The 280656-nt window shown below is 34.8% G+C and overlaps 8 protein-coding genes and 4 non-coding genes across 20 annotated transcripts; 6 read left to right on the forward strand and 6 right to left on the reverse strand.

The window, feature by feature from the left end:
* Positions 1 to 410: 410 nt before the first annotated feature.
* On the reverse strand, positions 411 to 114896 carry LOC105217308 (guanylate cyclase 32E). Of its 3 annotated transcripts, XM_054228831.1 has the most exons (21): positions 114709 to 114896; positions 109454 to 109761; positions 81244 to 81342; positions 67774 to 67846; positions 28745 to 30045; positions 27333 to 27571; positions 27149 to 27271; positions 26884 to 27070; positions 20456 to 20706; positions 17761 to 17832; positions 17420 to 17565; positions 16864 to 17011; positions 13271 to 13364; positions 12996 to 13183; positions 11426 to 11605; positions 5028 to 5132; positions 3405 to 3476; positions 3077 to 3251; positions 2311 to 3011; positions 1238 to 1872; positions 411 to 1175 (listed from the first exon to the last, which is right to left on the reverse strand). In XM_054228831.1, the coding sequence occupies exons 5-21, from the start codon at positions 28992 to 28994 to the stop codon at positions 974 to 976; spliced, it is 3768 nt and encodes a 1255-aa protein (XP_054084806.1). In that variant the 5' UTR covers positions 28995 to 30045; positions 67774 to 67846; positions 81244 to 81342; positions 109454 to 109761; positions 114709 to 114896; the 3' UTR covers positions 411 to 973. The 3 variants fall into 3 exon arrangements, with proteins under 3 accessions (XP_054084806.1, XP_011190549.2, XP_054084807.1); XM_011192247.3 differs by lacking the exon at positions 67774 to 67846; XM_054228832.1 differs by lacking the exons at positions 67774 to 67846; positions 81244 to 81342.
* Positions 21226 to 21338, reverse strand: LOC114804642 (U5 spliceosomal RNA). Its single transcript, XR_003752775.1, has one exon. It is a non-coding gene; the product is annotated as a U5 spliceosomal RNA (small nuclear RNA).
* Positions 23313 to 23510, forward strand: LOC114804643 (U2 spliceosomal RNA). Its single transcript, XR_003752777.1, has one exon. It is a non-coding gene; the product is annotated as a U2 spliceosomal RNA (small nuclear RNA).
* LOC114804644 (U2 spliceosomal RNA) lies at positions 26372 to 26569 on the reverse strand. The gene has a single exon (XR_003752778.1). It is a non-coding gene; the product is annotated as a U2 spliceosomal RNA (small nuclear RNA).
* Positions 36141 to 36338, reverse strand: LOC114804646 (U2 spliceosomal RNA). The gene has a single exon (XR_003752780.1). It is a non-coding gene; the product is annotated as a U2 spliceosomal RNA (small nuclear RNA).
* A 2217-nt stretch (positions 114897 to 117113) lies between the features above and the next one.
* LOC105217324 (acidic fibroblast growth factor intracellular-binding protein) lies at positions 117114 to 118940 on the forward strand. Its single transcript, XM_011192267.3, has 8 exons — positions 117114 to 117314; positions 117378 to 117576; positions 117632 to 117751; positions 117820 to 117927; positions 118010 to 118243; positions 118308 to 118376; positions 118441 to 118626; positions 118701 to 118940. Exons 1-8 carry the CDS (start codon positions 117230 to 117232, stop codon positions 118777 to 118779), a joined length of 1080 nt encoding a protein of 359 aa, XP_011190569.1. The 5' UTR covers positions 117114 to 117229; the 3' UTR covers positions 118780 to 118940.
* A 1378-nt stretch (positions 118941 to 120318) lies between these two features.
* LOC105217339 (protein cycle) lies at positions 120319 to 122154 on the forward strand. The gene is given in 5 exon segments (NM_001304751.1): positions 120319 to 120491; positions 120582 to 120715; positions 120779 to 121093; positions 121159 to 121585; positions 121644 to 122154. Coding segments are annotated over 5 exon segments (1206 nt in total). The 5' UTR covers positions 120319 to 120423; the 3' UTR covers positions 121906 to 122154.
* Positions 122155 to 124198: 2044 nt separating this feature from the next.
* On the forward strand, positions 124199 to 130352 carry LOC105217348 (probable cytochrome P450 305a1). The gene is made up of 2 exons (XM_011192300.3): positions 124199 to 124557; positions 128754 to 130352. The coding sequence occupies exons 1-2, from the start codon at positions 124464 to 124466 to the stop codon at positions 130157 to 130159; spliced, it is 1500 nt and encodes a 499-aa protein (XP_011190602.2). The 5' UTR covers positions 124199 to 124463; the 3' UTR covers positions 130160 to 130352.
* A 7380-nt stretch (positions 130353 to 137732) lies between these two features.
* On the reverse strand, positions 137733 to 247550 carry LOC105217355 (nuclear hormone receptor FTZ-F1). Of its 3 annotated transcripts, none has more exons than XM_029043659.2 (10): positions 246369 to 247550; positions 239942 to 241774; positions 164582 to 165061; positions 150239 to 150459; positions 149843 to 150144; positions 148082 to 148138; positions 147809 to 148007; positions 141283 to 141541; positions 141112 to 141212; positions 137733 to 141049 (listed from the first exon to the last, which is right to left on the reverse strand). In XM_029043659.2, the coding sequence occupies exons 2-10, from the start codon at positions 241677 to 241679 to the stop codon at positions 140900 to 140902; spliced, it is 3507 nt and encodes a 1168-aa protein (XP_028899492.1). In that variant the 5' UTR covers positions 241680 to 241774; positions 246369 to 247550; the 3' UTR covers positions 137733 to 140899. The 3 variants fall into 3 exon arrangements, with proteins under 3 accessions (XP_028899492.1, XP_011190614.1, XP_028899495.1); XM_011192312.3 differs by having other exon boundaries at positions 149840 to 150144; XM_029043662.2 differs by lacking the exons at positions 239942 to 241774; positions 246369 to 247550 and having other exon boundaries at positions 149840 to 150144; positions 164582 to 167528.
* Positions 247525 to 249048, forward strand: LOC128921814 (uncharacterized). The gene is made up of 2 exons (XM_054230240.1): positions 247525 to 248226; positions 248331 to 249048. Exons 1-2 carry the CDS (start codon positions 248060 to 248062, stop codon positions 248479 to 248481), a joined length of 318 nt encoding a protein of 105 aa, XP_054086215.1. The 5' UTR covers positions 247525 to 248059; the 3' UTR covers positions 248482 to 249048.
* Positions 249049 to 249257: 209 nt separating this feature from the next.
* Positions 249258 to 259736, forward strand: LOC105217370 (E3 ubiquitin-protein ligase rnf146). Of its 3 annotated transcripts, XR_008471123.1 has the most exons (6): positions 249261 to 249943; positions 251929 to 252082; positions 252528 to 253091; positions 256657 to 256820; positions 257942 to 258453; positions 258522 to 259736. XR_008471123.1 is itself a non-coding variant. In XM_054230239.1 (4 exons), exons 1-4 carry the CDS (start codon positions 249503 to 249505, stop codon positions 256773 to 256775), a joined length of 1278 nt encoding a protein of 425 aa, XP_054086214.1. In that variant the 5' UTR covers positions 249261 to 249502; the 3' UTR covers positions 256776 to 257400. The 3 variants fall into 3 exon arrangements, 2 of the variants coding, with proteins under 2 accessions (XP_011190636.1, XP_054086214.1); XM_054230239.1 differs by lacking the exons at positions 257942 to 258453; positions 258522 to 259736 and having other exon boundaries at positions 256657 to 257400; XM_011192334.3 differs by lacking the exons at positions 257942 to 258453; positions 258522 to 259736 and having other exon boundaries at positions 249258 to 249943; positions 252528 to 257400.
* A 3376-nt stretch (positions 259737 to 263112) lies between these two features.
* Indy_0 (protein I'm not dead yet) lies at positions 263113 to 277612 on the reverse strand. Of its 3 annotated transcripts, none has more exons than XM_011192364.3 (13): positions 275921 to 277561; positions 275738 to 275855; positions 275569 to 275685; positions 275347 to 275495; positions 275157 to 275271; positions 275049 to 275095; positions 274865 to 274990; positions 265325 to 265660; positions 265090 to 265184; positions 264931 to 265017; positions 264649 to 264842; positions 263638 to 263775; positions 263113 to 263561 (listed from the first exon to the last, which is right to left on the reverse strand). In XM_011192364.3, the coding sequence occupies exons 1-13, from the start codon at positions 275929 to 275931 to the stop codon at positions 263433 to 263435; spliced, it is 1662 nt and encodes a 553-aa protein (XP_011190666.1). In that variant the 5' UTR covers positions 275932 to 277561; the 3' UTR covers positions 263113 to 263432. The 3 variants fall into 3 exon arrangements, 2 of the variants coding, with proteins under 2 accessions (XP_011190666.1, XP_028898608.1); XR_008471122.1 differs by lacking the exons at positions 263113 to 263561; positions 263638 to 263775 and adding exons at positions 263869 to 264097; positions 264153 to 264480 and having other exon boundaries at positions 275921 to 277612; XM_029042775.2 differs by lacking the exons at positions 263113 to 263561; positions 263638 to 263775 and adding an exon at positions 263868 to 264480 and having other exon boundaries at positions 275921 to 277612.
* Positions 277613 to 280656: the final 3044 nt, after the last annotated feature.

Raw genomic sequence — 280656 nt, forward strand, 5'->3', positions numbered from 1 at the left:
AACTTTGCCGTTTTGAACTTTAAGTAATTTCTTTTGGCTTCAAAATAGGCTTCAGCCTCGACTATTACCTCTTCATTATTGGCATGTTTACTTTCAGCGAATTTTCTCTACGGTTCTGAGAGCAGCAAAAGTTCGCTGATACCAGATCCGTCAAATTCTGCGGACACACTTGTTCTTACAGACCTTCTGCGTTATAGATATTGTAATAACACTTTCTGTAAATTGGACCCTTTCTATATAAATCGCAATATTGTACTGAAACACATGATTCTCGAATAGTTTCATCAAAGTATCACTATGTAATGTGTTCTATCTCTAGATCAATTATTATTAGGAATTCAAACAGATGTAATTCGCAAATCAAAATTGAATGGAGAACCAGAATGCCTAAAAATAATAAAGATTAGCAATTCTGTTTGACAACTTTTTTCACTACACTTTTATTTGCTTAACATCAATGCAATGACATACAACTTTTACACTTAATGAACGACTAGAACTTGGCAATCACCAACATGCAATATTATCATAACATTTTCTATGAATTTTTAAAACAATTTTAATTTTAATTTTATATTACGCTAGAGATGATTAACATTTATCAGTAAATTAAAATTACTTTTAATTACAATAAAAACAATTACAACTAATTTAAATTCAATTGAGGCGGCTGTTGCGTTAAGTTTTCAAAACCACGCAGCTTTCAGCCTATGTTACTAAGTATAATACATACAAACATACACAAATCTTATTATTTAAACAAATAATTAAATTTAATTACATATAAACATACATTTTGAAACGTTTTACAGCAGTGAAATGCGTGAAACTTAAAATAATTAACTACTTTTTGTTAACTTCTTGTCTGAATACGCTAAGTAATTGTCAAAATAGTCTACTAAATTCCTGTATTTGATTTTCCAAACACTTGCGCAAAAGTGGCAATACCGCCTTACTCTTCCGGCACACACTGTCAGGTCTCCACATGATTGAGCAGCAGCGGCGTATTGGCTGTGGGGTAGGAAGAGGGGCGCCGTTGACGCTGCCAACTGGTGAGCTCCTCTTTGCTGCCGCAGGAGAGTGTGGACTCCTCGTAGCGTGAATGCGTCGAACCACCGGAGGAACGACGCACGCCGGTGTAGGAGTCCGTGATGACTTCGAGCAGTGCCTCATCGCTGAAAAGAAGAGATTTTTTTATTAAAATAAAACACGCAGACACCTAGTAACCACGACGAACCTGTGATAACGGTGATGCTCTAGCAGACTGCCGGTGGCGAAACGCAGTTTCTTCGGCGACTCTAGACTGGAAGAGCGCGTCAGCGAATTACGCGGCATTCCCTTATTCTTCAGCGACGAACGTATACCATAGTCGACCACAGCGGAGGTGATCTGCTGTTGGTTGTTCTGTTTGATGGTGCCCTGTATGAATTTGTTGAGCGCACGCGAACCGCGTCGCTGCGAGCGCTCGTAGTTGCGCTTATTGCGCGCATCCTCATCCTCACCGAGCAGCCAATAGGTGCGTTGGTCACCTTTACCCTTCATCGAGATGACACCGCGCTCCTGATAGTGATAGCCGCCTAATTTCTCTAGCAACTCTCGGCACTGCTGACTGCAGTGTATCTTCAGCGGCACGCCGCTCGATTCCATACGTGAGGCGGTGTTTACGGTGTCGCCAAACAGGCAGTAACGCGGCATTTTCAAACCCACCACACCGGCGCACACCGGTCCAGTGTGAATGCCTATGCGTAGCAGCAGTTTGTTTGTAGGACGATGACGGATTTTAAACTCCGAGACCGCACTGAGCAGGTGGAGGGACATTGAAGCGATTTCGGCGGCGTGCAGATCGCCATTGCGGATCGGTAGACCTGAGACCTGTGGGAAAGAGAGAGAAAATTACTTCAGATTATGTTTCCGAACGTTGTTTGTAGTTTTTAACTCAGTAAAACTGAAATGAACTTCGGAACCTCTGTGGAATAAGTGGGCCTTGTGAGAGGTATTTTCTCATAATCAGTTCTTTTATAAAGAGTTTAATGACCTCTTATCAATTAAGGGTATATATTGTACTTGGATATTTGGATTTCACTGTGATAGACATAATTTTGAGCCATCATATAGAAAGGACCCGCTCAATCGCATTATTATTTAAAACTATTCGCTTGGATAATGAATTTTCTTAAATAATATCTGACAGATCCAGACTTTCTAAGATTTAGACATGAGTGCTCAGGCTCTCGATATTCCTTAATAGTAAGAAAGTCGGACTAATAATCTTAAACTAAAACAGCGAAGCACTTTCCTTCCTATACTCACCACCATATATGCATCTCCAATTGTTTCGACTTTGTAGACATCATAGTGGCCGATGATGGAATCAAAGCAGGTATATAAATCATTCAGAAAGTCTACCACCTGCAATGGCGTGCTCTCCGCCGACATCGCTGTAAAGCCCACAATATCACTAAAATATATAGACACTTGCTCATAACTCTCCGGATCCACTTTATTGCCTTTCTTCAACTGCTCGGCCACGGGACGCGGCAACATCTCCAGTAACAGCGCGTCAGTCTTCTTCTTTTCCTCTTGCAACTGATCCGTGCGCTCATCAACAAGCGCCTCCAAATTATTCGCATACTTCTCCATCATAGCCATCATATTGTCGAATATATTCGGTTTCATGCCTTTACGTAGAGGACGCAATTTAGCGCGTATTGTTTTAAAGTCTGGACGTTCTTCCGGGCGCTCGGACCAACATTCACGCAGTATTTCACGTACGCAATCGAAAGAGGTCTCTAACGGTTGCAATGAGGGGCGATAGGGATAGAGATGATCTTGCGGTTGTAGTACCTTCTGCAGGCATTGCATGGGTGTAAGACCGGTCTCGCCGAATGGACCGTGTCGTACGTGAATTTCATAGAGTACAATGCCGAAGGAATACGAGTCGCCTTTCTGTGTGCCTTGCACGAGTGATGCCGCGCCAAGACGCAGCAGTTCGGGTGCGCGGTAGAGCAATTCTGTGCAGTAAAGAAGGTGGAATATTTAAAGTAAATCTTGGAGAGTGCTGCTTTAATATACTCACTTGTACACTTAACGGTCATGTTCGGCACCTCCGTTGAGTTGTCCTCCATGCCCTTCTTGAAGGCGAACAGCCCGAAATCGGTCAGTTTAACCACCCAGCGTGAGTCGACGAGGCAGTTGGAGGTGCACAACGAACCATGAAAACGAATGGGCGATTCATGTAAGTAGATGACACCCTGTCGTGTGAACAAAAAGGGAGCAAAATGTGTGGAAGGCATTAAGGAAATGTTTAGTATTTTGTTTAAATGTTTGACAAATGCTATGAAAGCTTTTTTACCCAGCAGGTGTGTGGGTGGAGTTTGAGCAAACTTATTGCGTATTGAACTTACGCGTATGACGTCGGCAACCATTGAAGCGATAAACATATTGTCCAGCTTGACGTCCTCATTCTCTAATATATCCTTTGACCATTGCGTGTATGTTTGTACGAAGAATGGTTGGAGAAAGAGAAAATAAATGGCACAGATTAGCGAGTTAAAGCTGTGTAAAAATTTAAGTTGGTAAAAGAAGGTATATTCTTAAGGAATACTAATAATAAAATACTCTCGAAAAGTAAAAACTCAGAGTGAATGAGAGGAACAGATTTCTCTGAGCACTTAAGAATGGTATAATCTCTATCAAGAGAAATTCTCTCTCCTTCTTCTGCTAATAAATATATTAAGTCTGTTCAAATCTCTTACATATCGAGATAACCTATTTATTATATAGTTAAAGTACAAGTAAGTCTTTATCGGCTAGGTTCTTTCAGAGTATTTGGTATTAAACTAGAAGATACATCATCATTTAAACTCTTGACATCACAAAGCTAATGTAACCATTTGAATTTTTGGATCTTTATAACTGCGTCTGTTTCAAGAATATATCCAGCGGGCTCGAGTAAACTAAATCACGTGAAATTCCCTCTTATAGTTCTTTATAGACCATGTTGCAGCTTGCCAAGTAAAATTAATATTTATGGAGTAACTTTCCTCAGACTTTTCTTTAATTCTTTAGTGCTCGAAAATTGGATGAAAAGATGCGGAGACTAACGGAAGGTTTCAAGAATGAAGCATACTCTTATAAGACCCCCATAAGTGATCTAGAGGTTTATGTCCAGAGTATACTGAATTTATGGTGGGAACACTTCTCCAGTCTGCTTGAAAGCAGTGAAAGTACAACACCAGGAGATGGCGAATCAGATCCCCAATCGATGACGACAGCACAGATATTCCATTGCCCGGCTATGAAGTATGTAGTCCGAATGGCAATTACTCGCTTGGAGAAAAAAAAAGCGCCGGGGGCCGTTAGATTGCTGTCGGATAAGGCTCCTCAATGTCGCATATAAGATGCTATCCTATCAAAAGACTAAAGCCACACGCTATCTCTATGTCGATTTTAAAGCTCCTTTCGACGGCACGAATCCGGCATCCCCACAAAGCTAATACGGCTGCGTAGATATTAAGCAACAATAAAATCTCCGTCAACAAATTACTTGATATCTCTGATTTGATATCGAATTTAAATGGGTGGTAAAATATTAAAAAAATAAATAAAAGAGAGTATGTCTAAACCACAACTCAGAGTCTTTAAGGTTCTATAGGTGCCATACTTTAAATAAGTGGTACCCGAAATCATTATTATTATTTAAAAAATACTCTTGAATACATCCCACAATTTTTAGCATCTCTTTGGAATATTTTTCTCTAACAAATTTCGCTTCTGTGTACTTCATATTTATATATGTACATGTTTCAAATATTTCGAATCTCTAAGCGAAAAATGAATTGCAATCGCAGATTTGCATTCAAGATATTTATTATCCTTTGCACTTTTTTTTACTTCATCTCCACCTAATCCTCTCTTGAGACTTTTGCTCTTCCACGTAGCGACTTTCCACGCCATAACAATTTGGCATGTTGACTTGCAACTAACTGCCGTGCTCTTTGAGGGTGTTGAGGTGATTTAGGACTTACCTTCAAGCTGCCTCTGGTGCAGTACTCCGTGATGATGCAAATGTTTGGTGGATCCGTGCAGGCACCGATGAAAGCGCATATATTGTCGTGACGTGTATCGCGTAGCTGTGCAGGGGGTGCATGCATGCACGCATAAACGGTAAACGGTTAGCGGAAGTGTATTGTTGTTGCAGTTGTTATATTTCACAAAAGGCACAAAAAAGGACGGATTGCCGGTGAGTGTATTTGACAGCGCAGCGCACAAATCCCATAGTAATATTGAGTTGTCGCAGTGGCATGTTGCAGCGAACGGATGAAGTTGGAATGACGTAAAAAAGAGAAATGAAGAAAAGACAAGTTTGAAATATTATGTGCATTACTTGAATGTCAGCGGCAATCAGAATTGTGTAAAGTTAAGGTATGGGGTGTACATTAGTGTTTATTTAATTTAGATTTAAGAAGATATATAGAGTAATGTAACTAATATGAAAATAAAAATAAAAAATTAAATTGAATTAAATTAAATTAAATTAAATTAAATAAAGTAAAGTAAAGTAAAATAAAAATAAAATAAAATAAAATAAAATAAAATAAAATAAAATAAAATAAAATAAAGTAAAGTAAAGTAAAGTAAAGTAAAATAAAATAAAATAAAATAAAATAAAGTAAAGTAAAGTAAAGTAAAGTAAAGTAAAGTAAAGTAAAGTAAAATAAAATAAAATAAAATAAAATAAAATAAAATAAAATAAAATAAAGTAAAATAAAATAAAATAAAATAAAATAAAATAAAATAAAATAAAATAAAATAAAATAAAATAAAATAAAATAAAGTAAAGTAAAGTAAAGTAAAGTAAAATAAAATAAAATAAAATAAAGTAAAGTAAAGTAAAGTAAAGTAAAGTAAAGTAAAATAAAATAAAATAAAATAAAATAAAATAAAATAAAGTAAAGTAAAGTAAAGTAAAATAAAATAAAATAAAATAAAATAAAATAAAATAAAATAAAATAAAATAAAATAAAATAAAGTAAAGTAAAGTAAAGTAAAGTAAAGTAAAGTAAAATAAAGTAAAATAAAATAAAATAAAGTAAAGTAAAGTAAAGTAAAGTAAAGTAAAGTAAAGTAAAGTAAAGTAAAGTAAAATAAAATAAAATAAAATAAAATAAAATAAAATAAAATAAAATAAAATAAAATAAAATAAAATAAAATAAAATAAAATAAAATAAAATAAAATAAAGTAAAGTAAAGTAAAGTAAAGTAAAGTAAAGTAAAATAAAATAAAATAAAATACAATAAAATAAAGTAAAGTAAAGTAAAGTAAAATAAAATAAAATAAAATAAAGTAAAATAAAATAAAATAAAATAAAATAAAATAAAATAAAATAAAGTAAAGTAAAGTAAAGTAAAGTAAAGTAAAGTAAAGTAAAGTAAAGTAAAGTAAAATAAAATAAAATAAAATAAAATAAAGTAAAATAAAATAAAATAAAATAAAATAAAATAAAATAAAATAAAATAAAATAAAATAAAATAAAATAAAATAAAATAAAATAAAATAAAGTAAAGTAAAGTAAAGTAAAGTAAAGTAAAGTAAAGTAAAGTAAAGTAAAATAAAATAAAATAAAATAAAGTAAAGTAAAGTAAAGTAAAGTAAAGTAAAATAAAATAAAATAAAGTAAAGTAAAGTAAAGTAAAGTAAAATAAAATAAAATAAAATAAAATAAAATAAAATAAAATAAAATAAAATAAAGTAAAGTAAAGTAAAGTAAAGTAAAGTAAAGTAAAGTAAAGTAAAGTAAAGTAAAGTAAAATAAAATAAAATAAAATAAAATAAAATAAAGTAAAGTAAAGTAAAGTAAAATAAAATAAAATAAAATAAAATAAAGTAAAATAAAATAAAATAAAATAAAATAAAATAAAATAAAATAAAATAAAATAAAATAAAATAAAATAAAATAAAATAAAATAAAATAAAATAAAATAAAATAAAATAAAGTAAAGTAAAGTAAAGTAAAGTAAAGTAAAGTAAAGTAAAGTAAAGTAAAGTAAAGTAAAATAAAATAAAATAAAATAAAATAAAATAAAGTAAAGTAAAGTAAAGTAAAATAAAATAAAATAAAATAAAATAAAATAAAATAAAATAAAATAAAGTAAAGTAAAGTAAAGTAAAGTAAAGTAAAGTAAAGTAAAGTAAAGTAAAGTAAAATAAAATAAAATAAAATAAAATAAAATAAAATAAAATAAAATAAAATAAAATAAAGTAAAGTAAAGTAAAGTAAAGTAAAGTAAAGTAAAGTAAAGTAAAGTAAAGTAAAATAAAATAAAATAAAATAAAATAAAATAAAATAAAGTAAAGTAAAGTAAAGTAAAGTAAAATAAAATAAAATAAAATAAAATAAAATAAAATAAAATAAAATAAAATAAAATAAAGTAAAGTAAAGTAAAGTAAAGTAAAGTCAAGTAAAGTAAAATAAAATAAAATAAAATAAAATAAAATAAAATAAAGTAAAGTAAAGTAAAGTAAAGTAAAGTCAAGTAAAGTAAAATAAAATAAAATAAAATAAAATAAAATAAAATAAAATAAAGTAAAGTAAAGTAAAGTAAAGTAAAATAAAATAAAATAAAGTAAAGTAAAGTAAAGTAAAGTAAAGTAAAGTAAAGTAAAGTAAAGTAAAGTAAAGTAAAGTAAAGTAAAATAAAATAAAATAAAATAAAGTAAATTAAAGTAAAGTAAAGTAAAGTAAAATAAAATAAAATAAAATAAAATAAAATAAAATAAAATAAAATAAAATAAAATAAAATAAAGTAAAGTAAAGTAAAGTAAAGTAAAGTAAAGTAAAGTAAAGTAAAGTAAAGTAAAATAAAATAAAATAAAATAAAATAAAATAAAATAAAATAAAATAAAATAAAATAAAATAAAATAAAGTAAAGTAAAGTAAAGTAAAGTAAAGTAAAGTAAAGTAAAGTAAAATAAAATAAAATAAAATAAAATAAAGTAAAGTAAAGTAAAGTAAAATAAAATAAAATAAAATAAAATAAAATAAAATAAAATAAAATAAAATAAAGTAAAGTAAAGTAAAGTAAAATAAAATAAAATAAAATAAAATAAAGTAAAATAAAATAAAATAAAATAAAATAAAATAAAATAAAATAAAATAAAATAAAATAAAATAAAATAAAATAAAATAAAATAAAATAAAATAAAATAAAGTAAAGTAAAGTAAAGTAAAGTAAAATAAAATAAAATAAAATAAAATAAAATAAAATAAAATAAAATAAAATAAAATAAAATAAAGTAAAGTAAAGTAAAGTAAAGTAAAGTAAAGTAAAGTAAAGTAAAATAAAATAAAATAAAATAAAATAAAATAAAGTAAAGTAAAGTAAAATAAAATAAAATAAAATAAAATAAAGTAAAGTAAAGTAAAGTAAAGTAAAGTAAAGTAAAGTAAAGTAAAGTAAAGTAAAATAAAATAAAATAAAATAAAATAAAATAAAGTAAAGTAAAGTAAAGTAAAGTAAAATAAAATAAAATAAAATAAAATAAAATAAAATAAAATAAAATAAAATAAAGTAAAGTAAAGTAAAGTAAAGTAAAGTAAAGTAAAGTAAAATAAAATAAAATAAAATAAAATAAAATAAAGTAAAGTAAAGTAAAGTAAAATAAAATAAAATAAAATAAAATAAAATAAAATAAAATAAAATAAAATAAAATAAAATAAAATAAAATAAAGTAAAGTAAAGTAAAGTAAAGTAAAGTAAAGTAAAGTAAAGTAAAATAAAATAAAATAAAATAAAATAAAATAAAATAAAATAAAGTAAAGTAAAGTAAAGTAAAGTAAAGTAAAGTAAAGTAAAGTAAAGTAAAATAAAATAAAATAAAATAAAATAAAATAAAATAAAATAAAATAAAATAAAATAAAGTAAAGTAAAGTAAAGTAAAGTAAAGTAAAGTAAAGTAAAGTAAAGTAAAGTAAAATAAAATAAAATAAAATAAAATAAAATAAAGTAAAGTAAAGTAAAGTAAAGTAAAATAAAATAAAATAAAATAAAATAAAATAAAATAAAATAAAATAAAGTAAAGTAAAGTAAAGTAAAGTAAAATAAAATAAAATAAAATAAAGTAAAATAAAGTAAAATAAAATAAAATAAAATAAAATAAAATAAAATAAAATAAAATAAAATAAAATAAAATAAAATAAAATAAAATAAAATAAAATAAAGTAAAGTAAAGTAAAGTAAAGTAAAGTAAAGTAAAGTAAAGTAAAGTAGAGTAAAGTAAAGTAAAATAAAATAAAATAAAATAAAATAAAATAAAGTAAAGTAAAGTAAAGTAAAATAAAATAAAATAAAATAAAATAAAATAAAATAAAATAAAATAAAATAAAGTAAAGTAAAGTAAAGTAAAGTAAAGTAAAGTAAAGTAAAATAAAATAAAATAAAATAAAATAAAATAAAATAAAATAAAATAAAGTAAAGTAAAGTAAAGTAAAGTAAAGTAAAGTAAAGTAAAGTAAAGTAAAGTAAAGTAAAGTAAAATAAAATAAAATAAAATAAAATAAAATAAAATAAAATAAAATAAAATAAAATAAAGTAAAGTAAAGTAAAGTAAAGTAAAGTAAAGTAAAGTAAAGTAAAGTAAAATAAAATAAAATAAAATAAAATAAAATAAAGTAAAGTAAAGTAAAGTAAAATAAAATAAAATAAAATAAAATAAAATAAAATAAAATAAAATAAAGTAAAGTAAAGTAAAGTAAAGTAAAGTAAAGTAAAGTAAAGTAAAGTAAAGTAAAATAAAATAAAATAAAATAAAATAAAATAAAGTAAAGTAAAGTAAAGTAAAATAAAATAAAATAAAATAAAATAAAGTAAAGTAAAGTAAAGTAAAATAAAATAAAATAAAATAAAATAAAATAAAATAAAGTAAAGTAAAGTAAAGTAAAGTAAAGTAAAGTAAAGTAAAGTAAAGTAAAGTAAAATAAAATAAAATAAAATAAAATAAAGTAAAGTAAAGTAAAATAAAATAAAATAAAATAAAATAAAGTAAAATAAAATAAAATAAAATAAAATAAAATAAAATAAAATAAAATAAAATAAAATAAAGTAAAGTAAAGTAAAGTAAAGTAAAATAAAATAAAATAAAATAAAGTAAAGTAAAGTAAAGTAAAGTAAAATAAAATAAAATAAAATAAAATAAAATAAAATAAAATAAAATAAAGTAAAGTAAAGTAAAGTAAAGTAAAGTAAAATAAAATAAAATAAAATAAAATAAAGTAAAGTAAAGTAAAGTAAAATAAAATAAAATAAAATAAAATAAAGTAAAATAAAATAAAATAAAATAAAATAAAATAAAATAAAATAAAATAAAATAAAATAAAATAAAATAAAGTAAAGTAAAGTAAAGTAAAGTAAAGTAAAGTAAAATAAAATAAAATAAAATAAAATAAAGTAAAGTAAAGTAAAGTAAAGTAAAGTAAAATAAAATAAAATAAAATAAAATAAAATAAAGTAAAGTAAAGTAAAGTAAAATAAAATAAAATAAAATAAAATAAAGTAAAGTAAAGTAAAGTAAAGTAAAGTAAAGTAAAGTAAAGTAAAATAAAATAAAATAAAGTAAAGTAAAGTAAAGAAAAATAAAATAAAATAAAATAAAATAAAATAAAATAAAGTTAAATAAAATAAAATAAAATAAAATAAAATAAAATAAAATAAAATAAAATAAAATAAAATAAAATAAAATAAAATAAAATAAAATAAAATAAAATAAAATAAAATAAAATAAAATAAAATAAAATAAAATAAAATAAAGTAAAGTAAAGTAAAGTAAAGTAAAGTAAAATAAAATAAAATAAAGTAAAGTAAAGTAAAGAAAAATAAAATAAAATAAAATAAAATAAAGTTAAATAAAATAAAATAAAATAAAGTAAAGTAAAGTAAAATAAAATAAAATAAAATAAAATAAAGTAAAGTAAAGTAAAGTAAAATAAAATAAAATAAAATAAAATAAAATAAAATAAAATAATGTAAAGTAAAGTAAAGTAAAATAAAATAAAATAAAATAAAATAAAATAAAATAAAATAAAATAAAATAAAATAAAATAAAATAAAATAAAATAAAATAAAATAAAATAAAGTAAAGTAAAGTAAAATAAAATAAAATAAAATAAAATAAGTTTGGGATGCAAACAGATCTCTACAAATATTTTGTTGGGTTAATGTTGACATAAATGTCCAAGATCGATATAAAAAAATCGATTTAATCGACCAGTGCTTGACCCTAGAGAATAATAATAAAATAAAACTGAATTCGAATTAAATAAAACAAAACATATATATATTATACTATATATCATAAAAATTTTTTTTAGAAATAATTTAAAAAATTGTGAATAAATAAAATCACCAATATTTCAAATAAAACACTCACCAATTTTAATTCCTTCTTCATTTCACGAGTTATATCCACGCATTTCTTTCGCACTTTCTTAATCGCATATAGTTGACCCTTGTAGAGTCCAATGGGTGTAAATATTGTCGTATAACGGAAATCAGCATCCGGATTTGAGCTCAAGCTTACTTGGCTGGTGCGTATAAGCGGGTGAGTCGACTAAAAATTCATTTAAAAAATCTTTATAAATCATTTGTAATATTGAAATACATTTTTTAGACCAAAAAATATTTAATATTGAAATAATTTTTATATTAAAAAGTAAAAAATCGTTATATTAATCAAGTCTCCTTGAATTCATCAGGATTTTATAAGAAAGCGCTCTCTTTGTAGTAACCTTGTAGGAACATATTAGCATTTTTTAAAGCATTGAACGATTTGTAGAAAAATTTAAATTTGTAAAGAGTTTACATCTATTATTATGTATATAAATGCTTTATTTCATGTATGCATATATGCACATATGTAATTCTGTAAATAACTACCACAGTCTGTATCAACTCCCATTGTAAGCGTTGAAATGCTGTCAAGTGCAGTCGGATGTATGTTATATGCAACTTCCAAGTGTTACAGCAGTCACTGCAACAACAACAACAGTCGGTGAGCACATAAACATTTGTCAGCACTAGCAGCGCGTCATTATGCTAAATGTTGTCAAGTTGCCTTAGTGTCCCTATTCAACAGGACATCAACACAGGAAACCGTTAGGTTACATAACTGTGTGGGCGTACTGGTTGGTTATTGCGCTTATTGTTGTTATCCGAGTGTCTGTTTGCTCCCAAGTTGGTATTTTATTGTGATATACACGAAGCAATCATGGCTAGTATTGTTGGTTGTTGGTGTTGTTACAATGTACATATATATGTGAAGTTAGTCATATAAGCAACAGCAATGGTTATCCTTTGAGACTATTTATATAAGTCCCCAATAAAAATGTGAATATGTGAGAGTGTCGAGATCTGAAAATCTCCAGAAAGGCTTCAAGGTTTAAACTGAAAGACAAGGAGTACGGAGCTCCAAAGATCTCTTGATTCCCGAGTTTTAAAATTTAAATTTTTTACAATTGTAATTTTTTCCAATATAGTCCCTCTCGAGGTTATATCTTTACGCGGAATTCATCAGCTTGACTTCAGATTCCTTATCAAGATATAAAATTCGGTCTAAGTAAACTTCGTGAGTTTCTAGCAGTATGCTGTTAAGTCAAGCCTATTACTAACGACATGAAAAGTTCTCAAAAGCTCATTAGGTCAAGCTTGAAAGTTTTTAGTTTTCTCCATTATAAACTTGTACTACAACTCACTCACCCAAAACTCACTCGCTAGTTTAAGCACCGTGAGAAATAAAGAGTTCCTCATTGCTATAAAACACTATTTAATGCACATCGAGAAAGCTCCCGATTTTGAAATTGAAAAGCGCGTAATTCTTCTCTCTGTTCTCAAGTAGTATACAAATTCACCACCTGCTCATTATACTTATTCTATCCCCTTAAAGTTTTAACTGTTCCACAAGTCCATAAGTACATATTAAATATCTAATGGTTTGCACTCACCCTTGTTTGCTTTTGACTAGACTGCTCCTTTTCGCTTTCGTGCATTTGCACTTCACGAAAATCAATTTTCCACAACAAACTATCCAACTCCTGCTCGTAGCGCCAATTGCGATACAACACCAACGAGATAATGCCGAGCAGCACCAGCGCACCACCAGCGATGCTCGCCGATATCTCCCCAGTATAACCTATAAATAATAAACGAAATCAATTTAATGCAGCAAATTTCAAGTGGACGCCATGCGACATGTTGACCGACGCCACGATTTACTCACTGATGCATTTCTCGCCCGCAAAACCACATTTCGGCTCCGCCGCCGGACGCCCGTTCGCGCTCACCCAATGGATTTTACCGTATAAATTGAGATCCTGCATGGTTGTGATGGTCGAGATTTTTAATAATTAAATGGCAATTAAAGTGCGTTAATTTATTTATGTTTCAATCAGTGATAAAAAATATTGGATCAATAATATTGAAAGTATAATTAGTTTATGAGGCAGCAAGATAAAAAGCATTTAATGAGTTTGGAAAATAATGGGAAATAGAGCGGGGGAAGCATACACTCACCTGTAGAAAACTCTTTTGGTATTTTTCATTGTTTTTTTTTATTTTTTTGTTATGGTTATTCAAAGCATTTGTTTAATGAGAAATTATACGAAATTAGTTATTAGCAAAGTACAGAGTGCAGAGATTTCAGTACGATATGAAAAATGTACAGATTGTTGTTTTTGCAAAAAGTGCGCAAATTGTTAGTATACAAATATATTTGATATACAAATTATTATCAGTTTAGTGTATTTTATTATTTAAAACATGTGTTTATTTAGTAATAAATACTTATAGTTATGTGCTAAGAAGAAAAAAAGCTTAAGTCGACTTTAATAAATTTTGTAATTTAATTTTTTGTGATTCGCGGTGCGTATAACTGACTTTTCTGTCGTAAAGTTAGGTTTAAATCGCCCATAAATTTTAATCTCTCGAAATAGTCTATCAAAATTACTGATATGTTTAGCAATAGCAAATCGACTTAAGCGCTTTTGTCTGGTTAGCACAAAATATTTGTGTATGTAAGCATATTTACAGGATTTACTGTAAAATAAATTGAAACCAATCTTAATATTAGATAAAAAATGCAAAAATAATAATACTATTTGGACCTTATTAATCCTATGACTTTAAATAAAATCTTCAATCACAACCAGTCTTGAATTGAATTCTTGAATAGTGCAACGGTTCTAAATACGACGGCACACGAAAGGTAATACAAAAGCTGCGAGAAAATGTCTCTCACAAACATTACAAGCAGTAAGAAGACTAAATGGACGGACATTGTTTGGATTTGATATGTATTCATAAAGGGGATTTTAATAGGACGCTACAAAAGTACACCGATATGAACATCAAACGACGCCATATATTTTCCAGCTCTTTTGACATTTCTATTCAGTAAGGTTTGTCAGATCAACAATTAAGCATCTAGTGGACAAATCCACAGGCACAGTACAAAATGTTCCTGAGCCAATGAAAGAAAAAAGTAAAAGTGTCAATTGAGGAAGACAAAAATCAGCCCCTCACACGTCGTTCTCAAGCCTTGGGCGTCTCTGTGACGAATCTACATGCTTACGAGATCAAATTGACGCAAGAACTGATGCAAGAGGCTTCCACCAGAATCGTCGCATGTTCGTGAATTGGGCTGAGCAACAACTTGAAAATGATCCGGATTTTCTTCGAAAAATCATCTTCAGCGATAAGGCTCATTTCATTATTGGCTTCGTCAATAAGCAAAATATGTGTTATTGGCCAGACAGCAATCTACACGTACTCCATGAGTCACAATTGCATCTCGAAAAAATTACGGTTTGGTGCGGTTTATAGGGCCGAACTTCTTCCGTGATGATCAAGACCGTCACGCTACTGTGAATGGGAATCGCTACCACTCAATGATAACCTAATATATTTACAGCACGGCGCCACAAGCCACACAGCGAATGTCATCAGCGATTTATTGAAAACCATGTTTGGTGAGCGTGTTGTCTCACAAAATGGCTCAGTCAGTTGGCCGCTTCGGTCGTGCGATTTAACGCCGTTAGACTATTTTCTGTGGGGCAATGATGAACTCCGTATGAATATCGAGCGTGAAATTGCAGCAATATCGGCCGATTTATGCTTGAAAACTGTCGAAGCGTGCCCGGTGTGTCGAGTTCCATATGTAATGGCATCGAATGTACTTTCACAAGAATAAAGAATTAAATTGATATCCCAAACTTTTTAGGACTCTTATTATATATAATGTATTTGGCTGAGAACAGACACAGGATTCGATCGCCAAACAACAGCTTTAAGGGGTTACTATCTAAAATCTTTTCAAGAAGCATCAGCAACAAATTTTAAATTTGTTTACGGAAATAGGTCACCTTTGTATTAGTACTTATTTTATACTTAAATGTATCAAAATATAATATATCAGCTAAAGTCAAAAATTCAGTTCTAAAATTTACCATAACTCCTTATAAATAAATGAAAAAAAAATTTTGTTTGTAAGATTTCAAGGTTATCATCCCCAAACCGAGAAAAGGAAACTATTCCTTGCCAAAATCGTATAGGCCGATCAGTCTAACATCCTTCCTACTGAAAAGTATGGAAAGAATCTGTGACGACTTAATTAAACAACAAATTCCACCCAAGCGGTAAATCGGTTGATACCGCTCTACACGAAGTAGTCGGGACTATCGAGAAATCTTTGGACAAGAAAGAGTTCACCCTCGCGGCTTTTATAGACGTCGAGGGGTCTTCAATAACGCCAACACCGCTGCATTGATCTCGTCTGTTGCTTCATTCGACATCAACCAGAACATTCTGGCTTGGTTGAGTCATATGTTCAGTAACAGACGAGCCGTTTATGATGGGGAAGGAAAATCTCTCATCGAAATCTCTCATCAGAACACTTGCGGAACCCCGCACGGAGGAATCCTGTCCCCCTTGCGCTGGGTCACTTTGATCAACAAACTGATACTCCTATTTGACAGGAAGAATTTTAATGTCGTCTGACATTAGCGATTCTCTATTCAGGGAAAAATATCACTCGTTTATCACTGATCTTAGAGAAAGCCCTGGAAATCTCCTCAATTTGGGCGGAGAGACATGGGCTCTCGGTAAATCCGGAAAAATCAGAAATCTGTCTTTTTACGAGAAAGACAAAAATTCTACAGTTCCAGCTTCCAGCTGGGAACACAGTTCCCTTAAACTGCCCAGACCTTTCAGTTCTCTCAAGCGCTGCCTAAAGCAATGGATGCTAGGGGAACATCTCAGGTCCTGGAACATTTGCAACACGGGTCGTACAACAAAGCTACTATGGGGTAGTGTTGACACTGGACAGACCAAAAAACTTCTTACTTTAAGCAAAAGAGGGGGTCATCACGGTGCACCTACCTCTAAGAGGCCACCTGCAGAGACTTGGCACAGTAGAATCGGCTGAATGCAGGGCGTGCGCGGAAGATGACGAGGCACTAGAGCATTATCTCTGCGAACGCGCGGCCTTCTGTCGGTTAAGAAGAGATACCTTCGAAGACCAACCAACCAAGATTTCAAAAAAGCCTAACTTTGGTATAATATTATATTAATAATAATATATTCAATTATAAACATGAAGAAACTTTATAAGCAACAGAATATATATAAGAATGAATAATTAATATTAAAAACATATTTTAATTTGCATTAAAATAAATATGTATACAATGAATATGAAAAGTCCAAAAATTTAAATTCTATTATATATGTACAATTATTTGTTTATAAAATAATTTCAAAAATTTTCTTAACTTTATAATCAAAATATAAAAATTTAATATGTCTATATGTACTCACAGGTAATTTATCACTTTGTGTCTGACTAAATGTCCCCACTGGCACCAGGCCTGGAACAGTCATATTTCGACTATTGCGCGCATAGCCACGCGCTAATACTGTATAATTGCCAGCGGCATCACCATTCTCATCGATATACACATGATAGCTGTGTGAGAGGAGAGTAGAGAGAGAGATAAACATTTATTACTGCTTTAATTTATTACAAAAAAATACTAATTTTACTAAAATATAAGTAATGTTTATAGAAGATATGTACATTAACACACCGGCATGAAGCTGTCATAAAAAACTGTAAATGAAATTTTCACATTTTTTATGCAAACATTAAATGCAAAACTCATTACCCGTATGTAATTAAAAGTAATTAAAAGGTGAATTCTACAAAAGAGGCTTAAATTTGTTGCACCGAATTGTCCATTAAATTTAGATGTGATGATGGTGATAAGAAATTATTTCACATTTCATAAAAAAAAACATCACAAAAAAGTACAAAACAACTTTGTAAATACAAAAGTTTTTTTCTTCTTTGTTCTTTTCTCTTTTTTCGACTCACCCCATGGCGCTCAGGTATTTGCAGCCTTTTATGGCCGCAATGAGTGCCGTGCCATTTTTCGGCTTGCCACCTGCTTTCAAAACTTTTATTAGCGCATTTGCATACAAATGAACGGCATCGTAGAGATACGCAGCCTCGGCGCTGATCTAAAAAACAAAAACAAAACAAACATTTAGTAAATGTAATAAAAGAGAGCATTAAACAAAAGCCGGAATGAAAAAGCTGAAAACAAAAAATTCGTAGATTTGCTGAGAAATTTACTGCATTTGCACTTGACTTTCAAGCTTTAATAAGCATTAAATCACTGTGAGCAATGCTAATTCGGCAGCTTATTTACTCACCTGCTTTGCACCGCCAAAATAGCCTAAAGGATTGGGGAAATTAAATGGCGGCAACTCCATATATTTGTTGACCTAAGACCAAAAGAAGAAGAGAGTGAGATAATAAAAATGTGTTAATGTAGCCAAAGCGATTTGTTGATTGAGATTACTTTAAGCATTAAATATGTCACGCACGTCTGCATAATTGACACACCCTTCATTATTGCTATTTTATCACTTACATACAGCAGTTGGCAACTAATTGGAAATGACATTCATTGTTAAGTGAAAAGGTTTCACCAAGCAAAAACGCTTAAATAAACAACTTTTTGTATTTGAAATAGAAAAGTATCAACAGTCTCAACTCTAATTAGGATATGTTGAAATTTGAAAAATGAGACTAAAATACAGGATCAGATGGAACAGATGTTATTTAAACAAAATAACCCAGACCGTATACTGGTATTCCTAACCAAGATTTCTTAAATCGAAATTCTTTGTCTATAGAATATTTTCTCTCCTAAAAAATATTTACCGACAGCCTCCTTATCCAACAAAACTTCCACTGCGCTAACCTATGACTCTTCCCTACTCTTTCCCATATATTAGTCTCCTATAAGTTTATATTAAACATAAGAATCCAGTTTAACTATCGAGAGAACTAAAAATATTTTGTTCTTAAAAGTATGCCTAATTAGTTGTCAAGAGGTGTAATTGCCGCTAGTGCTGCTCTGCCCATTCGAACTTGATAATTGTCACATGGATCAAAGGGGATTAACTCAAATATATGTACGTATGACTGTAAATATGTACTTATGCTCATATATACCAAATATATGTACAAGGTGTGTTCAAAAATTAACGGGAATTTTCATTTTTTTAATTCGTTATACATTTGTTTGTGTTAATATTGTCGCCTTCAAAATAGTCCCCAAACGATATTTTGCACTTATACTAGCGATTCTTCCGATCGTCAAAACACTTATCAAACTCGATTTTTGGGTTATCCTTTGGCTCTTTCTGCGATTTCTCATACGCTTGTGAAACGAGGGTTGCTGTTGATTATGTAGCCTTGCTGGAGCGGAAGCATAAGTCTAGTTGTCGTCGATATAATCTAACGGTACGCCCAGGAAACGTGCTGACTCGACAGGGTCGGACTAACGGGAGAGGGGTGTTAGATAAGTCGGATTCGTTGGGTATGCATACAGTCGCCTTTACAGGTAGCATAACGGCATCCTTGTGTGGGTTTGGAGACATCAAGAGGCTTCCTGTGACGGACTGGAGTACAGTATTCAGGTGCGTCTGTATCTTCCTGCGCTGAGCCCCACTGCATCCAGGCTGCTGCGTAAATGACGACCGGTCGGCCTATAGCCTTGTAAGTGGCTTGCTATGTTTGCTGCCAGCTTGCGACTTGAAGATTTTGTTGTGGCTCTGTACTTTGATAATCATCGCGGTCGTTGGGGTTATCATCGACGTGAATGTTAGTTTAGTTTGTACTCCTTCGTCCAATTGGTAAAAAGGGTCGCCGTGGATTTAGCAGGAGAGAATGCCAGGCTCCTCGCAAAGAAGAAATGAGAATGTTCAAGGAGGTAGTAGTTCACTTTAACGTCCTTTAAGGTTCTCCTAATTTATGGAAATAGGGAAAAGTCATACGAAGTCATGTCTGGGGAATATGAAGGAGCACCTTACAGTATTGTTTTGACGAAAATCATCCAAGCTCACAAAAGTAAAAGTCTAACCTAACCTTAGCGGCTGGAACAAAAAAAGGAAGCCATGTTCAGGTGCATGGACAATTTTTGGACAATTGGAAAATTTAAAATTCCCGTTATTTTTTGAACACATCTCGTATACATACATATGTATCTATTGTAAGTATGCAGAAAACTTTTATTGCATTTAGTTTATTCTGTTGCCAATCTTTCTATATCACAGCCAATCAGTCAATTTTAGACATCGATTAAGTAGAAATCGAAATAACGGAACAGAGTGTATTAAACACCCCTGAACACGAGTACATAAAACTTGAACATTCGTGAGCGATGGTTGAAGAGAAATCTTTCTTGTTAGGAAGTTGATAGATTAAATTTATATAAAATGGACTTAACCGAGGAATTGGGTTCAAAACGAGATGAAATGGCTTCGGGAAATTTTATGCTTTTGCTTTTGTGTCTACCGAATATTGGTTCGATTCCCAGCCAGCGTTCGAAGTATCCGGTATGTATGGTAAAACTTCAATCTGACAGAACCTTCCTTTTCAATTGCGAATCATCCAATCAACTGTCAAAGTCGGGGAGGTGATTTATACTTCATTTTACTTTTAAAGGTGCAATTTGTAATGATCTAAGTCTAAGTTTATAATTTTAGAAATATAGAAAAAATTTCTACTAAAGCCATTGACGGCAGCAGCAGACCTTTGACTCATAAAATCTTTTTGCATTTTACATGATATTAATTTTCCATGAGGTCTATTTAACAACGTGTTTGATTAAAGCGAAACCTTGTAATCCACCAGTGATGACTGCAAAAGCCCTTTATATTCATGTATAATTGTAATTAAAACAAAAGTTAAGCTATAGATTAAACTGATAACGAACGACAGTAAACCGCAAACATTCACTCGTTAACTGCCACCGAGAGGATAAATAATATTTTTTTTACTTTTATGGCATTTAATATACTTCTATATAAATACACACACTATATACTCATTACTCACCTCCTTGGCAAACTTGGAGAATGACACTGGCGCCGTTGGAAAAATCCCCACGTACGATTGGAAAGCCACTTCGGCGCTTAAATCGATTTTCTCCAAGAGCAAACCGCGCAGATACTTATCCGGATTTGCTGGATCATATTGCTCGATGTCGATGCCAACAACAAAATATTCACCTTTGGCCAATAAGCCTTTGCGCTCCAAACTGACCATTAGACCGACATGCTCGTAGTAATGACCGAGTATGAGATAAACTGAAAATAATGAATATTTTAAAAATAGTAATAAAATAATTATAAAGTAAGAACTGACCGGATTTCAAAGAAGGCAGACATAGAATTGCCATATGGATAAGGGTATGGATAGAGTCGTGTATTTTTTTAATGTACTCGTATTTAGAGGATCATATGAGAAATTTATGTTCCAAATTTCGGTTAAAATCAATCAAATTTTTAGTAGGCAATTAAGTTCACGGAAATATATGTATGTATATATTCTTCGCATTCGGTACTCATCAAACTTTAATCGACTAATAGCCTTTCGCACGGGATTGATTGCTTAAGAGAGCCTTTGTTTGATTAAAGTGCTGATTTAGATCGGTTTACAGTATAAAATAAAAAATCTTAATTTACTACACTAATTTTTAATCAATTACAAAACGAGTGGAAGATCCTTAACTACTTTCATTAAGCCGAATAATTGATATATTCTAAAATCACACAAAAAATATTCTTAAATATAATTTAAATTTATACACAATCGGTTCGCAACCAATGGTCGCAAACCCTTCAAAAATTCTTATAGACTCATTAGAGTGCTCCTCTCCACGGAAATCTTTAGTAAAAGGCGAAAGATTTATTCGACAACTGAAGAGAAGCCAGAGTGATTTGAACAACCGATGACTCAGCTACTAATACCAAACATACTGTGAACCGTATGAGAAGTGTAAGACTCAAGTGAAAACTGTGATAATGGGAGTCAACATAAAGTGGATGAATCACCGATGTATTAAACGTTTTCAAACGTAGAGTCGATAGGTAGGCATACTATCGTTCGTTTAGGGTAGGTAAACAATGCTGGTTTGCACCTATGGTCATACTTAGATGTGCATATGTACATACATATGTTGTTGTTTATAGTGAAGTGAGCGACAATTAGTGTAGCGCTAGTTGAGCATTAGCGAGACTTTGTGATTGTCCACGAACTGGTGCGAAATGATTCCATAGTGAGGAAGTTGATATATACAGCGATGCAATCTATGTTGTTATTTACAATAAGGGTGAATATGCTTATGGACTTGTAATATAGCTTAAGCTTCTGAGAGCCCTTTAAATTGGACATTATTAATAGAACTTATTCTAGATCGAGATAGAGACACGTTTGTTGTTGTAGCACAATCCGGACTCGCTGTGGTTGCATAGACCCTACAGCCTCTTTTTTGTTTGGACTGTAATACAATGGAACTTCCATAACTCGAACTTCTATAACTCGAAGATCTCCATAAATAGAATTTTTCGAATTTTAAAAGAGTCCCTCTATGGTGAACAAAAAATATGATATTACACTTATGCATTGCATAAATCATGTAATAAAGGCAAACGTCAAGAGACAAACACTAGCAAAATGAAACAAACAACATTACAGAATACACGTTTTAACGTACATATGTTCTACTGTATATGGATTGATACCGAGTTGACAATTCTACATAGCATGTAAATCCGGATAGACGCTAAAGACTCTTTCTGCTTGGTTTCATAAAAATTGGTCTAATGACAACTTCAGTCCTGAAATAAAAGTTTTTCTAAAATTCCTATGGAGCTCGTCTCGTTTAAGACATTCAGTGACGTTATCTTATTAATGTTATTCTTTAATGGCTCTTCATAGAATTGCCCAGATACACTGCAACTAGTTTACAGGTATTTGCTATCGATGCATTATTGAGCCAAAAACAAAGAGAAGGGACTTCAAAGGTCTCAAATTCCTTGAGTGAATGGCAAAACTGTCAAAGAATCATACAGTTTTAACAAATTGAGATTAGTAAAGTATCCTGGGTAAAATTGGAGCAATGCCATGTTAGCGCAGCATATTAAATTCTACGTATCTTAGCCTTCTGTAATGTTACTGGCTGTCTGGCAACGTTATCACTATAATAAAGGGTGTTTTTTACATACATATGTGGTTCTCAAGATAAAATAAAACGCATTTAATTTAATGTTATGACCAATGATTTGGTTTTATTATAGAGATAAGGGTTTGCCATTTTGTTTTAAAATTATTTTGGACAAGTGACCAGCGGCTGGCTCGAGTACATTTTAGCCGAGTTAATGCCAATGCCCAATGTTAGCAATAAACGTTGTTCCGGAGTAAAACTGTTTACTATGAAAATGATAAATGACAAACTGGGTAAAAATCATATCACAACTGTCAAAAAGAGGTATAGAAATGCACACGTCTAACAAAAACACCCTTTATAATATTATCACTAGCAGCTCACTAACGCGCTACAAAAATCAGCCGCTAAGTACACATACAACTACATACATACATACATATGTATGAGCACTTGAAGCATACACAGACTGCGATTACGTTGCCGGCAAACAAATGAAACGAAAACCGAAGAGCAGACATTTGAAGCAGTGAATATTAGCGACAGTAGTGAACGTATATGAAACGTATAGAAGCAAATATGCTGTTCATATCAGGTAGTTGACACGCTCGCTGTGTTTAAAAATAGCTACACTTGGCGTTGAAATGTTTTTCATTCGCATTGAATTTGATTTAATAAACGCTTTTAATTCTCACTCGGTTAATTTATATTTGAGCTGATATGGTTTGTTGTGTGTGACGAAAAGTTATCGCTTCTCGGCCTTATGGCTAAGATCAAAGTGTAGTATCTGTTCTTATCAGCTTAACATCTGATAGATCCTCCATCGGAGGACAACAAATGTTAAACTGATTTTTGGAAATCGACGGAGTGTTTTAGGGGCTTGCTCCACCTCTGTCACGGGTTGGCCCGGTATTGCAGTACCACCGGGAATTCGGCCCAAATTATTGAATACATAATCATTAACTTGAAACAATTCCACGATTACTTGGTTTTGGGATTGATACATTTGTAAAACAGTTGTAAATTGAAATTATTTAAATTCCAAACTAGGGATGCAAGTTAAAAATATACTTTGATGTTTTTTCCGAATGATGCATGGAAATATTGCATCGATGCATTTCGATGTATGTTATCGTATAAATCAGTGGTCGGCAAACTCATACATTTACATTCAAACAAATTATTACGTGAGAGTGTATCAGTGTTGAGAGCTACTCAACTAACCAATTATTATGTTCTACTGGTCCCGAACTTTTTTAGTACTGGTGAAATTAGGAGCAATATTGGTTACCTAACAATCATTTTTATAGTGTAGTTAGTTTAACACATACAATCAATTATTATTACTGCGTAGAAATGTGTATGAAAACATTATAAAGCAGTAAACTTTATGTAAATTATATTTTTTGCAAAAAAATTCGATAGTACACTTCGAATTAAACACACAGTTATTAATTATATTACTAACATTTAAAATAGCGAATGAAGTTTGAATAGTTGTGCTTTTATGAACAGACTTGCAAAAATAATAGAAATAAAATAATATATACAAAAGGATTGTATTTTGTGTTCATACATGCATGTGTATAATCCCACCATACGGCTTGCTCGCTGTGAAGTCAGCAAGCAACTAACCTAAGTGATAATTATTTAAAGAAATTTTGGAGTACTATTAAAAATTAAAAATGGTATGACAAGTTTTGTTTCATTTATTTGTACAAGTTTGTGATTAATGTAATCACACTACCGCACAGTTCAGCCGTTGCGGACCGGAAATTTTCGGAATTTACACTTATAAAAAGAATTAAGAAACATATTAAATATAAGTTTTTAAGTAGTATTATACATTGAAAAGAACTAGTACACAAGGGTCAAGTACGTTATGTATGGACAGCAAAAAAAGGATCTATATATATAATAATTTATTACTTTTATAATATGTAATATGTTTAAACTTTATTTAAACACATGAATGTGTACCATGATTCTGTTAGCAGGTGATTTTCGCCAGACTATTCCTGGATCAACTGAATCGCCAATTAACAAATAACATAGAAGTGTTTTTCCAACAATATCACACTGCGATTGTAGAAATAATTGAAAATGGTAGCGACGCAGTTGACACCTCGATGGATTAATAACATTTTTAACGGGTTTCTGTCACTTCATGGCCTCGAAAGAGGAGCTTATTCATCGTGTTTTTCCTGACATGAAACCATAATATAATAAACATAAATGGCTGATTGAATGACCTATATTGGTGGTAAAAAAACAAGGATCTCTTTGATCTTAATACGACAATTTAGAATTTCGTTAAAGGAGAGTTGACACAGCTACAAACCAGGATGACGTATTCAATTATCCCACAGACTATTTTAAATTGCTGGACTATCCCCACTCACTTGCAATTAAAAGTAGTGTGAGTTGTCATCATCAACTTTGCAAAAGAACAAGACTGGCTGTGAAGAAGGTAATCAATATCGTCACCAAAGCCAATATAAAGCCAACTATGAAATTTGGTCATTTGTTACTTTCTCCAATATACTATTAAAAAACTCAAAGTTTTACAAATTATGATGATTTACGCTTAACACAGATCAACAATAATGTCTATCAATCATTTTAAAATTTATCGGCTATAACGTTTTCGTCTTTATGCGTAAGAATTTTTTCTCTGCATTGAAAGATTTACTAATTTAATGTATACCTTAGCCACAAAAACGTGTAGCGGTGACGTGTATATATATATACGTACATATTTTTTCGAGTGGTAATACTGCTCAGCGGGCAATGGGCTGCCGATCACTGGTATAAATACATCGATATTTTCGGTGCATGGAATAAAATTAGTAAAAGAGTATTTCAATTAAAAACAAGAAAAACGTTTACTTCGGCTGTACCGAAGCTAATATACCCTTCACAGGTGCATTTCTTTTAGTAACTATGTGTTTAAGCAAATCTAAAGACATAAGAAAAAGTAAGTAAAAAAAAGAAAACATTTTACTAATTATTTTTAGCCGGGTTGTTTGCTAGAAACATTAAGGTTAAATAGTTAACCGATCTGAACACTTTCTTCGGAGATTATATTATTACTTTAAGCAGTAATCCATGTCAAATTTCGTAAAGATACCACGTCAAATGCGAAAATTTTCCATACAAGCCATTGATTCTGATCGTTCGGTTTGTATGGCAGGTATATGCTAGAGTGAACCGATCTGAACAATTTTTTTCGGAGATTAAATTATTTCTATGAACATTAACTCACACCAAATTTCGTAAAGATATGTAGTAAAATGCGGAAGTTTTCCATACAAGCCCTTGATTCCGATCGTTCAGTTTGTATGGCAGCTATATGATATAGTGGTCCGATATCGGCCAAAGTTTTTGGCAGTTTCGACAAATGAGCAGCTTCTTGAAAAGAAAATAACATCTGCAAAATTTCAAAACGATATCTTAAAAACTCAAGGACTAGTTCGTATATATACAGACAGACGGACATGGCTAAATATATATACACTTTATAGGGCCTCCGATGCTTCCTTCTGGGTGTTACAAACTTCGTGACAAACTTAATATACCCTGTTCAGGGTATAAAAATATGTACAATAAGAAACTTATACAATAAAGTATTATATTTATTTTCATATTTATAAATCCCAGCTTTTTTTTGTACAGGAAAGAAATAAATCTTTCCTCCAAAATCACATGAAAAGAATGATCGAGATGATTTGGAGATCACAATTGTGACACCCAAACCCCAATGTTACTTAAACATTACTTTGCATAGTCACCTTTTTATGTATTTAATAATTTGGGCCGAATTCCCGGTGGTACTGCAATACCGGGCCAACCCGTGACAGAGGTGGAGCAAGCCCCTAAAACACTCCGTCGATTTCCAAAAATCAGTTTAACATTTGTTGTCCTCCGATGGAGGATCTATCAGATGTTAAGCTGATAAGAACAGATACTACACTTTGATCTTAGCCATAAGGCCGAGAAGCGATAACTAAACAACGCCAAATGCAAACTATTTCAGCAGAAATGCGTATAAAGTGTATGAGAATTTATGCAGCAGGATAACGAGTAAAAAAGACGAAGCAAAGGACAGTCGTAGCTAATGCATATGTACAGACAAACATATGTATATACATTTGAGCAAAGCAAGCCTCGGAAAAAGGTGGATGATAATTTAGGTAGCAAGCAAGCAAATAAGCTAAATATCACTTTGACAAATTTTGTTTTTGTAATTTGAAGCTAAGTATAGTCTCTGCTTCACTTCATTTAAAAAAATATATATATGTATGTATATTTGACTTACTGCGTGTATTTTTGTAGGTTCGCTCCACCAAGTCATCGAAAGGATTCGCCATGAATCCGTGATGATAAATAGTATTCCACGTTTCTACGTCGCGAACATTGACGCCCGCGTTGTGTAAAATATTTTGTATTGTCTCTGCGACTGGATGGTAGGGACTGTGTGGACCGTCCAGATACAAAAAGGAGACCTGAGGTTTAAAATTAAAGTAGAAAGTCGGTAAATTGATACTAATGTTTCAAAAATTATAATCACAAACTCCACACACCTGCGTCCAGTTAAAAGCTAATAGCAGTGAGACAACCGATTTGGAGATTTGCGTATCGGGTGGTCGCGTGCGTGCAAAAGTGGGAAAGTCCTGCTTGTTGGATGTGTCGCGGTGTATACAATACTAAAATATTAAAGTTATAATTATTAATTTGTACTACGCATTGACAGCTGTCTTGGCTTACATAGGAAATCATTGGCAAATTGAAAGCGGCCGCCATGCGTCCCTCATGTACACACGTCTCTTGCGGTCCAATGTAGCCGGCTACTTGTCGTGTCCACAGCGAAGCCGTTTGTCGTATGCTCGCCACTTCATCACCATATGTCTCCGCCACAATGAATTCCAGTGAGTGACCGAGCTCTTTTAGTTTGCCAGCATTCACTTGCGAGACGGCGAGTGTGATGGCGCCGGAGATGGTAATGCCTGGTGGGTGAAAATCAAGAGATATGAATTACAGAGAAGAATAAATGTATTTTTATAAATTTTCTTTAAGACTAGCCAATTTAAGGTTAGATCCATGCCTATATTCTACTCTCCAATATTGTAAACAACTTCAGAAAAGTATTAACTGAAATCATTGTAATAACCAGTAGTGAAAACTGAAGTAGATCGAGTAAGGTACTATTTATACGGATTTTTTTAAATTGTTCAGGTTCATTTCTTATATTTTTAGTCCAGAGGTTAGCTCATAGATTGTTCATCGGTGCTGATAACAATCCCTTTTAAAGCAGAGCTCTGATGGACTCGAGAGATTGGACTACACAAGAAGAATTAGATGGAAGTCAGCCAAAATACATCATATCGAATCGACTTCGTGTCTCTGAACTTTCGTAATATATAACCTCCTAATATTTAAGACCATAAACATTAAGTCTAGGCGATTTAACGTCCGTCGCTCTATTGAAGTTGATGAAGAGAGCTAAATATAGACGCACATCTTTAATAACATCTTGCTCGGCCCAAGAAAGATTTAAGCACAACATATCCTTCAGGAAGTGAAAATAAATCCTAGGATTTGAGTTTCGGCGAGTATCAGTAAGATTGATCATACTTATATTGAACTTAAATTTCAACAGAGCAAAGCCAAGATCTGGCGGTAGTAAGTTCGGTGCATATTCGATAGATCCCAGCAGGGTCCATGACTTCAACTTCTTCGTTTTTTAGATGCAGTTTTGGATTGTCATCTGGGATTGTCATCTGAGAAAGATTCTTAGATCATTGGGCTACGGGGTATATGGCACAATCGCAAACCAAAGATTGAAGAACTGATAAATTCTTAGTAGACTTAGAGGCTTTAAAGATCACAGAATAAAAATACTTTGAGAAATATAAAATGTTCTCAACCCTTTCTTGGTTTACTTTCAGAATGCGATCTACCGCCTTCAAGTCAGTTCAATCAAGGTCAGTTAATAGCCTTTTCAGTCTGACTAGTCAGACTATTACTGGAATCATTTAAGATCTAATAGGGGTCAATAGCGGTTAATGCTTAACAGTCTATTGGAACTAAAGCTTTTCGTAATAACTTCGAGTGTAACTTTTGTATTATCGATACAAAGGCTATTTTTTAAGTGCTTATACAAATATTCCCCCACTTACCTGGTCGCTGATAATCCAAATTACCGGGACTTCGTTGTGAACCGGTTAAATAACCCAAAGTGAATACTTCCGCTGCTGCTTTGCCGATACAGTTACGTCGGATATACGTATTTGTTGGCAATGGCAAGTTGTACAAATGAAAATCACCAATTAGAAGTAAAAGTATAATGACAAATAATGATCGCGATAACGATAACGGTAACGATAACGATAGTAAATGCGTCGCTGACGTGCAGGGGAATGTCTTCATTACGTGACAACAACAATTGTGTTAATTTGCGACTATCCAAAATTTCCAACGTTGACAGTGTTTTAAAAAAGTATGTATCTTACTTATATATTCAGGTGTGGTGTGTTGGCATATAAGTGTGACGAATATGCGTAAAATGTCTTCACCTATTTGTTATGCATTAATTTTATTAATTTTTATTAATTTTCTTAATTATTTTTTGGTAATTTATGCCTTAAGTAAGTAGATTTGGCATGATGTAGTCGGTTTGTTGGCAGTGTTGTTTGCTTGCTGCGCAGTGGAGAAAGATGAGGTGCAGCAAATTCAGCATTTCGTTATATTCATTATAATTATTTATTTTTTTTTTATTAATTAATATTTCTTACTTTATTTTTAAGTACTTTCTCAGTGCAGGTAATGCTGTTTTCAATGCAAATCACAAGTACCAAGTTTATGTTTACCACGCTTCATTTTTTCTTGAATTTATTGTTGTTGTTTCCAGCACTTTCTTTTGCAGTTTATTATCATTTCGCTTTTACTTTTAGTATTCTACTTTATTTTAATAATATTTGTCCAGCCGCCTTCCTCCACTCGGCCGAGTCTGGTAATTGAGTGTCCTTTTCGCTTTGTGCGCTTTCTAAATACATTTTGCTTATTCACTTTCTTAATATTTTATTAATTTCACGCTATCATTCTTTTAGCTACGCTGAGCCGCTGGCCTTAAAGCATATGTGACCATCTTGTGTGAATAATTTGCTTCGTGTTTTGCTCTTGGCGCTTGATTTTAACCTCTAATATGCCTATTTAATGTCTACTTACTACTTGCCGTCGTATGTTTCCACAATAATATGCTTGTGGGTATGTATGTATGTATATATCACTGCTTGCAATTACTCAATTTCCATTCGCACGCCCCACTTTTATCTTTATTACAACATTTATTTGGCTTTCATTTGTTTTCGGTTTTTGTGTCTGCTAATTCCACGTCTGGGGTTCTTCGAATGTCCTACTGGCGCTGGTCTATGGTTTTATATATTTATATATGATGCTCGTAATACGCCATCAAGATTAGCTGAAAATAAAGAAGAATAAGATGAGTTGCGCATTAAGAGCATTCAGTAGCTTTAAGAGCCCATAAATATATATACGTAAGTAGTAAACATAAATATTTTATATTCTGAAAGAATTGTCATCACGAGTACCGCAGTTACCCTACTCTAATTCATCCCCAAATCACGCTGAAACTCTTCCAACTAACTGCGCTTTAATAGAACAGCTATTTTATATATGTACCTCTAACTATTTGAGAAAGCAAGTGGTGAGAACCTTTCCCACAATAGCAAATACTTTTTATCTTTTCATCTCCATTTTATTATCTATAACTTTAATTCAGCGCAACTTTATGATTTAAGAGGTTAGTTTTGGTTCGGCGCTTTGTACATTGCGTGGTTCAAGATAGCGAAACTATTAAGAAGAATAAAATAGAGAAATAAAAGAAAATAATAAAAATAAGTAAGGAAGGGCTAAATTCGGGTGTAACCGAACATTTTATACTCTCGCAATTTATTTATTTAACTTTATTTATATTATATAATACACAATTTGACCCACATATTCGTCATTTATATTGTATAAAGTCCATTGAAAGTTGGAAACCATAATATTAGGTTAAAAGCACCGAGGTCCTCATGTTCGATATATGGGGCCTTAAAAACCTATGGTCCGATTTCAGCGATTTTTAGAATGGGGCTGCCACACTATAAACATAGTATTTGTGCAAAGTTCTGCACCGATATATTCACTAGTGCTTACTTTATATATTGTAAAGTAAACGATTCAGATTGTCTTCAATGTTCTGGTATATAGGAAGTAGGCGTGGTTGTGAAGCAATTTGGCCTATTTTCACAACATATCATTGCGATGTAAGGAAACTATTACAAACCAAGTTTCATTGAAATCGGTCGAGTAGTTCCTGAGACATGGTTTTTGACCCATAAGTGGGCGACGCTAAGCCCATTTTCCATTTTGTAAAAAAATAATAGTGCAGCTTTCATCTGCCATTTCTTATGTGAAATTTAGTGTTTCTGACGTTTTTCGTTAGTGAGTTATCCCACTTTTAGTAATTTTCAACTTAACCTTTGTATGGGAGGTGGGCGTGGTTATTATCAGATTTCTTTCATTTTTGAATTGTATTAAGAAGTGGCTAAAAAAAACGACCACGGCCACGCCCACCTCTCCAAAAAATTACATTCAAATATGTCCCTTCATAGTGCGATCCTTCATACCAAATTTTATTTCCATAGCTTTATTTATGGCTTAGTTATGGCACTTTATGTGTTTTCGGTTTTCGCCCTTTTGTGGGCGTGGCAGTGGTCCGATTTTGCTCAACCTTCCTATGGTGCCAAAAAATAAGTGTGCCAAGTTTCATTAAGATATCTTAATTTTTACTCAAGTTACAGCTTGCACAGACAGATATAACCTTATATTTAACTCGTTTAGTTTTGGGTGTTACAAACAACCGTTATGTGAACAAAACTATAATACTCTCCAGCAACTTTGTTGCGAGAGTATAAAAAAAGAACTCCATACACATAAGTGAAAGTTTTCAGGGTCTTTGCCTTACAAATTTTGGAAGAGTCAGTTATTAAATTATCAGTATATAAATTGACTGTGCTGTAAATGTTAGAGTGTTCTCTGTGGAGTTCCATACCTTACTTCGCTCGCTACGAAGTGAAAAGTAATATCTTTGAAAGCGCTCGAAGAGCATTAATGAACATCATTAAATTGACTTTTAAGTAATTGTTCAATAAGAAACTCGGAAGTGGTAAACGATTATAAGCTACTTTCAAGCTCAATTACCAAATGATTTGACTGTTTTCCCTCGTCTAATTATCGGATCATAAGAATCTACATATATTCCAAACAAAGATGAATACAGCTTATAGCGAGCTTAAATTATTTATTTATTAAACTAATAGCCTTTTTGCACAGGAGCTAATTGATCAATTAAAGGATTTTGCTCAGTTAAAGCGCTGATTTTACGTGGTGAAATTTACCAACTTCTTATGGAAAGCGAAAACAAAAATGTATAACAGCTGATCTATAATCGAGTTTTCAGCAGTGCGAAGGGCAAAAACTGGTTTCTCATTTAAAATTTTAATTAATAAAATTTTAGATTTATGTTTTGAAGAAATACCATCTTGTAGAATCCTGTGATTTTAATGCACTTGAGAAATAAAATTGAGAGATATAAAGCAATCAGCTGACACAATTCCATAGCAAAACTAAACACTACTGAGATTTTTACGTCGAATCTATCCACATATTCGACGGAGACTAACTTCGTCATAAGCAACATAACTAATAACCCGACAAAAAACTATTCTAATATAAGAATGTCAATGACGTCGAAAACTTGTAGAAAATCACGAATAGTTAAGATGCTATAATGAGAAATAACTGTCAATCCCTTCGTTCATTATGTTTTCTTCTTCATGTTTGACCCTACAACCGACTGTCAGTCTGTGCCGTAAAACTTCTCCAGTTGCCTCTATCCTTTGCGAAGTCACGCCAATTGTACATTACAAGTGCAGACAAGTTCCTGGATTTCCATTGGATGCGTGGGCGCCTTTAGTTCCATTGTCCGATCATGTGCCTCGAATCGAAGGATCGTTTCAGTGGAGCATCGCCTTCCCTACGTACTACATAGCCGAACCAGCGCATTTGTTGTATTTTTATGCGCTTAACTATATCCATGCCGTCGTTGATCTCATACAGTTCATGGTTTCACATTCTTTGGTACTTTTCAATCATGCTCACGGTTCCAAAGATCTTGCGGAGAACAGTTCTCTCGAATGCTCCAAGTACTTTCTTATCTCGGGTTGTCATCGGCTATGTTTCTACACGGCATAATAGGACAGGGATGACAGTCCCACGTTCCTACGACAGTCGGTTCTACATAACCGGAACGGATCGAATTCATATCCGGCCAAGGACAGTCAAATCGGCAGCATTCCTCAGAATTATTTGGAGAATGTTTTATGCCGCCAAATCGCAACAAAGGGAATGATGAGATACTTATTCATGACGTCACGAACCAATATATTCTTCTTTCAAATACATTTGGAAAGAAGTAACTATAAAGCCATTATTCTTGGTAGAGAGAAAGTCTGCTTTATGTTACATGAACTTGTTTTTCTTAGTTTCTTCTCTTGAGATCAATACAGAAGGCCTTTAATGGATATGAATAAATTCTTGTGGAAAGATACCAAATAGAAACGATAGGTTATAGACTTTTTAGGACTTGTTTTTTTAGAAATTGTTAATAATTATAGTTCAAAATCAAAATAAATATCCAAAGTAGGAAAAACACTCTTAAAATGTTGCTTACCAACCACAGAGTTATGTTACTAGTACGAACAAGTAGGAAGTTGAGCTGATTTAAAAAGTAATTACATGTATCACAGAGCTTTTCTAAGTTTCCACCACCCACAAAATCCAATTTATTGCATTCTGCATATTGAAACAGAATTACCCGGCTTAAATGCCATTTGAATCTCTTCTCTATAGAAGAATTATTTACACGCAGCATTACGAGCGTATCCGTGTCGTTCTGCGAGAGTATTTGCATGCGATAGCGAGCAGTGTCATCATTTACTTTAATGTTCGTCCACTTTGACTCTATTTACTTTCACTTAAGTTCTTGAATTAACAACAAAGGATGCAATATCCGCCAGCAAGATGTAATGTGAGCTGCATTCCTTGCTTCGCACGTCAACTCTTCGCCTATATACTCTGCTGTCGCTTGTTGTGTGTGGCTGTTGTGTTGTTGCTGTTGTTTTTATTGGTGTTTCCTGCTATCCATGCCAAGCATAATTTAATTTCACATATTTTATGCTGTCAGCATAAATTGTTTTTGTAGTTGGGTTGTGTAGTTGAGAAGAGAGGTAGAGGGGATGTTGCGGGAAGTATTGCATTACTCAGTTTAAAAAGTGTACTTCGCGAAAAGCGGACATTAAAATGAGATTGATTGCGGGTTCTACGATGTGTTTGAACTCTTATCGATACCGAGAACCATTAGATCTATATGTAAACGGTTTGACTATTTAAGGAATGTCTCGATAAACGAATGAAACGACGTAATTATTTTTACAGCTTAAGGTGGAGGGGAGTCCAAATGTTTGTTGAGCGTTTAGGAGACAATTTTTATGTCTATGTTTCATGTAGTTGGAGAGAGTTTGATATTTCTTGGTATTATAATGACCAGCAACCATGCTCTGAGATCAACTACTTCGCTATTATGGCCACTATAAGCTAAAAATAGTTAAATTTAGTGCCGTTGGGGAACTAAGACTCTACAATGAAAGCAAACTAGCTTTTCTTTGATGCCCAAAAAATCGTGGTAAAATTTGCATATACCACTCCAGTACTGGACTCCGGATACCATTAGAGCACTCTGAGCTTTGTGAACTCATCTAACGGATGATTCTAGTAGAGGTACTTTTGTTTGGTACGAATGAACAACTTTTACTAATTGTTCAACACAATAGCTTGTGCAAAAACAGAAGCCGCGGATTCCTTTCCAAACAGCATCGCTTCGATCTATGGGGTCTTGAAAAGTTCAAAGAAGATCCGACGTTTTCGAGCCAAATTCTGTTCAGCGATGAGGACCATTTCTGGATCAGTGGGTATATAAACAGGCAAAATTGGCGCATTTACGACGAAGGGCAACCTGAAGAGATTGTCATTTCATCCAGAAAACAACGGTTTGGTGTGGTTTGTGAATCATCGGTCAATATTTCTTCAAAAATTATGACGGTGAAAACGTAACCGTCAATGGCGACTGTTATCGCGGTGATGACCGACTATTTGCTGCCTGAAATTAAGCTAGTGATCTCGGTGACATTTGGTTTCAAGAAGACGGCTCCACTTCCCACACATCGCATCAATCAATGGATTTATAGAGAGAACACCTCTGTGAGCAGATATTTTAACGTTTTGGGCCGGCCGATTGGCCAAAAAGATCGTGTAATATCACACCGTTAGCCTTTTTCCTGTGGGGATATGTAAAGTCTAAAGTCTACGCTGACAATCCTGCTTCGAATCAGACCTTGGAGAAAAACATTCACTCGTGTCATTCGCCCTCTATTGGACTCAATAGATGGACCATCTGAGGCCAATATTTCGATCTATAAAAAGGCAGTTAGTATCGATAAGATTTTAAGCATGACCCTTAGTCTTAGTTAGTCTTAAGTTAGATGTCTCACGGTTCATATGAAGGAGTTTGTTTTCCAATATTTCCATAATTTACTAGACTACTGACGCACCCGATAGTTTACATATGATACGTATGGTCTTTCCTTAACGAAAAACTTATTAATATTTACTTATTGAATTTCTGCAGAACATATTAAAAACTTATTTGCTTCCAATAAAGTACATAGTAATATTTCAGCATAAAGCAATAATTTCATAAATATTTTCTTCTTCGATGAAAATTCCTCGATTTATTGCATTTTTGTGTCTTTTATGCAGAAAACTAATAAAACTTGGCATTTCAAGTCTACAACAACAAGAGCAGCTGTGCCCAACTGGTGTCTCTAGTTGTGCCAGTTTTATGGCATTTGAAAATATTCAAATAAGCCACGAGCGAAATATTGGCAGCTTGCAAAAAAAAAAAACAGAAACTATCACAACCAAACGTCCACACCTGCTACTGCGATAGTTTTCTTCATTTTGCATATTGTTGCTGGAACTGACAGTTGGTCTGAATTTTATGGCAAACAGATAGAAATAATAAAGTGGCAACCAATAAAATAATGCAATAAAGATGTGGGAGTATTTCTATGAAGAATATATAATATATTGATATTCGACAACATATGTGAGTGAAAGAAAGCATTGGTTGAATTAGAAACCTATATTTAAAATTTCCAAATTTCTAAACCTACAAATAGCTTGATTTTTGTTATAAGTGCGCTATGCTTTCTAAATATTATGCAATATTAGTTGTAATACAATCCCTATTCTACAGAAGACCTATATGTCGCGCTTCATAGACTAACTTCGGTTGAGTTAACCAATAACAACAAATCTGTACCATACCTTCATCACTACTAATATCTAGTTATTGTATATTCTAACCATTTAAACATTTGTTATGCATTCAATATTTGGGCCGAATTCCCGGTGGTACTGCAATACCGGGCCAACCCGTGACAGAGGTGGAGCAAGCCCCTAAAACACTCCGTCGATTTCCAAAAATCAGTTTAACATTTGTTGTCCTCCGATGGAGGATCTATCAGATGTTAAGCTGATAAGAACAGATACTACACTTTGATCTTAGCCATAAGGCCGAGAAGCGATAACTTAACAACGCGTTAAAGTGAACTATTTATGTAAAAATACATCTAAGGCATATGAGAATTGCATAAACTTCAAAAAGGTCAAAGAAATTCTGAGTGATCTTGCAGGTATGCAACCATCACCGAAATATTGAAGGGTGTTAGGAAAAGGTCGCTATTTCATGCGCAGGTAATGCGCCCATACATATTGTTGTTGCTTGCCTAGACATTGTTTGTGTAGCGAACATTTGTTCTGATTCATTCATATCTTTCATTTTTGTGAGCATTCGTAATATCAAAACTCGCTGAGATTTTATGGTAAGATCATCGCATATAATTTATAGTAGTAAAAAATTTATTCTGCTTTGATTTCCTACACTGTTTTGTAGCAGATCTTTACCAAATCTTTTGATGGATAGATCGGAGCTGAATATAATACTTTAATTATATTTTTTATAATTTGGAATGCAGAGTGAGAGAATAAGTACAGATTTAGTAGACGATTAAGAAATAGAAACAGTGTGTTCCAGCCATTATTTGATTAAAACCTTTAGAACTACTCAGTATTCCATGATTCCTCAATAAGGTTCTCTATAAATAGTGAATTCTTTGGGAACATCAAAGGCTTCAGAGTACTATAGCGGATTCCACCAAGAAGTTCTTCAGAGCCTCTTCTAAGAAAATTCATTTCACACGATCCAAAACTAACAATGACTTTCTCTCTCGAGAACTGTTTCATAAATTGTCGAGTTTTCTTCTGTCAAAAGTATCTCACGCGGGTTAAAGCTTTGAATTTCTCACGGGGAGAGAAATTTAGACTTATTGGTTCCTTAGTTTATATCACTACACTGGTTTAAATTCTTAGTTAATATCACTAAATTGATTTACATTTCACCTTAATTGTCATATTTTTCATCTGACCCCTCACCACCACCCAAACAACTGACGTCATTTCACTACCTCCACTCTCTCCCTCAAGCTAACAAAGCACCTTTATGATATCCTGTCTATTTTGGCAACATTTTTCTTTTCAATTACCTTCGTTTAGGCACTAAAAATCACTTGCCTCCTCTCACTGAGTCAGTCGCTGAGTAATGACAATGTCTGTAGTGATTTTTCATTGCTGTCAGGGCACAAATATTTTACAATGCGTATAATTTTATCACACTTCACGCGCAAGCCAACGGAATCAGGCATGCCATGGAAGCAAAGTTGAGGATAAGTAGGAGTGGTGTAAAGTGGAAGACATTAATTTTTTCAGCTACTAATTTTTGAAAGAGGGAGTGCGTGCCAAAGACGGAAATATATGTATGTATATATCTTTGCCTATTCTGATTTTTTCGCTAGTACGAGGGCTTGTGTAGAATGACAAGTAAGTAAATGAAATCTGAAAATAAGCTTTTTAGCAGCTTAACTGTAATCCTGCTACTTTGTAGTACAAACATAGAATTTACAAGTCTAGCAAATATATACATACATATGTACATAGTCTCGGTTGTAAGAGCTTCCTGTTATCAGAGAATTTTCATTAAAATTTAAAAAAGCTGAGTCCATTTAACGGTATTTGCATAATAAATTAGCTGCATACATATTTTCATATTCAAACGAAAAATTAAAATATATTTCATTAAATATTTTGTAATCATTAGTTTTCATTTCTTATTTACACAAAATAATTATATTCAATATGATAATCATTACTTTACATAATTACCTTCACCTCTTCACATATTTCCATTTTTAATGCAAAAATCATTATTCCATTAATTAACGTTATGTAGTAATATGCTATCATTGTTGTAAAATTTAAAAATTTGTTGCCTCTGTACATAAATTATGTGTAACATGAAATTTAACTACGGTGTTAACGAGGTGTTGTCCATTAATTTTAGTATAATTAAATGAAAGGCAATTAAGAAAGTCATAAATCCAGTCAGCTTTTTGGGTGAATGAACATAAAGGCGTTTAAATTTTACATTATATTAAGTAAAAGCGACTAAAAGTCATTGAACTTTGCGATGGATTTCCGGACAGGACTTGTCGAGCATTTAAATCTAAAATAAAGTAACTCATGACAGTGGTTTGATATAGCAGTAGTTTTGCTATTGATTTGTATATGGTAACTTTTTCATAATTTTTGGACAGAATATAATGCATACATATATTGCAAAAAAAATCTATCTGCTGTATTCCACCCTGCCTTCCATTTTACTGATTTATTGATTTTTTTTAGATTTTCATACAATTTTCCTTCAAAATGTCGATTTGTCTCCTAAAATTAGTGAACAGAATATGAAATATCTTCCAGCCGAAAAGTAAAATAACTTTCTATGGAAGATTTAATTTGGATAGAAAGAATAAATAATTTTCTCGACAGAAAAGTTTACCGCAATCACATTTTATTCATTCTTCTGAAATCAGAATATCAATTCGCCATAATAATTCAAATACTATAAAAACTATCACAACGAATCTTAAGTATATCTATTATAAAGTGATATTGCAAATAAGCGGACGTCATTCAAAACTCCACTGCAACCCAAATAATGAAATTATTAACACAAGTCTGACTGGATAACTTAAAATAAATATATCGAATTTACATTACCATTCGCTTTTAAGAAAGAGTATATTATTTTAGCGATAAATAAATACAGGAAAATTTCTATGATATATAAACTTATATTTGCCAAAATATGTATTCTGATATTCGCGTCCATAGATATTAATTTGTCAGAAAAATACAGACCAAAATAATTTGTGTATCTCCAGATAACCCTTGGTTGGTTATAAATCAAGATCCTTTCTGGTGTCGTTGATCCGACTTTATTAGAATGGACGCTGCCTAAATAATTTCCAGCAGTCCAATATTAGATTCAATTAACATATTATTTTCAAAAGGTTGGAAGGTTCTGAGGGATAGAAGTTCGGTAGACTTGAGTAGACAAGTAAATAGGAGGTTGGTACTATGTGGAGACTTAGAAAATACAGAAGTTCGTCAAAGTCAATTTCATCTTTCCACCCAGGTTGTCGGTTCGAGTTTAGGTTTTCAGTTAATGTTGGCTACTATGGGTCCATGCTTTATTCGATATTACCCATAAATGTGAAATTTTAAAAAAAAATTTCCTCTGCAGAGTCGAAGTCCTTATTATAATAGGTAATTCTTAAAATACTCTATTCATCCACGTCCGTATATGTAATTATTGACAAAAGATAAGCCAATGTTTAAGAGACCATAAATCTTCCGTTAAACCTATATCTCGACAACTCCTAGTGCCGTCTCATCGGATGTTGACCTTGTCCACGCTTCTGACCATAAAGCTGGACGGTAATGATGAACGACTTGTAAAGTTTGGTTCGTCAAGATAGCCTTTTACTTTTCAATTGCCTACTCGGTCCAAAGTAGCACCTTCTGGCAAGAGTGATTCCACGTTGGATTTCATATGATATATTAGAGTATGTCAGAATATTTCTGTTTCTTGTTCGAGTCGATAATCACTAAGTTTTCTGAAGCCCTATAACAATGAAAATGTTTAAGAATATTAAAGACATAGAAAAAGCTGTTTTAATAAGATAAATTTAACGGTTTGCTTAACACGAATTTATCCAAAAAAATGCTATTTTGAATTCTATTACATAACCACTCATATTTCAAACTTCTTCTGCGTCTTCAACAAACCACTGTGGGATATTCACTTTAAAATAAAGGGATTAATAACGGCGTGTTTTAAATGGTATGTCCTCAGTGTTTTATTGCACAGATTCGTTTTTAATTTCTCGCAACACTTCGGTGAGAGCAGTAATAAAAAATGTGCGCAAATCGCTTACAAGGCCATAAAACCCCTTTTTATTGCTGTGCATAAAGTCAAGAGACGCGTTGCCAAAGCATTGTTGAAAACTGTAAAATGCCGTTATAAAAAGTAGGAGCCTAGAAAAACACACCAACGCCACTGCCAACGCCAGCGAGTGAGTGAAGCTTTAAGTGAGCCACATAGCGAACAGCGTACAGCTGTGGAAATGTTTATGAAAGCGCAAAAATGAAAAGTGAATAGTAAATACCATAGAGAGTGGTGAGCGATGACGAGTGTAGAGTGTGCGATGTGTAGAGCGCGCACTAAAAAAGTGAAGATACTTGATATGCAGCGAAATTAAAGCACTGCTACAGCTGGCGGCTACGTGCCCAACATTGCGCTTAGTAATTGCAGGGATTGAAAAAATAGTTGGTTTTTGCCTATATTTAAGCGCTTGCAATTGGTGGCACCGAGCTAATCCATTTAGCGCCAAAGAGTATGCTTTAAAAAGAGAAAATACCTATTTTTATACTTCCAATTAATTGTATAAATTAAGTAACTTGACGTTGATCTTCTGATGGTTCAATGTTGGCAAATGATACTGAAGGTCAAGGGAAACCGAAACGGAATTTTAATTGGTTTTTTTACAATTTTGTTTACTCCTGAATAAAAGATGAATGTCAGCAATGTGAATCTTGATACCTTTAACATCATAGGAATTATTCTATTAACTCAAAAACATATTTAATTATGACTAAGTTTTATGTAGAATCTTAGATTTTATGGAACAAGAAATTTTAATAAATTAATTGCGCTTCTTAGTGAAGCGTATGCAAAGCTTTGCTAAATATAAAAAATGAGTTTCTTCCATCATAATAGGCCAGTTTTCATCAAAATATCTTATAGTGTATATCTCGTCTCAATCGATAAAACGTTGGTCATTGAGTTAAAAGAGAGCTTTCAGTATGCAATGATTTAAACAGTATTCGAAGGAATTGGGAGTGAAGTTTTAAGAAGCTAACTTACCATATATGGCCAGAGATCCAAGTAAAATTCACCGAAACCTTCACGTATTGCCACTAAGCACATTTTCATACTGGGAGACTTCATTTCCCTTTCTAAGATCTCACCTTGTCAGACAAAGTTGAATTTATTGTTTTTGAAGGTTTCTTTTACCATGGATTATGTAGAAAAAACTTGATTGCGAACAGTTCCTGTTCCTTAAGTCCGTTTACAATTATTTGCCAGACCTTGAAACTGAAATTTAAAATATCGAAAGCAAGTAGTTCCATTCCAAATCGGTTCAATTTGCATAAACGGACTTCGGAACAAGTGGATAACGCTGGATCTTATTATTGAGGATATATGGAATCTACTTCTTTTCTTGGCGACTCTAGTCAAAGCATTTTGAGTGTGCTAAGGTTATCTAGACATTTAGAGCGGAAGTATCCTTCTCACTTTTTGTTTTAGAAAATATCTTATCGACATCAACAACGGTGAGCTGAACCCGTGTAAAATTAAAAATTTCGATTTAGATCAGTCATCTTGCCGATACCATTGGCCACCTCGTTTTGAGTATCAATCAAAATGCAAACTGAGTAATTCAACTCGAGTCTTCAAACAGTCAACGTGGTTTTAAATCACTGTTTCCAAGGTTGTGGTTTTGCGACAGCCAAGATACCAACAATAATAGAATAAAACTCCATAAACATTTGTAATATATAGCTTTATTTCTATTTTTGAGTGAATATATTTTGAGGGTTGTCTTTAGAAATTAGATACTATAAGTGTCAAAGAAACTTTGTTTCTGAATTGAAATGGTGAATACGGCGATCAAAGAACTCAGATTTTGAATTAAGTCTTTCTCTATAGAACAATTCTATAAATAAGCTTAAGCAGATTCTAGCAGATATCTGATTTTTGACCATTTGAACATTGTAGACAAGCCTTAAGTGGTTAAGCTAGTTTGGGTAAAAAAATATTTGGCTTAAAGTAAAGGAGCGAGGTGGATAAAGACACAGAGATAAGCATCTAATACGGACGGATCCAAACTGGATAAACCTGTGGGAGAAATTGTCTTTTCAGCAAAGTTAGATAGAGGAATAACTTTTCAACTACCAGATCACTGTAGTATCATTGGTTGTACAAAAATTGTTCAAAAACATAAACAATTTTTTTTATTTTAAAATCAAGTGAACTATATATAAATAAAGATAAGAGAGTTATTTAAAAAAATCAATCACGAGAAACTGTTTAGCTTTTTTATAATAATTTAGTTATTGACTATAGGCGAAGTCCTGTAACTAATGAACGAGGATACATAGGACTTTATCACTTCATATTTGAGTTAAGACTACTATATATCTATTCTAAAAAAATTGTAGCTCCGCGCAATTTAATTTGGGAATGAGAGGGTTAAGTAGTTATTAAAGTTAAGATTTCTTATTGAGCTCTAGAATGGACGAACCCTTTGATTATTTCTATTAAAGGACAATGTTTTGTTTTGAGAAATTATCCGTAGCTTTGAGCGGGAAAAACTTAGCAAATTTTTAATTAAATTTTTATCACCTCCCTAATGTATACTTCGAAAACTAACCAAATGAAATTTAGAAAATAAGAAAAACACAATAACTTGAAAAAAACTCTAAATTTGCATATAAATACATCTCCCTTCCAGCAAGGCAGAAGATATGCAAAACTATTGGCATTTACTTTGCATTATAATATGACAGCTGTTGAAGAGTTTGCCGCATGCATAGCCTACTTTTAGGCAGCCACAAGTTGAAGAAAAAAACCCAATTGCGAATATTAAAGCCTGTGAAAGTTTGCGCAGACATATTGGCTGCCATTGAACGTTACTTTTTCTCTACTTCCTGCCATATTATTGCCACATTGCATGGCACATAAAGTTTATGATGCATACGAGTACTTGGAAGACCTGGAGTACTCGTAGAATGTTATCTGTCAGCGCACACACACGCCTCGTTGCCACATTTATGGCATGCGATGGCTATTTTTACGCTAACCTCATTCGAGTGCCAGCAAGCGAACAAATAGCAAATAACAACAATAGCAACAACAACAACAAGAAGTAAGCATTAAATGCAATAAAAGCTGTGCGCAATGAGCTGTCCACACATCCTGTTGGCCCTTTTTTCCCTTGTTGCACATTTATCTAAGTATCTTTTGTGAGACGCTGCGGCAAGTAGACACTCAGTGTCTGTGTGTTTTTGTTGCTTTTGTGTTTATTTTGAGCTATATGTTTGCCAAGTAATTCAATACAGCTTGACTGCTATCGCTTACGCTGTAAGCGCCACAACACAAAGTCCGTGTGCGACACTGCGTATACGCAACATGCCGATAATGCCATAGAGACAACACACACACACACACACAGAAAAAGGGGGAAAAATGCTGCAGCTCTTTTATTTTGTTTACTTTACTTTTTGCCGTCTGCATCTTCGTGTTATTTAATACTATTATTATTGTCATTCAGTCGCTGACAGTTGGAAAATCAATTTCGTATGGCATACTTTGCACGCTTTGCACACTTTTCATCAGCGCTTGGAAATTATCTGCAGCATTCTACGCGTGCTGAGTGCAATCAATTGAAAATGGCAATCCAATTATTTATGTTTATTTAATTTCGTTGTGTGTGCGAACAAAGACATTACTACACGCAGACGTCACTAAGTGTCTGCGGACACATACTCACATACGTACATAAACTAATGTGAGCATATATGTATGTGTGAGTGTGTGTGCGTGATTTTGAGTGGCGAAGCGTGTTTGTCTGTTTCTTAAAGTGGTCGCACTTTCCCCAGCTTAAACACATCGTTGATTTGCTTTCTGCGATTATTCTAAATTGCTTTCTTTCGAAGTGCAGATGTGTGAATCTCTGTATGTATTTGTGTGGTAGTGAGTGTGCAATAAATTGTAAAAGCTGTCAGTTTAGTAGATAGTCAAAGCCAAGAAATTTCGTTTTGTAGATAATGGCTCGTTTATTTGCTTAAAAAATATTGATCTCTTAAGTGTCTTTCGTATTAAAGCGAGTGGAGAAGTGTTTGAAAAATGGTACTGGTAAGTTCGAAATTGATAGAAATAATGGAAAGCTTTAAGCGGCTATACCAGTGTAACCTTTGAAAAATTAGGCGATTTTCGTGAATTTTTTTAAAAGAAAGTACTCGATCGATTGTTTCGAAGTTTGTTGCACATAATAAGGTATATTTTCAGCAACATATCAAATTTTTTTTTACAAAAATATTATAAAACAATTAGGGAAGTGCTAAGTTCGGGTGTAACCGAACATTTTATTCTCTCGCAATTTATTTATTTAACTTTATTTATATTATATAATACACAATTTGACCCACATATTCGTCATATATATTGTATAAAGTCCACTGAAAGTTGAAAATCATAATATTAGGTTAGAAGCACCGAGGTCCTCGTGTTCGATATATGGGGTCTTGAAAACCTAACCTAAAATGGGGCTGCCACACTATAAACGTAGTATTTGTGCAAAGCTCTGCACCGATATCTTCACTAGTGCTTACTTTATATATTGTAAAGTAAACGATTCAGATCGTCTTCAAAGTTCTGGTATATAGGAAGTAGGTGTGGTGAAGCGATTTGGCCTATTTTCACAACATATCATTGGGATGTAAGGAAGCTAGTACAAACCAAGTTTCATTGAAATCGGTCGAGTAGTTCCTGAGGTATGGTTTTGACCCATAAGTGGGCGACACCACGCCCATATTCCATTTTGTAAAAAAAATTGAGTGCAGCTTCTATCTGACATTTCTCATATGAAATTTAGTGTTTCCGACGTTTCTCTTAGTTAGTTAACGCCTTTTTAGTAATTTTCAACCTAACCTTTGTATGGAAGGTGTGCGTGGTTTTTATCCCCGCCCCCAAAAAGGATATTAAAGTTAAATATATTTCCTATACAATGACCTACGATTTTTGAAAAATATCAAAAATTTACAAAATGACGTAGTTCTGAAAAAAAATCGTTTTTTTAGGTAAAAAATGGTGTTTTTTAAATGCCAAATTGACAATTTTCAACCAATCAAAAATATAGTAGGTCATTGTATAGTAAATATATTCAAGAATACTCTGTTTAAATTTGAAGTCAATCGGCCAATTTTTCATTGAGTTATGATGTCAGCAGTTTTGAGAAAAGTCGTTTCGAGAAAAACGCGTTTAAAGTTTCGACTATGTATATAGGCTTATGCCTGCGAGCGGTCGCTCTTTAGAATGCTACCATTCAAAAACTATTCAAGATAAGACCTTTCCGCTTTCACAGGGTATTTTTGAAAGTATAAACTATCGAATAAGCAAAAAAATAAAAAAAATCGATTTTATCGAAATGTCACACTGGTATAGCGCCTTAAGAAATTTAAAAACAAATTTCAGTGTAAATTAAATTGACTTTTTATTCCTCAAATGGTCATTCTCCATTATAAGGTTTTAAGGCTTTTTTGTATAAAAACGTTTACAAAAATGTTATTCAAAATATTGGCCGTCGCTAGCTACTACTTTTGACCATCTTTCTGGCAGCATTTTCAGTTGAGAATAAGTTTGGGATGCAAACAGATCTCTACAAATATTTTGTTGAGTTAATGTTGACACAAATGTCCAAGATCGATATAAAACGATTTAATCGATTTAATCGATGCTCAAGCCTAGAGACATCTATTGGAAAACGGGGGAAGCAAATTTGTAGTTGCTTTATGTAAAGCACGCAAAGATTCTACAACCATTTTGGATATTAAATCTAACCATGTTATGTGTTGTCTGCTTATCAAAAATCGAAAAAAGTTAAAGACGGATAATAACTTATTTATTATATGGGGTGAGAGGATCTTAAAAAGTAGTTTCAAAAATACTTAAAAGTTGTTTACATCGTATAGCACATCATATAGGACACAGGTCTATTCATTTTGAACTTTATACAATTACTTTATACAAAGATATCCCCTCCACTGGACCCTTTATGAAATATTATTGAACCTCAAAAGATAATAAGATTTGGATTGACCAGATTCACAATTCAAAATGAATATAAGACCAAACTTGGATGAAGGTTTTACCATAGATTTCTAAACTTATATTGCCTTAAGGGGTTACATGGGTTTCGTGGATTCAAAAAATCGATTTTCTGTTTTTTGGCTTATTAATTTCTACAACATCTCAAGAATATTGTCAATTTCAATTACAACTATTTAAAAAAAAATATTCAAGCAAATTTGACCGAAATTTTTATTTTTTTTTTGGAAAAATGTCTGCCAAAGTTCCAATTTTTACTTGTTCTATCTTTCCTTTGTTCAAGCACGCGTTTATGGTCTTACCTAAAACACTTATTTTTGTTTTTTTCATTTTGGATGATCCGGTGAGGAGTTATGCTGTCAACGCGGACGCACCTCTTTTCCGAGGGGTCACCGGAAATGACGTCGTAATGGAGGAGTTTTAATTTGTTTTTGAAAATTTGCGAAATTATTCTTTAAATATGTATCTATAAAGCAGGAAAAAGTATAAATTAAATAAATATTATTTTACATAGCAAAAAATATTGAAAATAGGCTATTTTTTACGCGACAAACCCCATGTGACCCCTTAAACCACAATAAAAAATATTGATTGGTCAATAATGTGATAGATTTAAATTATTTCAAATGTAATGATATTAAATTGACTAAAGATATTACAATTTTGTTAATATGTACTTCCATTTCGTTTAGAATGATTAGTCAAATCGGGGCAAGCTGTAAAGTTCTGTCTAATGAGATTTAATGTCAACTTGATCAACAATAATATATTTTACCATTTTAACATATTGTCATTTGGCATAATGAAAACAGCACATAAATAACAAAAACATATGTATTTCAGGTTAAGCGATGAGCATCGGCCATTTTCGCCGATTCTTAGCTGATTATTTATACTTCTTACAAGATTTTGAAGATAATTTCATAGTCAATATTTAAAGGCTTCTCTGGATGTGAAATTTTTACAAACAACATCATTACCCATAGATAGGAAGAGGTAGTAATTACTAGTTGTCTGGCCCGGACTAAAATGTGAATTCAAAAGGATATACCACACGATCCCGGAGCTTTTGTGGAGGCACTAACGATAAGTTTGACCCGGCGTTGCCCTGATTGAACACAAGTCTTCTCCTAAAGTCCAAACTGGTTCTTGGCAATTAATTCCTTCAGACTGTCCTGTTGATAACAGTACATGTTCGATTTAAGTTTGGCCGTAGTGGGGTAGTTTAGCGTGATTCGGTTTCTTTACTGAGCCATTTTTCATCAACAGTAAGCATCCGATTGAAATGTATCGATTTTGTTGTCATTCAGCAGCGAATATCAAATGAAAATTCGGTCCATAAACTTATTTTGTTTTGTGGTACAACAAGTTATTGACAAATTGTTCTAATAATATCATTATTATTTATTGTTCGTTATGTAATCAAAAAAGCTATACAATTATAGGTGTACGATATGCATATATGAGAGACCATCTGGGCCAAAGTTGCTCTTCCTTTCATAACAAAAAGGACTATTGAAATTAAATATCTTCGAAGCCCCTGTGTTCAGTGTTTGACCAAAAAAAGTGTATAGCCGAATCTCTCTCCGTTAATCGCAACGTAGTAGTGAAAACGCGTCGAATCTTTTGAGGAAGCAATGGTAACGAAAACTCCTTCTTTCGTATCCATGACGTATATTTAGCCATCTCGTGATTGCCGAAGATGTCAGTCTTTTGTGTTTTTGTCCTACACCCATCCTAGTTTCCAATGGATTTATTATCTCTATCCGTGAGGTGATATCCGAGACAAATAAACCGATGTGGAATTCGAGCCCATCGCGGTGGTCACTTGTACGAAATCATTTTTTAAACATAATGGCAAAACCTTATCTTTATAATAAAGCTAAATCCTTTGATGTGATATATGTGTTCAGATCTGTCTGTTTTTTTTTAATTCTATGCAGATACCGCATGTTCGTATTCAACCCCCAATAGAGAATCGACAAATTTTGTCAATCTAGTGTATATTCATTGAAGATGTTTACTGACGGGAAAATTTTAGCAACTTTTTTCAATTTCGTTCTACTGATAGTAGAAGGCCGACACTAGCCTTGAATTCGCAGACTATGCGCTGTATTAAGGAATGCTTATATTCACTATCAGACACATCGTGCTACTTTACGATTAGACTGTTCTGGGTAGGAAGTTTTAAGAGTGATGAGCTTGCAAGGTTAGGGACGTCTACCTCACCCTTGTTTAGTTTTATTTGAAAACAACACGTTCGTAAATACAAGTAGTATAGTACGAAATATATGCATTTACAATTGTTTCATTAATTCTCAGGGAACTTGGAAGCGTGGAGAGTTGAACAAACAAGAGGCATATTTTTGACAATTGGGCTGAGCTTAAATATACGAGGTCTGTTCAAAAAATAAAGTGAATTTTCAAATTCCGTGGGCTACGACCATTCGATTGGCGTCATAACCATGATTCGTCATCGAATCAAAAGTCCAATCATCCCGATGGAAAAGCTATGTGGTGGGAACAACATAGAATAAGAAACGGTTGGGTTACTTCAATGGAACAACTATTCGATCGTCATCGATTGAAGTATCGGGTTCGCTATCTTTCACTGGCATTCATCAGGCTGGAGAAGTGTGCCCTCCACAAACTCGCTACTACTCTAGACTCACCACTAGATCACCTAGTACACAAGAGTGTGCTCCGGTCTTGAAACCTTCTGTTAGTCGCCGGATCGTTTCGTAAAAGTTTCGTTCGTTACGCCTCGTCGACATGTTTCTCAAGCTCATCATATTTACGAATTAAGGCCTCTTTTATCGCTTTCCTCTACAGCTCTTGGTATCTATCCCACTCCACTGCGACACGACAATCTTCGTCGTACCAGCTGTTCTTTTGACGTCCCACAGTTCTCTTATACAGAGTTGCTGATGAACATGATCGATCTGGGGAACATGTCGGAGTACCGGTAACCTGTTGAGCGTTACTACTGGATAGGTGGGTCTCGTCTGAGCTGGGTAAATGCTGGAGCCAAGTCAGTCCTAGCACTTGCACAGTCTCCATATCCTTCTGGCTTAAGGAAAATCGCTTTTTTGCAGAACCACGGAGGTGGCCCTTGCTACACAAAACACTATCTCTCATAATCTAGGGTATTTCCCTCTGCTGTGCAGCCATATAACCTAACCTATCCTAACCTAGTTCATCTTTACAATGTTTGATTGATGTTCTATTCCACTCCATTCTAGTGTTTACAAACAAATTTTAATGTATTTTCAATTCCGTATTGAGGTCACTGACACTCAGTTTAATAGCATCCACAATTTACCACTAAATCAAAGAGTTTTATGTAAACAACATCCCACAAAAACATTAAGTATTCCTCGAAAATATCGCTTGTACTCCCTTGCTATTTACTTTTCACCTGATTATGCAAATTTGTATTTTTCCCATTGAAAGCTTTGCCATCCTCTGCTTATTTTCTAATAACACACAGAAAATGTGAAAGCAGCAATTTCTCAAATATTCGCATTATTTTGGTGCGCTAATCAAAATATGGCACCATTAATTTGATTTTGTTTTTCTGCCTGCTCTTCGTTTTTATTAATAAAAGGAGCGCACAGCTGGCAGCATGCTTTCGATATGTCAAGATTTATTTTTGTAAATTTATTGCCAGTGCTTGTATATAAAAAAGACACTCACACACACATACTTATACACGTAAATTGCCGGCAGCAGCTAGAAAATGCGTGTACAGTTAAGAAACTGCAAATAAAAAGTAAACAAAAAACTGCTCCAGCAAATTTATCGCCAAGCGTTCATCTTAGATTTTAGTACCGGCAATGGACACGTGTCGCACGCGCGTTTTTCACACGTCTGCCTCACTACACTTCTTGCTTTGTTAATGGACAGCGTCAACGAGCATAGATACCATAACCGCACCCCTCTACTCCTCCCACTCACATGATGAAGTATGCAAATTAGTAGCATAAGTTGAGGCGTGTTGGCTGCCAATAACAGCGAACTTTAGAATCTCCGACAAATTGGGGCGCACGTACGTCACTCAACACGCGCAATTACCAAAATACCAAATGGAATTGTGGCAAAAAAGTGGCGCACGAAAAATGAAAAATATAAACAACAACAATAACAAAACATAAATTGACGCTTGTCATATAAAATAGCGCCGCTGTCACTTAAAATTCATAAGCGCGCCGGCGAAGGAGTTCGCATTTGCATAAATGTTGTAATAAACCAGAAGTGGAAGAATCTCTTGAGTGTATAGGAGACTCTCTTGGGTGTGGGAAAGTGTTTTCCAAATGTGTATGAAATGACTGTAAGGCGCACTACCACAATAAAATTGCTGAACGGACGCTTGTCGCACAGGAAGTGCGCGAGCGGAAGCAGATAAGCCTTGACAAGGGTTGCCACCACTGAGAATTGTATGGCAAATCGCTTAAGTGTACATTATAGCATAATTTTAGGCAATTTGCGCGTATTTGTAAAGGGATTTGCTGTTTAACGCCCATTTCAACCATGACAATCTGCATCTAATTTCCCATAAACAACTCGTGCGTGTGATGGACCGAAGGGTGGGTGTGGAAATTAGTTGTATGAGGTTACTTTCTTGTGAAAAGGGAGGTGCAGAGGTCAAGCTGTTTATGAATGTACGGATTCTTTAAAAATTAAAAACATAAAGAAGTTTACGAACACACTTCAGGAAGATTAATTAATTTAAAGCGTCTGTAAAATACTTAAACGGCTAGCTTACCAGCAAGCTACATACATTTTTTTTTCTTTCCTAAGCTTTTTTGTGCGTCAAGAATAATATAAAAAGTAATTAAACATTTCTGACGCTTTCAAGACACGTCTAAGCTAGTGCTTACATACTAAAAATACCAGATACACAGCCTGTAGGAATCGAATTTGTATGTTAATCTTCGTACTGCCTTTTCGGATTTAATTTAATACATTAAGATTATATTTGAGAAACCAGTTTTGGCCTTCATACTGCCGCCTACTCGATTAACGACCAGCTGTTATACATTTTTTTTTGCTTTTCATAAGTAGTTGGTAAGTTTCATCAGCTGCTATTTTATCAAAATTTGCCCGCAGGGTTGCATTCAGTATCAACTCGATTTGTATTTGATTAGAAATTAATGTAGAAAAATAAGATTTTTCTTTTGTATGTTAAATCGATCGAAATCAGCGCTCAAATCGAGCAAGAACCGGTTAATTAATCAATTAACTTCTGTGAAAAGGTTATTGAAATTAAGTCATTAAAAGTTGAATTCATTAAAGGCGATTGGTATTTTATGAAAATCTACATTAGAAAAATTATCCCATAACGACTTAAAGATATTTTGAACTCAGCGGAAATCGATTGGTTAACCTGTTAGAAAAGCTTTCTCCCGATCTAATTGAGGGTGACTTTAAATGAAATTTAAACATTTGCTTCGTGTTGTTGGCCCATTCTCCTTGAAATCCTCGAATTACGAAGGTTAACGGTTTCATACGCTTTGGATACGAATGATTATTGTGTCTTAAGTGCGGAGTTAGCAACACTATTGCTGAAAAAGGAGAAGTGGTGCAGTAAGTTATAACCATTGTCCTCTATATAAGACTAGCAAAGTGTTGATGACTTGTCTAATATAGACATACAGTAGTCAGTCAGGAAGTCATTAAAAGAACAGTGATAAATTCATTCAACAACACCAACAATGTCAGCCTCGAAATCCAGCGCAGAATAACTCTTGCCAACAGGTGCTACTTTGGACTGAGTAGGCAATTGAAAAGTAAAGTCCTCTCTCGACGAACCAAAATCAAACTCTACAAGTCGCTTATCATTCCCGTCCTGCTTTATGATGCAGAAGCTTGGACGATGTCAACATCAGATGAGACGACACTAGGAGTTTTCGAGAGGAAAATTTTGCGCAAGACCTCAGAACATCGGCAACGGCGAATACCGCAGACGATGGAACGATGAACTGTACGAGTTATACGACGACATTGATATAGTTCAGCGAATAAAAAGACAGCGGCTACGCTGGCTAGGTCATGTTGTCCGAATGGACGAAAACACTCCAGCTCTGAAAGTGTTCGATGCAGTACCCACCGGAGGAAGCCGAGGAAGGGGAAGGTCTCCACTCCGTTAGAGGGACCAGGTGGAGAGCGACCTGGTTACACTTGGAATCTCCAACTGGCGCCGAACTGCGAAGGAAAGAGAGGAGTGGCGCGCTCTCATCGATTCGGCTATAACCGGCTAAACGGTTGATCGCCAATCACATACATACATAAATTCATGTAACAAAATATAATTCTAGTTTATAATTAGCGACTTTTGGGAACTAGAGAATCTCGCCCAAATATCTAGGAAAGGTCTACGGTATTACATACATACATACATATATATGAATGGGAAAATTAAGCTTCGAATTTTCCTTTAAGAAAATATTTTATTTATGATTTTTTCTTCCTGATTCACATATCAAAAATATACTACACTAATGTTGTTTTCAAGTTTCCTACAGAGTCTGCTTCTGCATAGAAATTTATTCTGCGCACTACTCTAAACTCTAAATTAAAAACACACCAAAAGCTACAAATAAATTTCTGCAACGCCAAGAAAATTAAGTTGCTTTCTTAGTGAGTTTCTTCCTCAAATGTCAGCCAAAGTGACTTCTCCTTAGAAAATAGGAAGTGGCAAATGTGCGGAGGAAAAAGCTAGTTATAAATGTGTTTTGCATGAAAATGTAAACTTCAAACACAAAACGAAATATTTGAATCGAAATGAAATGGAAGTGAAAATCTACAACACGAAATTAAGGTAAAACGACCCATTCAACGGAGTGGAAATGTTAAATGAGTGTGTAAAGTATTTCCGAAAGCAATTAAATGCCAAGAATTTAGGCGCAGTTGTTAGTGCACATACAAATATATGAAAAGATCAAAAAGAGGTGACACGACGCATTAAATTGCTTAACTTTTTTTTTTACTTTGCTGAAACTACATACGTACATACAATTGTACAACGTGCCAAAACGGGCATCATGCAACCACTGAAAAACTAATAAGGGAATTTCTAAGAGTCTTAAACAAACATACAAAATGTCTTGGACTCAAATCACATTCAGTAGCGTGTTATTTGCTTTTTATTCCATCGTTTTTATTTGTAAATATTTATTATATGATAAGGATATGAGTGTTAAATTGCAGCTCCCCAGATCTCTATATATACCATACAATATATAATCTCAATTTTTCGAGCGACTTGTCTAAAGACTTCTTGGACTCTCTCTAGAAAACATATCCGTCCATGCTTCAAAATTAATGTCTAAACTGATAGTGGACGTCTAGTACAACTACTAATATATTAAGCTCAACATAACTCCAAAAAAAACGAGGGCATTTTATTATGAAATAAACTTACGATTTATAACATTTCTAAGATTATAATCGTATATTATTTTGGGCTTTTCACAGCTTTTGACCCTATAAAAATACTTCGATACTTGGCCAGATAATAGCAATTCTAGTGGGGTCGTCAATTGTCACAGCTGTCTGGAATAGGGTGAGATGGGAAAATCTTTAGATCTGGTTCAACATTAAGATCTTTCTTTCAATAATCCGAGCCAAGTAGTTGGAACCAAAATTATTCGCTTCTGATTATTTGTGTTAGGCTCACAGTATTTTGAAAATACATGATCTATATCTGAGAGTTTTTTTAGCATCGCAAGAAAATTTCTTCAAATATCTTGTAATTTTCGTCGAGGGAATTAGTCTCGATATAGTATCAATAATATCGATCTTAATAAAAGGAAAGTGAGTTAGTAAATAGTGGTAATACCTTCAAAAAAATAAAAGGAACTAGTTCGATGTTAACCCTTCAGTAGAATAACTGAAGAAATTGTCATCTTGTTTGAATTTGGTTCAATCTGAGCAGGGGTTTTTAATGTGGTATGGATAATGAAGAAATACTAGATTATTTTGGAAGTAATAAATGCGAAAGAGGGACATTTCGGGAATAACCTTAAAAATATTATTTGAAGTTGGATCGAAATTATTGTCATTGTATTTATCATACATCAATATGAAAATTTACTAATTTTATCCTATAGAAAGAAGACTGATGAACTTACGTGTCTAAAATTAAAAAAAGTTTTCTAACTGGTTGAAAAATATGAAATTTTTAGCCATATCTCTATATCTAGCTTAACCCATTAATTCCCATTTTTTTCTTGAATTCATTTATAAGGCTTTATTAAAATTATGTAATTAACGCCCTCTTCAAATATAATAGCTGAAAATTTTCAATAAGTGTCCATTTGGACCTGTACCCAAGCGAGTACAATGGGATAATGAGGGGTATCTATATAAAGTAGCCGTTATATAAAAAATAGTTAATTGATTGTTTGATGAACTTTAGTAGGATACTTTTTGTATTGTATTGATGTATTTTTGAAAAACTGTCGCTCTACGTAAAGTGATATATTACATAGCCCACATATCCACCGATTCGGTTCGGGATTCGATTTGATGTAAAAAGAGGCTACAGCTATTTCTTTCCCCGAAACTTTATACGGTAAGCATGCATCATGGAGGTCAATTCCAGCCGTTCCAGAGTTGTATTTTGCGATTAACTTTGGCTGAAAGACATTCTTCTTACATCCTTCCCGTATTGACCATCGTTTGACGGTATACAACGGTTAATTTGTGTCAATCAAAATAAGCAGAATCGCTTGAACCTACATAGTCGGTTTACATAAATGTTCGACCGTAAAACCGTAAAATCGTTGCATATCCATTTTAAAGCTTACAAAAAATATTCTTCCGTAATGTATATTCATATTACCTAACTACACTAAAAATCAAGCTTTCACACTTTTTGTCTTAATTGTGTTGTTTATTCTCAAAATTAGATGAGTTTTAAATATTTTATTAGCAAACTTCCTCAATAATACCTACAGTCTTAGCTGTCCGAGAGTTAAATGCTAACTGGCCCACGAAAAATACAGAATTTGCAAAAGTGAGCGTGCTTGCCCGCGTCTACTCCTGACACCGTTTCAAAGAAGCATTTTTTTCTGTACCCAAGCGAGTACAATGGGATCGAATGGGTTAAGCCTGTGCTATGATCTGAAACTATTAAAGAATGGGTGTGTCTAATTATTGATTCCACTCAGTCATCTAATTTTTCCTTTTACTTTTGTGGCTCGCTAAAATTACTCTAAATTTATTTAAACAACCTAAGTCGAGATGAGTTAAGGTAGATGTTTCAATTACTAATAGAAATGTGAACCCAACATTTGATTATATTTTATTATGAGTTGAAGCTTTTGATACTGAAGTATTGTCTAAGTTGAAGGAAAAATTTTAATCTCGAATAAGTCGTTCAAAATAACTCAAATTTGTCTCAAACACTTAAGTCGACTTATGCTATTTTAACAGTTATGCACATGGGCATGCGACGATCTCGTTAAAATTAAGCGCTTGCAAACTACCGTTATGCGGGCAAAGTTATAAACTATATTTAGATTAATGGCATGGTATCACTTCAGTTCGTGATATGGGAAATTAAACTGATTTTTTATAAATTCAAAAGTGAATTTCACATGTAACTGTCATTTGTTGTTGTTATTATTGGTGGTTTCTTGTTTCATTCAACAATGTCTGTTTAATCTTTGTTGTACTTGTAAAACAAGCAATGCAAGTGACGCAAATTGTAATTTATTACCGATGCTTGCGGAATACGTGCAGAGTTGCCACACTTGCGAGCGGCTGGCAACCACATGCATACGCGTGTGCTCGTAAAAGACGGACACATACATATATATATGGATATATATATTGAGCCGCGTATTTATAAGTATGCCGCGCCACACTTGCATTTAAATGGCGATAAAGCCGCTCGGCGTTGGCGGTAATTTGTCAAATTAATCAGTCAAAGCGCAGTGTGGCATTTTAATGCAGGCATGCTTTATGCAATTTACATATCTACACATATGTATGTATGTTGCCCGTTAGCTATGCACTATTGCCGTATTTTATTGCATGGAATTCTTTGAAATGTGTTTGGCTCAATTTTAATGCGTTTAAACTTTTATAAAATTGTAACATTCACCTTTGTTGTTGTTGTTTTTGTAAATTTTTTCATTCAGCCTTAGTTTTAGCTTTGACTGACATATCAGCGCGCTGATTTGGCACAATAGGGTGTGTGAATTGCAAACGAATTGGATTTTTGTATTATTTAAAAGCCAGTCGAATCATACCATTGAAGAGTTTAGTGTTTTATAAATGAAAATGGCGAATTCAAATCCAAAATTCAAAATAGACTATCAGCTTTAATTGAAATGTATCACAGTGAATGCCTTTCGTATCAAATTCCTTTTTAATAGACCTTATTTATATGTATATAGGTGAGGTTAATCGGGATTACTAAATGGCGAACTAATATATTTTGTATCCCATACTGTTAGTTAAAATATAATGTAATTGGACGAGAGAACTAAAATAATATCAATACTTTTATACTACCTTCCTGCAAAGAATTATTGAGATATTACTCGGTCTAAAGATATTTTAAACTCTATTTAATATTCTGAAATTTATAATAACATCATTGTCGTTTTTTGAAACAAATATTTATTCATTCGTCTGCATTAATTTTGTCTTATAATAAATAGCTCTTCTTCCAATCGTTGAAACACTTCTCATAATCAGTTTTTGGGATAGTCTGACGCTCTTTCTGTAATTTCTCGTATGTTCTCGGTAAAACAACGGCGCTTTAAAGTTATCTTTATTTTTGGAATTAGGAAAAAATCAGTCAAAGCCAATTCTAGTGAAAATGGAAGCAGGGGTATTGAAGTGTAAGCTTTTAACAAACAAAAATCGCCAAGCTCAAAAAACACGTCTAATCTTAGTGGCTGCTACATACGAAGTCAGCATAGAATGCAGCTGAAAATTTTATCGTACTTCAAGGGCATATATATAATTAAACAAGTAAGGAAGGGCTAAGTTCGGGTGTAACCGAACATTATATATATATATATATATATATGTGGCGTAGGAACCGCTTTAAGCGATTATAGCCGAATCCACCAGAGCGCGCCACTCATTCCTCCTTTTTGCTTTTTGGCGCCAACTGGAAACACCAAGTGAAGCCAGGTCACTTTGCACTTGGTCTTTCCACCGGAGTGGAGGTCGCCCTCTTCCGCGGCTTCCTCCAACGGGTACTGCATCGAATACTTTCAGAGCTGGAGTGCTTTCTTCCATCCGTACAACATGACCTAGCCAGCGTAGCCGCTGTCTTTTTATTCGCTGAACTATGTCAATGTCGTCGTATAAATCGTACAGCTCACCGTTCCATCGTATTTTATACTCTCGCAATTTATTTATTTAACTTTATTTATATTATATAATACACAATTTGACCAACATATTCGTCATATATATTGTATAAAGTCCATTGAAAGTTGGAAACCCTAATATTAGGTTAGAAGCACCGAGGTCCTCGTGTTCGATATATGGGGCCTTAAAAACCTATGGTCCGATTTCGGCGATTTTTAGAATGGGGCTGCCACAGTATAAACATAGGATTTGTGCAAAGTTCTGCACCGATATATTCACTAGTGCTTACTTTATATATTGTAAAGTAAACGATTCAGATCCACTTCAAAGTTCTGGTATATAGGAAGTAGGCGCGGTTGTGAAGCGATTTGGCCTATTTTCACAGCATATCATTGGGATGTAAGGAAACTATTACAAACCAAGTTTCATTGAAATCGGTCGAGTAGTTCCTGAGATATGGTTTTTGACCCATAAGTGGGCGACGCCACGCCCATTTTCCATTTTGTAAAAAAATCTGAGTTCAGCTTTCATCTGCCATTTATGTGAAATTTAGTGTTTCCGACGTTTTTCGTTAGTAAGTTAACCCACTTTAAGTAATTTTCAACCAAACTTTTGTATAGGAGGTGGGCGTGGTTATGATCTGATTTCTTTCATTTTTGGACTGTATTAGGAAGTGGCTAAAAAAAACGACTGCAGAAAGTTTGGTTTATATAGCTCTATTGGTTTGCGAGATATGTACAAAAAACTTAGTAGGGGGCGGGGCCACGCCAACTTACCCAAAAAAATTACATCCAAATATGCCCCTTCATAGTGCGATCCTTCATACCAAATTTTATTTCCAGAGCTTTATTTATGGCTTAGTTATGGCGCTTTATGTGTTTTCGGTTTTCGCCATTTTGTGGGCGTGGCAGTGGTTCGATTTTGCTCATTTTCGAAAGCAACCTTCCTATGATGCCAAGAAATAAGTGTGCCAAGTTTCATCAAGATATCTTAATTTTTACTCAAGTTACAGCTTGCACAGACGGACGGACGGACGGACGGACGGACAGACAGACAGACATTCGGATTTGAACTCCACTCTTCACCCTGATCACTTTGGTATATATAACCCTATATCTAACTCGTTTAGTTTTGGGTGTTACAAACAACCGTTATGTGAACAAAACTATAATACTCTCTTTAGCAACTTTTGTTGCGAGAGTATAAAAATAATACAACTGAGCTTTTCAAACCCGTTAAATTTAAAAGTCCCCATTATTTTTTGAACACGTGTCATATATACTATTTACATTCGATGGTAGTCCGATAGTAATAATGGGTCCTTAGCCTAGTAAAAAATGAAAATTTTGAAAAAAATTACGATTTCTTATACAATACCCTTGTCCATTCGATGTTCTAACTCATTTAAATCGTTTTCTGAAACGTTATCTGGAGGTCTGTAAAGTTGGAAGATAACCCCATCATTATTATAAAATTTCTGACCGGCAAAGGACTCCTTTAAATTTGGGATTCTGTTCATTGGCTAAATCGACTATTTTAGTTCACACCGTGTGAATCTCGGCAATCTCCGCATACGCGATCTTTTGACATGCCTACTGTAGTAGATTGAGCACCTTCCGAATCAGCGCTGCAGAGAAGTATATGATTCAGTGGTTTCTGATTAAAGCGGTAATATAAGTATTGGAGTTCTTGATCGAGTTGACTTATCGCAATCATCGAGAGATCATCCAATCTAACAAAGAATGTATTAGCAACTATGCAAATCCGATCCTGCGGTGTTATCTCGTCTTCGTACCTCTTTATTATTGTATTATTAAATAAGAAAAATCAGGATTGATATATAAATACCAGAATATATTATTGGTTTATTCTGAAAATATCACTAATTTAAGCAATATTCAGCTTGTTTCTCCAAAAAAAAAAATTGTAATGCTTAACTGCTTAATGCTGCCGTTTCGATAGTTTTTTCTTAATGAAGATATTTAGTTCCAGTATTTACCCGATTTACTTGTTGCGAATATAAGTCATTTTAACGAGAACTTTGTCATCTCCATTATACTCCCCTTCTCAGGTATATAATAACAAAATATTAAATGTTTGTTTCGAAGTTCTCCAAAACAAATTTTTGGTATCGGCAAGCGGTTTTCATATAAATTATTAAAAAAAAAATAATTTTGACATATTAATTCATTTATTCATCACTCAAACTTTCACTTATTCAAATCAAATCAAATCACACCCACGGCCTTCATTGTATATCGCATCCCTCCACCTCAAATAAAGTAAATAAGCATAATCACATTTAATCGAGTTTATTCAATTAACCGCACTTAATTATTGCCACTTGATTGCATTTTTATTTGCCATCATACAATTATCCACACAAAGTTCAATTAATCACCGTTAATGACACCAACAAGCAAACATTTTTAAAATGCGTTAAAGTGCAAATTGTGTGGTGAATCATTAACATCTATTCAAGCTTAATTGATATGTTCGGATTCATATTTCGCATACCAGTTCTAGGAAACGGGTTAATTAGCTCTTTTTATAGCGTTCATAATCTACATACAAATTGAGTGCTGAGCTTTTTGCATGTGAATTTAAGTATTTAAAAACCTTTTGTTTATCTGTAATAAATTTTAAAATGTTAAATGAAGGAACAGGAAATCGCATTTGCATATACAGGCATTTATATTTATTCATATATATATATTTACATAGAGGCAATAGTTTTTTCCTTTTAAACTTGTAAACCCACGGTACCCGGGTTTTTAGAAACCTTATGTAAAGCACAGTCTCTCTAAAATGACATTAAATTGAGCCATAGGAGACCTTGAAAGAGTGAACCTCAATCCCTTAAATTAAAATCTCTTACCTGACGTAAAGTCCTAAATCGAGAACCTTTCTATCATATCCAGAGCTATCGAAAGGCGAACATAATTTTGTTTCTTAAACTCGATTTTACGGTTTTTTGTTTAGGTATTATCAGTTCTTTTAGGATCTAATAATTTCCATCGGCATGGGTAAGACATTTAGTGTTTAATGCGATCAATACCAAAATGGCTAATAAATTCGAGTTTGTGGCTAAAAATTATCCAATGACAAAAACAACAATGTGGCTTGCAGTCTCAAAGCTTAAATTTCACAAAATAAAAAGCGAAACTATCTTCTCACTATACTCCAGACAGCAACTAACTTACATATGTGCTAAAGCGTTCCCTCTTGCAGCACAATTTCCCAGACTTTTTCAACACATTTCCTTGCACTTACCGTTTTACCCCATGTCGAGACTACCCTCAGACGCATACCGTTAGTGTCAATTACCGGTATACAGCATTCTGGATCATCAACCACAACAAATTTTTGTATTCCCACAAAAGCACTTACACATAAATAAATATATGGATGTATGGATATGTGTGAATACACTTAAATGAATTGAATCAATGAATACCCAGTTGAAGGAATTCTTATAATTTCCTACAAGAACTAGTTACTGTTCTGACTGTTCGCATTCATATAATAAAGACAAAGAAGGGTATATCATATGTAAATGTACAAACATCTATCTAAAGAGAGAAAGCTTTTTTAAATGGAGAGATAATTTGCTATCGTCAATGCATCTCCTTAAAAACCATCGCTTGTCGTATTCAAAGCTTTAATATTTCTTATTTGTAAATGAAGAAAGAAAACAAATACTATAAGGAACTGTTTCTAATTATAATGCCAAAGTAGCCATCTTGGAGATCATTCAGTTCGCATTGACTATAATTGATCTATATATGTGACCTGGTCTACGAAAAGGGAGCTAACGTGCGAAAAACTATTTTTCTGGGAAACATGAAAAAGTTAAAAAATCTCATCTTCCATCCGAATCAACTAAAAAGTGAAAATTGATTTTTTGACACCTAAGCCCCCTTTCCGTAGACCAGGTCACATATACTGATACCAGATGAAACTTTCAAAGATACTCATAGTTTACTTCAAAGACTAAGAAAACATTTTGATATATCTTTCATTTTTAAAAATAAAAAATCCAATTAGCTAAACCTTCCAGTTAAGTGCACAATAATTCCAAGTATGAGCATATGTGTTCCAAGATTTTCCCACTTCTCGATTCTGGATTAAAAGTACTGTTTCAGGTATGAAAAGGTGAAAGAATTACACTGTATCCTCAATTTTATATATGTATGAGGGTTCCTCTGTGGGTTTAGTCATTGATACATAAGTTCCAAAATATAAATTGATGGAAGATGAATATTGACCCATATCTAAAAGATACTGACAAAAAGACCACACTTTTGTTAAATAGTTTTTTCATCTCTTGGTCAGGTAGCTTGTAGAAGGCTATTGCAGAGATGCACGACTGTACATTATTCTAAGAACAGGTAGTATGATATACATATTAGTAACTTTTTAGGTGATCCAGACTAGAGACCATTCTTAACAATCATATTAAAAGATATTAAGTTACCTATGGTGACTGTTTAGCTCAATACTGAAGACTTTATAAGTGAGTTAAGAATTTATGTATCGATTTCGAGTTCAACTGATTATGGTTTTTGACATATTGAGGAATTTAGTCTTGATGCTATTAAAGGGTGATTTTTTAAGAGCTTGATAACTTTTTTTAAAAAAAAAACGCATAACAAAATCTCATCGGTTCTTTATTTGAAACGTTAGATTGGTTCATGACATTTACTTTTTGAAGATAATTTCATTTAAATGTTGACCGCGGCTGCGTCTTAGGTGGTCCATTCGGAAAGTCCAATTTTGGGCAACTTTTTCGAGCATTTCGGCCGGAATAGCCCGAATTTCTTCGGAAATGTTGTCTTCCAAAGCTGGAATAGTTGCTGGCTTATTTCTGTAGACTTTAGACTTGACGTAGCCCCACAAAAAATAGTCTAAAGGCGTTAAATCGCATGATCTTGGTGGCCAACTTACGGGTCCATTTCTTGAGATGAATTGTTCTCCGAAGTTTTCCCTCAAAATGGCCATAGAATCGCGAGCTGTGTGGCATGTAGCGCCATCTTGTTGAAACCACATGTCAACCAAGTTCAGTTCTTCCATTTTTGGCAACAAAAAGTTTGTTAGCATCGAACGATAGCGATCGCCATTCACCGTAACGTTGCGTCCAACAGCATCTTTGAAAAAATACGGTCCAATGATTCCACCAGCGTACAAACCACACCAAACAGTGCATTTTTCGGGATGCATGGGCAGTTCTTGAACGGCTTCTGGTTGCTCTTCACCCCAAATGCGGCAATTTTGCTTATTTACGTAGCCATTCAACCAGAAATGAGCCTCATCGCTGAACAAAATTTGTCGATAAAAAAGCGGATTTTCTGCCAACTTTTCTAGGGCCCATTCACTGAAAATTCGACGTTGTGGCAGATCGTTCGGCTTCAGTTCTTGCACGAGCTGTATTTTATACGGTTTTACACCAAGATCTTTGCCTAAAATCTTCCATGTGGTCGAATAACACAAACCCAATTGCTGCGAACGGCGACGAATCGACATTTCACGGTCTTCAGCCACACTCTCAGAAACAGACGCAATATTCTCTTCTGTACGCACTGTACGCATTCGTGTGGTTGGTTTAATGTCCAATAAAGTAAACTGAGTGCGAAACTTGGTCACAATCGCATTAATTGTTTGCTCACTTGGTCGATTATGTAGACCATAAATCGGACGTAAAGCGCGAAACACATTTCGAACCGAACACTGATTTTGGTAATAAAATTCAATGATTTGCAAGCGTTGCTCGTTAGTAAGTCTATTCATGATGAAATGTCAAAGCATACTGAGCATCTTTCTCTTTGACACCATGTCTGAAATCCCACGTGATCTGTCAAATACTAATGCATGAAAATCCTAACCTCAAAAAAATCACCCGTTATCAACCAATCTGTCTATGAAGATATGTGAATAAAATAGGGCTCTGTATCCGCAAGGAGACAGCACCGCGTCCATCAGCCCTGTAACATTATTTAGCTTTTTTAACGCGATGGGGTTAGATGTTATATTGTGGAAGGAGACCATAGATTGGGTCTACAAAAATTTTAGAAAAATTAAAAAAAAAAACATTAAAATTCTTAGCTTAAAACTTTCACTGGTTTGAAGCTTTCTATTGAGCTTTTCAGAATGGGAATTGCTTTCGACGTAATCCACATACTAAGTTTAGTTATTTAGTTTTCAAGGCTATATAAAGATACTACTAAGAACAACAGTGAAATCGCACCAGACCGAAATAGACTAATTCATTGATTACTAAGCGCACTTTTTATTTGTAGCTTCTTTATGTATGCACTATACATGCAACCACAGCTCCCTCTGCAGTAATCCTATACCAATTACAATGTAACAACAACAAAAAGTTTGTGTATGAGTGTGTCACTAAAAGCTCCGCAACGCGGCTAAAACTGCATTCCTTTGCTGGCGAACCCCAAAGTCTTTGTGCACAAAAAATTGGCATTGGCGCTTGCCACAAAAAACCCCAAAAGCCATTATTGACGTTTAGTGATGCGCGACAAGACACGCCACAGCACCAAAGAGCGCTTCAAACGCACCCTCTGCTGTCGAATATTTGAGTAGAGAACATCCTCGCGCTATTGATTTTAATGGTTTGTGTACATACATACAAACAGAAATTTACATATATATGTGTATGGATCCAACTTTGCATCAATTTCCTATAACGAGGGTTAAAGCTAAACAAATAGTTATTCAATAGCTTCGTAGCAAATAAATGAAAAAAACGTGAAAATAAAACAAAAACATTTTTCACTCCAAAAAGGTAGAAGAAAAACTGTGAAAATTCTCGCTCCAGAGTTCAAGGACCTCAGCACGTACGCACGTAAATGTCTCCTTTTTATTTGCATTTGTTTGGTTTATGTTGCGGTAAGTTTGTGATTTCGAATTATATGCTTGTTTCTTCCTAAATTTCAAACTTTTTTTTAGGAAACAGAAATTTTTTCAATGCAAATTTGGCAAATATTGTGTCCCATGTCATTGGCATTGAGGTTGCGCATAAATAATACCGAAGTGAAAGTGAGCATGTAAAGTTGTCGCTATGAACATCTGCAGGTCGTAGCAACATAATAAAATAGCAACAACAAATTGCTATGAACTTTGTAAAAACATGTACGTAGGGTTTTAAGAAATAAGTTAAAGTCACATCTGTTTTCGATACCTTAACAATCAACAGCTGGTTTGGCAACCTGACAACAATTTTGTCATTCGGTAAGGCAATCGTTACTGCCGGAGATGGAAGCTGAAGATGGGAGCATTTCACAACACGAGGATTGCTTGATAAAATGGAGACATTTTTATTCATATCATACAAAACTTCGTAAACATTATCTTCCAAAGCACACTTAGTTTGTGGAAGAAATAATCGGTATTCTCTGAGTGAGACACTGATGAGACCAATATTCGAAGTTACCTGGAAGATGATAATTCAGTATCATCTCTTGATGCTAAAGTTAAAGTTCTCTTCTACCATGCCATATATGGCATCTATCGAAAACTACTCTCTAAACAGGTAATTACCTTAAAAAATATTGTAGAGGCAGTCACAATCTACTGGGTTCTCAAAAATAATCGCGAAACATAGATCAACAACCAAATTGAGCACTTAGGACATCGAAAAAATAGTTTGCCAGCCCCGTCAGCATTTATAAGAATATCACCAAGCCATTTCAAATTGATTTATCATTTTAGTAGAAGGAGATAGTATGAGGGATTTTGAGGACTGAATAATTTCGAAATTGTTTATTTCAAGAGCTAAAGTTTGCCCAAAAGACAAATCAAAGCATTTTTGAAGAATCTATGACTACGGCTTGAATATATGTTGTCAAAATGTTCAATTAAGGTTATACAGACTTCGTATACACTTCACATATTTCAATAGTCTACCCGAAATGAATACCACGAGATATTGAATTAAATCCATGAATTCAGAAGTAAATTTAGTGATTACTACAAAGGAAGACTACGACAGTCATATGAATTGGTTTCAGAATACTCGATCAGAAGAAAAAATGAAATGTTGGCCAATTCAAAGAAGTATGAATCGCTTTAGGTTGAAATAAATATAAATCATTCTCCGGGGAATATTTGTCCAAGCAGACCCTCAAAAACTGTGTCTAGTTTATAGGTTAGGTTAGGTTAGGTTAGGTTACTCTGGCAGGCTAAAACGCCACACATAGACCAGTTTTGGTCCTTTGTGATACCAGATGGAGTGCCGTCACTTAGTTAATGAGGAGTAGTCATCCTTTAGGATGTCAGCGCTTGTTGCGAGTTTCAAAAGGCTTTGTGGCTTCACCAACGAAATCTCTTCCAGATTAAAGTAATGTGTAGCCCCCAAATGCTGAAGCCGTTGTCTTGATAATGCAGGACATTCACAGAAGAGGTACTCCATTGTTTCTCTTGTGCCTTGCTTTAGACATTTCCTGTCTAGTTTATAGGCTTTTAAACTAATGCGAAATCGTTGAGCTCGATTGTTTCGATAGAGTTCTAGAGTGTAATGAATAAATATAGGACGAACTATACAGGAAGTTCGACATTGCTTTCAAACAAAACTGAGTACATTAACATTTCGTTAAAATTCTGTCCGGAAAGCCTAGCATTTTAAAATTTATTATTAAATTTATTTGAAAAATAAGAATCATAAATCGTCGGAGAGATATTCCGGTTTAAACTTTAATTAAACAATTAAGAAACAACAAGATCTTTTGAGAAGGTATGAGTATGATCAACGATTCGAGTTTTTGATCATATGAAGAGTTCATCCCAAGAAAAAACTTACTTTAACACCCTTAGAAACCACCAAATGTGGATGAAATATAATAAATATTTAAAATCTTATTAAACAATAAACTGCTTTATTGAACGGCCTCCTTATAATAATATCTCAACTTTTAGGCGTAAACTCACGCATTCTCAACACTTTCCGCTCGCATTTAGATTAGCTTATGTTTTAGCATATTTATTTCTTTGTTATTTGCCAAAAAGTTTCCTTTATTTGCCTACTCGTTTTCGTAATTTGTTTTTTGCGCCCAAAAAACTTTTATTTTCCGCTCATGCGAAATTTGCATTCATATTTCAGACACGTACAACGCCTATTCACACATGTGTCATTTGTATGCAGAGTTTATTTAACTCATCACACTCATCTCTACGAAAATTGTATGCAAAATTCGTTGGAAATCTCAAAATAAGTGTATTACATAAATTGAATTTGCTAAAAGTGAGATTGATCCGTATATGTGGAATGAGTATTAGGCAGTGTTGAGACTTTAAAATGCTTAAAAGGGTGGAATCTGATACTGGATATACAGTTGGAACGCTCAGATTCGGAGTCTGTAGGAAATGTACTATATATTCTTAACAATCACTTTTTTGTCTCTTTCATTCCAAAGGCAGAAGTAAGCTCTAAGTTACTTCTTATGTAGGACCTATCTTATAGCTCGTCTTATGAACTTAACTTGTCAACGCAAGACCCTGAAAAACTCTATAAAGTAGGTTACCTTATTTCGCCTAATAATTTCACTCAGCTTTCATATAGTAAAATGATCTATCAGGATAGTACGAGTATATTTCATATATAAATGTAGAATATTACTATCGATTTTCTCAGAAAATATTCATATTTAAATTCAATTTGAGTTTTGAAGAATCGAAGTTTTCTATTCTACTTTTATTTCATTATGCCAGTCTGTTCGATTCGCTCCTCTCCAATGTTTTTCGAATCGAAAAATTCAATGCAGAATTAAATAAATTAAATAAATTCTTAAATTAAATCAGTTTCGTTACAAATTTCTTCTATTTAAAACTAATAAATACATATATATCCGACTATTAGTCCTAGTAATATTTGGATACTACCGATCTATAGATATATTTGGGTTCTGTTTGTATCACCTAATGTTTCTTATTGTTAGTGTGAAAGGAAATATATGATGACTTCACTTGGAGCTTATTCGAAAATTTCTTTCAAAAGAATTTGGATGATCGGTCTATCTTGGAACTTCTACGTCTTACCTTAGTAAATGATTGAAGAATGCTCTTAAATATAATAATAGGAAAACGGTTCTTCAACTTTCTTCAATGACTGTCGAAATACTAAGCCAAAGACGATAAAATTATAAATAGTTACATTGTTTATTATTGTATAATATATAATATATACAATTATATAATATATACAATTAAGTTCAAATAATACTAATTAAATAATTAGTACTTAATTAAGACAATAAAAATATCACTTACTTTAACGGTAATTATGGTATTGTGTCACCTCTTCATTCATGAGCTAATTAAAGAATTCATATTCCACAATTCACTGTAAAGGAATAATATGAAAATAATTATGTTAATTAGTAATTACAATTGCGTTCTTATTTGTATGTATGTCACTCATAAATATATAAAACGTGCTGAATAATCTCAATTGTTTATTATGCCATGGGTGTGAAAACAAAACAATTGATGTTTATTTACAAAAAAAAAAACAAAGAAGAGGGAGACAGGGAGATCTCAACGGAGAACTTATGACAGACAGTTTCATATACAAAGAAGACTAAGTTTACATATGTAGAGTATTTGTATTAACTTCAATATTTACCAATTAAATATTAATGAAGTGCCAGAGTTTCACAGTTGCGTGAAATTTCTTAATGAGGTGGTGAGATGTGTTGTTATGAATAGTAAATATGCATACGGGTTGTCTTCGATTCGGCACTTGACTGCTTGCTATGTGCGAATTGTGCTCTTTTGTCAAAAAATTTACAGTAGAAGACAAGAAGAATGATATTCAGTTCTTACCAATACTAGAGTGTCATTATAGAGGTATAACTGTTTTCTATGTTCTCTCTCTTTGATTAGGCCAGTGAGTTTTTATTACATTTGGTATTGGTCTTCTAGCAATTCTTCAATTCTTTAACGGTATTAGCGGTACTTTTTTGTAATTTACTACATCCTTTAAGCGCGACGTCCATCGTGAACACACATAGAGAAGTCTATGTAATTAAAGCCTCTTTCGCTTGCAACTGACTCAATCAATGGCAGTTGCCTGCATTCACTTTCACCATGGCTTCGCTGATGCACAGTTAATTGAAACTCAATTTGCACTGACTTTATAGAGTTGCAAAGAAAACACGCGCAAAAGGAAATGACAACATCTGTGCGGCAAAAGTAACTTTGTAAAAGTGCTAAACAATTGTTGCGAATTACCGGTGGAAGACTGAAAATGAATTAGTTTGTGTTTGTATACTATATAAATTTACTGGTAATGGCTACTTTTGATTGAGACCAAGTGGCTTTAAAATCAAGAAATTGACAAGGGGATCGACTTCGGTAAGGACAAAAGAGTTCTTGAAACCTTTTGATGAACTAATATCTAAAAAAAATCAAAAATTGTGTTAAACAACTGCCACGCCTACATTTATATAAGTAAAGTCAATCTTCAAAAGTAGGACGATAATTTCACTACAATTTTAACGGTGATATTTAGTAAACAGAAAAATTGATTATATTAGAAATAACTGTGTATATGAAGACCATGTCGGTCCAATTTTTAGCAAGGCTTAGTTTCTCTTGCCAATTGTTTTGTTTTAGTTCTTCGTCTGCGGCAAGTAATTCAACATAGATCGGCAAGTAATTCAACATTGTCTTAAGGGGCCAGTGTGACATTTTCAAAAAATCGATTTTTTTATTTTTGCTTATTCGATAGTTTATACTTTCAAACTATCCTGGGAAAGCGGTAAGATCGTATCTTGAATAGTTTTTGAATGGTAGCGTTCTAAAGAGCGACCGCTCGCTGGTATAAGTAGCTATAGTCGAAACTTTAAACGCGTTTTTCTCGAAACGACATTTCTCAAAATTGCTGACATCATAACTAAACGAGACATTGACCGATCGACTTCAAATTTAAACTGAGTATTCTTGAATATATTTACTATACAATGACCTACGATCTTTTTCATTGGTTGAAAATTGTCATTTTGACATTTAAAAAAACACCATTTTTTTTACCTAAAAAACGAAATTTTTTTCAGTACTACACTATTTTGTCAATTTTTGATATTTTTCCAAAATCGTAGGTCATATAGGAAATATATTTAACTTTAATATCCTTTTTTGAATTTTTTTATTTCAGCAACTCATTCGGCAGGAATCATGTCAGCAGTTGGGGAAATTTTTTTTTGCCACCTCCAAAGATAGCGTATAACTCCGTAATTTTGTAAAAAAAAAACAAGTAAGGAAGGGCTAAGTTCGGGTGTCACCGAACATTTTATACGCTCGCAATGTATTTATTTAATTTTATTAATATAACAAACAATTTTATGCACATATTCGGCATATCGGCGATTTCATATGGTATAAAGTCCATTGGAAGTTTGAAAACCCTAATATTAAGTATATGGGAGATAGATGAAGTTATGACCCGATTTCACTCATTGTTGGCACGGAGACATATTATTAGAACTATTACACTAGTACACTAGTACTAACTTTATATATTGTAAGGTAAACTATTCAAACCGACTTCAGAGTTCTGGTATATAGAAAGTAGGCGTGGTTGTGAACCGATTTGGACTATTTTCACAACATATCATTGGGAAGCTAGGAAGATATTATGAACCGAATTTCATTGAAATTTGTCGAGTAGTTTAGGAGATATGGTTTTTGACCCATATGTGGGCGGAACCACGCCCTTTTAAAATTTTGTATACCATTTTGAGTGCAGCACTTCTGGTTCCTGGTGGTTTTCCTTACTGAATTAAAGCATTTTTAGTAGTTTTCAACATAACCTTTGTATGGGCGTGGTTATAATCCGATTTCCTCCTTTTTGGACTGTATAAGATAGTACCTAAGAGAAATGACCCTAGAAAGTTTCCTTGATATAGCTTCAGTAGTTTGCGAGAAATGTACAAAAAACTTAGTAGGAGGCGGGGCCACGCCCACTTCCCCAAAAAAATTACAACCACATATGCCCCTTCATAGTGCGAGTTTTTGGCTTAGTTATAGCTTTTTATATGTTTTCGGTTATTGCCATTTTGTGGGCGTGGCAGTGGTCCGATTACGCCCATCTTCGAACTTAAACTTCTTATGGTGCCAAGAAATACGTCTTCCAAGTTTCATCAAGATATCTAAATTTTTACTCAAGTTACAGCTTGCACGGACGGACGGACGGACAGACGGACGGACGGACAGACAGACATCCGGATTTGAACTTTACTCGTCACCCTGATATCTAACTCGTTTAGTTTTAGGACTTACAACCAACCGTTATGTGGACAAAACTCTCGTAGCAACTTTGTTGCGAGAGTATAAAAATTTGAAATGTAGCTGAAAATAACCTTATTATTTCCAAAAAACTTCGAAACACTCGATCGAGTTTTTCTTTGAAAAAAATTCTCGAAAATCGAAATTTAAAAAATTTTTAAAAAGAACTACGCCAAAATTTCAGGTGTGCTGGGAGTGCTTACTGATCACTATCCAATAGGCACACATGCGATCCTTAGTTTTTGGATGAATCGATGCTGTCTAAATAAGACTCTCTGTATTTGCGGAGATCTACCCCTTGTCCTAACCCTAACCTAAGTGATTGTATTTATGTAATTGGCGTTGAGCCGTTTAGCCGGTTATAGCCGAATCGATGCGAGCGCGCCACTCCTCTCTTTCCTTCGCTGTTCGGCGCCAGTTGGAGATTCCAAGTGTAACCAGGTCGCTCTCCACCTGGTCCCTCCAACGGAGTGGAGGCCTTCCTCTTCCTCGGCTTCCTCCGGCGGGTACTGCATCGAGCTGGAGTGTTTACGTACATTCGGACAACATGACCTAGCCAGCGTAGCCGCTGTCTTTTTTTCTCTCAACTATGTCAATGTCGTCGTATAACTCGTACAGCTCATCGTTCCATCGTCTGCGGTATTCGCCATTGCCAACGTTCTGAGGACCATAAATCTTGCGCAAAATTTTTCTCTCGAAAACTGCTAGTGTCGTCTTATCTGATGTTGACATCGTCCAAGCTTCTGCACCATAAAACAGGACGGATATTATTATATTATGATTTATTTGAGATATATAAAGAAATTTTAACATTAATGGTGTTTTCAACGGTTCAATTAATGGTGTGCAACGGTTTCTACAAGAATTGGATGAGATCATTTCAAAACTACGACCAGATTTCAATATATTGATTATACATGTTCTTGAAGACCTTTTATATGTAGAAACATGCTTTGTTCTAGATTTCCGCCCACGATTATTTGTTAATCTGGAAGCACACAACTGCCCATGTATTCGATCTTTATTTGGTCGGCGATGGAATAAATATTATATAATATTTACTTCTCCAGCTAGGGATTTTTTATTATTTTAAATAATTTGATTCTTCGTTTTTGTACTGTCGGAAGTTGAGTAAACTCAATTTGCACAAGAAATCCAAATACAATCTGTGCAACTAATCGCAATAAGAAAGCATACAATATTTTCACAATTTTCTAATTTGCATAGCACAAACATGGTACCGTTAGCTGTCTGTTTTGCATAAAGTTATTCTCTGTTTCCATGAGAAAAAACGACAGTTCGTACAACTGACACGCGTCTTCTAACAACGGCCCGCTAACAACTGCAACAAGACAGGGGTGTGTTGCCTGTTGCCTTTAAAATCTAATTGCGCCACTTGCATAACAATTAACGGTATGTCCACACCCCCTAAAGGCTCATACACCACAACTATCAAGTGCAATCGAAGCAACACTCGAAGCTCTTTTAAATATTTGAGAATTTGTTGCATCTGTTGTTGACGGGATTGTCGGAGTGTGCCTCAAGTACAAAAACACATACATATACATACATACATATTGCAAGGATATACATACAAAGAAACATGTAAATGAAGTGTTCAACAAAAACTAGGATGGAGGGCGTAAATGAACCGATTGCGCTTGCTTGTGGCATCTGTGTGCATACTTTTACAATTTAGCTTCCGTTTTTCTTCCTCTCTCTGTGCATACTTTCGCTGTAAAATGTTTGCATAAATGCTTACGCAGAGATTTGCTTTGTTTATTTTGCCTATACGAGTATGCGAGTACACATTTGTTGTTTTTGTGTTTATTAAGAGTATTAGTTGTAGTTGCAGCCGGAATCATTGCCGGAGGACGCAAAGAAAGTTAAAATGATGACTACCCATTGGAATTAAAAAAAGTTTAAATTTTTGAAAGCAATTACTCCCACTTGTTATCGGTATTCGTGCAGATTATGAACTCATACTGCTATTTGGTGGATTGTGGGTTGAATTGAGAAAAAATCCCAATAAATATATAAAAAAATGCTCTGGCTAATGTTTTCCGTCTTAGAAGATCTTTTAAGCGCTTAGTAGGATTTAAATTGTAGTAAGCTATCTTTAGGAGAAGACATCATGCATTACTAAACAGTTTAAACACATTTTCAAGGTATGTTTGAGGATTTGTTCTCAGATTCCTTGGTTCCTTGAACCGATTCCTTCGAATAATATAAAATAATTGACTCAAACATTTCACTCTCATTAATTTTCGACACATTATTTTAATTTTCTATTCCCTCTTGTTGGTCTAATTTTTATAGTCCATAAAGAAACCTTTGGAATAATGGTTGTTCTCTTTTAAAAGCGATTTTCAACCTCTATGTATTTGTTGATGGGGTCATATGTAGAAGTTCACGCATGTGAGGAAAATTTCTGATTGTCATTCACTTGGGAGTGGCCAGGAACGATTCTGTTGCATATGACTTAAGCAGCTCACGACTTCCGGTTTTAGACCAAGTATCCCCTGGGTAGCCAACAGACATCCGTTTGGAGGCGAGCTAAAGTGAGAAGACAAAGCACTTCGGTTGTGCGTAGGGTTTGGGACCAAGCATGAGATGAATTTTTTGATTTTTGCCCTGTGGCGGAACCACTGTGCAATGATAGACCAAACAGAGCCTCGGATGATAAACTTCACTTTTGATGACGACCTCTGCAAACATTTTAAGGATCACGATTTGAGGGCATGTACATGGAATGTCCGGACCCTTAATTGGGAAGGTGGCTATGTCCAGCTGGTTGATGTCCTCATACAACTAAAGGCTGACATCACCGCCATCCAAGATGCAATGGACGGGGAAAGGACGAAAGAAGGTAGGTCCTTGTGACATCTACTACAGTGGCCATATAAAGGAGCGCAAATTTGGTGTTGGATTTGTTCATGGTGTAAACTGACGTTGAGCAACACCAAAAGGATCGGGAATGACCTCTCCGAGCCGAACGACAAACGAGGCTTGAGACAGGGCGACTCACTATCGTGCGACTTCTTCAATCTATTGTTGAGAAAAATAATACGAGCTGCAGAGCTAAATAGAGAAGGTACAATCTTCTATAAGAGTGAACAGCTGTTGGCGTACGTCGATGATATTGATATCATCGGAGGAAACAACCGCGCCGTTAGTTCTGCTTTTTCCAGACTGGATAAGGAAGCGAAGCGTATGACTCTAGTGGTGAATGAGGACAATACGAAATATCTCCTGTCATCAAAGAAACAGTCAGCGCACTCGCCTTTTGGCTCCCACGTCACTGTTGACGGTCATAATTTCGAAGTCGTAGATACTTTCGTCTACTTGGGAACCAGCGTTAACAACACCAACAATGTCAGCCTTGAAATCCAACGCAGAATCACTCTTGTTGGCAAGGTGCTACTTAGGACTGAGTAGGCAATTGAAAAGTAAAGTCCTCTCTCGACGAACCAAAATCAAACTCTACAAGTCGCTCATTATTATCGATAAGGATAAAAAATATGTATGAAATTTGCAAAACAAACTCTTGATGAACCAAGAATGATAGAAGACAAGATTACGACAGGCTGAAGCGTTCACGACCCACGAATGGGAATAGGCAACAGAAGAATTGTCCAATGGAAAATGGAAATGTGAAACATAGTGAACCAAATCGAATAATGTGCAGATAAAATATCTATATATATCGTAATTCTTAAAATCTTCATTTATAAAATTATCCAATATAATCATGCATATTTATAATTAAAATTATATGTTTTGTTACAAAAAGGTCGCCATTTTGCCAACTTTTTTGTTGGTTGGAAAAGTGAAAAAAATTCTGTATAGACGACTTTTTTGTACTATTGTTGTTTAATTCCGCCATTGCGGACTTCTTTTTCAAGTTAATACATTTTTCACTTAGAATTTTAAATAATAATTAAGCACTAGCCTTGACTTTAGCTCTTTGTTTTGGTTTTATTGTTTTGTATCACAGTGCAATTTTGTTTTGCTCGCGTGTTCGGGGTCGTGAAAGTTGTCACTCAACAGGAACTCAAAACCCAAAAAAGCTAACTGTAAACGCCTGTCGTAATCTTGTCTTCTATCATTCTTGTTGATGAACGGAGGAATGAGATTGCTTTTGTTTATAATTATTACGAAAGTTTGACAGTTTTGATGATGATTTGTTGTCTTATTGGAAAACTTCATTTTTGAAAAAACTTAATGCTTTCTAAATATGAAATTTATGCAAAAGATATTTCCTGCCACTCATCTATACTAGCCTTTAATTTGATTCTGGACCACTTTATCTAGAAAATGCATATGAAAATTTGGTAATTATAAATTTTCATTCAAGTTCATTAAAAATGGAAATATGTAATACTAAATATGCATTGTAACCACCGCCATATTGGTTAAAATAATTATTTCAGTATATACTTATTTACTTGTAAGTTATTTAAATTTCAGAAAAAAGTTTGATAGTACCTTTTGATACTATTAACACAATAGAGTTATTCCTGAATTTTTTTTTGTTCATTACCAAAATGAACTTTAAGCTCATTGGCAACTTTTACTCGTAAGCAGCTTACAAGCGAAGTGAACTGTATAGTAAAACCTCAATGGGTGGGCAATTGTAAAACACATACAGAGGGAAATATATATAAGCATTTTTGTTATACTCTTAATTAACATGTTTTTGGTGAGATTTGTTTTATGCTTCACTTTCTCTTAATATATTCAACAAGCTAAAAAATTGTTTGCTTGAAAAAAAAACAACATTGATGACCCTATTGGTGGCGTATGTATGACCCTATATGTATGACCCTATTGGTGGGAGTCAATATCATCAATACTACAAAGTTCATCTATAAAATAGTCAAAGCGTTCGTAATAGTTTATTTTTGATAAGACAGAAGGAGAATGAAAGCAAAGTAAGGACGTGTAGAATTCCTTTTACCAAAATAGTTAGCATTTACGGAAGAAACCATGTTTTTAGTCCCCAAGTGTTCATAACCTCGATGCATTTCCGAATGCTTAGCAAAAATTTTAACAAACCTTAAGAAACACAACAATCGACCGAGGGTTGTCAACTCGATAAGGTCCTGAAAATTATTTGCGCAATATCTTTAGATCATACAAAAACAACAATAACGAAGATTTAGATTAACGATTGGATACAACTTCTTTATAAATTGTGTTGATTGATTCAAGACTACCGTAGATTTAGTACATTCCTTATAGCCTTTTTACACAGGATCTAATTGATCAATAAACCGGCTCGATTAAAACACTGCTTAAGATCGATTTACCATACAAAATAAAAATTCACATAAATTTTTAATTGACTTTTAATCAACTTGAAAATGAAATGCAACTGTGCGACAAAGATGTCGCTGCTAAAAAATATTAATCAGCTGATGAAACTTACCAACTTCTTATGAAAAGCAAAACCAAAAATGTATAACAGCTAAGTAGTATAAAAGGCAAAAAAGAGCTTCTCAATAAAATTTTTATTGATCAATTAATTTGGCTGTGTAAAAACGCTATTATGTAATTTTTAAATGGTTGTATCTAAATAGATTTCCTTTCCGTCAAACTAATTTATATGATTACACAAACAGTTTTTTAATAAATTATTTAGTGAACCCTTTCTTGTGATCGAAATCAGATAATTTTTGAATGTCTAGATTTGATAGATACTTTACTAATGAATTAAGGTGGCAACCCTATTCCTATTTACGCTTAAAAACTGGTATGCCTTTTGAATAAATTTAAAGAGTTCCATAAACACAGTGTTTTTAAAATTCCAACTCAAATATTATATATTTAAACAAGTAAGGAAGGGCTAAGTTCGGGTGTAACCGAACATTTTATACTCTCGCAATTTATTTATTTAACTTAATTAATATTATAAATACACAATTTGACCCACATATTCGTCATATATATTGTCTAAAGTCTATTAAAAGTTGGAAACCTTAATATTAGGTTAGAATCACCGAGGTCCTCATGTTCGATATATGGGGCCTTGAAAATGTATGGTCCGATTTCGATGATTTTTAGAAGGGCGATGCCACACTATTAACATAGTATTTGTGCAAAGTTCTGCACCGATATCTTCACTAGTGCTTACTTTATATATTGTGAAGTAAACGGTTCAGATCGTCTTCAAAGTTCTGGTATATAGGAAATAGGCGTGGTTGTGAACCGACCAAGGAAAATATTACAAACCAAGTTTCATTGATATTGGTCGAGTAGATTCGAGATATGGTTTTTGACCAATTTAAGGTTTCTGGTGTTTTCCCTTACTGAATTAAAGCATTTTTAGTAGTTTTCAACATAACGTTTGTATGAAAGGTGGGCGTGGTTACAATCCGATATCCTCCATTTTTTTACTGTATAAGGATCATTGTATATACAACCCTATATCTAACTCATTTAGTTTTGAGTGTTACAAACAACCGTTATGTGAACAAAACTATAATACTTTCTTAGCAACTTTGTTGCGAGAGTATAAAAAATAATTTGAGTAAGGTTGTTATTGACTGGCGTTATTCGACATTCATTCCTCCTTTTGGCAGTTTGGCGCCAAATGGAAAAGCCAAGAGAAGCCAGGTCCTTCTACGCCTGTTCCTTCCAACGGAGTGGAGGTCTTACTCTTCCTCGGCTTTGACCAGCGGGTACTGCATCGAACACTTTCAGAGCTGGAACATTTTCGTACATTCGAACAACATGACCTAGCCAGCGCAGCCGCTGTCTTTTTATTCGCTGAACTATGTCTATGTCGTCGTAAAACACGTACGTGTTTTAGAAAGGTGGCAACCTCATAAATCAGTATTTGTCAGAACATATGTTTTAATAATTTTATTAATCTTCATATTCTTTTTTATTAAAATAATGTGGCAGCATTGTTTATATAAATTATTTCTAAAAAATTAAAAATATCCGAATTTGTTTTCAAAGATTATTTTTCAAGTTTATTTGAATATTTTTATTGATTTATACTTTTTTACCGTTTTATTATTAATCAATCCATAATTAATGTTCGCTAATATCCATCGTTAAATAATTGTCTGTTTGTTCAATAAAATATTCTTTAAATTCTTTTCTTCACTCCCAAGGCTCTCATTATCACATGCTTTGCCTTGAGTTTCTTCGCATAATATCAATGACTGACATGTTTTCGCATTATTCTCCATACTTTGGAATCCTTTTCCAATCAACTCTTCGTGCAGATTCTTTTGTTTGTTCGCAAAGTTTGCAATGAAAGTTTTTGCTAATGACGCTCATTAAGATGCCATCGTTTTCAATCGCAAAGATGAGGAAATTTAATTTAATAAGTGTCATCATACTTGCAACTTTTCCGCACACACACACATACACATACTAAGGCACATGTAAACTTTTGCCAGCGCAGAAAATGCGGGCAGCAGCCACGACAATGGCGTGCTGACTTTCAATAGCAAATTAAAAGTAAATTTTTACACGCTCGCACACACATATATACATACATACAAACATACATACATGCATAATATAAGCGACTTAATGTATAAATTTACAGTTCACTTGCTATGATCTACATGCTTAAATGTATGTAGGTCTGTATGTATGCATGTGAGAGTATGTGTGAAATACTTAAAAGTTATTTGTGTCGACACTTGCCCGCACTCGAATTAGGTCAACGGCAAATTTGGCAAAGTTTTTGGCATTTAAGGTGGAAGCGGGCGCGCATGCAGCAGCCGAGCGCGTACAAAAACACTGTGAGCATAACAAAATATGTAAATACATGCAGCTGGTTGGCTGGCTGTTTAGGTACAAAACAAAAACCAATTCATGCGGGTACTTAAATAAAGGATCCCATTGGGAAATTTGAGAGCTTTCGAAGTGATATGTTCATGCTTGCTTCAATACCCTTAAATTCCCATAATATTTAGTTGTTATTTGGTTTTGTTTCACATTAATTTATTTACGTTATGAATTGGTCTCATTACTTTTATAAGCCTCGAAGGATATGTGATAACATTATATTACATATTTGTATATTATCCTCTTCCGCGGTTTCCTCCAGCGAACACTTTCAGAGCTGAACAACATGACCTAGTCTTTTTATTCAATGTCGTCTTATAAATCGTACAATTCATCGTTCCATCGTCTGCGGTATTCGCCATTGCTAATGTTTAGAGGACCACAAATCTTGCCCAGAACCTTTCTCTCGAAAACTCCAAGAGTCGTCTCATCGGATGTTGCCATCGTCCACGCTTCAGCGCCATACATCACGACAGGAATAATGATCGATTTGTAGATTTTGATTTTGTTTCGTCGAGAGAGGACTTTACTTTTCAATTGCCTACTCAGTCCAAAGTAACACCTGTTGGCAAGAGTGGTTCTGCGTTGGATTTCGCGGCTGATATTATTGGTGTTGTTAACGCTGGTTCCCAACGTGGGAATAACACTTGAAATGAACGTTTGAAGTTCAAGAATTGTCTTAAAAATCGAAAAAAATTTGATGGAAGTATTTGGACTTCTAAAAAATATGAGTGATAGTTGACAAATGTGTCGGGAACTTCTTAATTGTTTTCTTTGGTGTGGAGTAAACGATTGGATTCATTTCAACGCCATATCGAGATAACGTAATACATACTATGATTTTTCCAGTTCAATCTATGTATTTCACAACAACAAAAATATTTTTTATTGTCTCATTAAATTCATATTAACATCTCTAGAATATTGTCTGAGTGATATTTATAGATATACAGTCTAAAGAAGTAGCGCGAGTTATCATCTCACAAACCGAAGCAGTGAGGATAGTCTGAGCAGCCTACGAACACGATTGGGAATTACGGTTAGAGACAAAACCGGTAAAACCTACCAAGAGTCGCGCATAGGCGAATTGAGTTAGTCAGTGAATAATCAGCAGACAAATCGGTGGTTGCATCGTATTGGTAACTTGCGCTTAATACGCGTTTATACTCAAAACTGGTGATACATTTTAGGTGATACAGATTTAAAAAAAAAAAATGGAAAATGGATTTCAATGAAATTCGGTACATACTACTTTTTTGACACCCTGATAACAAGGATGGAAAATGGGTGAAATCGGTTCATAACCACGACTACTTTCCATATAACTCAATTTCGTATTCCATCTGATTCCCTCACTTTATCATGTGTACATAAGGAACCGAGAAATTGGCGGAATAAGACTTTACACAAATACTGTATATCATCTGTGGCTTCATTTGTGGAAATATTTTCGAAATCGGACTATAACTTTTCAAGGCCCCGGATATTGAACATGATGAACTCAGTGTCTAAGGGTAATATTTCGCCGAGAATATCGTTAAAACCTTCAGATATTTTTATGTAATTTAGAGGCCTTTTTTTCTTCTAATAGTGTGTCTCTGTACGAAAAATTATTAAAATCGAGTCATATCTTCCCCTAGTTCCCATATACCTAATTAGAGGCTTTTCAAAAATACGGTGGGCTTTATTCCGCAAACATCGGTTAGTATGTGAGATATCTTAGCGAAATTAAGTGAGTGTATAGTCATGGATATAGTGTACCTTGCTGGTGAAAATGAATGAAATCGGTTCAGGAATTACCTCAGCCCTTATTTACAATATATGTATGTTGATTTTCGTAATTCTATGCCGACTTTATGCCGAATATATGTTTCGAATTAATTTCGAAAATTTGATCAATGAATTGCGAGAGTATAAAAGGTTCGGTTCCACCCGAACTTAGCCTTTCCTTACTTGTTTGGTTCCTTTATATACGAGAATAAACTACGCATGGGAACTCAAGTGTCAACTGGCTTGTGAACTCGAAACCATTCCGTTAGTGGTTAGTTCGACCCACAAACCTTATCGACTGAAGTGTCTCGGGAATATTCCGGCCCACATGCTGGCTTCTAAAGTACTAAACTGTATGCAAATTGTATATGGAAATACATATGTGTGGTTTCGCCCGCATATGTTTCCCTATACAAATATAAAAGTCTGTACATTCATATGTGTATATACATATGTATATAGAAGCTTGTATCTGAGCATTAAAGGCAAACGAGACATCCAGCTGGCAGTATAAGTATAATATTTTCAATTTGCCAGCAACCGCACACCGGAACTGCAAATTTCGCAACAACCAACACCAAACAACAACATCAACAACCATATCATGCCAATTTGGATTGCTAAAGTTTTCGGTGCGTTGAAATTGTTTCCATTTAGCAAACAAAACGCTTTTCAATGCCAATGCTTTCAGTTGCAAACTAGTATTTAAACTTCATTATTATTGCTGTTGTTGTTGTTGTGGTTGTTTTGTATGTGTGTTTATTTGTTTTGATATCTGTGTGTGGTTTTAACGGTTAGTTTGTGCAGTAGTGTAACAAATCATCACTGAATTGCATTTAAATGAAACGCAAGGCAAATGTTTTCACTTACTTGTTTATGCCGCCGAGATGCGCTCACACGCATGAACACACTTTACTTTGGCAATTCATTTAATTTGTTGATAATGCTCTTAATTAAATACAGCAATTCCTGAAATAGACAGAAACTGATATTTATTTAAGGCTAATAAGTACTTTGTGTTGTGAAGTTTTGAGATAAGCGCTTATTAATTATGTTGAAAGGATAAATGCTAATGGAATAATATCACATTTATGGCAAAAATTGGATGACAAAGCTCGGAATATTGCTTTTGATAACCTAAGGCTGATTTGTAAGAGCAGTAAACAAATAGTTGTACAGTCATATGAATTAAAATGTTTATCATAGAGAAAAATATTATTAAAGATATATCTATTTGACTACGCTTCTGCTGATTCAAGTGCTAAATTGGCTGCAATGAAATGCTACTAAAATAAAGTTTTTTTTTAATAAAAAAATATATTTGATCAACTATATTCTGCTGAAAAACATTTTCTTTGTTAAGTTAATACCGAATTTATAATAAATTGGCTTTAAAGTTTCATGGTGTGGTCCAAATAACGTCTAGTATTCAATGCGTACAAGTAGGAGTGGGGCGTATTAGTAACATACTATTGCATATTTGCCGTTTCAGCTGGTTTAACATAAAACAGTTTGGTATGAGTTATTTAAGATAACTATTTGAATTTAAAATGAATGAAAATGAAATAAATTAAATCAAAGGAGTGTTTTTGTTATAATACCTATATGAATGTTAGCTCTTTATTTGGAATAATCCGATATGAGTCAAATATGCACACTTTTGTTCGAAAACTTGCTCACATTTTGAAGATGTTTTCATAATGTCACCCTCATTGTAAAGGTCGTTGATATTATTCTATAGAAGAATTTTTCACTACAAAATTATTTGCCATAGATAGGAAGTAGTAGTAATCAATTGGTGTCAGGTTCGGGCTATAATGTGGTTGTAAAAGAACCTAAACACGCTCACTAAGTTTTTGTCGACTCACTATCGATGTGTGCTACTGGTCCTTGTCACAATTCCTCTCCTCTTCGCTAAAGTTTTCATCAAACAAACAGTCAGCGCATTCGCCTTTTGGCCCCCACTGTTGACAGTCATAACGTTAAAGTTGTATATAATTGTGTCTTTCTTGGAACTAGCATTAACACCAATAACAGCCTAGAAATCCAACGCAGAATCACTCCTGGACTGAGTAGACAATTGAGAAGTAAAGTCCTGTCTAGACGAACAAAAACCAAACTTTCAATCCTACATCTACATCATACCCGTTATGCTTTATGGTGCAGAAGCGTGGACGCTGTCAACATCCGATGAGACGACACTAAGAGTTTTCAAGAGAAAGGTAAAAAGACAGCGGCTGCGCTGAGATCATATTGTTCGAATGGACGAAAGCGATCCAGTTTTGAAAATGTTCGATAGTACCCGCTGGTGGTAACTGAGGAAGTCCTCTACTTCTCTCGACCTGGCATCACTTGGAATTTCCAATTGGCACCAAATTGCCAAAATCAGGAGCGAACGGCGTGGTGTTGTAAACTCGGCTATAACCGCGTAAGCGGTTCCAACGCCAGTTAAAAATAATAATTGTCGACGGTGCAAGTCCCTCTTAAGAGTTTGGCCATATGTTAGCTGCTCATAGTACATGATTCCCTTCGAATCCCTCCAAACACATAGTAAACCATCCCGACCGTCAATCCTGGCGTGGCCACCGTTTACGTCGGCTTACCTCGATTCGACTACCGCCGTTTTCTGTTGACATTTTTGATTCACCTACAGTCATATCTAAATGGTTCCAATGGTTTTCTGTAATGTTTAGCTCCTGGGAAATCGCAAAAATGGGGGAAAACAATGCTATGATTTCCCCCATTTCCATTATTTTTTCGATATTTTCGACAACCAACCTTCCAGAACATCAGCACCATTGATATAAAAAATACTGAATAGGCATATGGATAGTGGAAACTAAATACTCTGACTACCTATTCATTGCGTGGTCTCAACTTAACTCAAACAAAGCCCTTTGATAAGAATATGACAACCTCTTAGAAATCCTAAAATAAATATTGTATCCCGAATGCTTCATGTTACCCAATAATCCAAAAAAAGTATGTACTAGAATATCTTGTACTCTTTTGGATGTTCGCAAGAGAGCATAATCTATACTACTATTATAAAGAGAAAAGATTTGTATGAATGTTTTTATTGAATAAACTCGAAAACTACTGTGACGATGTCAATAATTCTTTCGCCATTGTAAAGCTACATTCACCCTGAGTAACGGAGGCTATATTTAGAAGGCTAGAATCTCAACTTTCTGGAAATTTTTCCCAGGTGAAGGTATCAAAAAGTCTCCGTGATGGAGAATCTTAATCTGAAACTAAAAATTGTTCAGCAAGTCATTATCTTCGCATCGCAATCGCGTGCAGAGAGTCGAGTAACGAGTGCTCGCAGCTGCTTGCGGAACAAAATTTCAAAACCTGCCAAGTAGGCGTAAGTAAGTAAGGTATAACTGATCTGCTAGGAATTTGACCTTAACTGAACGATATTTATGGCAAGGTTTCTACGCGTATTACTCCTTTGATACCATAACATATAGCTTCCACTTCAAAAAACATGTAATATACCACGCATTTGACTTACACTTTGTTCGTGTAGTGGATATTGGATAGTATACAACCATCCTTGAGAGGTTTAAAGAGCGAAAATTCGTTGGATTAATTTTCCATTGAAAGTACTTAAAATGACTTCTGAAGTCATCAGTATCAATAAAATTTTTTATTCTATTGAATGTGATAATATCAATAAAATGCTATTTTGTATTTCGAATAATGCTATTAAAACCGACTAGTTTTCTTTCGAATAATAATCACAACATTTCGAAGGGTTCATTATTAGTTCAAGAGCAATATGTTATCTGTGAGAGTAAAAAAAATCAACACTCATCTTATCTAATTTATCCTTTCGTACAAACAAACAAGTCTTGGCTTTATTAATAAATATATGCAACAGTAAATAATCCGCTGTAAATATTGAAAAACAGATTTCAATCAAAACAACATCGCAACTGCGGTGCAGACAGAGATAATACGACTGTCATACAAAGTAAGCTTGTAAGCAATCACAGCGGCACTCCGATAATCCAAAGCGGAAGCAGCGGAAGTACATATTACGGTTATTATGAAGTTATTACGTTGGCTTATAGAGCATATACAAACAGATAAAATGAAGTAATGAAGAAAATGGAAATGAGCAGCATAAAATAACGGAATAATAAAATGAATGGAACCAAAGTAAACAAACCGAAGGCAAAGTAGATGAGATGAGACACGACGCGACCACAAAGCGGCAGAGCACACAAGCGCGACGAAGCAAAAATTGCATGGCAGAGAAGCGAAGCAACTGACACCCACGAAATCAAATGAAAGTTTAGCCGGCTTTGCATGTCAAGGGACTCACACTAGTGTAACGGTGTGTTGAGGGATGAAAATGTTGTTATTCAAGTGAACTTGCTGGAATTTGATAGTTTCGTAGCAGTTTATTAGAGCGGCTGAGTGTAGTTGAGTATGCGTTCGCCTAAAAGTATGTTTTTACAGCTATTTTTGCATAGGCTTTTGACCGACAGCAGCCTTGATGGCATAGTTTGATGAAATAGTTTTTTCTGTGTATTCTCTTTCGCTCTCCATTTCTTCGATGCCATCATTATTATGCGTTCAATCCCAAATTGAATCGCCACAGCGGCGTAAATGTGATGAACTCGTGGCGGCTAAATGTGTGTGTGTGTATATAAAGAGTATCCTGTGGCATATGTAGGGGCATGGAAATAGGTATGTGTTGCCGCAAAAAATAGCACTTAGATATAAATCCACGTCTGCCACAAGTGATTAAGACAAATGTTGCGCAAAGCTGACAAAAAGTTGTGCGTTTAAGGCAGAAGGTGGTTTGAAGAGCAATTTTTCTGAGATAAATTGAAGGGATAATGATTGAAATTGACATCAGATTAAGTGCATAAATGGCGGTTGTTGATACAAGTACCCCATGCCTTGCTGAACTGAAAGTTTTGGGTTTGAGATTTTTTTGGAGTAAAAGATGGCAGAAAACTACCACTTCTAGTTAGAAAGTAAAGTGATAATGCAATATTGATTTTCCAGCAGCATCTTCTTGAGTTTTATTTTTCATACTATATCACTCATTTTTGAGTTGTATGAAACTTTAGTTAGGTCAAGGACTTTATATTTTTATTGATTAAATGGCAAAAAGTATTTGCAAACAATTTAAATTCGTTAATAATTAGCTTCAAGTCTTCTTTATGGTCATAATATACGAAAGTATCAATGAGTCATAAGTAGCCAGTTTCTATATTGCAAGAAAGCATCTTAATTGATCTTATTGAGTAAGAAATACTCGGCACAAAGTTCACTAGAATAACAAAAATTATTATATATATTATATGGAATCTGGGGTAATATCTGGACCGATTTCAATTATTTTGGCCACCGAGTTACATTCTGTACGAAATTATATGCTCACTTAATTTGGCTAAGTTATTTGATACCTTCTATGAGCGCCTAGAACGTACCTATGAGCGCTGCCCCCGCCACGATGTAAAAATCGTGCTTGGCGATTTCAACGCTAGGGTGGGTAAAGAAGGTGTCTTTGGCACAACAGTCGGAAAATTCAGCCTCCATGACGAAACATCACCCAACGGTCTGAGGCTGATCGACTTCGCCGGGGCCCGAAATATGGTCGTCTGCAGTACTAGAATCCAGCATAAGAAAATCCATCAAGCTACTTGGCTGTCCCCGGATCGAATCACTCGCAACCAGATCGATCATGTTGTGATAGATGGACGACATGTCTCCAGTGTTTTTGATGTGCGTACGCTTCGTGGTCCCAACATCGACTCGGACCACTATCTTGTAGCAGCTAAGATACGCACCCGCCTCTGTGTAGAAAAGCGCACACGTCAACAAACACAAGGAAGATTCGACATCGAGAAGCTGCAATCACAACCGACAGCCGAACGATTTTCTACTCGACTTGCACTCCTGCTCTCTGAGAGCACTCATCAGCATCTCGGTATAAGGGATCTGTGGGACGGCATATCAAACTCCTTACGTATAGCTGCAACCGAAACCATTGGCTTTCGGAAAAGCCAAAAAAACAGCTGGTATGACGAGGATTGTCGTCTCGCAGTGGAGAGAAAACAGACTGCCTACCTCGCAATGTTGCGATCGACCGCTACACGAGCGGGATGGGAAAGATACCGAGAGCTGAAGAGGGAAGCGAGACGCATTTGCAGACAAAAAAAGAAAGAGGCCGAAATGCGTGAGTATGAAGAGCTTGACAAGCTGGCCGACAGGGGTAATGCTCGAAAATTCTACGAAAAGATCCGGCGACTAACTGAAGGTTTCAAGACCGGAGCGCACTCCTGTAGGACCCCCAGAGGTGATCTAGTTATTGATGACCAGAATATACTGAGTTTGTGGAGGGAACACTTCTCCAGCCTGCTGAATGGCAGTGAAGGTACAACACCAGGAGATGGCGAACCCGATTCCCCAATCGACGACGATGGAGCTGATGTTCCATTGCCCGACCGTGAAGAAATTCGAATAGCAATTACCCGCTTGAAGAACAATAAGGCGGCGGGTGCCGATGGATTACCGGCCGAGCTATTCAAATACGGCGGCGAAGAGCTGATAAGGTGCTTGCATCAGCTTCTTTGCAGAATATGGTCGGAAGAAAGCATGCCTGACGATTGGAATCTCTGTGTACTCTGCCTAATACACAAAAAGGGAGACCCCACAATTTGCGCCAATTACCGTGGGATAAGCCTCCTCAACATCGCGTATAAGGTTCTGTCGAGCGTATTGTGTGAAAGACTAAAGCCCACCGTCAACAAACTGATTGGACCTTATCAGTGTGGCTTTAGACCTGGAAAATCAACAACGGACCAGATATTCACCATGCGCCAAATTTTGGAGAAGACCCGTGAAAATAGGATCGACACACACCATCTCTTTGTCGACTTTAAAGCTGCTTTCGACAGCACGAAAAGGAGCTGCCTTTATGCCGCGATGTCTGAATTTGGTATCCCCGCAAAACTAATACGGCTGTGTAAGCTGACGTTGAGCAACACCAAAAGCTCCGTCAGGATCGGGAAGGACCTCTCCGAGCCGTTCGATACCAGACGAGGTTTCAGACAAGGTGACTCACTCTCGTGTGATTTCTTTAACCTGATGCTGGAGAAAATAATACGAGCTGCAGAGCTAAACAGAGAAGGTACAATCTTCTATAAGAGTGTACAGCTTCTGGCGTACGCCGATGATATCGATATCATTGGAAACAACACCCGCGCCGTTAGTTCTGCTTTCTCCAGACTGGATAAGGAAGCGAAACGTATGGGTCTGGTGGTGAACGAGGACAAGACGAAATATCTCCTGTCGTCAAACAAACAGTCAGCGCATTCGCGTCTTGGCTCCCACGTCACTGTTGACAGTCATAACTTTGAAGTTGTAGATAATTTCGTCTACCTGGGAACCAGCATCAACAACACGAACAATGTCAGCCTGGAAATCCAACGCAGAATCACTCCTGGACTGAGTAGACAATTGAGAAGTAAAGTCCTGTCTAGACGAACAAACTCTACAAGTCTCTCATCATTCCCGTCCTACTTTACGGTGCAGAAGCGTGGACGTTGTCAACATCCGATGAGACGGCACTAGGAGTTTTCGAGAGAAAGGTTTTGCGGAAGATTTATGGTCCCTTAAGAATTAGCAACGGCGAATACCGCAGACGATGGAACGATGAGCTGTATGTGTTATTCGACGACATAGACATAGTCCAGCGAATAAAAAAACAGCGGCTACGCTGGCTAGGACATGTTGTTCGAATTTATGAAGGTGCTCCAGCTCTGAAAGTATTCGATGCAGTACCCGCTGGTGGAAGCAGAGGAAGGGGGAGACCTCCATTCCGATGGAAGGACCAGGTGGAGAGGATGTTTCAAAACCCTAATATTAAGTATATGGGAGCTAGGGGAAGTTATGACCCAATTTCACCCAATTTTTGTACAAAGATACATTATTGGAAGAAAAAGATTCGCTGAGAATTACTTTTAAATATCTAAAAGAATTACCGATATTTTCGGTTTCATTGGCACAGAGGTCTTCATGTTTGATACTTATCTGATACCTTGAAAAAATATAGTCCAATTTCGGATTTATAAATGCCACACCTCAAACGCAGTATTTGAGTAAAGTTTTATTCCGATATCTTTATTGATTCTTGATTTATAAAAAGTGTGTCAATGTGGTAACTAGGGGTGGTTGTTAACTGATTTTGGACCGTTATATCAGGATGTTAAGAAAATACTATGTACCAAATTACATTGAAATCGGTCGAGAAGTTCTTGAGATGTGATTTTTGACTCTAAAGTAGGCGACGCCAAGCTCGTTTTCAATTTCTTTTACAAATCTGAGTGCAATTTTTCTTTACCATTTTTTCTGTGAAATTTGGTGTTTCCATCGATCCAAAACCAACTCTCCCATTGTGCAAAGGAATACGTTATCAAGATATTTAAATTTTTACTCAAGCTCTATCTTGCATGAACAGGCGAACATCTGGATTTCAACTTTACTCTTTATCCTGATCATACTTTTATTTGCTCGAAACAACATGTTTCGAGAGTATAAAAATCGATCTACAAGATTAATAAAAAACTATATCATCTTCACACTCTTCTAACATTAACTATATTCGCACTTCCGAGTTATTCTTTATGATTAGTGCTGGTCCAAACAAATGTTGTGAGTATCTCCTCCATATACTTGTTCAATATTTAACCTATAAAAAAATTAATCAGATTATCCAATCTTCATATCCTTCAGCTCTTTTATTATTCTATTGTCGACACAATTAAATAACATAACGTATATCTTTCAAAGGCATCCCGTTTCATCTTGATATCCTATTATTTCCCATAAATTTAGCCATTTAGTAGTTAGTTCTTCTCTTTTTAGGAAAAATACTTTTAACTTCTTTTTTTCTTGTGCATTTTTATAGAACATTATTATATCCCATGGTCTTCCTACTCTCTATAGATCCTCTTTAGTTTAACACCTCACCTCAGCGTAACTCTTTCATAATTATATTTCTATAAATAACAGGTGTTTTTTTAGACGTGTGGCTTTCAAAAAAATACCCTTTACAAATTAACTAATTTCGATGTTTGGACTTCCAAGATCCATTCGTATTATGATAGAACTATTCCACCGAGATATCATCTAAAAAAACTTTTTTTTTGCATTTCATAGTATCAGTCCGATGTTTATACTTTCTTCGAACTTCAAAAGTACAAACTGATTTTTTTTTCTGATTTGAATTGACCCAATGCACTGCAACACACAGAAGTCTGTGCATTTATACTCAAATATTAAAATTCATAAGACAACTCCACCAACACACTACAGCCATCACGAGTTTTTCGAGTCCATTTAAGCCCCTACAACTGCTGGGCTGTCCAGCTGCTGCCAGGAAATTGATTACACCGACACAGTAAATTAAACAGACATTATCTGTGGCTTAAAAGTGGCACTCATCCGCAATGAACAGGCAGTAGCACTCAGACGCTACGATTTCGCAAAACTAACAAATGTGCGCATTAAGGGGAAAAGTTGAAGTTGAAGTTGAATTTTCAGCTTAACCCTTGACAGCCAAACTAACTTTTAACTGCCGTCCGCAAATCAGCAAACTACATAAATTCGAGTGTCATTTTAGGTAGAAACTGAGGGCAAGTAGAGGAGGATAAGTGTGGCAGTGTGAGAGACTGACAATTTGCTTGGTCAAAGTGTTGCTTGGTTTTGGTGTTAAAACACAGGCCGGCCATATCTGCCACGTCGGTAGTACGATAGTCGGATTGTCGGTGAGTCCGAGTGGTGGAAGGCCAATTCAGTTGCTGGCGAACTACAAGGCAGTTGTTGTAACAAGCTTGGGCGACACGCCCACCTCGGAGTGCATGCTTTGGGTGGTCAATGCTAATACGCCACTATCTAATACTGCCTTAGAGGCTAGAGCGCGCGGGGCATGCGGCCATGACTTTGTCACAACACAGACATTGCGTGCGGCGATTGCATGCAATAAAACTTATCAAGTGCACTTGTGGAGCGCACACAAAGTGGTTTAAGTCGGCGCCAAGAGCAACACTTTCAGTTAACAGTTGCAGGATGTTGCAGAGTGTGGTGGGTGTTGAGTTTAACCCATTTCAAAATTTCAAAAGCACAGCACAGCCAAGCTCTCGAAGGCACCCAACGAAAGCGAAAAGGACAACAACGTCATGAGTGTTGCCGGCTGACGGCTGCCAACTGCCAGTTGCATACAAATTGCTTCATGTTGCATGTTGTGCTGTGTGCAGTTGTGGGTTGCAATCATTTTATTTGTAGCATTTGTAAAACTCGTTGACTTAACATTTAATATATTTTCCTGTTTGCTCTTCCTCTTCCACAGAAAAAGTTTCACTTTAAAATAAATTCCTTTTTTAACTTGCCTTTGTAGTTTTTGTTGCAACAATATGTGGCATGCAGCAGCAGAAATTGAAAAAGTTTTCGCATTCACATTTTTTTCGGCGGATCAGTGTGTGTGTGTGTTTGCGTTTGTTGCAATCAAAAATTTTCATTTCTGTTGTTGTAATTTTCGTTGATGCGCGTTGAAGTGCCGCTGATGGCTTTTCAATTTCGTTTATTCCACTGCATTGCGTGGCGATTGCGCTGTCACTTTGATTGTCGGGCTTTCAGCAGTAAATTTGATTATCACCTGAACTTTAATGAAGTAGAGAGGACGGTGAATTGGTCATTGATGATGTTGTTCTGTGTTGTCGGGATTACATACATACATATTTATTTAAAAATAGCAATGAGTTGGAATGTATGCGTTTTAATGAGTCTACAGCAGACTAAATAATTGTTATGATCTCGATTATCGAAATAGTTAGTTTGAAGATATTCGAATAGCTCCAGAGGGTAGCTATCAAAACCACTAATGGTATAAATCATTTAAAGATGAACTCCTTATGCAAACCGTCCAAAATGACTCTTAAAAAGTTATACAACTTAACCACTAATTATTTCTCAATTCATTATACAATAGAGCATTTAACCTTTTCAGGGCAAGAAAAAGTATCTAGATAATCGTTTGAATGTTTAGTTGAAATGAGTTTTTGATCCATTTAATTTACTAACAAAACCATATAAAAACACAAAAAATTGTCCATCAAATACACATATTTCAAGCAATGATCTCGATAGATCGTTATGTGAAAGATGACATCCTTGCACATTATTCAAGTCAAAATTAAATTTACCTTCTTCGGCATTGCCGTTGATAACTTCTAAAATTCAATCGGGATGCCTATGAATTTGTTCATAAAAAGTGATTCAGAATATGATTCAAGGTTTTCACTAAATTTCAGTTCGTTCATAACCTAGTCTGCTCTGATACAAGACACTATTAAGGGGCTATACCAGTGTAACCCCGAATGTTTCGAATGTTTTTGGACATACTAAGGTCAGCTATATTTTAAGATTGTTTTTTTTTTGTACAAAAATATTGAAAAATAACGGAAATGCCAAAAAAAATTCCCCAACTGCTGACATGATTTGGGCGAATTTGTAGTTGAAACATTAAAATTCAAAAAGTTGAGGGTATTTCCTCTACAACATTTCCGATTTTTGAAAAATATCAAAAATTAACAAAAAAACAAAATGGGGGAAAAATGAAAAAAATAGTAATTTTTCACTGTATAGTAAATGTATTCAAGAATACTCAGTTTCAACGCCATTCAAGATACGACTTTGTCGATTTCACTGGATATTTTTGAAAGTATAAACTATCGAATAGGCAAAAATTGATTTTTTGAAAGTGTCACACTGGTATAATCCCTTAATTACCAATATCTACATGATTTCACACTCCAGAGATTTTGAGTTATATGGACATTTCTCTTTTGGTGGTAATACAATGATCTACACTTGGATATGAGAATGCTATAAGCGAGAGGAATAGTTCTGCTGAAAATGGAACTCTAAGACAGTAGTAAAATTCATCTATTGGGGTCAGGAGTAGTGAAAATAATGGAAGCCTGAAAGTTCCGATTTCATGTATGGCGATTTCTAGGCGACATGGTTTTCGTATTCATAGAGAGAGAGTTTCAAGTGATAAGGAAATTATTTTCATAGTTTATTTTTTATTGTCTTTCGGCAACTTAAATGTTGTGGCATATTTTATTTAACTGGGTAATTTGTGTAGAAGTTTAATGCATAATATTTAAGAATATACATATTTTGTTGCAAAACTAATACGGCTGTGTAAGTTGACGTTGAGCAACACCAAAAGCTCCGTAATGATTGGGAAGGACCTCTCCGAGCCGTTCGATACCAAACGAGGTTTCAGACAAGGTGACTCACTATCGTGCGACTTCTTTAACTTGATGCTGGAAAAAATAATACGAGATGCAGAGCTAAATAGAGAAGGTACAATCTTCTACAAGAGTGTTCAGCTGCTGGCGTACGCCGATGGTATTGATATCATCGGAAGCAACAACCGCGCCGTTTGCTCTGCTTTTTCCCGCATGGATAAGGAGGCGAAGCGAATGGATCTGGAGGTGAATGAGGACAAGACGAAATATCTCCAGTCATCAAGCAAACAGTCGGCGCACTCGCGTCTTGGCTCCCACGTCACTCTTGACAGTCATAGCTTCGAAGTTGTAGATAATTTCGTATTTCGTGGAACCAGTATCAAGCCTCGAAATCCAGCGCAGAATAACTCTTGCCAACCGGTGCTACTTTGGACTGAGTAGGCAATTGAACAGTAAAGTCCTCTCTCGACGAACCAAAATCAAACTCTACAAGTCGCTTATCATTCCCGTTCTGCTTTATGGTGCAGAAGCTTGGACGATGTCAACATCAGATGAGACGACACTAGGAGTTTTCGAGAGGAAAATTTTGCGCAAGATTTATGATCCTGAGAACATTGGCAACGAATAAAAACAGCGGCTACGGTGGCTAGGTCATGTTGTCCGAATGGACGAAAACATTCCAGCCCTGAAAGTGTTCGATGCAGTACCCGCCGGAGGAAGCCGAGGAAGGGGAAGGCCTCCACTCCGTTGAAGGGACCAGGTGGAAAGCGACCTGGTTACACTTGGAATCTCCAACTGGCGCCGAACTGCGAAGGAAAGAGAAGAGTGGCGCGCTCTCATCGATTCGGCTATAACCGGCTAAACGGTTGAACGCCAATCACATACATACATATTTTGTTGCGATTTGATGTGTTTTGGGGATCTTCTTATAAATTGGCGCTTATTGAAATGGCGCTGGTCGATTTATCAAGTTAAAAGTAAAGAAAAGGTATTACATAAAATGTAAACTATTTGGAGATGGCTAAACACTTTTACAATAGTTTCTTTTTTTGTATGTAGCGATATCCATTAATACATTAAGTTAAAATTAATAATTGTTTACGTAATATGGATGCAAGCGGTTCCGTTTGAAGATCAAAAATTTCCATTTTAATGGTTTAATTTTTAATTTTAATAGTGAAATGCAAAATATTTTTGTTTATCGCTACCCAAAGCTATAAAATACTTTTCTCACATATGAGTGTATGTATTTACAACAAAAACATGAGTTCGACGCACGAAATTTAATGGCGATGTGCGAAAAAGTTTACATACTATGACGGCTACAAAATTACAGGGAAACATTTGAATTGGGGTCACTATTTTATGTTTCTCATGGTTATTGCTCATTTCATTGTTGTCATACGCATAGTTGTTGTACGATATATATATACATTGTATACAATTGTTTATTACATGCAGAAATATATACATATATATATATGTATGTACGCAGCTTTCTTATCACCGTTACACACACCTGTGTGCGACTATCGCACACCCTAATTTGCAATGCAATAAATATAAAAGGCGCAACACAACAGCAACAACAACAATACATGGAAGAATTATGTACTTTTTTCGTGGCATAAGAAAGGCCAAGCGGCGCTGAAAATTGTGCGACGCGTACAACAGGAATTTAATTAAATTTATGCCGGCTCGTAAGTAAAGTGTGAAAAATCGCTTTTCAATCGAGTCGTGCGATGGGGTGCGCCCTCTGTGTGTGCGCACTTAACTTTGACGGGCATATCGCTATATACTGTGCCATGTTACTATGCTATCGGGTGCGTGTATGGGTTACAAAGCCACGGCGTGACTTTCAAAGCGAGCGGGCCATTGGTGCATGCAACCGCTTACACAGTGGCTACTTAATGTGTAGTATATTTGTTAGTGTTTTTGTGTTCCATAGAAACCACAATCGAGCGCTGAAAGTAATGATACCCACAACCACCCGCTCTGCCGTTTTAGTTTTCTTATCAACAACGGTAATTAAATGCTGCTGTTCACTGCTAAGCAAATGCGCGATTCGCATTACATTTGCGAATATGGCTTTAGTACGGATATGAATACATATATTCGTGTGTTTGTATATGTAATCCCCCTGTTGTGAGATGAGCTAGTTAGAAGTTGATAAGTACATACTATGTACATATATCCATAGTACTTAGCACTCTTAGAAGTGCTTATTTTATTAGTATTCACTTATGAGAGTATTAAATAGAGCGATAAACCTACAAAATTTCGATAAATCACGAGGTTATTCGTAAAACTGACCGAAAGGAATAGTTTTTCCATATACTATACTGTAGTCAGTCAAGAGTTTGTTTACATTTTGGGTCGAGAACATTGACTTTTAGCAGTGGTTTCTTTACATTTTGGCAGATGTCACTGACCTTTGGCAGTGGTTTCTTTACATTTTGGCAGATGTCACTGACCTTTGGCCAGGGTTTTTTTACCTTTTTTGCCGAGGTCAATGACCATTGGCCAGCTTTTGTTTACATTTTTGAGTCGAGGTAAATGACCTTTGACAGGGGTTTGCTTACATTTTCGGATGAGGTCAATGACCTTGGTTTTTATATATATTATTAGGGGTCAGGTTTGTTACGTGAGGTCTGGTTTATTTACATTTTTAAAAAAGAAAGTAAAAAATGTTAACATTGCGAAAATTTCCTGGAATGTTTAAAACTTTTTCAAAAAATCATTAAAAATTAAACTTAGTTTATTCGCATATAAATTTTCTTAAATGTCGCATATTTAATTTATACAAAGTTATATGGGTCACGAAATGTTGAGTTTTTGAAATTCTTTAAATGCGGTACTATTGAACTTTTGACTATTTTCGTGAAGGGAAATACATGTTTCAAGTTCGAATTTTATAAACTAAAGGAGATATGATAATATTGAAAATTGAAAATTTATATTCGAAAAATTTAAAATATTATTGTAATTTGTATGGAAGATATTGGTCAGGCTGAATTTTTAAATTTTCGTTTTTTTTCCAATTTTTGATTTCAAAATAATCGATGTGAAAATAAGCAGCAGTTGTGCGGACAGCAAAGCTATATATTGGAATATTTTCGAAAAAAAATTAATCATAAATGAGATCGAGATGTAGCAACACACATTCAGGATTTGTCGAAATTGGAATATAACTTTTTAAGGCCGCAGATACCGAATATGGGGTTCAGCGTCTATTGCTAATTTTTTAACGAAAGTGTCCATAATGTCTGAGGTTTTCTAAAGAGACTCTTTTCCTTACAATAGTGTGCCTCTGTACCAAAATATATCTGATATAATATTCGGATTATAGAGAACAGTCTTAATAGTAAAGTAGCAAAGCTCACTTCTTCGGTAGGCGACAACAAAAAATTTATTTTATGCCCAATGTATAGAATTTATTTTTGAGTGCAAGCCATAAAGGCAGATATCTGTATTTTTCATGCTTTGCAAAATACACAATTCACGGCCTAAAAAATAATAGCAACAAAAAAGACAAATAAACAAACAGCAACTACAGTTAAAATAAACTCAACACAATCCACGTAAATAATAGGAACTGCAATAAAAAAGTCATAAACACACTTTCCGCTGTTGATTGTGTCCGCTAAAAAATGAAATAAAATTAAAATAAAGTAGTAGCTGACATTTGCCTCGTACTGTCAACAACGCGGGAGGGGAAATAATAAACAAAACGAGCGGCACAAAAACGTAGAAATAGAGTGATAAGAGCGCCAAATGGTATGCTGGTAGATACATATAGGATATGACAATGTTGTTGGCGGCAGCAGGTGTTGCACGTCGGCTCTGCAGGCCGCCATTCACACTTAATTGACAACGCCGTAGGGAGGCTGTTGGTAGTAAATTTTTAACCTACATCTGTGGACTTGGCAGAAGAACTCATTTATTTGATGAAGTGGCAACAAAAACAGTATGCTTTGTTAGGCCATTATATTATAAACTAGTCATACTTTTTTTACAACAGAATAGTAGCATAAAGAAGAAAAAACATAGTCATTTGAAGGGCAACACTGTTAAAGTCGGCTTATCTTTTGAGCAAATGTTAGTCGAACTGTTAGGAATAATAAATAAGTATAAGCTTTCCGATCATTAATTTAATTTTAAACGTTTAAAGACATAGAAACATCTAAGAAATTCTCATTGTGACGAATAGTTATCACTTTTCACTCTTAAGAGATAATTGAGTATTGAGTTGGTATGCTAACACAAATTTTTCTAGTGATCTCTCCTAAACATTCTTTTGCCGAAAAATGAGCCAAGTTGCCTCGTCCAAAAAAATTAAACAGTGGCTTTTAATCTAACCGTTAAATATGTTAAGAGTCTCTGTAAATGCTCACACGCTGTTTTTGAGCACAATTTTCTTCCTCCTTCTTCGCTGTCATTAATAAGGTTGAATGGAATGAAACAAGCTTTCTTAGCTCTCACTGAGCTCGAAAAGAAATGATCCACATCACATTTGATTCCGGATCGAGTATAGGTCTGACTGTTGAATTGTAGTTAAGAAATGAAAGTAGCAGCTTAGTAGTGCAAAGAAAATGACGAACTATGTTCCTGATAACGAGATATGTGATAGCCTTTTCGCACAGCCAAATTAATTAAATACATTAAGATTATAATTGAGAAACCAGTTTTGCCCTTCACACTTATTAACGATCAACACTTCGATTAACGATCAACTGTTATATATTTTTTTGCTGTTCATAAGAAGTTGGTAAGCTTCAACAGCTGATTGCTATGTTATCAATAACCACAACCAAATTTACAGAGTGGAACAGTTCCAACTCGATATGTATTAGATTAAAAATTTTATGAGACTTTTTGTATGATAAATCGTTCTAAATCACTGCTTTAATCGAGCAAAGGCCGGTTAATTGAACAATTGACTTCTGTGCGAAAAGGCTATAAGGCCAGATTGGAATAGGTAATTCGATCCATCTTTTCGAGTAATAATAATCATTTTTATTTTTCAGCGTTAACCCTCTGAAATTGGAAAAAACTGTTTGCAAGAAGATAGTAAGCTGTTCCACCTTATTTACTTAATATTTAAACTCACAACCTTAACAAAGATTCCTACATATGCGGTGTGAAACAAGGTGACTTTTATCACCTCAAAACAAACAAACGAAATAAAGACATTGTTAAACCAGATAAACACTCCCAAATCACACGTACTGCACAAAAAAATAAAACAAATACTAGAATTCCACCAACTTTGGTCTCGAGAGTGTGGTTCATTCAACCGGCACTTGAGAAACGTTTGAAAAGAAAAGAAATACAAAAGAAAAAAATTAAGTTTTTAGGCGGAGTTTTTCGGGCGATGAAATCACGTATGCCGCAGCATCTCGATACCCAAGTGGCACTTAGCGGCAGACGTTCCCAACACTTGGCTATGCTGCAGCACTTGGCAACTACAGCTATAAAATTACCTAGTATTCCACCCACACCACCACCTTTACGAGCCGTAAACGAACCGCAAATCACACCGTTAAGTGACAGATTTGTCGGCAACACGGTGAGCGCCGGAGTTGGGCGCTCGTTTGCCTACAATGGTATGTGGTAAAAGTTGTGTAAAGGTGTAATCGCTTATATTTGAGTAGCTGAAACAGAATCTGGCATTGACTTACAATGAATATGAATTTCTATGAGGGTGACTAGATTAGTCTGCTAATTTTGTAAAATAAGTTATTTATTCTTTTGTTGAACTCAGATTTTTTTTTTTTCAAGTTTAACAGAAGTAAGTACCCGATATATGTGGAGTTCACGTTTCTCAGAACAGAACTAAAATTAATGGCAGAACTTTGGGATGAGGCTGAAACTAATCTGATTAATCTACTCCCAAGATTATGATTAGGGAAACTACAGTTGGTTGGAAATTGTTTTACTAGCTCCCAGCTTTAAAGACCTTGTCCAAATTCTTGCACTCACTTATTAAAATCACTTACCATAGAATGATCATACATAGTTAATTATTTCAAAATTTATCTCTGTTGTGATACGAACTACTTTGAAGCTTACACTTTTTCTAGTTATTTGAGGTGTTTCTTCTTCTATTTTTAGTGTGGGGCATATTCCCAATTCGATTTGCTTAAAAGTATAAAGCTTTTCATTCAAAACTTTATTACAAGTGAGGTTCACTAGTTGTCAATTAAATTTTATTTAGCTGCGCACTGGATGTGTCATTCTCCAATGCAAATACATTATATTGTGCGTTTCAAACGTTTCACGATGACAGAGTGTCTAAACACAAAAGGCTTTGATGTACATTGTGTGCACATCATTATGCATTCTGATTGCGAAGAATTTCGGAAAATTTAAAGGTTTCGCATTGTACGAGTAGTTTATGAGCTCGTCAATCACAGTGGAATTTTTAGTTGCATAAACCTCTGGCGATCAACCACAAAGAGGACTTACTAAGACTCACATACATTATATATTGATTTTGTTGCGGTTATAATAACTACATATGAAAGAACGAAAGACTCTGGGAATAGTGTTATATCTCATCTCTCGAATAGCTGAGTATCGAACTCATGATCTCAGGAGCTTTAAGAAATAAGTTGACAGAGATCTTTATTACTTCCTAAAGGCATCACTGCCAGATATAAGAATTAAGAACAGGTTCGCTAACTAGATATAGATTATGATGAAAAAGGTTTATATAAAAACAATATATTTCAGAAGGGTCAGTGATGACTTATGAACGCTTAGAAACATAGCAAGTAAGTAAGGTAAAATGATGGAGCTCTGATCTTTAAAATTATTAGATTGAGATTTATGAACAATGAGATATTATTCTTGGTTAAACGATCTACATTATATTAGATTCTAATTACAATTCTAAACGGACAACGTAGTTATTTTAAGTATGGCTCTCTATAACAGTTTACTTGGGACTTTTAATTCAGATCTTGGTTGTTGATGCCTTAACTATTTATTAAAGTATGACATCTCTAGCGCCAAATATTATATTTTATTTAAGAAAATAAGTGTAATAAAGTTTTCTATAGGTGGGTTGAACTCGATTTGGAATTTTTAATAGAAACAATTTCATAAAAAACAAGTTCAAAAAATAATTGTCAAATATTCATATCCCTCTCCATAGTGAATTTGATCTTTATGTCGCTTCCTGAGGAGTTTCACTTGGCCACGTGTAATTTGTTGGCTCGTAGAGGTTATAAAATTTGTAGAGTTTTACGATCATTTATATATGTACATATATAAATCGACTATTTTCGGTCTACTGATTATGCAAGGTTCGGTAATTGATTGACGTTTTTATATTGGAGCAATACAAATAAGATGAAAATAAAATTTACATCATACTATAAACTATTTCAGGGCGTGATAATCTATATAGAACTTGATAATGAGTTGGATTTCAATAGTAGCATTTAACAGTAGCTAAAATGGGTGCGAATTGTTCCCAGTTTTCAATTTTTATTGTAGATATGTATCTAAATGATTGTTGATTGTTAAAATTTGTAGAGTGGTGATAAAATTACTGCGTGGGAAAACCCATTTGCGCAAGGAGTGGCGAGTAGACAAGCGACGAGTGTTATTTACTATAACGACTCTACTCTCAGGAAATATTTATACACACTATCGATCGTTTATTGCACCCTTGAGATCTCTGACATTGAGTTGAATCATCGCTAGCGTCGGAATTGGAATATTCCGGAGGAAGTTTTGCTGCTAAATATGAGATCTCTTATTGGAACACGATAGAATGATAAGTTTTTGACGAGTTTTTTCTAGTAAAATGGGGAGGCTCTTACTAAATAGAGTAAGTTTTAAAAAGCTTAGTCTAATTTTCTCTTAGACAGTAGACTAGTGTTCTCTTTAGATCGGGTTCAAATGAACAAGTGAAACTAAATTTATGACTAATAGTGCCCCAGATGTGTGATAACTCTTAATAAACAATAAAGGTTAATTTTTTCACTAAAGCCTTATATATCGACTATCTGTCCTTACGAAGTAATTTATACCACATATATCGATCAACATGTAAGACAACTTAATGGGGTTGTGCAAGCATATTTTTTAATCAAATCGTACTTTGGTGCTAAAAATAGATGTAATCAGAACTTTTCCTAAATTCCTTATACCAATTATGTAGATGTTATCCCTCCTAGCTTCTAATTGAATAAAATATATTTGTATATAATATTTATGAACTAAATTATTTTCTTGGGAAAACTCAAGATTATTTTCACAGTTAGACAACAGTAATTGCCTCAGTGATTTCCATTTCATTCACTTTTTTTGATAATTTCTCTACAATATGACACCAAATGTTCCCAAAAAGCTATCAAAGTTGCACAGCAACAGAATAAAATGCCGAGCCCATTAATCATGAACGCTCTGGAGCAAACCAAAAATAGAAAACAACAAAAACATTTGATTGTGAGTGGTCAGTGCGGACCGGGCGCCGCGTGCCGAGGCAGAAAAATGCGTAAATGAACATTTTCATTATATATAAATAAAAGCAACAACAATTCATATACTTTAACGCATTTCAATATGAATTTATGCATACTATATATAATATGAAAATTTATATGTACGTCCGTTTGTATGCGCTTATTTATAATGCACATTATCACATGGACATAAATGAACGCGGGAATTTTTCATTTAAATGAATGAGAAATTAAAATAAAAAAAAACAATCGAGAAAATATATGAAAACCAAAACAGAAACAGCAACTGCATTCAAGTTAAATTATTGCATTTATTTTCGAAAACAAAACAAATGCACCAAAAACAAACGCAACAACAACACTATGGCGAGAAGTCAGTGCATAAATAAACAAGAAATGAAAAAATAAGAACTCAAATTAATTATAATAATGCCGCTCGTCGTACATTGTATGCTGATATTACAACAAAAGAGCGGGCGTACATACTATGTGCATGATAATAAAACAACAAAAACAACAATAATAATGAAATTGCCGATTGACCCACTGCCACTGAAATCAACTTCAACGCCCCACCCGGCGTTTGCTGGGACCGACAAGACGACACAAATGAGCTGTCGGCATTTGCGCACACAGTTACAATGGAATGCTTGTGGATGTGTGTGTTTGATAGAAGGGTGCTTCAATATGTGCGTATGCTCATATTAGTCATCACAAGATCTTCTTAGATTTTCAAGAACTTGGAGTCAATTTTATGTAGTTTGGACTGATAACACAGCCACACAAAAAAAATTGGTTCTGACCTGAGGATATTATTATGTGTACCTTATGTTTTTTGAATCACTAAATCGCAGATTTCCAGATCCATTGGGGTTAACGAGATTATAATTTTATAAAACAATATGGCATACAGCGATTTTAAAAATTCATAGGATTCGCTTAAAGTTCGCTACTCGGGGGGTTTTTGGGATCAAGGACTACGAATCCGTTGTCGGTTTTGCAAAATTAAAAATGGCGGAACCAGTATGGCGGACACTTTTTTGATAAATTAATCGAATTCACTGGAAACTCTAATTTAATCGTGATTAATTTACTCGTTGTTTCAAAAATTCAAAATGGCCAAAAATACACATTTTAAAAATATATTTATATTGTTTATATGTTTAAAAAATGGATTAAAGTTGTGTTTTTATTCCACCATGTTTGAGTTTAAAACCACGAAAAACTAAACAGCTTTAAAAAATAATATTGAGTAACATTAAAAGCTAAATAAAATTTGAGAAGGATCTCGGCAAGTCGAATAACTCTAAAAAAGGATTGATTGGGACAAACGAATGATTATTTTAACCTTCTTTCCCAAGCCTGAATATTGTACTGCGGCAACTTAGGTGAATATAGGCAATGTGAAAAGTTTTCTATAACCCATGAATGATACAATCGGTTCAGCGTATTCTGTTTTTGTCTCCCTTGTTACTGATGATATCGATCGTTTAAGGAAGTTTCGCCTACCTTGCAAGCCTTATGGATGATATTACAGACTCAACAACTTAGTAGAAAATCCTAATTCACATAAATTTATAAATACATAGATTTTGGAGTGTTTTATGAGGTTAAACGTATCGTAGTTGTAATGAAGTTTTAATAGAAAAATTGTGAGTTTTAAACGACTATAAAATTAAGAAATAATAATTCAAAATCAAAAATAAAATTTCAAAAATCAGACCATAACTTAGGGAGCATAACTGTGACAATTGAAAAAATGAAGTTGAATTAACATAAGATTATTGTTGTCTTATATTTGCCAAATATGAACAGCTGTCTTAAAATATAAAATGTGTAAGCAACTACAAAATATACCGTTGATTGTAATATAAAACTGTACTGCTGGATACCCCATTAAACTGGTACATGCTATCAATTTTCAAGTTTATAGATTATGTCAATTTAATTTATGCCGGTTTGCTTGTTCGATTTGCCACGTGTCAAGGTTTCAAAATTAAGCATGTACAGGCAACAAAGAAATATATAATGCTAATTTACACCAAATGCATATTTATAGTTTATTAATACTACTACTGCATACTATTGTATCTTCTGTTTTGGTACAGATTTATACTAGTTGCTTGTTCGATTTACCACGTGTCAATGTTTGAAAATATATACAAATATTATTCGAAAATATGTAGTTGAATTGCATGATCTAAAAAACAGTTCTATTGTGTCACCCATTATTTAATAATGAATGTAACTTAAAAAGTAAATACGAGAATTACATATGTACATATACTTCATTTACTGGTTAAGAGACAATGACTTGTCTAACAGTCAGCTGGGTTAAACTTATAGTCAAATTGACGTTTTGCCAATGCCATCTGTGGAAGATGCAAATATGCAATCGAATTTATTAATATACATTTATTCCACACATATTTGAGTACTCATGTATGTTTGTATGTGAAATGTGCTTGCCTTTTTGTTGTGGTTTGCAATATTTCGTATGGATTTCTGTTGTGCCGCGCAGCTGATTGATACAAGCTTCGCCAATCGCCTCGATCGCCTTGCAACAAAGCAATGAATTTTATATTAATTTAATATGTAGAGGCATGCTTTTGAAGCAGATAAAGAAGCTGACTGCAAATGGAAATATGTGGAGTATTTAAGGAATGGGGGTATTACGAATACTCGTACAATGTAACAGTCGTCACAATTTCATATTTTTATATAAATATATGTTATTCAAGGGAATTTATTTATTATTGTGAAGTAATATACCGTTTATACAGACAGCCGGCAGTTAATGCTTACTAGGGTGTGTTGCATGCTTCTTAATTGTGTATATGTGAATATTCATATAATAATGAGATATTAAAAAATATTTTCCATATAATAACTATCGACATTTTTCGAAACGAAGCTTAGAGTCTTGGTCTGAGTCCAATATGGTTACTCCAGAATTTAGAAATAAAATAATCATCCGAAGAACTAAGTCTTACTTCTAATCACAGCCTCTCGGCTGAACAGACACGAATAAGTTTCACCTAAAATAAATCAACTCATCGAAAGGGCCTTAAAACATTTTTATTTAATCAACCATAACTATGGTCAGGCTGGTGTGCCGAGTATATGTTCCTTGGCCTAATATCTCCTACAATAGAACTTTATTTTTTTAAGGTTGATGAAGCCCCTTACTCACACTAACACCATCATATCAGACAATTGTAGTAAATAATGAAAAAAATATTTTTTATAAAGAAAACTAGTCATAGTAGTTCAGACACAGAAAAAACCTGCTGCTAAGTCTCTGTTCCGTGTTTTTTTCGACCGAACTGACTAGATATTGGTTAAGCGGAATGATTTTTAACTAAAGCTTCTTTAGCATACTGGAAACTAAACAACTCTTATTCATTTTGAAAGTCTGAGAGAAATGCCTAATTGACCACATAGTTTAGTATACACAACCTTAACTCTTAATTAAGAGAAACTTTTTCGGCCAGTATTTACTTATCAAAGTCACGACGAACACAAATACGAACCGTACCTTCCGAAAATAAATATCTAAACAATCCAGATTTGTGCAAGATGAAAGCTATCTATGGCTTCTAAATAGAATGCTAGCTTCAAGAAATTGAAATCAAGCCCTCTTATATTTTATATGGAATTGTCTATATTATATCCTATAGGTGTGAGTCAAGCCTTTTGTTTTTCATCTTGACTACAAAGATAGTAAAGACATAATCATAATAAAAGCTTTTACTTGTTAACCTTCACTAGATCCCATACACTATATTTAGATATCTATGCATGAGCTTGTGAATGTCCCAAAATAATTTTAGCTACAGTCACTTGCATTCTTTCCTCATTTATAAATGTACTTGGCGCCATCTTAATGAAAATTTTCGACGCTTTTGTCTCTTAAAATTTATTTTTAATTTGCAAGCGTTTGGCATATGTCAATTGCATCAAGAAACGTCACTCCAACGAACGGCCTTAAGTGTTGCATACTTTTTTAGTGCATTCGAACATGAATACTTGCATACAAGCAGCAAATGTGTCAGCAATTATGAGGAGCTATACAAAAAAGGGCCGAAAATTACTATGTAAAGGTTGACATGAGTCATAAAAAGGCAAACCATAAAATTTGTTTATATGTAAATCTGTATTGTAGTACGAGTATGTGCTTGTTGTCTCGTCGAAAATATGGATTACACTTTGTCTATCTGTTGTCCATCTACAATATATTTGTTTTCACGTATCGGTTTATAACTAACACGTACTGTGCTGTGAGTAAGAATTAGTAATAACTAGTAACTATAGTACTCCTATATACTTCTCTTATATTTAAATATGAGCATATATATATATATATATATGTTTTATATGAGGATGGATTGACAAGAAAGTTAAATGTACGTTTGCTGATATTTAAGACATCTCGTAGAAGAAACAAAGTATGATATTGTTCTGGTATTGGAATCTTCGTAAAACAAAGAGAACCAGAACGCTTGTGTATCTTAAACGTCTTTAAATGTAATGGTCTCTAAAAGTATTTGCTTTGGAATTTTATACTTTATTTTTACCTAGATTAATGAATAGGAAGGCAGTTGATAATTGTACTAATTGGACTAAATACACTTAGAATGGACTACTTCCTGAAACCAACTAAAATCACTCATAAATGTAAATCACTTTCTGATTAAGGTTTTGCCAGAAAAATTCATAAAAAATGATAAATAATAATTTCTAAATATGTATATACATAATTAGGTTCCCGAAACACATTTCGTAAAATCAATGAGCCGTTCAAAAACTAGAGAGTTTTAAGAAGTTGAGCACATTAATAAAATACAAAATACTTAATAGCAAGGATTTTTAGTTCTCAAAAAAATGTTGCATCCCAATGCACATAGTTAAAAGATCATTTATAAATCTATGGCCGATTAGAAATATGTTTCAACCATAACATAATTGCACCTTTTGTGTTTTAGTGTCAACACTTTTTCAGGTAACCCTATTTTCTAATAGGTTTAATATTTGCATCTCTCATTCCTCATTTAGGGAAGCATTCCTTTTTATCATTTCAAGATACAGTGTGAAATCGGACTACAACCACGCCTACTTTACATATAATATAACACAATATTACATTCAAACTTATTTCCTTTATAAATCAAGTTACCTAAACATGCTTGAAATCGAACTATACTTTTTCAATGTCCTTGTTACCGAATTTCAGTGCCTATGGCTGACTTTATACCGAGAATATAGTGATCCCGGCTTAAGTTCCCCCCCGTTTAAGTGCCTTTCCCGCTTAAGTGACAATATTTTGCGGCATCGTTGTTTTTTCTCTAAATTTACATATAAAATACGCCGGTTAAGAGCCTCCGCTTAAGTGCCTATCTCGCTTAAATGCCTGTAATATTTAAGTCACAAATACAAAATTGTCTGCAAATTTTCCTCTTTTAAGTGCCTTTTACTATTTTTGACATTGAATGTGCTGAGTATTGTCAAAAGGAAAACATATACATAGCACTGTAATGTTTTTTCCCATATTTATTGCTATTAGTAAGTATTTGTGTTATTAATAAGAAATATTTCATTCTAAGATAAGAAATATTAGATCGAAATATTTGAGAAAAAGGTAAGTACCTCGAGGCACTTAAGCGGGATTCATTTGAGTGCCTTTCCTAAGTGTCTCGAAAGTCTTGCATGTTAAGAACGAGCACTTAAGCGGGGATTACTGTATTAGTCAAGCTGTGAGATATCTAAATAAAAGTTAGTGGATATATTTTCTTGATAATGCTAAAATACTTACTAAAAAGGGATAAAATTGGTTCAATCTTTTAGATCAGATCTAAATAATGTAAGAGTTTCCAAACAACCGGTTGGCTTTATACCGCATATATCAGTCTCAACAAAATAAAGCAAACATATGTATAATCTCGGATATACTATTGGTGGTGAAAATGAGAGATACATAAAATGATTTGTGTTATTTTAGTGGACTTTATACTGAACTAGCAGACCCGGCGAACTTCGTACCGCCTTAGTGTAAATTTGATGCACTACTTTATTTTGTATAGCTGACCTATCTTATGTATGCGTACCTATTCAATTTGAACTGGAATCTATAATATCCTCCATATAAAAATGAATACCTATAACAAATTGTTTGTATGGGAGATTAGAAAAGTGTGAATTTTAGACATTTTCAGGCAATTTTTCTAAAATTTTCTCTCCGTAAGAACCATTCTCAAACCCCCTGGAATACACACAAAAAGAATCAGCCAAATCGGTCAAGCCGTTTTAATGCTATGTCGTGACAATGGAAAACGGGTTTCATTTTTATACTCTCGCAACAAAGTTGCTAAGAGAGTATTATAGGTTTGTTCACATAACGGTTGTTTGTAACACCCAAAACTAAACGAGTTAGATATAGGGTTATATATACCAAAGTGATCAGGGTGAAAAGTGGAGTTCAAATCCGAATGTCTATAAAAATTAAGATATCTTGATGAAACTTGGCACACTTATTTTTTGGCACCATAGGAAGGTTGCTTTCGAAAATGAGCAAAATCGGACCACTGCCACGCCCACAAAATGGCGAAAACCGTAAAAACGTAAAGTGCCATATTTAAGCCATAAATAAAGCTATGGAAATAAAATTTGGTATGAAGGATCACACTATGAAGGGGCATATTTGGATGTAATTTTTTTGGGGAGGTGGGCGTGGCCCTGCCCCCAAATAGGTTTTTTGTACATATCTCGGAAACCAATAGAGCTATATAAACCAAACTTTCTGCAGTCTTTTTTTTAGTCACTTTTTAATACAGTCCAAAAATTAAAGAAATCGAATAATAACCACGCCCACCTCTCATACAAAGGTTCGGTTGAAAAGTACTAAAAGTGGGTTAACTCACCAACGAATAACGTCTGAAACACTAAATTTCACATAAGAATTGGCAGATGGAAGCTGCACTCAGATTTTTTTACAAAATGGAAAATGGGCGTGGCGTCGCCCACTTATGGGTCAAAAACCATATCTCAGGAACTACTCGACCGATTTCAATGAAACTTGGTTTGTAATAGTTTCCTTACATCCCAATAATATGTTGTGAAAATAGGCCAAATCGCTCCACAACCACGCCTACTTCCTATATACCAGAACTTTGAAGACGATCTGAATCGGTTACTTTACAATATATAAAGTAAGCACTAGTGAAGATATCAGTGCAGAACTTTGCACAAATACTATGTTTATAGTGTGGCAGCCCCATTCTAAAAATCGCCGAAATCGGATCATAGGTTTTTAAGGCCCATATATCGAACACGAGGACCTCGGCGCTTCTAACCTAATATTATGGTTTCCAACTTTCAATGGACTTTATACAATATTTATGACGAATATGTGGGTCAAATTGTGTATTATATAATATAAATAAAGTTAAATAAATAAATTGCGAGAGTATAAAATGTTCGGTTACACCCGAACTTAGGCCCTTACTTACTTGTTATATATATAGATTATTATCAAGCGACAATTATTTTTAATTCCGCACAGGGCCATTCAAAAATTTCAAAATTTTTAACTCGTGATATCTTTTGAATGGAATGTCAGAATCTAATAATTCAAAAAGTTATATAAAGGTTTTGAAGCGATCTTAAATAATAAATCATTTATTTCGCTAAGGATTAATACTAAGGTATAAATAAAGAGCCTTTTCAAGTAGTGGTATTTTAATTAATTTTTTTATATAAAATCGCTTATTGTGACAAAACTGTAATAGTTAGAGGTATGATGTCGCGACGTTTTTTGTAGATAATGATAAGTTCTACAAAATTGTAGTACATCACTACTTTGTTATATCTTCAATCGTTTTCGCAGCATTCGCGATTAAAGAAAGTTGTTTGGTATTTTTTTTACATTATCGGATTTTTGGTAAGGAACCCTATTTTTTTTTTAAACTAAATATAGCCTATGTCACTCAGGGATAGTATAGCTTTCCAACGGTGAACGAATTTTTCAAATCGGTTCAGTAGTTTCGGAGCCTATTCGAGACAAACAAACAAAAAAACAAACATTTCCTCTTTATAATATTAGTATAGATATATGGATCACATTGTAAGTTGTCGTAATAAAAATTTGTGAAAATTTATTTGGAAGTATACCTTGGTCTAATACCAAGAGTAGATGGAATCGTTCCACAACTTGATTTGGATTCGATTTTTTTTTTATTGCTAAAATATGGATATAACGGTTCCCCCGAATTCGGACTACCTTACTTGATAATTAAACTCATATGTTTTAAAAATTTCAATACATACCTTTATAGATATAGCATATATTTCACTTTATGAGTATACATATATGCAATATATTACATATTTATCAATAATAAATTTGATCTGTCATCGCTGGTGATTCACTTGAAATATTGACATATTTTTTGCAATTTTGTCTTGTCAAATATTTTATTTAAAATTTTCAAATTTAATTAATAATATTATGTATGTATACACTGAACATTTATTTATTTATATGCATGTAGACACTCATATACAAACAAAACATAAATTTTTAATTTCACTGCAAAATCACACTTGCCAATTTGATACAGAAGAAAATGGTCGCGCTAAAAGAAATTATATAAATGTTTTTTATTTTTTATTTTATCTTATTTATTTAATGCCACTTGCCAAGAAATTAAATATTTTTTTCTTTATTTTCCTTCATAAAATCTTTTATTTTCGCATTTCACTTTCATCTGAGCTTTTCGCCAAAAAAAAAACTTTTGTGTCTGCGATATGAAATCATGTAACCAGCAAAATGTTAATTTTTCACATGTGTCCAAAAACAAAAGACGACACATGCACACACACGCACAGCGCACACTCACGCATAAAATATAAACATTTTAATGAATTTTGAGGCAAAGACAATAAGCACATGGCAAAGAAATTAGTTCAACGTTGCGGCAAACTAAGCATAAAACAAGGAAAAGTGCACACAAAATTAGGCGATTAAAATTGTTGTCACGTTTCTGCGAAGACATTAAAAGTCTAAAAAGGGGAAAAAACCAAAGCGACGGCGACGGGGGTGTGGAAGGTACTCGCGCTCATACTGAGTAAGTTAGCCAAATTTGCTGGAGACTCACGCTTTTATTTGAATTTTTAATTTTTGAAAATTTTATTTATTTGTTGTTGCTGTTGTTGTTGTGCTTTTATTTTTAGCCATGATAACGTGTGTTTTTCATATTTGCTGTTGATCTACGCATAAATTACAAGTACTTGAAGTCATATTTGTTGAGACATTAAATTTGACGTATTTCTATTTGATTAGCAGTGAGCGTAGTGGGCTGGCAAGCACAGCAGCAGTTCGCAAACTCTATTAATTTAATTTTATTTGCTCGCTAAACGCTAAACTTTTTCATTCAATATGTGAAATGGTCTGTGGAAAATTGGAAACGCAAACAGCGACAGAGGTGGCGCACGTCACGACTGGAAGCCTTCGAAGACAAAATTGTTAGCATTTTTCAGCATTTTATTGTTGGCTTTTATATATTTTTTATTAATAATAACTTGTTTTCTTTGTCATTTTGCACTGGTAGACGGAGATACATAAATCTTCCAAATTCAAAATTAGAAATTTTGAACATAAATCTTTTAGTGAAATTTCTAGCAATTCATTAAAATGAAGTGGAAACTATTTTGTGAAAAAATTTCATATTCTGTGTATCAAAAAATAAATATTTTAATTAAAAAGTGTGCCAAAACGCATAGAGGCTTAGTAGTGGTATTTAGTACACATTTTTGTTGCTTTTTATTAACATATTCATTTAAAAATTTAACTCGAACATTTATATCACTATGATCAGTTAAAGCCATATCGATACCACTTAACGCCTAATATGGGGTTGTCATTATGTCAAATTTAATGACAGTCAAAGTTTTGACAGTGTCAAAGCAACCTTTGGTTGTTGTGGTTCTGATTGAACTTTTCTGTTAATATGTTGTTAAAATAACGGTTTATTAATTTCTAAAGGAAACTGTGACAACAATTTTCATGCGAAAGTACTAACCTATGCTGAGTTATTTCTCCCATGACACATGATGGGAATTCTATCCTAATATATATTTTCGAAAAAAAAACTTTTATGAGAGAACACATATTTTGTTTGTAAAATTATTTTTTTTTTAATAAAAAGTCCAATCCACAATCGAATTTATTAATTCATCGTTGGTGGCAGTGTTCGTATTCGTATTTTTGTGTTTGAACTTTTTGTTCGAGAAAATTTTCTATCTTGCAAGTGTTCGAACAAATTCGACTGCAAATGGACCGCTTTAGCCCATATTTATCAAATAAAAAGAATAATGCAGTTAATTAAAATAGTAAACTATTACAAACATTAAGGGGTTAGTTACATCTGTTTCACGACTTCAAAAAATTGTTTTTTTTTTATTGTCTTATTAAATTCATATTAACATCTCTAGAATACTGTTCTAAAGCTTCAAGACGATTCGAGTAATAATTTTTGGGATACAGTCTGAAGAAGTTGCTTGCTCTAGGGTAGCTTTATTGGGACTCAAAACATTGAACGCGTTATTCTTAAAAGCCGCTTGACAAGATTTCTCGAGAACAACTCAATTGATCTCGATTGGTTTTTAGACAGATCTCCTATTTATATACAATTTACAATCAATTTTCAAATTTTAAAAACGTCCGTGCAATTTTAGAAAAATTTTGGCAAAAATTACTTTTTTATTTTCACTTAAGATGATCTTGTTAGGAATAATGCTCTCAAAGTGGACACTCCTTTTTCGCGAGTGCTAACCGTAAATGTCGTCACAACGGCAATATTTTACTTCCAAATTTTCAGTAATCCCTCATTAAATGCGTATCTTTACGACAATAAAAATTTTGAACTAAACGTTTAGGTTCTTATATTAAAAAATAAAATAAAAATTTAAAATATGTCTTTTTCACGAACGAACCCCATGTAATCCTTTAAGAAATTTAATATTTCTTTTAATCTTTTTGACAAATAGAAATCCATATTCGAATAAATCAGAAGCATAAGTAGTTGTAATATGTTCTAACACAACAGTAGCATGGTGAAACAGATAGAAGAAGGAACATGACATGGACTTGAGAGTGCCGAATCGGGCAAACAACAGGTATAATAATGTTGAAATGAGAACCTTTAAAAATAATGGAATACATATCTTCCAAAAATGAAAACTCCATTTAAAGGGTTAAATGGATTTCAAAATTTCAAAATTTGGGTGAATTTTTGTTGTCTTAATCACCAGTAGAATTTGTTTAAATAAAATTCTAAGAGATGGACCCTTTGGAAGGTCCGCCCATTAGACCACGTCAGTTAGAATATAAAACTTTAAACGCGTTTATCTCAAAACTAAATTTTTTAAGTTGGTGGACACGATTTCTCGAAAAGTTTTGAACCAATTTAGTTACAATTTTGCACACATCTTTGGAATAACACTATCTAGTTAATGAACGAAGGTTTTTATTTTTATTGCACCTATTATTTTTGAGCCAATATATAGGAAAAATTTTACAAAAAGGAGCGATTTTTTTTTGTTAAAAATCTGTCAAAAATACATGTTTTGATATTTTCTTTATTCCTTTGTTAATTTACTAGATGTATCCATATAATATCGAAATATTTTATTTATATTGTTTTTAGATGAAACTATCATGAGTTATGATGCCCACCGCAAGTCCATTTTATGGACACGTCACGGGAGATAAAGTGCCAACGGCTGAGTCTTCGGAATTTGTAAATAATAATTTCACAAAATACTATTTAAATACCTATTTTTGATATGTTGAATTATTTAAATGAAATATATTATTGTATATGTTTAAAAAAAAGCTTTAAAAATGCCATAGTTTTCAATCTATGAAACCCACCTAACTCCTTAAAGACGACGCGAGTACTTATACAACAAACCAATGCACAGTGCCACAAATAAATGAAAACATCTAAAATTTGCTTCGAATTGGATGCGATTGTATTCTCCAGATTTGCCCAGCGACTTTTTACTTTACTCAAACTTTAATAGATTTTGGAAATAAATGTGGTGACAATGAAGATCAAATTACCGATACAAATCGAAAATTTGGAAGACTGCTATAATGGGTCCTCGATGGCAACTATGTTGAATAATAAAATTTTGTGTTGATTTGTATAGTCCACCTCAATATCACTAGAAAGAATTGGAAGAACACCTGAGTTACTAATAGTATTCATTCAGTTAAAAACCCGCCTCATTTAATTTTAATTTAAAAAAGTTCATTTGTCTTACGTCACTTGATAGATAATGCAGAAACGTGTATGTACTTAATTCCTTAAATTATTGTTTTTATACTTAATTGTTATTGTTATTGCTAATTTGCCATTTCGGAATTGAAGTGCATCATTATATTAAAAAATTATGCAAAATAATGGTTCTCTGCTATTTCAGTCGCTAAAATATGTAAATGTGCAAACGGGAGTGACAATTCAAAAATTTTAAGATTTTGCAAAAATTAAAATAACAAAAAAAAATGCATGTGAGAGTGAATATAAATTAAAAACAAAAAAATATGTGAAAGAAAATAAAATGCAAAATAAACAAGCCAAATAAAATTTTTAAATTTAAAAAAATTAAAATTGTACTGATTTTGAGAGCAAAACAAATTAAGCACAAAAACAAATATTTTTTATAAATTTTGTAAAATTTTTATGTACACATTTTGTATATAAAAATATGTATTTTTCAACAGCAATATTTTTTTCTCACATTTTATCGCTGTCTAATCGCTGCATTTGCTTGTGATATCGCAGAAAAAAAAACAAAAATTGTTTCAGCGAACTGGCAAACAAGAATAATTTCGCGAGACATTTATAAACATCTATAGACCTGCATGCATACATCTGCACTTGCGATACAAATAACTTTGCACAATTTCAAACAAAATGTTTTTTTCCGCTCCGCAACTTGTCAACAAAAGCAAATGCAGTCAGAAATTGTGCAAACAAGAACAGAAAAGCAAACAGGCCGAAATGGCGGTACCACAAAATTATAGAAAAACAAAAAGAAACAAAATTTAATAGAACTAAAATAAACAAAGTGCGCAAAAGCAAAAACAAATACAAAAAACAACAAATAAAAAATGTGATGGCCTTGTCTTGCTGGCTGCCAAAGCACCTGTTGAACGCGCTTGAAAAATGCAAGAAAATTTGCAAGGCACACACAAGAAGGCAAAAAATGCAAAAAAAAGCAAATGACAACAACAAAAGCAAAAACATTTATGAACGCACAACAAAATTGCAACAACTTGTTTTACTTTAATTTTTTTTTGTTTTTGTAATACAAACAACAACAGCAACAACAGTAAATATACTTCAGCAAAGTCAAACGCCAAGAAACACGCTGTATTTAAATTCCAATTTATTTATGCACTTTATAATATATATATTTGTATGTGCGTGTGTGTGTGTGTTGTAGGCGCTTCACTGCATTTTTGCATTAAATTTATTTATTACAAATATACATATTATATTTGTACTTCATACTTTTCACTTTTATTGGCAACAACAAATTTGTATTTTTTTGTTTTCCTTTTTTGACTTGTATTTATTACACTTTTAACCGTTAACACTGCCACAGCGCAGGCACGTACAAGTCAACGCGACACTTAAAGTAACACCGAGAGAACTTCCAATAAACAACGCACAACCGCCAACGATGAACGACAAAACGCAACTGAATGCGGCGACACCGAGCAAAGCGCGTCCAACAGCCATTTGGCCAGCCAAAGCCAAAGCACACATACACACACAGAGACAGCCAGCCAGCTTGACAGTCACATACAAAGCTCACACACATACAAATGTCATATCAACCCGCTCATCGGCACCCAACTCACGGCGTACGGTGCGTATGTGGATTGCGTTGTTGCATTACATTGTTGCTGTGCGTCGGCATTTGCAACCGTAGGGGGGGTCCACCCTCACAGCTCATCAAAGACCACCATTACACGCACACTTCCCATGCAGCGATGCGTGGCATGCTTTGGCGCGCTTTATAGCCGGCAAAATAAGCAAATAAAAATAGTCGTGCATGTAAATAGCGGCAACAACAAAAAGACACCACCTCATCGTTGCACACATCGTCGATTTCGTTGACTTCGTGCGATTCGTGTAGCATTGCAAATTTCATTCATAACTTTTCACTTTGTTTACATTTGTTGTTGTCAATTTATTATGTTTGTGTAGTAAAAGCTTCCTGCGCGCGCAAACCGTTTTCCGTTTATCGAGATGTATAGTGTTGGAAAGTGGTATGAATTAATAATAAACCGTTATTCTAAAAGCTTCGACTTTATTTCGATTGATTTTACTGATTTGTCGAATGGGTTAAAAATCGGTTTTACGAATGGGTTAAATATCGAATATATGAGGAGGGAAAACAGCCGACAATAGGTTAAAGACTGGCATAATGGGGTCCAAAACTTATTACGGTGTCCTTAAACTCTGTAGGTAGTGGTAATAAACAAAATGAGTTCTACAGAAATATTTGTAGTTGTTGTTGTAAAACAGTTGTAGTCGTATTAATTGGATGTGGTAGTCTTGAGTCTTGCGTCGACATTGAAAGAAGTTTTTAATATCAAGCGACTCTTTGGATGCAGCATACGTAGTGTGTTACAGGACTTATAAAACTTACAATTTCACTGCTTTTGAGAGTTCAATTATTAAAAATATTGATATTCATATGTACATACATGCCCCTGAAGTACGATACAATTTTCAGTTGTAGCTAAGGTCAGACGTATTTTTATGAGCTTGGCGTTTTTCGTTTGTTAAAAGCTCACACTTTGTTGCGTGTTCGTGAATTCTTTGTCAAAAAACATACTGTAACGGTGCTTCATATTCCTTTATATTCGCCAGACAAGCCTCCGTGTGTCATTTTTCTATTTCCAAAAATAAAGAAAAATCAATAGAGCCCAATGCTATCCCAAAAATCGGGTTTGAGAAATGTGCCCACGATTGGAAGAAGCATTTGCATAAGTGCATAATATCGAATAGGGACTATTTTAAAGGCGACATCGTTAATGTAGACAAATAAAAAAACTTTCTTTTCCAAAAAAAAAAAAAAGAAAATTCTCGTTATTTTTCTAACACACCACGTATATTTTTGGTATGTCAGAATTATATCTGCATAAGAAGCATTAATATCATATCCAGAATACATTTGCGCAAAGGCCCGTCTGGTTTTAAGCTTCTCATCTGCAATAGTTTGTGATTTAACTCGAAGAAAGATATTCACTGGAAGAAAGTAATGTGAAGAATGTATTAATTATTGTCATTTAGTTAAAAAAAATTTGCCGGTCAAACCTAGTACGTCATCTATGTATTGCCAGAATGACCTACTGGTTTTCTTAATATTTTTTTTCTACAAAACATATGATCACAGAGAGCTTGGCGGAGTTCACTATTCCCTATAATCGTAATATGCCCCAAATTCATTAAAAGGTATACTATTTTCTAACTTTATCGTCCTTAAAACTCGAAAATACTAAATAATAAATCGATCGTTTTCGCCACTTACGATCTCAAAAACAGATCCCCTTAATTAATTAAAAACCGGGGTTTATGAATGTCCAAATGTATGAAAAATATCATCTTAGTCGGAATTCCTTTATTATTGCAGCAACTAAATATTTGTCAAATAATGCAACCGTATTTTGTTAAAATGCTCCCATTTCCAAATATTTTTATTTTATTATATTATTTCTAAAAATTTATTCATATTTTCCTTTAGAATTATCCATTCTAAAATAGTGGGTATTTTGATACAACCCAACCCACTATTTTAAACGAATAATTACCACTATAATCCCTCAATTAACAAAATACCTCAAAACTAACTACCACTCACTTAAGCAACCCTGGTGCGCGAACAAAGAAAATACTGAGCAAAACAAAATATGACAAACAGCTGTCAACAAATGTAAGTGCCAAAAGTTTTTCAATTGATAAGAACAGTCTTCAGTATTTCAATAATTGTATTTTTAGGCATTTAAATTTGTCTTAAATTATGCTGGCGGACGTGGACGTGTTTATATCCAATTTCACACTGGTGGATCCAGAAATATATCAATTATGGATAGAAGGCTTTTCGTGTAAGCATATGAAAACAGTGAATTTTTATAACTTATTAAATTTCTTTGTGTTTCCCATTTTAGCTAGCGAGGCCGTCTGCTACTTGAAACAGAAGGGTTTTGGCAGCATGTTTGGCGCACCAATTGATCTTATCGCCTCTGATGTGTTGGATCACTATCGCACTTACTCGCTAATAGAGCGTCTACTGCATGCACCAACTAAATTGTTGGAGCAGTCATGTTTTCAGCTGGAGCCACAAACGCGTGATTTGATTATTGAGAAGTAAAGCTATTTATATATATTTGATTTATAATTTATTAAATATTTTTGTTTTAAGGTATTACTCCATTGATGACGCAGTTGCGCGTGAAATTCTCGGCAAAAAATTGTCTAGTCGCTATAGAAAAGATTTGGATGAAGTGTCGGAAAAGACATGCGTCAAATTGAAGTCATGCAGGTTTGTTGCACATTTCTGGCGAACTTTTATGTATAAATATTAATGAAATGTAATATTTTTAAACGTAGACGTCAATTCGATAATGTTAAACGCATTTTTAAAGCTGTGGAAGAATTACCAGGCAACATCACCAACAATATTAAGCAACTATTTTCTGTGTCAGATGAGTTGGCGAAGTGAGTAAATGCTATTTAAATGATTTTGTTTGTATTTAGTCACAAACAAAATAACTAAAAACTAATATTGTAAATTTTTCAGAAAATATGCTTCAATTGTTTTTCTTGCTTGCCTACGTTTTGAAACTTCCAAAAAGAAGTTGCAATACTTAACCTTCTCCGACTTGTTTGCTTGCTCACAAGCTATTATGATTTACTGGACCTATACGTATCAGCATTCAGGTCCTGAATATTACGACACTGAAATGGACAAGGAGTTTCTGCTTGATTTGCGTGAGCTGCGTTGTTTGCTCGACAAGGAGAAGGAAATTAAACAGTGTGTACCAAATAATAAGCGAATAGTAATGTTTGCTAAATAGTGTATTTTTCTTTATTTGTAGTCTTGTCTGTCTGCGTTTGAAGCCAGTGCTGTTGGAGCGTGCCTACTTTGAGCTGGACACGAATTTTCGGTATCTATTTGCATTTATGGATTTTGTTTAAAAATAATTTTTTAACACAAATATTTATTTGTAGCTCCTACTGGCGTGCATTTATTACCATCGCTTGTAATTTGCATCGAAATCGAGAGTTGCGTGACTTGTTTTTGGACTTGTGCGAGAAGTTGATAGAGCCATGGCGTCAAAATGGCTGGAGTAGAGAACAAGTAAATAAATTTTTGTCGGCCATAACACAAAGCGTGCTGGATTTGGAAATTTCACGGTGAGTTATAAACTGTTTAAAAGTATTTGTTCTATTATAAATAATCTAATGTTAATCACTTATATTATTTGCAGCGACCAAGAAACGCGTTGTCTATGGGATCGTTATATGCAGGTCATAAGCATTTGTTTGGATCGCATGTATCATATTTAAGCAAAATAGTACACATCATTTGTATGTTATTTAAAAAATATGTTGTCCCTCTAGTGTTTAGTGACAAAAGTTCGTTTGCTCAAAGTATATGAATTGAGCTAAAAGTGCAATTTACTCGTTTAAAAAAAAATTAAAAGCGCAGCATCATGACATTTATAAAATTGTATTTTAATTTATAAAAACACAAAATATATTAAAAATAAAATTAAATATCATATACATGTGAATGTATTAATTGGCATCGTTTTACCAACATAATAACGAGTTTTTTTATTTTCTATGATTTTTGTAGAATATGATACCATGAATTTATTTTAATTAAATTATTATTGTCTCGAAAACACCCATTAATTGATTTAAATGCAACTATGTTTTTCGAAAAATTTAAACCAGCTGTCAACAATGTTTTTAAAACAATTTTGTGTTATGTGATCAATTTTGTTTAGGTTAATTTAAATATAACCGATTTTTTACATTCTACAATAATTTTTTATCTTAACTTTTTTCACAAAGTTCTATAATAGTTTTAATCAACTTTCAATTCTTATTACTTAATAAATTTTATCTCAAATTATTTTTAAAAACTTTGGTTTAATTATATTGGATTGCAGTTAAATTACTTAAATTTACATTTTCTTCTTCTACGTGTTAATTTATTTGATTAAAATATATTTTAATTAAAAATATTTTACTGATTAAAATGCAAGCACGAACATGTTAGGCATACCGTTTCGAATGTACCGTTGCAGCAAAAATAGTACATTTTTGAATTGTGCACAGAAAATTAGTTTTTTCTTTAAAATTTATTTATTTATTTCAAATTAAGTTATTTTAGTTTAATTTAAATGAATTATTTTTATTTTAATATTTTTAATGATTTTATTGGATTCATATGCAATTTTGTATTTCTCATTCGTTAATAAACCAACTGGAATCTCCACTGACTTATTAACTAGTATTCGTTTCTAAAAGCTCTTCCACAATCCCTTGGCTAGTTGTGTACGAAACCCTTTAGTGCATGCTAAACGTTGATTCCAGCGAGTGTAAAGCTTTCAATGTTTATTAGTTTATGGGTTGTCAAGGTTGTAAACAAACCAGTGGGGTGAAAGGCTTGCAAGTTATTCACAATGCAAATGCATAGATACTCGCGTTAGAAACCACCCTCCGCTACATGTCAACCACCCGCTTGAGCTTGTGCAAAAGTTCAAAGCTGTTTCCATTTGTCAAATGCATTTTCCATTACTTGTAATGATTGAAACTGTGTTGAGGAGTTGTTTTTTTATGGCGAATTCTATAATTCTGAAGCAAAGGAAATAAAATAATAAAATTTTTAGTGAAAAAGTATAAGAAAACTGCATAGTTAGTAATATATTTATGAGATTTATATGAAAGCTTGAATTGCTGGCGTGAAATAGTAGAATATAAGCGTGGAAAATTACATCGATTACAAAAAGGCACGGAGGCGCCACAAGTGGGCGCAGTGTGTGGCATTGTGAGGCCATATGGTAGTGGTTTTGTGTTGTTATAAGTAAAGAAGCCGGATAAAAACTATTTATTATAAACTAATAGCCAGCTAGAGATTAGACAATAAATAAGCCCACAGGCAGTATTTTCACAGCCAAAATTAGTGTTTACAGCGCCGCAATGGACGAGGTGGACGATGAGACTTTCGATGACGCCAAGTCGGCGCGAACATCAGATGAGAATCGCAAGTGAGAATAAAACAAATATTTATTTATGATAAATAAAACTACAAGTAATTGCTTGTTTTAACTAGAGTTAATTGTTCCATTTATTTACAGGCAAAATCACAGCGAAATCGAGAAGCGCCGCCGGGACAAAATGAACACCTACATAAATGAGTTGTCATCCATGATACCGATGTGCTATGTGGTGCCACGCAAATTAGATAAACTCACCGTACTTAAATATACAGGTTGCTTACAAACGAGTTGATCATTTGTAGAAAATATTTGATTATGATTTTTTTGTTTCACAGTGCAACACCTGCGCAGCATACGCGGCAGCGTGCATCCCTACAGCGGTGGGGATTACAAGCCATCTTTTCTCTCGGATCAAGAGCTCAAAATGCTAATACTGCAGGCATCAGAGGGTTTTCTTTTCGTGGTGGATTGTGATCGTGGACGTATTTTATATGTTTCGGAATCGGTTTCTCAAGTGCTAAATTGCTCGCAAATGGATTTGCTCGGTCAAAGTTGGTTTGACATATTGCATCCAAAGGATGTTGCTAAAGTCAAAGAGCAGCTGTCTTCATTGGATCCCAGTCCGCGTGATCGTCTAATTGATGCAAAGAGTGCGTTTACAAAAACAAAAAAAATGTATATACTCTAAATATGATACCTTGTTTCCTCATTATAGCCATGTTACCCGTCAAAACTGATATTCCACAAAGCTTATGTCGCCTCTGTCCGGGCGCACGTCGCTCATTCTTCTGTCGCATGAAACTCAAATCTAATAATAACCAAATTAAAGAGGAATCTGACACATCATCCAGTTCACGCAGTTCCACCAAGCGAAAATCCAAGCTGAGTGGTGATCACAAATATCGCGTTATACAATGTACCGGTTATTTGAAATCATGGACCCCCATTAAAAATGAGGAACAAGATAGCGAGAGTGAAGATAATCTCACGAATCATTCCAGTTTGGTAGCAATTGGCAGAATACCGCCAAATGTTTTGGAATCCAATGTGCCGCCGTCGCTGGATAACCATCCGAATATAAGACATGTGCTATTCATTTCAAGACATTCCGTAGATGGTAAATTCCTATTCATAGATCAAAGGTAGGCTATTCATTTATTGTTTGTTTTATAGTTACTATATTTTATTTATCTCACGTAGAGCCACATTGGTCATCGGTTTCTTGCCACAAGAGATGCTCGGCACCAGCTTTTACGATTATTTCCATCATGATGATGTTCCTGCTTTGGCGGAGTCACATAAAATGGTCATACAGGTGCCGGAGAAGGTGACTACGCAGGTCTATCGCTTTCGTTGCAAGGATAACACTTTCATACAACTGCAGAGCGAATGGAAGGCATTCAAAAATCCATGGACCACAGATATTGAGTATATTATAGCGAAGAATACGGTTTTCCTGTGAATTCACACACTCTTCAGCTTTTTACAAACATACATATAAGTACACTCGGGTGCATTGATATGCCGTGTAATTTCTTTCATATGACTTAAGTTACTTTAATTGTACTATTTGTGTTAATCGTATGTGTTTTCATATATTACGCTAGTAATAAGTACGTCACATTAAAATTGTTCATACATCCGCCTATGTTTTTGAGGAGATCTACAAATACATATTCATCAATACACAATGCTTTTGTGTATAAACGGATAAAATGGTTGTTGCTGTTGTTATTATTGATATTTTAACATTTATCTAAGATCCTATTCGGAGTAAAAATTAATCAGTTATCATCTTGATCCAGGAAGCTAGCTAACTCGATGGGGTCGGACCATAAAGAAAACAGTTTTAATTGAGTGGGATTCACTTGGTCAAAGAGGCGGTTAGTAGCCTAAAGTGTATGACAGAACATATGCTGAGTAAGTTAGGGTTTATTACGGCCAAGTAGGAGTTTAGTCTTTTATAATAAGCAGAATGATGTTGGATAAGGAAGGATCTAACTTCAATATGTACTTCACTTAAAAATAGACCAATCATAAAACAAATCCAACCATTTTAAACGAAATACAATAATATAATAGATGTTAATAATCGTTTTGAAATAACAAGATAGTCTTCCACTCGTTTCAGAATAAACCTTATAACATGGGAACAGTTCATAAAGATAGAAATAGTTAAGTTTTCAAGGGAACCTGGTCGGAGTTATATATGGGAAATATGTACAATAACGGGATAATTCGGACCTTGCACACCGAGTTTGGAAATTTCATTCCTTTATTTTCTTTTTCAGCTTCCGACTCCATCTTTTTGACTTTTTCGTTTTTTTTTCAAATTATCAGACTAAAGCTCGAACAATGCAATAGTTGACTATATCTAAAGAAAGACCGCATATAAAGGGTGATCCATTTCGAGGTTTAAAAAATTTAAAATTAAAATTTAATGGGGATGGTTATTATCACTCGAAAAAACATGATTTGTCATTTATTTTTTTTAATTTTATTTAAATTTATTAATTACTACTCGTTCAAGCATTTTGACTGGTAACTGGCGAATGCTCCAAGACCTAAATCGAAGCGGAATTGTCCGCCAAATCGACTCTCCATGGTCTCCGTGTACACTCTCAGCTACAGCTGCTATATTTTCTTCACTGCGTACTGGACGTGGGCTATTATTAAATATTATCCAATAATGAAGGCTGGGTCTCCAGATGGATGAGGGTTTTGCGAATTGAACGCTCAGTAGAGCGAATATGTTGACCATAAGTTGAGCGAAGCGCGATAAATACATTCTTTAGAATTTTCTTAATAAAGTTGAAAAATTTATAAACGTTGTTCAGGCGTTAGTCTTTCCATGATGAAATGTCAAACAGTCCTGAACAACAATAGCATGGCAGCCTGACACGTCACAAAAGCTTATTGAAAAAAGTACCTCTCCTTGGATGACCCGATATAACATCAACATTATTTCAAGGGGTCTCCCAAAATCCCCAAGTTTCCGGAATCCAAGATTTAGTTCTCCATAAATGTACTAACTGGCTAATAATCCAAGACTTTTAGTCTACCTATTGGAGAATATTGATATTTGATAAAATGATCTAACTTTTCGGCACATCCTAACTAGAGAACTAACTAAATTATTCCTAATCCATTCCTTATTCACTATAAAATATACCTGAATATGATTTTCTGACACATCCCTCTCCATTAGACACCTATGTATGTATTATCAATAGTATGACCCCCATGTGAATTGTTCTAATTGAAATTGACACATTTTATACTATCTCTCTTTCAATAAAATCTCTTTTGCTCCCACTTGCACCCCACACACCCCCCTTTGTGTGCGCCCATGTCTACGCTTATCCATCTAACGCCGGCTTATTCGAAAGCAGTAGCCAGTCTCAATCTACTTATGCATGCTTCTAATATTCTTTACGCGCACAATATATTTCAAATACAATACGCGTACCCTCCAAAAAATACTACAACAACAATAAGCCAGCGACTAATCAAAACGTATTCGGGAGAGCGTGCCGCGTCCAACACATGCTGTCGGCATACAAAAAATCGCCGGTAGTTGATCGCGCTAACAAAAGATAAACAAATAAATAAGTAAATGAAACACATATAAAATTGAATACAATGCAAACACAAATGCACAGTAATAACAACAAAAGAGAGAAAAAACGAAAAAAAAAATGTAATTATTGAATTGTTCGTTAAACGCCAGCGCTTGATAGGCCCAAGAGCCAGCAGCTGACGATCAGTTTTCGCTGAGTTATCGGCGCGAGAAGACGTTATTCAACAATTTAGTCGCTTTAGAGTCGAGGTCTTAAAGGACTTACACATGGTACTAGTGCAGCAACAACAACAACAAGTTGAAAGAACTTGATAGTATAAATTAGTTAATTGATTTGTGGTAATAAATTAAACTTGTTGATCGCGTCGCGATATACGAAACGTGCGTGTAAGCTGAACGTGGATCAATATTAGAGAAAGAAACACCTTTTACCTCTGGAGATGAGTGTTTTACTCTTCTTGGTCGCCACTCTAGTGGGCTATGTAGTCTACTCACTATTCCAGTCACTGAAACGTCCACGGAATTTTCCACCAGGTAAGTAGTAATGAAAAGAGCTCTGACTAAATGTTCTATTGATCTCAAATTTAATTTGATGCTTACAAATATATGCGGAAGTTTTATGTGAATCTTTTGACGTCTAATAACTCTAATAGACGTAGTGAGAGTGTGTGAGTGTGCGCTGCATTTCTCATTCATTGAACGCCACTTCCTGAAATCTACACTAGTTGTCAAATCAAACAAATCTAGTATAGGTTTATAAGGTTTTCCTTAAGAACTTAGCTCACTTTTTCAGAAGTCAGTCGGTATTTAAAGTGACAAGTAATCAAGCACTTTCATCAATTTAGTCGCTTAGTTAGAATTACTTTGACTCCATTTCAGATAGACATTTTGAGACTGTGAACAGCTGGATCTCAAGTCAGGAAACTACATACATATGTTGTATACTGAGTTTTCTGAAGACAAAATAAAAAATTTCAGAGTCCAGTACACACTCGTAGAAAAAATTTAAATCTGTCATTGCTCAGGTTCAAGTCTCACACCACCAATAAGAGGCGAAGCTCGTCTAAACAACTGGTAAAGAATTAAGCGACATTTTCATTTCGTGTGAAAGTCCGTCGTCAGTTTTTAGGAACGTGATTTGTTGTTCTCAAAAATATATTTTTATTGTCCACATCTTCGGTTAGGTTCTGTACTCTCTCTTTATTGTTCTGTGGATCCCACCCTGTACATATCTGAATTGTAATAAGTCATTTGAGGATATAATTATGTATGTGGTTCAAAAAGGTTTTCCAGAAAATATGTGACATGCGCTTAGAATATCTTCACAACATTAATAATATCACTATCGTATACCTCCATCGAATTTTATTCGAAACTTTCTAATATAGAGAAATAACGGCTATTAGCAACCAATAGTATGGTTCAAACACAGGTCCCGAATTTTAGTACTGTTTATCTGTCTCAGCTATGCCATGGCAGCCATCTGCTGAACATAAAAGTATCGTATTTTTATGCCCCTTTATTACTTCAATTTTGTTTTAATTCAATATTCTGTATATTATCTTCAATAATATGATTTTTTTTTAAGCGGGTTAACGGGAAACAATGGCAACAATAAAGTGTGAATTTTCATTTAATTATTTGTTAAAGACACGTGCTCGTATTGAGATTTCATAATGAACGTCATCAGGTCACTGTGAAGTGGATACGTTATTCAAGGCAAACTAGATTTCCGTTCTCAAATATTTACTTATATAAAGCCTCAGCGTTGTCTTCATGTTTCTTCTGAGTGGTTCTTGCATCTGTTGTTGTTATGAAACAACATTATTGGGCAAATTAAAATAATGAAGGCCTTGCCTTTCCATATAACGGATTGAAACATCCAATCCTCTTGAATTCGATATATTAGATAGTATTGCTGTTTAGCTATAGTTAAGATCTTAATTCGAAGCGAGCATTAGGCTTCGATTGTCATCGTCCACCGATCTGAAAAGGATAGTTTCGAAATAAACGCCATTAAAGTTATACCTGAAACTCTCTAGTTTGCACGTTCGACAACAAGGCGAATTGAACGGAATTTTTTTCTGTTGATATTTTGCAAATCCAAAATTGATCGCACATCTTAATAATTGTTCCAGTAGGCGTGATTACATACAAGGCGTGATTACATACAAGGACCAACGCACTCGGTTACTAATTTTGTTAAATTTTCAGATTCTCACGTTATACAGCGGAACGTTTATTCAAATATTCGGAACGAAGTATTCAAATGTAATCAGATTATAATTTTTATTTATTTTATTATTTGCGGTAGTCACATGAGAATTACATATAATTTATTAGGTAACACACAATATTACAAAATCACCAAAATTCTTAAACAAGTTTTCATGCCAATCAACTGCATATTCACTCATACATAAGCATGCTTGTAAAAAGCGTTTAACTGTATTACATCCCACTGTTCTTGACGTTCGAAATGAACAAAAAAATCTAATAAAATTTGCTTACGCGTGCAACGCATATTTTTTTCGGTTATCCTTTAAGAAAATGCGCTTAAAAAACCCATTCAAAGTTCCTTAATGGCCGCGTGACACATATTAAGCCACGGCATTTATAATTAGCCACTTCCTCTTTTGTTTATATTATGCATACCTACTCTTTTCATTTCGTGTTTATATGTACATATGTGTGCTTAAGACACAAAGAAGTAAGCATTTTGAGAGTATCTGCTTTATTAATTCAAAGCCCTCAATTACAACAAAAGTAAATAATCGATTCTTTGCGTTCGGATTACCTATATTTATCGCTTTTGTTGTTGTTGTTGTATTGTAAACTGCTATGCGTTAGAAATCAATTAGCCATAATTAATTTCGATGCGATGCACGCTTGCTACAACAAGCCATGCCAAACCACACCAAGGGCTGTCAATCATCATCAACTAGAGGCCCGTCTGAGGACGTACAACCATTTGTGGTGACGTTTTGCTGCGGCAGCCAGGTGTCGATTTAGCGTGTATATATGTTTACATATATATTTACATACTTTTATTTATGCACTCGCGTCAATAGATTTCCGTTCGATTGTGATGTAGGATCCCTATTCAGAAATATAGCGTTCCATATCTAATTTGTTTATAAAGAGTTATAAGGCCGTTCTTAAGTTCAGTTTTTGTCAAACGATACAGTTGAAAGTTGAAAGATTGAGCTTTCAGGTCAGTTGTTAAGGCTGAGTTGAGTCTACAAATATATATTATCTGGAGAGAAATTTCTTCGATTGATTTAAGAACTGTTCCTAAGAAAGGAACATCTACTGAGGTTGAGCTGTTATCATAATAGTTTCTAATCCCTAAACGGTTTTGACTGAGTTCTCTGAACCACGAGAGTTATAATATTTAAATGTTCCATTCGTACTGAGGACTTTATATATCGCATTCTATCTCATCATCGGATATGGTAGCTAGTAACTTCAGTACAATGGAGTCTAGGTCTTGATGAAAGCTTGCGCAATGTTACATGATCTATGTGGCTTTAAGTCACTGCAGCTTTTTATAGGAACATTACTTTATTTACTCCTGGTATCATTTCTTGGTAAAGCACTCCTGTTAATATTTTCGATATGAAAGCTAACGTTTCCTAATAGGCCTATGGCCCATATTTAGAAGTTCGTATTTGCATTTTCTTTCAAAACTTAATCTATCTCTTATACCTTATCTTAATTCCTGACAGATCTAGCTCCAGTCAGGTTAGTTCGAGAAAATTCGCCATAAATTGAAAGCATTAAGGAAGGTTATGGCGATGCTTATACTTCGAAGAAGTTCCCATCCATAACCCGAAAGTACAAAAATTATCTTTGATGGATCGTCTCATTAACTAAAATAGGTTCTATATTAAGAGGCTTCAGAATAGTTTTTATTTTTAAAGAAAATAAAGTGGCTATGTTGTAAAAAATCAATCCCCTGACATTCCCATTCCTCATAAGATGAAATAATTGATTTAATTTTCCCAAGAAATGCTTCAATTGTAAAATTTCCATTTTTGTTATTTATTTCATCTGATTCAATTTGATTTCAACTTTTCATTTTAAAATGTGTTCTAACTCGGTGACGCACCTTCTTAAGTTAATCATTGTAGTCCAATACGGTAGGAACTCGCATTTGTTACTATGAACTGAAATCGAGAGTGCTCTATACATAAATCAACGAAACAATAAAATATGCGTAATTATCGGCCCTATCTGGAAGGTAGGTCATAACCATTGCCGATATGATACGCGACCATATAAAATTTCTAATCGATAGTTTCGGACGTTAGGTTTATCGTAAAACATTGATTTGTTTGGTTACCTAATAGGGCGTTATCTTCGCATACGTTTTTTGATTTGCTTTGCTAAAGATTTATATTTGGAATGAGTTTTTTAACAGAACGCTATAAAGGTTCATTATCGTTTACACGTCTTTGTAACTGCATCAGTAATCGTTTTCGATTCGCTGCTCTCTGCTCGCGCATAAGATACGGAACTCCGAGAGTTGTTAAAATTATATAAAATTATATTGAATGGCTTTGTTTCCATAGCAGGTTTACAAAGTCGCTACTCACCGAATATTAGTCGCTCTGTTTCAATCTCCTCGGCTATATAATGTACAGACTAGTTTTCGATTTACCTACCATAAGTCTTATTGCTCCCTCACTTGAATGTACTAACCTGATGCTATTTATTTTCAATTTCAGGACCCGACTTCGTGCCATGGATGGGCAACACCATACAAATGCGGAAAGAGGCACGCGCCAGTGGTGGCCAACATCTGGTGTTTGAGAAATGGTCCAAGAAGTACAACAGCGACATTTTAGGACTCAAGTTGGGTAGCGAATACGTCGTGGTTGCGCTCTCGTATCCATTAGTGCACGAGGTACACACGAGCGAAGTGTTCGATGCACGACCCGATAATTTCTTTCTGCGCCTGCGTACAATGGGCACCCGCAAAGGCATCACTTGCACCGATGGCCAACTTTGGCAGGAGCATCGTAATTTCGCCATGCGTCAGATGCGACATGTCGGCTACGGACGTACTGAGATGGAACAGTACATTGAGAAGGAAGCAGATGGTTTGCTCACATTTATCGATGAGCTGCAGGGAGCACCTACCTGGCCGGGATCGTTTCTGGCACCGAGTGTACTCAATGTGCTGTGGACCTTGACGGCGGGTAAGACGATCGGACGTGATGATAAGCGTTTGCAGAAACTGCTGGAATTGTTGAATCGGCGCTCAAAGGTTTTTGACATCTGTGGTGGTGTGTTGTCGCAAATTCCATGGTTGCGTTTCATAGCGCCCAATTGGACCGGTTATAACCTGATCTGTCAAATGAATAAAGAGATGCACGCATTCTTTCTGGAAGCGATTAATGAGCATCGCGTTAGCATCACAAAAGATAATGAAGAAAGTGATCTCATATATGCGTACATTAAGGAGATGAATGAACATAGCGACGAAGCGGAGAATAGCACCTTCAGTGAGACCCAATTGACAATGACTATTTTGGACTTCTTCATTGCCGGCTCACAAACAACCAGCAATACCACCGATTTGGCATTAATGTTGCTTGCCCTCAATCGTGACGTACAAAAGCGTGTTTATGATGAAATCACCGATAATTTGGACAAACACAAAATTCCCGTTAATCTATGTAATCGCGAATATTTCCCATATACGAACGCTTTCATTATGGAAGTACAACGCTATTTCCACATAACACCAGTGACCGGTCCACGTCGTGCAGTGCGCAATACCACGCTTGGCGGTTATAATGTTCCCAAAGACACAACGATACTAATTGGGCTGCGTGTGGTACATATGGACAAGTCGCACTGGGGCGATCCGGAAGTCTTTCGACCGGAACGTTTTCTCGATGCTGAGGGTAAAGTCTTCCGCGATGAGTACTTTATGCCATTTGGTCAGGGTCGTCGTCGTTGTCTGGGCGATGCTTTAGCTCGTGCTTGCCTGTTCTCGTTCCTCACCAAGATCGTTCACCGTTTCCGCATTGAGTTGTGTGAAGAAGCTTTGCCATCGGTGGTGCTACAACCGGGCATTACGCTAACACCAAAGCCATACAAAGTACGATTTGTAAATCGACTATGAGTATCGTTGGATCATAGCTGCGTACATTACCGCTTTTTCGGACTTAGAGGGGATATCCAAATTTATATTTAGAAAATATATAAAATAAATTTATATTGTATAAGCTTAAAAGACAATACGTATACTTACCGTTGTAGAATATTTTATGTAATCTTGATTTATATGCAAATATAGAATTTAGAAGGGAACTCAATGTATATTTGTTTAAATCTATATGAACGGCCTTTCACTGAAAACATGAGCACAACCTCAAAACAACTGCTGAGTTAGAGTTAGTCAGTGATTTTTTATGTCAAACATTCTCAATGCCGGATGAGAAGAAGTATGAAGAACATATATAACTTCCCATTAAAATAACAATTTGCCTCCAGGCTTGGTCATATATTTGTGGATTGGGCAGTGTACACTTTTTTGCAAAGAAGCTCATGCATGAACCCTATCAACTCTTCACCACCGTATTTGAATCCATCGGCCTCCGCCGCTTTGTTGTTCTTCAAGCGGGTAATTGCTACTCGAATTTCTTCATGGTTGTGTAATGGAACATCTGTTCCATCGTCATCGATTGGGGGATCGGGTTCGCCATCTCCTGCTGATGAGGAGAGCATAAGTGCAAGTCGAGTAGAAAATCCGAACCTTCCTTGTGTTAGTGGACGTGCGCGTTTTGCCGCATAGAGGGGGTGCATATCTTAACTGCTACAAGATAGTGGTCCGAGTCGATGTTGAACCACGGAGCGTACGCACATCAAAAACGCTGGAGTCATGTTGTCCATCAATCACAACATTATCGATCTTGTTGTGTGTGATTCGATCGGGGGACAGCCAAGTAGCTTGATGTATTTTCTTATGCTGGAATCTAGTACTACAGACGACCATATTTCGGGCCCCGGCGAAGTCGATCAGTCTCAGCCCATTTGGCGATGTTTCATTATGGAGGCTGAATTTTCCGGCTGTTGTGCCAAAGGCACCTTCTTTACCCGCCCAACGTTGAAATCGCCATGCACGATCAGCGCATATCAGCGATATGTTGAAGAGCCTCGCTTTGATGTGATTGTGGCTAGACGTTCATCCAACGAAGTGAATGTCAGAACTCGACTGAGTCTCCCTTCCACCACGAATCCCATGCCAAATTTGCGTTCCTTTATATGGCCGTTGTAGTTGATGTCACAAGGATCCACCTTCTTCCGTCCTTGTCCCGTCCATCGCATTTCTTGGATGGCGGTTATGTCAGCCTTTAATCTTACGAGGATATCAACCAGCTGGACAGAGACACCTTCCGAATTAAGGGACCGGACATTCCAGGTGCTTGCCATTAAATTAGAGTCCTTAATACGTTTGCAGTGGTCGTCATCAAATTTGGTGTGTCTCATCCGAGACTGTTATTTCCTTTCATTGGGGAGTTTTATTATGTGGTGTGTCTCAAACTCTTTGCACAACCGCACAAGCGAGCTTTTCCTTTTCACTTTAGCTCTCCTCCAAACGGATGTCTGTTGGCTAACCAGGAGTCGTGAGTTCCTGGCCACTCCCAAATGAATGGCAGTTAGAACTACTACACATGACCCCTTCCCACAAAATAATATAAGGTATAATAAAAAGAAATGTGTTATTTGAAAGTTTTATTTAGCATAGTTAAAATGATCCGATTTAGGTCAAATATGCACCGACAACTTTTTTCCGGATAATTTCTTAATGTCACTCTCATGGAAACCCCCGTTGATATTGACTGCGATAGCCGATTATTAAATAAGCCGTAGACAGACATAAGACATAAGATTAGCCATAGACAGAAACAGGTAGGTTGGTGCCAGGTCTTGGCTATAAAATGGACGCAAAAGAACGTTTGAGTTGTCTTATAGGAACACAATTTCTCTCCTATTGATGAAAACTGGTGGCTTGCTTCTGTTGCATTTTCAAAGGATTACATTAATATTATAGTACAGGTTCGAACTAATTTTGGGCTAGGAGGTTAGCTCAAAGTAAATTGTTCTCTGTCAAACTCTTCAAATATATGGCAAAAACCTTCCATATCAATCCTTGGACAACCGTTTGCGTCGGCTCACTGTGTTTCAACTGTTATGGTTTTCGCTTGACGTTTTCGTTACTGAGCCCTTTTTCATCAACAGTAGCCATTGGCTTAAGATATGTATCGATTTTTTTGCGATTAAGCAGCGATTGACAGCTGGAAATTCGGTTCATCTGTTTCCGATATTTTACGTAAACTCGTATGACATCTATACATCGGCCAAAATTTGTGTATCGATAGGAGACTAATTTATATATGTAGCTTTATTAATTTACGAGTTATATATGTACATTGAATCTATTATCGGCAATTAAAAACAAATGTTTAACCACAGAATCCAAGGAAATGTTTACTCAAATGATCACCTCATCGAATAGACGAGAAGACAGCCGGAATTTCACCCGTCTGGTCATCCGATTAATTTTAGTTTTTTCAAATAACTGTTAAGTGCACAAATCTATTATACACCGTTCAACACGTGTCGAGAATAACCGTTATCAGCCCTCCGTAACTCAAGTTTGATAATAGATCGGTAGTAATTTTCTAAATTTTCCATTGCCGCCACACGTTTTTATGAAAACAGTAAAATAATTGTGCATTGTTAATGATTTAGACATATAAAGGTTATCGGTAACTTTGTTTACTTGCTTTCGCGAACGTAGAGGTTGCAGCGGTTCAGAATGCTACTTTGGACTGGACTTTTAGTTTAGTTATTGCCGTTTAGTTAGGTTAGGTTCAAATACAAACGATAAGCACAAATCATGTCGACTCAACAAAAGAAGAGATGGAAATCGAGCATTATATCTTCAGTTAATCGTGCGAATTGGAATCGATATTAGACATTTAACAAATCTTACGATATACTCAAAACGCAATGTATTAGGTTGTCAATTAAACCATCCAGGCTGGATACACAAAAAAGTTTGATGTTTAGGAGCCGCATGATTTGACGTAAACCTTCTGGACCGAATCAACACCTGCGATATGCTGCTGAAACGGAACGAACTCGACCCATTTTTGAAGCTGATTGAGACTGGCGACGATATCAAGCAAATGCGGTCGAGGTCGAAGGCCTGTGAATCGTCCCAAACAGTGGCCAAGCCAGGACTGTCGACCAGGAAGGTTATGCTGAGTTTTTGGTGGGATTGGAATGGGATCATCCATTATGAACTGCTCCCATATGACCAGTCGCTTAATTCTACCATCTACTGCGAACGACTGGACAGCTTGAAGCAGGCGATCGACCAGAAGCGTTCAAAATTGGCCAACAGGAAGATTGTAGTGTTCCACCAGGACAACGCCAGATCACACACACTTTGTTGATGACTCGTCAGAAGCTATGGGAGCTTGGATGGGAGGATTGTTCCTCTCCATGGCGAACGCCCTTGGTGGTTTAAAGTTGAACTCAAAAAAAGCTTGTGAAAAAGTGGCTGTCCGAGTTCTTCGCAAATAAGGAGGATGGCTTCTACGAGGGGTATTATGAAGTTGCCGTCTAGATGGAAACAGATTATCGAACAAAACGGCGCATATTCGACGAAATCCGATCACAGTAACACTTTTTATAAAGCAAATAAAGAGCAAAGAAACGAGTGGGAGATATTTGACAACCTAATATATGCAGTTGGTCTTCTCAACCATACTTAGGAGATGTTGGACCAGTATTTCATTTGCATAAGTAAGATCCCAGTGACCTCATTTCCTCACGGGGATCAGCTCCGCAAGTTAACGTAACGTAACCTCGGCACATTAATTTCTATCATTTTGGACATCCGGCTCAGAATCACTAGGCCTCAAGGCTAGTAAAGATTAAGATTTCGGCTAATATAACAACAACAAAAGTAACACACAATTCCATGATAATGAGATTGAAAAGAAATATCTTGGATATCATACCTTCGGTGAATCAAACGAATTGGCTAGAATCGATATTACTCACTTCAAAAGCTTGTGATAGGCTCAAAATTATGCAAAACTATGTATATACATGTGGGCCTTATCATGCATACTTAAGAGATCCGTATTCGTATAAGTAAGATCTCATTGACATATCATATTCTCTCGTAGATCAGCTCCGTAACTCAACGTAACCAAAGCTTTTGAGCAGTTAAGATAGAGCTGAATTCGATTTCAAGCAACAATCGATAACATTAATTAAATCGATAACACTTGCCTTTAGCAATTACAACAACAAATGACAACAAAAACATACGAGAGGCGAGTTTAAATGAGTCAGGAGTGTAATAGAAGTTTATTACAAAATGTTTTAATAATTTTTTGTTGTTTTTGTTTGAAACACATCGCTGAGATGAAAATGATAATAGTAATAATTGTAATAATAATAACAACAGCAGAATTAATTAGTAGTTATATTTATAAACTAGCTCTGTGTGTGTGTGTCTGTGTGTATGAACGTTTTGTTTTGCATTTTGCATTTTGCATTTTGTATTTTCCATTTCATTTCATTTGCTTTGTTTTGCTTTGTAAGTATTTCATAACAATTAAAACTTAAAACTTTAAAGTATTTTTATTTTATTTGTTTTTTCATTTGCTTATATTTAAAATCACTTTTTCAACAGGTTCACATTTTTCATTTCGTTACACGGTGTTCAACAATGCCTATTTTGTAGTTGTTTTTTGTTTTTTTCATTTATTTGTTAATTTTAAATTTAATAAACTATTTTATTTATCTTTCATTTATGTATATATATACTTTTTTTGTTTTTGCTCTTTGCAATATAATTTCTCTGTTTTTTTTTTTTTAATAATATACACATTTTTATTACATACATATATATTATTGTTTTTGTTTTAATTTATATTTTTTTTTTAATTACTGCTTAATTCGTATAACATTTGTTAGATTTCTATGCACAAATTTCTACAGCAACTTACATACATACATACATAAACATATGTACATAACACTCATACATGCTTTGGCTGACATACATACACGCATACAAGCAAATAGACAGAATTGCACTGGTGTTTGAGGCATGCGATGTTGCTTTATGTACACACTTTTGCAGACATTTTTTCTATGCATGTATACATATATATATTTTTTTTATGTCACCTATACGTACATACTATTTGAACGTGCGTTTATGTGTTTTTGTTGTTGTTATCTTTCGCTCACGCCCACCAGCGCATTCTGCCTACACTTCTTTCCCTTGATAGTTTCGTTTATTTTTATTTCATGACATTTTTTTATTTTTTATTTCATGATATTTTAATTTTTTATATCATGACATTTTTTTACTTTTTCATATATTTGCTTGCTCTTTCCCTACCCGTTGCATTATTTGCTATAACCAACCTGATTTTGAACACATACAACAGTGCAAGAAAAGCTTAATGCACTGAAGAAATTAACGCTTATTTTTTATTTTTAAAACATTTTTTACAGAATTTTAATTTAAATTTTAAAGTTTTGAAATTCGAATTATGCATATTTTCAAACCATTTTTAAATTACATTTTTTTTAATACTTTAATTATTTTTCAAACTATTTTTTAATTTTGAATTTCTTTTGAAACAATTTTTAAATTTTTAATTTTTGAATTTATTTCCAAAAAATTTTAAATTTTTCGAATTTTTTTGCAAAAAGTTTTTTTTTTTTTTTTTACCAGCATATCTGCCACCAGTGTGTTGCTGCTTTTCTTTACATTTACTTCAATTGCCTTCTTCTACTTTTAGCTTTCTATGTACATATATACATATAATTTGATCACTTGATATAATTATAAGGTACGCGCTTCACTTACATTATTGTTTTATATTTAATATGCATATTTCTATATACATACGTATGTATAAATATTTTTATTTAGCATAACGTTATAGCTGAGAAAACTACACTTAAGCCAATAAGTAATAGCAGTGGGGTGTGTTCTTTGTTATATTACAATAACAATTGGTTGCTTACGTGTATGTATGTATATTTATACTTTTAATATGCACTTTTGTTTTTTAAATTTTTTTATTCAAAATTTAATTTTTTAATTATTATTTTTGTTTTTTTATATTCTTTTCATCAATTTTTCTATTTTTCAGTAATAATTAATTTTTTTATTTAATTTTTTTTTGTATTTTTTAACTTTTTTAATTAAAATTTTAATTTTTTTCAATTATTATTTTTTTTTTCAATTATTTTTTATGTAATTAATTCTTTTTGTTATTTTTTTATTTCATATTTTCATTTTTTTTTTAATTTTTATATATGTTTTTTTAATGATTATTAATTTTTTAATTATTATATTTTTATATACCTTTTAATTTTTTTTATTAAAAAATTTCATTTCTTTCAATTATTTTTATTTTTTTTTATTATTTAATTTTTTTATTTTAAAATTCAATTTATTTTCAATTGTTATTATTTTTATTGATTTCCTTTTAAATTTTATTATCTAAAATTTTAATTTATATTTTATTATAATTTTTTTTTTAATTTTTGTATATTTGTATTTTTATTATTCGATTTTTTTATAAACAGTTATTTTAATTTTTTCTTCTAATTTCCTTCAAATAATCACTTGTTTTCTGTTTCTTTGCATATTTAATGTATGTATGTATGTAAGCATGTATGTTGCTAACAGTTATTCGTTGAACACAAAGGTTAATAATGATAGAAAAATAAACATTTACACACACGTACATATGTACATACAAACAAGCATTGGCTTTTAATTATAAAAAAAATTAGTAAGCACACAAAACAGTTAGGCATTTAGTTAGTGTGTATGTATGTATGTATATATGTGTATGTATGTATGTTGTTGTGTTGCAAGCGCAACAACAACGCATAGGACACTTTGAAATAAATTATTGTTAATCATGTTATGTTGTTTTTGTTTTTGCTTTTGTCTGTTAATGTCTCTGGTTAACAACAACAAAGATTTCTAGCTAAAACTTTTGTTTTTGCATTGTTTTCAAATAATTTTTGCTTTATTTCTCATTATTTCTTTTGTACACCTATATACTAATATAAACCTTACATTTAATATACAAACATACAGTTACATAATAATAATAATAATATTAATAATAATAATAAGAGAATGATTTTAAAAAATAAGAAAAATAAAAGACACAAAATCGCTTAAAAGAGCAACAATTGTATTTGTTTGTGTGTGTGTGTGTAGGTAATTATGTATATATATATATATAAAAATAGTGAAAGAAAAATAAACAACAACAACAAAACGATTTTTATGAAAATTTCAAAAATTTGCGAGTAAAAAACTACTTAAACCGATAAAGCCCTAATTATACATAACTACTACATACATACATATATATATAGTAGGTATATACAGACATACATGTATTTACATATACATTATATATATGTATATAATACACTAATTATAACAATTAATAACATTAGAACACTATTTAACATTAATCATACAATCGTCAACAAATTTTAGTAAATAATTATGTATATGCATATGTAAGTGTGTTTGTATATATATATATATGTATATATACTATTTGGATTTTTTACTTTTTCGTTCGTGCACTCTTATATATTTTTTTTTGTTTTAGTACATTTGACATACATATACATATATAATTTTGTGTACAGCGCTCTTATTGTATGCATTTATTTTAAATTTTTTAGCTTAAAATTTTCGAAAAAATCAGGTAGTTAACTTTATTTACACATTTATAAGCAGCGAACATTTTTTTTATTTTTTTTTTTTGTTTTTTGTATATATTCTTTTGTTTTTAATTATTTTTTTCGACAGCTGTGCGCGTGTGTATGTATATAAATACACTTTTGGAAGCAAAAAATAAAAATTAAAATTAAAAAATACATTTTAAATATTAAAAAAATATTTTTAAAGTCGAAAAAATTAAAGATAAATTAAAAATAAAAATTAAAAAATTTTAAATTTTAAATAAAAAAAGTAATTTTTTTTAATTAAAAAATTTTAAAATATAAAAATGAAAATAAATTTAGGTTCGGTTTGTAGGCAGATCTTTGCAAAGACAGAAGATCTCACTTAGACAGCCAGGCGCTGTCCATTGTGGTACCAATAAAACTCCCCAAATTTAAAAAAATTCAATTTTTTGTAATTAAAAAATATATTTTCAAAAGAAAAGAAAAAACAAAAAACTGCACATGTGATGATTTGGTGGCCTAATTTTTAACTTAACTTTTACATGTCTGAAACCTGTTATGCAGACAAGTGCTATAAACCAAGAGAATGTAATATTTTGTACGAAAGCGTATGAATTTAATTTATAGAATAAAAAACATTTAAAATTAAAAAAATAGATATAAATAAAAAAAAATACTAAAAAGATTTAATTTTACAAAAAAATTAAAAAATATTTAAAATTTATTTAAAAAAATATGAGAAAAATAAATAAATTTAGTTTAATAATTGTTTTGAAGATTATTTATGTATGTGAGCAAATTTTTTTTGTTAAAAATAAAATAAAAAAATTATTAAAAATTTTAAATTTTATAAAATAAAAATTTAGTTTTTTTAATAAATTAAAATTTAATAAGTTCACTTTAATAATTGTTTTGAATTTGTTTTTTTTTTATAAAATTTCTTTCTTGTCTACAAATTTTTACATGTTTTTGGTCGCAAAGGATTTTTGTGAACTTAGGGAGATATGTTATAAATTTTTATTAAGAATACAATATTTTTCAAACAAAGGAATTCGTCAAAATCAAACACAAAACAGGAAACCTAAATGGTTTTTTTCCTCACAAAAATATGCTTCAAAATTTCAGTATTTTCTGCTACAAAATTGTAACATTGAAGATCAATTAATTCTGTTTTTTTTTTTGCTCAAATATTTGTACGAAAAAATTATTGTTGTTTTTATAACCCCAAAAAACATTTGAAAAAGCATCAAATTGATGTGTATTTTTAACAATTTTGTAGAATTATTTTTAAAATGCCTTATCTCTTTCTTTAATATTCTGAGGGCTACATTTTTGTCCAGCATATGAATATTTAGCAATTTTATTGGTCAAGGTTTATTTAAACTCAACAAATCACAAAAAATAATAACAAACCAAAGAAAAAAATAAACAAACAAAAAATGAAACAATAAAGTAAATTAAAAGAAAAACTAAAAATCTTGAAATGAAAAAATTATAATAAATATAAAATAAAAAAAAATAAATTAATTAGAAATAAACAAAAATTAACAAATAAAGTACATTAAAAGCAAATTATAAGTCTAACTTTAAACAAAAAATAATAGTTATAAAGTATATAAACAATGTGTTTGTTGTTTAAAACAGTGAGAAAAAATTTAGAAAAGCCATTAGAATGTTTTTATATTTACAATTACATTATGTTCAATATATGTATATATACACATTTTTTTTCATTGCAACCTCCAAAAATGCTTTTACGAATTTTAAAATGTAATAGAGATAGCAACAAACATTTCTCGGTTCAAGAATGCCAGCTATCTGCTTAAACAACCATTAGGCTTTCGTGATTGCTGTATCTCAAAGCCTCTAACAATAACCACACAAAAAAAAAATTAATGAATAATGAAATTTTCTTTATAGTTTTGTTTCTTATTTTCCTTATAAACTTTATTCTTAGGTCAGATAAAAATTTTAAAAATAATTAACTGCTTGTCGAAACACTTTTGTAATAAAAATCATAAACGTCTACTCAATTATATAGTATATGTGGCTTACTAAAATATTACAATAACAAATAATAAAAAATTACAATTTCACTGCACACATACACACATTGTACGCACAGCATTCCGTCCGTCCGTCGTTTTAGCATTGTTTTGCGATTCGATTTTTAATTTGCTTTTTGCTTTTAGCATTTTGCTTAAATTTGTTTTTGTTTTTTAATTTTCTCCTCTTTTTAGTTTTAGTTTTTCTAATTAATTATTAATAAGGGGTTTTGTTTACAGATACATTACTTGTTGTTTGTTGTACTAAATTTAGGCATAGAAGTATACGTACGATTTTGAATGCTTAACAATTTAAAAGTTAATTTTCGAACACATTGTTTGCTGTGTTGCTTCTCCGTTACATTTGCTTATAATACAATTACACATACATTTAAACAATACACACACACACACACCTATAAATGTGTATGTGGCTGCGTGTGTGTGTGTATATATATATTTAGTATACAGTATATATCATTTAATATTTTTAATATGAATAAACGCTTAAGCTATATCAATATACATATATATCCATTTGAAAAATATATTATTTATCTTGCTCTGCCTTAACATTAAACATGACATACATATATACTCGTTCGTTCTACGTTTCTTTTTACTGTTTCTGTTTTTTTGTTTTTGTATTATTTTTGTTTTTGTATTTTTTTTATTTTTAAATTCTGCAGTTGTATTGCATTGGTGAATGGGAATAACGTAAAATCCAAGTGCTACTAAAGTACTCGCTATGCTTGTAAATATATATGTATGTATTACCAATTTTTGCTTTTGCTTTTGTTTTTGTTTTCTTATTAAATGTTAAATGTTTCTGTTTCTGTTTTTTGTTTTTGTTTTATTACTTATGTTTTAAAACCTAAAAACCAACCCTGGATTTTATTCCGCGTCATTCGACAACCAAACGAAATTGCCGCCTGCCGCATTTGAAGCGCTTTCGTCGTCCACTAACATACATTAATCGTATCTCTATATATCTATATTGAACAATCCTTTACATGTGTACAGTTATGTGTGTAGGCCTAGCGGATTTATACTTTCCGTTTGGCATGCAACATTTCCATGAGTAGCGTCTGTGTGGGCGCACTACCGGCGCAGTGTTTCGAATAGAGATGATCTTCGCCTCGCGAAGCCATCGCATGTATATCGGGCAGTATGCTGAGTAGCCGTCGGAATTTATCCTAAAAAAAAAGTGGAAAACATTAATTTCAATTTCAAATCTACTGAAAGTTCAAATTATTACCGTCACTGATGGATAACAGGTCAGCGTGTAATCCAGTAGCGCTGCTTGTACATTCTCTTGACCCTCCAACACTGTCTTCTTATTGACAATACCACGTACATCTAAATTAAGAATATTTTAAATAATTTTAATTAGTAATAAATATCTTTCGGTATTTAGGTGTCTTCTTACCTGGATTGAGTAGTATTAGGAATTTCATACACACATAATCGCCCATGTCGAATTTGAGGTCTTGCAGACGATTTTGCAGCTCATTGAAATAGTCAGCCAATTGTGGTACACCGAGTAGGCCCAACCACAGCAGATTGAATACTTGTCCGTTATTCAATTGCGTCTCATCGGGTAGACCGTTGTGTATTCGCTGATGCAAATGATCGAGCACAAGCATATCGGACCAGGAATGCTGTAGCAATTTCATTTGGTCATCAACCTGTGGCGAATGGAAGAAGAAAGATATAAGTTTAGATTAAAATTTATAAATACAGTAGAGTACTGTGTTGACAAGTTCAAATATATCAAAATCAGAGAAAAGCTTAAGCATCTGTATATAGAGAAAGAAATGTCACCTAGATGAACTTTTCAGCACAACAAATGACTCGAAGCATATCGAATAGTTTACTTAGAGACAAAATATTGACTAAGATCGTAATCTTTTTTTAAATTTCTATTAAAATTAGGTGATAAAAGTCTAACAGTTTCAACAGTTAATGAAGAGTTTACTAAAATGTCGACAACAACAAGGCAATATATACCAAAGTTCGAAAATTTCACCAAAAAAGTGTATATTTTGTTAAAAATCTGTGAAAATTAAAATTTTAATCAGATTTATGCACGTACTATCGGAGAATTTTTGGTATATTGATTTTAGATGAATAAGTAATGAGATATTCTGTCCATGGCAAGAGCATTTTTTGAGACTTCAAGGGCAAAGTTTTCGGAATTTTAAACAAAAATTTCACAAAAATTTATTTATAATATTTTTACTTTGATATACTGAATTCTTTAGGCTAAATATATGAATGGATATATTTAAAAAAAAAGTAACCCCTTAAGCCCGTTTCTACTCGACCCTAGGATGAAGGTTTTAAGATTAATATATTTTGAAAAGAAATTATGTAAAAAAGACTACCTCTCAGAAAAAAGAAAAAATCCGTTAATACGTCTTAGATTAATCCCAAGTTTCCCAGTTGGAAAACATATACCGACTCCAAACATTTTCGCTAGAGTTTACTTCCAAACTGAGAAAAATAACTTTTGGCGCCTAAAAGTATGCCTTTTTCAAAATATTTTTGCGAATGTAGGAACTCAAAACTACGTATTTTAGGTAAGATTTAATGTAATGTGACAGTGAGTGGTGGGAATTCTTTTGGGCGCAAATGATTAATCAATTGAGAAGTTAGTAAAAATAGATCAAAATAGTTAAATTCAAATAAATTGAGAGAGATTAGACCAGATATGACTCACTGGTCACTTTGGGATGCCTACTTTATTAAATTTTGTGTGTATTAAGGCAATATTTACATATTGTAATAGAAGTTCACGCAAGTGAGGAAAGTTTCTGATTGCCATTCACTTGGGAGTGGCCAGAAACGATTCTTTTGCATATGACTCAAGCAGCTCACGACTTCCGGTTTTAGACCAAGTATCCCCTGGGTAGCTAACAAACATCCGTTTGGAGGCGAGCTAAAGTGAGAAGGCGAAGCCCGCTTCTGCGGTTGTGCGTAGGGCTTGGGACCCACCACATAAAAAAATCTCCCCAATGAAAACAAACACAGAGCCTCGGATGAGACACCGCCCTTTTGATGACGACCCCTGCAAACGTTTTAAGGATAAAGATTTAAGGGCATGCACCTGGAATGTCCGGACCATTAATTGGGAAGGTGCCTCTGCCCAGCTGGTTGATGTCCTCATACAACTAAAGGCTGACATCACCGCCGTCCAAGAAGTGCGATGGACGGGACAAGGGCGGAAGAAGGTGGGTCCTTGTGACATCTACTACAGCGGCCATATAAAGAAGCGCAAATTTGGTGTTGGATTTGTGGTGGGAGAGAGACTTCGTCGCCGAGTCCTGGCATTCACCCCGGTGGATGAACGTCTAGCCACAATCCGCATAAAAGCGAGGTTCTTCAACATATCGCAGAGATACGCACTCGCCTCTGTGCAGCAAAGAACGCCCGTCAACAAACACAAGGAAGGTTCGACGTCGAAAAGCTGCAATCACAACCGACAGCCGAACGATTTTCTACTCGACTTGCACTCCTGCTCTCTGAGAGCACTCATAAGCATCTCGATATAAGGGAGCTGTGGAACGGCATCTCAAACTCATTGCATACCACTGAAGCCGAAACAATTGGTCTCCGGCAACGCCAAAAAACCAGTTGGTATGATGAGAATTGTCGTTCCGCAGTGGAGAGAAAACAGACTGCCTACCTCGCAACGTTGCGAAAGACCACAACACGTTCGGGGTGGGATAGATATCGAGAACTGAAGAGGGAAGAAAGATGCATTTGCAGACGTAAAAAGAAAGAGACCGAAATGCGTGAGTATGAAATGCTTGAAAAGCTGGCCGACATGGGTAATGCTCGAAAATTTTATGAAAAGATGAGGCGATTTACAGAAGGTTTCAAGACCGGACCATTATCATGTAGGGACCGAGGAGGTAATCTGGTAACGGATGTCCCGAGCATACTGGGATTATGGAGTAAACACTTCTCCGACCTGCTCAATGGCAGTGAAAGTACAACACCAGGAGATGGCGAACCCGATTCCCCAATCGATGACCATTACCCGACCATGAAGAAATTCGAATAGCAATTACCCGCTTGAAGAACAACAAAGCGGCGGGGGCCGCTGGATTACCGGCCGAGCTATTCAAATACGGCGGCGAAGAACTGATAAGGTGCATGCATCAGCTTCTTTGTAGAATATGGTCGGAAGAAAGCATGCTTGACGATTGGAATCTTAGTGTGCTCTGCCCAATCCATAAGAAGGGAGACCCCACAATCTGCGCCAACTACCGTGGTATAAGTCTCCTCAATATCGCATATAAGGTTTTGTCGAGCGTATTGTGTGAAAGACTAAAGCCCACCGTCAACGAACTGATTGGACCTTATCAGTGTGGCTTTAGACCTGGAAAATCTACAATGGACCAGATATTCACCATGCGCCAAATCTTGGAAAAGACCCGAGAGAGAAGAATCGATACTCACCATCTTTTTATCGATTTTAAAGCTGCCTTCGATAGCACGAAAAGGAGCTGCCTTTATGCCGCGATGTCTGAATTTGGTATCCCAGCAAAACTAATACGGCTATGTAAACTGACGTTGAGCAACACCAAAAGCTCCGTCAGGATCAGGAAGGACCTCTCCGAGCCGTTCGATACCAAACGAGGCTTCAGACAGGGTGACTCACTATCGTGCGACTTCTTCAATCTATTGCTGGAAAAAATAATACGAGCTGCAGAACTAAATAGAGAGGGTACAATCTTCTACAAGAGTGTACAGCTACTGGCGTATGCCGATGATATTGATATCATCGGAAGCAACAACCGCGCCGTTTGTTCTGCGTTTTCCAGACTAGATAAAGAAGCGAAGCGTATGGGTCTGGTGGTGAATGAGGACAAGACGAAATATCTCCTGTCATCAAACAAACAGTCAGCGCACTCGCGTCTTGGCTCCCACGTCACTGTTGACAGTCATAACTTTCAAGTTGTAGATAATTTCGTTTATCTGGGAACCAGCATTAACAACACCAACAATGTCAGCCTTGAAATCCAACGCAGAATCACTCTTGCCAACAGGTGCTACTTTGGACTGAGTCGGCAATTGAAAAGTAAAGTCCTCTCTCGACGAACCAAAATCAAACTCTATAAGTCGCTCATTATTCCCGTCCTGATGTATGGCGCTGAAGCGTGGACGATGACAACATCCGATGAGACGACTCTTGGGGTTTTCGAGAGAAAGGTTTTGCGCAAGATTTATGGTCCTCTAAACATTGGCAACGGCGAATACCGCAGACGATGGAACGATGAGCTGTACGATTTATACGACGACATTGACATAGTTCAGCGAATAAAAAGACAGCGGCTACGCTGGCTAGGTCATGTTGTACGGATGGAAGAAAACACTCCAGCTCTGAAAGTATTCGATGCAGTACCCGCTGGAGGAAGCCGCGGAAGAGGACGACCTCCACTCCGGTGGAAAGACCAAGTGCAAAGTGACCTGGCTTCACTTGGTGTTTCCAGCTGGCGCCAAAAAGCAAAAAGGAGGAATCAGTGGCGCGCTCTGTTGGATTCGGCTATAATCGCTTAAAGCGATTCCTACGCCAAATATATATATATATATATATAAATGGTGTTCATTCTAGTGAAGAGCGATATTTGACTACCGGTGATTTTTTCACTGTGATTGAAAAATCACATATAGCAACTGTGATCAATTTTTGTAAATATCAGTGATTTACAATCGCAATTGCAGTTCAGTAATTTGAATTCGATCACAGTAGCTACAGAGATGTTCAGTGTTTTTGTTCAATCACAGTATATATACGAGTTCAGTGATTCTAATTCGATCACTGTAGCAATAGCAGTTCGAAAAGTAACAATCACTGTTCACTAGCAAATCACAGTTCAGTAGCAATACCAGTTCAAAAGTATCAAATCACTGTTCGGTACCAATATCAGTTCGAAAGTAGCAATCACTATTCAGTGATCACAGTAGAAATTTTAGTTGTGATTTTGATAATTTTGGGTATGGTGATTACAAAAGCAGTTAAATGTACCTAAAATTTATTAATTAATTAATTGTTATTACTAAAGCAGGTAAATTTTGGATATTGTTAAAATTAATAAAAATGTAAATGTAAAATATTAAAAAAAAAAAATGTGGAATATAAACTCTCATAAATTCGTTTTTTTTTTTGTTGTGATCGCAATAGCAATATAAAATCACAGTGATTCCAAAATAGCAATATCGCTCATCACTAGTTCATTCTAATGTTTTGAACTTATTTGCGGGAAGGTAATATAAAAATGGATGGTATAGAAAGATCCTTTACGTATTCTAGTTCAACGAATCACAACTAATATTTTGCCATAGCTGAGCTAATGAGAGCAATGAGATTTTTATGGACGAAGAAGTATGTAAAAATGGGAAGATCAATTTTGATTTATTTTTCTGAGAATTCTTCTTTTACCAAACAAAAATATAAATGAGCCTACATGTTACTCAGATGCTCGATATTAATCGATCGATAGCAGTGTAATTCTCGATTCTGAAATATCACGACCCATAACGTGTTAAGCCCTAGCTATAAATATCACAAACTCTTCTCCAACATTACAACATTCTTGCATTTACTCAATTTGGGCAAAGCTTTAATGCGTGCTTCATGTGAAGCGGAGCTTTAAGCCCACAGCACAGAGCAATAACAGCCAACGAAAACGCGCTCACGAAACATGCAACAGCATGAGAAGCGTGAGCGCGCTGCAGCAACTCGTAGCTTACAATAGCGGCTTCAGATTTGGAAACAAGTCTCAAGCATGGCACGCGCTCGCTCGCTTGATGCGTACGCGTTAGCGGCAACGTCACATCACGTCAACTCAATTCAACGCCATCTTCAATGCAAGCGCTGGCATCAACGGTGGCGACCGCATTTTGTTGCGTTTGTCCGTGAATCACCAACACCAACAAGCAAGAGATTTTAATAATGTATATATGTATCTGTATTTAAGAAATAAAGCACACTAACACACACATACTAACAAACGATAATCGAGCGCAAAATGACTCGCTCGATGCGCTTTGGCTGTATTGGTGGAACCTTTGTGCAATGTGTTGTTGCGTCATGAGCATGAATTGACTGTTGACTGAGTGTGTGTGCTTGTATATCATATACTTTGTTGTTGTTGTTGTATGAGTATGTGTGTTGGTGCACGTTCAGTTCACTTCGTTCAGCTTTGGTTGGTAAGTAGGTCAGCCAAGCAATCAGTCAGCCAGCGAGCGAGTCAAGCAACAGCAGCAGCAGCACCAACAACAGCAAAAAAAAAACAAGCAAACAGCAACAATAACAAACATAGCAGCCAACATGAGCAAGCAAACGAAATCGAAACTGAATTCAGGCTTGTGTGCTGTTGTTGTTGTTTCTACTTTTGTTGTGGCTGCTGTTGCTGTAACTGCCTTTTTCAGCTGCTTTTATGTTGCTCACCGCTGCTGCTGTTGTTGTTGTTATTGTCGCCTAACGTCCCTTCCAACACCAGCACCATCACCCGTCGCCCTCAGCCTCTGACCTGTGCTTGGCGCGTTTACATAATCGCTACGGCGCGCGCGTATAAAATCACAGACGCAAGAAATACAAAAAACAACAACAATAACCAGATAAATAAAAAATTAAAAAATAAAAAAACACACGAAATTATACATGCAGCAATATGTTAAAGATTACAACAACAAAAAATAGACAATATTATGCATGGCGCGCAAACAACAACAACAATAAATTGACCGTGGATTACGTATGAGCTTTCGGCGCTTGAGCTGTGCACTTAATGACGTTTATTTTAAGCCAGATTTTGGAATTTTTTGAATTTCGGAATTTTTAATTTTCAATTTTGATTTTTCTCTTTTCTACACATTTTCATTCTCCGCTTTGCTAATATCTTCGCGCTCTCTGTCTGTATTTGTCAGTAGTGCTTACTCACCTTAAGATCCTTGAAGAAGACTGTGTTTCTAGCCCAATCCACTTGTGAGAACAGATTCTGATCCAACACTTTGCACATCAGCTCGAAGAGATCAACTTCCACTTGATTGTAGGTTTGTTTTTGTAGCAGCGCAAAGAGCTGTGTTTGCCATTCTCGATCGTCTATCGATTGCACGAAATCACGTATCATTGGTGACACCCTGTGTTTGGCGATTGGAGAGATAAAATTGCATTAAAGTAATGTTTTTTGGAAATAAATTGATTGAGTACTCACCTGAGCGGCTCGATGATGGAGTCAGCTGTGCTTGAAGGATGCGTGCCAGAATCGTAACTGCAACAACAATAACAATAATAATTAGTAAGATGATAATCATTTGGTCATTAGGGAAAGCGAAAAATAGTATGCATATTAATGAACATTCATATCAAATCAGGAGAGAGGTGCCGTTATATAAATATCACATTTGACTTTTTAATTGGAAAGCAATGTATGTATATGCTCTTCAGCGCTTCTTGTTGGTAAACTGAGTTGGAAAATGTTAAAAAAAAATTGTATCGGGTTTATATATTTAACTGTATTTTTTGGAGAATTTAGCATATAATACTGTTATTAAAAATAAAATAAAATAATATAATATAAACTTATTATTATAAAAATTATAGTAAACTTAAACAACTAAATAAATAGAATATCAAAAGACTCAAAAAAATAATGGATTTGATAATATTATTCAATAATTTTTTTTACGAAATTAATAATTTTGTAAATTATTAAAAGTAAAGAAAAATACAATAAAATAAAATAAAATTTAAATAAAATAAAATAAAATAAAATAAAATAAAATAAAATAAAATAAAATAAAATAAAATAAAATAAAATTAAATAAAATAAAATAAAATAAAATAAAATAAAATAAAATAAATAAAATAAAATAAATAAAATAAAGTAAAATAAAATAAAATTAAATAAAATAAAATTAAATAAAATAAAATACAATAAAATAAAATAAAATAAAATAAAATAAAATAAAATAAAATAGAATAAAATAAAATAAAATAAAATAAAATAAATAAAGTAAAATAAAATAAAATAAAATAAAATATAATAAAATAACATAAAATAAAATAAAATACAATAAAATAAAATAAAATAAAATAAAAATAAAATAAAATAAAATAAAATTAAATTAAATTAAATTAAATTAAATTAAATTAAATAAATAAAATAAAATAAATAAAATAAAATAATATAAACTAAAATAAAATAAAATAAAATAAAATAAAATAATATAAAATAAATAAAATAAAATAAAATAAAATAAATAAAATAATATAAAATAAAAATAAAATAAAATATAATAAAATAATATAAAATATAATAATATAAAATAAAACAAATTAAAATAAAATAAAATAACATAATTTAAACTTATTATTCTACTTAAAAAAAATTATAGTAAACTTAAACAGCTAAATAAATAGAAAATTAGAAGACTCAAAATAAGAATGGATTTGATAATATTATTCAATAATTTTTTACGAAATAAATAATTTTAAAGAAATCGCATATAAAAGCTATTTTATATTATGCTTAGAGAATGAGTAACCTCTCAACAAGCTTACTGTAAAGAAAATCGATTTGTTTTTTATAGCGAAAATTTAAATATTTAAATTAATTTAGTTGCTTTCGCAAGCAAAGTTATTCAAAAATGAATTTCACGCCCCGCAAAAGTTAAATTCTCAGTCTAACACACCACCCCCAGCGGTACCTCTCCACAAAATTTGAACTGCTTACGATTTTGTGACAATTTTCAAAGTATCATAAACACAGGCGCAGCACCGCTCAATCGAAGCAGGTACACACATATATGGAGATAAGAAGATATGAAGTCATGAGAACTATGCATAGAAACGACGACACACACACACAGTCAGCTACATATGCATGTATGTACGAGTATGTGTATGCATGCAACAATTGTTTTATGGTAATTAAAGATAGCATTTGACAGTAAGACAGTAAACCATGTACCACATTTTCGACTCGGACGTATTCTGCAGAGATCCAGTTGAAGTGTCATGGCAACTGCTATTGCCACTGCGGTTGAGTCCATCGCTGGTGTTATTGCTGCTGTTGTTGTTGTTGCCGGCGTTGCCGCCATTGCCGCTACCACCGCCGCCGCCACCACCAGCACTACCACCACCGCCACCGCCGCCGCCGCTGCCATTGCCGCCATTCATTGGCGTCGATATCACACCACCGCTTGTGTTGACCTGTCCGAGCGCGATGGCGATGGGACTGGGCGATGAATCTGGTGATTGTGTGAGTGAGGACACCTGTTCGAAATAAATGGCATTTATTGTTATTATTATTGTTGTGATTAAAAAAAATATATTTTTATTTGTTGTTGCTTTTGTAGTGGGCGCTTACCTGAGGTATTTGAATTTCTTGCTTTATATTCATATTCGGATATGATTGCTGGTATCCTGGCGAGAGTGGCGACGACTTCATATCCACGGAACCAATGGATGTGCGCAGCGCCTGCAGCGCGAGTTGTCGCTGCCGCATGACTTGCAGTTTTCGCGCCCGATCACGTTTGTACATTGGTCCGAATTTGTTGCGTCCACCACGCATTCGATCCGCTCGCACGGCTGTGAAAGAAAGAAGCAAAATAAAGAAGATTGTTAATTATCTGGTACTTTTGTAAGAGATTTGAGGTTAGATTTGATTTGGAAAACTCATGCATACTCATTCATCTTTTTCCTATAAAAAATCAGTACAAAAATTTTGATTCATTTGGTTTCCAGATTTGAAAGATATTCATAGGGATAATAACAGTAAGCAATTAACATCAGACGACAATGAATAAATATCAAATGTCTAAGAATGGCAGTCATCATAATAACATGAAAACATGTGTGGATTGACGTCAATAAGACTTTTTAACGAATAACATAAAGTTTTCCTTTTGCTGATAGAAATCTAACATAAATCAGGTGTACTTACTAATTCATACGGAACCAGTTAGATATCTATCAAAAGAATTTGTATCTAAAAATCTGTTTCAAAACTACGACATCTGGCAGCTCGCGTAACTATTGGTTAAGGTTATTTGGGAATCTAATGGGGGAGTGAAGTGAAAATAGAACCTCTCCTTTCCAAATGACAACCTCACCCATTGTCCGTAAAGACTTGGTGATTCCTTAAACGTGCACAAAGGAAATTCTGTTGCCCACGTGACGGCCTGGAAGCACGCTGGAAGACCCAGTACCAGGATCGAATGCGATGGTCCAATAAGTCATCAATCTTAAAGTCAACAACCAGAAGCAATATATAAGGTCATGACCATATATAAGGCCATTTTGGAATTTATTTTCCAAAAAATACAATAGTTTTTGAATGGACCTGAAAGGGAGAGGTGTTATTTTGGGTCAAGTGAACTACTGATTGTGCGCCGCCGGTAAATTTCTGAAGTGACAGCCTCGGCATGGATACAAATTCGATCTACTACGCATATATAGACCCCGAAGCGAGCATATTTGAAAAAGTATTTACTCAACTAATAAAAGAAGGTTGCCATATGATCAAAACAAAATGAAGTATGTTGTACAACGTTTATAATTTTAAGTTTAAGATATGAAAATAAAATTGGTAGTCAAGTAAAAATTTACTAATTTTTCTTTATTGCTTTTTATGGAGTTGCTACCGTATTGAAAAATAATTCAAATTTTAATTTTCGAAATAATGATTGGAAACTCTACTAAAACACTTCATGATAATTAGGTAACAAAAATATCAAAAAAAAACTTTTTTCACATAAAATATTTTTAATTCATTTGACTTGACAATACTAAATAATTATAATTTATTTGTCTATTTGAATATATATTAGTGATTTTAAGACAATTTTCCTTAAAGTTAAGTGCTCAAACTTTGTCTTTTTTTAATAATTTTTATGCACTTAGGTGGCAACACTGTTTTCTAAATTAGATTGTTTTTCATTTTTTCATTTTTCTTGAGTGTAAATGTTGCAATTTGACATTTGTTAAAAAAAATATATATATTTTTTATATAATTAAGTGGCAACATTGTTTCTTTAGTTGTAAATAATTCGGCGGATGTTTTTTAGTTATTTATGTGTAAAATGAATTATTTTAAAAATTATTATTTGATCAAAAATGCATTTTATCATCTGTTTTATTTTTAGTTTAAAGAAAATCTATTATTAGTTTTTTTTTATAAAATTACGATTAGTGTACTTTTTTTACTTATAAATTTCTAGTAAATTTTATTTTATTTATTTTTTTATTATTTTCATTATTCCGCAAATAAACAAACCTCCAAAAACGACTCTGAATACTATGTAATTTATTTCAAATAACTGCTTTGAGTGTCAAATACGTCGTGATTCTCGAACAGAACTTTTTGTGCGCCTATAAATATGCAGCATGCATTATAAGCAAAATAAGCTGCTTTGATTTTAAGGTTAGAAATATTGATTTTTGAATTAAGTTTTCAAAAAATATGAGAAGAAACGGCTTATGAAATTTATTAAAAAACTTTGAAGCAATTTTCTAAGTTTCTTACAAATGTTTACATGTGTGATTTTATATTACTTATAAGAACCCATTTGAATACTATGTATGTAAATGTGGATTGCAATATATTTCCACTATTTGAAATGCATTTGCTTACGCGAAATAAGGACAAGAATACAAACAAATAAAATATAATCAGGCGACCAACTACACGCTGGCAGCAGCGCGGGTTGGTTGGCGGTGGGGACTTGGGGGTGAAGTGTAGGTGACACCATTCCATGATGATGCAAACGCAGTTATTGCAGTCTAAACTGCACTTAGCGGTCGTTGGGAGGGAGATGGCCTACCAGCCAACCAGCCAGCCAACACCACCAACACTGGATTTCGTGAAATAAAAGAAAATCGCTAAAGCTTTTTATTTCAACTCATTTCGGGTTGTTCGTTTTTTGCTGCCGTCGCTCGTACGTACATACGTATATTTCGTATTTCTTTTGCACTCAAACAAGAAACTGTAATTTAGGTCAAGCATATTGTTTACAAATATTCAACGTATATGTATATGCTTTATGAGCGCACACACACACACACCGACGCACGCATACATGGCGATAAACCATTGAAAGCGAAAACGAAACAAACACACACAGCGAATGACACAAGCAGAGTTTGAAACGAATACGGAAATGCACGTGTATATGTGAGCTAGGCGGCATGTGAAATACAAAAGGCTGAGCTGACAAAAGCATATATGCGCTGGTGTGTGTGTGTGTGTTTGCGCGCGGCAAGCGCCAATTGTATTGACGGCGCCGCAACAGCCGGCCGCGCACCTATGACTCCAGCAATTGAGAGCGTGTGGCGCTCAAAGCTTTTCTAATGCCACTCACGCGCTACACAGAAAACAACAACAACTGTATACAAACTTCAATGATGTTGCAATATGAAGGCGCTGCTATGTATGTAGGCATGTGGCAGCGTGCGCGCGCATTGCTTACAGTCAACTCTTCACGGCGTGAATGAAGAGTGGAGTCTGGCGCCAACATTGCAGCACTCTCTAAGCAAGCGCTCGCTACTCACCTGCAGAGTGCTTCTTTAAGCGTTGACTTTTGGATTTTACTTACAACAGCACAAGCAACGCGCCGCCAACAGCAATGAGTGTTGAGCGATGAGCGACCACACCACTTTTTCCAATGCTGTTGGTGAGCAGCGAATGTGATTACACGACGATTGCGTTTACGAAGCTGTGTTGCTGCTGTAGCGTGTTTTCGCTTTCGAGTGGAGTAGGTCAAGGACAGTATGAAAACTGGGACACCACCACATAGGCCATTAATGCACCACACCACAAGCAATCGCATCTAATGCCGCATCGTCAACTCAACGTACCACAGCAATGCGCCAACCACAGCCGAGTTACAGCACCGACAATTATATGCAGTTATGTATGTATGTGTGTGTGACGAGGTTGGCAACGAAAGCATTGGAAAGCGTTGCACTGGTATGAGGAGCTTAGCGCTTGAGTGGCCACAGCAGGCAGTGTAATTATTAGCTAATACCAACACCACTGTCACTATCACTTTCAGTATCAGCAACAGCAAAAACAACAATAGCAATATGATTGCACATTGTACCACATGACCATACTTTCATTGGCATTCGCCTGTTCGGCATTCGGCACTTAGCACTCGGCATCCAGCATGCTTGTCTCTATATATATTCCTCTGTATACATATATATGTATGTGTTTGTAGTCATTTTGCATTGCTTACATCGGATAATCCAATTTGAATTGTGCCGCCAATTTTCAAAACGAGGTGAATGCTGACTTTATAGTGCGCGGAGAGTAGTCGATATTTTTGGGGAGGGGGTGGGTGTGCGGAGTACACCGGGTGTGTTTGTTGTGTTTGTCGGCGATTGTTGGCATATTTTCTGTATCCATGTGCGGCAGCAGCAATTCGTGTCAAATACATAGGTCATGGTACCGGTGAAAATCGGAAATTTTCATGGCAGCATATTTAATTAGGTCAATCTCATACAATGACGCGTCTATGTACATACATATATAGTAAATATGTAAAATAGATTTTGGGATTATGCGCGCCGGCACAAGGAAATACTGAACTATTATATACAGAAGTAAGGAATTGAATTAATTCGTTGTTGATATGTAAATAATATTGCTATAAGGGGGACTACGATGCCAGAATTAGAACATAAATGCAAAGGAGATTTAAGATAATCATTAAAGAAAGGAGTTGCTTCAGAATCAACAGTTTTTAAATATTTTTTTGTTTTTTAATTTTGATTATTAGTAAAAAAATGTTACTGAGGGAGTCAAACCGAAGTCAAAAATAATAAAAATAGGTGGCAACTTTTTTAAATTATAGATTTTTTTCTCATCACCAGCCCCAAAATGTACTTGAAATATACTTCCAAATCAATCAATGATTTCCACAAAATTGTCAACATAACCTAACTTTTTGGAACGCTCATTACTTCGATAGTTTAGATAGATAGGAATATCGGATATGTTGTACTCAAATATGACTAACTTCTAAAGTAACTCATATCCAAAAATGTTGGTTGGAAAGCTGTCTTTAAAATTGAAAAAAAAATTAGAGAAGCCTTGGAAGCCAGTCTCAAGAGGTTGAAAGTTGTGAATATACCAAGGCAATGATCTAAATGTGGTTCCACTTCAGGAGTTAATTCACTATGATAACCTCTACCGCACTAAATATATTTCAATAACTGTTTCTTTTACACCACCAAAGAGCATAAAGAGCAAAGGGCCACATACCACCCATACCCACCTAAAATTTTAAGTAATTGTATCATCTAAAGCAATTGTATAGCTTTCTCTATAGTTCATCTAATGATCCAGTTGAATAAATTGAAACATTAGCAATATTCTCAGAAGCAAATCTCTCTCCGTACTCTCAAAACTCCGTTTACTTCGAAATCAGAAAGTTTCGAGAAATTGTAATATATTCGAAGTTCATTAAACCAGTGAGTGCTTCTCGGGTATCAAAAGGATTTTTGCAGACGGCTTTGAACTCCATTTATCCATATTCTTACATTTTTGGGATAAAGAAACCCACAGATCAAACATATTGAGAAACTCGACGAAGCCTATAGCAAATTTTTTGGAACACACGTCATCTAATCTCTTATCGGAGTGTAATATTAAAATTTGTTTTTTTCTTAGTATTTGAGAACAGAATCTTGTAAGACACACAACACATTTTCAATTAAAGATATAAAAAATAGATACTCCCTTACTCTGACTAGATTGCACTCATATACAATAAAAAAATTACTACTACAATTACCTTTTTGTTTGTTTTATTGATTTATCTGAAAAATTTGTCTCAGAAAACTAAATCTTTCATAGCAGACAGTCTCAAAAGCACAACTTGATAAGAGCTAGCATATGTCCAAAAAGCATTTCTAAGCATAATGACATTATAAGGATATATTGTATCTGAAGTCCATTTGTTTACTTTAAATAAAAACCTTGTAGCGCTAGATCCAGATAGGAACTAACTAACTAATATAGTTAGCATAGATTATAAAAATAAATGGACGAAGCTCTGAGAGTTTTTTTTGAAGAAAAACAAGTTGGCAAACATTTTAGAGAATTCTCAAATACATATAATAAACAAGTAACAGTCAAAAACATTGAAGTACAGATCAACTCCGACACGTCAAAAAAATAGTATATATGCATATAGTAAAAAAGGCAGGGCCTGAAAAGCCTTATCACATGGAAAAAAGCATAAACAAATAATTGTTGATAAAACGGTGATTCAGGCACCACCAATCAATATTGCTTTAATATGAAAGAACTAAGTAAATTGGGTCAACGTTTGATATCTACTCAAATATGGATTTTCTTTATGTTGTCTATACATTTTATTTATAGGCACGCGCATAAGTTAAATTTAAAAAGTGCGGTAAATCATTTAAACTATGAACATAGAATAGTAAAATAATTGGTTCGAGATAGAGAGACTTCGAGTTACTGAAGATAATTTATTTGAAATTTGACTTCCATTGCCAAGTCAATAGTTCGAGTTCTGGAGAACTTCCGATTTATAGAAGCTCGAGTTGTGGAAGTTCAACTGTATATCCAATACATGTGACTTCTATTAATAACATTAAATTATGAGAAATATCTGTAGATTTAGTATGATAATCTCCAAATCGAAGTGGAGCAAATAGTCGAATTATTATCAATATAGTTAATTCTACAAACAAAAGTGGAAATTAATTGCAAAATGAAAGAGACCTTTCCGACCTGTGATAAAATGACAAATAATTTAGACAAGTCCAAGATATGTATGTACTGATGACTGTAAATTTCTTTATCTAGTTCCGCGGCCATACTCTGACGCTAGGGATCCGTGTTTAAAACTTACAATGAAATGTTCAAAGTGGAATTTATTCAAAATGTTGTATAAAACATTTAAAGAACCCTTTAGGAATACTCTTACAAGCAACTAAGAACACTTAGTCGGTTTCGGGAGTTTTCTTACGCGAGTTTTGTGTATTTTAAGCAATAAATAATAAAAATTATGTGTGTGATATATGTATTAGCGAAAGCATCTCCCTACGAAAATACGCGACATTAACTACCAAGGGCCGAGAGTTATAAAAAAAATGCTGTATTTTTTCGAGAAGGGTCTAGGCGGTATCCGTACCACCTTTTAGAAAAAGTCCTTCGAAAAATAGTAAAGCTAAGAAAAGGTGAGTAATGGATATCTGACAACACTTTAAACTGAGAAGAAGCTCCCGAGTAGGCATTTTGATGGATCACAAAACAAAAATAAGACGAAAAATAATTATATCATACAATGAGGTACATATATATACAATATCTTTATGAATGTATGTATGTATGTACTTATGTATGTATATACCTAATATCTGTCGCACCGGCTCACTTCAAACATATTCAAGCATAATAAAAGGCAATAAATCAGCGACCGAGAGTGTGACGTGACTTCAAACACTTTGCTACCAGCAATCCACCGCATTGTATATATATATACATAGTAGTATATAATACATATACATAAATGCAAAGTACCAGCTGATAACGAGCATATGTGGATATGTAGGTATATCAATGCGAAACTTTCAAGATATTTACCAACAACAAAAGTGCGGTTAAAAATAGTTGAAAAATTGAGAAAACTAAAACTGAAAATTTATACATATATATTTGAGGCACGACAGCATTGGAGAATTTCGTCATAGGGATACATAACAGTTAAATGACGGAATGGCGAGCTGAGTGAAATGTCGAGTAAATGACGGGAATTACCTGCCTAAGAAGCAGAGACAGATATATGTATATGAAATATAAGTAAAGGGATATGTATATGTGATTATGTAATTACAACAAATACATAGGTGATTACATATATATTTATATATGTATAAGAGATATATATATTAAGATAGATACATATATATAAAAGCTTTAAAATAATATATATATCTATATATATGGAATATGTATCACCTTTTTATATATGTATATATACCCGACTACATAACACTGTATCTCAAAAACGCTATAAATACACTATACTTATATTTATATATATAATATATATGATGTATAAATTTATACGAACGGAACGTCGGAGCGGAAGGCAACAACGAAAGACGGTGTGATGAAGAAATGAAGCACGAAAAAAGCATAAATAATAATAAATTAACCAAAAAAAAGCTCTCTACATGTTGCATTGATTACACACATAAGGAAATCTGGGTCATGAGCGTAAGAGATGGCGCTATGGGCCAAGTGCGCATACGCGGAAACGGGACAGCGGTATGAGTATAGGTATGAGGAGCGCGCACACAAACACACACACATACATATACAAAAACATTAATATCTGTATGTATGTAAGCACGCGTAAGCAATGCGGTATATACAGCGCGCTATGGATGCGGCAGCGCTAATGCGGCCGCGACCACGGCACTGAGTTTCGCGATCTGTTGTGGCGGCGCTCCAACAAATTTGTGGCGGCGGAGCGCGTTATTTCGGCAAGTCGCGCTATCATGGAACGCGCTGATGGTGAGCGCCATACAAGCAGCGTAAGTAAGTAAGTAAGTGTGCGCTGCTGTTGCCGCACCGCACCGCGCCGCTTTTTAATGCAAATACTTTACTCGTTTATGTGTTGCCAGCTACTAGTTTGCGACACAGCAGCAACAGCAAAGCTAACGACGCATAGCTGTTACAGCGAAATTACTTATGTATATAGTTGGGCGCTACTGCTACTAACTTGTTTTCGATGCTGTTTTCGTTTTCATTTTCATTTCAAGTTGAAAAATTACAACAACCACAAGCCGAAAAATGAAAACGAAACTTGACAAGAACATAACTAAACTTTTTACTTTTTGTTGTTGTATTGTTTATTTTCATTTTGACTTTGCACAGCTGAGTGTCGATTACCAAATGCAATAAGGCCAAAATGCGCCGCCGTCAAGCTGTAGAGCTGCATTGAAGCATGCTTGGGCGTTGTGGCGACGAAATTGCATGAAAGTAGTTAAAATCGTTTGTTTGTGGCATGAACAAGAAAAAGCAACAAAAACAAATAGTGACACCGAAATGTGCGCTAGAATTGTAGTCGCAGAGTTATTAGCGTTGCACATTGAAAGAGGTCTCGATTTCCAATATATATACATACATACACATACATTTACTCCAATATAATATACATACTTCCAATATTCTTAGTGTGTGTGTGTTTATGAGGGACATGCATTGAGTGGCAAGTTCAAATGTTATAATAAAGGTTTTATGGGTGAATCCAACGCGAGTGGCTAGCACACTAACCTAAAATGAAGCGCAAAATCAGGGTTAGGAGTACCAGATAGAATAGGATTTTTTTATTTATAATGTTTTGGCGTTCTTAAAAAATTTTAGAAAATAAATACTCGTTCTTCTCGCCATTCATTATACGCTTTAAAACGAACTTAGTTCTTAGAGTTAAGTTGGGTTAGGATGGATAGGTAGATGGATCAATTTGATGGATCCCACTTGGACAGCTAAAGGTGCCAGTCTGTTGTTTTGTCCGAAGCACTTTGATCCTATCACAGATTTTATGAGGCGGCTAATGTCAAATCCAGCAAGTTAACATGGTTTGCTTAAAGTATGACTACCGAGATGTTCAAACCTCATTCTAGCGAACGCTGGACAGTAGAGGAAGAAATGACTTGGTGTTTTCACCTCGCTTCGCACCATACAGTTTAGTTCTTAGTTTTGGAATATTTTAAAACTGAAGATGAGAGAGAATAGATCGTGTTTTTAATACAATATTTCTTCCGGTAGACTCAGTAGTTTATTGATTATTTGGTATGCTATTTCCTTTAAGCGAGTTATAGCAAACTTCAGAGAATTAGAGAGTTTAAGGGTGGGGGTAAGGTTTGTTTCGTCCAAAAAATACCTTTTTTCATGAATTTTTTTAGAAACAATTATTGCTTTAGGTTTATTTTACTTATTATTATATGAAAGTACAACATTTGAAGGATACTAAAAAAAAAGTTTTATCGAAAAATAGCGAGGAATAACGGATTTATCGTCGATCTCTGCAGGCACCTCGAAAAAAAGTTGTTGTGCGGTGACCAGCCTACAGCATCACTGGATCATCCGAAACCAAAAAATCAAAATGCTTTCTTTAGTTTATTAGTTTATATTTCAATTGACGTCGAGTTTTTTTTAATTTTAGAATTTTTCAATTTTTGGTACCATTTTCAAGCCAAAATGACGATTTTAGACGAAAAAATCGACCTATTTGTTATTGTAAAATTGTTAGTAATTAAATTTTTTGGAAAAACTCGACGTCATTCGAGAGCTATATATATGTAGAATATTTGTTCAAAACGATCGATGCAGTAGTTTTTTCTATAGGCTGGTCACCGACTTTAAAAATTACATATTTGGGAAAATCGATTCAAAGTTTTGTACACTCAGCGCAGGTAGCTGGAGGTACCGTTATTCAACCTGCTGGTGATGGTTCAGAAAAAAATTAAAAAAAAATTAAAAATGAAAAACAAAATTTGTTAAATCTAACCCCCCTCTTAAGAGTATTGATATGGATAATCAAGATTTGTTATAAGAGAGGTATAGACTAAAATATTCCTACGTGCATATTGTTAATTTAAGAGCCCTGTTTTACGCACATATTTTATAAATGGTGTTCTAAACATACTTAAAAGTGCTGAACTTTTTTTTATTAGAATGAACCATGGGTGTAATAATTTTGATCAATTTAACTCTGGCCAAAATTGTAAAAGCTCCTCAATAGCACAGATTGCTTATCATGCAATCGGCTCAGGAGACAACGATAACTCTAACATGAAGTGAACTTAAGAAACATAATTACATAAATCTCATTTAAAAAAAAAATAAAGAAATAAAATACATATTTGCCGAAAATTTTAGAACAACAACAATTATTAATATATTTGTAAGAATGTAAATAAGGTCACTTTTAAGGATCTTATAAAGAATTATAGTCTATTATAGTTCAATTAAGGGCTTAAATGCTTCAATGTCAGGCACACAAGCTACTTATTTTTCTGTTATTAATTGACAGCTGAGAAGCAAGCAACTGTCAAATTTTGTACTCAATAAAGATAGTTTACTCCAGCGAAAGATTATGGAAAATCCTAAAGCCTCGTTCTCACTACTAAAAAATTTTAAAATAAAATAACGAATAAAATTCAGACAACCGAATTATTATGAAATAGCAAAGTAATGCGCTAATAAAGGTAAGATAATGATTAAAAAAGACAAAAAAAACTCAAACAAAATAAGAAAAATAAAAAAAAAAATTTAATGAATAAAAACGACACGATACGTAACTTCCAATTAAAGAGAAGTATTACGATCAGCTATATATAACACAAAAGCAACAAAAAAAACAATAATAATTTTTAATATGTAATTCCATTTGAATACGAAAACATATGTATGGACGAATATAAATATTCAAAAATATGTTAAAACGTTAACAATGTCAGACTGGTAGCACAAAACCGCAACGAACGCAGCCTTACAATACACGCACACACACAGAGTAAAGTTTGTATGTATATATAATAATGCATGAGTTTGTGTGAAGTATACGCAGTGGAGCAGCGCGCCGCGTTGTTAAAGGGTCTTACGAGTAATGCCCAAAAGCAAAACAAAAAAAATAAGCAAATACACACACAGTGTTAACAACAGCATTTCGCTCTCATTTGCGCGCTGTACGCGCTCCACGCTGCTGGAGGGTCTCCTCAAGCATTTGGCTGTGTGTAAACGCGAAAGGCATTTACAATAACTGCATATGTATGTATATCAACATATAAAAATCGAAGCATTCTCAGCGCACAGCCATTTACGATAAGGCGGCGAACTTCGTCGCTTACAATTCCTGCCATATTGTTTTTATTCTCCTGCCTTTTTTTGACGTGAGACTTGGGATAGGTCGGGCGCTGCTGTTGTGCTGTTGTCTTCCGCAACAGAACAAAACTCAGTCAACACCACCCTCCATCAGCTGTATACTCTGCGCTCTGGAGTCGCGCCTGCTGCTCATTTTTGTTTGCTGCTCCTCGCATACCTTGCGCGTCACACCGCGCCCTTGCCCACTACTTGGCGGCGCGTTTTTTTGTCTCAATTTATTTTTTCATTTTTTTATTTGCCTTCACTTGCGCTGGTTCTATATACACCCAATGAGTGTTCTGTGCTGCTGTCGCTGCAATCGGCAATTGGCGCTCGGCGTTGACTCGACGTCGCATGTGACGTTGTCAACACACACTTTGGGGCTGCCTTGGCTGTGTTGGCGCATTTCGAAACGTGCATATTTACCGATTATCACATATAAATTCATTTCATTTATATTCATTTTTTGGGGTAGGCGCTTGAACATACACATACATTCATACAGAGGTGTATATTTTTATTTCAGTTGGAGCGCAGCGCTTTCATTTCTTATACACAATATTCAAAATATTGTGGAAGGCTTGAAATATTTATGTCAATATGCACGGATGTATGTATGTATGTATATAAGTGGAATTGAAAATGGAAATGGCGTGAAGAATGCAGCGCGCGCCTCCATTGACTTGAGTATGAATATTCTGAATTCGAACAAACAAAAAACAAAATATAGCAAACACAGCGCTGCCACTGAATACCCATAAATTAAACCAATTATAAGCAATAATAATATTTTAGTGCGCTTCCTTATTATAGCTAGTCGCTACTACTGCTTGCCATGTCCTTTCTCACCGTGACTGTCAATATATGAGGTGGGCGCGCGTTGTTTTTTGTGAAAATTATGAGTATTTTTCATGAAAAGTAAAGCGCTCCAATCTCCTCCACCATACAGCTGTCAACTCTAAGTCGAGCGCGCGAATCGATAAATGAATGTTTGATATATTTACTCGACACCCATCAAGCCCAAACCACTGGTCACGGCATGCCAACCTCTACAACATACAACCAACACTAACAAATTCAAATTTCTCGCTAGATTAGCTAGTAACTGCTCGTATGTGCCTGTGACTGGTGCACCAGCGTACCACAGACTTGTATGTCTGAATATGAATTCCTTCCGCAATCGCCACCTTCCACCCACAAATATATAGTTTGGCTTTTAGGCGTCCAACGAATAACAACAAAAAATATCGATTAAATTCTACTATTTATGTAGACACACTCGTGTAACTGTTGTGTATAGGGCCCATAACGGGTAAACAACTGAGTGAAATCATACCCGTGCGAGCTATGCCATAATAACGGCGACAGGATTCATGTTTTGTGGGTATTAATACCGATTTAATGATGAAATAAAGCGTAGCATTTAATAATAAATTGTAGAAATGAGTTCCGAAAGAATTTAGAAAAGTGCGTTGAATATGGAGAAAGAGATTGAGAGACAAGTATTTAAAGCTTCTTTCTAGGAACTGGTTCTAAAATCTTCTGAACTCGCTGTTTTCAACAATAGTGACAATGAAAGCCTCTGCAAGTTAAAGCTATGAAATCAGGTTAAGCAGAGTCAAGAACTTAAATTACTAATACATCTTTTTTGAACCGATTCCATAATTCCTTTAATATTTCTTACAGGAAAAATCCAAAATTTTTTTCGATTTCACTAAAATTTTGTAAGATCTTAAATCCAAGATGCATACCTTACTACACGAAGCTCATGAGTATCGGACCTAACCTATAAATGTGGGCATTTGATCGAGACCACTAGACTTTATTTTGCTGTAGCACGATCACTGGATCTTGACACAGTTCAGTTACCGTTATGTGATACATTGTGTTCATCTGAAAGATGTAGGTTCAACCGATTTCTTATCAAAACTGGAATCTAAAATGAAGAAAGATGAACTTAAGCGACATCTATGGGTTGTCAAAATGAAAATCGAGCTGCAAGAGATGTCAATTAGGTTACGTATTATTTGATCTGATCGTTTCTTTATAAAATTGTGTTCGCCCAACTTCTTTTATAGTTTTCCCTAAAGGTTATGGCTACTATTCTAAAAAAAGAAGCCTCTCGAAGAAATCCCCGGTAAATCGTTAGATCTAATACATTCTTCATTTAATTTTTTGTATGCATTGTTGTTCTCTACTTATTATGACTCTCGAAGAAATCCCCATCTTCCGCTGATTACGATTATATTGATTAATATTATGTGCATTTTGATTTGGAGGACTCTAACGTGGTCATTATGACTTAATTAACTAATAAAGAGTAAGTATTCACTCTTAAGTCGGAAGACTGATAAGGAAAAACAAGGTATTTTTGGATGAACCAACAAAATTTGTCTAGAAACTGTCCGAATCGGAAATATCAATACTCAACTTATAAGTTCGAAATCACTTCATCGGAAAATTTTTTGGATAAAGACAACTGACGAACACAGGTCTAATCTGTATCAATTCTTTTAGTAAACTCCAAACAGTAGAAAAACGGTCGAATGCCATAAGAACATACTCACATAACCAATTTCGTTTCAAGCCTGTTTATTCTAAAATATTCTCGAACAAATTCGGTTAGTGAGTCATGTTGATGTTTTCGAAAAAATTTGATACATAAAAGACATGTAATGGAATAAATCTAATATCAGAGTCACTCGCAAAAGATCACACACTTCTATATATTCATTCAACACGCTTAAGAATATCATAAACAGTTATAAACATATAAAAAATGGAATTGCTTGTACTCACCTTCAAGTTTCATGCCAACCTCCAAACACTTCTGGAATCTACAGTAGGGACAGCGTTTGCGTTGCGTCTTATCAATGTGACACGAACGCTCGGCGACGCACGTGTACACCTTCTTATTCTGCACGGTGCGCTTGAAGAAACCTTTACACGACTCACACGTCAGTAGGCCATAATGATAGCCACTGACTTTATCACCACAAACGGGGCACAATTCCTCAAACAAATGCTTGAAATCGATACCCTCACCGGAGCCACCAGCGCTAGCGCTAGTGCCGCCCGACGACATGCCCATATGGCCACTCGATGTGGCCGGTGGCAGGAGTGTCATATAACCGCCAGCAGCATTCGGATTGCTGCCATTGAGCAGCACAACATTGGTGGCATTACTGCTGGTGCTGCTGCCACCGCCACCGCCGCCGCCAGCGCCACCACCACCGCTAACGCTCTGTTGCGAATGCGATGACGTATTGTCTTGATAACCTGTCGGGAATACGTATTGTGAGTCAAAATTATAAATGTACGAATATGAAAAGTTGGGATTGTTGGCAATATTCTGTTGTTGTTGCTGTTGCAGCTGTTGCGGCTGCTGTTGTGTCTGATAGTGTTGTTGCTGTTGCTGGTGATGCTGTTGCTGTTGTTGCTGCTGTTGATGATGGTGATGATGATGTGTGCTGCCTGTATTTGTGCCGCCACTGCCATCACTATTGCCAGCGCCCGCATTGCCACCGCCACCGCCAGCGCTCAAGTGCAGCGCATAGCTGCTATAATCCGCCTCACCGCTACTCAAAGCGTTCGCATCCGTGTTGCTGCGATTGGCGGCCGCGCCTGTACCGGCGTTCGTCTGTCCATTATTGGGACCGCCTGCACCACCCAAGGCGGGACTGGACGGCTGCTGTGGATCCAGTTGCATGGTGAACGGGGACATATTGAGCGACGATATAAACGACGCCGTTGCTTGCTGTTGCTCCATTTCTAATAACATTTTTCACGCTCTACTACGGCTACTACTACAATTGCACTGTCGAACGCGTCCAGCGCACACAACATTTATATGAATACTAAACGAATGTATAGCTTATCCAGTGCGAAGGCGACACACATGGAAGTTGCTGCAGCTGAGAGAAGACAAAAGCTATGCGTGTTGCCGCTCTTGCTGCTGGTTGTCAGCTATAGCGCGCGCTTATTTGTATTTAACTGCGTTTCGCTTGAACGCAAGACGCTCGGGTCCAAATAATATTAATAATTCGCACTAATTCGTTTGCAACGCTTCCTGTTGGTTCTCTATGCTGTTTGTTATGTATGCGCGTTGTGCTGTAAGCGTTTGGACGGACGACAATTTCACGCGTTTCTATAAATCCGTAGGCAGTTTAGTATATGCGCGCGTACAACAATAATGAGTGTGTGCGCGCGCGCGTTAGGACTAACAGGTAACTTGGTAGTGCGGTAGTACGGTAGAGAGTTTTGGTAGAAAGGTTACTAGGTAGTTTGAGTTTACGTTGAGGTCTACTTTTACAGCGTTTTTAGGTAATTGGTAGCTAATTTAGGTGCGCTTAAGCTATATATGTATACTGTGTATTGTTGTTTTTAGTTTCAAGCAGCGCGTTGCGAATAACTGTTGATGTTAGAAAACGACACGCCTTGAGGAGTTGCTGCCGTTATTAATGTCACTGCTGTTGTTTTTGCTGTTTTACTCGACTCGTAAAAGGTACACAGCGCGCAGTGTCTTAAAGAATGACTGTGTGACTAACTGCTTTGCAGCGCTATGTCAGTGTTGTTATTGTTGTTGTTGTTTTTTGTTGTTGATGACAATATTTTGACGTTCGACGTTTCCGTAATGATTTACGTTGTACAAATTAACACTTCTTTGACACTCACACACACAAATGTACGCACGCGGCGCGTTACAAATACGAACTCGCTTGCACAGTTGCGGCGTTGTTGTTGTGATTTTTTGTGTATTGCAATTTGCTCTTGCGCTTGTTTTTATTTAGTTGTAAATTGCATATGCCTGCGCTGCGCTTTTGTTTTGCATACAATATGAACGCTTCTTGCTTAGGCCTTATACATTTGCGCTTAAGTTGGTTATTGTGCGCTTAGCTTGCTTGCTCGAACAATTGTTTGTTCTTGTTGTCACACTATTTATTTTTTTTGGTGTTTTGTGTGTAGAATATATTTTTCGTTTTTTTTGTATTGTTGTTGTAACACTACGTGCTTGTTGTAAGTAGCGATTTCACACTTCACAGCGACAAAACATAAATTTTTTTTTTTGGAAAAAAGAGAGAATATTAAATTTATCTGCGTAAATACCAACAATAGAATTATTACTGATTTTTGTTTTTTCTTTTTCGTTGTAAAACTGTGTCGTTTTGGTGTTTTTACCAAAATGTTGCTTTGCTTCACTTTTGACGCACGTTTATACGTAGGTAAGTATGTAGCGCGTTGCAGTTTTATTTACTTAAGATTTATTTTTTTAATATTAAATTTTTGTATTTTTAAATTCGTTTTGCTTTATTTTTATATTAATTTTTAGTAATCTTAATTAATTTAAATATATATAGAATTTTTTTGTTATTTAACTTTTGGTGGTGCGTCTGAGGTGTATTGGTTGATTGATTGCTGATGTTTGTTGTAATGAACTGCGTCTAAAACTAAATATATTTTTAACACGGTTGCTTAAAAGTGTTGCCTTGCCAGTATTTAACGTTTAACGCTTGCGCTGTGACTTTTTGGCTTTTATTTGCACGCAGTTTTCGCGTTGCATGCCACAAAATTTTGTGCTGCACGTCAATTTTTAACTGCCTTTTTATTGTTTCGCTTTACGCACATTTAACGGCACTCAAAATGCAACACTGTATTATTTTATATTTTGAAATTTTTGTTTTCAAAATTTTTGTTTTTGAAAATTTTTGTTTTTTGAAATTTTATTTTTCGAAATTTTATTTTTCAAAATTTTTGTTTTTGAAAACTTTTGTTTTTAAAAATTTTTATTTTTCAAAATTCTGTTTTTCACAATTTTTGTTTTTGAAATTTATGTTTTTCGAATTTTTTTAATTTTCGAAATTTTTACATTTCAAAATTTTTGTTTTTCGAAAATTTTTTAAACTTGTTTTTAAATTATTTTATTATTTTTAATGCACACATAGACACTTATATGTTAATAAACACTTAAAACAACAACATTAATATATAATATTCACTTATATATACATACGCTCTATATATTTATATGCAGGTACTGTAATATTTCGATTTTTGCATCACTTATTCTCACTGCTTGTTTTACTTGTTTTTTGTTGTGTTTTATTGTAATTTTACGTGAGTTTTTTTTTTAAGTTTTAAACTTGCTTTAAGCCTTGTTTACACTGCTGCAGGCAGCTACGCATTTACAGGTGGGAGCTGTTGTTGCTGTATAGCAGAACTTGACTTAAAAACTGCGCTATGCACTTTCATACATGCATTTATGTGTAAAAATTGTTGTTGTTGTTATTTGCTAAACACTGTGTAACGCGCGTCCTCTTATTATTGTTGCTTTTATGACTTTTTACACACTTTTTTTCGCGCTACTGTTTATTTATGCAAAGCAGTTGTTGTTGTGCAGTATTTTATTGCTGTGTTTTTGTTGTTATTGTTGCTTTTCGCTTGCCTTTTTGTGTTTATTTTACTTTATTTTACATGGAGATTGCACTTGATTTTGCAGCAGAGGCACACGCAGCGTTGCACTTTTGAAATTTATTTTTATGTTTTTTTGCTTTTGTTTTTGTTTGTAATGAGGGATTTAATGGTTTACTTTGAAGTTGCACTTGTTATACTATGACTCAGTTTAATTTTTGTTTTTAACTTGTTATTTACTAGTTTTTGCTTTATTTAATTTTTTTTAGAGTAAAAGTGTTTTCATGAGGATTGTTGCAAGGGAGGCAGGTTTGTTTGTTTGAATTTTGTACGCCTTTACACTACTGCTGGTAGTTTTTGTGTTTATAATTTACAAATATTTCAATATTTTTTGGAAATTTAATTTTGTTGAAAATGTTTTTTAAATAGATTTTTGTAATAAATATTTTTTAATTAAATATTTCTTTTACATTAAATTTTTTTTGTACACAAACACACATTTAACACAATGTTTACTTGTTTTTATTGTTTTTGTAGTTGCTTTTTCGCAATTTACAACTTTATTAAAATTTTATAGTTTATTTGTGGCACAACTAATGCTGACTGATTAACACTGTTCCAACTAAATAAAGTACTGCGTTCCATTTTGTTGTTGTTGCAAGCAATTTAACACAACATATGCACATACATATAACAGTAGTTTACATATACACACGCGAGCTTAAAAACATAAAATAATAATAAAAAGTACACAAAAGCGCGTCACTTGTATTGGCCACAAACTGCACTGTGTGCTGTTGCTGCACAATATTAGTTGCACTGCAATAACAACAGGCGATTTTTTAGAAGTTTTTGTTTCTGTTTGTGTCTTGTACTTTTTTTCGTTGATTTATTTTTATTATTCTTTAAATTTTAAACGCCAACTTTGGCTGTTGCAATGCTGGTGCGCGCTGCTTGTTGCAGCCAGTTGCGAGTTGCTTAGCAGTTACCGTTGCAAATAATATATTGCACATGCAACAACTCAACTGCTGCTGCACTGTGTGTTTGTGTGCTTCACTTGGCTACTTTTTGGTCCGTGTTGGGCGCGCAGCAAGCTTGTTTAGTTGTTGGTTTCATTAGTTGCTTGTTTTCAATTCTTTTTTATTTTTTTTGGTAATATGTTTGTTGTTGTTTTGGTTGCTGGTGGCCGTGCCACGGACTTAACTGCTTCCGCTGTGCTTTGCTGGCGTTGTGGTTTATGTTATTTATTAATTTTTTTTTGTTTAAATTTGAGAATTTTGCAAGTGTTAGTTTTTCGGGGTTTTTTCTATTGGTTGTGGTTGTTTTTGTTTTAATATTTGCTTTGCAAGTTCTAACTGTGTAAAATTTAATTTTTTTTTAATTTATTATTGTAAATTGTGGTATTTTACGGAAAGTGCGCACAACCACTTATACAAGGAACATAATCCACGGTGCTGTTCTTGTACGAGCAGAAGCGACACTTTTGGCAATAAAGTTATTGTAGTCCATTTGAGTTTTTTGTTATTATAATAATATTATTTTTTTGTTTTAATTTTTTAAATATTTGAATTGAAACATAATAAAAATTTAATTTTTTTCAACGTTGAAAGTATTTAAAACACAAAAAAATATATATTTTTAATTATTTTTTTTTAAATTGGAATAAATATTTTGTATACTTTTCAAAATAAAAGTTTGATTTTCAAAAATATTTTTATTTGTTATTATTATTTGTGAAATACAATCAGAAAATATTTTTAATTATTTTTTTTATATTTAAAAATATGTTTAATTATTATTTTTTTAATTTTAATTTTTAAATTTAAAAATTTTCAAAATTTTTTATTTTTCATTTTCAAAAATATTTTTGTAATTAAAAAATAATAATTTATAAATATATAAATTTTTAATTTATTTATTAATTTTTTTTATTTACAAATTTGTTTTTATTATAATTTTTTATTTCAATTTTCAATATTTTCAAATACATTTTTTTCTTTATGCATTTCTTATTTTACATCACGCGTAAATATCAGTTTCAACGCAACACACTCTTTTAAATTCTTTAAAACTCCTTTTTGCATCGCCAAAAATCACCAATTAGTTACCGTTACCGTTATAACTGACTATATTTTATTTTCTATTTCATACAATAACTACCGTTTAATACAAATACGCTTTTTTACTTTTTGACACAATTCTATATTTTACATACATTTATTGAATGCCGTTTCGCCTCTATATTTTCGTTTCGTACACTTCTATGCTTTAGATTGAATTGTGGAAATATTTTTTGTTGAGGCAGGTAAGAAGCGCTGACACTGTTTCATTTTTGTTGTTGTTGTTGCTATTATTATTGTTTTGTATTTAATATTTTCTATTGTTGGCTCTTTGAAATTATTTATCTTTACTATGTATGTGTATTTGGTTGAGCAGAAAATTTTTGCCGAAAACACGACCAACATCAACCGCGAATCTCGATTGACTAAACCCAAGCAAACGCTAGGATTCACGCAGTACTCCGTACGTAGCGCTGCCGCATAGCGATACAGAGTCTTCAATGCGGCGCCGTCGTCATTGTCGCTGTCGCTGTCGCAATACGCGTCGTCTTCGTCATCGTTAACAATGTCGGTGGCGTCGCCGTCGCTGCTGTCAGCAACTACATTAAACGCTAAACTAGCGCACATTAACTTTGCTCTCCGGTAAGCTTCTGCTAGCCAACAACTCGCTGAAGTATAGTTATTTCATATGCATTGCGCCGACTGCGCTGTCAGCATCAATGCTAACTGCGCTGCCGCCGCGCTGCTCGAGCTGCAATGCAATTTTTTGGCAGCGTTCATATTGCAATTGTTGTAAAACTCTAGTTTGATTTTTAAGTCCACCGCCCGCCCCCTTCCAACACGGCTGCACACCAATAAGTCTAACTGTTGTCTGTTATGTGCGCTCGCGCACGCTCTCTCACGCTCTCAGTGCTCCAAATAAATCGTACAACTACACGATTGTACAAAAATATGCCATAATAAAATGCACATATTGATATTTATGGAAGTTTACATATGTGCATACATACATACATACATATATACTATACACTGCTATGTATGTCAGCAAGTGCTGGCGTATGCCCCCATTGGCACTCACATACAAGCACACATGCTGGTCATATGAGCGAAAAGCTTTTGAGGGTACAGCGCCGAGCAAACATTAACGAATTTTCAATGAGCGATTCCCAACAAACACACTCATACACATTACATATAGTAGATGAGTGCGCTGAGTCGGTACGTTTATGTGGGTAGAAACTGTTTCGACACTCTTGTTGGAGAAACACTTACTTTCAAAAAGTTAACTTGGCAAACAAATGTTTTGAAAAATTATAGTCTCAAAGTAATTCGGTTGAATAATTTGTGAGAAGATACTTTATATACAGCATAAAACAAAGAATCTTCCGCCTAGGAGGTGACTTAAGTTTAAAGGATTTTTTATAAGGCCATCTTTACAATTTTGAAACACTTGAAGTCAAATTTTCTGTTCTAAAATAATATTAAAAATTAAATTAATATTTAAAACAGTTCGTTGAACATATTAATTAATTCTGAGAATGCAAGAAAAAAAAATTAAATGCCAAAAACGCGATTGTTCCCTAAAAGTTATGCTATTATTCCCTAAAGTTACGTTTTTGTCCTCTAAAAGTTGCTAAACTGCAAAACAATACAAACAGACATTCTTAGTAATTATATATAATCATTGTCCTGGTCAAACGAACTTACAAAACAAGTAATTATTATTATTTTGCCGTAATCTATTATTGTAGACATGAGCCTTTTCTGTTTCCTCTATATTTTTGACCAACTGATTCATCAATCTAACTCTAAAAGATCAATAGAAGACCCGACTAAGTAAAGCAAAAAAGAAACGGCTGGAATAAAAGTAGTCGAGAATTAGCTTAGGCATAGAGATAATTAAGGAGGATGAGAAAAAGAAAAATGTCATTCTCGTCGCTTTCTTGTTTTATGATACGAGTATACATAAAAGTGAGGAAATAATTCTTATGATCAAATAGTATATATTAAAGAAAATTGGATGCTTTAGCATCACTTAATCACTTACTTTGTATTAAAATAATAATTATTTAAAGAAAAAAATTAAAATAATTATTATTTTTTATTTAAAAGTCTTTAGTTATCCACAATTCAAAGCTTAAGCTTGAAAGAACCGGCCTAGAGTCCTCATATCTGAAAGAATTGTATAGAATCTTAGCATAGAGTAAGGCGTGTTAATGCTTGAAGATCGATACTGAAGCCAGAAGTTAAAAAGAAAGAATTTTACAATATGAAAAGGTAAAAATCTTTTAATACACAATTATGTTGAAATAATTCCCCATTTCTAATTATCTGACCCTTTAAAACCCTTTTGATACAATAGAAACAAGTATAAACTCAAAGAATTGCAGCTTCGGTTTATATTCAGAGTCACATAAATATCTCAAATTGTATGAGAACATTGCATATAAGAACTGAACCTAAAACTCTTTTAATATTTTTTTCCATTCCTCCAAACTAGAAACCATTTCTATGAAACACAGTGTAATTTCCGGAGTCCACTGAAACAGAACACATTCACTCTCAATTAAAGGGCTACGCGGAGTCAGTGCATGAGTAACCAAACAGAAATTTGTTAAAACAAAATTAAAGCAAAACACAGCAACGAAAACGAGCAAAAAAGCACGGAGCGCTGTTTCACACAAAAGTGAAACCAGTTAACAGCAAAGGTAAACAAGAGAGGAACTAACACAAATAATATACCCCAAACGCGTTGGCAGAAATAAGAATATGGATTCTTAATTATTGAGGTAGGGTATTTAAATTAAATGCGATCCCGGTTTTAAGAGCAATTTATGTAATAAACATAAGAAGTATAAGTCCATTTTATATTTTCCATGCACTGGTTTCTATTTTGATAGCTCGGAATTAATAATAAGGTGTATTTTTACCAATTCTATAGATGTAGCTTTTTCTACAATAAGAAATTTTTTATAATTAAAATTGCAATTAAAATCTCCTTACTTTTTATTAAATTTAAAATGGATAAACGACAATTTTTTATTTAAAAGCCACCAAAACCGTACATATGTATCGGTACATGAAGTAGACAATGAAATATATTTTGTGCTGTAAGAATGCAGAATTATACAACTTCTTTAACACTAAACCTAGCAGAGCGGTCAATTGACTACTTTGAAACTTTGAAAAATAATTATTAATTATTATAAGATAATTATTTTGCGCTTATTTTTTATGCTAAATTCTGTATTAATTACAATCAACTGGAAAATAGCATTATTTTTATTTCAAAAGCGGTAATTTGACCGCCATCTGTAGAAATAGGTATGTATGTATATAAAATAATTCGGTAGGTTTAGTGAAAATGAAAAGTAGGGCTGAATATGTAATTTGAAATGTTCTAAAGAAATAGGCTTGAAATTCCATTCAGGTAGGTAGTTGAGGTGTTAAGGAGTTAATGGTTTCTTGATTGCTTAGACAAATACAATTAAGTCGATGATGTGCTAATCATTATTTTTAATTCCAAAGATAATTTAAAATAGGCTACTTAATTATAATTGAGCTTGATGTGGAAATTAATTGTTAAGTCAAATTGGTTGATGATTTTAAGTTATATTTCATATAATTCAAATTATCGAACTTGATGGAGTTTCAAAAAAAATTTAAATATACATAAGTATTTCAACAAAAAAAAAATATTGTTGAGAAGAGCAAATTAAATTTGAAAAATATTTTTATTGCCTTCTATAATTAAAAAACTTTTCGACTAAAAAACCATAAAAGTTAATGCACAAGTTATTCATTTTATATATTCTTCATTATTTCTTCATTATATATATTATATTAAATATAGAAATTTATTTTAATTTTCTTTGATGATTCTTTGATTTATCTGGACTTAACTACTCTTATATTCGATGTTATCCTAAATTTCGAAACAAAAAAACACTCACAAGACACTATGCAACTGTATATTGAATACACCAGCCATGCAGAGGGAATTTAAATTCAAATAGGACTCTGCATTTCAAATTTTTTTAAGTAATAAAGTTCACCGGGAAATTTGAGTATAATTAAAAGGCAAATCGATGCCGAAATTATGCGATATTTCAACATTAATTTATCTTTTAATTTCAATAGAGTAAAAAAAAATGTGTTTGTAACATACTAGCTGTCTTCATGATTTGATTTTGAAAAATATTTACTTTCTAAACTATATTTATATCTAATCTATAACATTTACATTAAGATCGTTTCGCATTCCATTATGTGTCTAATGAAGTGCTTCCCATTCAAAAAAAGTTATGCAATCCACTTGTAGGGTATAATGAAAAGACGACAACGTAGCCACTCAACGAGTCGTACGCTCTCGCGCTCTCTGCGAAAAAGTTCGTTGAAAGCGAAAGTGAAATATGTAATCGTTGGCTACAAGCCAGCTTGAGTTGGATTAACTTGACTTTGCTGCTTGGTTGCATGCTCAACACACACATACACGTGAGTGAGCTGATGTGTGAATGTGTTTTTTTTTTATTTTTGTTTACCTTTTGAAGCCACAGTGCGAGCAACTAATGAGGTGCCCGTGTACCAGCAGAGCGGTATGCCATATAAAAAAGAAGCTTTGATATTGAATTATAGAAGCATGCATATAGATATGAGATACATACACATATGTATATTTATGTATGAGTGTGTGTGAATATTAATCCTTCATGTCGAACGATCGCCGAGATTTGTGTGAATTTTATAGATACATAACTATATGTGTATATGTATACACGTGTGTGTTTGCATCATCGATATCTGTTCATCGATTTGATCCTCTTAAATCAATAGAGGATCTTAGATACCGTTCTTTATTCATGTTACGCCCTACTACCTGCAACACGCGCATGGACATACACACGTATCTAAGCACCGTTGATCGCCGGTGGAAACCCTTTACGCCTGACATATCAACTGACTGATTGACTCAAGTAGTGAAGTAGCGGATTTATGAGTTGACTTGTTTGTTTGCTTCTTGCATAGCGCTTTGAACGCAAATTAAATGTGCGACCAAAAGTAGTGGCTTTTAGATTTCTCGAGTAGGTAGGTAGGTATTTACCCAACGCCTGGCAGCAGCAACGCATATGCCTTTGGCTTCTTTTGTTATACGGTACCTAAATAAATTTATCTGCCATAATATGCATACTCTACGTGCGTGCGTATGTGTGTGTGTTTGTGTACATAAATAACCTATTTTGCTTTCGCTTGTACTTCTAGGAAGAGTAAGCCTTTCATTCGGGGCGTTTTGTTTAACCGTTTTGTGTAGCAAAATGCATCGAAACACGCAAATATCACGGCACAAAACACAAAGCCATCAAGCGTTTGTCTTAAATTGTTTCCAAAATAACTAAACGACATTAGGCGAAAAGGTAACACACGTCAACAATACGGTCAAAGAAATTTTGAGCAGCCTTTTTCGGCGGAATACTTAGATTTTGAATCCGTTAAGTTGGAAATTGCTTTGAATGGATGTTGAAATTGTTGTACAAATATGTGTCACATAATGGAAATTACAATAATAATTGTTAGAAACAACAAAATATACATCCGAATATCTGTAAAAATGCATTAGAAAAATACTGTCTTGGAAATCACTAGTTAGTTGTCCGAAAGTGAAATACTATTCTCTTCTAATTTTGTTCAGATATTTTACTTACTGATCCAGATATAACACTGATCATTATACACATTATATGAGGACTTAGTGAAAAATATGAAATTATTTGTAAAATTTTTGGCAAACAAAAGTCTTCTCAGAAAAGCTTAATTTGTATAAGAAATAACTTATGGATTAATCAGATTCGATGTACATCTTTATTTCTCTATACGACTTTTCTCTGGGTATTTGACCAATTTTTTTTTTCCAGGAGATTTAGCCGTAAGTAAAAATAATTGTTTCGAAGTTAGTCTCCAAAATCAATATATTTGGATTCGAAAAACAGGACTTAAAAATAGTTATTAATTACAGGATATACATAGCTACTAAAAAATCCATATGGATATAATCTACATTTTCCTCTTTAAAAATATGAAACTTTTCGGTCAAGCTTATATGACAGATGCTATGAGGGATCTCAGTTTGATCTTCGAAAAAAAATTTATATCGAGAAATACTGGTGGACCCCTTAAACATCTGTCATATAAGCTGGACCAAAAAGTTTTTGGTTTGCCTGACTCAGCAGCACACATTTGAGATTTGTTTGTGATTTGTTGAGGTTAGGTTCAACTACAAAATATAGTTATTCAATTCCTATGGAGCTCTCATGTAAAAACGATTGCAACTTTTGAGGAAGATATTGTAAAATGAAGGTTATAGTGAAATAATTATTCTCGTGAAGCTTCTAACTGAATTACCCAAGACAACGTTCACTAAATGAGATTTTTGTATGTATGTATGTTTGCTCCCAAATGGCACAATTTCGGAGAAGAAACAACATCTATAAAAGGTCCGACAATTCACGAAGTGTATATAAATTGATTAAGAAATATGTATATATATATTTGGCGTAGGAACCGCTTTAAGCGATTATAGCCAAAATATGAAATATGTGCCGAAGTAATTATTTGCAGAAGAGCTAAGATTATATGAGGTACATCTCGAAATTTAGTGTTTAAAAAAAAAAATAGAAGTCAAATCATAACTGAGCCACGATATTACTGGGGTTATACCATGCGACGTCCTGTTTTTTGGGGATTTTTAAGGACTTTTTTTACGACTCGTAAATAGATAGAGCTTTAAGTTTATTATCAATATATATTTTAAGCTAAAAAGATTGTGTAGAATGATAACTCATCCTCGAAAGAAATGCTCGAAGTTCCTCCACGATAAAGGACTATTACCAATGAATATGTTAAAAATGTGACTTTTGGTAGGCATTTAAAAAAAATATATTTTTTTTTGAGTTTTTTGCTATAAAGAAATCGAAAAAAATATATATGTCGATTTTTTGAGCCCATAACATGGGATCATTGCTACTACTTTCTGTTACTAAAATTAAATATGAGTCTGTATCTATGAGATTATGGATGGATTCTTGGCACAAAAGCACATTATTAGAAGGAAAGATTTATCCCTTAATTTGTATCAAATACTTTAAGAGTCTTTCCAATATTTTCGGTAATAAATTATCCATTGGTACTGAGGTCTTCATGTTCTCAATCTGGGGCCTTGAAAAGTTATAGTCCGATTTCTACAATAACCGATGCCAAACCTCTAATGCAGTATTTTTACAAAGTGTTTATTCCGATATCTTCATTTGCTGTTCATTTACATACATACTTAATATAAAGTGAACGAATCAGATGAAATTCAAAATTATGTTATATGACAAATACGCGTGGTTGTGACCTGATTTTGCCTATTCGATAACAACAGGGTGTCAAGAAAGTATGATGTACCAAATTTCGTTGAAATTGATCGAAAATTTCCTGAGAAAGGATAAAAAAACCTAAAAGTAGGCGAGGTTTAGCTATTTTCCATTTTTTTAGCGATCTTAGAAAGAAAGACTGCACTTCTTTATAATTATACTCTCGCAACATGTTGCACAGAGTATAATAGTTTTGTTCACATAACGGTTGTTTGTGTCACCAAGAAATAAAAGAGGTAGATATGGGGTTATTTATATATAATTGATCAGGATGACGAGTGGATTTGAAATCCGGATGTCTGTCCGTCCGTCTGTCCGTGCAAGCGATAACTTGAGTAAAAATTAAGATATCTTAATGAAACTTGAAACACATATTCCTGGGCACCCTGAGGAGGTTGCTTTCGAAAATGGGCAAAATCACTGCCACGCCCACAAAACCTATACAGTGTCATAACTAAGCCATAAATAAAGTTATGAAAATAAAATTTGGAACATAGGATCACATTAGGAAGGGGCACATTTGGATGTAATTGTTTTTGAAAAGTGGGCGTGACTCCGCCCCCAAATAGGTTTTTTGTATATAACTCGCAAACCAATAAAGCTATATAAACCAAACTTTCTGCAGACGATTTTTTTAACTATTTCCTTATACAGTCCAAAAATAAAAGAAATCGGATAATAACCACGCCCACCTCCCATACGAAAGTTAGGTTGAAAATTACTAAAAGTGGGTTAACTCACTAACGAAAAACGTCAGATACACTAAATTTTACAGAAGAAATAGCAGAAGGAATCTTCATTCATTTTTTTTTTTACAAAATGAGAAATGGGCGTGGCATCGACCACTTATGGGTCAAAAACCATATCTCAGGGACTATTCGACCGATTCGAATGAAATTCGGTATATAATATTTTCTTGACACCCTGACAACACGGTTAAAAAATGAGCGCAATCGGTTTACAACCACGACTACTTTCCTTATAACTCAATTTTGAATTCCATCATAATATATACATTAATAATATATACATTAGGAACCAATAATGATAGCGAAATAAAACTTTACACAAATACTGTATATGATCTGTGGCATCACTTGTGAAAAAATTGTCGAAAACGGACTATAACTTTTCAAGGCCGCAGATATCGGACATGTTGAACTCAGCGCCTAAGGTTAAATTTTAACCGAAAATATGGGTAAATCTCTCAGATAATTTAATGTAATTCAGAGGAAATTGTTTTCTTCCAATAGGGTGTCTCTGTTCCAAAAATTATTAAAATCGGGTCACAACATCTCCTAGCTCCCATATACATAATTATAGGTTTTTCAAAAATTCGTTGGGCTTTATTCCGCATATATATATTGGTTAATATGTGATATATATTGGATATAGTGTACCTTGCTGTTGAAATTGAATGAAATCGGTTGAGGAATTACCTCAGCCCTCATATCTATATACGACGATTTTCGTTATTCTATTAAACTTTATGCCGAATTTATGGGTAAATTTGTGCGTTATCTTAATAAAATTTCTTCAATAAATTGTGAAATTTAGTGCTTCTGACGCTCTTCGTTAGTGAGTTATTGTACTTTAAATAGTTTTCAACATAACTCTTGTATGGGAGGTAGGCGTGGTTATTATCCCATTTCACTCATGGAACATTATGGAACGCTACAGTCAAATGTGTCTAATTTTGGTTTATATAGCTTTAGTAGTTTTCGAGATACAGCAAAACTTCCCTAACTTGAAAAACCATAATACACAAAAAACTTCTAATTAGAGAGATTTCCAAGTTAACAAAGGTAATTTGTATGAAATTTGACTTTTATTGCCAATTCAAGAATTCGAGTTATGGAGAATTTAGAGTTATGGAAGTTCAACTGTATATGCAAAAATCTTACTAGAGGGTGAGCGCATGCTTACTTCCTTTGGACCTTATTTTGGTCCTCTATACCAAATTTCACATGTTATGGGGGTATAAACAGACATATTTTTTATAATAAAGAGAACTCTTTATTACACTTTTGGAATAACCCAGTATATTAAAAAAGCAGTTACACGGAAAATCATAACAAGCTGGTGGGTAATACCACTTGCGATTTCTACGCCAACATTTGGGGAAAATCAACAGAGTGATCGAAGTTACCGTTATTGTATTTCCAACGTATTTCACAAGCGCAAGATTTTATCTCGCCGATCACTACGAGTGATTTCTCTTTGAAACACTCCGTCATATTACACATATTTCCAATTAAAATTGCCAAAGTGTTAAAAGGAATGAATGCGAACGAAACGAAACGAAAATGTTTTATTAACATTTCCAAGACAGCATTTTGGCAGCGTTGCTATACGAAATGTTCAATATTTGATGCGTCACTTTCGATAATGTAGCGCAAGATTTCAAAATCAATACGCACACACACACATACATACATACAGGCAAACAGACATATCTGCCGAAACGAAAAAAGCGTAAAGTTACGAAATCTCGACGATACCGCAAAAGGCGTGAAAATGTAACTTTTATGTATTTGTATTTGTATTTGTTTGTGTGAGCTATTTGCGATTATTTAACAATTTTTCGATAGGCACACACACACACATACATATACTTGCACATATGTTTTTTTGTTTGTATGCACGCTTGTGTGCGCTCGCATCCAACACGCAGCAGCAGCCAGACAATAACAGGCATTTTTCGGGTTTTTTTCAACAGATTCTTTCAACACCCGTACAAACATCGCCCAGCAAATTCAAAGTTGCTGTCTGCCAATGAAGACACAACAATGGCAGCGTCTTACTGTAGCCCAACAAGGAAAGTGAGAGTGCGAGTGGAAGTGGAAATGGAATGGGAAGTGTGGCGTTGAGTTGAAATGATGCCGCACAACGGCGCCGCGCCGCCACCAACAACACTGATGGTGGGGCAAGTTTAGTGAAAGCCAGTCAGTCAGTTAGCCAGCAGAGCGAGTGAGTAAATATAAAACAAAAGTCAGTAAATATCCGTAGACGCTTAAATTTGGGGCAATACTGCAGAAATCGAAAACGGTATTCATAAAAAAAAATAAAAAAAAAAAAAAAATTAAAAATTACAACAATAAAAATTTACAAAAAAAAATTTAGAACAACAAAAATAATTAAAATTATAACAACATAAAAAATAAGAAAAAATAAAAATTACAACAATAAAAATAATAAAAATTATTAAAATTACAACAACAAAAATTATAAAAATTATGAAAAACTAAAAAAATAAAAGAAAATATCACAACAAAAATAATTAAAATTATAACAACAAAAATTATAAAAATTACAAAAACAAAAATAATAAAAATTACAACAAATAAATAACAAAAATTACAACAAAAACAAAAAAAAATATGAAAATTAAAGAAAAAATGTAAAACAATTACAACAACAAAACTAATAAAAATTACAACAATAAAAATTAAAATGTAATGAAAAATTAAAGAAAAATATTTAAAAATGTACCACAAAAATAATAAATACTAAAACATTACAACAGCTAAAATTATAAAAATTAAAATAAAAAATACAACAACAAAAGTTATAAAAAAATTATAATAAAAAATTCATATTAATTAAAAAACCAAAATTAAAAAAAAAACTTTAAATAAAATAAAAATATAATAAAACAATTTACAGCAAGTAAAAAAATAAAAAAGGAAAAAATATTAAAAAGTTGTAAATAATAAATATTAAAAAATTACAACAGCAAAAGTTATAAAAATTAAAAAACCGTCGATCACCCAAATAATAACTTGGCGAACCTGAGAGTTGAAAAATGTGAAACAGAATTAATGAAATCAATTTATGGTCAACGCCAAAGTAAGTGGGCAGAAGAAGAAATCGAAATCAAAATCGTAACCAAACACATACGAAGTGAAGAAAAAAATTCGAAATGAAAACGAAAACTCGATCACACACACACACACACAAAGTTGACCAATTGACTTTGCCCCTGTCGAGAAATGCGGTTACCAGGCCGGATGATGCTGTTGCTGGTAATGCTGGCGCTGTCTTCAGCAAACATAGACACACACACACTCAAATCAAATAGCTACAGACCGCATACGTCATAGCAAAGTGTGCGATTGCGAAATCTCCAACAGCGCAATAGTGGCGTCATCGGCATCTTTCGCCTGCCAAAGCGGCATTTAATACACACTCTTTCCATCTCTCGCTCTTGCTGGCGGCGCTCTTGCTGTGTGTGTGTGCAAAAGTTTGGTGGAAACAAGTTTTGAGATCAACTACAGTTTGGCCGCAAACTTTGTTTTGCGCCTCTTCTACTCCATTTACTGCTAGCAGCCTTGCGCGCAAACGCAGACAGCGCAACAAGCGGTGAGCGCGCGCCGCTGCCACCCTGACCCCAACGCTTAACGCCAGTGATGTGTTTTACCAACCCAAGCACCGGTATGCAACGCGCGCATGCGCTTGTATGTGTTGGTTGCGCATGCGCAATCGCTGCTAAACGACAAAAACCTTTTAGTATTATTATTGTTGTTGTTGTGTAAACAAAGATTACACGTGTATGTGAATGAGTGTTACGCAGCCGCCGCATAGGCGTAGATGCGCCGCCATGGAGTTATAAGTTATACTCCATGCTTCTGCGCAGGCGGTCGCGGGGGCGGCGCTCATCGCAAACACACACACACACCCACTTTAGCGTATTTTGTAATTTCATAACATTGAGTTTGTGACTCGTAACTTTGAACGCGGACATGGCCAGAATGCAAAATTTTAGTGTATGCGAGCTTTTTTTCTGTCCGCCGAGGAACGCGCTTGTCCGAAAATACCAACAATTTGCGGTTCTTTTGCTTTTGTGATCGAAAATAAATTCGCCGATTAACATGTAAGGTGTGTTAAGTGCGCGAGCGCAACCGAACTTATACGAAGTCTTGGGTGAGGTTATGGACTTAAGGCGCTCCAGTAAACCCGAGAGAGTGGTGTTGCTTGCACTTTGTTGAAAGAGAGCGGTTTAATGGAGTCGAAGCGCTAGTTGAAATGGTGTCCGTAAACTCTTAATAACTAGGCCATATAGTTGAGTATTCTTTAAATGAGAATGTAAATTGTGCAACCAGAGAGTCGAGGGAGAGTCTTTCGGTCCCTACAAGTCATATTATGACCACAAAACTGAATTACTGAGCGAACATTTTTTCATGTACCTAGTTAAGTTTTTAGAAGAAATGACACTCTCTTAAGGCCACACCTCTCTTGAGTGTACAAAAATCGCTCGACGGTGAGTATCCGTTCAAGAAATGTTTCACTGCACTACTATTACTACTCAGATCTAAAAACGATTCCAAAAATGATCATATCTGTTATTATATCTAATATAAGGAAGAGCGAAAAACATTCATAAAATATCGACTCTCTCTGAGAGAAATCTCCTAAGTTTTCTATCAAAAGACAAGTCTCCATTAAAACCTCTCACAGACCCAACCAATCCACGTTGACTTCATTCCAAAACTGACTCCATTCCAAAACTCTTATAAACAACCGTTAGACGAAAAAACACTCTCCATTAAGCACTTGTCATTGGGTATAAAACAACTTGTAATACTCGTATGCCGCAACCAATCGCACAATGATTCGTGAAAACTATTTAATAGTTTATTATTCTCGACAATTGCTCGATATCGTCGAACGATAAAAACTAAATGCAATGAATACTAAAATAATGTAATTGCTATCGAACAATATGTATGTACAGATATGTACCGTACACGTGCAGTGGTGAGGAAGTTGCGCTATTCTGGGAACTCCAATGATTGAAGTAGTCGCTTAAAAAGAAATAACGCTAAGTGACTCTGTGTGCAGTGTATTTCGAGTGGCTGTTAGTGACGTAAAGTTTACATTGCATAATGCAAGGGTTTGGAGGTCAGGCTGAAAAATAAGCTTATTGGAAGTATAATTTGGATTTGTAAATGGAGAGACGTTATTGGAGCTATTTAGGATGAGTAGTGGTACTGTAGTAAAGGGCGATCTATGGATCCATATGAGCTAAACTTTCGGAGATATATCTACTCCGGTAGTAAATACATCTCTACTTACGTCGGGTTGAGCGTTGTTTTGACTTCAACTAGATATCAATGAGTAGTGAATAAATGGTTTGAATAGGTCTTCAAAATGAATTCATTTGAATTGGTCCATTATCGGACAGTTTGGATGCTCAGTTCATGTAATTAGACGAAAGATCTTTCCAAATATTAATATGTTTACTCGGTGGTGTGCCACTTTGCTGCTTTGGAGAAAACTTGTTGATGCTAGTCGGATGATGGAATCGCGTTCGACTAATGTGTAGCTACTCTGGTCTTTAAATATCGGCTGCTAATAGAGTATGCTGGACGATGGAGCGATGAGCTGTACGTGTTATTCGACGACATAGTTCAGCGAATAAAAAGACAGCGGCTACGCTGACTAGATCATGTCGATGCATTTCACACTGGTGAAAGGAAAGGAGGAAGACCTCCACTCCGTCGGCTATAACCGCGTAAGCGGTACTACTCCAGTTAAGAAGAAGAAGAATAGAGTATGACGAAGTAATATTCGATTTTACAATCAATATGGATTGTAAAATCCTGCCTAAATCGGCAAGCATAAATCAATTGTCATTGAAGTCATCTAACGGGAGTCCCACGAAACGAGCTGTTTCGACAGCGTCGAACCAAAGGGAAAGGGATGTTAGATGAATGGGGTTTGTTGGGTATGTCAAATCCGACAACTGCCGATTCTGCGGCATAGACCCGGTCTCTATCGGTCAACCAAGGGCTGCCCTTTCGGCTGATTTCCAACTATTTCCATCAGAATTGTGATTTATTAGGAAACCTGTGTTATTATACATTGAGCAGGCAATTAAAGAGAGCGACGTTTCAGTAAAGAATTGTTTTGGTGTTACAAAATCAGTCCACTAAAATATAATAAATTTGATCTCTGACGAAGCTTGAAATAATTAACGGGACAAATCATATAGAGATCTGCTCCTCTATTCTTCTTTTCTTTCAAAAAACATTTTTCCAAATACAGTTCAATGTCCATAACTCGAAGCTCGGTAACTCAAAGATCTCCAACAGGAATTTTCTAAAATTTCATATAAATTACCTTCCAAAGCCACTCTAACTCGAAATTATTTTATGGATTATGATGATTCGAGTTAGGGAAGTTGAACTGTATATTGTTGCATATTTTTATCCCCTCTGTGGCTCTCTATGTGTAAATTATTGAGTACCTCGATTTAGATTATGACTAACTATGCTATCCGGTTGAAACTCAAAGCTCCACTCCTAAAAGTATTCGAAACTATATGAGCAGATCAAAAGACGAAATTGCCAGCAAGAGGAAAAAAAGAAGAAGAACCAGAGAATGATGTATTTTTCATATGTACTTTAACAAACGAGACACAACACTAGTGTAACATATTTCCTAATATTTTTCAATATCTTTTTTCTGCTCTTTGTTTTGCCATTTAACTAATTGCGATTACATAATCACAGCTTGACTGACCATTCTGGCCGCAAGCCGTTGAAGCCCACCAAACTCATAGGCAACTGTTGGCGAGGCGGCCGAAGAAATCGATTGCAAAGAGTATGTTTTAATAAAAGCAAAATGAAAATAACAAATCATCAACAGATTACAGATTTACAGCTTACAAAAACAACAATGCAATGGAAATTTTGAAAAAAAAAAAACAAATCATAAAAAATTAAAATGAAAAAAAAAATTCAAAAATAAAAAATAAAATTGCAACAGCAGAAGCAACATCAATCAAGCAACAATAAAAGACAAAAAACAACTAAACAAGATGAAGGAAGGAACTAAAAAGAATGACTTAAAAAATCAAAATTAAAACCAAGCCAAGCCAGAAGACAACGAGTACATACTTACACACGTATATAAGCAGCCAAAAAACAAATATACAAAATGCAGTCAACAACAAAAAGTGCTTGTAGTAAAGCAGTAAAAAATCGTAGAAAAACAACAACAACAATAGCAAAACAACGTCTCAACCTGAAACGAAACCTTGTAACATTTTTCCGTTTCGCCTTAACTTAATTGTCGTTGTTTTTGCTTTTATTGTTTCTGTTTTTTTGTTAGCCGTAATTGTTGTTGCTGTTGCTGTTGCTGCTGTTGTCATCGCCAACAAACACATGTGTATTGTTGTTTTTGTTAACGAGCACTATTAGCTTGGCTGGTTGGTTGGCTGATGGCTTGGTCATGCCGGTTTTCAACATCGGACGCAGTTAGCACAGTCAGACAATGTTAGCCACTAAGTATATACATATATGTATGTTCGTATGTAATAAGTAACGTCACTCAATAAATATTACATCTACTACATATATGATGCTTTGGGCCCCATTTGCCTACCAACCCCATATGGATGTCGTTTGGTCATTAAGCGTGTGTTTGTAAGTATGTATGTCTGTGCATACAAAGCAGAATATGTGGCAAGCAAGCTTATACAATTTACATACGTACAGCCATTACGTACATTACAGCATATACGTAACAACGTAAGTTACCAAAAACAATCAAGATTACAGCAACATAACCAAAAACAAAAAGAAAAACGAGCTCATACCAAGAAGACTAAAAACAATGGCAACGACAAAACAGAACTCCAGCAAACGAGTTATAATGCAAGCGACAAAACACAACCTAAAACAACACCACTACATTGAAATTAATGTGGAATCTTTAAACCGGAGTTGGTGCTAAAGATGACTCGTGTGGAAGTTGTCAATGAGCAAATTAAATGCACAAAAGAAATATTGGAGCCAACTGCAGAGAGAGAGCAGAGCGCTAGAGGAGAGAGTAAATAGTGGAGCAGGGTTGCCGCGATTTTGGAAATGAATATAAATATGCCATGGAGAAAATCATATTTTGGAACTACTTCGAAGTAGTGGTCTAATGTAATTATTAGATAATACTTGGTTGTGGGGTATCTAACATGTTAGATTATGTTCCATATTTTGAGTTTAACGAACAAAATAGATAATCATCCTGACTTCGTATTTCTAACCTCTCAAATATTAGTAGAAGCAATATTTAATGAAATGATAACACAAGTCTAAATCGGTTGTTTTGTTTTTACAACTAACCAACCAAGAGGAGACTAAAAATATTGAAGTGTCACCAAAAAATTGTATAAAAATATAATATATATAAAAATATATAATTATAATGCTCAAAATGAACAGTTTAAGATTAAAAAGTAAAGTTTTTAACTTAAGGAGGTCATTCCATGCGACGGCCTGTTTTTAGGAAGCTTTTTTAGAATTTTCTGCCTACCACTAGTAATTAGATATTACTTTAAGTTTATTAACCATTATTTGACAGTATAAAAAGAAAGCGGGTCTTAAATCTGTAAGCTTAAATGCAAATTTACTACGAATAATAATGAATGAATATACCAAATATTGGACTCTTGGTAGACATTTGAAATAGTTCCGAATTTCGCTTTTTTTGGTTTTTTAATCAATAAAAGAGCGTTCCATGAATTTATATGTGCTGAGTTCATCCAACAAATTTCAAGTCATTCGGTCAAGCCGTTTTTGAGATACGATGGAGGAATGTTTGAAAAACACAGTTTTGAGAAAAACGCGTTCAAAGTTTCCAGCTGCCAACTCAGCGCTACGCACAGTTCCTTCTTCTAACTGCTGTATCATTAACCCTGGAAAGTCATGTCTCGTCGTTTCGACGACGCGAGTGTTTATTTTGTACAAAACCCGAATGAATCAGGGCTGTGAAAATTGTATTTATTTAATAAAAGATTTAAGAAAAACTGTTTTATATTGTTTTATTTAGAAGATATATAAACCAGGTAATGTGAATATATTGATTTTAGTAGGTTTTGATAGGTAGGATAATATATTAAGGACTTTGAGTAATGCCGTCGTCGAATCGACGAGGGATGACCTCTACTTTTTAAAAATAGCGATGACCTTCTAGGGTTAAAGCGGTTTCGAATTTAATAAAATCACTTTACTACTTTATTCTAGACATGTTAAGAAAGTAATTTAGAAAAAAAATCAATTTTTTAAGCGAATCTTATGGGAAGACCCCTTAAATCGTATTTTAAAATCATAAAAAATGTATTCAATTTATAAAATTGTAAAAAAAAGTCCATTGTCCAATACGAACGATCGTTTCGACACTGTACGTTCGTTCGGGTCTCTTACTCAGCATGTAGAACTATAAACATAAAACTTATATTTTTTAAATCAGGCGACGACAGTACTTGAAGGCTATCAAAAACATGTTTAAAATTAAAGAAATATAATTCCCTTGTTTTTACTGCCAGATGAAATTGTCAATGTTAGGACTTTTTGTAAACTCTAGACTCTTCGAACTTCTCATATTGAAATAAGAAGTAAATAATGATTACTGTTTACTTCAGTTTTTAATTAATACATATAGGTTAGTTTAACCCCGATATACCACCTTGTAAGTAAGAGAACAAATAACGGGAGCCAGTATACATATAACTATATAAAAATTAAGATGAGTTATTTTTACAAGCAACTCTTCCTATTTGAACGAATATCCAACGAATAGAGGGCTGCTATGTTTTTAAAGGGTATCCGAACAACTAATGTTCTCTTTTTTAGAAAATTGTATTCCTTTCAATTCAATCATTGCTTTACCTAATACCTTAATTTCAATCGGCAAAGAGAAAGGATCCTTCAGATTTAAGCTACATTGAAGTCAAGGATATATTTAAATCATTTGTTAAATAGAAAGAAGAATAATAATATCTTCACTAAAGTTCATAACTGTGATAAATTAGTATTATTAAATTCCCGACATCATTCATTTATTTTCATTATATTTCTAAGAGGCTGTTGAAATATCAAAATGTCATTTACTTTAATACACCTTCTATTTAAACAGGCACACTCAGTTCATCTTGGCAACCCTTTACATCACTGCAATAGAGAGCGCATTTTTAATGAAAACGAAAGCTCTTCCATTGCAGCAACAACACCACAACGTCAGCAAACGTCAAAACACGTACAATCACACACACACACACACCTGCATTGGCACACAAACACACACACGAGCATGCATCGCGAAACGAGGCGACCCAAAAACCCAAAGCCAAAGAATTCACTTTTGCTTTCGGTATGAAATAATAGCTGAGCGCTGCCCGACTCGTCGTCTCACGTCGCGCGCTTACTGCGCTCATAATAATGCATTTCATGTTTGTAGTTGTTGCCGATAGCGCTCGCTGCTAATAGTTGTCGTCGCTGTTGATTGCGCGCTTGTTGTAGCAGCAAACGCTAACGTCGGCGCCGGCAGTGAGCGCGCAGCACGCGAGAAGTAATTAACAATGAGAGTCAAAACATTAAGCATAGGAAAACAGCAAGAGCGGCAAGCTTGTTTTTAAATTGACAGCCGCAGCAGCGCTGCCAGCGCTTAAATGTGTAGCTTTTTGTAGGTTGACTTGACGATCATACACCCACCCGAGCGCCAACTGCTTTTAATGGACGCTCTCACTGACAGTATGGCTGGCGCTCTTTATACGCGCACTCAGCTGCAAGCGAAGCTAGTTTGCTTTGTAAAGTGAGCAGCGCTAACAACACACCCGACGCGACCCGCATTGGTCCAACTCCACTTACAGTCGTATTGCCCCACATTAACCCGGTCTACCCCACTCACAGGCACGCACACAATCGAATTATTACGGCATCGCTTGGCGCTCTCTCTCTCTCGGTGAGCGTAAGCTCTGTGTTTGTTGCATAAATTGTGGGCAAAGCGGGCGCTGAGGCAACAAAGTTAAGTGAGTATATATGCGACTGTGTTCGTGTGTGTGTGTGTTTTGAAGAGCGCCTCAACGAATATGGCAACAACAAATACATGCAAACATCATTGAATAATGTAATAAGTGAAAGTGTAGTGTTGACCTACTTTTCGCTACAGATTCAGGTCTATGTTAGATAGATTAATTTCGTTTTCGTTTTCGTTTCACTTCGTGCGCGTGTCGCACCTCACGTGGCCTACACCCCCGCTGGCCCAATACACGCGATTCACGTTCATCAATATAGACAGCCCCGTATATATTACTGCATACTTATATGTATATATATATTTTTTTGTTTTTGTTGTTTTTATTGTATTTTTGTTGATTCAGACCATGGTACACGAAGTGCAAGACGAACGAAGAAACGCTTTTAAGATGATGGGAAGTTTTCTCACAAATGGGGCGTATAGGGGTATGATTATAATGCAGTTGGCGATTAACAACATACCCATGGTGCTGCAACAACAACAACAACAAAAAACAGGAAAATAACATACAAATTGTGAGCGTGTTGAGGTAGGAGTAGGATATATGAAATATGAGTGTCGAGAGATGATGTTGGTGTACACGCATAGCGGGAAATCCAGTGGGCACAAAAACATCTATATATGTATCTACAAGTAAAAAGGAGGCGGTTTACATACAACCACATTTTTGGCTGTATGCGTGTAGAAGCCATGCTATTACACGTGCTTACGGATATTTACAGCTGTGTTTTTTGGCTTGGAATGTAGGTTAGTGGGTGTTCAGTTTTAGTCATCGTGACCACCACCATCTTCATCATCTCCGAGAACCGAGGCGAATATATGTATGACAAAAGCGTAAGTGACCATAGGCACATTAAATATTTGATTCGTGGTTAGGGTAAGCTCTAAATGTGTGTGTGTGAGTGTATGCTTTAAGTTTCCTTCACAAACAGCTTAACAGTCTGCGAAGTTGTGTGGGGGTGGGAAAATACTTCCTGTTTCTATTAATGGACATTATAATGTAAGTAGAGATATGAGTACAAGGCGAGCATAATGGTGGGAAATTCGAAACATTTTGGAATTTGCAAACAAACATACGTACATGCATATAAATAGCTTTCTAGTAAGTTTGATTAACTATTTTATGAGGTCTGTATTTAGGTAAGATGAGATGAATATAAATGGGACTTTTACAAATTCATATTCAGGAACGGTTTGCCACTTGAAATGAGATGGTGAACTACTTTTTATCCTAATCTTCTTTTAGACTAAGCCTTAGCCTAAGCCCATAATCCAAACATCGAGCTTCCAATAAAATTCCGAAAATGAAGAAAATAAAGTTCAATTCAATTGATCTCAGCAGAAATCAGCAAGTGATCATTTAGAACGAGCATTCTGTTTTCGTAGTGATTGTTCGTATGTCGACGTACATAGGGACACCACCGGGACTGGAATCCCCTCAAAACTATTAAGTCCTCTTTGAACCACCCTGTGGTCTTGATAAAATGAAATAATTCGCATAGTTTGAAAAGTGCAACTTCGCCCACATCACTGAGGAAACCACGTCCGATAGTCGCGCTTCTTTTCCTGTACAGAATTTTACAGTAATCATTGAAAGGAATCCTCAGTCTGATGGCGTATTTCCCAAACAGACAGTGTCATGTTAAAAGTCCTACCAATGTTCTTATGTCATTCCTTATAGATTACAATAGTCGACATGTACTGCTCTTATACCACACAGGCCACGTTTGTCTGCTTGTTGAGGAATTCAGTGATTGTCTCCGCCGATACTCAGATATATCTACAGCATAAATGTCGATTAAATATCTCCACGTTACCAGAGGTATGTGAATTTCTTTTTATTAGCTTTTAACTGTAAGCTGGTTAGTTCATTTGCTTCGCAGTTTCCAGGAATATCGCTATATGCTAGAACCCATTACGAATGTATCGTGAACTATGATGTCAGTGTCACTAATAGCTAAAGCATTCTTGCACTATCTTCGATGAGATTCTAAGAGACTTTAGTGATTTTAAAGCCGCTTGGGTATCCATAAATATAAATATGTTTCTGGTCGTTAACACTCGTTTTGACAGAACGAGAAGGCTTTCTTTAATTTAAGTAATCTCCGCTTGGAAGACACAGCACTGCACTCCGGTAGCCGGAAGGCTATTCTGGTTTCTAATTTTTCTGAAAAGGCATCACCTCCCACTCCCTTATCTGGGTTTCATCCGTCTGTAAAATATTTATCTTTAAATCTTTGTCTACCTTACCCTCTAGAGAGGGGAAGGCTATGTTTAAGTCCGAGTTTAGATTCATGTCTACAGCATTACTAAAGTCCGTAATATTTGGTAGAAATGGGAAGTTGACGAGTATAATAGAATTTCCCGTCGAAATTTACGTCGAATTTCTATTCCATTATTGGCCACCAGACCAATATACCATATGTCACAATCGATTATACCACAGCCGTGTAGAGCCAATGAGATAGACGCGAGGTGTTAGTCCCATTTTGATCCAACTATCTTTCGCTCATCTTCCTTACCCTAGCATCCAAGTTTGGTTGCCATTATAGCTTCCTGTCTAAAATTAGTTCCAGATAGCTTGATCCCTGCTTGTACTAACCCCATCTCTAGACCTAACAACATTTTATTCATTGTTAAGATCCATAGGAGTGGAGATAAACGCCTTCTTGAGCTGAGCCTTTTTGGATGGATATGCACAGCGTTGAAGTCATGAACTTGCCGAGAAGCATCTGTTCTATAAGTTTCGCCTGGGATTCCGAGACGTTCACGATTTTAAGCGCGCTGATTATAGCCTTAAGCTGGATGTTTTGAAAACGCAGAGCTTTTTCAATGTCTGTTACCAACGAGTTTAAAGCTGTTTTCTTCTGAAAAACAATCCAGAGACTGACGAAGAGCAATTAGACTTCGAAGTCATATAAGATACAGAAAATCTTATATTAGAAGGACTCTAAGTCTTCTTTTGGATGGATTGATTAAAAACAATAAGCTAACGTATGCGGTTTTGGTTCCAAACTTAACTTCCATCATAAATAAGAAATAAATATATAATGGGATCATGATGAACCTCTGATGTTTCTTCAGAATTCGGAAGTCTAGATTTATTTTTTTTACTTAAAACGCAATTTAATGTATATATATATGTTATACATATTTATTTTGTCCGATTTTACAAATTTTATTTAATTTTATAAAAAGCAACATTTTGTGAAAAAAAGTAACAACAATAACAATTAAGATCGAGAAGACACTTTAGGCAAACGCAACGAAATGCGCAGTGACAGCAAGACAATTATCGTCAATGCAATAATTACAACAACAACCAAAACAAAAAATTAAAAACAACAACAACAAAGCAAGCAAAATAAAAAACTAGCAACAACAATAACAATGACACCAGCAAATACAATGAAAATGTATGCAATCAGCAGCGGCGGCAGAGGCGGCGACAGCGACAGCAGAGAAGCACAGAAATGCTTTTATACGCGCATTCAGTAGTTTTCATTTTCATTTTCGTTTTCATTTTCATTTGCTGCGAAACACAATAAAAACGCACTCACACACACACACACCAGAGAGATAGGCGCGTGCAAAGTGTGTATGCAAGTAAGCACAATAATTGCAACAGCAGCGACGACGCAACAACTACAATAACAATAACAACAACAACCCAAGTAGCAGCAATGAAGACGCGCGCATACTCGTTCGCCACCAGCTCGTTCGCGCTCATTCAGGGCAGCGCATTGCGGGCAGCGCGCGGTGCCGTGCGGTGCACCGTTTGGGGCTTGTCGTTGTAGCTGTTGTTGTTGTTGTAGTCGTCGCCATAGTTGTTGGCAGTCGTTTCGTTGTTGCTGTTATTGCTGCTTATGCACATTATACTTATACGAAAACCTTGACACACTTTGCGCGCTACAACAAGCCCAGGGACGGTTCCGACCGCAATTCATGTGAGGTTAGTTGGTTGCTCGCTTGCCTACTCGTCGTCGTCGTCGCTTGTCGTATTCGCTCGCTTGTTGGTTGCTCGTCGTAGCGTGTGCATTGGAACGTCGCTCGTTTGTCGCTTTGTGCTTCAAGCAAGCGTTTGAGCCGCCCGCCTTCACCCGCCGGCCGCCACTTGCAACGCTGAGTTTGTCCCCCACCTTGGGGCGTTAAGGCGCACAACCGTAGCGAGTGCGGTAGGCAGCCAACTAGCCATCCTATCGCATGATCACATCGATGAATGCGTTTTTTATGGATGAGCAATAAAAGTTGCATTCTTTGGCATTTTTTAAATGGTGCGATAAAAAAGAAAATAATGAAAACTGTGGGGATTTTGCGCTTATAAGTAAAGCTCTTTTATGGTTTTGGCGGAAAAGAAGAAAAGCAGGACTTCACTTCTTGCGAGTAGAATTTTTTTGTATTGCAGGGGAAAGCATCGAAATGCGGAGTGTAGTACTTTAATCAACATTTTTCTTCCGTGTAGGTGAATGTATATGTACGTTTGTATAAGAAGAATAATCCGAGAGGAAAACTGCATTCGGAAGCAATGCAAACTATTTCATATGTCACAATCACCAACAAAGTCAGATTCCAAAGAGAAGTTGGACTGAAGATATTGAAACAAGATTGGATGAAACCGACGTCAGCAGCTGCAACCATTATGACTTCTGGTCACTCATACACGTATATAATGAGCTAATGCCCCAAGATCGGTCAAAATTAGATAAAAATACCAATTTCTGGTAAAATCTAAAATTTTAGATGGCTCTGCGAAGAAATTGTCTTTATTCTATGAATTCCTCCAAAACCTAAACGGGCGAGGAATATAGCGATTTAAAGTTAGGTTTCGGATTTACTCATGGCAAACATCGGGTTCAAATTCCATGTAGATGGTATAAGAGTACGAGTATACAAAATAGAAATGAAGCTCAAGTCTAAAAAACAAGCTTGTATGTATGTTATTGGCGTTCAACCGTTTAGCCGGTTATTGCCGAATCGATGAGAGCGCGCCACTCTTCTCTTTCCTTCGCAGTTTGGCGCCAGTTGGAGATTCCAAGTGTAACCAGGTCGCTCTCCACCTGGTCCCTCCAACGGAGTGGAGGCCTTCCCCTTCCTCGGCTTCCTCCAGCGGGTACTGCATCGAACACTTTCAGGGCTGGAGTGTTTTCATCCATTCGGACAACATGACCTAGCCAGCGTAGCCGCTATCTTTTTATTCGCTGAACTATGTCAATGTCATCGTATAATTCGTACAGCTCATCGTTCCATCGTCGGCGGTCGATCAACAGCCGCCTTAATCTCCGAAGCAAACCAACTCTTATCTTCTTTGTTAGAATGTATGGACACACATATTGAAACAGATTGTATAGATTCCATTAAGGTTAGGTTAACGAACCCGGACTCATGTCAATTCAAGGACCGTAAGCTCAGCAGCATTGATTAGGGAAAAAACAGACACGAGTTTTTAGAACTTTCTAGGTCTAGGGGAGTCAAATGACGGTTTTCAAATTAAGGGAAAGTAATCAAACGGTGATATGACTTCTGGTTTCAGTTGGGATACGTCTTAATGAATAATGATATAACCCAGTTTTTCTCAATATTTTTGAAATTTTGAATATCATATGGATTTCCATTTTTTGAAATAAAAGCATATTGAAAGAAAACACATTTCACATACCACATCCAGTATAGTCATCCTGCCCTTAAAGACGAAAAAACTCCCTCAATTTTGAGAACTAATACCGTTTTTAATGAAAACGAGAAGCGAAATGGAATATTTTAGTCGAGTGATTGAAATTGGATAAGGTTAAGGTTGTAAAGCGATATAAATAAGCTATGAAATTTGCAAGAAAATAAGCGACGATGTTAAACGAAGATCAAGATACATGCGAGAAGGGTAGAAATCCTACCGGACACAAACTGCCATAGTCATTTGTTCCTCAACTGTCTCAAGCGTTCTGCAGACTTAGGTTGGAACATCTCGGTAACTATACTTTTGGCGAACCATGCGAACTTGCCCGAATAGTCATTAGCCACCTCATAGAATTTGTGACTGTCTCAAAACGTTTCGGCGATATGTAAGAGACTTCTTTGCGTTCCATACTTACGAGTATTTTGACATCATAACCTATACTTAGGAGTCTTTTCGCATCACAATGGACCGGCACCTTCAGCTGTCCAAGTGGGAGCCATCGCGACACATGTCAACCTTTGAACCTAACTTAACCAAACGAAGATCAGTGAGTGCTAAGATTAGACTGATTTCGAGTTCTGTAAAAGTCATGATAATGAAGAACATACAAAATATAAGGAACCTAACTCGCATTGGTCGTATAAATATATGAGGGTATGTACAGAGTACTTGGATTCCGCAGTTCCTCTAATTTACGAAATTTCAACGGAACTTGAAGTTATATGTAGCACCATAGCGACCGGAAAGCATTCATTACAACTCGACTTGACCGCGAAATATATTAGTATATAGAAACTCTATGTATGTATATATATATATATGTATATATACAAAATTAATCCATCTGTATATGTAAATCTTTCATCGTTTCATAATCCAATCCACATGCGGTTTTATAGCCCAAAATGCTTAACAATTTTAACACACTTTAAATAATCTGATTTCCATAGGCATACTTTTAGCGCTAGCCTTGCTCGAGGCCTAAGCGATTTCGCAATGTAAAATATGTAAAGCTACAAAAACAACAAAAATAAAAATAAAATCAAGCAGCTTAATAAACAAAAAACATATATGTCTATATATGTATTTATACAACGCTAGCGCTTATCAATTAGCATTCAGCGTTAACTAGCAGGCAAAACAACAAAAGCTTTGTAAACAATACAAGTTTTCGATAATTTTTACGAGCCCGCATTACTAGTTGGGGTATTATAAATATACTTATTTATGTATATATATGTAAGTATGTATATTCGGGTCTGTAAATATGTGTGTTTCTATATAAATATGTATGCTTGGGTGTATATATTTATTCATATTGAATTAGTAGGCTGCATTTGCCACTATTTCGAGCAGAAGTGTATCAATAATCTAGCGCATATTTATAAACCAAAAATGCAAAATACATTAATTAATACATATTGACGCACGCACAACACATTTCTATATTTAAATAATTCACACTTGGCTGTTGTGGCCATTGATTGAAAATACAAATTTAAAAAATTAAAACAAAAAAGAAATATTTAAAAAAAATTTAAAATTAATGTATTCAACAGCGACAACTCTGATGTCTGTTTTTTGATTTCTCTATTAATATTTAATTTTTATTTTATACAAATTATGTTATATTTACAATTTTAGTTTCAAACTTTTTTCTATTTGCTTCGTTCGTGTTTATTTTCGTGTTTTTGTATACATATAATTAATATTTTTGATATTTAATTTTTTAAATGCAAAATACTAGTATATACAACAATTCGAGAAGTAGGTCACGAGGCCACAACAAAAGAAAAACACACGAGTCTGAAAAAAAAACAATTGCAATGCGCTCGAGTAGTTTTTTTCGGAAATTACGCGCGCGTCGCACGCCGTCGTCACTATACATATATATACATATATACATAATACACACACATATATATATACATATATAGACATACGCATTTATTGACGTACCGACTGTCTGTCAGCCTATTAGGCAAACAGCCATTCGATCGGTTGGTGAATTTCTCAGTGAATTGCTTCGGACGTCTGCTGACTGATTGGCTGGGGTGCTGCTGGTGGGCCGACTACTAATATACATATATACATACATATATGCATAAATATTAATATATCTGTCTGTGTGCGTGTACAAGTGCTCCGCATTTAGTGTTCGAGAATGAATATGTAATTTTTATTGGCCCCCTCCGCTGCCACAATTCGCTTGCGTTAAATGTAATTGAACAGCTGTGCGCCCATTTAGCGCTACGCCTAACCAGCACACCTCACACAACTCACACACCTCAGCCACCGTGCTCCCCACCACTCTCCACCACCACTACACCACTTGCGCTTTACCATTTCTGTGCGCAATCGACTAACCAGCTAGAGCTAATAGTTAGCCAACCAACAATCCATCCAACTAAACAGTCTATCTGTCAGACAGTCTCAGCTATCAGTCAGCGTTTATTGCAAAATAGCACTTTTTTGGCACGAGTGCGCAGCTAAGGGTTAAATTTGTATGCGATCTGCATACAATCTTAAATTTATTTGTACATTAACACTGTTTTATATACATATGGCAGCGCATAAATATGTTTGTTTGTATATTTGTAATTTTATATTAACCAAAAGCATATTGCGACATATTTTATGGCATGACAATTCATAGCAGACCAAAACAGAAAAGCACGAAAAAAAATAAAAAACTTAAATAAAGCAATAACAAAAATACTAAAATGAAACAATACGCATAAAAAGTTATAAATAAGCTTTGTGGAAATTTCTCAATCACTTCGCATTTAATTGCGCTTCTAGTGCGTTGCGTTATATATTATACATAAATAAAAAATATGTAATAATGACGAAATGTTTTTTCGTAGGTTTCGTAGTAGGGTTTTACGCAATAATTTTTAAGTGCTTACATTTTTTCAATGTCATTGCATGAAAATAATTGTAATTAAGTGCGGTGTGTAGTTTATGACAAAACACGTGTGTGCATAGTTATGGTTATGTGGGTAATTGTACAACTACTTATGCTTATAGGTACAACGTACATTTATGTACTTAAAAATTGCTTTTATAGTGAAATACCTTAATGCAGTAAAAATTTCCCCATATAAATCATACTTTATTAATAATGTTGCAAAATTTGGAAAAAAACTAATTTTTAAGATTTTTTATGGTGGTTGTAAAAAATTTCCCTTGGGGTAATAAAATTTCCCTCAACCATATTTTATTAATTTATGAACCTACTCTAATAAATTGTTTATTTTGTATAACATTTTTGTGTTAAGTGCGTATTTTCGGAAATATCTCTACAAATTTCCTAAATTACCTAACAGATTTTACATTTTAATTTTTCCTATACAAATACTGCTTTATTTATAATGTTCCGTAATTTTATATAAAAACTAATTTTTAAGCTTTTTTATGATGGTTGTAAAAAATTTCTCTTGGGGTAATTTAATTTCCCTTAACTATACTTTATGATTTTATGCACTTACTCTACTAAATTGATTATTTTATGCAAAATTTTACGTTACATGTAAATGTTTACGTTTATTTTTTTAAATAATAATATTTATATTTCGAAGTTTTGTATAAAAAACTAATTTTAAGCTTTTTTATGATGGCTGTAATCAATTACCCTTGGGGTAATAAAATTTCCCTCAATCATATCTTATTAATTTATGAACCTACTCTAATAATATGTTTATTTTGTGGAAAATTTTGTGTTAAATGCGGATTTTGTGAAATATTAAATAATAATATTTCTAAGTTTTGTATAAAAACCTAATTTTTAATCCTTTTTTGTTTGTTGTAAAAAATTACTCTTGGGGTAATAAAATTTTCCTCAACTATATTTTATAATTATATGAACCTACTCTAATGAATTGTTTATTTTATACAGAATTTTGTGTTAAGTGCGGATTTCTATCTCTAAATTCTCTAAAAATTTGTAAAATTTCATAAGAAATAGTATTTCCTGATGCATATGTTCCAATTTCTTTATATTTTTAAGGAGTATTCAATTATATATAAAGTCAAAATTAAAAGTGGGTATTTTTAGAGAAAATTTAATTGAAATTATTATTACATATTTAAATTTCCATGAATTTGCACATTATAAATACAGTTGAACTTCCCAAACTCAAATCACCATAATCCACAATTTGTTGGAGTTAATATGTTACAAGAGTTGGAGTTATTGAGAACTTCGAGATATAGGAATTCGAGTTATGGAAGTTTAACTGTAACCAAGTTCTTGGTTAATCCCTTTATGAAACAAATTTCCCATTACAAGTTTACGCTATTTTTGTGGTTTTGGTAATATACTTGGAAAAATACAATCGCTAATTTCAGGCCTAATTCTATATTATAATGTTATCAGATTTCAGAATAATCAAAATTTGAAATATTTCCCCTTGTGAAAAAAAATTAAAAAAAGATTGGTTAAGCACATAAGAAGATCTGAAAAGTTTTGATTAGTGTTAAAAAATAAATTTTCCTCGAGTTTTTCTATGCATTTAACTATTTTATTTACTTGTTTCAAAAAACAATGATTTAGTTTTAGAAAAAATTCTATAATATAAAAATGTCCCTAATGTTGTAAAATTTCTCCAAATTAAAATGGATAAATAAAGTTGTTTTATATTTAAATATCACTTTAAATTAATTTAATTAGCTGTCTAAACTTAAATTACCCTAGATACATAAAATTGCGCTAAACTAAAAAGAAAAAATAAAGGTCTTTTATACAAATTTTCCCAATTAAAATTTTAGTAATTTTTTTGTTTCAAAAAATTAAATTTAAACTTTAGAAAATTTTCAATTTTCGAAAAACTTCCCTAATTGTTTTAAAATTTCCTGAAATTAAAAGGGATAAATAAATTTATTTTATATTAAAAATCACTTTAAATTAATTCAATGTGGTATCTTAAATTATCCTAATAACTTAAAATTCCCCATGCCGGATTTCAGTAATTTGGAATAAAAATGAATATTGTCGTCAAAGAACTACAAGCATTTGGGAAGGTAAATATTGAATAACGGGAATTTGTTCTCAGTCTTAAATAAACAGATACAACTCTAATAACCTTTTCGCACAGGAGCGAATTGATTAATTAACTGACCTCTGCTCGATTAAAACGCTAATAAAGATCGATTTACCATACCAAATAAGAATCTACATTAATTTTTAACCAGTCAATCCAAAAATGTTTTTGATAATGGTATAGAAACATATGTGGGCTCTGGAAGATCTACTCAGAAACTTTCTAGTACAATCTTAAACATGAAAACATCTCGCATAAATACAAATTTAGTGATTCCAATTAGAAATACATATGATATTTTTTTCAGTTATAATGAGAATGATAGTATATGTAGATGTAAGTCATTGGTGGGTATATACATGGGCCACTGCAAGCTCAGGAAACACCTTAATAATCTGGGCTTGGTCTTGTCGCGGACCAAGGGTACTGGGGCTAATGGAGTCGCTGTAGACTTGGAGAGGGCACAATAGACCACTGGTCGTGGTGTTTTCCTCAACATCTTATCTATAGATGTTAGTCGATGGTATTAGATATGATGTCGAAATTTAATTATGGAATAATGGAAACTATTAGAGTCGAGACACCCATTTCATATTAATCTTATGGAGCATCCTTACAGTACCACTAGAGAGAGAGAGAGAGGACGAGGTATGGATCCACAATGTACCCATGAAATCTAGTCTAGACTTCGTACACGAAGTTTACCCATGATTGATGGACAGCTTAGCACATCCCAAAGACTGTCTTGAATATTCTCTTCAATAAGGGATATTCATATTTTTCGCGCCTAAGTAATACACTAAATCTACAAAGCGGTCTTAGAATGCGAGTTTCTAAATTCACTATATGTTAGTGTGTGTTTAGCGTGTATCATCCAACCGCCGACCATGGGATAGCATTGCGCGGCCATCAAATAAATCACTTTTATCACCCATAATTCTTCATCCAGCTTATGCGCTTGAAAGCGATATTCACTTATATGCCTATAGACACTTATACGCCATATCATATATACAAATGTATATCTATTTACATATGTACTGTATGAATCTATATGAACATCCACTTACTGATTTATAAGTATGTAAGTAAATTACTAAAATCTAAGTGAGTTGCACTTGCTCTTGCGTTAGTTGTCGGCATTGTTTGGTTTACTATCGCATTGTTGCTACTATTCACTATTGTATTGTTGTTGTTCATGTACTTGCTGTTGTTGCATGTCTGTTGGGTGGTGGTGGTGGCACTGAAAAGTGGTCGCTCTCGACCATGGTTGCGTCGCTCATGCATGCATCCTTATACTTGAGTATTTGCATGCTTCGCGTTGTTGTTGTTTAGTTTTCTTCTACATTTTGTTTGATTTATTTTTAGGCATAGAACGAACTGCACGCGCAGTCTTCACTACTATGTGTTGCTATTTTTATGAGCACTTAATACATATGTAAATACATATGTACGGAGGCACACACATACATGCATGTAAATATTGCATGTTCGCCGCTGCGTTGCATTTGCGGTCGCTTTTACAAATTACATTGTTTTCATGCCACTTTTTCATTTATTTATTTTTTTTTCATTTAATTTTTTCTAATTTCTGTAGTTATTTTGTTGTTTTTGTAACAAATCAGCGCAAGACATTGAAGTCTACACACTTGGCAATGATTGGTGGCTAAGGCAGCGGCAATAACAAACTAATTGCTGACGGTAAGATGTGCTAATGCTTTGGTATATAGTATATGGTATAATGCATAATATTTACACACAAGTGTACATCTAATATACTTATGTAATATTAATTATTTGATTTTCGTATGAAAAGTGAAAGCATATCCTGAGTGCAGTCGTATATTTTCATATGCACATCGCCAACTTATATAAATAAATTTATGAAAATTATGATTTTTTGTTTATTTTGCACTCGTTGGCAGACATTCAGTTATATAGCATTCGAAATGAATTTGTGAATAAAATTGAATTATTGAATATTGTTTAACCTTAAAAATATATATTTTAAAACAAATTAGGTAAAGTATAAATCGGATGTTCGCAAATATTATTACAAATACAAATCGGTGGAGCTCTACAACTACAATTTTTTCCAAAATATTGTACACTTCACTGTCTAACAGTGTAAATATTGACCGAACTCGACCTCAATTATTGTCTAAAAAATCATCAGCAAAAGTATGGAAAAGAATGTCAAATGATATATAGAGTATGTAATAACAACAATACAAACACCATCAAGCATATAATTTTTGAGAACACGGCGTATACGCGATAAAAATCGAAATTTCAAATTCTTAAAGAGAAGTAATCGCCAACAAAACAGAACAAGGGAATGACTGAGAGGTAGCTCACTCTAACAGTTATATGTTTTAAATTTCAAATATTCCGATATAAAAATTAATCAAAGGCTAAGGGAAACCGTGCTTGATCCTTATTTTAGTCTAGAGTTAGCAAATAAAATAGTTCGTGGTTGTCCGAAAGCTGTATTCAATGATCCTTATCTAACTCATTGAAGAGAACATCATAAAATTGTTTAAAGGTAATTCATCTATTACTCCAAGTATATGTATATAGGGTATATTAATTCTTACTGTATGCAATTATCCACTCAAAATTACATCTTACATCGATTCCTCTCAAGAGATTTTGTGAATGAACATGGCTATGGCTACGATATATCGTGTGGGTTGCTCTATAAGTCCAGGACTAAATTAGCAGAATGATGTTTTGAGAAGTTATGCGTTCCATGCTAGTTCCTGAATAAGGTCAAAAACATATTTGTCAAAAAGATCGCTCTAGTGGAAGTAAAAGCCGACTTAATTTTTATATCCAGCAATATTTCAGCCATTCATAAACCGAACCAACATAACACAAATCTCATAGAAACAACATCCACTTTTTAGAGTGTGGATTTCCGTCTCGTTTAATTTCAGAAATTACAGAAATTTTTGTCGAGGCTAAACTGAGTTTGCTGAGGTAGTAGAAGATACTATACCACTTGGACAGTTGTGAGCGTCAAAATGTGAGTATCATTTTAATTCAAATGTTATTTCGTCTCCAATATTATAATAGAACTCAGCACTCTAGTGAACTCTTAATTAATTTTTATAAATATTTTCATAAATAAAGACCATAAAAATATGAAAGGTTTATGGGAAGGTGATGAGATAAGTAAGAGAGAAAAGGTGTTGATATTCCGATATGGTGAGAATATATTTCTATTATTTACAGATATGTAATATGTTTTACGAATGTTTTCACGTAGCGTAGCGTAGTTTTAAAATGCTGAAATATGCTCTAGTATAAGTCGTGCTTGGAAGGTACTGTGGAAGATGTATGATATACTAGAAAGTTATCAGAAACTATTTTCATACAATATTGGTGATAACGCATACTTGAAAGTAAGGGTAATCCTTAACTAATCAAAGGAAAAATCTGTTTGGATTCACATCCACATATATTACATATAAATTTTGATCTCTTACGGTTAGAATTTAGGCGTGTCGTAAAAGGTAAAGCTTATAATTTGCTTTGAAGACCTAAAAAAAATTAAATAAAAATAAATTTTGTTTTATAAAACTCATTATTTGTAATCAAAGGGAAATGCCTATTTATATTAAAATAATAAATTCTCTCGGATACTCCAAATAGTAAAAAATAATAAAAACATATTGTCTATGTTCATTTATATCAAAATTGTTATTTTTAATTAACAGTGAATTATATAACTTTCTTTTAACTTTTTTTAATTTCAAATAACATTTTCTCATATAACACTCAAAATCGTTAATACTATAATCATGTATATAACGGTAAATATGAGTACTGAAATTGTTTAAAAAACTTGTTTCCTACATTTAATGACCACCCAAATATCAATAATAGAAAAAATATAGTAGTATTAAAAGAAGCTGATATTTTTTGAGCTTAGCTTAATTACAGATGTAGTGTAGTTATTAAAATTATTATTTTTTTTTTCAAAATTAAAATTTTAATTATAATACTAAAACTAATACTTCTGTTTCTGCTTAGTAGAAATTAATAAAATAAAATAAAAATGTAGGGCAACCATCATTAACGCTTCACACCTTGCCGAACTCGGCACAATCAACCGCATCACCTCATAACCTCAATAACTGCAGTTCTTTTGATGTCAGATATTTTGAATTTAAGGTGACTAAATTTATGCACGAAATCTGTTTAGATATGTATGTAGTATATTTATGCAACAGAAATTCATTAACCAAAAATATTTTTATCTATATGTATGTGCGCATGTATGTTAATATAGATAACTACAACTACTGCTGATAACTATTGGTGTCTAATATATATATCATGTAGGTAGGTATGTTTGCACCCGTTTTGCTGATTCGCTGGAAATTCAAGCCAACACCAAAGTTAAAGCTGAAACTGAAACAGAAACTGAAAAACTGAAGCTGAGCCCCACCGATGAGGCTAAGTCAGTTGTGATGATAATTGTTATAAGATTTTTTTGTGTTATAATTAATTTTGTTTTTGTTGTATTTTTTATTTCCATACACACAAGTATAAATAAATAAGCGTTTTTGTTGTTGTCATGCTTGTTGCCATATTGCGCGTGAGTCGTCAAGTTTTCGTTCTGTTGCTGTTGCTGTAGCTGCTGTTAGATATGGTGACCCACTAACCTACTTTTGCGATACGAAACGAGTAAAAAATAAAATACGACGAAAACGAAACGAATACAAACAAAAATACGAAGCACAAAAAAGCTGTACAACGAAAAAGTAGAAAACTGCTGTTGAGCTTTTTTCTTTTCTTTTTTTGATTATTATTATTATTATATAAACAAAGTGGAAATAATCGACGCAATCGGCAAATATTGTCGAGCAGCGAGCAGCGAGCGGCGCGCTCCGCAAGCAAGCGTTTCCCACAAGCACACCGCGCCCCACACCTTGCCGCTATCAGTGCTACTTCATAAGCGCTGCATGCGCTGACAAACGATTAAAGAGTTTTAAAATAGCAAGCGAACAGATAGCGCGCCGTGCCGCGCCGCGCTCGCCGCTGTTGATAGGCGCAACGCACCGCTGCGCGTTTCAGAGAGCGCTGAGATACATTGTTTCAAACACATCTATACGCGTTTGTATGTGCGCGCACAGCTCACTACATTTGCGAAACCCGCGCGCACGAAATGCGCTACGCATGAATGTTGCGCGCCTAACTCACGCACCGCGCTGCCGCGCCGCGCCACTCATATACAATACCAGCGACGCAAAGTGCGTGAGCGCGCGGCCCACTCACTCGGTCGGACGCCTGGCGCTCACCGCGCTCTTGTGTGTTGGAGCATGTGGAGCGCCGTCGCCGTTAATTTTCGGCCAAACATTTATAACCTAGCCCAACATGAAATTTGTACCTACTACGCGTTTGAGTATGCGAAAGCAGAAATTGAAATAAAAAAGCGAACAAATGGAAATAAAAAAGAATACACACGCTTTATTGTTGTTGCTGCGCGCTGTGCGTGCGTGCGTGCATAAGCGTTTTCGCAGATTTCCCCATCAAACCCGCATACAACGCTCGTTAGCGTTGCGGAGCTTTTGTTTCTTTTCTGTCTTGTGTTTGTTGTAGTTAATTGTTGTGTTGCGGCGTTGCGTGGCGCTAAGTTGTGGCTGGAGCATTACATTGAGCCGCTTAGCAACACGGCCCTTTCTGGCCTTTGGGCATACGAAAATTTAATGGTTTTCGATTGCTCAACAATAGGTAGGTATACACGACTGTCAGGCACAACTGTAAGTCACGACTGACGCACTTTGACACAGGCAGTAAGCAGCAAGCAGCGAGCCGCTAACAACTAACCACGAACAATTGAGGCGCAACACGTGTTTCCTTCTGTGCGCGTTGAATTCGATGTGGAGTCGAATTGCGTACATGGATTTCTCAGACTCGTCTGTATTTTTTAAGTGTCTGTGTGAGTTTTTTTTTTGATAAATTTCACAATAATGAAATCGAAAAGTTTCCGACGAATTACAATGCATTTAATTTATCAAAGCGCGACTCATATACACGCATACAAACATGGATGCGCAGTTGGTTATAAACCTATATACTTGTAAGATACATACACATACTACTTAATTTAATGGATGTATGTATTACAAATACAGACACAGCTAACATAAGCTTCAGTATATATACATAAATGTAGGTAATATATAATTTGTAAACGCGAATGATTTATTTTTAGCTTCAACGAAACTAAGCTTTATATTTGAATTCAAGACATTTGACATTGGGATGTGGGATTGATGAATTGCGTGGGCGATAAACCGGGTTTGACGTTGCATATAATATATTTTATTAAGCCTAAGGGTATTCATGTTGTTAAAGGAAAAAGAGAAAAAATCTCGAATCCTAAAGCTGACCTTGAGATGACAACCACTAATGCCAAAAAAATAAAAAATATGGTCTTGTGGTACAAGAGAATCTAGTTAAGATACAGATACATGCTCTCTACACTCTTTCGCTAACGTTTAAAGCCTGACTTTTAGACATTTATTTAAGTTTTGAAAGTATCGGTACTGATTAAACCACATAAAAGTAGTTTCGACAGTCTGTCATTGAAAAATATAAGATTCCATGAAAACACCATTTACCCACAGTAGATTTCACTTCTTTTGTAAAACCTTCTAAGTTCCAGTCACAAAACTAATATTAATACTAATTTGACCTCACAACTACTTTTTGAGTGACTTGACTTTATCGAAAAGACCTATCTTCTTCTTCTTTCAGAGCTGGGGCACTTTCGTCCATTCGAACAACATGACCTAGCCAGCGTAGCCGCTGTTTTTTTATTCGCTGGACTATGTCTATGTCGTCGAATAACACATACAGCTCATCGTTCCATCGTCTGCGGTATTCGCCGTTGCCAATGTTTAAGGGACCATAAATCTTCCGCAAAACCTTTCTCTCGAAAACCCCAAGAGTCGTCTCATCGGATGTTGACACCGTCCACGCTTCTGCACCATAAAGTAGGACGGGAATGATGAGGGACTTGTAGAGTTTAGTTTTTGTTCGTCGAGAGAGGACTTTATTTTTCAATTACCTACTCAGTCCATAGTAGCACCTGTTGGCAAGAGTGATTCTGCGCTCGATTTCGAGGCTGACATTGTTCGTGTTATTGATGCTGGTTCCCAGATATACGAAACTATCTACTACTTCAAAGATATGGTTGTCAACAGTGACGTGGGAGCCAAGACGCGAATTCACTGTCTGTTTGTTTGATGACAGGAGATATTTCGTCTTGTCCTCGTTCACCACAAGACCCATTCGCTTCGCTTCCTTATCCAGGCGGGAAAAAGCAGAACTAACGGCGCGGATGTTGTTGTCGAAAAGACGTATAGTCCTAAGAACATTTGTGGCACACCATAATCAAAATCTATGTTTTTGAAAATCGAAGTTAGAAAATAATATCTCGGTTAAAGATAAAATAACCATCTACAGGAAAGGAATCTTGTTAGGGCTTCTTACTCTTTACAGTTCCCATGAGGAAGTCCAATCGTAGCTTCACAAGTCTTGAATAAAAATTTCTACTACAACACTATTCCACTAGATCGTATTGGCTACATTTTACCGTTACTGCAGCTTAATGAGAGTTTTAAAATTGTCTTGTAGAACTAGTCTTGGGCTTTGAAAGCTTAAACCTCCAGATTTTAATTAAGAAAATGGTGTATAGATCACTAAACTTAATCTATCCCCACATCAATGAATCATAAAAGAACTGAAAAGGGCCCTTGCATTAATATTTACCATTAGTTATAATTTTTGTATATCTACGAATACCGGTTTGTATATACACTCTGCTCTAAATTTTTACTGAAATTATATATGTATATGAAAAGTCTATAGACGTTGAACTGTTAGAAATTAAATCAGGAACTCATCTCTATATTTATCTTGTATTAGCCAAGGAGATCTCAAACGTTACGAACTTATCGTTACTGCGAGGTTTGGTTCAAAGGAGGTTCTTGGAACAAACTCAGAAATATTACTATAGTTTCCAGTATTTTTGAATTTTTTAAATCAGAAAATTCTGAAGCTTTTCTGATTTAAAAACATACAGCTGAACTTCCCTAACTGGAATCACCATAATCCACCAAAAACCTTCGCGTTAGAGAGACTTTTGAGTTACGGAAAGTAATTTATATGATATTTGTCCTCTAAACACTATTGCCCATTCGAGAGATCGAGTTATGGAGAACCTCGAGTTACAGAAGTTCGAGTTATGGAAGTTCAACTGTATATCCATCGGTCGAGAATAGCTTAGTTCAATTCAATGTACAAGTAAAGGTCTATCAAACCGACAACACTCGGAGGAATCGTGTTGCATTGTTTATTAAATTTAAATTCCGAAGGGCTTTTAAATCAATTTGAACGCAACAATTAACAAAATTCCACAACCTATTAAAATTTGTTTAACTGGATCAGAGTAGCCGGGCCTTTGTGAAGAAAAAAATCATATTTTCTATCAAATAATTTAGGAAAATATAAAGCATAAGTGTTATTATTATAATGATTTCGGTGATTAGACAGTTTGTCCAACTCAGCTTAAGGATTCTAGTTGTTAATTTTTAGATCATATCAACTCTCTCGAATAATTCCCATGAGAACATGGATCTATAACTCGAACTTCTATAACTCGAAGTTCTCCATAACTCAAACTTTTGAAGTGGCAATTGGAGGCAACTTTCATACAAATTTCCTTCCATAAATCAAACCTTGTGATCACAGTATAATATAAAATTTCAAATTTTACTATCGAGGCAGAATATTAAAATATCGTATAGAGGGACCAAAAAATATCATATTACACTTATGGATTGCATAAATCATGTAAAAAAGGCATGCGAAATGTTTAGAACAACCACGAGTTCATCATGATATATGTGTAATGAAAATATCCACGCAGATCTTGATATCCCTATGGTAAAGAATGAAATAGAGGACAGCAGAAATAAATATATATCTTAACTCCGTGAACAACAAAACACATTGGTACATTCCTGAATCAAACACGCTTAACCCTTCTGCACAAATTGAGATTGTACCCCTCATAAACAATTTGTGGGTCAATATGACCCAATAGCAAAAACACGTCAGTATGGTAAAATTATAATGGCAAACTCATTTTTTTTATTATTCAAACATAAAATTAACAAATTCAAAATTGTTTTCAATAGGAGTCAGTAAAAAATACATCAATTCTGACAATTTATACACATAATTTCCTTTACACTATGTTGTTTGCATATAAATTTCAAGCATTTATCGCAACGAACTGAATGCTTGTTGGAGTTTTTAGTATGTGGACAATAAAAACACCTTTGTCTCTTACCCAAGAAGCATAAAGGAGAATCTTGAGGCTGCACGATCGTGGATAAACTGGGAGTGTCTGCTGCGACTGCTTCCTGAATGTTTTCCACAACTCTTTTTGCAGAAGGACCATAGGGCATTCGCTTTCGGCGTGCAATGTGCGGAGTTACCAAAGATGTGGCCAAGTCTACTAAAAATAATCGCCGCTTAAAGTTTTTAGTTCTGTTCCATTCGGGATTAAGTTCGGTCCATATAACATATGCGTTATATCCCGAAATAGCGACCATATTGGAAAAGAGTGCAACTGGCCATCGTTTCGTTTGGCGTTTACATGTGTACGTTGCTACTAATTGGTCCAGCGCATCAACACCTGCTTTAGTCGCATTATAGTGATGTATTATTTCTGGTTTCTTTTTCTGATCATCCCTAGTCTCTGCCGAATGATGAAGCACTAGCACGCTTTTTCTGTTTAGTCACATTTGAGCATAAATTTTCTTGGTGGTCAAAATGACGCACAAATTGTATACGCGTACGAAAAGTTTTTAAAAAATTATGTAAAAAAACTGGCTCGTCCTGGAAAAAAATGTGTACGTACAACTCAGCATAAGACTCAGACTGAGGATATCAAAATGGTTTTATAAACAATTAGCCATCCTAAGGCATGGTAATACGCGTTTGTTTCTTAAATTTGGGTCATTTTGACCCAATTTGTGCAGAAGTGTTAAAAAATATATCTACCAGTCTACTAGAGAGCAACGTTCATTCTCGACATGGTCTAGTTTTAAATAAATTTAAGATTCAAATACTTATTGTTAGGTTTTAAACGGACAGACCCAATAATTAAAGAAATATGTTATACATATAAGGATTTGCAATAAATCAATTTTTACACTCTTAGATATCCACTCTATTTAGATTAATTAGTATGCATCTTTTTTCAGTAGAGATCCCAGCTTAATCGAACTCCTCGTCTGCTGCTTAAATATTCATCTTACTAATATTCACCGGTTATATCTGTGTTCATGTATTTATACATATCAATATTTGTTACTCCAATTTGTATACGCTACGAGTATCAATTAATATAAAATTCCCATGCATTATCTCATGCATAAATGCATGTTAGCCCGGGGACATGCAAAGTCCACACACGCACACACATCGCAGAGATATTATTTAAAATGCACTTCAATCAATAAATAAGTAAGTAAGTAAGTGCATACGCACAGCGCAATCTCTCAATCTCGCCGCGGTGCAATTGATATGAGCATTTCATATTTATGGTAAGCATTTCGCAGAGCAACTGGTGACGCCAGCCATCAACAACTACGGTAATGGAAGTGGCAACAGCAAAAACAACAACAATAACAGCTACAGCAACAACAACAGTAGCAACAGTCAGAGCCAAGTTACAGCGTAGCCAATCGTAAGTACCATGTGATATGCACTGCATAAGTGCTGCTGCTGCTACTATATAATTTCCACTGCGCCAATGTGTTTTGTTGTTGTTGCTGCTGTGATACTCTACTTGCCGCAGTTGTTGCTGTTCTTAATGTTATTGTTGTTGTTGTTTTTGTCGTCAACGCCGCCATTGCAATCTTGCCATCTAGGTGACCTACTTTTCACGAGTTGACCTACTTTTCCAAATGCGTGTTATTACGAATATTATCCGCGTAACACACCACCCCCCGTTCGCACCCCACCGCATACCACCACTAATGTCCCATGACAGAACACTCACGCTGCGAGCGGCAGTGCTTTGTATGTATGTATGTAGTCCGCATGCGAAGCGAAAGCAAATGCAATAAATGTCCTTTAAATATCAAATGAAATGTGTACCGTTATGCTTGTGTATGCGTGAGTGTGTGTGTGTGTGTGAATGGCAGGCAGCGGAAACGGAAACGTATACTTCACTAGAAATGCGCGCCAGAGGCGGAAGTGCGCTGAGTGGTTATGCCTACCTACTACTTTTTAACACACACACATACGTACATATGCATATATACACTTAAATATATACATATATGTGGATATATTTACACTTTTGTTTACTGCAAGTCTTCATAAAAGCATCAGCGCTGAATTGTGCGTTGCATTAAACCTGATTGTGGTTGTTGTTGTTATTGCTGTGGATGATGGAAAATGTAGAGTAGATATTACTCCGTAATTATCAAGTACTCATAGAATCCATTCGAATGGGAACACAAGCTAGACGCGGCTTCTGTGCAACGGTAGTACTGTGTGAAGCCATGGTGTATAAAATGCAGAATGTCTTCAAGTGCGCTGGCATTTAAATTTGTGCGTGATTACTTGTTGGGAAATACAAATAGTTCATCAAACAAGCTTTCGTGAAAAATATTTGCAAGGGAACTTCACAATAAAATCAAAATCATGACCATATATTTGGCTATAACTGAAAAAAAAATCCTCGTGCTTTGCAGAACTGTTGACAGTTTGGTTTGTCTGAACCAATCATACCTGTTTAATTCAATTAAAAATTATATAGAACTAATTTTTTAATATTATATTAATAAAATATTTAGGCCACAAAATCTCCTCTAGATGGCGCTATAATCATACAGAAACTGTCATTAAATTTGACGAAACTAAAACCATAACTAATAAAGACATAATAATGTTCTTTCAATGTATTCTTAACAGTAATATAATTTAGACTTGTTGGAATAATTGCTTCTGGGTGGTTAGACAGTGGTTCTGGGGTTTAAACGAGCCAGTTCATCTGGTTCGCCGACATGTTTCTGCCTCAATCTAGCATAAGCTAAACAGTAAAGGAGAAAGTGCTTAGATGTTTCAATCTCGTCTTCTTCCATTCAACATTGGCAACATTCATTCTGAAAGATATTTAGCATCACGAAATGTGAACCCATTCGACAGTGTCCAGTAAGGACAGTAAGGAACGAGTGGAACTTTGCTTAAAGCAAGTAGTTCAGTGGATCTCCTACGATTCTCTCTGGTCTTAAAGGATCTCTCAGTCTCGCTTTAGCACTACACTGAAACTTTACTTTCTTTCTCTTTATATGTTGATTCGTGAAATCTGTGTTAAATTTAAAGGTTTTAAGAGAATAAGGAGTTTAAGTTTTGCTGTTGTGAAATCCAAGACAGATTTGCTAAATGACAGAATGGCCAACCAATTCTAATTTTCAATGGTGTAACAGTATCTGATTGGATTTTCATCGTTTAAACAAACCAATATTCGAATCAGCTGTGCCATTATTTATTCATGAGACGAAATTAACAAGACATTTTTTGGAACTTTAATAAAATAACTACTTCAAAATATTCTTGAAACCTGTAAAATAAACATAAAATGAGAAGTTATTGCAAATTTTATTTTATTGGACAATGAAAGTAGCGCAAATGAGAAAAAGAAAATTATAGGGAATACATTATGTCTGTTTATTCTCAAAGAAAGTCATAAGTGTAATTAATATTTATGTACAAATGTACATATATGGTTTAATTTTGTTGTTAAATGTTAGATATTTCCACGATCTAATCTGAATTATCAATTTCGGGAACTTCTTAGAATATTTTGATTTTTTCCTTTAAGTTAATAATTACGTCATTTTTATATTATTTATGTGAATATTTTTCTAACATAGTCATTTAAGATTTTAATTTTCATTTACTATAGATCATGAACCAGTCGAAACTACTATAAATCATCGACCTTAATAGCTTCCAGTTTTATATCATTCGAGATCCGAGAGTCTACTACAGCGGCCATATAAAGGAGCGCAAATTTGGTGTTGGATTTGTGGTGGGAGAGAGACTCCGTCGCAGAGTCCTGGCATTCACCCCGGTGGATGAACGTCTAGCCACAATCCGCATCAAAGCGAGGTTCTTCAACATATCGCTGATTTGCGCCCACGCCCCAACGGAAGAGAAGGACGATGTGACCAAAGATGCTTTCTATGAGCGCCTAGAACGCACCTATGAGCGCTGCCCCCGCCACGATGTAAAAGTCGTGCTTGGTGATTTTAACGCCAGGGTGGGTAAAGAAGGTGTCTTTGGCACAACAGTCGGAAAATTCAGCCTCCATGACGAAACATCGCCAAACGGCCTGAGGCTGATCGACTTCGCTGGGGCCCGAAATATGGTCGTCTGTAGTACCAGATTCCAGCATAAGAAAATACATCAAGCTACTTGGCTGTCTCCTGATCGAAACACGCGGAACCAAATCGATCACGTTGTGATAGACGGAAGACATGTCTCCTGTGTTTTAGACGTGCGTACGCTCCGAGGACCAAATATAGACTCGGACCATTATCTGGTCGCAGCGAAGATACGCACCCGCCTCTGTGCAGCAAAGAATGCCCGTCAACAAACACAAGGAAGGTTCGACGTCGAAAAGCTGCAATCGCAACAGACAGCCACGAAATACTCTACTCGACTTGCACTCCTGCTCTCTGAGAGCACTCATCAGCATCTCGGTATAAGGGAACTGTGGAACGGCATCTCAAACTCACTGCGTACCGCTGCAGCCGAAACAATTGGTTTTCGGCAACGACAAAAAACAAGCTGGTACGATGAGGAGTGCCGTCTCGCAGCGGAGAGAAAACAGACTGCCTACCTCGCAACATTGCAAACGACCACAACACGTGCGGGATGGGATAGATACCGAGAGCTGAAGAGGGAAGCGAGACGCATTTGCAGACAAAAAAAGAAAGAGGCCGAAATGCGTGAGTACGAAGAGCTTGAGAAGCTGGCAGACAGAGGGAATGCTCGAAAATTTTATGAAAAAATGAAGCGACTTAACGAAGGTTTCAAGACCGGAGCATCCTCATGTAGAGACCAAGGTGGTAATCTGGTAACCGATGTCCAGGGCATACTGGGATTATGGAGGGAACACTTCTCCGACCTGCTGAATGGCAGTGAGAGTACAACACCAGGAGATGGCGAACCCGATCCCCCAATCGATGACGATGGAACAGATGTTCCATTACCCGACCATGAAGAAATTCGAATAGCAATTACCCGCTTGAAGAACAACAAAGCAGCGGGGGCCGATAGATTACCGGCAGAACTATTCAAATACGGCGGCGAAGAACTGATAAGGTGCATGCATCAGCTTCTTTGCAGAATATGGTCGGAAGAAAGCATGCCTGACGATTGGAATCTCAGTGTGCTCTGCCCAATCCATAAAAAGGGAGATCCCACAATCTGCGCCAATTACCGTGGGATCAGCCTCCTAAATATCGCATACAAGGTTCTATCGAGCGTATTGTGTGAAAGACTAAAGCCCACCGTCAACAAACTGATTGGACCTTATCAGTGTGGCTTTAGACCTGGAAAATCGACAACTGACCAGATATTCACCATGCGCCAAATCTTGGAAAAGACCCGAGAAAAGAGGATCGACACACACCACCTTTTTGTCGATTTTAAAGCTGCTTTCGACAGCACGAAAAGGAGCTGCCTTTACGCCGCGATGTCTGAATTTGGTATCCCCGCAAAACTAATACGGCTGTGTAAATTGACGTTGAGCAACACCAAAAGCTCCGTCATGATTGGGAAGGACCTCTCCGAGCCGTTCGATACCAAACGAGGTTTCAGACAAGGTGACTCACTATCGTGCGACTTCTTTAACCTGATGCTGGAAAAAATTATAAGAGCTGCAGAGCTAAACCGAGAAGGTACAATCTTCTACAAGAGTGTACAGCTCCTGGCGTACGCCGATGATATTGATATCATCGGAAGCAACAACCGCGCCGTTTGTTCTGCTTTTTCCCGCATGGATAAGGAGGCGAAGAGAATGGGTCTGGAGGTGAATGAGGACAAGACGAAATATCTCCTGTCATCAAACAAACAGTCGGCGCATTCGCGTCTTGGCTCCCACGTCACTGTTGACAGTCATAACTTCGAGGTCGTAGATAATTTCGTATACCTGGGAACCAGCATCAACAACACGAACAATGTCAGCCTCGAAATCCAGCGCAGAATAACTCTTGCCAACAGGTGCTACTTTGGACTGAGTAGGCAATTGAACAGTAAAGTCCTCTCTCGACGAACCAAAATCAAGCTCTACAAGTCGCTTATCATTACCGTCCTGCTTTACGGTGCAGAAGCTTGGACGATGTCAACATCAGATGAGACGACACTAGGAGTTTTCGAGAGGAAAATTTTGCGCAAGATTTATGGTCCTCAGAACATTGGCAACGGCGAATACCGCAGACGATGGAACGATGAGCTGTACGAGTTATACGACGACATTGACATAGTTCAGCGAATAAAAAGACAGCGGCTACGCTGGCTAGGTCATGTTGTCCGAATGGACGAAAACACTCCAGCCCTGAAAGTGTTCGATGCAGTACCCGCCGGAGGAAGCCGAGGAAGGGGAAGGCCTCCACTCCGTTGGAGGGACTAGGTTGAGAGCGACCTGGTTACACTTGGGATCTCCAACTGGCGCCGAACTGCGAAGGAGAGAGACAGGTGGCGCACTATCGTCGATTCGGCTATAACCGGCTAAACGGTTGCAACGCCAATCACATACATACACATACATTATTTCTGTTTATTCTCAAAGAAAGTCATAAGTGTAATTAATATTTATGTACAAATGTACATATATGGTTTAATTTTGTTGTTAAATGTTAGATATTTCCACGATCTAATCTGAATTATCAATTTCGGGAACTTCTTAGAATATTTTGATTTTTTCCTTTAAGTTAATAATTACGTCATTTTTATATTATTTATGTGAATATTTTTCTAACATAGTCATTTAAGATTTTAATTTTCATTTACTATAGATCATGAACCAGTCGAAACTACTATAAATCATCGACCTTAATAGCTTCCAGTTTTATATCATTCGAGATCCGAGAATTTATAGAGAAGAACTTAAAACATTTGCCTTTTATTTGGAGACCTCGCATTCACAAAATAACGACTGTCATCAGTCTTAGCTAACTACTGAATACCAGATTTATAATTTCCGAGAGCTTAGCTTTTTTACGCGAAATATGATTGAAAATGGTTACGATGTCTTGCAAGACTCAAGTATAGAATAATAGATTTTTGGCTGGTGTTTTAAATGTAATGAAGATCCGACTAAAAGAAGAAAATATATCAACCTAATATATGATAGTTTTCTTAAAAAAAAAGTATAACAAACAAAAGTGACCTAAAGTCACGAAATTTTGAAAAAACAAGTAAGGAAGGTCTAAGTTCGGGTGTAACCGAACATTTTATACTCTCGCAATTTATTTATTTAACTTTATTAATATTATATAATACACAATTTGACCCACATATTCCTCATATATATTGTATAAAGTCCATTGAAACTTGGAAACCCTAATATTAGGTTAGAAGCACCGAGGTCCTCATGTTCGATATATGGGATACATTCGATACATCCACATATACCCCTTCATAGTGCGATCCTTCATACCAAATTTTACTTCCATAGCTTTATTTATAGCTTAATTATGGCACTTTAAGTGTTTTCGGTTTTCGCCATTTTGTGGGCGTGTCAGTGGTCCGATTACGCCCATTTTCGAACTTAACCTTCAAGATATCTCAATTTTTACTCAAATTACAGCTTGCACGGACGGACGGACAGACGGGCGAACAGACAGACATCCGGATTTGAACTTTTCTCGTCACCCTGATCATTTTGATATATATAACCCTATATCTAACTCGTTTAATTTTAGGACTTACAACCAACCGTTATGTGGACAAAACTATAATACTCTCGTAGCAACTTTGTTGCGAGAGTATAAAAACGTATAATTTCCAAAGGTATAACTGTTTGTCCTTAGAGATTCATATAAAATCAATCGGATAAGAAAAGTTAGTTTTATAAATAAATAATCCTGGGCCTAGGATTTTTTTACTGTTAATAAATAAGAAAGTTTTCTGTAAAAAAATACGAAAATAGTGAATTTATATAATAATTTTTAACAAGGAGTTGCCACCTATTAAAAAAATAAATGGAAAATATTAAAAATGTTCGCAACAAAAAAAAAAGAGCTAATAAAACATCTATCCTATTCATGAAAAAAATATTTTGGGTTGAAATTGCCGTCTATCGAAAAAATAAAACTGAGCAGAATGTTTTAAAATGTATGCCAAAAATAAGTAAGTAAGATGCAAGGTGTTCAATTAAAATCAATACATAATGAATGAATAAAAGTTGATACTATTGAGAAAGTAACAGTTACTAGTTAGTTAATAGTTAATTACTACTTACTTAATAGTTACTTAATAGTTTAATACGAACGCTAAAGGTAGTTTAGTAACCATTTTTAATAATTTGTATAAGTAAAACAATATTCAGAAGCTTCAACAGAAACTGACGCCTCATAATTTTTATGTTAATTCAGATGGAAATTTCCTCCTTTGTTACTCACACCTACACTTTGTAGCACCTACGAATTTAACTGTAAATATAATAGCCTAACCATAAGCCCAACAGCTCATAAACTTATTTATATAATTACACATCTATATGTATATGTATATGGATGTATTACAAATTAGTCGTATTCATATACGTGGTGAACAGAAAGCAGCGTTTGACGACAGATTGGGAAAAAAACTATTTTAAGCCAAAATGCTATAAACCAGCCAGTCAAACTATCAGTCACCAAAAAGAAAAAACTTCTGAACGAAAACGAAATTTGTAAAACAATAACAAAAAAACCCAACATCGGAAACGTATACAATCGGAACCAACTACTGCCACAACAATAAACTAAAGCAACAGCAACAACCACAATAACTCAGTCGACAATTAGCATTATTCATATTTTTTGATTATGACACTCGTATTCGGAAATCATTTTTTTTTTTCATTTTCTTTTTTTTTATTTTCGTAGTATTTCCAGCAATCAGCAATGCTTGTATCGTGCTGTCTCAGCGACGAACGAACAAGAAAATTGGCCAAGTGCAGTAGGCCATGCAAATAGCAAAGTAGGTCACTACCAGCACACCATGCCGCACCGCTCCCCTCCACATCGTGTTGAGCGCGAGCTCCAAAAATATGTATGACGAACGACCGAACGACAGTGGCGGCGACGGCAGCGACGCGCACATGAAATATCGACTTTGGGCAGCAGTGTGGAGTAGTGTTTACAATAACAACAAACTACATACATTAAGTCCAAAAGCTATTTAGTAATAACACGAAGCAGCTGTGGCACTATGAGTATAACGTGCACAATTACGATTACTCGTTCGCTTTGTATTCGTTTCGAGAGCGGCGCGCTCAATTTTATATTTTCAGTTTTATTTTTTGATAATTCAAAAGTATGTGGTCATTGAAATAGACACGATTTTGTCACTGATGAAATTTAAGATACCATTTTGGTATATTTTTTATTTTCACTTAATCAGATCTGTTTGATTTATTGTTTCCGGTATGCATATATCACCAAAATTTTCGAAATATCCGAAAATACTATGTTATACTTGACTGGTACAAGTTCTTGCTTATAAATCCACTGAAAAGTTATAAAGGAAACTGTATATTTCCGAAGATATTCGGCCCTATTCCCGTTGTCGTTGTCGTTTTAATAGTCGTTTCTAAGTCGTCGTCGTTCTTATCGTCGTTTCGTTCCTAAATTGGTATTTTTGAAGTATATCGTAACGCCTAAGAAAAGTTATCGAAATTTGTCTATATATTTTATACAGTATACTATAAGGCGCTCTTTTCCCATATAAAATTTTCTTTCTTATGTAACGAGACACATTTTTAAAGCAGTCCTTAATGGATTTTATAGTACTCTCTATTGACTCTAAACAACGTTATCACTGTAATTATTGTACTTACGTACAACAATGTTAGTCTTCTATCTTTATTTGATTTTTTAAAAGAAGTAGTGGTGACATCTGCGTCATCCAAACATTCTTCTAAAATATTTTATACTTCCAGCGTCTCATGCTTCTTGCTTCTGGATAATCCGACTACTCTACCTAATGGTCCAGCCAAAGGAGACATGGGTATCTGTTTATTAACTCCTCGTCTTGTTGGTGTACTATTTATTTCTTCGTTTTGAATTTTAAGACCTTTCATATCTTAAATATACTCTTAGATATAAAAATGCAATTTTATTAATGCCAACAATTTCCGACGCGAGATGGCGGTGGAATGGATTTAGTTTTTTTTTTTAGAAAAAATCGAAATTTAAAGGATTTATCCCTTTTCTAAAGTCCTTGGCATATGCAGGATATTTTTCCATTTCAGAAATTAAAACTTCAAACTGTTTCCGATTTGGAATTTTCATCTTCACTTCAAATAATCCTTCAAACAATCGCGTCGTTTCAATGTCGCTCACAATTATAGCAACGACAAAAAGCGACTGTTTCTATGTCGTTTCTATAGTCGTTTCAAATTGGGGAGTCTCAATATATTTTCGATAAATGTCGGTAACGCCAACAGGAATGCCAAATAGGCGTTCTTAAGTCGTTTTAAAACGATAACGACAACGGGAATAGGGGCGATTATATTTTTGCTGTCGATCGGATTCGACGAAGTTTCAATTCAAGGCTCCAACTGGCTATAGAAAAAATTTAATAAAAATCAGTACGTAGGAAAGTTTGTAAGGATTGAGCAAATACTATCAAAGATCCGACAGTAGTTTCAGGGATTAATTAATCCATGTGTAGAGTTGTCAATTGGAAGGTCCTTTGAAGTTGGAATTCAGTATAATTATGAAACACTTTTGAGAATTTGTAATCCAAAGACTTATACTTTGTTTAAAACAATTTACTAACTCTTTTCTTTTTATCAATGGAATTTCATGCTAAGTGTTCTAATGTCAATCCCGGTTTGAATACATGAAATAAAACATAAACATATATTCTATAATAATACGAATTTTGATAAATTAGTGGGAAATTACTGTTCCAGATAAATAGGTTTCTTCAAAACATACTGAATTCAATCGACGATCACTTCCCGATCAAGAAAAGTTCAGCATCGTGAAGAAATTACTGCTACAGTTAGCTCTCATTATCTTAAAAAAAAACTATCGACTTCGTACCAGGCTAATACACTTTCGAGTGAAGTATCATGCAGCGCTCACAGTCGGCTAAAGATCTTTGCCTACTAGCGCAAACTCTGCTCCAATGGGGGCATGGTATCATACTAGATCTCGTCAAAGAAATCGGAATAGAACCATTGATCTTGTTACCGGGAAACTAAGACCATTGGGGAGATAAATGATATTTTTTCTTTCCCCAGTAGAGAAGAATGGACCAACGATACTATTAACGATAGTACCAATGATCACATCCATGTATTTACCGAGGCATCGAAAGGTGAAAGAGGTACAGGAGCAGGCTACTTCTGTAATAACCCACGTACAGAAGGCAACTTCAACCTCCAAAGAACTACAATTCGGTCTTTTAGGCTGAGATTGTCGTATTAAGAAAAAGCGCTAAGTGGGCTAGCACCACCACCAAAACGTCCACCAACTTTTTTTTGTGGATAGCGAAGCAGCAATTAGGCCATCCGCTCCGCTACGCCAACACGAAGTTTCACTACATAAGATCTTGCAAAGAGGAAATTGGCGCGGAACGCAGTCCCCTTAAACTGGCCTAGACCTTTCAGATCGGCCAAGCGCTGCCTAAAGCAATGGATTCTAGGGAAACATCTCAGCTCTTGGAACATTTGCAACAAGGGTCGTACCACAAAACTACTGTGGGGTTGACATGAGACAGGCAAAATACTGCTTATTTTGAGTAAAAGAGAACTAAGCAGTATCACAGGGGTCATCACGGGGCACTTACTTCTACGATACAACCTGCAGAGACTTGGTAAAGTAGAATCGGCACGGCGTGCGGGGAGGATGATGAGACGCATTATCTTTACGAATACCCCGCTTTTAGTAGGTTAAGAAGGGACACTTTATCGGGCTCCCAATACACCTAATAGAGAAATTTGAAAACAAAAAACGTAGAAGTTTCGTCAAATTGACCAATTTAAGAACTAGTCTATCCGGCCTAAAGCGATACCAGGGAAGAAAACTGCATACAAAATATTTTAATAATCGTTAATTTATTAATAAATAAACAATTAATAGTTGACAATTTTACAACAGTAACAATCTGCGTATTTATTTCAATGGCCTGTAGCTGTATTTCTCTGTAGATGGGCATACTGTGAGCGCTCGCAGTTTTAGGTGCTTTTTTTAAAGTCAGAGTGCTTGTTGTTGCGATTTCATTTTCGTTATTCGCAACACAATCACAGCAACAACTACCCATTTAATGAAATCAAAAGTGAAAAATAAAACAACAAAAATACAAAATTGAAACAATTAAATAATACGAAAAGTCGAGCAGAGGCACAGCGGCAATGTAAACAATAAAATGAATATTGTCAGCTACAAATAGCCAGCCAAGTAATATATGTGCATATATTTATTTAATGTATACTGTATGTATGTACATATGTACATGCGTGTGTGTGTGTTGAATATGTAAATGAGCGAAATAGAAAAAATAAAATTAACTATGCACAAAATAAATAATTAAAATTTAGACAAAAGCAACAAAAAATGTGCGCCGAGCGCGCTCATTAAAAAAACATCAAAACGTTCCCCTCCTCCCCCCGGTTCCACCACTGACCAACGCCGCCAGTGAAACGCCAGCAACGCGTGAGTAAGCTACCGGCTTGGCGAGCATGCGAGCGCAGCGCTGAGCAACCATGCGCCCCGAAAGCGCGCCTCAGGAGCCACTGTGCAGCGGCGGCGTTGGCGAAGGAGAGCGGCGGTGACACTCATAAATTGTTACATCACAGTGAGCGACCACTTTGACTGCAGTTTTTATTGTTATTGTAAATTTGTTTTTATTTATTTTGATTTTTTTTTCGATTTTATTTTTGGTAAGTACTGTTGTATTGTAAGTAAGTAATTTTGCTTCTATTTATGTCTCTTTTTGAAATGTTGTAATTTCGTGTTATTGTTGTTTTTGTTGTGCTGATATTGCGTTTATTGTTATAAACGCTATCGCGCTTTTGTGCTCATTGTTGCTATTGTATTACTTGACTGCCTGCGAATAAGCAATTGCAGTTAACCCCGTTGCTTACCCCCCAACCCCGCTTATCTTAATTGTTTTTTATCGCTGATTTTTTACTTTTTTATACGAGTATTCGGCGTGTTTTAATGGTTTTTGCTGCTGTTGTTGTTGTTGGCGATGCCATTAATGAGAGAATCGCGCGCTCATTGCGAAATACGCTAAGAGCACAAGATTTTTATTACATACAAGCAACTTATGGCGGGCATACTCATATTAGAAGGCGGTACACTGAAAAAAATTAAAGTTGAAAAAAATAAATAAAATTATAAAACAAAAAAATTGCGGAGCACCAAACTGTTGTAGATGGTATCGGAATTCACATTAAAACATAAACATAGGCAAAGAATGCCACCCTTTTTATAAAAATAGATTGTGTGCGGAAAACTACTTTAGCATAGACACGTCCATGTGTGCGGCGTAAGTATTAGATTCAAAAGGCAAATTAAAAAGGAATTAATAACTCTTTGGAAATTAAATTTTCACAACTTGGGTCATCATATTCTAAGATTTTGTTAAAAAAAATCGGTATTTAAAATAGATGGCATCGTTATCAAAATATCTCTGAAAAAAATATTTTTGATGCTTTGTTCGCTGCCCACATTGTAATATTTAATTTGTTTAAGCTAAGTTTTTCATAAAATTTTAATAATTGGCAGCACTCCCCAAAATTTATTTTAATCTGGGGAGTGCTGCCACTTATTTTAATTACCAGGTGGCAACCTCTTTGTGAAAATATATTTGTTCTATTTAGTTCGGTGGCCATATTGTAATATTTAATTTGGAATATAAATTATTCTGTAAAATATTATGAACAGGTGGCAACCCTTGCCAAAATATTAAAAAAAAAAATTTTTGCTAATTATTTCGATGCTTACATTATAACATGTGGTATGGAATCCTAGCTATCAATCCCATTCTGATAAGCTTGAGTCCGTTCAAAAACAAATTTTACTTTTTGCTTTAGGCCACTTACATTGGGATTCAAGATTGAATCTTCCCCCGTATACTAGTCGTTTAAAACTTATAAATGTTCCCACACTCACTAGTCGCAGAGAAATGCTAGGTATAATATTCCTAGTAAAACTTCTGAATGGTTTAGTTTGTAGCTCATTCCTTTTGTCTGATATTAAGTTAATGTCCCATTGCGTTCAACTAGGAAGTTTAGACCATTACTTCTAAAATCTTCTAGAACAAATTTTGAGTTAAACGAACCATTCTGCCAAATATGTCAGGATTTTAATTCTCATTCCAGCACATTTCATCCATCTGACTCAATATTTAGCATCAAAAAAACTATTTTGTCTTCTCTTAATAAGTAATATTCAGAAATTTTTATCTTTTTGTATGCGGACTGCGCCCCACGCGTCGTTTAGGTGGGAGGAGGGTAATCGTTTGGGTTTATATATATATAATGTTACTCTTCTTTTCGAAGAATTGAATAATGAAGGGCCTAATGGCATTCCTAGTCGGTTTACCCAGCTTAAATATACAAAAATTTAAAAGATCAAAATATATTTATATTACATCATTCTACTCAAGTAGTGCCTCGAGCAATTTGATGGTAATAGACCATTTTTTCTACCGCGTCCGAAAAAATTTCACTTGAAACATGTTCTTTTCGATTCGTTTTACTCCAGTTTTACCGGTTGATCGGTGAATTTTTTATGTTTTACTGAACGCTGACTTTTCTACTGGATAATAAGCCCATATCGTCATGAGAGAATTATTAAACATTTCAGCAATGGTTTCAGAATATTATATTTATAATAGAAGGTTCTATCTTCTTCGAGGACTTAAATTTACTAGAAAGGCAAATCAAATTAAGATTGATAAGTTAAAAAATTCAGTTCTTTGAGTATTTAATCAGTTAAGAACGAACCCTAACTTCTTTAATACAGGTATGGGTAGGATAGAGCCAGTCTGAGTGAACTTCGATAACTACCCTTACTTTTTTGAGTTTTCATTGGAAGGATTTTTGAGATAGAAGAACTATACTACTTACACAATCGAGAGTTGTATTTTTGACAATCAAACCCTGTTTGTATCGGCCATTTCAAAGACTGTCGCCAACCAGAAGAAAAACGTTAAGATAACTTAAATTTTTAGGCTAGTTCCCTTAGAAAATTTTTCACTACGTTTTTGTTCTTCTTTTCTCATACAATGCGTATTATATTTTGCCAAGGTATTTACAAGGCATAAGTGAACACGTATACGCCGTGTGCAACATATATATTTTTTTACAAATTAATTTAGAATTCATTAAGCAATTGTACATAAGAATAAAAAATATAGTACACCTCTTACACACTTTAACCCCTTCTTCCTATACTGTCTATTACGTCTGAGCATATGAAAAAAGCTCTAAAAAATAATAAAAACAAACCGATAATTAAACAGATCTGCATACATACAAATGTATTTATATTTTTATGCTGCGCTATATGCCATGGTGTGTGTTTGTGTGTAATTAAAACAACAATAAGAAGATAAACAATAGTGGTTGTAGGCAGAAATTGTTTGCCTTGTTTGTCATACTCGTATAGTTTTTTAGGTCGGAGCGTACAAACAAAAAAGGAGAAACGCTAATCCTCACACACATACACATAAAAATACAAATGATTACAGTAAACGCCCAGTAAATGGTACAAACATACTTACAGTAATAACAGCGTACTGATATTTGCAGGTTTGACTGTTTTGATGTTGTAGTTGTGCTGATATGATTTTAGTATACGACTACTTATGCAGAGATTTGTATATACATATGGATATGTATGTATGTATAAGCTAGTTTGTTTGTGTTTGCTAAACGAACGTACACAGATTACAAACTCATGCGAACAGTCGTGTTTATGTGAGCTTAAAGCTCGCCCTTAGTTATGGCATATGTTTTTATGTTTTAAGGGGCAAAAATAGTGAACTTCTAAAGATTTTAAGAGTTTTAACCTTTAACTACTGAGGTGAAATATTTGGGCGTAGTTACTGAGGTGGGGTAAATTTTACCCCTTTATAATCTATAAATAATTTTTGTCAACGAACATTTTTTTTAAATTTATTTGTTTTTAATTGTAATAATAAAACACATTTTTAAATGAATAAAATAATAAATTTAAAGAAATCGAACTTCTAGTTTAACAAAACAAGGACTTTATTTCATAGCCACTTTTCTTAAAACTAAAAAACAAACTACGAGGTGTAAAATTTACCACCACCTCAGTAGTTAAAGGTTAAAACTATAAAAAATATTTATAAGATCAAGAGATGCACTTGAAAATATTTTTTTGGTTTTATTTAATTAATTAAGACTTTTATCGGGAATTCTTTTGTAGAAGTTTGCTAACGATTTGAAAATTTGTAAGCTAAATAATAAAATAAATAAAATAAAATAAAATAAAATAAAATAAAGAAAATTAAATTAAATTAAAAATAAAATAAAATAAAATAAAATAATATAAAATAATATAAAATAAAATAAAATAAAATAAAATAAAATAAAATAAAATAAAATAAAATAAAATAAAATAAAATAAAATAAAATAAAATAAAATAAAATAAAATAAAATAAAATAAAATAAAATAAAATAAAATAAAATAAAATAAAATAAAATAAAATAAAATAAAATAAAATAAAATAAAATAAAATAAAATAAAATAAAATAAAATAAAATAAAATAAAATAAAATAAAATAAAATAAAATAAAATAAAATAAAATGAAATGAAATGAAATGAAATAAAGTATAATCAGCTAAAGAATAAAATAAAATAAAATTCAATAAAATATAATAAAAGAAAATATAATATAATAAAATAAAATAAAATAAATTAAAGTATAATCATCTAAAAAAAATAAAAAATTAAAAATAAAAATGTAATTGAATAGGAAATTAAAAATCGAAAAAATATAAAAACGAAATTAAATTAAATAAATTAAAAAAATAAAATTAATATAACATTAAAAAACTAAATTAAAATTGAATTAGTTATTTCATTTGTAAATCAAAATTTGAACCAATAGATCTTGAGTCCGTTATTAGTACAACTCTGCTAGAAAAGATATCGAAGGTTCTTACATTGGGCCCACATTAACTAAGTCCCTCGAAATCCCAAATTTAGACAAGAGGTGTCTCAGCACTGTGGTTGCCATCATCACTGATTATTAAACCATGTGATCTTATCATCAATAACTATTTAAGGCAAAAACAATAAAATGCATGTATTTAACACATGTGTTTGACAAAACGTTAAGCCTTTGCCAATATTCAGTCAACAGACAAAAAATACTGTAATGTGCAATATTCAGATTTAAAATAAATTGGAAAATTTAGAAAATGATGTTAAATAAAATTTGTTATATGGAATCACCAATAACTGATCTCACTGTAGAGCTCAATTAGTATATAGGTAGTGGCAAATAAAGTGCGGTCGACCTATCCTTTAAAATTTAAACTATTAAACCATCAGAACCATTTCGTCTTTCGGAGTTAATCTAAAACTATCGATTCATTAATTTCATCAAACCTTCCTGAACGCATTAAAATCGGATCGTTTTCTAGGAATTTTTTGACAAAACTTTTTTAGGACTTCTTTGCCTATTTTATTTTATATATATCTTAAGCTTTATAAATATTTTACTAGTTAAAAATGGCAGAGATATAAGCATTTGTGTGGAAAAATTTTTCCGGGGCACTTCTTGATGTACATTATTGACATTTCAATTTTTGTCCGAAACAAGTAAAAAATTTGTTTTCTTAAAAAGTGATTATTTTGAACAGATTGACGTGGCCGTATAAAAAAATTACGCAATAGGAAGCACTTCAGAAATTTACTTTATATTTTGGGCTAAAAAAAACCGTATAAGAAATTGGATAAAAATTATTCAAATTATTCAATCAAAGAAACCCCACAACACTCACGAAAATCTATTTAGAAAAATGTGTTTTAATTTTCAAGTCAATCGGTTGAATAGTTTTTGAGTTATCACTGTCTAGAAAAATGTGGTTTGAGAAAAATTGCAAAAGAAGAAAAAAATGTACTCTCTTGTGATCAAGAAGAATACTTCTACGACTGTTGGATATATTCATGTTAGATATATTTTTAAATCTATGATCGGAATGCGTAATTCTGCTCAAAGGACGGAGATATTATTTATTTATTTACATATATTTAAATGATCTAAGGAACCGTACATTAATATTTATCAAAAATCGCTTTCGTAGATAATTCAATTTTTATTGATAAAATGCATAGTTGCATAACTTCTTACACACATTTCATGTGTGTACTTGAATCGAAGGTAATCTATGTGTGGCGATAACCTTGAATGCATTTGAAAATAATAAAGAAAAAAACCCTCGCATATATCCTTGTGCCAATTAATAATTACATTATCCTGCCACACGCACATAAACCATATATAATATATAAGCACTCATGTACTCGTACACATATTTACCACAATTTATTAAATTCTTATTGCAACCTATAATTTGCTGATTTAATTGGCCAGAACGGTATTGCAAACTTGAAAATACTCATTTGGTAAGGATTTGCGCATAAATTGTGCCGCAAATTAAATTCAATAATTTTATGCAACGCATATATGACTTGCTAATTAAATATAAATTAAGTAATCAAAACGAAAACGACGAACCACATACAAACAGCCAATCAATCAAGCAAAAGCAAAACAAATTGCTAACATGCGTTAGAATATTGTGCATTTCGATTTTAAGCAGCCAACAATAAAAACAAAAACAGCAACAAACAAGTATTTCAAAAACTGAAAAATGCGCAAATGATAAATAATAAATATTTCAAATATAATAAATCCATAATAAATGTGTGTAAACACAACAACTCGTACAAGAACACCGCTGACGAACGAAATCAGGTCAGGGTGCAGCCGCGAAACGTTGGACAAGAAGTGTGGCGGAGTCGACGACGAGGAGCACGATTATGCGAGCCGACGAATTTCCGTTGCACTGCAAAGCAATCGACAGCAATGCAACCGGTGCATTGAGGGGTACATATGGCGGCGGTGGGCGTTTTGCCACCAACAGCAGACGCGTTTTTAGTGCAGCGCTTTGACGGCTAAACGCAAGACTGTGTGTGTGTTTGCATCAGATGTGTGTGAGTGTAGCAAGTGAACAACCAAAACAAAGCACGTATACAGGTGGTGTGCATTGAAATGGAAACGTTGAATGTTATTTCGGAATATTTACTAAAAATTAGACTACAAGTATTTATTATTAATTTTAGACTACGTAAACAGTGTAAAGTATTCTAAAAACAAATCTTTAGCTCTTCCGTATATTTTTTTTTTTCAATATTTCTTTATTTATTGAATCTGCTTTGTTTAAAGTCTAACAATAAGTATTAAAATCTTAAATCTATTTACAACTAAGTAAGCTCAAGAATGTGTTTGAGCTTTTTGGCAGAACGTTGCTCTTTAGTAGGCAGGTAGATCTCTTCTTTTTAAACGAGTTTGATTGGAATGTACCAAGGCGTTTGCCAATGGGTTTGGATGTTCACGAAGTTTAGAAATATATTTCTTTCTGCTGTATTCCGTATATAAAGCTTGCTTTTTACTGCAGAAGCTTGAAAAGCTTATCTATCTTAGCTTAGCTATCACAGTCAACCACCAGGCTTTCTATCCAACCAGATCGTCCTATAAAAAAAAAATTCTCGAAAGCATATACTCCGCTGCGACTCTCTTGAAATTATCGAGGTATTACTCTTATCATCCATACCTACTTTTTATTTTACAACTGAATTTTACAGATATTTTAAAACTATCTAACTTGAGTCTATCCAAGCAGGAAATTTAAATAATTTCTCCGTTAAGCTTCATAAGGAATCTTTTTGTTAAGATAGCCATTCGAATTCTAATGCTTCTAGTTTTAGCTAGTACTTAAGAAAACTCCTAGAAGAAGTTCTATGAAACTATATTTATTCCCTAATGGTTTCCATAGCGTCCTTAGCACAATTTCTGACCTAAACAATCACATTTGGTTCAGTCTGAGCGCGTCAAATATTATAAAAAGCTAAAGACACAAAGCTAAGACCTTTCAGTATTAGTTGTGTAAATAGAAGTCTTTTCGAACTTTCGAAGGTTCTCAATAGGAAAATATTGTTTCTTGATCTAAGAAATTATACGTTAAATCTGTATTATTGAAAAAATGCAAGCGCTCTCAAAGACTTAAAACAATTTTTAGATAAATCAAGCCTTCGACTAAATAGGTTATATTTATGTAAGCCCTCTAAATATTAAAATACTGTGGTATAAGAAAAAACTGTAAAAAGAGATGACAAAGACACTGAAATATGAAAAAAATTTTGCATCTTCGTCATGACAGCGTCATGTGGGACACTCCAAAATACTTGGCAGCTTCGGCTGCATCGCTGAAAACGTGGATTACTGCACCGCAGAACCTACTGTGGTTCCTTCCCTGTTCACTACGAGAGATATGTGGGTGGGGTGAATCCGATGGAGAACCGACGCAATGAACTTTCTCATATTACTCAGTTAGCATAACGGCAATAATGGTCTTGAACTCGATACCTGTGTGCTCAAAGCTGCTCAAGAGTTGCTTGACCCCACTATCAATAGCATCAGACTACGTTATTATTAGACTCGTGTGAGTGCGAAACTATCATCAGATTGGAAACGAACTGGTGCTCCATTGTCCTCCTACGTTCTGGTATTGGATCAGGAGCTCGCCAGGCGGTGGTTAAGGACCAGCACCTATATGACTGCAAGACCATTTTGGCACAGCATGGATCGTAGGAGGTGTACTGAATGACTTGCTCTCAGCAACTCGCTGCAATGGTAGAAGTCCTTACTAGACACTGTCCAATGGGCTGACATGCCGAGAGGCTAAACATACTTCAGTGTTCATGTTGCCGATGTTGCATGGTCCAGTTCACTGCCCAGTCTTTTTAAGACTGAGGCTGAAACATCACAAAGGACTTGTGATTTTAGCAGTCCAAGTGAGATCCATTGGATCAGCCCACTAACTTAACCGAACCTATGCTTGAACTAATAGTATCTCTATAGCTATATCGGCCAAACTTTTCTACACGTGTTTTACGCTGCTGAAATAACTATAAGTCGTCGTAATGACTAATATATTGATTTCTAGTTAATGTAAAGTGTGGAGAGCTGAAGTGGCTTCGATTCCATATTCGAAGAACTAGTAATTCGTAAGGCCAGATGAAAGTAATTTTAGAAGTATGAAAAATAAATTTTATTCAGTTTTATCAAGTATAGAAAGATCTATATTGTTCGAAAATCCCGAATACTAATATGCAATTTACAGAAATTCCGAGGTTATATCCAAACAGATATTCTATTTAATTATTTTATTGAATAATTATTCCCATCAGACCTAAATATCGCGACAGCAACTGTACATGCACACATACAAAAACACCGAATAGTGTGACCATCGGACGTGTAATTGCCGGTCGGCAAAATACGAAGCAGTTGCAACAAAGCGGTGAAAACTAAATCTACAAAACATTGCAATCGATTGCAATTGCTCTCATTGTTGTTATTGTTGTTGCTGTTGGCAGCCGTCATTGATGGCTGACGATAATGCGTCGTAGCAGCGCTGCCAAAGGAAGCAAGAAAACAGCAAAAATACACAAATAGTATGTGGAGAAAATGGGCGGTGCGAAGCGGCAGAGAGGTTCTGAGCAAGTGAAGAAAATACACTAAAAACAAGAGCGAGTGCAATGAGTACTGGGGATGAGGGTGTGGGGTGTGCGACGGCGCTGTGTGTGTGTGTAAATAAGACAAATCAAGCGACAACACTAGACAGGCTGAAGACGAGCGGGCGGCCAATGCAAACACGTAAGACAGCCAAACGAGAACAACCAACCAACCACCCACCCCTCCCACACGCATGTGCAGTTATATATACATATATATATGTATGTTTTTGTGCATTTTTCGTGTTTTTGTAAATTTGTCGAGTCGCATAATGCTCTACTTGCCAACGCTGCGCTGCGCAACGCAACGCAACACTACTGCAACCGACCCCCTCTCTCTCTCTGTCGACTGCTTTCGGGTGACTGGGTGATGGCGGTGCGGTGCATGTGCAGCGCACAAAAGTAGCACAGGGTCACGTGGCGACCCATTGGCACACTTTTCATAATGGCAATTTTCATTGAGCTAAGGTTAACAACAACAACAACAACAAATGCATACAATTACATATATATTTATGTAAATAGTAGAAAATATTAAGCGACACAGTTGCAGACATACACAGCTGTCGCAACCGACTAAATACTCGTACAACAACAACACTAACGAAGACATATGACAGCAGAAATGTTTAAAAATGCATTCTTCACTATTTTTCTGCTGTTTTGTAAATGTTTAAGCGTTTTTCTCAAGTTTTTTTTTTCATTTGTGCACAATTATTTCTGTTTACTCATTTGTTTGTTTTCATTTTTTTCGTTTTTATTTTAGTTTTTAGCCGTACATATAAAAATATATGATGCCAGTACAATGCGCTCACCGGCTGTTTCACCCCACTGACATGCCCGACCCATTGCATTAGCTCTGAAAATGTGCGTTAATTATATTTAAGACTTATAGTCCCGGTAGTTCGAGGTTTCGCACCATTTGCTCTGAGTTTTCTGTGGTATACTTACTTCTGGGACTTCAGACCACCGAAAACCGGGAATTTAGCTTATTCTGAGAATCCAGCAATACAGTTTCCGTAAGCTGAACTCTTCTAGAGACTCTTTGAACACTGAACTTTTAGCGATAATATTATTTCTGAGCGGAATTCAAACTCAGTACAAGATCAGACGTCTGCTACTGCTTCAATAGTATTTAATCGAGAGATCAAAGTTAGTTGCAAAATTTCCAGTTTCACTCCTGACTTCATAAACCTACATATACTCTCAGTAAGATAATATGAAAACCGGAGTTACCGATATTTATATTTAAGGAAAGACTAACTAACTTCTATGATCATATTTTGTCGGAACTACATCCATCAGTTGAAGTACTTTGGAATTCCTCAGATTCAAAACTTCATTACCGGACCCCCAATACACTAACGAACCCAAAATATTTTCAAATTAGTGAATCTTATACCGAATCGACTCAGAATGATGATCGAAGCATCCACATTTCAGAAAAATGTTTAAAGCTGAAGTACTTAGAAAAAAATATTCTCAAAAGACCAAAAGTTGAAGTAGAAATTGTTTAAGAAGCTAACAAAGGGTCTCTTTAATAATTATATTTTCTAAGCAAACAGGCATATGATATAAGTATATTCTGTGGCTATAAATGCTTTTCTCCAGGTAAAAATTCTTACTAAGCTTTTTTGACCAAAGCTTTCAATGTATCGAAGTGGCGGATGTAAGGAAGTGTCATATTATGAACTCAATTAGGTCCACGTTTACTTTTACAATGATCTTCTATAATATTTTTGGATAAATATCAGTTATTGTTCCCAGGTATTGAACACCTAATTATAATAAATATAAAACTAAACAGGCTCTGGACTTAGCAACATTCTGAAAATCTTTTGGAAGATGTAGGCTGATACAACAAAAAATGCTGAAAATCAACATTAAAAAAAATAATTTTTGTATTCAGGTTTGCTTTAATACAAAAAATACAAAAATTTGTTCAAAATCGCAAAACAAAAACAAATATACGTTCGTTGGCTGCCACATTACAGTTGACCAAGCGTTGCTGACGCTTACAATGTCATACCTTTAATTATGCCACAAATTTATATTATTTATGTGTATTTCTTAAATTTTTGCTTAGCTAAAATGTAATTAATTATAGTAATATTACATAACAGCGACAGAAGGCGAAGTGTGCAATAAAAAGAGCGCTTTCAGCCTGTTTATATTATATTCATGTATATACGTTACATATGTAAATGCTCTAAAGTTTCTAAGACAATGAAAAACCACAATTAATAAAAACTAATTTTATACATTTTTCGCAATCAAGCAATAAAGCAAGGTGTCATAAAGGTTGTTGGGTAAATTTATGACTAGTTTACATTAATTCAGCATTAAGTGTTGGTTGTAACCTTAAAAATTTTAAATAATTTTATACGCTATAAACCCATTAAGTGTTTTAAAGATGTGCCAAGCTGAGATTTTGATATAATCTTAAAGTTTTTTAGTCTATATTGGGCGATGGTTTGATTTCGATAGCGGTTTAATGGTCCGCAAAGAGAACGCGATCACTTATTATTATTTTAAGCCTACTTGAGTATGTCTAAAAGCGATCTTTCTGGCCCAATGTAAATCGCAAGAGGTCAAGTAAACTCCTAATTTACCAAATGCTAAGAAGATGATGAGGTAGAATCTTCCCATTACCTTTCTAGGCAAAAGTTTCTTGGATCTCACTTTTTTGTGCATCTACGCGAATTAGCGGATATAGAAATAAAAAAAAAACAAACCTCTGTCGTTTCTTAAATTGAAGTGAGGGTGTTGAATTTTATGGCATCACAATGGACTCTCCTAAATGTGTTTCCTTTTTTAGGGAATAGCCTTCGTACCTAACCTAATAGCGAGCCGGGAAAGTTTTTGTGTAGTTCATGGTATTATATATTTACTATAACGGACCCTGCAAATTCGATTTATGCCTGTTGTTTGTTCTATTCGTCCGTTTTCTAATTTTTGGTGAATCGAAGACCTTTAGCTTATGAAGGATGCATTAAAACACATAAATTAGGAGATAAATATCAACTGTACTAAATTGATCAGCCGAAAAAAATTTGGAAGGGAGTAAGTCAAATAGTGTGCAACACTCTGCTATGTAATGCATCAAACTAATTTTTTTCCGAGAGATTGAAACATATGAAAAAAGTGCATTCTCCGATATTCGAAATTATACCTCCAAACTCAAAATTTTTGCTTTCAAAGTTCGAAAAATTGCTTTTTTTTAAATAATTATTAATTACTGGATATATTATTATTGAATATGGATATAATCTACTTTTTCCTCTCAATTCAATAGTGTCAAAGTTAGATCTTCGAAAAAAAATAAACATTTTGTATGTACATATATCGAAAAATACTGGACACTTTATAGACTCTATTTTAAAGCTTCAAATAAAGTATTATGCGGAAGGAGTGAGTATAAAAGTGAACTAAATATATCGATCAAAAAGAGAAGGAAATTATTCTTCTTTTTCCAAAGCGACGATTGACTAAAATTTAAGAACATAATTGGTATAACAAATCCTTGAACATTTCCCTCTTTTCTTCATTAAAACATTGCCATTAGTACCATTTCAATTTCAAATTTAAATGCAAGACATTTAAATTGCAAACTACGCACTCGCCAAACCCATGAATTTGAATGAATTTTCCTCGCACAAATATTTACAAACGCACATATTAAAGTTTTTTTATTATCCCCACACACACAGCCAGCGTATAAACAGCGTCCGCGATTGCACCATTTTTATAGGCGGTGCAGCCACTGTGACATCCATCAATGTCATCAATTGTGTCTATAGTATGTCTATGCCGCGCTGTGGCATTGTGGCTGCTGTGGTTAAGTGCGTGCGCGCGTCAAGCCATGCATGGCCACACGGCTGCCTATGAGAGTGTGGATGTGTGTGTTTGTGAGCGCGCGACCGCCAATGTTGCAAATATCAATTAGTGGTGCATGGCGTATACGATACATACAATATTTGTCTACAACTAGTTGCAGACAACGCCTCCAACGTTTGCAGCAGCCACGCGGCGCAATCAGCAGAAAAATCCAGCAGCAACTAGAGTTACGACAGCAAGCTCGTATTACGAAAAACTAATAAAAACAAAAACAAACAAAAAAATTTCTATTTTTCTTTGTTGTTGTTGCGGCGACCTTCGGCATACATCAAATGCGCTGGTGAAAAAAGACAGTGTTGTGGCGTTTTCATACAGGGTCAGCTGAATAGCCGCAAAGGCCTCTTTGAGGTGCATCTAGACGGAGTTGAGCGCCGCGCGCGCTGCCACCATTATTTATGTGGCAGTGTTGTAATTATGTACGTAGGCTGTCACGCAGCAAGCGTATGGCGGACGACTGCAATTGCAATAAATTTTTTATTATTTCATAACTTTTTCGCTGTTTTATTTTCATGCTCTAATGCTGCTGCAATTATCATTGCCACTGTCACTGCCGCGGTCACTGCTGAGCGCTAACGCGCTGCACATTTATCCTTAGCATACGCATTTGTTGTTATTGTTGCTATTGTTGTTGTTATTTACACGTAAATGGCACAAGGTTAGCCAGAAACTGCTTGCGCCTTCCGCCACACAACCCGCTGCGGCGCGTTGACAGCGCGCCTATTACTATTTATAGTATGTAGTTGTTGTTGTTGTTGCAATTCTATTAGTCGCACAACAAGTTTATATGTTTGGCTATGAGAGTTTTTCGTTTTTAATGCAATCACATTGTTGCGCGCTGCCTGCATGCACTTGCTCTAGCACGCGCGCGCTCACTCACTGGCTGCGGCGGCGGCATGCGCTCGCTCGCTCACTCAGAATCGTAATTGGAACATGACGCATTCAATTTGGGTCAAGTGCAATGCGGCGCTTCTAATATTGGAGATTGAATACAAGGATGCATTGCAACGGAGGCCATTCAGTATTTTGTATACACACACAGACACCGGCACACACAAGCGCGTGCATAAGCGCTTACAACACTTATTTGCACATTCATCATACTAAACTTTCAGACAAGCCAGCAAATAAAACAAATGTGCATTTAAAAATATCAAATTCAAGCAGAAGAGGCAAGCGCTGCGACGCGCCGCCAACCGACGCGTCTAGTGCGATGGGGCCGTTGCAGTGTGGCGGCGTTGTGGGGCGTTGGAGCGGTCGGTCGGCTTAGCTAGCAGCTAGCTTTCGCTTTCGCATGCACAACTACTGCTATGCTGTTGTTGTCGTCATTATCAGCGCTGCCGCTGTCGCTTTCTCTGCTGCGACGCCGCTGCATTGCAACTATGAAGTAGTTGCATTTATTGCCTCCGCCGCCTGACATTGACACACTTTCGACGCGTCGCCGCAAAATAAGCAAGCTTACAAGCGCAATTACACAAACAAACATACACACAACAACAATAACAACAAGCGCGCACCTGCTTGTAGCGCCAAAAAAGCAAACATGCTTTCGTCGGCATCTTCTCCGTCACTGCCGCTGCCTCCCCCTCCGCCGTCGCCGTCGCTGTCGTTGGCGACACCTGGAAATAGGTCAAAGTCAACGCTAACAAATCGCATAGACGCGCTACGAGGCCGTCACTAAGTAGAATTGGGCCAACACGCCATAGCGTTCTAACGCTCGCACATAACAACAACAATACAGCAAGTTTTACAAGTGCATTCGTTGCAAGGTCCGCTGCCGCTGCGCGTCTATTATTATTGGATAAATGCATAGAATTTGAAACCAAAACATAATACGCAGCAGCAGCAACAACGCCAGCTATGCACTCGTTGCTGACCTTGTCTAGCAAGCAGTATTTATTGTTGCTGTTTATTTACGTTAGCAAAAGGAAAGGTCAGGTTTTAAAGTGTTTCAAGGAGAAAAGGCTTTAAATTCTTTTTTCCCGAATTGGGTCAAAGAAATTAAAGTGCATGCACGAAGGTGCTGTTAAAGTGAAAACATTGCACGAAAATGCACCAAAATAACTGTTATGTTGTGGAAATATGTTATTAAGTGAAATTTAATACATTCTTCACTGCTGATTCTTATTACTTATAGAAATCTAAAAAATATTTAAAAGGGTTTCGTTCTAAAACAAACTTTTGAAGAAAGTCTAACCGATTGGGAGTTCAGCTTCAATAAGTCTTCCCTGATTTTTTTAAACTAAAGTGTGGAACAAGTAAATGATGGAAACTGACTCAATGGATTCACTTCGATACCGATCGAAGTCACAGAGTTCTTAATGTAAGCAAATAAACTTATCATGAAAATACATACATTAGTAGGTCGGGAGTTCATTCTAAAGGTTTTATGGCCTCTTATCATGCCAGTAAAATAATTATAAATAAGTCAAAAGGAAGATACACCTTCGTGAAACCGTTAGAAAAAATTCCTTTAAAAAGAAAATCACCATATGAGGTTCATTACTACTACAACACTCATATCTGGATATTACCTTAACAACACTACAGTTTCATATGTTTGTTGAGATTTTATCTCGACCACACCGACAGTGTTTGGTGTAGCAACATGTTATTAATTGATATTTAGTATTATACAATTTTCAAAAAATTGAGTCTTATTAGGTTTTCTCGAAAAATCAATTCTTACAATAAGTCTACTCAGTTTTTTTTCTAGTACAGTGTGGAATATGTAAATCTGGAACATGACTGGTTTGTACGTACAATCCCATTCAGATCGGAGTTGCAGAGCTATTCGATAATAAAATAAACATGTCATGAAACTATCAGTCGTTCGGAAGGTCAGTATCAGCGTTGTATAACCTCTTGTCCTTCGATTAAGACCATAGTATATACGACAAAATGAAAAAAACTAGTCTGATTCCATTAACTAGAAAACTACCGTATAGTTTTAATTGCCGTTCAATTTAATTACTACAAAACTCATATATCGATATAATATCGACAAAAAAATTCCTCATATCTATTGAGATTTTATAAGCGCAAAGATAGCCGCTTGAGAATAGAGACCTCGGACACTGATTTAAATTTAAAACAGTAGTGTTTTGTGAAGAATTAAGTAGTATAAAGGGTTTAACTATTCCGTGTCTATTTGCTGAGTCTGAAATCGAGAATTGGAAATATACTCCTTGAGGCCAATGTTGAAATTTAGAACTAAAGCTTTAAACTTCATCAAAAAACATGAAATTTACAAATAATGAAATTTCTTGTAAGAAGATGATATCAATCGTTTAGCAAAGGGGCATATTACAATAGTTTATAAACACATAACAAGTTAAGAGTTATCTTTTTATAGAAAACGTTAAAAATTTTATATAGAAAATATTTTGAATAACCTTATAGTTGTTTCCAGAAGCGTTGATCTTTTTGATTATGTCAATATTTTGAGACAAGTTCATGCAGTGAAAGTCCTCATAGAAAAGCTATTTTATACCAAATTCAGAACAAACTCAATTCAAGATTATTATTTTTCTAAAGATTTTTATATATAAACATTATTTTTTAGGGTAATCAACGATAGAGAGATCTACTTATAAATACATTATTGAGTCTATAAGATTAAATGGTGTCGAAATATTCGTTGTTTACATAATTGGTGAGTGGAAAAATGAAATATAATCAAGAAGGCCTCTAATATGGGATAACAAGAGATGAGCGCTTTTCTTGGAACATCACTGTCGAATAAACTCATGCTATAGGGATTTACAATAAATGGGCAGGAATGTGATGTTAAACTTGTTTGTTTTTAATAAATTTGAGTGAATGAATATCATATAGTATTATTATTTTTCCTCAAGTAAATCGGTAAAGTTGGTAAGTAATAGTCGAATTGCTATCGTCTTTCGGATAGTATTTGGATCCATTTTAACATAATTGCAAAAAAGTTTAAGAGTTTGGTTTTAGTTTTTATTATGGCTTTAATCTCTACCAATATTATATTTTAACGCGTTTGTATTTATTTTCTAATTTAAATTTATTTAATTTTCGTAGTCACATAACATTTTTTAACACTTTAATTATTGTTTTAATCACTTGATTTTTTTAGCATGACTAAATAATATTTTAAATATTTTTCCCCTTTTTTTTGTTTTTTGTTTTTTATTAAAACATTCTTGTTACACTTACATATTTATTTTTAAGTTTGTTTTGGTTTTTTATTATTTTTTAAACTGTTGTATAACACTTAGATATAAATTTAAATTTATTATTGTTAATTTTTTAATTGCTGTTTAAATCTTGTGGTATTTATTTCCAGCATAACTTTTATTTGAATATTTTATATTTTATTGAGGTGTTTATATATTTTATAGAATAATTTGAACATTTAAATATTCAGATTTTTTTAATTAATTATTTCCTAGAGATATATTATTATTTTTCGTATCTTATTTTGCCTCAAACGATCCTTAACACATTTTTTTAATTATAACAATTTCCTTGTCATATATTATATTTTAACGCATTTTTAATTAAAAAAAGCGAAATAGTTAATTTTTTTATATTTTGTATCTTTTTTATATATTCAGCATTTCACTTTCGATTTCTGGCACTTTATTTACATTAGTCACAGCTGTAAAAAAAATCACTGAACACCAACAGAATATTGCCAACATATTAAATTATCCCAACAAAATATATAAAAAGTTACATAATAATTAACAAAAAAAAAAAATGGCGTACTCACCGAAGCTGGCTTCACTGATCTCCTGATCATCCAACAGATCATCCATGGAGGATAATGAATCACAATCAACACTTGATGAGTGCAATAGTTGTTGCTGCTGATGCTGCTGTTGTTGTGATTGCTGATGCTCCGATTCTGTTAAAATATCCATGGAACTCGGTGACATTGTACTACTGCCAACAGTCTTATGGGTGTTGTTGCTGCTGTTGTTGTTGTTTGTGGTATTATTTAAATTTACATTGACACTACTACTATTGCTATTGCAGCTGCCTTCGGGAACACATGTGGTTACAATTACTGCGCCTGGCCGTTGAGCGGGTGAATTGGCTATAGTCACCTCTTCAACGTTTTGCAAAACTGTTGCACGGTTTTGGCTTATTGTTGCAATACTGTTCATATTTTGTACATTGTTGTTACAACTATTGTTGTTGTTGGTATTACTGGTGTTGTTACTATTAGCGTTAGCATTATCAGTAACAATACAATTACCATTATCAGAACCAATACCATTACCAATACCAATACCATTACCAATACCAATACCAATACCATTACTGGCGCTCGTATTCTGGCTGTGATTGTTGTTGCTGACGAAATTACTAATGCTTTGTGTGATGACCTTACTGTTGGCAGTGTTTGTGGCTATAATTGTGGACGTTGTTGCTGTTGTTGTTGTAATTTGATTATCCGTTGTATGGTTGTGATGATTACTATTGACCTGGTTATTAACTACCGTAACATTGAAATTATTCCCAGTATTCGTAGTCAAATAGTCGCTGCTCGCTGACGCAACACTTGGGCTGCCAAGAGCCGCTGCTGGCGGTGACTGCAACTGCAGTTGCTGTTGTTGTTGTTGCTGGCGATTTGTAGCTGCACGGCCATTTCTGCTATTGGCATGTCCTCTCGCACCACGGCCGCCTCTATTGCTCCTACTTCGGCCACCCCCACCACCGCCGCCAGCACTCCCGCTCGCACCTCCGGCCGTCGTTTGATACGGCATGGCAGTCATCGCACTGGAATTGGGCACACTCACCGCTATCGCTGGCGCAACAACGGTAGTTGTAGTGCCTGCAGTCGGCACAGTTGCAGCTACAGCCGTGACCGTGACTGTGGCCTTTGGAAATTTCTGCTCAACAACATTGTTGTTGCTGTTATTAACTTTCAGGGGTAAGTAGTGCGTCACGTGGGTCACCTGCGCGGCGTCGCTGCGCGGCATATCCTTCGCCTCTATAACTATATCGTCCTTGGCATATAAAATATTCGAAAAGGTCGCCTCAACGCCATGGCCGTCGTTAATCAAATCCGTTGTGGCGATGCTTTTCGCTGGCACCAACACATGATTAGCCTCGATATTTATGAGTGAGATATTCTTAAAACTACTGCTATCCGCCGTCGGTGAGTTGGGGAATCTCAGGTCACAAATGCTGCCTAGCGATACTGCGTCCACGATATTGGTCGCATCCACGGTGCGCTGATCGAGCAGCGCTGATTGTTGTATGCAATTGGTGAAGGTGGCATAGTCGTTGCTGGTCGTCTTCAGATTGCCCACTAGTTGATGGCTGGCGGTTTTCGTATGGCTGCCGGGTAGTTCGTAGATGTAGGGCGTGGCAGGTGCGCTGCCAGCGCTAAGCATTTGATCTTTGTGATGATGTGTGTGGGTTTGTATATTGTTGTTGTTATTATTATTACTACTACTATAGCCACTATCGGACAACATTGGAACATTGTAGCCGTCCATTTCAGGACGAAGCGCTCGAAACACTTATATTGAATTTGTAAAACTTAGTTTTGTTGTTACATGTAAATTTGTTAAGTCGCAGGTACATAAGAGTTCTGGAATAAGAAAGGAAAGAAAGTAAAGTTATGTATAAGTACTTCGTGTACTATTCGGCACTATTACTTAGTAAAATTTGTTCAAATATATTAAGTTTTCAAAATTTGAGTTTAGATTAGTCGACTGATTAGACAGTTGAGGCTAGTTAAATTCATGCTTGGCTACATATCTTATCGAGTTCTATCATCACAACAATCATCTCAAAACTGTAGGGGAATCTTTTCGAAATGTGTAAGAAGTACTGGTGAAAATATTTGGAGATGCCTCTTAACCGTTAGAAAATACCTTATGTGTGAAATCTGTATTCGTTGGTTGGGCATGGTTTTCTTATAAAATGCACTTAAGTTCTATGTCCCGATATGGACCGACATCACTCAATTTTGTTTTCAAATCAGATAGTGTCGTGCGAAACAATTAAGATATCCCTCAAATATACTGATATAAATGGATTAAAATCTATTAGATTGATATGTAGATCTGGTTACATTTGTTATATGAGACTATTAGAAGGTTGCCGTAAATATATGTGGCATAGGTTGGTCGCCTTGTCGCGGCGAAGGGGCTTAAGTAATAGGAATGTGAGCATCCCAAATAGGAACACACATTACTCTTACGAACTAAGAGGGAAACCTCATAATTCTCACAAAAGGGATATGGATGAATAAACCATGGGGTTTTGCACCCATCTCTTGTTGTGGAAAGTGTTAGGATACCCGCACCAACACCACCCTATGCAAGGTGTCAATGTAGCCTTGTCGAGAACTGAATGGTCAGCGGGCGGTAATGAATAGCTGATCGCAAACAGTTCTCTCCGATTCCCAAGCGAGGTCGGAGGTATCAAATGCCTTTTCTCCGCATACCGGCTCTGCGGACGAGTGACCAACCCCTTCCGGCTTACTCGTGGGGCCAAATGTAAACCTAACAGACAATAATAAAACAAAAACAACTGATACTTTGACGACCATAGCAACTGTAACAGGGACTACGGAAACAACGTATCGGAATCAAACCACGGAATCCGATGAAGGTCAGGAGACGATAAAGATTGTACCGGTACGCAGGTAGCGTCAGCAGTTAACATAGTGGAAACCAATCAGAGTACCCCAAATCTGAATATGGAACCCTCTAAAGCTGCCCAAAGTACACTGGCGCCCAAAGGGGAAACCGTAAAAAAATAGAAGAAATCCTTGAATCAAGTGAGTAAAAGCCGGTACCAGAGTTCTGAAGTTTGGATATGATATTGACTGTCTTGGATTTATAACCCGAATCCAACGTAATACTTTATAAGGCTGAAAAATTACTTCCTCCAATGGGACGGACTGGGGTGTTCAATAAAAGGGCATCTTCATTAAAAGTTAGCATTATTTCTGACGACATTAATATATTCAGCGGATACTCTCACAAGAGCATGACATTCAAATTCAATTTCGGAGTCCCATCTCTGAAAATATTTATTTTGGAATCAACCGGTAATAGAAGAATAATGGAGAATCTTATCTCCTTAAGAAAAAATACGTGAAGACATACTCCGATAGATCTTTGTATTGTTTGCATGAAGTTAATTATTATTTTATCCTTCCATATAGAGATAAGAATCATGAATTTTATTCATTAATTTGAATATATAAAGAATCGTTAAATTGACTAGGGAGGTTTCAACCGAAATATACTCCTAAGGTCTTATATACCTGTTTTAATTACTTTAATCTTGCACAGAGGATCACACTAGGGAAGTGAGAACTTTCATGTTTTATTTTAATAGTGTTTTTATAGATATCTCCCAAACTGCGTAAGCTATATAAACTAAACTATATAGGGCCAGTAAGTTGAAAATGCAGACCTCAGTGCGAATGGATAATTTTTTACCGAAAATACCGTTAAATCTCTCAGACATTTTAAAGAATTTTAGAGGACATCTTTTTTCTTCTAATAATGTGTCTCTGTACCAAAAATGGTTAAAATCGAGTCATTACGTCTCTTAGCTCCCATATACCTAATTAAAGGTTTTCCAAAAATACGGTGAGATTTATATCATATAAATCAGTTAATATGTGACATATCGTAGAAAAATTTAACTGAATGTATAACCTTAGATTTAATTTGATCAACCCTCATTTACTATATATGTATGTATAATGATTTTCCTTATTCTAATGGACTTTACGCCGAATATATGGGTCAAATTTTGTTATCTTAATAGCATTGAATAAATAAATTCCTTTTTTCTTGGTTAATAATAAAAAGGGCAAACCTTAGTGAGGGGAATAACCAATCAGAGTGGTCCTGCCTTAGTCTTCATCTGAAGATTTGTAAAAATTTTGTTTACTCTTTTAACCCACATTAACCCTTAAATATACAATAAAGAGACAAAGAATTTATGTCCTCAATCAAAAAACTCAATTTACGAAGTTTTTGTGAGAACATCTTAACCGACATTAGAGTCACTGCCAAACAAGGGTTAAGAACCGCTTTGTGAAAACTTCGCTAACGAGTCAAGCAAACAAGGCGCTTACCTAATAATGCGAGTTTCACTAAAAAAGCACTAATTGTTGTTGCTGTTGTTGTTGTCAACACTGTCTTCGCTTTCAATATCGGCTGCACATGCGTTCTACCACACTGTTGCTGCTTTGCGCCGTTTATGGTTATTTTAGCACAGCAAAAGCTGTTGTACAGCAACAATAAAACAACAACAACAACAAAACACGAAAGAAGCAACTTCAAATAGAATGCACACATAACAATGTAGAGGTATTGAGGTGGAAGCAGCATACGAAGTAGAAGTAGAAGAAGAAAAAGAAAAAAAGAAGAAGCTCCACTAAAATCCAGTTGAGACCGAAAGCAAAAGTGCTCGCTAAGTTGTTGTTGTTTTTCTACTTGTTTTGTTTCCATACACTTTTCTACACACAAAACGACAGTGGCGACACAGCAGCAGCAACAATGCATACACAGAAGGTAGGCGAGCGAGTGTGTGTTTGTGTATTGCATAAATACGAGTGCGAACGACGCGAATAAGGTGTGAAATGGATGAGCAGAAAATTTCGCAAGAATATCACAATGCGAATTTTGTAGTTGAAGTCAATAAGAATTATGTTGAGGAGGAAACAGGAATGCGCACACGCACACGCACACACACATATGTACACCAATATGGACGTTTTGAAAGCAACAACAACAACAACAATACAGAGCAACACTATCTGTGTTATGGGAACAATTGCTGATAGTTGTTTCTTTTACTGTTGTTGTTGTTGCTTTTCGGTTTTTGTTGTTTTTTATTTTAGTTGATTTTTTGTTGTTGTTTTTTAAGTTATTGTTATTGTTGTTGGTGGTGCAGCTGCTGCTGTTGTTACTGTTGTTGTTGTTCTTGTTGCTAATGTTGTTGTTGTTGTTGTTACTGATTATAATTGGCACAACGATGGAGGGCTGTACGAATACAGCAACAATGCGAAATGTACGATAAACTTGGGCAAAGTAAAAGTAGAAGTGCTCACACATACAGACGCATACATATGTATATACATGTATGTATGTAGCTACAAAAAAGCGAAATAAATAATAATAATTACCGTGCCAAACGAGTAGAAAAATAATTGTTGAATCAACAGCAGTGAGCAAGATCGAAAATAAAGCACGCGATTTGAGTTCTATGTAGTTTGTATATATATGTATGTATGTACATATGTATATACACATAAATGTTTGTATGTAACTAGCTGTTGTAGTGAGGTTAGTGAATGATGACGACTGCCTAGGCAAGTTCGTAAGGTGCCGCCAAACGAGTGGCGGAGGGGGGCACCAGACGTTATTTCACAGATAGATTGCGCGACTACCGGCAACAACAACAAAAGCCAAACAATATAAATGGTTCTCTACTACAAGTTGCGCTACTGCTAATTCTACTTCCACTTTCAGCTTCGCGAACACATACACTCATACACATTTTCGTCGCGCGCACGTTAAACACGCTGTCTCGCTCGCACTCGCATTTACTGCCTCACTAACTAACTGGCTGATTGTTAGCTAGCTTTTGCAATGCTTACGGTATGCGCATATGTATATGCATGTGCTTAGTAGATTTTTTTTTTTTGATATTCTTGTTGTTGTTTTATTGCCAACCACAATGTTTATTTGCTTTGCTTTGCTTTACGCTTCGTTCTATTCAAGCAACAGTTTCCGCCTGTGCGCTAGCTAGCTGACTGACTGGCTGGCTGCAAAAGCTCGTTGTGCGAATACACAGCGTGTTTGTCAATAAGTTTTAGGCGTATGTGTGTGTGTGTATGATTCTACCGTGCTTGTATTTCCGCACTGACCCCTCTTTTTTCAACATCCCTACGTTCATTTGTACGTATTTACTGGCGGTCGCCTGCTCTGCACTGCTTTTGTCCGTCTCCTGCTTCTTCTTCCTCTACTGCTTACACTACTCCTGCGTAATGTGCTCTGTGGTTTAACAGACAGACGTTACACGGACACGGACGTACTGACTGACACAGTATTCCTCTTCCACTTCCTTGTACTATTTTTGCACTAATGTGACCCTAAAGTAACTAGTAGCGGTCTAGCCTCACATACATACTTATGTAGCAGCCAACGTACCAGCAAAGCTGTTCTTCCTTTCACTTGTAACTTGTCGTTTTTATTGTTGTTGTTGTTGCTTATACTGATGCGCTGTTGCTGCGTCGCGCCGCTTGAGAACACTACCAAACGTGCTGGTTACTTGGTTACACCTAGGCGACTGTCTGCAAGCAGGCATACAGCGGTTACACATCTGTTCCAACAGTTGTAGACACTTCCTTTTATTCTTCTCTAATATTATGTACATATGTTTGTTTGTATTGTACCTGAACTTGCACTATTTCACACGCACTCAAGCGTTCCTTGTCGCTTGCTGCTATAACTATACACTACACACCGATTTCTTATACGAATTATGCATATATATACAGATATATACATATATATTTTCATGTATGGTACACCGCGGCGGATGAATATCATGAGCGCACTGTACACTGACCGCCTCGTTTCGTGCGATACGCGTTATTTTCACTGCTTCTTCTTCTTCTGTTTTTCTTTTTTAGCGGATTTATTAGCACACAATTATTCTATATAGGAACACTTTAATGCCGCACACACCGCTGCGAAAGCTCCAGCATGGCATTGCAAATTGCAGTACAATTCAAAAAATATCTTGCAGCTGTAGCTGAAGCAGCAGCGGTCACACAACTAGTTATCGTACGGACGTCTGACGTCCGCGCCACCGCCGGAGACTTGACTCGCATATACACACAGCTGCAAGCGCACATAGACGGCTGTAAGTGAGTAAGTGATTGCGAGCTAGTGGCTGTGGGAGGGGTGCATGCACACATACATACAGTATATAGGGAGCAGTACCAATCTAGCTAGCGCTGGCTATGACACAATAACAACAATGCAACACCAACTACTTTACTTTAAATGCACACACAGAGACACAAACTTGACTTCGCGGCTGCTCCCGTATGCGTACGCGATAATTCCTTACTAACACGCTGCACCGCACTCCTTAAAAGCTAAACACCAGCAGCCAATGCTCAACTTCACTGCTTCAATTTTTGTATAATTTTTTTTGCCGACTTTTTGTTGTTGTACAGAGCAGCAGCAAAAAAGTATACGCTACAATTGTGCAATTCGCACAAATTCACACCAATCTTCGCTTGCTTACTTTTTGATAATTTCTAATTTTTAATTTCGTTTTTTTATTGCGTATTACGTATTGTAGGCGTTCGCGGCGAATTGTCGCCTCACATTGCGTATCACTTGTTTATTAGTTTATTTAAATATAGTTCACTTGAAATTTGTACACGATTTTTCGGTATTTAATTGAGTTTGTTTTGGCTTCTGCACAGACAGCAAATTAGGTCTGTAGGCCAAATTCGCACTCTCAATCTCGACTGACACGAATGCGAACGGAACGGGAACACAGGCACACAACGCAAACGTTTGCAGCGACGACGACACGGACATGGACACGGACACTGGGCACGGGCGACACGGGCAGGAAAGGCGCAAGCACAATGTGCGATAGGCGATAGAAGACAGTAAGTAGACAGAAAACAGAAGAATATAGGTATGAGCACACTAATAATGGCAGCGACACAGAAACACAGTGACAGAACAAGAATATCGCACACATACTAAAAATAAAAATAAAAACAAGACGAAGATATACATACATACATACTAGTACAAATGGCAAGCGGAAAATATGAAAAAAAAAACGAACGACCACTAGCACCGCACCGTCAATGAGGATATGGTTGTGGTTGTCTCTGGCCGTTGCTGTTGCTGTGATGGAGCGCCGTGCGCCTCTTATGCTGCCAAGCTATCGCGCTGCTGTTGGAGTCGCGGAGTGCGCGCAGCGTAAATGTTCTGGATACACGAACGCCAGCACAAAGCGTAATGTGCGCAAACTGTAAGTAAAGTAAAGTTCTTTTCTGCTTATTTCATTTCCATGACACACACTCACACACAGCTACTAACAAACACAAGCGCAAACGCTTTGATTTTTTCGCACAGCTGCCGTTGTGTACGCGCCGCGGACGAGGCGAAGTTTGGTTCGTCACTTGCACTTGGCCTTAAAAATCATTTGAAGAACAAGGACGGCAGCAGCCGTGTGAACGTTAATCTAGCATCGGCAGCAACGTTCAGCACGAAAAGTTTTCGGTGAAGCTTTGGCGTAAGCTTTTGCTAAAAAGCGCGCTGTTTCAAGTTTTTGTTATTGACATTCAAATGGAGGCACAAAAGCTTTACGCTTCAGTGTGCCCTTTGTCGGTGTGTGTGTACGTTAGTGAAGAGAAAAGGAAAATGGAAGAACTAAACAAGTTGGAAGTAATGTAGGTTTTAAAAATCTGAACTTCCGTTTCCGTTACGCCATAATGTAAACTATGCTGGCCTAGATCAGTGCGTTAGGGGCTGTAGGTGGGTTAAGACACTTTTGAATTCATTTTATTAAAAAAAAAATCATTTAAGTCTAATAATGGTTTAGTCTAGGCTGCTCTTGTGTTCCGCAGATCTGGCTTACTCCGATTTTTGTCATTTCTGAGGATATTTCTCATTTCAATATGGGCGCCTTATAAAGAAATGGATTCTAACGGCTCTTTGTTTCCTACACAGGAGTGCCAAAATGGAAGTTTAGGCGTATTCAAAAACAAAGCGATATATGAGGAACGTAATGCAATTGGTTGGCTTCAAGTTTCTCTTTAGATATACATAACAAAAATTATAATATTTTATTATTTAAATTTTTATATTTTTATCTCAAATATCAGAATATTTAATTTGAATTCTAATTAATTTCGTATACAAATAAAACGCATACATCAATACGGCAACATTGCTTACACGCAGGAGCGCCATCTGTTGTGTTGTGCATTACTACCCCACCTGTTTGCAATCGTTTGCGGCGAATAACGCAAAAAGCGAAGCGAATATGTAACAAATGAAAACATCAAAATAATTCTTGTTTCCTCACATTTGATGATAAATTAATTGTGCTGTCTGCCTTTTGTCGGAAACAATAAACGTTGTGTGGTAGTGGACGCGCTGCGAAGTATAGCAAAGAATACTAAAAGTTATAAGTTAACGTGTACAAAACCGAAAAAAAACATTGTGTGAAATATTTTCGCAATTGTTTAGCAATAAAAATTGGAAAGTTGTGCTTTAATTAAGTGAGCGTGTAGATTTTATGAATGGAGCAAAGTGAAGAAGTAAACGACAATCTGGAGCACGGCAGCAACGCCATAGCGTCTGTTTCCAGAGTGTTGGCAATGCGCGACGACGTCAATGCAGCAGTAATTGTGCCATTCGAGGTTGAATCGAATTCGCAATTGCCTACTACGTCAGTGTCTGCAACATCAAGTGCAACAACAGCAACAACAATTGCAGACAATGCTACTGCAGCTGATGCCGTAATCGATCTATGCAATACCAGCCAAACACCTTCTACATCCAAGACAGCTGCTGCTGCGGCAGTCATTAATTTAGATAGCAGTCAGGAGGAGGAGCAATCACATAGTGATGAGGATGTTGCAGGACCTTCAGTCACAATCGAGTGCCCAATATGCCTTCAAACATGTATACACCCAGCCCGTCTGCCATGTGGGCATATCTTTTGTTTCCTATGCGTGAAAGTGAGTAAACAAATATGTATTTTTTTCGCGAAAATATACAAATGTCATTGTCATTGTTGCTAGCATAGTAGTAACTTACGTCAATACTTTGGCTGGAGGTGTACGATATAGTGAGTGCACTAATGCATAATTAATTAAACGACTTGTAGAAAACTTCCAAGTGATACGTGATCGGCTTAAAAGAGTAGCATTTTTTGTGAATACTATTTTGTTATCCGCAAGTGTTTTTGTAAATACAAATTTTTTAGTCACAAATGTTCGACTTCAATTTCATTATTTACCTCAAAAATGCGGAAGCTTCAAAAGAATTGATAATTTCGGGAGAGTTCTGTAAGCGCGAAATCATTTAAACAAATTCGGTTTAAATATTTTGATAAAACCGCGTACTTCCCTGTTCGATAAAAAATAAGCGATAAGCCATAAGCTTTTGTCGGAATATTAAATTTTGTATGCGAATTTATTTGTTATAATATTTATTAATATTATTATTATTATTTTAATATCAGTATTAGCGAAAATTAAACGCCTTAAGAATTTATGTTTAAAAAAAGGTCTTACCGCCCCTATTGCTGGCACGTGTAGGGAAGTCAATCTAACGCTTAGTTCAGTTAACATAATTTGAATTTCTAATTATGCACACTTCGTATTAAACAAATTTTGAAGTTCAACTTTTGGCAGGCACGTCCACACGACGTCATAGTCTACATATTTTGCTTATTAATGTGACCGACATGTCTTCGACAGGTTATAGTGTTGCTTTTAAACTTAACTATATTTGTTAGTGGCTTTATGAATGCACCAACAAAGATTTGCTTAAGCTAAAGACTTATTAATGGTATGTCAAAAGTGCAGACAACGGTTTTGAAGGTTGCCGATTTTAGTATACCGCTACAACTTCCTGTTTAACTAAAGAAAGCTTGTGTAGTAAAATTCATGGCGTCACAATGCTTGTTTAATCTCTTCTCTTTTTTCCGGCATTTGCGTTAGTGTAACTTTATAAGTGATCTTTATTTTGTGGTGCGTATATAAAGTTGCTGGCATTGAAGAAATGCAGCTGAAGGTGCGTTTCAGCCATAAACTAAGGTCTTATTTTAATGAAAGCTATTTTAGTTAATTTATTTACGTATTTTGACCTTTTTCTTTGTGTGTATTTAATTAAATCTGAATATTTATGTGATAATAGTGTCAGTTAAAAGATGTAATGTTATTTGGTTTATTAATGTAAAATGCGTTTAATTAATTTCGCGGTGATGAAAACAAAGTTGTGCAAATCTAAGTTTATTTTTTTCATTCCAATGACCAAAAAACGCCTACCAAAGTTGAAAGCGCGAATTTTGTGAATATATCATCTATTTTTTTTTCTTAAATATGTATGCCATTGAAGGTTTAAATTGCTTTACGTGTTATAAACATAAAAAATATATGTTTTTAGAAAAGGAAAATGACCTACTAGCGTTCGAATATATCCAATGACTGCCCTTATAACAATCATGAAATTTAAGTCTTGTTTTAAGAAGTCCAATTGGTATATTATTTAACATTTCATTCTTACTTTGAACGTCTTACAAGAAATTTTTATGTTAAGTGTAAAGAATCACTCAAAAATTTCATGTATGTGATTGGCGTTGCAACCGTTTAGCCGGTTATAGCCGCATCGACGATAGTGCGCCACCTCTCTCTCTCCTTCGCAGTTCATAACCACAAAAAATAAAGTAAATTTGTTAATGCTGCCGATTTGGCAATCCGTGGCCGGATAAAAATCCGAGTCCGTTCTGGTTACGTAGAACCGACTGTTGAGAAAGACAAATGTGTCTTCTTTATTCCTTATAATAATTATAATTTCATATATTCTCATTTTTCTAATTTAATTAAATTAAATTAAAATCTAGTTTTTATAAAATATTTTATTATTTGAATTATATTATTTTATTCAAGTATCCTTTCTAAAATAAAAACAACATTAATCTACTATTTTCCGCTTCTAGGGCGTGGCCTACAAAAATCGTCGCTGTGCTATGTGTAGACGTGAAATACCGCCTGAATTTCTAGACCATCCCGATTTGGTGAATGGCATCGATGATATTTGCGCAACAAAATCCACCGAAGATGGTTATCAGTGGTTCTATGAGGGACGTAATGGTAAGTGTCATTGAAACACCACATGCATGCACTCACAAACTTAAGACACGAACTCCCGCAGGCGGTTGGTGGGCATATGATCCGCGCTCTTCCAAAGATATCGAAGATGCGTATGAGTCGCGCATGCTCGGTACTGGTACCATAGATCTGGAAGAAGATTGCCGACATCAAGTACTCATTTGTGGCGCTATATACACCATCGATTTTGGCAATATGCTGCAACATCCAGTACAAAATCCGTCGCGTAAACGCAAGATCTGTCGCTCGAAGCATATGCCAACCAAGGGTGTAGCTGGAATATTGAAAAACTAAAATACCAAAAACGAAATACACTACTTAACATTATATACATTTATATATACATATTTAATCCTTTGTAAAAATACTCACACACATTTTGTTGCGAATAAATTTAACCGATATTTTTTTATGTGAAATTGTTTAGGTTGGTGGCAGTACGATGATCGTACCAGTCAGGATATTGAGGAGGCTTTTAAGAAGGGCGAAAAGTCCTGCATCATATTAGTGGCTGGTTATGTCTATGTAGTCGATCTGGAGACGATGGTACAACAGCGTCAAAATGAGCCAAGTCGTTGCCGACGCGTTAAACGTGATCTGGCTACAATACCCAAAAAAGGTGTAGCAGGTCTACGCATTGAGGGCAACACTGTCATCACCGATTCAAATTTCGCCTCACAAATCTATCAGCAACAGCAACAAAGTATCAGTGTGGGACTCGGTGCTGCCAATACGCCAACAGATTCCGTTTCCGATCTCAGTTTACCACTAAATTATTATAGCATGCGACATCCGGCCAATGCTAGTGATTTCATCTCGACAATTGCTGCCACCGATGCCGCTATACGCATAGCCAGCGATATAATCGGCTCTACATTGGCGCATGCCGATGAATTGTCGCGCAACACAGCGGCTGTGGCGGCCGCCGCAAACGCACAACAACAACAGCAGCAACACACAGACGATGCAAATGCCGTGCAACGTATGAGTGGTGAGAATACAGGGAATTACAGTGGCAGTGGCTATGCAACGGCGGTTAATAGCACAGCCGGCACAACCACGTCATCGAGCCATTTGACGAGTGTCGGTAGCGGCGGCGGCGGCAGTGGCAGTGTTGCCGCTGCGGCGCTTGTAGCGCATGGTAGTCGCGAGTTGCTTGACGCAGCTGAAGATCTGCTGGATGCGACACAGAATGTGATCTCCGAAGCGGATCAGCAGACAATCGATCTGTTTGAGCAGACATTGAACGATTTCCATGCGTTGACATTACGCAACCTCATCGACTCGGACAGTGACGAGGAGAATGGTGGTGACGTGGACGGCCGTTATGCGCAGCGTCATATACGTTTCTAGAAGTGCGCGACGCGTAATGAATTAGACACAATTGAGCGCAATCGCACACACACACATACATTAAAGACACACAAAAACAAAATTAGTAACAAACTTATGTACATATGTATGTTTGTTATTGTTGTTTAGGGAAGTGTGCATTTACATTAAAAGTATTCGGCTGCGTGTGTTGTACAGCCGCCTAGTATAACGGAACCGACATATAATCATAATAGTTACACCTTCGTTTGTATGTATGTATGTGCCTGTATGTTAAATACTTACAATCACTTGAAAACGGTAAATGCTAAGATCGCTTAACTTACTTAAAAATAACTTAAAAGCATACTAACACACTATAAATAAGCGCAAATTATTGTTAGTGTAGGAAAATAGCTATTAAATATAGTATACGTAGTGCAGAGACGACATTAAAAACTGTAAGTTATGTACCTGGTAAACGCAAATCTATAAATTCTATAAGAGCCTACAGTTTCCAAGTTAGGTTGTTCTAGTTTAGTGAAAATCACAAATGAAAGGTATAACTGAAATAATAACTGAAAAAAAATATTTAAGAAATACAAAAACTACAAGCAAACCATGCAAACCATGCAAAGTTAGTACGAAAAAGCACTACAGTTAATTTTAATGTGACTTGCCAAATAGTGAAGTATGGAAAAAAGCTCATTAAAAAATATTCTAAATACATATATAGCTAACGACTAAATATAATCCTATATAGTATATACAGTTGAACTTTCATAACTCGAACTTTCATAAACTCTTGAATTGGCAATAGAAGTCAAATTTCATACAAATTACCTTCCGTAACTCGAAAGTCGCTCTAACTCGAAGTTTTTTTGTGGATTATGGTGATTCGAGTTAGGGAAGTTTAACTGTATGTATATGAAAATACGTAGTAAATAGTATTAAAAAGAAAATAAGAAAAAACGCCAATTAAGTTGATATGAATTAATGCTTCCGATAGATATTTTCTAAACATTACATCTAAAATGATCTCTAAAATTAACAATAAAAGCAAGTAGTTGTAAGTCAATACGTATTTTGAAATATAATATACAGTTTTTCGGGTGGAAGAAAGTAAAAAATTGATTCTTTAATTAACTTTTTTTATAATTGAAGACTTCGACTTACGTCATAACCTCAAATTTTATCGATTAAATTGTATTAATAAAATTACCAAATTTAGTATTAAATTAATTTTTTGTATAATTTGCATCAGAACCTCAAATCATATAAATTAATTTTATTAATGAAAATATGAATTTAATTTTTGTTTTTATTATTTTTTGCTTGAATTTTATATTTTATTTATTTGTTTACTTTTTTTGCGTTCTAAACTCCATTTTAATCAATTAACTTGACAATGAACTTGCCAAATTGTTTCTTTAACTTTCATTATATTTTACGATATGCGTTATAACCTCAAATTTTATAAATTAATTTGTATCAATGGAATTAACAAATTTAATATTATTATTATTTTTGTTTGAATTTAACTTTTTTGTTTAGTTATATTTTATTTTTATAAAAAAGTTAAGGATTGCTTTAATTCATATTGACTGTAACTGTTTTCGTCTTGCTAATTCTTAATCCTTCTAAATGATAACACTGTACAACACTCGGCTTGCTATTGGACAAAAAAAAAATTTCGGTAGATTGAGATTGCAAAATTGTATTCTCCGATTTTCGAAGTTAGCATCCAAAATCTAAATATTAGACTTCTATGTTCGAAAAAAGGACTTTCAAAAAATATTATTAATTACCGGATATAGCAACTAAAAATTCCCAAATAATGATATAATCTAATTTTCTTCTTAATTCACTGGTATATAAGACCTTTTTGTCAAGCTTCTGTGACAGATGTTATAAGGGATTCAGTATTTTACGATGTATATTTTTTTATATTTTTCGGAGATCAAACTTTGACCCTTCCCTTTATACATCATTGAATTAGGAGGAAAATATAGATTTTATTCATATTTAGTATTATTTTGTAACTATATCTTGACATTAATTGAATAACAATTTAAAAAAAAATAATTTTCTCGAACTTCTTATCCAAATATTTCGATTTTGGAGGCTAACTTCGAAAATGGGAGAATACAATTTTTTATTTATGACTCAATCTAAATTTTTTGATCCAATTTCCAAACCTAAATGATAATTTAATATTTTTTAAATGATAATTAATATATTTACATTCTATGAATTATATTGAAGCTTTCCAAAGAATGAATTTTCGAAATTATTAAATTACAATATTTTTTAAATTCAATTTATGCATAAATTTAAGCGTCTAATATGATTTATAGCTCAAAGTCAATTATCTAGTGGATTAAACATTTATTTCATAATTACATTTTTTGGAATATAACTTTCGTTTGACTTAGCAGTAAAAAAACAAAAAAATGATTGTCATAAGGCTCTTAGGCTTTAAAAATTTCAGCTGTTTCAGATTTATTTGCACTTAAGTATATTTTAGAGGCTTATAAAAGCGGAACATAATTTTTTATTAACGTTTGCCATTTTTTTATTTATTTTTATTTTATTTTCATTTTATTTTTTGCTTACTTTTATTTTATTTTTTGTTTATTATTATTTTTTTTTTAATATAAAAATTAAGTTTTTTTTTTAATATTTGCTATTAATGTCTTATAAACAGTGTGCTGAATATTTGGAAATTTTGTTTAATTTAAAATTATGTTTACTTAAATTTGCGCTTTATTTATTATAAAAATGTCATTTAATTAATTTTCATTGATTTCGCTACCAAACTGTAAGCGCTCTTATTAATAAATATAACTACATACATACATATATACAAACTTACAATAAATATATACACTATAATATTAGTAAAAAGTATAAAAATATAATATTAGCAACAACACTACATACATATATTAGTTAGCTATAAATAACGTGATGGTAGTGATTGCCAAGTGCTTAGTGAATTAGAACTACACCTAATTATAATAATATTAAAAATAAGTCTTAAGTGAGACAAAGATGTATACTTAATTAGGCCTAAAGCGCTGTACTTACAACAACAATTACTGCATATGTGTACAATACATTGTATGTATGTATTCGGAGTATTTCGCTCAAAATATTTATCATTCACCTGTATTATTATATTCTAATATTGTACTAATAATTATGTTAATTAATATTATTATTTTTTTATTTCTTGAACATAGACGTGAATCGCTCCACGCACCTTTTCCTTTCCGTGCAATGTATACTCAAAGATTGCCTCATCAGTATATTGGAATTTTACAAATCCCTACTGATACCCAACTACTGTGTAGATAACTAGCGCAAAAAAACAAAACTCCACGCGTTAAACATAATAATATTAGTTGTAAGTTGTTGTTTTTTTATTGTTTTTTTTCATTATTTATACATTTTTTAATATTTTTCTGAGGAGCACGGCAAATTAAAAGCGCATTTCTCATTGAATTCATATCATTAAAATAATTTAATCTTTTGTTCATTTATATAGGGTAAATAGGGTGCCCAAACGGCGTTGTCTTACTAAAAACGGTAGTTCTAAATATAACCTATAAATAATTCATTGTACGCAATTCATGAAAATAATTTTATTTACTAAATTTTCATTTACATACAATTTTTGTAAAAAAAAAAATTCTACAAATTCTGCAGGCATTGAGGAAAGAATGCCATTTAAAAAAAATTTCTATGTTAAATGAAATAATTTTTTTTTGTATTAATAATTTTTTTTCAATTAAACATTTTTTTTAATTAAAAATTGTTTTTTTTTTTTAATTTTTTTTAATTTAAATATTTTTATTTAATTTTTTTTTTATTTATTTTTTAATACTATAAAATGTAAGCAAAAATTATTTTTTATAAACTATGTAAGCAATAAAGAGTAGCAATAAAACGCAATAAACTGGCATGTTGCGTCGGTCTTTAGCTAACGGCTTGTTTGGTGTTATTGCCGAACGCAAAAAAAAAAAATTTACCAATTTTCATTAGCCACTGTAGACACCCACACAAACACACATGCATATACAGTTTCTAAAGCAAAACAATAAACTCCAACTATCGGCTTGTGGTTTCCAAACACTTCACAACAACAAAAAACAAAAATGCATTTTATTTTCTCAAAAACTCTGCACTTTCTACATCTATTACAAACTTATCGCATTCCATGGGTTCTGCAGCGCGCGTTCTACACCAAGTAAGCTTCTCAAACACATTTGGATTACTCACACTAATCAACTACACTTGATAAATACTGCTCCTTCTTCTTGTCTATGCTATTGCATTACGCTCATTCAGCACCGCAGTGGTCGCTCATAGTGGTCAGCATCATTTTTACCTCATTTTTAACAAAAATTCGAGAAAGTGCACAAATTTTACACATACTTTGCTCTTGTGTGGCGAAGTATTTACGCTCATTTAATATTTCAATTAGTTTAGTCAAAATTTCTACTCATTTGTTTGCTTGTTTTCCAGCGTCAAAAGTGTAAGAACACAGCTCAGGTTTGTTCGAACAAGGCTTGAAAGCAATAAGGTGTACTCCACGAAGCGATTAAAAATTTCGTTTATAATACTGAAAATAAATACTAATTATAGTGTGATACTTTATGGAATGAGTAATATTTTATTTGTAAATTGACTGTAAATTTCGTGCTGGGTAGTCATGGTCGAATGAATATTTTATTGTCAGGCATGTTCTGGATGTTCACCATGTTCACCGCGTGATTTCAATTCGGATCCGAAATTTCAATTCGTACGATTTCATTTGATTTTGAATTTCAATTCGAAACAGCTGATTTCTTTTTGACAAAACAAATAAAAGATAATTTGTTGTTTAAAAATATTAAATAATTCCAAATTAAACAATTTTTATTAAAGAAACCTAGTTTTTTATGGTCATTTATTTGTTGCGAACGATATTATCAAGATAGAATCGAAAAGCGGCATTTGAGAGACCTTTCAAATCACCTGTCTGCACCGGATTCCGCGTGAGTTTTGCTAAAGCGTTTCTACTTGTCGATGGACAAGATTGTTTTGTTTTTTTTTTTTGTTTCAGAATTGTTTCCAGATATCGGTTAAGTAAGCATGCATTTTCAGAAATACTTAACGAAATTATACCTTTGGAAGATAAAGGTCCATACCTATTTTAATAAAATTGGCGAACAGTCTTTGATTTTTCGGTGAAGCTTCATACCAACGTTCAGTTGGAAAGGATGCCGATATTGCTATGAACACAATATCCATAATTTTATCCGAAGTGATTAATGATTCAGGAAATAGTGTTTGAAGTGGATTAAGCTTCAAATGTCTGAAGTGTATTCTAGAAAAGTAAATCTTCATTTAGTGCAAAAATTTGGAGTACCAGGAGTGATAGGAGAAAACAGAAAATGTTTTTTCAGCATAAATGCGATGATTCTATGAGTGGATTCTGACTTTATTTCTAAACACCTTCTTGATTTTGGAAACATGTAGTGGGTGTGCTACTCTTGGGGTAATCACGGTTTCCCTGCTTGTCTGTGGCGTTCGAAAACTTCGAGAATTTAAATGGATTCAACGCCCTCGAAAATTCGACAAACCCTGACAAACGTGCTTTACTATTTGTTAATATATGCTTATTAATATTTGATAATATTATTGTTATTTTTTTATACTCTCGCAACAAAGATGCTAGCAACACAATTGATAAGAGAGTATTATAGTTTTGTTCACATAACGGTTGTTTGGTACTACCTTATACGGTCCAAAAATGGAGGAATTATAACCACGCCTACCTCCCATACAAACGTTATGTTGAAAACTACTAAAAATGCTTTAATTCAGTAAGGTAAAATACCAGAAACCGTAAATTTCATTATAAAGAAGGTACAGAAGGACTGCATTCAAATTAGTATACAAGAATTTAAGTGGGTGTGGCTCCGCCTACTTATGGGTCAAAAACCATATCTCCGAAACTACTCGACCAATTTCAATGAAATTCGGTTCATAATATCTTCCTAGCTTCCCAATGATATGTTGTGAAAATAGGCCAAATCGGTTCACAACCACGCCTACTTCCTATATACCAGAACTTTGAAGTCGATCTGAATAGTTTATTTTACAATATATAAAGTAAGCACTAGTGAAGATATCGGTGCAGAACTTTGCATAAATACTGCATTTGTAGTGTGGCAGCTCCTTTCTAAAAGTCGACGAAATCGGACCATAGGTTTTCAACGCCCCTATATATCGTACAAGAGGACCTTGGTGCTTCTAACCTAATATTAGTGTTTCCAACTTTCAACGAACTTTATACCATATATGTATATGCGAATATGTGGGTCAAATTGTGTATTGTATAATATTAATAAAATTAAATAAATAAATTGCGAGAGTATAAAATGTTCGGTCGCAACCAAACTTAGCGCTTCCTTACTTGTTTTGATTTAAATTTTTATCTTGTCGAATATGAAATCGGAAAAATTTAACGATTCCGATTTGCAGAACGGGGCGACAAAACGATTTGGTGATGTTCGAAAAAACAAAAACGGAACGATTTACAAACATGTCAAACGATTTGAATACGGAAAATGTGAAAGTATTGCCCCAAAACGATTTGCAAACAATGCCTGTATATATAATATTTTGAATTGAAGCTTTAATTTTGTAGGGTCCTTAAAGATGGTAAGGAAGGGCTGCACTTAAATTGGTACAAAAATTGAAGAATCGTCGTGGCACCGCCTTTCAAAGAAATTTGGTACATAAATTGGTACAACCCAATTCACTTTAATAAGTACATATTTTATTTTAAGATACCAACCTATACTTCTTCATTTAGATATCGCAGAAAATGATTTCTTAATACTACAGGAGGCCGCTTATCAGATAATAGAGAAGAAGATAATGATTCTGAATATGTCATAGTTGTCATCCCTCCTGACCTTGCCATTGTAAATGATGAAAAGGTGGTAAATGAAGACGATTTTGTATGCTCTGGTATGCCGAATGATGTAACTGGAAGAATTGTGGTAGTTCCACGTCGTCAAGATGATTCCGATTGGAATGAAAGTGATGAAGAGATACTTGCATGCTTTGCTATGAGCGAAATAGTTGATCAAGGAAAATTTGGAGAACAAGTTTGGAGACGGGAGACGTTTGGAGCGATCGGACCCCTCCGATTTGTTTGAGACAATTATTGACATCGAAGTTCTTATGTATGTGATTGGCGTTGCAACCGTTTAGCCGGTTATAGCCGAATCGACGATAGTGCGCCACTTGTCTCTCTCCTTCGCAGTTCGGCGCCAGTTGGAGATCCCAAGTGTAACCAGGTCGCTCTCCACCTGGTCCCTCCAACGGAGTGGAGGCCTTCCCCTTCCTCGGCTTCCTCCGGCGGGTACTGCATCGAACACTTTCAGGGCTGGAGTGTTTTCGTCCATTCGGACAACATGACCTAGCCAGCGTAGCCGCTGTCTTTTTATTCGCTGAACTATGTCAATGTCGTCGTATAACTCGTACAGCTCATCGTTCCATCGTCTGCGGTATTCGCCGTTGCCAATGTTCTGAGGACCATAAATCTTGCGCAAAATTTTCCTCTCGAAAACTCCTAGTGTCGTCTCATCTGATGTTGACATCGTCCAAGCTTCTGCACCGTAAAGCAGGACGGGAATGATAAGCGACTTGTAGAGCTTGATTTTGGTTCGTCGAGAGAGGACTTTACTGTTCAATTGCCTACTCAGTCCAAAGTAGCACCTGTTGGCAAGAGTTATTCTGCGCTGGATTTCGAGGCTGACATTGTTCGTGTTGTTGATGCTGGTTCCCAGGTATACGAAATTATCTACGACCTCGAAGTTATGACTGTCAACAGTGACGTGGGAGCCAAGACGCGAATGCGCCGACTGTTTGTTTGATGACAGGAGATATTTCGTCTTGTCCTCATTCACCTCCAGACCCATTCGCTTCGCCTCCTTATCCATGCGGGAAAAAGCAGAACAAACGGCGCGGTTGTTGCTTCCGATGATATCAATATCATCGGCGTACGCCAGGAGCTGTACACTCTTGTAGAAGATTGTACCTTCTCGGTTTAGCTCTGCAGCTCTGATAATTTTTTCCAGCATCAGGTTAAAGAAGTCGCACGATAGTGAGTCACCTTGTCTGAAACCTCGTTTGGTATCGAACGGCTCGGAGAGGTCCTTCCCAATCATGACGGAGCTTTTGGTGTTGCTCAACGTCAATTTACACAGCCGTATTAGTTTTGCGGGGATACCAAATTCAGACATCGCGGCGAAGTTCTTATAATGATTGCTAATCTGCCGATCTTTTCCACTGGTTATAAATGTAATAAGTCGAAAAAGATTCTTAGAAATCAAAATAAACCTGTATTTTGTTGATAACAGTCTAATTCAAATGTTTAAGGTAAGACTTCTATGTAATATCATTCAGATAATTTTTAGCCAATGGGGAGTTCTTCACGAAACACATTCAGTGGATGAGTCTATGATTAAATTCTTTGGCCTATATCCTGCAAAACTGTACTGTGGTAAGACTGTAGAGATGACTAAAGATCCACATGGTGAACGAGTAGTCAAGTTCTTTCTAGCACAAATGCCTTTTTAGAGTACCACCGGAACATATTGTGTATATTGAGTATATTTATAATAACTACTAGATTATATGCGTTACAAAGCTACTGGTACAATACGAGAACAAAAAGCTGTCCACTTATATCCATAAAAGAAATTAAGAAAATAAGTTCTAGAGCAGAATATGATTATCATTTTGACTAGAATAATGGGATTACAATGGTATTTTGGAAGAGCAATAATGTGATCCAACAAATGGTTACATAGACCCCTAAGAAAATTACGCCGAAGGTGTAATATACCAAAGGAAAAAGCACTCTAAATGCATTGCGCACAAAAACATTTTGCGTTGAACGCATCTGCTTTGCTCAATTTCATACTTAAACTTCCCATTGTCCACAGGTGAGGACACCCATTTTTCTCAGAATTAAAAAATAATCCAAAGTTTGTTCATTTTAATTTCTAATTCTTCCATGAATGAATCAATAAATTATAATTAAATCAATTTCCTCCCACCAGATTTGATTTGGGCGTTAATGGGTTAAGGTCAGGATAGGATAGCCACTTCAACAAACTTACATTTTGAGCTGTAATCCAAGATTTTACTATCTTTGCGGTGTGGATCGAAGCATGGTCCTGTTGGTATGTCCAAGGAAGGGGTCCTGATTGTCCATAATAACATATCACACCCTAAACCATAACACCCCCTATGGTGAAGGGTAGAAATCGTTCCTCTTTCCTAAGGTCATGGAAATATGAATTAGTTTCTTCGGGACCGTCGAAATTAATTTTTTTCCATCCGAAAACACCACCAATTTCCATTAATTTTTATAACACATGTGATCATTGCAAAACTGTAGCCTTGCGTCCTTCCGTTGAGAATTTCAAAGATTTTTTTTTGTTTTTTTTTTTTTTTGGATCCCAGGTGCATACACATTTCGTTTTCATAAAACAAATTATGAAAGGTAAGATTTATATTTTCACAACATTTCTCCAAATAGATCCGTTCATTGTTCATATTAAAATTGTCGAAATTAGACTATAACTTTTCAACACCGTAGATACCGAACATGAAGAACTGTGACTAATTTTTTACAGCACATGTTCGTAAATCTCTCAGTTATTCAAAAGAAAATTCACAAGGAATGTTTCCTTTATAATATTGTAGTTTTCACTCCTTTCAGCCTTGCAAAATTCCGGAGTATAAAAGGTTCGGTTACCCAAGCTCTTTATTACTTGTTTTAATATTATTATCTCGCCAAATGATAACTTATTTAACAAATATGAAGTAAAAAATTATTGAAAATAACAATAAGAATGCTAAAGCTATAAATAAACATTAAAATCGAAGTAAAATATTCTAATGTCGAACCGTTTTCTTCCTTCCCATGAATACCGTGGAAATTTTGTCTTTATTTCTTCTTTAGATCGCCCCAATCAGGATAGTCTTTAGTTGCTGGAAATACAATGAAGTGCCAAGTTACAGAGTTCGCGTAGATGAGAATTATGGTGGTAAATGTTGGGATTAGACCGGCTACAAACTGTAAAAACGAAATGAGAAGTTATTGGTGAAATACTGTGCAACCAAAAAAAGAAAAAAGTTTTTTTTTGGCATACCATTTTCTTCCAACTTATGTTAGCTTGTTCTGCCACAAGGGCGTTAGGTGGCGTACTGATGGGTAAAAGAAAAGCGACACAGCAACCTAGGCCAGCTGGATATATCAAGTTCAGAGGGTGAATTTTGGCATTACGTGCCTGCAATGGGGATAGAGATTTATACTGAGATACTGGCTGGAATTTATATAAACGAGTGTTGCTCAGAGTACGCCTACATCACAGTACACTTCGGGGTCGTCTGAATAGATACCCGCCACTTTAGTGTGGTTGTTATTTTAACGATTACCTAGACCCTGCTTCAAGTATTATGATTGGAGCTGTTTCGACAGTGTAGGACCATAGGGATACAGTGGTGTTAGATGAGTCGGGTCCGTGTCATGCGGAGACGCGTTACATGCTGGACATGTATTTGATATGACTGTCAGGTCTGGATAAGTTGGAGTTTAACGTACTATAGTATCTAAAACAAAGTTGCGTGAGGATCACTCTTGTTTCATGAGGTAACTCGAGCTCACCGTCTGTCATGTGTGTTGGTTTTACTCCACGGACGCCATTCACTGGGAGGAAGTCAAGGCATGTTTTAATAGCTCTGTTGTGAATGTCGTTTTAGGCATGTTTGAACCATCGGTGTAGTTACCGATCGGCTGTCCGATTATCTTGTAAGTGGCCAAGAATGTTTCTTTGTCTTTTCCCCAAATGCTACCAGTTAGTGACTTGAGAATATTGTTGCGGCTGTCTACTTTGGTCATAATCGTGACGTGGCTATTAAAGTTTAGTACTCCAGTACTCGTCCAGTTGGTATATAAGGTCGCTGTGGATTTAGGAGGACAGAGTGACAGACTCCTTACAAAGAAAAGGTGGGAAAGGTAAGAAAATAAGAAGTAATTGTCGTCACTTTTTAGAGGCAAACATCAATTGTAAATATTTGCCGTGCTTATCAGAGGATAAAGCTTGGCTATCAATTCATTAGTGAGAACTATTATTTAAATTAATTAAGTGTGTTTTACTTACAATTTCGGCTATTATTGGTACAACGATATTACACACGCCCGTATTCATTGTGAATGTCGTCAAAAATGCCGAAATCAAAATGGAAAATAATTGTAAAATGGGAAGTGGCAACCCTTTGAACATGGAGACTTTATCCGCCAGCCACAGAGATAGCCCAGACGCTATAAAGGACTTAGACAATGCGAAACCGCCACCTGGAAATGTAAAACGGAGGGAGTAGCAGAGTTGCAGCTGAATATATGTACATATATGTAACGGAATATATATTGACTATGAATATACCTAAAACAAAAATGATGCCCCAGGGAAAGTAATTATTAACATATTTCCATGAGAGTAAACTTTTCTCAGCGCTGTAAGGAAACGGACCTGAAAAGTATAATAGTATAACTGTTTTAGAAAGTTGTGAATATATTATATAATTTTAAAATGTCAATTTACCCTTGCCGCAGCAGAATTTGAAGAACGTATATCTTGCTGGAATATAAAAGATCAACATGACCATGGCCATCATTGGGGTAGCACCTTTAATAAAACTGAAATAAAGGGAGAATGTGGAATTGCATATAAATTTATATGTACATTTTGGAAAATATAGTTTTCTAGATGGGTGCGATAAGAGTTCGGGTTCCACGAATGAACCCAAAGGCTACCATTGCATAATCACATTACTCACCCGGGCTTATTCATTTCATCAGCCCATCCAGTTATAATTCCAGGTGATTGAAATGTAAGTAAAAAGATCATTAGTAGAGTTACGATAGCAACTTGAATTTCATGAATGTTCATCGAACCCATATCCTCGAATTTCTGTTTAACCGCTGCTCCAATTTCTTTAGAACCTTTTGTGAAGCCAGACAGCGCAGCACCAGTCTCACTTTTTGGACGGAGGAGACCAAAATGTGTTATTAAAAGTGCGAGATACAAGAACAATAAAGCGACTAGCACCCAGGGAACATTGTATGCCAAAGCTTTGGGGAAGTCAATGATTTCTGTGGCATTCACAAATAAACTGAAAGTAAAGTAATTATTAAACCAAGAACAAATGCAATGAGTTGAAAAGTAATTGAAATAACTGCAGAAATAATAAATAGAATCAGTGATGGATAAACCACGTGGCTAGAGTAGGAAATGCTATGATCCCCGCTAATAAATATCAATTTATCGTAAAAATTGAGGGCTACTCCTGAAACGAATATTGAAGTAATAAAATTTGTAGTAGAATGAGGTCTTGCGTTTCGGGGTTGTAACGAAATCGTTGGTTCTCCCACAATGGGGAGACATATATAAATTTAAAGTTATGCTAGTAAGGGAGAAGGACATTGTTTAGGATTGCACTAAACACTCAAATGAAACACGATTTAAATAATTCACAAATTTATTAGGTACTCTCTAAGTACCATGCGATCACCTGAATATGCAGTTGAATAATGAACAATCAAGAAGGATGATTTATGCTTAAGCTATGCTTATATAGAAAAATGAGGTGTAAGAGAATAAACATAAGTAATAAGGTTGTTCTTGTAAACGGCGTAATGGCATGACCCAGGCAACGGTAGAATGGTGTGACATGCCAAAGCATAAACAGATCATCTGATAATAGTGATGCCAGATTGCGCACAGTAAAACCTAGATTAATTAAACTTAGTTCTAATATTTAACATTCCTCCCCGGCTGAACCGTCAGGGTTCAGAACTTGTGGATTTGGATCGATAAGGCGACAAATCTTCTGCACTGGTCGTTGGCAGTGGTGTTTTAGAAAAAGTCCTTCAGGTGTACGCTTGTCACTGTTGTATTCGACAGATACTATTCGTACCAATCCGTCATCTCCTGGGTGAACTTCTGTTATGCGTCCTATGCGCCAATGGGTGGGGGGTAAATTCTCATTTTGAATTAAAACGATATCTCCCTGCTGTAGATTCTCACGTCGTCGTTCCCATTTCCGACGAGCTTGTAGGCTAGATAAATATTCTCGGTTCCAACGCTTCCAAAAGTGCTCGAACATTTTCTGCAATTGTTGTGAATACAAAATACGATTTTCTGGAATATCTGCAACAGGCGGCTCTGGTCTGGAATTGATCGGTCGACCAATGAGAAAGTCGCCAGGTGTGAGTGCGAAGCTACCACTTGGATCGTCGTGAAGGGGAACTAGTGGCCGGGAGTTTAAACAGGCTTCAATCCTGACGAGTAAAGTACTCAGTTGATTGAAGCGTAAAATTTGACGACCAATTGTGCGATAGAGATGCTTCTTTGCGGAACGTACAGCTGCTTCCCAAAGGCCTCCATGATGGGGAGCGGCTGGTGTTATGAATTTCCATTGTGTGCCGGAAGATGCTATATGCTGGGTTGCATATAAATTTCTCCAATCTTCTAGGTCTTGTTTCATAACTCTATTAGCACCTACAAATTGAGTTCCGTTGTCGCTATAAAGTACTGAACATATACCTCGTCGGCTTATGAAGCGGTCAAACACATCGATGAATGCTTGCGTTGATAAATTTTCAGCAAGTTCAATATGCACGGCCTTCGTAGCCATACAAATAAAAATCGCACCGTATGTTTTAGAAATAGTGGTGGATCGCTTTCCTCCGTGACGGACGTTGAAAGGACCACAATAGTCCAACCCGGTATGGGTAAATGGTGGAGTTACCGTAACCCGTGATCTAGGAAGTGATGACATCTGTTGCTGCTGTGTTACTCGTGTGTGTCGACGACATACGACACACTGATGAAGATATGACTTGACCATCTGACGTGCATGCAGAATCCAAAATCTCATGCGTAAGTACTGCAACATCTCCTGTATCCCACCATGAAGACAGCATTTGTGAGCATCTGCTACGAGAAGTTTGGCTAAAGAACAGGTATTTGCAAGAATGATGGGATGTTTTTGTTCATATGGTAGTTCGGAATTTGTCAACCGACCTCCTACTCGGAGTATACCTTCTTCATCCAAGATTGGGTTCAATGGAAGCAGTTTGCTCGAGGAGTCGATGCTAGAATGAGACTTGAGTGCTCTGATTTCAGATAGATACATATTACCTTGACTTTGACGAATATGGACGATCAATGCCCACTCTTTCTCTTCAGCAGTAATTACTTCATTTGAACGTTGACTCCTCAGTGACGGAATAAAACGACGAATTCGTGCAGTTGTGTTCAATAATGCACTCAATCGGCTAAATCTTGCTACCAAAGGTATTCGCTCGGCTCTAAAGGATGTCAATAGCAAACCTGTTCCAATGCCAGCGCCAAGGTGTACCTTTAACGGCCGGCTCTCTCCGGTTAAAATTTGTTGTTGCTCAGCTGTGAGATTTGGTAAGGGTGGTGATGATGAATCACCAAATGCGTGGATGAGGGGTGGTCCCTTCCACCAAAGTTCGTTCTCTCCGATGGCGACCGGTGTGATTCCGCGGCTCGCGCAGTCGGCTGGGTTGTATTCTGATCGAATGTGGCGCCACGCGCTCACATCCGATTTTGCTTGTATGGAAGCTATGCGATTCGCTACATACTGTTTCAATGAAGACGGTTGTCGTCGAATCCAATGGAGGACAATCGTGGAGTCGCTCCATAACGTGTAAGCAGTGTCTTCTAACTGCAAAGCACGACGTATGTTATTCATGGTTGTAACCAATAGCTGGGCTGCAGAAAGCTCTAGACGAGGGATCGTCATTTCTTTCAGTGGGGCAACTCTCGTTTTCGCCGCGACTAGTGCTGTATTGGATTCTCCGTCAGGACTGGTATTTCTCAAGTAAATAACTGCCGCGTAAGCTTTGGTACTTGCATCGCAAAATCCATGCAACGTCGTTACAGAGTTCTCCCGGATTCCTAGCCATCGAGATATTTTGATTCTCTCGAGAGCCTGTAGACTGTTCCGATATTTCATCCAAGTCTCGCAAAGTTCAAATGGTAATGGCGTATCCCAATTCAGTTTCGCCAGCCACAGATTTTGAACAAAAATCTTGGCGGTAACGACAACTGGTGCCAACATACCCAATGGATCATATAGTCTCGCTATATCACTCAAAACAATCCGTTTAGTAGGAACTGTGTCAAAGTTACATACCTTAACCTTGAAAAATAAGGTGTCTGTACTAGGATTCCAGCGTAGGCCCAATACCGTTGTGCTGGAATCGCTAAAGTTAATCTCCGATGCTGGTGCCTTAGAGCCGCTGATTCCTTCCAGGGTCTGGACGCAGTTGGAGTTCCACTTATCTAACTCAAATTTACCTTGTTGAAGAATGGCATCTACGTCATGTGCACGGTTGATGGCCAGTTCTGTCGTATGTACACTTTCTAAGTAATCATCTACATAAAAGCTATGAAGGATGCTGTCCCGTGCTGCGGCTCCCCGGCTGACGTCAGCGATCACTTCCCAATTGTCATAGGCACACTGTCTCAATGTCCTAATCGCATTAAAAGGCCCACTTGCCATACCATATGTCACCGTTTTAAGTTGGTAGGTCCGCAAGGGGTCCCTTGGAGACTCTCTCCAAAGGATCTGTTGCCATTTTCGATGTCTGGAATCTACCGTGACTTGTCGAAACATTTTCCTTATATCCGCTGTAAGAGCTATTGAATATCGCCGAAATCGATGCAGTATGTCAACTAAGTTGTCTTGTAGTTGTGATCCACACATTTGTGTATCGTTCAGAGATACACCGTTCGTAGTTTTAGACGAAGCGTTAAACACTACTCTGAATTTGGTCATAACAGCATGGTGAGGGATGTAGTAACAGTTATCCAAGTCAACCTGATTACCACCTATCGCCTCCATGTGCCCCAAATTAACGTATTCCCTCATGAATTGAATGTATTTATCTCTCAATGTATAATCATTTGCCAATGTCCGTTCAAGTTTCAAAAATTGTCGAAGTGCTGCAGGATGTGAGTTTCCAAGTTGAGGAGCGTCAGCTCGAAATGGAATCTGCACAATGTAACGACCATCTGGATGTCTCGTAACTGTATTCACAAAAATTTCTTCACATGCGTCCACTTCTGGTCCGATGCTGTTGACAGGTTCTTCGATTTCCCAGAATTTCCGTAAGAGATGATCTGTAGAAGAATCATCGTCGTGCAAGCCAGCAAGATATGAAAATGAAGTTGGTTCCGACACGTTCGCCGCTGCTGGACCTAGTACTACCCAACCTAGACGGGTGTGTAGTGCACACGGTTCATAATTTGAACCAACAATAACGTCGTTTAGAACAATAGAAGGCCATATGTCTGCTCCAATGAGTAGCTCTACAGAACCTGGTGTAGCGAATTCAGAATCTGCCAAATGAAGACCTCGTAGATGATGATTCGTCCGAGTGTCTACAGTGGTTGCAGGAGTCATAGACGTGATTGAGTCAATGACATAAGCATTGAAATTGATTTGAAATAGCCGATCCGCATGAGACTGCATACTGACACCGACCATGCCCTTGGTCCGTGTTGAAATACTTTGGTCAATACCTTCAACTTGAAGCTCGCAAGGGGTTCTATGAAGATTTAAAACGGTTACTAACGATTCACAAACGAAGCTCACCTGAGAACCCATATCGCAGAGTGCGCGACATTCTTGCACATTACCCTTAGAATCAGCAAGTAGCACTCTTGCAGTTGCTAAGAGAACGGTCCGGTCACTCTGTGCGAGAAATGACTGGACCTCGCCGGTTGGTCATTGTTGTCGAGGAAGTACTTTAGGCGCCACCATTGGCACCGTAGCTGACGTACCAGGAGTGTATCTGGTATGGGTACCCACGATGTCCTTCTGCTGTGACCTTCTGCATAAGAGGGTATTATGTTTCTGCTGACAATTGAAACATAGCCCAGATGAACAGTCGCGAGCGCAATGACCAGGTCTGAGGCAATTAAAACATAAAGTTGCGTGCTTCACTAGCTCCCAACGTTTCTCTACTTCAAGATTGCGAAATTTATTGCACCGTACAATACGATGATTCTCATTACAAGACGGACAAGTTGCCATATCTGAAGATGCTGACGAGTGAGGCATTCTTCCGCTGTTTGTTGTCAAATGCGCCTTCACGATTCTAGTTGATACGCCTTTGCTGTGAGTATTCGCAGTAACTGGCAGGTTGGCTGCGCGCCGTTCCACGAACATTATTACGTCTTCCATCTTCGGGATGTCATTGGTTTGTAGACTCATTCCCCACTCTGTACGGGTAACCACTGGTAGTTTCGGTAGTAGCAATGGTACGGCTAGGGCATCCCATTGTTTCACTGGTACGTTCATCATTTCAAGCGCTCTGAATGAATTACGAACACAGTCCACGAAGTTTATCAACGTATCTCTAGACTCTGCTGGCTGGTACGGTAAGTCTAACATATGCTGAACATGATGCTCGGAAAGAGTACGTGGATTGTCGTAACGTTGTTTGAGCTGAGCCCAAACTTCTTCATACCCACCTGTGTATAAGCCACCTACTAACGGAACGTTTTCCGCCTTCACATATTGCCGTAATTTTCCGAGTTTATATGTGGGCTGCAAATCACTTCTGTTGTGTACAAGCGTCTCGAACATATCCTTGAACGCCAACCAATTGGCGGGCTGTCCATCGAAGCTCGGAATTGAAACAGGGTCCAACCGCATGTCTGGTGCTTGACTGTACACCTGGTTGGGAATCTCACTATACGTTGACATCTTACGCTTTAATCTGATGCAAATGTTGTTAAACGTCTCCTCCGTTGAAGCTAGGAGATCGTCGTGATCTACCATTTCACCTTCATGTGCGCTGGAGACGAGTGCAAAATGATTGTCCATGAAACGAGTGAAATGTTGGCGAGCGCTACATAAGAGCTGTTCACTTTCGACACAGTCTGGATTGTAGCTTTCCGATTGGATTTGTGTCCATATGCGCAAAATAGATGTACGCGCTGATGTACGTAAATTTAATGCCGACATATTAAAACCACAATTAACCTTAACACGACCTCACAGGAGGCACCAAAAATGTTTAGGATTGCACTAAACACTCAAATGAAACACGATTTAAATAATTCACAAATTTATTAGGTACTCTCTAAGTACCATGCGATCACCTGAATATGCAGTTGAATAATGAACAATCAAGAAGGATGATTTATGCTTAAGCTATGCTTATATAGAAAAATGAGGTGTAAGAGAATAAACATAAGTAATAAGGTTGTTCTTGTAAACGGCGTAATGGCATGACCCAGGCAACGGTAGAATGGTGTGACATGCCAAAGCATAAACAGATCATCTGATAATAGTGATGCCAGATTGCGCACAGTAAAACCTAGATTAATTAAACTTAGTTCTAATATTTAACAGACATAGTACGTCATATTGATCAATTGCATTAAGCATGCTGGATCAAATTATTTGTGAAACAGTTTCATTCGATTCTAATCCAGATATATCGCATGTAGACCAACTGAATCTGGTAGTGCGCTATGTTCAGCTATCTGGACCAGTGGAAAGGTTCGTTAAGTTCTTGGGCCATACAACTCGCTCAAAGTTTACTAGATTTCTTAAGTGAATGTGGCATTGATATCAAAGATTATCTTGGACAAAGCCACGAAAATGCCAGCAATATGAGAGGGAAATACAAGCACGAATCAAGGCAATAAATAAGTACGCAGAATATGTTGCCTGTCTTGCACATTCATTAAATTTGGTTGCTGGTTCATTGAAGCATTGAAAAATATTTAAAGAATTCCGATTTTGAAAGGGTTATCGGACACCAGCTGGTCGGCCCGATCTGAAGTTACTAAGGCGCTTTTATATAGTTCGACTATTTAGCAAGTTTTGAAGACGATTCTAAATGACGTGCATCAAAAAGCAGAGTGTAAACAGACCAGTTTCAACGATGAATAAGTTATAGATGGGAATAATGACAATTACGTGGAACAGAATTCTAGAACGCTTGCTAGCGACTAGTGCTCGCTGCAGACGTCTGATCAATGCAGTATACGCCTTTTATGAATCATTACATGATTGCAAGCAATGCGATCCACATTTCCAGGTATTGAGACAAAAGCCAAAGGTTTGACTGACTGTGAAGATTATCAGCAACAAACTTCAATGCGAGGTAATCGAAATAAACAGTACTAATATTTCACCGGCTCTACTACACTTGACGACTTTGCTGATAATCAAACACCTGGACAACGTTTATAATTTCAGGTCTTTGTCATTATTGAAAATTTACTTTTTGCTTTAAACTAAACGTATGGAAGTATATCATAAAACTAGCAGACCGCTACGGCTTCGCACGGGCTTAAACAAACATTTCAAAAATTATAGGTTTTGAAATTTTATTCAACAAGCGCTCGTTCCTCGACTTTCACGGCGTCTTTTTATACCCTCACTTGGGAACTATTTCCAGAAAGTTGGGATTCTAGCAATAAATATAGCCTATGTTAATGTATGTAGATTTCCAATGGTGAAAGAATTTTTGAAATCGGTACAGTAGTTTTTAAGTTTATTCATTATTTTATAGTGTTTTTGGAGTATTTCGAAAGCTAAAATTCCTTAAAACAGAAGAGATTTTGGAAAACGCCTCAAGTATGGTCAGTGCTTAAAATTATGATTTGGAGAACAGTCTAGGCGACGAACTAGTGCAATTCGTTGAACTACTGAAAACAGATGTGGCTACTGTTCTTGACAGCAAAAAACAAGAATTTCTGGAAAAACAAGTTTATAAACATTTATAAAATAATTTCATGGAATCGTGATTCCCAAACATAGATTGCCTTGCTCATTTACTTGTATTTCCACATTAAAACGTATTAAAAATTAGTTGAGAAACACGATGGGCCAAGAATGTCTAATCATCTCACTTTGATGATTTAGAGTATGATTTGTCAAAAGAACTCAATATTAAAAGTGTTATCTCTAGGTTAGGTTAGGTTAGGTTAGTCGGGTGGGCCAACAGGTCCCGCATAGACCAGTTATGGTCCCTAACGATACCAGATGGTGTCCCGTCACGTATTCCCTGAGTAGTAGTCATTTGATATCTCCTCCAACTTATCCTACTGCGGGGCCCCTAGAGATGCTCCACTGTTTCCTTGGTGCCCTGCTCTTGACATTTCCTGCATTCCACCCGATCTGTAAGCCCCATCTTATAGACGTGTGCTGCAACTAGGCTGTGAGCAGTAAGTATGCTAACCATGGTCCTACAGATTCTTCGATCGCGCTTTGATTCCTTTCATCGTGCATCTGTCTATATCATCGTACAGCTAGTGCATGGGTTTGCCAATGTCGATCATGTTTTCTGGGGACATACTCTCTCCTCCACATTTCGCTTCCACAGAAGTTTGTTGTCCAAGACTACCCCCAGGTATTTGATGTTGTCCTTGAGCGGGAATTCAGTCCCATTTAGGGTATTTTGTACTTTGTAGTGAATACCAGTAAGTCTGTCTTTTCCTCATTCAGCCCCAGTCCCGCTCGCGTTGCCCATGTGTGGACAGTGTGGAGAGTGTTGGTCTTTATGTTGCTGACAGTGTGTAGACATTTATTAAGATGGCAATGTCATCTGCATATACTGTTATCTTAGGTCAAGTTGTTCACCACTAATGTCCATAAGAGGGGAAATAGCACACCGCCTTGTGATGTACCTCTACAGACTTCTTTGGTCATCCTGGCATCGTTCCATTCTACTTTTATCTTCCTAGAAACCAAGAGGTTTCTGACCCACCGTTGTATGGCGGGCTCAACACCTATTGACTCGATACTATGCAGAATAGATTCCGTAGAAACGTTATAGAAAGCTCTTTAAAATTTGCCCAATTTAAATCCAGAAAAGTTTATTTGAAACAGTTTTGTTTTATTTAATACCCTTAACTTGAGAACTTGCTATAGGTCCTCTTAACAGTATTTGCTACAGGCACCTCCCTATTTTAAGCCAGCACTATATAGAATCCTAGTAATCAGGATACTTTGGGATCAGCTAAACCTTAAACTTAGAAACATATTCCCTCATTTCTATGAGTTGTGTGCTTAGATTAGTTTAAGCATAGATTAAGAGAATTCAAAATTTAAGAGATCGCGTCGTGTTAATATATGTATAGAAGTTTTATACCGTTTTTTTACAAATGTAGAACTCTACAAGTTCTTAGCCCTCACCAGCGTCTGATCTATATGAATATCATTAAAATGCTATATAACTTTACTACGGTTACCTTGGAACACATCACTAGAGAAGTCACGAAATTGATAGATTGATGTTAGATTTCAATCAATACTCACTTTTCATATAATCCTTTTGTTGCGATATTTGTTGAAGTACCAATTAATGTTGCACAACCACCAATCGTTGCCGAATAGCAAACAGCCAAGTAATAGCCGGCGGCAACATGGGTGGCCTCTCTCTTTCTGTACACAAAATATAGGATTTGAGGAAATTATTAAATTTAAAACGTATTTTACATACTCCTCGTCTTGATCCGGCTTTTTGTCTTCTTTGATCCTTAGACCACCCTAAAATGGTGTTTAATTTTTTAAAACCTCTTTGAATTCAAAGTTAATTTGAGCTACATACCGCTTCAAATTCTTCAAGCACCGCCTTCACTAGGGGCAACATGACTGCTGTAGTCGCTGTATTCTGCAGCCACATAGACATGAAACCTGTAGTCAATATGATAGCAAGGATAATACTACGAAGAAAGTTGGAAAAAGAATTTTAAGTTTGGGAAAATAAGTATATAATGGTATCTATAATATATAGTTACCGCCTTGGACTAACACCCAACGTTGTTAATAAACCGAGCGCTATACGTTTACCCAAGTTACTGGATTCAATGCTGAGACCTACCATAACACCGCCTATGAATATCGCCAAAGGCACCGTAAAGTACTGTTTACATGCCGGAGTCGAATCCTAAAAATATTTAAAACGTTAAAAACAAAATAAATTCGTAAGAAAGTGGCGCTGTGACTGTGCGAGTTCCTACCAAAATGCCCATAAATGGCAGCAATACAAATGGTAACAAACCGGTCACTTGTAACGGGATTGCAGTTGTTAGCCAATAGATGGACATGAGCAAATATATGTACAAGCAACGCATGTCCTACAAACACATAAATGATTAGAGTCCAACCTGTGACTTATGCAAAGTATACCCTTTCATAGCTTGGTATTATAATTGGCAGTAAGAGAAACGGTGTTACGAGCAGTACGATGCCACGCCAATGGAACTTGCATAAGTGCCCATACATACGTGGACAAGTATTGGGTTTTCTGTAAGAAGCCGAAGATTATTACTTCAATGCAATTTAAAATAATGGATACTCTTTTGCACTTACTCGTCTTCCATGGTTAAAAAGTCGAAGTATTACGAAGCCGCGTGGAATATTTTATGAATTCTGTCGTTTTTTTTTATTTCTAATAAATTTTTTAACAAAAGTCAGACATGAAAAATAGTTGTATTTTCATTCATTTTGGCCAGTGTTTAAAAATTTAGATTTTTTAATCAGCTGATCAGCCGTAAGGATCGGGCGGCAATTGAGAAACAGATCCCTCTTACGACGAACAAAAATTACGCTCTATAAGTCTCTCATCATTCCTGTCCTATTATACGGCGCAGAAACATGGATCATGATAAACCGAGATGAGAAGAGACAACAGTTTTTCGCAAGATCTTTGGATAAATGTCTCCAATGTAAGTATGTATGTACGTATGAAGACGATGCTCCAGTATAAAGCTCATTCGATTCGAGACCCAAGTGCATAGCGACATGTCTGATTTTGTGATGTACAACTGACATAATTTCGCAAAGGATAGAGGTAACTGGCCAAGTCTTATGTTCTCGGTCCAGAATGACCCATTCATACTTCTCGAACACATCCATATTAGCCGAGATGGACGTTTTGTGATTTGAAAACTTCTGAAAGATGGGATGTCCATTACTATGAGGACGAATATTCTTCTTCTACTCTTAGCTCCACTGGCTCCATGAGGAGTATAGCGTCGCCACAAAATGTCTTGAACTTTAGAAATCTTTCTACGTACATACGGTAGCGCCTCCGTCCATTGCGATAATGATGCCAAGGGATGAAATGGAGTGAACGTTCTCGATAACTGCAGTTTTTGCTTCGTCGTTGTCATTGCTGTTACGGGCACTAATTTTGATTGCTTTGGTCTTCACAGCATTCAGTTTGTTTCAGTGATGAGGTCTTTGATTTTGCTCCGCTGTTAGATTGCCTCGAAGAGATTAAGCAAATGCCAACTGCTTAGTCAAGATCGTCGAAATGTCCTATAAAGTTCCATCTAATGTCGCGGTTGCATCGGTCAATTATTTTGGACACGATGTCATCAAAAACGATGAGGAATACAATGAGAGACATCAGACAATTGTCCAACTTCGGATATGGTGTTGAAGATGGATGATAGTCTCAATTATGAAGTACTCTATATTTAAACCCATCGTAGTGAGCCGTGATAAGACTAATAGTTTTCGAGGATATGCCTCGCCCTTTTAAAGAGTTCCAAATCCAATATCTATTGTTGCTGTCGAAGGCGAGCTGAATACTACGAATAACTACCTTGACGGTAAAGAGCATAATGCCTCTATAAGTGCGACATTCTTGAGGATCGGTGCACTAGACACCTTCTAGCTAGTCGTTAGCGATTGTTTCGCTTTACCAGATTTAAAAAAAAGTGGAAAATGCATAAGTGCATCCACAACGAATATGAGCAGACATTATTTAATAAATACATGGAGTAAGCATACGAAAGAAACTGAGATATCCACAGTAGAGCTAATCATCCTCTTGGGGAATTGTGTTCATTCGAATGACTCATCACTATAAGCCGAGAAACCGGTTTTAAGTCGCGTACATGTACAGTTCATTCTACCCAAAGTGGCAGTATTCTCGCAGACATCAGAAGCCCTTTACCTTACCATAACAATGTGAGCAGGGAGATGAGAAAGGTATACTTAAATACGCTATGAGAAAGTGAAACTATATTTATTAACTTTGACGTTAATCGACTTTTTTCGATCATGCAGCAGATGACTCATACGATGGCATCTAATAAAAAATTTAAATCTCTATGAAACCTTTTCTTATTTGAAGTTCTTCAAAATAGTTTCTATAGAAAATAGTTTTGTGAAGAGAACTGTTGTTCTTTCCGAATATTCTATTTGCGGAAGTCACAAAATGGGCTCATTTTCGAATTTTAAACTACTTCGCTTTCAATGAATAAAAGTCCGTTAATCTGTCCATGGATCCACTAGCTTTTTCACAAGATTAGGGATAAGGTCTATACGTTCTTAGAGATATTAAATTCGAATTCACTATTTGAATGATTTGATAAATGGTGGACACCGGGCCACAAGTGAATTCTTCAGGTCAAAAACCATACTGATAAATCGGTACCAATCGGATACCGATACCAATCGGTATATTGACAATGAACTTGTATTGAATATTAATATAATAAATAAATAATGTAATTTAAAATAAACAAGAATATTTGGAAAGCATTTAAAAAGAGAGGATCATTCTTATTTGCATAGAAAATAACTCAAGTAAGTGGTGAATTTCGAACTCGACTTTACTCACTAAAAGACAAACAAATATTTGAGTTCCACTTGTCGCCGAGTTCACGCATTTACCTGTGATACTACCATACAATTAGAACTGCGCATAAAAATCGTGGTGAGTATAGTGACAAGTTGGTAAATGCAGATGGCTGTAATCGCATTGTAGATTCTACAAAGAGAAGATGTGTACACAAATATTTGTGAGCGCACATACACCTGTAAACACACACACATACATATATACATACACATATGAGAGGACATTTTTTGTAGGTATAAGCAACGTTGTCAGCATATTTGCAGGTAATATGATTGAAGTCGCATACATGATACATGAATATGTGTGCTTGTGTGTATGTATATATACATAAAATCAAGTGCATTCTTTTGAAAAAGGGGTTACAGTGGTTTAATATGATTTAAGAAATAAGAATTTAAACTCGGGTTTGTTGTGAAATTCAATTTGAAATTTATGGCAAATAATATTGAGTTCATTATAATAAGAAAGTAAGAACGTAATTCTTAAAATATATGAATGTGTTGTGAACCCATATGATGCGCGGAATGGCTTATACTAATGATGTACTTACGAATTTTACAAGCAATAGTGCGGTTTCTGAGGATGATAGAAAACGGCCCTAAAATTGTATCTTCATAGATGAATATCCTTCATGCCAGAAATAAATCCTGTGGGTCTAAGCGATTAACAGATATTTCTTATATAATTTGAAATGTTTTCGAAGTTCAGATTCAAAACAGCACCCAAACAAGTGTTTGTAAACTGTTAACTAAACCATTAACTCGTTGAAAAATTTAGTTTAGTATATGGATTATTCTTCAACATTTTCTTGCATAGGATCTGTGCTTCAGTTTAAAAAATTATGATATATGTATGTTATATATCAGATAGGAGAATCTAACACAGTTCACACGGTCTTACGAAACTATGGTTGCCTATACGTATTAATTTAAGTTCCATTGAATATTAAAGGAAGATGATTTCATAATTGTCAAATCGTTCTCATTTTGCGAATTATTTGATGTTTTTTAGACATGTGGTTTTCAATGAGGATTTTTTTTTCGATATTGATCTTTTTGATAACTGCAATACCTAGTTGCCGCAAAAAGTGATCGAAAATGTGTATGGAAAAGGATAATGATTTTTGGAAATATTTAGTTGCTTCTTTTCGAAGATCTGTTATTATATTGGTCTACAACTTTGCTTCCGCCGTTTTTTTTTTTTTTTTGTAAATTTAAGGCTTTTTTCACTTAGGACAGCCTCACCGTACGTATCCCAAAGCATTCGATGAGCCTCAGCCGCACTTTTCTTGGAATTAAAAAAGAAAAGCAAAATTTCCCGCAAATGTCGAGAATTCGGCTCAAAAATTTACATTTTCAGTTGAGAATCAGTTTGGGATGCAAACAGATCTTTACAAAATTGTGTTGGGTTAATGTTGACACTAATGTCCAAGATCGATATAAAACGATTTAATCGATTTAATCGACAAGTGCTTGACCCTAGAGACATCTATTGGAAAACGGCGGTAGCAAAGTTGTAGACCTAATACAATAATATACAAGTTTCGTTGTTACTCGACACTTTATATTCGTTGTCTCCTCCATATCCCGGATAAAGGACCTGGGCGAAGGGAATAAGGAAAACACCGTTTATATCCGTTCAACAAACAGTAATGTCTGTTTACGTAACTGATAACGGTCTTAATTTTAACCTTATTACTTTGGACTGTATATTTTTTCTAAAGGTTATGTAATCTAGTTAAATCTGTTATTTTAATATTACAAAAGTAGAAAAGATTCTGATATACATAGCTAGGTTATATTTTGTTTGAATTGGTCCTAACTCTCTGGGTTTTGAGGTTTTGTAAGTGATACGAAATATTTTCAAAGAATAACAATTGAAGAAGATGTCAACGTAACCTCCTTTAAGGCTTGTCTAAATTTTGTATATTTTACTCATTTTGGCTTACAATAAATCTCAAAAGTCAAAAGTCAACTCTATTAACGCCGAAACTAGAGACAGTAAAAGCTTTTAAAGCTCTACTCAATACATTTACAATCGCATCTTTCTTACAAATAATATTGAATAAAAGCTTAATTTAGCTTAAGTAAGGTTTTAAGTCGAATAAATTATTTTCTATGGGCCTGGTGGTGAACGAGGACAATACGTAATATCTCCTGTCATCAAACAAACAGTCAGCGCATTCGCGTCTTGGATCCCACTTCACTGTTGATAGTCATAACTTTGTAGTCCAACAGGTTCTACTATGGACTGAGTAGGCAATTGAAAAGTAAAGTCCTCTCTCGACGAACAAAAACTAAACTTTACAAGTCCCTCATCATTTCCGTCCTACTTTATGGTGCAGAAGCGTGGACGGTGTCAACATCTGATGAGACGGCACTAGGAGTTTTCGAGAGAAAGGTTTTGCGAAAGATTTACGGTCCCTTAAACATTGGCAACGGCGAATACCGCA

The sequence above is a fragment of the Zeugodacus cucurbitae genome, chromosome 4, assembly GCF_028554725.1.
Source record: "Zeugodacus cucurbitae isolate PBARC_wt_2022May chromosome 4, idZeuCucr1.2, whole genome shotgun sequence".
Taxonomy (NCBI): domain Eukaryota; kingdom Metazoa; phylum Arthropoda; class Insecta; order Diptera; family Tephritidae; genus Zeugodacus; species Zeugodacus cucurbitae.

What these genes read in the sequence shown, in the direction of transcription:
- LOC105217348 (XM_011192300.3), top strand. Translation starts at nt 124,464, where the DNA reads ATGAGTGTTTTACTCTTCTTGGTCGCCACTCTAGTGGGCTATGTAGTC. An exon ending in TCCACGGAATTTTCCACCAG is followed by an intron (nt 124,558 to 128,753) that starts GTAAGTAGTAAT and finishes TTTCAATTTCAG; the next exon opens with GACCCGACTTCGTGCCATGG.
- LOC128921814 (XM_054230240.1), top strand. Translation starts at nt 248,060, where the DNA reads ATGAGGATATGGTTGTGGTTGTCTCTGGCCGTTGCTGTTGCTGTGATG. An exon ending in AAGCGTAATGTGCGCAAACT is followed by an intron (nt 248,227 to 248,330) that starts GTAAGTAAAGTA and finishes TTTTTCGCACAG; the next exon opens with CTGCCGTTGTGTACGCGCCG.
- Indy_0 (XM_011192364.3), bottom strand. An exon ending in TTGGGTGTTAGTCCAAGGCG is followed by an intron (nt 275,272 to 275,346) that starts GTAACTATATAT and finishes CTTTCTTCGTAG; the next exon opens with TATTATCCTTGCTATCATAT. An exon ending in GGGCATCATTTTTGTTTTAG is followed by an intron (nt 264,843 to 264,930) that starts GTATATTCATAG and finishes TTACATTTCCAG; the next exon opens with GTGGCGGTTTCGCATTGTCT.
- LOC105217370 (XM_011192334.3), top strand. Translation starts at nt 249,503, where the DNA reads ATGGAGCAAAGTGAAGAAGTAAACGACAATCTGGAGCACGGCAGCAAC. An exon ending in TTTGTTTCCTATGCGTGAAA is followed by an intron (nt 249,944 to 251,928) that starts GTGAGTAAACAA and finishes TTCCGCTTCTAG; the next exon opens with GGCGTGGCCTACAAAAATCG. An exon ending in GTTCTATGAGGGACGTAATG is followed by an intron (nt 252,083 to 252,527) that starts GTAAGTGTCATT and finishes GAAATTGTTTAG; the next exon opens with GTTGGTGGCAGTACGATGAT.
- LOC105217308 (XM_054228832.1), bottom strand. Translation starts at nt 28,994, where the DNA reads ATGAAGACATTCCCCTGCACGTCAGCGACGCATTTACTATCGTTATCG. An exon ending in TCTCCAAGTTTGCCAAGGAG is followed by an intron (nt 17,833 to 20,455) that starts GTGAGTAATGAG and finishes TTTTGGTCTTAG; the next exon opens with GTCAACAAATATATGGAGTT. An exon ending in CACAAAGTGATAAATTACCT is followed by an intron (nt 13,365 to 16,863) that starts GTGAGTACATAT and finishes ACAACCATGCAG; the next exon opens with GATCTCAATTTATACGGTAA.
- LOC105217355 (XM_011192312.3), bottom strand. Translation starts at nt 241,679, where the DNA reads ATGGACGGCTACAATGTTCCAATGTTGTCCGATAGTGGCTATAGTAGT. An exon ending in GGTTGGCATGAAACTTGAAG is followed by an intron (nt 150,460 to 164,581) that starts GTGAGTACAAGC and finishes TTTCTTTCACAG; the next exon opens with CCGTGCGAGCGGATCGAATG. An exon ending in TCCATCATCGAGCCGCTCAG is followed by an intron (nt 148,008 to 148,081) that starts GTGAGTACTCAA and finishes CGCCAAACACAG; the next exon opens with GGTGTCACCAATGATACGTG.
- LOC105217324 (XM_011192267.3), top strand. Translation starts at nt 117,230, where the DNA reads ATGCTGGCGGACGTGGACGTGTTTATATCCAATTTCACACTGGTGGAT. An exon ending in CGTGATTTGATTATTGAGAA is followed by an intron (nt 117,577 to 117,631) that starts GTAAAGCTATTT and finishes TTTTGTTTTAAG; the next exon opens with GTATTACTCCATTGATGACG. An exon ending in CTGGATTTGGAAATTTCACG is followed by an intron (nt 118,627 to 118,700) that starts GTGAGTTATAAA and finishes TATTATTTGCAG; the next exon opens with CGACCAAGAAACGCGTTGTC.